Raw genomic sequence first — 288,358 nt, 5'->3', positions numbered from 1 at the left:
AATACAAAACATGTTGCATTGCAAATGCTATAGGTGTCACATTTGCGAAAGTTATAACTATTGGCATTGTAAATGACAAAGCTATTAATTTAGCTATTTTCAAAACCAACACATAAATAAAATAATTGTCATTTACAAGTCCAATAGCTCAAACTTTCCTAATGCGAGACCTATTCCATTGCAAATGCTTGTTATTTTCAAGTCCCCTTTGTGTTTTAGTGGCCACTGTTTTCTTTTTTTTTTCTCGGGAATTTGAGCATTTTTGTTTAGTATTCTGAGGTGGGGGGGTTTTATGCCTGTGGCTTTTCTCTTCATACGTTATTGCTCATTTGTAGATAGGCATTGCTGACCCTTGGATATATTGACGTTCTGTATTCCTGAGGACAAGGCTCAAGGAACTGGTAAGGAGCCATCTGTTTTGCATTATTGCTAGGGGCTTATGTATGTATGTGCACAGAGACATTTATCCTGTATTTACACACAATGCTAAGGACTCTTGTTTTTTTTCCACTTAGGTGCGGTCTGTGTCCTATGCCATTTGAATAGTACCAGAGGAAGCCAGATGGGGTGTTGTTTTCTAAACCCTTTCCTCTCTCTTTTATCCCACCCTCTCCTGTTGCTCATTGTGGCAAGTTTGCTGCTTGTGTATATCAGTGGCTGCTAAAGGAGTAGTAGGGGAGGACTGGGGCTATCGTCGTTCCTGCAGTGTTGGGCAATACTGTCTTCACGTCTTCGCAGATAAAAAGATCCTTTGCTGTCAACAGGTTATGCAGAGCGTCTCTTCTTCCTAATAAACTCTAGGCTTCAAGTTGGTCTGCCTTCCACACTCTCTTAGTGAAGTGCATAGAAGTAGGCATTAGGGTGTTAAATTGTAAATGACATTTTAAATTTGCTAGAAATTTTCATGTTATTCTTGTAATTTATATCAGGCCTTCTTGCTGTTTTTATAATCTTCTGTGTAGTTGTTTTAGATGTACTGAGAAACAGTTTGTTCCTTTAGTAAATAAATACTTTTTACTTAAGAGTGTTCATTCTTTTTAGTACAGTGTGGTGCGTGATATTGTGAATAACGGTATAGGTCTGTTACTTTTACCACGGTGTCTCTAATCCCTTCATAGGAATTGTTAGTAACCCAAAAGCAATAACTTTATTTCAATAACACATTGATTAGTGTTCTCCGGGGCTACAATAACCTGTCTTTCACATTCATCCTTGGAGCCTTGAACCAAGTACACCCATGGGTGGGAAAGCACACCTTGCAGAGCTTTGCCAAAGTCGTAGATTATGCAACAACAACCTTTCATGTTGATTGTAGTATTCCATGGTATGAAGGATTATCATTCACAAGATTATCATTCGCAACTCCTGCTTTGGACACATGCTCTGTTTTTCTTATGTTTTCTGTTTATCATCTGACCACCTTCATCCTCTATTCCCCACTGAGTCCCTGCTTGTCCTCACACTTTTATCTCAACATCACAATAAAACAACTGCTAAATATTTCCTTCCCCCTGCTTGCATCCCACCAGTGTAAATTAAGGTCACGAGTGGACACTGTACAGGTCAGAAAGGCTGTGAGGTTCTGCAAGTGCAAGACCGCGAGGCTCAGAGAGGTGAAGTGCTACACAGCACTTAGAGGTGCGTAGAGGGGCCCACAAAAGATGCTGTAGGATTGATCATGCTCTAAAAGGCTGCATCAGCGTTTCAGGGTCTACATCTCTGTTGGATCTCCAAGCGTGTATCTGCTGTAGTAATGATGATTGGGAGGAGGAGCCGGCATAATCACGTTTCATTATCACCTCTTCTCAACTCACCCCTCATCACTTAACTGCAGTCTCATAGCAAATTGGGGACTTTTGTGAGGCACTGGGATGGTTAAAGACACAAATCTATCATTTATGGGGTTGGATATAAATACTGTGAAATCACTTGGATAACCCCTTTATGTTTTTTTGGATGAATCCACATTAATGTCTAAAAGCCACCACAAAAAAGTACTTTTTGCAAATCTGTCAGTTTTCATGAATGTGAATCTCAGTATTTGAAGGCTTCCAATATTTGGAACATACATTTCATCCCAGATACGGAAATGTTTAAAAGTAAATGTGGGAGGGTAACATTAGTCACACCCAACAGCGTGTGAAAGAAGAGCCTGTTGTATTAAAGCCTATGTTGATTAATACACATTCAGTCAGAGATAATGTGCTCTGTAGGAATTTTCTTTTTGATTTACATGTATGTACTTTCATTGTATCATTTACAAAGTGCTACAAATTTTGATGGTAAGAAGTCATTGTTCTAAACAGAAGTGGATTACAGATTTTCTTCTTAACCATGGTTTGTTTTCCTCTCTCTGTGAGAATTCGGATACCAATCCCGAATTTAGAACATGTGAACAGTTAGCAGCCATGGGCGTTGGAAGTGTGGGGATGCGGGGGACATATCCCCCCCAGATTTTGGAGTGGGGGGGACAAGGGTGGGGGGGACGAGGAGACAAAAGAATTTCCCCTCTCCCTTCTGTTATTCGCAGGGCCATTAGCGCGCGAAAGCGATACCTAATGGCACTGTACTTGGCCTGTGTCCTCACCTGCCGGCAGTCAAAGAGGCCACCTGCCCTCTGCCCTTTGTTATTCAGCAGTAAGGCTTGACCAGTCTGGGAAGAGCAGCGAAGGAAAAAAAACTCGTCTCTTTTCCGTCATGCCCAGAGAAGGCAAGGACAGTGTCCACTTCTCCTGCTCTGCCTCTGGCATCTGTCCTCCCCACTCTCGCTCTCTTTATTCCTCCATCTCTTTCTATCTCTGTCTCGCTTATCCTTAAGTGCTGATTTCAAAAGACAGCTGTTACATACTCTCTCTTGCCTCTCCTTTTCTTTATTTGTTCCCCCGTGAAATGGATCCAAAAACAAGCAAAACACTTTGGCTGGAAATGTCCTCATTTTCTGACAGGATTTTTTGATTTCGTAAACGTGCCGATTCTGTGGTTCTATTCCAAAGTACAACCTCGGGACGGAGAGAAAAAAGTATCAAAATAAGAAAAATAATTAAATAACCAAATAAAGCAATACAGAGTGGTCAGCAGACGGGCCAGATTGTTTACATCCATGCACCTTAGTGCTGCTTTACAGAGTTTTCCAGTGAAGCGCTACTTTCTTTTTATCTTATTCCTTTGAACAACATTGTTTTCCCAGGGTGGGGAAGTGCACCATTCATAAAGGGACTGCATTACCCGGTTGAGGGGTAGAGTTGAAAACGTTTAATATGAGCGTTTTCAACTGTTTTAATTATTTGAACCTATAAAATGTGTACCGCAGCTCTGTGTTGAAGGATGTGGTATTTTTTTAAACCAAACTGCTTACATTTTGAAAGGATATAAGCAATGGACATTGAAACGGGTCCCTTCCTGGTCCTGTAGTCATGTCTTGAACTTTTCAGACAAAATCACTTACTGATTTCTGAATAATGAGTTTAAAACCGTTAAGGTAACCATGTTGTTCCTGCTTACATTTCACAGGCTTTGCTCATCCTTGGATTCAGTGTTTGCTTTTCACAGGGTGTTACTTTTTTTCAGACAGCATTTTACTCTTGTCCAATGCCTAATTTGAATTGAGTCCCAGCACAATTGGGTTGTAGCTGAAGGCAGTGCCAGTTTCTCCTAGTGGGGCAGTATGGTGTTCAGTGGGGGAGAGGATGTGGCACTCTGGCCAGAACTGCCAAATTTGGAACTGGAGCACCATTTTCAGCCTTCATGACCAGTCCACCAGACCACACTCCTGACAGAGCTCATTCCGATGCTACACCTTAGAAAGCCCGATAGACCTTAGAAGCCCTGGTGTCTTAGCACCAGCAGGTGGACCCTAACGGTGGCAAGTGTGAGTTAACCTTGAAGACCTGTCCACCACAATCCACGCAGTTGACCTCCAGTCTTGCGAGCAGGCATACGAAGAAGCACACACTAGAGCGACAGTGACTCTGTCACTGAGGCCAGTCCACCTCGTCCATTGGTACCTCCATTGGACTTTTTCAGCATTAGTAGTGCAACTTACCAGGGGTTTGTAATGTTGGATTTGCATGCACATTAAACTTAGGGGGTGATTATAATGGTGGTAGGACTGCCATATCACCGCGTCGTTGACAGTCCCAACACCATTGATGACTGCATTACTGCCCGCCATATTACAATGGCAGGCGGTTCCCTGGCAGTTGGAGAGACCGATCGCCATGCACACTTCTCCCTTCCATAGGGAAGGGAGATGGCTGTGATCCTTGTGTCTTGCAGAAAGGAGAGAAAAGGGTGTATCTGCTCTTCAGGAAGGATATACAATGCAGGAAGGGCCAGAATAGCCACTCTGGCATTTCCTTTGTGGGCTGCAAGCTAATGATGTTTAATTTAAGTTGGTGTCTGCAGGTGAGGCGTAACTGTATTCTTTGTTAAAGACCGGTACATTACTTAAACCATTAGACTGTAAAACCGAACAAGAGAAAGGCATTAAGAGTTGTTGGCAGAAGGAGGAAGGGAAATATGGAAAACAGAGAAAAAGGAGAAAGCAAAGATGAGAAAGAACCTGGAAGAGTGAGATAATGTGGAGGGAGAGTATGTTGGTGGATAAAGGAGGCAGGAGATGAAATCAGATAGACAGCCTTGGTATTCAACAACCAAGTTCCGCCACGGATTCCCTCACTACCACCCTATAATAGTGCTGCTCAGGTCTCCATAACCACTCTCTTAGATGCATTTAATTAGTTATATAGCGCCACTCATACCAGTGCAGGGTGTCAGCACTTTACATCATTCACACTACACAGAGGCAGTCAATCATAGGTGTGTAAATCTGTGTATAGGAAATGTTAAATAAAACTACAAGGTGTAGGAGTCACATGTCATCCATACTTGTAGACAGTATTTTTTAAGAGTGCTTGGTCTGGATGTTGGAAAGTGGGTTAATAGTAGGGGCAAATGTTTACCTGTCCCCGGCAATAAGGACACTACCTCAATATATAGCTCTGTACCGGTCTTCGAAAATTATTCTCATGCTCAAGCCTTGGTAGCTTGGATGTGAGCAAGTATGTAAAGCATTTTAAAACACCAATTCAGTAAATAATTAAGACACAACACACAATAAAAATCCAACACCAATTTATAAAAATACAAAATATTTTTCTCTTTAAAATGAAAAAAATCCAATGTAGGGAACCGGGAATATGACTTTTTAAAAATGTAGCAATATATAGAAAATAGAAACGTGTATCCCTTTTGGTACATCGGGTCACCCTGGACCTGCTTAAAGTCATAGTTTCAGGCCGACCACGATGAAGCCCTGTGGGGCTACTCCTTACGGTAGGTCTCGGTCAAAGTTTTGACCTTCTGACTTAGTAACTTTTCTGGAGTTTTTCTTCACGGGGTCCGTCAAAGCTCCCAGCCAGCCCTGATTCGGTCAGGGTTCGCCGGCTTGCCTTGCATCGAACTCCCGGTCAAACTTATGGAAGTCCATCCTCCGGAGCTTTCCAGCGGTACGAGCTAGGGATGCAAGCTGGCACACAGTTGATGGTGGGTGGCTTGGCTCTCATGGTTGGCCCCGGTCACCTTTTTTAAGTTCGGAATTAGAAATGTTTGCAGAGCTTTTTCTTGCAGGGTCCCTCAATGCTTTTCACTAGGCCAGATTCGGTGAGGGTTCGCCAGCTTAGGTTTCTGCCTACGCACAATCAAACTCTGGAAGTCGGACGCCTGGAGCTTTTCAGCGGGAGGAACCTGGATGGCAGGCCAACTCATGGTTGATGGTTGTCGGCTTGACTGGCCAGAGTGAGTCGGTCCACTTATGGAGCTTTTTACCAAAGTTGCTCCAAACTTCTCCAAACCTCTGGAACCTCTTCTTGAAGTTTTCCAAACGGTCTCAAAGTGTCCAAAACGTACTCCAAGGGTCTGAATCTCCAAGATGGTCCTTGAAATGGACTTTAGTTACCACAATCCACTTGGACAAAACCCTTTCAAATTCACTGGTAGTTCTCCAGGCTGGGGATTCTTGGTGGTCCAGGTGTGATCTGTTAACCCTCAGATTGCAGGGAGTCCACTCTTTAGTCCTTTTGAAGCAAGGTAGTCCATAGGACTGTAATTCCAGATTGTGCAACAGGCACAATCTTCAGTCCAGGTCCTGGTTGGTTCAAATCAAACTCCTCAGCAGGGACCCTTCTTCTCCCAAGTTCGAAGCAGCATCCTCTGAGAGGCTTTGTCCCTTTCAGATACTTATTCCAGGTTGTCTGGGTCAAGAAGGAGTACGCTCCTGTCCAATGAGGTGCAGGGCAATGCTCCAGGGCATGACCACACTCTCTAAAGTATGGCATTATTTTCCCAAACAGAGCACATTTTCTCCAAAATTCATCATGGCTGATTTTCCAGCAGAGGGAGCAGAACTAACTAAACCAGCCTATAGGCTGGCTTAATCTACCTAGGTCCACTCCCCATACATCTGGGAATTCCACCTTAATCCCCCCATCTGGCTGTAGGAGAGGTGTAAATGAAAGTGATTTTTCCAGCTTGTCTCCTTCTCTTGAAGAGCATTGTTTACTACCCCCCCCCCTGGCTCTGGCATTTCTCTGCCCAGAAACCTCTACTCCCAGACAGGCCTCCTAACTCTCGGGGTCATTTATCACCTCTTCAAACAGCCAGTCCAATCCACTTACCTCTGACAAATCAAGGCAGGGCACTAGAGGGCTGAATTGTGGCTTGCAGACAAGAAAGTCTTATAACTTCTTGTATGTACATTTTAGAATAAATTCAACAATACCACATTGTTGCATTTATCATTAACATTCTTCCGAGTCCTTTAATCTTAGCTGTATGCCTTTCCTTTCTCCAGTTATTAATTAATACCATCTTGCAATGTTAACCTATGGGCTGGGGATCTGCAATGGAAAAATTAACTGGCCAATTTCTCCAATACCAGGGCCTATATAAGGATCCTCCTTATACCTACAGGACCCCCCACCCCTAGAATACATAGGAAAGACTTTAGGGGTTCTGATTATATCATAATATTGCAGATCCTCACTTCACAGTGCTCCTAGCACAAAAGCCGATTTTGGGAAGCACTATACTCATTTTATAAGGGTCTTCCTTGTAGATACCTGACCTCTAACCCCTGGGACACCTAGGGGAACCCCTGGGGATACCTAATATGCCCCAACATTGTAGTTTATCAATTTTTAAGTGCCCCAAACCCAAAAGTCAAGATTGGGCACAATTTTCATTTTAAAAGCAGTCCTCCAACACAGGCCTGCTTTTAAACCGACCTCAGGCTACAGCAGTGCACACATGCAAGTGCAGGAAGGGTGGCTGGCCTCTAAACCACTATGCCCTAATATATACTAGGGACTTAAAGGTCGTTTCAATCCTCATGCCCTATTATGTACTAGGGCAGTATAGGAAAGGTCATGTCAATCATGGAGGTACCCTAACCCATAGTGCACCCTATTGTATGTAGGTGTTTTTACTGTATTTGTAAGTGTCTCTTTCAACATAGCACTGGACCTGGGCCTGGTTAGTCAGAGGGGCCAGGGTCAGTCAGAGTGAGGTACCACCAGTACAAGTCTGCAAAAAGTTGGGGAGTGCCAGGGCACAGATGGCTTTGCAACACTAGAGAAGCACAAACCTAGAATTTAAACATAACACCATGATTGGGGGTTCTCTGTAATAATCAGAATTGATTTCCATCCTAATAAACCCATTTTCCAACCTTAGGATAATGAAAGACTGGGAAAAATCATAACGTTCTAATCTATACCTTGCAGTTTTCATGCAGCTCTTTGATGACGGTTAATAGCTCACTGTTCAATGTTAGGATTTTAACTTATAAACTGCAAATAGCAAAAGAATCTCTCCGACAAAAGCAGTAACTCTCTGACCTATTTACAATATATGCATTTTGTGATCTGTGTGGTACACGTTCTTTGCAGCAGGCATATTACCCCACTGTGGCTACCTTACCAAGAGTCAAAACTTCCACTAGACAAACCTCCGATCTCTCTCAATAAAGAACATTAAACACCAGAGTTATCTTCCCATTTTTATTGTTACCTGGAAATTGCTGGAGACCAGGAACTCAGAAGCAGGTCATTTTCAAACCGTAATGCACTTGCAAACACAACGCCCCACCCTGAGTCAGCAACCTTTTTTGCTTGGTGCATGAAGATGCAAGATTCATATACCTGTTTTTTTAACATTTAGTCTGATTTCTATGTGAATGTAAATAACAATAAAGCATAATGCAAACTGTGACTACATGCCTGCATTTCTCTATGCGACTGTATTTGTTTAACGGGTGGTGGTTTCTATAGGGTGAATGGAAAGTCCACAAGTTTGTCCCTGTCCCCCCAGAATTTTAATGTCTCCTACGCCCCTGTTAGCAGCAATAAGTGTGGTTATCTTTATCATCCTGACTGACATACCAGCACCTGTCTACAGTACAATGACCCCAGCAGTGGCCAGCCACCACTGCTAATCAGTCAGCATCACTGAAGGCAGCAGAAACACTCAGCACAAGGCGCAGATTTATTGTTTGACAAAGTCCAGTTCTAGGGGTAATGCGGCAAACACGACCAAATGCATTAGACTAACATGAGATGCGTGGCACTTGGCAGGGTTGAGAAACACAAGTGAAGGTATGCATGTGTGTGTGTGTGTGTGTCTACACTCTTATACCACAAATGGGTGTCATAAAGAAGCATGCCACTTTCAGGTGGGCAAAGCTCAAAATCCTGATTTCACATGTAGCAAAATTACAAACTTACAGTGGGAAAATATGACCTAGGATATATTTCCTAGTTGAGAGGTCTGCCACATATGGCTCTGCAGTCTTGACTAGTGATTTGTTTCCATTTTGTGTAATGATGGCTTTTGTTGACAGCTGCCATTTAAAAAGCTAGACAGCAGAGCCAGAGGAGATGGCTATGAATTTTCCCTTCCACATATGCTAGGGTTGGGATAACAACTCTCCGTCACCTAAGCTAATTGCTAAAAGACATACAACTCAGGAAGTGGTGTGGGGCATTAACAATTTGTACCCCATTAAATATTTATTTGCACTGGCTACATATGGATCAGGTGCTGGCCCCTCAACTCATAATAGAACTTAATAAGTCATTAATGAAAATGGCATGCAGATGAAGCAGAGGAGCTAAGGAAATAATCTGGCCTGGAGATTAGATGTCATAGCCATGGGGTGAATTGAGCATCAAAAAATATTGTGTCGGCTGCAGCGGGTAGCTGCAGCAATTGAAGTCAGCCTCTGGCCTGCATCCATCTTAAGGTAGGCTGCATGTTTTGTAGTCACTGCCCCTCAAACATGGTCTGTAGCAGCAGTGGGTAAGAGCAGGGCATGGGGTATATGGCACCTAGCAACCGCACTACAGATCGACATATAGTTGTTACAGGTCTCCCCCACCCTGACTGCAGCTACCTAATAGGGAGATCTGCACTGTGACTTCTCCAGGATGCTATGTAATCTGTATTGGTAGAGCGCTCAATCACCCGTGGATATATTGGGGCTTATCAAGTGGAGCATGGTCAGGCCTATGGCTCAGTTGGTGGAGTATTCGAAGAACCATGTATTCAGCTTCCTGTGGAATTTAAGAATTGAAGAGGTGACTCTGATGTGCAGTGGCATGTCGTTCTAGTCTTAAGGAGTGATGTTGGAGAAGGTCCGCCCTGGTTCTGCCTATGAGTGGGGTGTGTGTGAGTAGGAAGTGTTTGGTGGGTTGCGCAAAATTATGCGGTTGTTAAGGTAGACTGTGGCCATGTTGTGTAAGGCCTTGAAGAAGTGTGTGAGTAGTTTGAAAAGAGCTTGTTTGTTTACGGACAGCCAGTGGAACTCCCTGAGTTGTGGGGCGATATGCATGTGTCATGGAAAGTTGATTATGATCGCGGCTGATGAGTTCAGGATGGTTTGAAGGAGTCTGGTCAGTTATGTGCTGATTGTGGCATAGAGGGTATTTCCATAGTCTAGTTTGTTTGTACTGAGGGGTCGGATGATGGTTCTGCTTGTGCTGGTGGAAAGCTACTTGAAGATCTTCAACCATCTTCAGGCTGTGGAAGCAGGAGATACTGAAGAGATTCACTTGGGCGGTCATGGTGAGTTGATTGTCGAGGACAATGCCAAGGTTTTTGGTGTGGGCGTGATTAGGGCCGAATTCTGCTGGCCACATAGGCAGAGTCCCACAGAGATGTTTTTCTGCCGAAGATCACAACTGCTTTCTTGTCTATGTCATGTTTAAGACAGTTGGTTTTCATCCAGGCAGCGACGAAGGTCATACAGGTGGATAACTTGGTTCTGGTGTTAGGTTTCTCAGAGAAGGAGAGAATTAGCTGTGTGTCATCAGTAAAAGATAGGATGCTGTGGTAGTTGTGACATTAGACGTCTCTTTTGTGTGTGAAACTCCCACACCAAAGGCAAGAACACCATATCTAGGCTATAGAGAAAGAGGGAGTGGGTAATAAAGCATTTTACCACTTCTTGTATTCCTTTTCCGCTCTGGTTTGTTAGAAAAGCACTTTTGCCATCCTACATGCAAGTCCAGCTGAGTGGAGAGGAGAGACAGGAGATGATGGGAAAAGAGGCAGAGAAAAAAAGAGGAAAATATGGAGGGACCATGCGATAGAGGGTTAAAAGAGACATAAAAGATGCAAAGAAGAGAAGGGAACCAATGGATTAGAGAGCTAGGTGGTCTAGGATGTGGTTTAGTTGTTGGCTTGTAGAGATGCTTTTTAGGTCTAACCTACGCAGTCGGCATGCGCTGATAGGAGGGCCTTTAGCCGCCGCTCTGCTCATTTTCAACCACACACTTGTGCTTGTGGCGGCATCCACATTGCGGGAGCGAGCAACGGCGTGCCACAAGCATGAGTACAGTGCTTGAAAATGAGCAGACTGCTCTCCCAAGCGTGGGCGCGCCACTCGTGGGTTCACCTCGTCGACTAAGTCACGCACGCTGTTTATAGTCCGTTCGCTTTCACTTTCTCCCTGCTGCTCTGACTGAGACCTCTTCTCACTGCCTGCACTGCGCTACTTTAACTCACTATGCCTTCCCGCCGGACGGCGCCCCAGAGTCCCTGGACTTTTAGCCCCCCAAGGCGCCTGCAGTCCCTACTTCTCAGGTCTTCTACAAGCATGGACTAACAGCAATGCTGTGCCATGATTAGAGCCTTGGACGGATACATAGTGCTGTCTGCCTTCAACGCGTTTGCGCCCTGGGTCCTACTGGTGCTGGCAGGTACATTTTCTGAACCCATCACCAGTACTTTCTTGAGTCGCACTCTGACCTCTGACAGAGACTTCCCTCACTGGAGGAGCACTGAGGATTATGCGGTTTGGTGCCTTCCTTCCTTAGGGCGGGACATGCTCTGACCAACACTCACGCCAACTCTTCTTTCTCTCAGTAAGACTTACCCGGTCAGAGTGCTTTTCCGTGGCGCAAACCTCCCCGTGTACTCTTATGGGCAGCCGTGTCTCCTCCTTTTATCACTCGCATGGGAAAGCCACCACACATTCTTTTATCCCTTCATCACCACATGCCTTAGGTTTCATACCCTTTCATGGGGCAGTCGCTGCTCCTTATTTTATTACTCCATCACCACTGCCTTAACTTTCATACCCACGGCTCCCTCTTTTATCACCTCCTCAGACCTGTGCTTGTTAACTTTTGTGTTCGTGCGGCTCACCGTGGCGCCTTGTTGCATGTTTTTTATTTGATTTAATTACTAAGGCGCACCTTCACGGTCGCAATTTACATAACATGAATTCCAGGGAGCCGTACACATTTAACAGCCACTTCAGTGTCCATAGGAGAGGAAGCGGAAGCCTCCCCAGCAGCAGAGGTAAGCAGCATAAAATAAGCTAGGTTTCTGAAGCACTAACAGGTGCTTTTAAAGCAGCAGTCTCTGTCTGTTCTTTTCTAGGACATTCATCAGTGAGGCACTTACAGGCACTCTTACGCTAGCTGTCTCTGTATGGTGCAAAAACACACTTGATTAACTGACCAGCACAACAGAAACAACATCTTTGGCCATATCTTCAGACCTTTATCTAATCTTCCCGCAGCTGTCGAACTTGGTGGAATGTTAACGTCTTACTACTGCATACAACCCTTCCCCCCGCCATCGAACTCCTGGACATCGTGCATTTTTAGGGCTCGGCCTACCTCCCACGAAGTGGGTGTGGCTTCTGAGTCCTCTAGAGAGCAGTTCGACAAGCTAACCTAGACATTCCAGAGAAGCGCTTGAATTCTGTTCGTTATTTATGGCAGCTGCATGTAAATTGGCCATCGCATGGCTGTCTTTTTACAAGGCAGCACGCAATCGGCCATAGTCTGTAGAGTTTCTCCACTTCCTGTATATTCTGTGCGGAGACGCGCAGCAGAAGGCTATCAATTACCAGCTGCCAGGGGGCGCCGTAATTGAATCCAGATGCTGGGCGCGCGTGCACCATTCTTTGCTGTCTGCTCTCGGAAGCCTTGGAACTGTATTTGGCATTCCTGGAGCGTGTGCATTTAGTGTCAGGACTGGATGATGCTGGGCGCGTGTGCACTCCAGCCTCTCCTCCTAGGCCTCGGCTCGGCAGAGGTGCGTGCCTCGAAGTCTGCTCTGGAGTCTGCCAGGTCAGGCACAATATGTTTTTTGTTGAAATCTGCAAGTTATGCAACAGGTTGCGGTTTGCGTGCAAGTACATTAACGGAAAGCGCCATTGGCGCGGAAGCACAAAACAATGATGTGTCCATGAACATAAGTTAAAACAGAGCAGTAAATAATGATGCAGTGACGTGGTTGCTAGAAAGCAAAATCACTTGTTAGCAGTGTTTGATTTGTGCCATAATAAGTGCCAGGGCCCAAGATATTTCTGAGGAGGCCACTGCTGCTTGCCCTACTTCAGGCCATTGCCAGTGATGCCAAATACGAGAACCAACAGCACCTACTATCCAGTGTAGGACTTAATAAACAAGTGCGTATACCGAGTCATGCATCTGCTTAGAGTGTGAGTGCAGAGTAGTGAGTGCAGAGTCGTGAGTGCAGAGTGCAGAGTAGTGAGTGCAGAGTAGTGAGTGCAGAGTAGTGAGTGCAGAGAGTAGTGAGTGCAGAGAGTAGTGAGTGCAGAGTAGTGAGTGAAGAGTAGTGAGTGCAGAGTGCAGAGTAGTGAGTGCAGAGTGCAGAGTGCAGAGTAGTGAGTGCAGAATAGTGAGTGCAGAGTTGTGAGTGCAGAGAGTAGTGAGTTCAGAGAGTAGTGAGTGCAGAAAGTAGTGAGTGCAGAGAGTAGTGAGTGCAGAGTAGTGAGTGCAGAGTAGTGAGTGCAGAATAGTGAGTGCAGAGTGGTGAGTGCCGAGTGCCTGTTCCAGAGAGAGCAGGGTATGCTTGTGCGCTTACACAGTGCACTGACACACAGGAGCTAAAACAAAGAACAGCTTAACACGTGGAAGCTTCATTGAGGCAGCCGGCCCTCTGTGAAGGGAGCAGCAAGGAGGGGATGCCTCAACCAATCAAGCACAGCTACTCACAACCTACTGTACGATTACAACACAGACCGAAGGGCAGAGCTAGGTCTTTTCGCATTACGCAGGGTGAGCAGTGTGTGAGTGTGTTGGGTGAGCAGTGTGTGAGCGTGCAGGCTGCACCTCCACAAAACTCACGCTATATACGGCTGAAAAATAGCTCTAGGCGACGCTAATGAAATTCAACAGTACTGCGAAAGCATGGCTTACATTACAAACAAAGTCTTGCAGTTGCCCATTGTAAATGACAATGCCATTTATTTAACGATTAAGCTATTGGCAATGTAAACGACAATGCCATTTATTTATGATTTAAAGAAATGTCATGAGCAATGCCAATAGCTCTACCTTTAATGATGCCGAGACCATTGCATTGTAAATTCTTGTTATTTATACCTGAAAGCACCCACCAAGTGTGTTTGAATATCTTCAGTCTTTCATCTAATTTCCACGCAGTTGCATGCAGCTGTATAACTTGGTGGAATGTTGGTGTGTTACTCCCACATACATCCCATCAAACTCCCGGACATCGTGTATTTTTATTCATTTCTGCACAGCACATGCAAAACATTCATCAACTAGGTACTAACAGGCGCTCTTAAAGCAGCAGTCTCTGTAATGTCATTTGGTCTCATGGGTGTACAAGCAAGGCAATATTACCAATTTCTTCTAAGTATATATACGCCAGAAACAGAGGTGCAATTTTAAGTGTTTCAAATCGGATGTGGTGAGTTGCTTTTGAGTTTTTTATAACTTAACACGTTTCAAACCACAAATGTCGATAAACTCCCAGACAATGGCATTATATCTTGTTTGTGACGTCTGGAGAGTGGAGGAGATGGAGTTTTCAGGTTTTCTGAGTACTGACAATAATGCAGGACGAGTTGACCTTGTCATGAGCATGGAAGGGGTTAAAGGCTAATCAATATATCGCAGACAGCATTCACCAACTGAGACTCTATGGAGAAGCACTGGAAAGACACTGAAATAAATCAAAGCTACTATGGCATTGTACCACTTGCACATCACACTTTAGGAGCTTTCCCCAGTGCTAAGAACAAATACGTCCAAGCCCGAATTACTGAGACAGATAATTCAACAAAAGAACTCTTTCAAACCTATTTGTAGATGCTATCCCATTGTCCAATGACAAGCCTCTTGACAACCTCAAATAAGCTGTGTGATAACTTGTCTTCTCCGCGACCTAAATTGCTGCTGTAAGAGAAAGTGTCTCTTCCTCCACCCATTGGCCTGATGAACCTCAATCATAGTATCTGCTTGTGCTTACACTACCCCTCTTTCTGATTTATCACCGGACACTGATGACGATGTCATAATTTCTTTTCTTGATGTATTTAAGCAAAATCCTCCCTTTCAAGGGTTGTTTAAGGCAAACGTGATTAGCCTGGACAGTGGCTTAACAAAACCTTAGGGGCCCCATGCAAGAAATAGTGGGGGGGACCCTTGCAATAGCCAAACTCTTGAATCTCCAACTGTCCTATTAAAGTATTTTATATCTGCTACTTGCATCCACATTGCATCAGCTAAAGTTTCCATTAATAAAATAGTTACCCATGTCAGGACAGCTTAGTCTGCATCATGTTGTGTTCTTACTTATATTAATGATAATAATACATTTTATTTACAAAATTTAAATTTAGGTCCTGACTGCAAATGACCCTCACTGACACTTTAAAAACAAGCATTTACAATGCAATAGGTCTCGCAGCATTAAAGTTTGAGTTATTGGCATTGTGTATGACAATGCGTTGCATCAATTTTTTTTCAAACTTTGAATTGGTGTATAAATGAACACCTGGGTTTGGTGGTGCATAGCATGGCGAGAAGGGACAATATGGGCGAGACCTAATGAGGGTCTGAAGCATTGAATAAAGGATATTAAAGCCCACCAAGCACATTTTTCATACTTAGACCATATCCTTAAGTAGGTAGGTTAGACGCCGGATTTCAGTCGAAAAACATTAATACACACCATAATGAATCTGTATTTGTAAGGGACTCCCTAAACATGCCCCTTCCAAAATCCAGTTCCTTATCGTTGGCTTAACTCATTCAACAAGTCGGATTTTTTTCCCAAAACATTGATTGGGTTTCGTACATTTCAGAAAGTGTTTTAATGAACACAAACCCTCAGTTTTACCAAATATGAAGATTTGTGAAAGTTAAAACACTTTGTATATGAGGCCATTTGGACCTTATTCAGTATTTGGCAGACGGAATACTCTGTCACATAAGTGGCAAAAGTCATGCCCGCCTTACTGCAAGTGCATTCTAAAAGGATAGACAGGATATTCATCATGTTTTGATGGCGTATCAGCCTCACCAAACTTTAAACAAGCCCCTTAGGCAATTATTACCCATTATATACAATATACAATGTTTTAAAGTAATACATCATTATTAAGATACTAATGTGCATCCAACATTAGGGTAAAATGATCGTCAATGTTGTTAAATGTGAAGCATTACATCATTTTCTATTAAGCCATATGTGAAGGAGTTTTTAGTGAAGTACACATCCTGAACTGAATGACTTCAAGGTGTACACAAATAAAACGGTTAAGGAAAATAAGATACATCGAAGTAAAGTGATTAGCCCAATATATTACAATTAGATCAAACGGGGGATGAAGGTATTTATGCCTAGGTTTCTTAGTTTTATATTGTACAATTCAGGCCCTACAGGGTTATATGCTTGTGTTTTGTGTTTAGCACTGATGAATAATGCTTTGTTCAATTCTTTCATGAGCTAGGTTAGCCAATTGCGTACAATAGATATAGTAGTGCACTTTAAATCAAATTCGAACTATAAAAGTTAAGACTAAAGAAAGGTAGAAGCTCTTATTATAATGTTAACCTGGGCTTTCCTGGTCTTACAAACAGACTGTTTTAGAAGAGGATTTCTGCCTTAGTGAGGGCAATTAAATAATGAACAAAAAACAAACGGACAGAGTTGGCTCTAGGGTTACATTTTCAATGAGATGCTTCAAAAGTGCAGTGCGATCTGTGTAAGCTTTTCACACTTACAAATGTTATAGCCGAGATCATCTGTTCTCATCTCTACAGGCTATGTATTTAACTGCAGCATTACGGAGCCCTATAGGCAGTGTCTGCGATGCATGGTCCTCTCCGTTGTCGTCTCATGTCACTCTCACACTAAGGATTTGTTTCACTCCCCACTTCCCCTCAATGGGTCTTGCATCCCTTTATTTTTTACCAATTCTGTGCTCCTCACTAATAAAGGGAAATCACAGGAGTAGCGGTGGGGGTGAGAGAGGCTTCAATGAACAAAGGCTGCTCACAGGGAGTTACAGACTCACGCTTTGGAGCATAATGGGGCACTGGAGAGATGCGGGAGCCTCGTGCTTTAATCAGAAAGGGTGAGGGGTGGCTGTACCACTACTAGACATTAGTGATTACGCCACTCGTACTGCAAACTTAGTAATCTCCTGCGATAGAAGAATTTTGAGGCATGAGGTGGCAATGATAACCTGTAAGGTAGCAGCTGTGATAGATCCTAAACAAAGGTGGATCTTGAGATGTGCCTAGCAAAACAAGCAGCATTCACATTACAAAGACCACCAAAAGCATACCCAGAGAAATATACCTTGGATCCCAATGGCAAACTCATACTATCTATTCCTGGGATAGAAGGGACACACCTTCCATAGGAAGGCGTACGTGAAACTTTTACTGAGCCTGCTCATGAGGACATTCTTCAGCTGATTTAGGACCAACTGCCACATTGACCTTTTCATAGCAGCGATAGAGGTTGTTATTAAAGACAAGTATATCAGGAAATATGTACTTCTTTGAGCCCGTTTACAAGTGGCCCATTAAACTGCCATGCCTGCACAAACACCTGTTTACCCAGGACTGCAATCATTAATGGTGGGAGCGTTCAAGGAGCAGATGCGTTGTTTGTTTGCGAAACATGCGTTTATGCAGGCCACTGATGCTGAGTTGTTAAAATTGAGACAGGGGAAACAGGATTTATTGACCTATGTGTCTACCTTTAACCGTTTGATATCTGAGACCCATTGGCCCGTGGATAAAAGAACCTCTCTGTTCTATCAAGGGTTGTCAGAAGACTTGAAGGATATTGTTTCTCAGGTGGTGAATCCCCCGGAAGACTGTGGGGAGTTTATTGATCTCGTAGTGAAATTAAACCATCGTCTATTGGAAAGGAGAGGTGAGAAGAGCCGCTTTCAATTGTCCAGAGTAGTTCCCAGTAGAACTGAAGTTAAGAGTACCGGAGACGGTCGATCGAATGCTGAACCTATGGAGATAGGGGGAGTTAGAGGTCCGCTGTCAGCCGACGAGAAGAGTAGAAGACGTTCCCAGAATCTGTGTCTGTATTGTGGGCAAGGTGGCCATTATGCCCGGGATTGTTCTGTAAAACCGTCATCAATTCCTTCTAAGAAAGTGGTAGCTTGTGTACAACCTCCAGAGGAATCTGCGACGGACAAATTAAATCCATCCTATCAGATTACAGGGATAGTAAAAAGAGTTCCTAAACATTTTATGATAACCGTCTGCTTGGTTATATCCAACAGTCACAGGGCCCCTGTTTCCGCTTTATTGGACTCGGGTGCCACAGGCAATTTCATGGATATTCGGTTGGCTGAACAATTAAAGGTGCCTTGGATCCTGAAGGACCAACCCGAACCTGTGAGGGCCATAGATGGCACTGAGCTGTCTTCGGGCACTATTACTAAACAGACTGAACCCTTGTGTATGATATGTGACAATGGCCATTCTGAATACCTTGGATTTGATTTGATTGATGCCCCTTCTTTTGGAGTTGTCCTGGGGGTGCCATGGTTGCAGTCACACAATCCTAGGATAGATTGGTTTCGAAGAACAGTGACGCTTGATTCGGTCTATTGTTTGAAAGGTTGTTACAAGGTAGCTACAGATTGGGTGACTCCTTTAACCTGTGCTGTGGGTGATGGATTGTGGTGTGATGTGCAAAAGATACCAGAGGCTTATGTAGAGTTTGCCGAGGTGTTTGACAAAGGACGGGCAAGGGATTTGCCTCCCCATCGTTCCTTTGATTGTAGAATAGATTTGGTTCCCGGGGCTACTCTGCCATGTTGTCGCATCTATGCCTTGTCCGAACCAGAAGAACGTCATTTGAAGGAGTACATTGATGAGATGCTAGCCAAGGGATTTATTCGTCCTTCTTCCTCTCCGGCCTCCTCAGCTATCTTTTTCATCCCTAAACGTGAGGGTGGCCTCCGGGCTTGTGTAGATTACAGGGCGCTCAACAAGGGGACTATTAAGAACAAGTATCCTCTTCCCTTGATCCCGGTGTTGTTAGATCAGCTGAAGCATGCGACGGTTTTTACAAAATTGGATCTCCGAGGGGCATACCATCTCATACGAGTCCGTGAAGGCGATGAATGGAAAACTGCCTTCCGGACTAAGTTCGGCCTGTATGAGTATTGTGTTATGCCCTTCGGTTTATGTAATGCTCCGGCTGCTTTTCAGTTCTTCATCAATGAAGTCCTAAGGGATTATTTGGATTTGAGCGTAATAGTCTATATCGATGATATATTGATTTTTTCCCGTTCTGAGAAAGAACATGTGATTCACGTGCGCCAGGTTTTGCAGACCTTGACAGATCACCAGTTGTATGTGAGGCCTGAGAAATGCAGTTTCCATACCGACAAAGTAGAATTTTTGGGATTTCTGGTATCTGCTGAGGGTATCAGAATGGATCCCCGCAAGATCGAGGCTATTACTTCATGGCCACCCCCTAAATGTGTAAAAGAGGTACAGGTGTTGCTTGGGTTCGCTAATTTCTATCGGCGGTTCATTTCCCATTTCTCTGAGATTGTTGCCCCCATGACGGTTTTATTGAGAAAGGGAGTTCCTTTTGTGTGGTCTTATGTGGCGCAAATGTCGTTGGATCAATTGATCGAAAGGTTTACTTCCGCCCCTGTACTAGTCCATCCTGACCCAGCCTTGCCCTTTTTTGTTGAAGCGGATGCTTCTTTGGGTGCAGTGGGGGGCGTCTTGTCACAGCGAGATGTAGAGACGGGGTTCATGCATCCTGTAGCTTTCTTTTCAAAGACCTTGTTACCCGCCGAAAGGAACTATACGGTGGCAGAACGGGAATTGTTGGCCATTAAACTCTCCTTTGAGGAGTGGAGACACCATTTGTGGGGGGCTCGCCATACAATTACCATTTACACAGACCATAAGAACCTCGAATTCTTTCGGTCTGCGCGGGCGTTGACTCCTAGGCAGATGAGGTGGGTTTCATTTTTTAATGAATACGATTTCATGATAACGTATCGGCCAGCCGCTCAACAGTTGAAATCAGATGCCTTGTCTAGAATACATGTGAAACAGAATGAGTGGGGAACTGATAAGGACCTGGGGTCTTTCATTGCTCCTGAGAAAGTTATAGGCAGTGTTACTTTGGATGACTTTTTGGATTCAGTCAAAGACAAATTGAAAGGCATGGACTTGACCCCTTGGAGTACTCTTCCTTCCTTTTCCATTCGAGAAGGATTGTTGTATCACGGCCCACAGTTGTTCATTCCTCCTGTGTTGCAGGATATCGTGTTGCAATGGTGTCATTCTTCGGCTTTAGTGGGTCATCCCGGAATTAATAAAACTAGAGAGTTCTGTCTACGTTGGTTTTGGTGGGAATCACTACCTCAGGATGTTCAACAATTTGTGGCTTCTTGTCCTGTGTGTGCTGTGAGTAAACCATCCCACTCCAGTCCTTCTGGCTTGTTACATCCTTTACCAGTTCCCCCTGCAGCGTGGCATACCATTAGTATGGATTTCGTTACAGACTTACCTGAGGTGGCAGGGTGTACAGTGATTTTTGTTGTGGTTGATTCCTTCACAAAGATGGCCCACTTTATCCCTTTACCTAAGTTGCCTACTGCGAGAGAAATGGCTCTAGTCTTTGTGTCATCAATAGTAAGACTTCACGGTTTACCGTCTACCATCGTGTCCGATAGGGGAGCGCAGTTTGTTTCCCGTTTCTGGACGGAGTTGTGTGAAGCTTTGCATATGAAGATCTGCTTATCTTCGGCTTATCATCCCCAGACTGATGGCCAGACTGAGAGGATCAACCAAACGATGGAACAGTACCTACGTTGTTTGTTGACCTCTTTGACATGTAATTGGGTGGTAGCTCTTCCTCTTGCGGAATTCGCATATAACAACAGCGTTCATTCCGCAGTGGGGATGTCCCCCTTTTACTGTTCAATGGGGTTCCATCCCAAGGCCATCCCTATCCAACCTACAGGTCTAGTGCCAGCGGTCGATTCCTTAGGAATAGCTTTGGGTAGGATTTGGGGCATAGCTCAGGAACATCTGAAGAAGGCAAAAGAAGACATGAAAAGGCATGCCGACAAACACCGGGTGCCTTCCCCCTCCTATGCAGTGGGAGACAGGGTGTGGTTGTCAACGAAGAATTTGAGGTTGGAAGGGTCCCGGAAATTGCAACCACGATATGTGGGTCCTTTTTCTATAGAAAGGGTGATTAATCCTGTGGCTATGAGGTTGGAGTTGCCTGATGAATATGGTATGCATCCGGTATTTCACACCTCGTTGTTGAAGCCTTATACGCACACAGATCAGACCTTGCCCCCACCCCCTTCAGTGCTAGTGGATGGTGAGGAGGAGTACGAGGTTAATGCCATTCTCGATGCTAGGAGAACGAAGGGGAAGTTGATGTACTTGATTGATTGGAAGGGGTATCCTCCTGAGGAAAGGTCCTGGGAACCAGCTGCAGGAGTCCATGCCCCCCGTTTGATTAGACTATTCCATCTCCGTCACCCGACTAAACCCCGTCCTGTTGGGAGGCCTTTGAGGGGAGGTACTGTTAGGAATTAGGCAGTCTTTTCTCGCTCCGTTGTGTGGTTGTCTGAATGCTCCGGTGTCCTCTTTCTGTGTTTACCCTTTGGTAGCCTCCGCCCCCTTCCTCCTCTCACTGCTCAAAACCGAGTGCCCGTGCCGGAGATCGGGGCTTGGTTTCTTTCCTTGTTGGAGTATTCTTCGGTGTTCTAAGAGCCAGCTGTGGGGATTTCGTCCCGTGGGGCGCGTTCTCACCTTCCTGGCGTGGTCGGCGGTGAGAGCTGAGCGGTGCGGAACGAGGCTTCGTTTCCGCGCTCCGGCCATCTGGAGCCCGCTTCCCCCTTTCCGCGTCAGGAGTGCAACGAGAGGAGATCGCTGCATTTCGAAGCTTTGGACTTCCTGGGACGCTTCGTTTGTCAATATTGGGCACTTTTGGAACTTTTCCGTGTTCTTCGAGAGTGCTAATACGGTGTGCATTTCCGGGTTATTTAGTACCCGTTTCACATCGGTTAGCTTCAGCTGGGATAGGTTTAAGGAGCGTTTTGCTTCGAGCGTATTGAAAACGCGCTATAGTTTTTTGTGGCCACATTTAGAGTAAGTTTTCCTGCATTATCGACTGAATTGCAGGCATTCCTTATCTAGGGGTTTTTTAAGTCAGATTTATGACTTTTTTTCCCCTCTGTTGATGAAAAAGCTCGCTTCTGGGAGTTGGTGTTTTGTTGCCTTTGGAACTGCGCTTCACTCATCTCCCTTAAGGACGTACCGTCTATGTCACACAGGTAAGGGGAAGAAGGGGATGTGTTGGGCAGTCTTGAAGGTAGTGGAGGGGTATACAGGTATGAGGACACTGGGATTGTGAGTAAACTCATGTGCTTTTGTCTGTGTCTTTTCTTGTTCCTGCTGCAGGTTAGAAGACTTGTCCTAAACTCCTGTGCTGGGAGTACCTAGCTGTGACATAGAAAGAGCTGGGATTTTTCTCTTTCTTTGTTTTGTTTTTCCTACCTTCTTCCTTTGTTCGGTCCGCTGCCACGCGGTTTATCAAGGGCGTGAGGCGGTCCGAATAGGGGTAGAGGAGTGGGGCCATCCTCGCTTCCGTGGTGTGGGTCCAGTTGGGGAGAAATCCAACATCTTTATCGCATCCGGTAACTACCAAGTGTGATACGGATTACATCCCTTCATTACATTTCGGCAGATCAGACCAGTTAGAATACAAGGTTTGTGCAGAAAATGCCCCCGGAATCCTGCCGCGGCCGCTCCGGAAGTCAGGCAATGTCGCCTGTGACGGGGGCGGGGCCGCGTTCGGACCGGAAGAGGAGGCAGGCGGAGTCAATGCATCTCGCGGCCCGGGGCTCCTGTGAGCGGTGGAGAGCCCCGGGGCCGCCAGCAGGAGGTGAGCCCGGGGAAAGGAGCTGGCAAGAGCCGCAGCGTGAACTCCGCGGAGGGGGCACGAGGCACATGCCCGGTAACTGCCCCTGCCGCGTGCTGAGAGCGGAGTCCCCCGAGATTGGCCCAGTAAGTTCAAAAGGGCTGGGGGGGGTCTTGGTGCACTTGTGTGTGTGTGTGTGTGTGCATATTAATCTACTGGGAGGGTTTGAGGTATTTCCAGAAATGGACAGGCGCGCAACCAAGTAACCGCAGAGTATTGTGGAGTTATGAGGTATCAGATTCCAGGCAAAGGGGCGGGCGGTAATCCCTCGTAACCGCTCAAAGGTGGATCAAAAAATCCACACAAATTTCACAAAAACAACAAAAAACCCTGCACTAGGAAATTAACAATAAGATCTGAGTGATTTTTAGTTGTGGTAACATCAGTAGAAGGTGCACATCGACAGTGTTACAAAGTCAATAGAATGCAAGGTGCCGAGAAAGGAATTTCAATGAAGTAGAATCCTTGGTGTAAAAAACCAGTTTATTGTTCCTCTTGTTCTGGCCAACACGTGTTTCATCGCAGGGAAACAGACTGCGAATCTTCAGGGCCTCTTGAAAGAAAAAGCCGGAAGTGGTGATGTGGCCAACGCCCGAGAGGGCGAAATATGGGTGATGAACTTTATTCACGTGGTATGATGGTTCCTTAGTTTGGTCATAAGGAGGCCATAACCGGGAGGAGAAGAGATTGACGCTGTAGCGCTCAAAAGTAAGGGTTGACAGGCGGATACACCTGACTAGATTCGTTCCCCCTCCTGTGGTTCCCGGCGCCGTTTTTCAAAGACGTTGTTTTTGTGTGTGTGTGCATGCTCATGTATGTATGTATGTGTGCGACGGTGGCGGCGGCGGAGGGGCCTCAGTGCACTCGTGTGTGTGTGCGCGCGTGTGTGTATGTGTGCGGGGGGGTGTCTCTGTATGTATGTGCGTGCGTGCATGGGCGCTCGTGTGTGTGTCTGTGTGCATGCGCATGCGTGTGTTGTGTTGCAACAAAGTCAATTGAGCGCTCGTACTAGTGCGCGTGACAGTTTCAAATCGCCTCCAAGGCGTTGCGCGCGGCCAGGATTGTCTCCTGGAAAGCAGACACGGCGACAAAAGGTTCTCGGCGAGAACGCGCTTACGCGCGCTTAGCCGAGACCTTATAGTGTTGCTATTTATGTACAATACTACCTAGCATGTATTAAACAATGCAATTTCACAGTTGACATTTCGTGTATTGACAACACCTTATACATCATGAGTTCAAAGACAAGGAGCATCCATTTGTGATCACGTATCTAAGGGTGGGGGGAGGTCTTGTGGATTGTTGGTCGGTTCCTGTTGGCACATGTAACTAAGAAAGGGTTCCCAAATGTCAAGGGCTCGAGCTCTCAGAGGCATTAAGTCCCAGTAGTTGGATAACTGTTATTGACAGTAAGCAATGTCTTTTATCCAGTCTTTCGGTTTGGGTGCCAGGGTGACACCCCAGCACATTGCGACCCTGCTTTTGGTGAGGAGTAATAGCAAAGCTGTGTTTGCGAGAGATTTTGGGTATCTCTGCCACATGCCTCAATAGTCCAATTAAAGGGGAGGGAGTCAGCTATAGTTGTGTGACTTCCCCCACCACCCGAAAGATCTCTCCCTAATACATTGTGCATTGAGAGTCTAGTGATATGCCCATTTTGTGTAATATCACTGGGGTGCGGTAGGTAGGTTGTAAAAAATTAAAATGTATGAGACGCAGCCTGTAGTTCTGGGACAGTAATTCGAGCTGGCTGCAGCAAAACGACGATTGTGCGTCTGTGATTGGAAGAGTGAGGTCTTTCCCCCAGGCCTTTTGAGCTGGTGTTTGTGTTACAGGCGAGGTACGTTTGGTACAGTGACGTGATAAGTTTCCACGATGCAGTGGATTCTAGCTAGGAGGGGGAACAGGAATCACCATTCAATGTATCAAACGATTTGGTTGCATCGCGTCAGGCTGCCAGCGCTGGTGTGTGGGGGTGCAAGTAATGCATTACCGCGAACATGGTCCGGAGGTTGTGTGCTGTAGAGCAGCCTGGTATAACCCGGATTGATCTGGCCTGATCATTACCGGCAGCAGTGGATGTAGTCTGTTCGTTAGCACCTTCGCAAATATTTTATTATCGATGTTGATAAGTGATAGGTGTCAGGGTTTAGACCCGGTGTGCGCCTACCTGAACTACAACTCCCATGTTTCTAGGGACTTTAACTACAAATCCCATGAACCCTTGCAGGACTGGCCGGATATAGCGCGGTTGGGCTGGGAGGTTGGTGCTCGTGATTTGTGGAGTCAGCGGGAGCGTCTTCTTCCTGTTTCCTTAGGATCCTGTATCGGAGCGGGTTTGTTGATTAATGAAGGACGAGCGCTCGAGGAGTGACACGGCGCCCTTGGGGAACATTTACTCACGCTCTTATGCGCGTCCTTAATTAACTATCGTCGGCTCGGTGCGAACTGTTGCACAAGCCTTTCAGGTGCCTCGCGGCTGTGAGGACATTACTGTGTGGTTTCTGCACTCGTAGAGAGTGACCTGGATTGGTTGCTCGTTTGTGGGCATTTTGGTGAACAGCAAGTGGCGGAGTGCAGGGGGAGTCCTCCGCATTGCCGTCATGAAGACATGATGTGTATTTGTTTTTGATCCCTGTGGAATACAAATGACAAAGCGGATGGCAGTAGTATAGGAACTACGCCCTACCGTGTTTGGTTTTGGCTTTTCTAACTATTGGAGTTTTTGCTCATTTGTATAACGAAGGCAGATGAAGGAATCTGTAAACGGTGACTGAAGGAACTGATTCTAGAACACCGTTTTTTGTTGCATTATCCTTTTCTTTTGACGAAAGCACTGGTTATCTAGGCCAGGTTGGATTGGCTTCGGGGGTTTTCTTTATACCTCTGGGGTATGTATTTAGTATGCACATTGATTAAGTAGAGCAGTGTCTTCCTCTTATATACCATATATGTTAATGGAGTCCTTGTGTTGTTTAGGGCAGGAGGGAGCAAAAGAATACTGCTGTATGGATGTTAAGACACAGACTTATTACAGGTGAACCCTTTCGTCTTTTTTTAGCGAGAATGCAATGAGAGTAGGCTTAAGATATGTATTAACCTGTTGTGTGTTTTGTTTTACAGCTTCCCTTTCCCTGCTGTCCCTTCCCTTTTCTTTTCCCGGGTTTTTTCCCCTTTTGGGGTTTTTCCCTCACCGTATCGGTGGAACACCCTGTTTTTACCATTCAGGGTGTTCGGGAGGTCTGGAGGTGGAGCATTACTGCTGCATACGGATCCTGAGGAGTGCAACCTTGACAATAGGGGCCTGTTGGAATCGCACTGATTAGCAGGCTTGTCGGGCTTGATTAGCGTGAAGATCCAAGCTTCCCGCATGGAAGGTGGTAGCGAGCCTACCTCTAGCGCATCACAGTATACCTCTAGCACCTGGGGAACTAAAATGTCAGAGTATTCTTTGTAGAAGAATGCAGACAGTCCATCCAGGCTAGGGGCCTTGTCCGGGGAGAGGCCGGCAATGGCCTGCTGCACCTCCTCAGCGGTGATAGGAGAGTCCAGAAAGTATCGGTGGGAGTTGGAGAGCAACACTAGTTAGATGGCGTAAAAGTATGTTTGTAAATCCGAGGTTGAAGCCTCTCGAGAGGTAGAGTATAATTGAGTGAAGAATTCCACCCCGATGCACATGAGGTCCAGGGTGTGGGAGCGGCATTGGCCTTCTGAGTCTATCAAGCCTGTAATGTAAGAAGACGCCCGGGGTTTCTGGATAAACCTGGTGAGTGTCCTTCCCGGGCGGTCGGCCTCACCATATCTGCGTACTTGTGTTTCTTTACCTAGGAATGTGACTTCCCTCTCCGCTTCCTCCTGATATGCTGTTAATTTACTACGGATGTCAGCTAATGTCTTAGGGTCGTAAGATTGATGAAATTGGGTCTCAAGTGCGGAAATTGTAGATTCAAGAGTTGAGAGCATTCGTGGGTTGCCTCTGAGCACCTCGTGTTGCTTGGCTGTACACACACAGGGATAACCACCTTAAAGGCATCCCAGAGGTGTGGCGGGGGTACTCACAAACCTAGTGTTTTGTGCGAAGTATTCTTTAATGGCAACGCATATCTCCTCTCTAAGAAATGGGTCTCTAAGCACATTTGGGGGTAATCACCAGGAGAACGCGTGTGATGGTGCGTATGAAGGGTAAAGAGTAAGTAGGACCGGTGCATGATCTGAAAGGGTGTGCGGTAGATGAAATATTTGGGGTTCCAGGGAGGCTTAGTTTTGGGCATTAGCCAAAAATCGATTCTTGACCATGCTTTGTGTGGTAGGGAAAAACAGGTACCCTTACGTATATCGGGGTGCGCTTCGCGCCATATATCCAAGAGGTGGTTGTCTGTGATAACTGTCGCTTGTGGGTGAGGCCTTCTGGAGCTCCCTTCCCGATCCATATCATCTATTAGTGGGACAATAAAATCTCTGCACCAGAGTACCGTTTGTGGGGTGGTGGGGACGATCGCCTGCCAGACATTAGTGAAAAACGTTGGATTGTCAGTGTTTGGACCATAAACAGTAGAAAGAGTGACAGGATGGTTATGGAGTTGGCCTTTTAGGATAATGTAGCACCCTTTGGTGTCACATATATATTGATCTGTGGTGCAGGCCAGGTCTTTACATATTAAAATGCACCCCCCCCCCTGCGTAGTTAGAATAAGAGGAAGCATATGTGGTCCCCCATCCACGGGTGAGTAGGGTCGGTAGTGTATTGCTTGAGAGGTGGGTTTCTTGGAGTAGGCATATGTCTAAGGCATGTATATCCAGATATTTGTGCACAAGACGTATTTTCCTGGCATTGTTGAGTCGCTTTATGTTCCAGGATATTAATTTTACTGTGGCCCTCTTATCCATTCGCAGTTGAAGGAGCTATGGTGTTGTGGTTGTATTTGTAATGTGTCAGTATGTTCTTCTCAGCCTCAGGTGAGACTATGTGAAAAGGTGTTGATGTGCCAACAATTTTAGTACACACAATAAACTTGAGGTAACAAACCCTCAACGATCCCCTCCTCCCCAGACCTCCCCCCTCCCACTCTAATCCCCAATTAGTTCCCTCCCATGAACACAACTTCTGGGAGTCATCCCAGGGGGTGGTGGAGTCACCGCAGGGTCTACTCGCCTTGAGGCTGGGTGGCTGAGTGTAAATGTGGAGTGAAAGCCTACCGATTCTGCACACTTTTATGACACAGTGTGGTCATAGTTCACTTAGCTGAGTTGACGGCTTCCTGAAGGCGCATCGGTTTTGGTTGTAGCGGTGACTTTCTGTTTCTGGTTTCCTTGCGATCGCCCCATGAATATGTGTGAGTGGCAATTAGTCGTTATCACTTAGTTGCGCTTCTGGCAGTGGAGGAGCTTGTGTGATCTTCCTGTGAACGTTCTTTTTGGGCCTGCTGCTTGGCGAACTAAAGAGCCAGTTTTGGGTCTATGAAATGAGGTGCCTTCCCATTTAGTGTGATTTTGAGCCTAGCTGGATAAAGCATGGCATATTTGATATAGATTTTTGCAGAAGCTGTTTCGCCGGTAGGAACTCATGGCGAGCGGCCTGCACTGCTAAGGTGAAACCTGGGAAGAAAGACACTGCTTCTCCCTTGTATTGAGTGTGGCCCGCTCCCTGGCTTGTTGCTGGATGGTGTAGCATTTTTTATAATTTAGTAGGCGTGCCACGATCAGCTGCGGGGGGCCCCCGGTGGAGGTCGTGACCCCAGTGATCTGTGGGCTCGTTCAACAATGATGACCGGCGACAGGTCTGAGCTGAAGAGGTGTTGCAGCATTGTCTCGACAAAGTCTACCATCTGGAGATGGCCGTGGACTCGGGAATGCCCGTTTTAAGTAGATTGTTGCATCTTGAGCGGGCTTCATTTTCTTCCTTTTTTGTTTTATGAGGTCCAATACTTTGTCCATTTGCAGCATGCATTCACTGTTTGGTTGTCTTCAGTTTCAGAGACTCTGGCTTCCACGTGGTCGAGTCGAGTATCGTGTTCATCCACCCTGTTTTTAACTCTGTCCAGGCGAGTAGAGAGCTTGTCTAATTTAGCGTCAATGTTCCTCAAACTAGATTGAACGTCCAGTAGTATGGCTCTCAGGTTTTGTCCCTGATCCTCTGATGCGTTATCCTCTTGGGGGTGTGGTGCAGCATTCCCCCCCCCCCTCGGTTTCAGTCTGCTCAGCGCTGCGTGTTTTTTCAAAGCTGAGCTTGGACTGCCTGCCTTCTGTTTTCCCTATGTTTGCGGGCGTGCAGGTCTGCCGGTCGCCGTTTTGCAGAAGCTTGAAGGGAGTGTTTCCTGCTGTTCTGTCTCACCCCCGCGTTCAGAGGTCATCAGGCACCCCAATCTACCCCCCAGCCCCTCTTTGTTACCACAAGGTGTGCAGCTAGCAGTTTTTAACACCTTGGCTGCTGTGGGTATTTTTCCCCTGTGCTGGAAAAGCACTGATGCCATATATTCATGACGAGCTCAGCTCGTCATCAGCACACGACCACCGTGGCTGATGACGAGCTGAGCTCGTCATCAGCATCGAAGGGGTTAAAACAGAGTCGGGACCACAGGTGTCACATTGGCTACAGAGCTGGTGTCCCAGGCGTTTCTGGACCCTGGGCCCGACTGCTGAACGGCCTGGGCCTGCAGTGCAGGGCGCTGGATTTAAGTCTGCAGCAGTTGTGAGCAATTGCTGCATTGCGGGTGGTTATGTGGGCCTCAAGAGATCTATGGCATGTGGTGCTGGCATCCCAAGATATGTGCAAAGGGAGTGGGCGCAGGCAGCACCCGGTCTCGACTATCAGCTGAAGTTCCTCTCCCTTTATTTCCTCTATCTTGTTTTTCCCTAGGAAAGAAACTGAGGTGTCTATCTCCCTTAAAATTGGATCTCGGCAGCTGAACCTCCCAAGGTCTTGGCGCTCTGGCATACCGCGTCCTCTCAGGCCCGAACCAGGCACGCCAAATGAGGGGCAGCCGCTGGGGCAGGGGCCCCCGTGCACCTCAATGTCACGGAGTCACCGCACCTCCTGGGCTCTGCTTCTTGCTGCATGGGAGGGGCCCGGTGGGCCCGCCAAACATCTGGGCGCTCGCTGGGCAGGGTAACCCCACAGGAGTTCAGGAGGCCCAGGGTTCCGCCTGCGGCCCAGGACAGGTCCCTGCAAGCCTCCCCTACCTCCTTCGGCAATCCTACTCCTTCTCGATCGGTGCCGTAGACCCGGTCCGCCGTGCCGCCTACAGTGATCAGGCCCGAGCAGCGCCGTGAGTCCACGTACATATGTCGGGCGGTCTGATGTAGCCACTGGAGGGCGGCAGGTAGTGTAGTGTTGGGGTCTAGTCCTTGCGGGCGCGTGATGACACAACATGCAAGGACGAGACCGCGAACAATGTGCGCATGCGCGGGAAGCGCAGTGCGCATGTGCGAGCGATCGGAGCGCGATCGTGTTAGACACCCGGCGCTCCTTTAGGCGATTTCTTAATTATAAATAAACGCCAACCTTCCTCAACTACACAAAGTGTGTGCTTCATCATTTGGGCGATTCATCAACATAACAGTGGCGACGAAGGTGGGATTTCCCACAAATAGCCCAAATCTGCTTCCTAGAGAAAAAAAGCACCCAGAGGAACTACAGACACTGGTAGAATACTGCGCAGTACCACTCAGGGGACAAAGGAAAAGAAGCGCAGTGGCAGTGAATCGCAGGAGGAGCGTGGCAGAGGCGCAAGGAGACGAGACGCTCCCACCACGTGCACCAGGGCCAGGAACTGAGGCAAACAAGGACGGGAAGCACGGTAGGAGGTTAGATACACGGCACTGAGGCCCTGGCGGAACGGGGACAAAGCAGAGAAGGCGGAGAAAGAGAACCCCGACCCACAACGGCACAAGGTGGGAACACAAGCGCGCCAGGTAGCCCTAGAAATCAAGGAGGGGAATCGGAAGAACAGGCCAGGATGAGCACACAAGCTTCTTCCCTTACGGCGCCGATTCCGTTTCTGCCCAAACCAGGTGAACCCCTGATGAAATGGGAAGACTGGAGGGAATATTTCAAGAACTATCTAGAAGTTTCAGAAGATGAAAATGGAGAACCTTTCCCCAGGGCGAGGAGAAGAAGGATATTCTTGCATAATCTAGGTCCGGAAGGGATAAGAGTGTTCACAAACTTAGTGCCCATGCCTAGACCAGCAGCTGACGATGATGTCTTCCGGCATGCCGTAAAAGATCTAGATAATCACTACCGTCCTGCGGTGTGCGTCTCCATTGATCGTTTTAACTTAATGCAGAGGAAGCAAGAAGTGGGAGAATCCATCGATGACTACGTCGCGGCGTTAAGGTTGGCGATTACATGCAAGTACAGAACACTCCAAGACGACTTCATAAAGGACCAAATCGTGATGCACACCACCAATAAGACGGTACAGGATAAGTTATGGGCGCATGGATAGGCGACGCTAAAAGAAGTAATAGCAATGGTGAAGAAAGCGGAACTGTCGAAGCGATGCGCTGCCGCAGCAAAAAGGGAGAACATCCAGAGACCCATGGTGAACAAGGTGGACGATGCAGATCATTCAGGGCGGAACAGAATGATGGCCGGGGAAAATAAAGGAATTAACAGATGGTCAGGAAAATCAGGTCAAACATGGAAACCGTCCACGGAAAGCAAAGCCACGTGTTACAGGTGCGGGAGGGCGAACCACGCGGCCCAAGATAAACGTAGCCCAGCATTCAGGGCGAAAGGTATGTTCTGTGGCCTAATAGGTCACTTTGAGAAGGTATGTCGCCGGATGGGCAAGAAGACGATTGTGAAGTATGTGGCACAAGATCGACCAGAAGGGGAAGAAGAAGAACTGGAAGAAGAAGACCTGGGGCTGTGCATTGAGGAGCAAATGCTGGGAATAGAAAACAAGCGCTCAAGTAAACCACGGGCCGACATGCTGATAGGAGGAGTGAAGATCAGGATTGCGATAGACTCAGGCTCCCCATACACCATAGTCCAAAGATCTGTATGGGAGGAAGAGTTCAGACCCAGCCTAGGCCCCAACTTGGAACCACCAGACATTCGACCGGTATCATATACTGACACCCCGATCCCCATGGTGGGCTACCAGATCCTGAAGTTTGAATTCAGGGGAAGAACGGCAGACTGCAAACTGTATGTAGCAGAGAAAGGTCCATCGGTGTTGGGATGGAGAGATCAGGGTTACCTAGGGATAAAACTGGACCCGGGAGGCAGTGAGCAAGTACTGTTGACAGACTGTGAGTGCTGGCCGAATCTGGAGAAAGTGAAGAGGGAATTCCCGAAGGTATTCGGAGAAAAAGTCGGCAGGCTTGAGAAATTCATGCACAAAATTCTGCTCAAAGAAAACTCCCGACCTGTGTCCCACAAGGTCCGGAACGTGCTCATAGCGTCAAGGGAAGCGGTGCAACAAGAATTATGCAGACTGGAAGAACAAGAGATAATTAGACAGTTCGGAATGGCTTTCACCCTTAGTCGTGGCACGAAAACCCAACGGCAAGGTGCGCTTGTGTGTGGACCTGCGAGAACTAAATAAATGCCTGATAGTGGAGAAATTCCTGTTGCCCAGGATGGAAGAAATGCTGGCCAGAACAAGGGGAGTGCAGTGGTTCTGCACCATTGACCTCTCATCCGCCTATCACCAGATAGACTTGCATCCGTCTAGCCGAAAATTCACGTCCTTCATAACACCGTTTGGATGCTATCAATTTCGCAGAATGCCCTTCGGGCTGGCATCGGCCGCAGCAGTGTTCCAAAAGCTGATGCACCGGCTGTTCAAGGATGTAGAAAGCATTCAATACTTCCAGGATGACATCTTAGTGATGGGAAAGGACCGTGAAGACCACGACAGGAAACTGAACAAAGTACTGAGCGTGCTACAAGAGAAGGGCCTAACAGCTGAATGGAACAAATGTCGACTGGGTATGAGATATGTCACCTACCTAGGTCATGAGATTGGAGGACAGGGGATCACCCCTAAGAGGGAGAACGTGAAGGCAATCTGTGATGCCAGAGCCCCTGTCAGCAAGGAGGAAGTGAGATCCTTCCTAGGGATGGCCGAATATAATAGTAAATTTGTTCAGCACTTCGCAACAAAAACGCATCAATTGAGGCAGCTCATAAGAGACAAGACGGCGTTCCACTGGGATGCACTGGGATGAAGAAGCACAGAGGAAATTCAAAGTGTTAAAGAAAGACATAAGGCAGGCGGTGCCTTTGCATGGACATGATCCTCTTTGCTAGACCATACTGACCACTGATGCCAGTGAAAAGGGGCTAGGGGCAGTCTGAGTGTTTTTTGCAATTTTCACCCCGAGTGTGCTGGGTATACTCAGAGTCCCAGGCTCTCCACACCACTGGAGTGAAGCTATCCAGGCTGATGAAGGCTGATAGCCAGAAACCAGTCCTTGGATGCTTGATTCCGGTCTGGGAAAGACATGGCTTGGTAGTTCGGACTGGACTGTTCCCATGAGGCACAGGGTCAGAGCTGATTTGTATATAGCCAGTGTCTAACCCAGGGTGGTGTGGAGTGCAAAAATACGATGGATTTAGGCCCAGATCCTTGTACTGGGGTGAATGTATGACATTGTTCTACATTCTGTCCATCAACTGTGTTTTTTGCTTCTAACCAGTGAGCCACACTTCTCCACAACTGAGTGTGCCATGTATCTTTGTGGGGCACAGGGTAGGCCTCACCCATATGCGGGCTGGCCTGCTACACTGTTGACGAGGCCAGTACCAGACCCGCACCTCTCCTGCTCACCTCTGCTACCCTGCGACACTCCCTGCTGGCCCGCAGTACTGGCTGCAGAACACGAGGTGGAAAACGCGCTCAGCACTGGTGGCAGACTTGAGCACTGCGATGTGCCCGTTGTTCATGGCCCCATCTATGCTGTGGCTGTCTGCCAGGTGGGTGTGCCCCCAGTGGCCCTCCTCTGTCTCAGAGCGCTGCCAGCCAACTATAGCAGAGCGGTATTTTTCTCTCGCCGGTGGCCTTGCATGAGGCCATCAGGCCGCGCCCTGAAGACGTGCGAGCACCAAGCTCCAGCAAGCATACGCCAGCATCGGATATACCGCACCATTGCCAGCCACATGGGGGGTCAGCAGGACACGCCTCTCAGGGCCCAGGGCAGCTTATGAAAAAAAAGAACATCAGAAGAAAAATATATAAAGGAGCTACTGTCTGGACAAATTAAAGAAAGGGAGCAGGAACAACAACAACAACAACAACAAAAAAGAAGAGACAGACAGGGAAGAGAACACAAGGCCAAGGGCAGAGAAAGGAAAAAAAAACACAAGAAAAGAACAGTGAGAAAACAAGCCAGGCAGTCGCCAGGAGCACACCACCTCATGCGGGCGCAGCTGGCTCCTTAGCAGGTGCAGCTGGACCAACCGAACATCACAGCCATGCCGTGGTGACACCGTTACAGCCATTCAGCTAGCTAGCTGACCCAGCAACCGCAACCCCTGCGGGAAACCCTGGATAGGGCGCCTCAACCACTACTTCAGGGGTACAAGGGAGACGGATTGAGCTGTCAAAAGATCACTGCTCATGCACTATGGCGGTAGAGAGCTTTATGACCTTTTTGAAACCCTCCCAGACACAGGAGATGAGGATGATTTCAACACCGCGGTGGCGGCCCTGAACCGGCATTTCGAGTTACAAATCAATTCGGACTTCAAGCGGTTCAAGCTGAGACAGGCCAAACATTCAGAAACTGAGTCATTTGATGTCTTCTACACTCGACTGAGGAGGCTTGCTAGCACATGCACATTCCAAGACTACGCAGAAGAAATCAGGGTCCAGATCATCCAAGTGTGCCGGTCGGCAAATCCTACCACAACGAGGAATGTCCCTTGACAACATCCTCATATTGGCAAGGTCCCACGAGTTGTTAAACTCCTGAGCTGATGAAATGGAGGCAGCCCTCAACGCACCCAGCTCCCCCGACACATCCAGGTAAAAGAGGAGAGCGTGTAGGACATTCAGAAATGCCCGAGCCGGGCTCGAACTCCCCGAAGACACCATTGGGCGGGTCCTTCAGAAACTGTGGGGCTGAACACCCCCCAACAGGTCTCTGCTACTCACAAGGAACGGTCTGCTCCCAGTGCAGGAAACAAAATCACTTTGCCAAAGTATGCCGGAGCGGGAGATCCAGGATGACTTTCAACAGACCACGTGGCCCCACATCCAACCTCAGGCAGCTGTCTATTGATGATCACCTCTCCCAAGAAGACACCACACCCCCAGGGCAAGGCTTTGACATGAAGGGAGAGGATGGCGACGTGTTCATAGTATATTTCACTGGCTGCGCAGACCGCCGCCACCGGCCGCCCTCCATGTGCTCTCTCCAAGTGGCAGGATCTACAGTACAAGTGCTCATTTACACCATGGCTTAGGTGAATGTCATGAACTCGGAGCTATATGAACGTCTCACACCGTGCCCTCACTCTCTCCCACCAACGCGAGGATCTACACCGACTGCGGGACTCACCGACTCCCTCTGTGAGGAGTAATGGAAGTGGAAGTGACCAACGACAAGCATGCTACATGGGCAAGGTTCCACGTGACAGAGGGGAAGAAAGGCCCTCTCCTCAGCTGCCACAGGGCGGAGGACCTGGGACTGGTCTTCTTCATCAAACGGGTCCATGACTCCCATGCCAATGCTATCCTGCATGAGTTTCCACAGCTGTTTGACTGCCTGAGAAAACGAAAAGGGAAACAATTCAAACTACACATGGATTCCTCAATCAGACCGACAACACTGAGGCACAGGAGGATGCCATTTCACTATGGCCGCTGGTGGAGGAGGAGATACTCAAGGATCTAGGCGTCATTAAAAGAGTCATAGACTGTGTGTGGACATGCACCTTCCCCACTGGGCCGTGAAGAGAGAACGACATCTGACACCCAGTATACACTCAAAATATCGAGTTTTTAATATCGATTTGCATTAATATCGAATAAAAAATATACAATGGACACAATATCGAATGGACAGAATATAGACTACAAAAATATCGAATAGAATAGCAGTAATATCGAATTCAAAATATAGAATGGACAAAATATTGAATGGACAGAATATAGACAACAAAAATATAGAATGGACAGAATATAGACAACAAAAATATCGAATTTGATGTAAGTAAGTTAATATTAATTTTTTAATAATATCCAATTTTTTAAAGTGTTTCTTATGTTAGTATATGTGTGAAAAGTGTATATTTATTTTATAATTTATTTTAATTCATTAATTTTATGGTTTTTAATTTTTGCGTAATATAATTCTGTAGCGGGTTGTGGGTTTATAGGGGAATAGGGTGGGAAGTAATTTAATTATAATTAATTAAATGTTAATTTATTTATTGGTATTTATTTTGAAATAATTGTTACTTAATTATTAATTGGTAATTAAATAAAATATAATTGGTAATTAATTTTAATTAATTGATTAATTGATAATTATGTTAATTGTATTAATTTATTTTCTGTAGCGGGTTGTGGGTTTATAGGGGAACAGGGTGGAAAGTAATTTAATTATAAATAATTAAATATGTTAATTTATTCATTGGTATTTATTTTGAATTAATTGGTAGTTAATTAATTGGTAATTAATTAAAATATAATTGGTAATAATTTTTATTAATTGATTAATTGATAATTATGTTAATGTTATTAATTTATTTTCTGTTGCGGGTTGTGGGTTTGTAGGGGAATATGGTGGGAAGTGATTTAATTGTAATAAATGAAATATTTTAATTTATTTATTGTATTTTTGTTGTAATTTTTAATTATTTTTTAATTGTTAAATAATTAATTGTTAGTTGGTAAATAATTTGTATTAATAGGTAATTATTTTTAATAATTAATTTTTATTTGTATTTTTAATTGATTAATTATTATATTATATAACGCTTTCCCTACTGTTGCACTCTCTGGAGTGGGAATAGTAAATCTTATGCCTATGCTATCCAACGCTTTCCCTACTGTTGCACTCACTGGAGTGGGAATAGTCATTTTTACCCCTACGCTATCCAACGCTTTCCCTACTGTTGCACTTACTGGAGTGGGAATAGTAATTTTTACCCCTACGCTATCCAACGCTTTCCCTACTGTTGCACTCACTGGATTGGGAATAGTAATTTTTACTCCTACGCTACCCAACACTTTCCCTACTGTTGCACTCACTGGAGTGGGAATAGTAATTTTTACCCCTACGCTATCCAACGCTTTCCCTACTGTTGCACTCACTGGATTGGGAATAGTAATTTTTACTCCTACGCTACCCAACACTTTCCCTACTGTTGCATTCTGTGGAGTGGGAATAGTAATTTTTACCCTCCCGCTATCCAACGCTTTCCCTACTGTTGCACTCATTGGAGTGGGAATAGTAATTTTTACCTCTACGCTATCCAATGCTTTCCCTACTGTTGCACTCATTGGAGTGGAAATAGTAATTTTTACCCTCCCGCTATCCAACGCTTTCCCTACTGTTGCACTCATTAGAGTGGGAATAGTAATTTTTACCTCTACGCTATCCAATGCTTTCCCTACTGTTGCACTCATTGGAGTGGAAATAGTAATTTTTACCCTCCCTCTATCCTTTTTTTATTTGTTTTTATTTTATTTGTATTAAGACCAAACATTAGACAGTTCGAATTTACAATTTAAACAACAGATTTGGTTGTACAAAATTCATACAAAATGAAACAAACAATAAATTGTCAAATTAGGCAAATGATAACACAAATACATTCTGATCAATTAAGACTGAGGAAAACACATCTGAAACAAACGAAAAAGATACTAGTGCAGAAATACAGTCCAAACAATGCTATTCTCTTACCCAATCCATTCGGCCACAGGCGCCCAGAACCGGGTCGCAAATTGCCGCAGTCTCCCCCCTTTACAAGAAAATGCAGAGAATTCTAAACGATGTATGGCTAACAATCTTGCCCGCCACTGTACAAATGTGGGGGCTTCCGGCGAGAGCCACTGAGAAGTAATACATAGGCGAACCTGTGACATAGCAATAAATATAAGAGCTGATTCATTAAAGGTGTTGCCACCAACTAATATATTACCTGCTTCAACCCCAAATATCACAAGTGCCGGTGTTATTGTACATCGAATCTTAAGTGTAACATTAATAAAGTGCTCAATATCATCTAGAAAGGCACGGAGCGATAAGCAGGAATAGAACATATGTGTTGCATCGGCTGCCAACAACCCGCATCTTGGACATGTATTTCCTTTTGTGGCCCCCCATTTTGCAATCTTAGCATGCGTATAATATAAGTCCAGCATAGACATATAACTTTGGGTTTTAAGCGAACCAGATACTATAACCTGACTAGCAAGTTCTATAACCGAAATTAAATCAATACCAGCTATACCCAATTTCACTTCCCACTTGGCATTTTGAACTATCAAGTCATCCGGAAGTGTTGACAAAATATAATGATACAGAATGCCTATTCTACTTCTCTTTTTTATCAGCTCGATGACAGGCACTTTCTCCAAAATGCAAGAATTTGTCTTCTAGTATTTTTGGATAAAACTTTGAATCTGTAAATACTTAAAGAAGTCACGTGAAGATAACTGAAATGTATCCCTTATTTCACTATATGATAGAATAGCACCGTCCACGACCATATCACCCAACCCATAGATACCTTTGTTTTGCCATCTGTACATAACGTAATCCTGAAAGATGCTGGGAAATATTCGGGTAGCTTTAAAAGGCGTATATAAGTTCATATTTGGAATAGTTAATTTCCTCCTAATCTTTCCCCAGATAGTATATGCTGCTAACAAAACCTTAAAGCGGGTTCTCTAATAGTATCTAGGTTCAAGGACTTCAAGTAGTATACCTTTTGCAGCTGACCCAAGCCCAATCTCATAAATAGTGGGAGTGTTACATAAGGGTATGCTCACTTTATCTCCACATAACAACACTCCCATTACCTGCAGCATTGCAGCCCAATAATACATAACAAGATTTGGAACCGCCCAACCCCCTCGATCTCTGGGAAGGCACATCCACTTAGCTGCTCTACGTGAGCGTCTATACCCCCACAAAAATCTGTAACAAACTCTATCTGCCTTTACCAAGCTTGTTTGAGAAAACAAAAGAGGAATGGTCCTAAACAGATATAAAAACTTAGGTAAAATTAGCATTTTAATGACACTGCATCGTCCATATAAAGATAAATGCAGATTATCTAATCTTTCAAGTTTATTATTGACTTCGTCTGTAACCGGTAGGATGTTTAAATCGGGTATACTGTCTACTACAGAAGTTATACGCACCCCTAGATACAATGCATCAGGAACCACTGGGGCATCTGAAATAGCCATACCAGGTGGCTGAACCACCTGCGTCTTTGAGACATTGAGCTTGTAGCCCGACACTGCCCCAAAATGTCCTGCCAATTGCTTAAGTTCACTAAAAGCAGATGAAACTTCCGAAGTTATAACCACTATATCATCTGCATTCGCTAGCAGACTGTAAGACATATTGCTGACTCTTATAGGTTTTATTCGCTGATTAGCCATGATCTTGGAGAGGAAAGGGTCTATATAAAGAGCAAACAACAGGGTAGAACAAGGACACCCCTGTCGCGTGCCCCTAGTGATAGGAAAAGGACGAGTCTGCTGGCCGAAGATACGAAGTTGTGCCCTTGGGGAATTATACAACACACAGATTGACTGTATAAAGTCTTTTGGAAATCTCTTCCACTTCAAGACAGCCCACATGAACCCCCAGGAGACCCTGTCGAACGCCTTCTCGGCGTCCAACAGGATCAACCCGTGAGGCGAGTTATTGACTTGAGCCCAATCTAATAATGCTATGGAGCGTCTAACATGGTCGGCAGTATCTCGGCCAGGTATAAATCCATGCTGAAACACAGATACCAGTTTTATTTTATTTATTTTAAAAATTTATAAAGCGCATCGTATACCCGTGGGTGTCTTGGCGCTAAGGAGGGGTAATCACCTGTGCAAGTCGACTGGCCATTATTTTTGAGTATATTTTAGAATCACTATTGATTAGAGAAATAGGCCGAAATGATGATGGTAATAGCTCAGGTTTGCCTTTTTTTTTAAACAAAACTATGGTCGTATTTTGCCAAGATTCTGGTACTATACCCCTCTGGGCTGCTCTTAATACCTCCAAGAAAACCTGACCAATTTCAGGTAGAAACACCTTATAAAACTCCAGTGGCACTGCATCTGGTCCACAGGCCTTGCCATTAGCCAAAGATTTTACTGCAGTCTCGACCTCCTCCCATTGAATGGGTGTGGCCAGATGTTCAGCCTGTTCAGGAGAGATAATGGCAGTCTCAATATCTGCTAGGTAAGCTTCGGCAGCTCTGTCAGTATTAAGCCGATTGGTATCTTCACTATATAAAGAAGAATAGAATCTTAAGAAGACATCATTGACCTTTTCCTGCGATTCATGTAGTACTCCAAATTCATCTTGAATTTTCACCACCTGACTCTCCCCAAGAGGCTCCAACAGCGCAGCCCTGAGAATCGCTACCTTTTGTAAGCAAGGGGCTGTATCGTTTCCACCCTTGATATTTAAAGTCAGTGCTATTTCTGCATCCCGAAGCTCTCTAACGCTATTACGCATCCGTTCTTGTTCTAATTTCCACCTGTAAGAAGAGAAACTTTTAGTCTCCCCCGTAACCCAGCTTTCATTGTGTCCCAGACCACTTGATCTGTAGCCGATCCTCTGTTAATATTCAGAAATTGGACTACCCATTTTTTAATATGTGAGCGATACCCCTCATCAAATAAGAGTTTCTTATCAAAAGTCCAATCTCTTGGTGGTTTTCTAACTCGAGGCCAAGGACATTCAGCGATCAATGGATTGTGGTCTGAAAGAAGTCGTGGTAAACAAAGAATAGTGCTAACAGCTGCCACCTGTTTAGACAAAAAAATAAAATCTAGCCTGACGTTTTTATTATGCAGATACCATAAATCTGTAAGACCATGCTCCTGAAGAAAAGCCTGAAGGGCTTTAAAAACTTTTGGTTTTCTCCCCACATAATTACTGACATTCGTAAAATCCACATCGCTTGGCATATTAATATTCATATCTCCACAAAAGAGTAATGGACTAGGCCATGCTGCCAGCTCGACATCTAGATATTCAAACACTTCAGGATCATCTACATTCGATCCGTACACATTGCAGATTGTTAACAATTTCCCACCAATGCACAATTCCACTATAGCCCACCTACCCATGTTATCGGCCAATGTCCTTTTACATTTACACAACCCGCCCCTTGCATATATAGCAACCCCTCTAATCATAAATGTCTGTTTAGAGCAGGCTAATACCTCAAAACCAGGAATCTTCAAACATTCCCGCTTCCCCCATGGAATATGTGTCTCCTGTATACAAAGTATATCTACATGCATGAAGTCAACAATTTTACGAAAAATAGCCCGCTTTTTAGCGTCATTGAGGCCACAGATATTCCAAGTACCGATAACTATTTTATCCTGCCCCATCTAAGCACTGAAAAAAGAAAAACCCAGATGAGATTCCCTCAGCCATTATATGGATAATTTGTACCACCAATTCTGCAAAATAAGTCTAATTTTTTTAACTAACCCACTCTCCCCCCGCTCTCCCCCCCACCCCACACCACCCCTTACAACTCCCACCCCCCTCCTCTGACACCCCCACTACCACCCAAAGAAAGGCTTAAGGACATTGTCCTCAGTAATGTTGAGATGCAACAGCCGTTCCCTACCCCATCAAATTACCTACCACACACATATGGTACTCTCTTGCTCCGTTTCTCAAATATAATTAGCTTCTGAATACAAATATCGGTTCTTAATCAGAAATCCCTAAAATCTATAAGAAATGATACTAATAAAGAAGTTACTCTTTCTAGGCATATAAACAGATACAATTAACATCATTGTTTCCAAGGGACCAGCACTTAACCAAGCAAATGAACTACTCCCCTTTGTTTATACATTAAATCAACCGATATTTTGTGTATGAAGAGAGATACACTCATTAGCATTCAACCAAGAAATAAAGCATTAACCCTACCCACCACCCCCAGATTCATAGAAACTCAATACCAATTACAGATTATAGGTTCACATTGTCAAAGCACCAGAGCTAAATAAATCATCTTCTCCACTTAGTGGTTTTTAACAGTAAACATCTATTTTACCCTTCTTTCTTTTTGAGATCAGACAGGTAGTCCTGTGCCAACCGGCTAGATGTAAAGTACCTTGTTTGCCCATTAAAGACAACCTTTAATTTGGAAGGATTGAGCAAAAGGACCTGGCTCCTACTGCTTGGAAGGGAGTAAAAAGTTTCTGCATTTGCCATCGTTCATTTACAGTTGTTGGGCAAAAATCCGGGCGTACGAAAAACTCGCACCCCATACCAGTGCGTTTTTTCCCAGGATGGGCTAAATCGTAGAGGGCTTCTCGCAGCAGATAATTATTCAAACAAATCAATATTGCCCTTGGATATAGGTTTTGGTCCCCCTGTCTATCTCTCGCACGCTGTCGCACTGCAAACGGAAATCTGTGAGCCCGGTTTACCTCCCTTTCCCAATTCCACGTAATCAGTTCTGGAAAAGCCTCCTTGAACAGCTGTACAATAAACTTGCAAGGGTCTGCCCCCTCTCTTGTTTCTGCTATGCCTAAAATTCGCAAGTTATTGCGGCGTGATCGATTTTCTAAATCCGTGAGCTTCCAGTCTACATCAGTTTTCTCATTCTGTAGAGACTCTACAACAGATTGTTGCTTCCCCAAAGTATCTTCTACGGAAGAAACTCTCTCCTCTACTTCCACCACACGTGATGTAACTTCAGCGCAGGTTTTTATTAGACGTCGTACATTGTTCTGTAATTTCCTTACAGCACCTTGCGTTCGCAGACCCTCCATTTTTGTCTCATTACGATGAGTCATAATAGTCTTATAGATGAGACCAAGTGTATTTGCCTCCTCCTCCAGCTCTTCATCCAAGTTAATCTGAACGAATGGCTGTACTTTATCACGCTGTAATGTCTCACTGACATCCTTCATCTTCCTCACTGTATCCTGGGACTGAAATTGTTCCGGGTCCTCTCCTTCTTCATAATCTGGAAGGTCCCCCCAGTCGCCGAGATTGCTGGCACTGTCCAATTCTTGTTCTTTGTCAGATAAAGTTGTTAAGTCTGACATAGAGTAAAATTTCCCTTCAGCCTCAGATTCAAGATCTTTATTCAAAGCTAATTTTGAGCTAGGCTGGGAAACCACATCTTCGACCCCTATTGCAGGGGTAATTACTTCTGCCTGATCCGGACTCAGGTCTATCTCAGAGGTGTTCGCTTCACTTCCATCTCCAACTGCCACTGCATCGTTTCTGACGATAGACTCATTAGTCAGCTCAGTATTCTGTTCCAAAATTTCTTTCCTGGTTCCCCGCCTTTTATCAAAAATTGCTGCAACTGCAACTGTTTTTTGTTTAGTTGGTGTCTCTTGAGACTGGTGGGCTGCTGAGTCTCTGTAATTAGTCTGTAAATCTCCTAAGGCTCCTTGCCCACTTCGTGCTTGTGACTGTAAAGAGGGCTGCGCTTTTGCAATTAAAACGTTAGTCTTTGCAACTGCGCCAGCATCTATAGCCACCCGGGTCGAGCGACTATCTACCTCAGGAACATTAGACTTAGAGGCAGCCCCTCTCGTTTTAGCTCCATTGCCATTTCCCTCAACAGGCACGCTCCTTGTGGGAGTCCCAACCGGTGTTTCAGTCACTCCTCCGCCTTTATTCTTCGTATTTCCCTTTCCCTCCGGTGCCATCACAAATGCTATAAGGCAGGATCGCAATTAAATTTAAATCTTTATATATTGCTAAAGATTTTATTTTTGAAGTAAAGCCTGCAGGAGCCTTACAAACAAATGTCCCACTCTCACCTTAATTTAGCAGTGTTTAGCAGTGTTTCAATGTATCGCCTCAGGCGTTTTCCGGCCCCCGAAATTGATTCAGTCAAACAACTGTAGCCCCGAAGTTGAAACAAGGTAGCAACAGGGTTTCTCCTTTTTCACCAAAATGAATCTTTTCGTCTAGTTCAGCAACCAAACCAAAGCTGCGTTATCCAGCTCCGAAGCCGCTTGTCAGTTTCAGCTCGGCAAGCAGAATGCACTAGCCCAACCCGGCGTCGGGGCGGGATCAGAACAGGCGTGGGCTCGGAGCATTACTTGCTCGGGCACTCGGGCAGTCACCCAGCTGAAGCCGCTGAGAGTCCGCTGGAAAGTGTCCCGGCCTCGCTCAACAAATCACCGATTATACCATGGAAGAAATCCGTCAATCCGGAGTCAGAAAGGTAGGGAAAATCACCGTAGGCAGGGAATTTGAACGGGGATACGGCACAGCACCTCACACGGCCACAGTAGCGGCCGCCATCTTGCCTCCTCATGGTATCTACCCTCCCGCTATCCAACGCTTTCTCTACTGTTGCACTCTCTGGAGTGGGAATAGTAATTTTAACCCTCCCGCTATCCAACGGTTTCCTTACTGTTGCACTTTCCGGAGTGTGAATAGTAATTTTTACCCTCCCGCTATCCAACGCTTTCTCTACTGTTGCACTCATTGGAGTGGAAATAGTAATTTTTACCTCTACGCTATCCAACGCTTTCCCTACTGTTGTACTCTCTGGAGTGGGAATAGTAATTTTTACCCTCCCGCTATCCAACGCTTTCCCTACTGTTGCACTCTTTGGAGTGAGAATAGTCATTTTAACCCCTACTCTATCCAACGCTTTCCCTACTGTTGCACTCTCTGAAGTGGGAATAGTAATTTTTACCCTCCCTCTATCCAACGCTTTCTCTACTGTTGCACTCACTGGAGTGGGAATAGTAATTTTACCCTCCCGCTATCCAACGCTTTCTCTACTGTTGCACTCACTGGAGTGGTAATAGTAAATGTTACCCTCCTGCTATCCTATGGTAAAAATATTGTATATTTTTTATTAATATTATGTTTATATATATATATATATATATATATATATATATATATATATATATATATATATATATATATATATATATATGTATATATGTGTTAAAAAAATTTAATTGTATGTTTATTTATTTTTAACTTACATTAATTATTTATTCATTTTAAGGTTATTTAAGTATTTTAAGTATGTTTAAGTTAATTATATTTATTATTTCATTACTTTTACATTACTTTTAAGATATTTAAAAAATTCGATATTTTGACTAACTATATTTTTTACATCGATATTTTTGATTCGATATTTTTGTACTCACCTGTTTGGTGATAGGAAGTCGAATTTTGGTATTCTATATTTTTTGCTCGATATTTTGCTACATCGATATTTATGTCATTGATATTATGTCAGTGATCCCTGACACCCATAATGGATGACATTGTGGCTGATCTCAACGGGGAAAAGTGGTTTTCCAAGCTCGACCTAAATGCTGGAGACCATCAGCTGGAGCTCGCGCCCAAAATTAGATGCGTCACCACGTTCTCCACCCACATGGGCTTGAGGAGGTACAACCGACTAAGCTCCGGAGTGTCGTCGGCCGCAGAGGTCTTCCAAAATACCATCCAGGAGACCCTGTCGGGCCTACAGGGAGTCATAAACCTCAGTGATGACATTCTAGTATTTTTGAACACTGTAGAGGAACACCACATGAACCTGAGGGACGCACTCCAATGGCTCACAGTCAGTGGCCTCACTCTCAACCGGGCGAAGTGCTCATTCTATCAGGAATCCATCAATTTCTTTGGATGAATCTTCTTGCGTGAGGGACTCCAGGTGGACCCAAAGAAAGCTGTCGCCATTCGGGCATCCCAATTACCTACCACTCTGACCGAGGTCTGCAGCTTCCTGGGGATGGCCACGTACTGGTGCCGATTCATACCAAACCTGGCCTCCCTGTCGGAGCCGCTGCAAGCCGTGACTTGCGGTGGGGCCCCTTGGACTGGACCCCGGAATCAAATGCAGAATTCCAGGCCATCAAGAAGGCGTTAATAAACAAAACGTCATGGCATACTTTCACCCAGGAAGACACACTGAGCCGGTAGTCAATGTGAGCCCAGTTGTCCTAGGAGCTGTTCTCATCCAGGAGAGCAAAGAGAAGGAGTGGGCACCTGTCAAGTATGCCAGCAAAGCACTCTCAGACACCGAGATGAGATATGCCCATATTGAGAGGGAGGCACTTGCCATCAAATGGGCGTGCCAACACTTCTACCTGTACCGGTTCAGGCACGACTTCTGGGTGGTGACTGACAACAAGCCTCTGATTCCCCTCTTTTTTCTGGAACGTCCAGGCTGGCCCCTCTCAGGATAGAAAGATAAGCAGTGCAGCTTCAAGCTTATCGCTTCTAGGTTGTGTTTTGCCCCAAAGCCAGAAATCCAGCTGATTATCTAAGGTGACATCCCATTGCAGCAGACACATGGCAGCCTCATGCTGATGAAGAGCACACCGAAGAATTCATAAAGATGATGTCCCGGGAGGCATGCCCTAAGGCACTGACTCTAAAGGCAGTAACAGCAGCAACAACACTAGATGAGAACCTGCTGAAAGTCAAAGAGGCACTACTGTCCATAGATTTGCAACACTTCCTAGACGGGGAACATGGAGGATCACCATGCCAGGCAGCAGCTGTGGAGAGTTCACAGCGAGGTAGGTGAAGGGGGACATGGAATCATACTGCGCGGTCATGCCATTCACATTGGACACCAAGGGATAGCCAAGACCAAAGCACGCCTCCACAGCAAAGTGTGCATTCTCGGGCATGGATGCGGAAATGTCACTAATGCATGATCACCGGGGGCGAGCCAGCTCTGGCACCCGTCATCATGGAGGACCCCTGCGCTGAACCATGGTCCAAAGTGAGCATCGACTTTGGGAGCTTCCCCGACGGGCGGAGTACTATAGTGTTGATGGACTTGCACTTCAAGCTCCCTGTAGTCAAGGTGGTTTCTTCCACAGCCTTTCCTCAAGTCCAAGCTGTCCTAGAAAAGACGTTTGTGCTACTGGGCCTTCCTGACAAGATTAAATCCGACAAAGTACCCCTGTCCCAGGCAGGGAGTTCCAAGAGTGCCTAGCTGGAAAGGCCATCTGACACCGGAAGATCACTCCGCAATGACCACAAGCAAATGGCGAGGTCGAACACTTTATGCAGACCCTCATCCAGCGCTCAGGATTGGAGTGGAAAACGGGGAAGATACTGAGAGCTCTCTTCATCAGTTCCTAAACGCATATTGACAAACCCCACACAGTACCACCCGCTGCGCTCCATCCCATCTGCGTTTCCAGAAGGAGTGGGCACCTATCACGTATGCCAGCAGAGCACTCTCAGACACCGAGATGAGGTATGCCCGTATTGAGAGGGAGGCTCTCGCCATCCAATGGACGTGCCAACACTTGCACCTGTAACTGTTCGGGATCGACTTCCGGGTGGTGACTGACCACAAGCCTCTGATTCCCCTGTTTTCCGGAACGTCCAGGCTGGCCCTTCCCAGGATAGAAAGATGGGCAGTGCAGCTTCAAGCTTATCGCTTCCAGGTTGTTTTTCGCCCCAAAGCCAGAAATCCAGCTATCTATGGTGACATCCCATCGCAGCGGACACACGGCAGCCTCATGCTGACAAAGAGCACACCGAAGAATTCATAAGGATGATATCCCGGGAGGCATTCCCCAAACACTGACGCTGAAGGAAGTCACAACAGCAACGACACTAGATGATAACCTGGTGAAAGTCAAAGAGCCACTACTGTCCAGAGGTTGGCAACACTTCCTAGACGGGGCACACTCTCTGAACATGGAGGAACACCATGCAAGGCAGCAGCTGTGGAGAGTCCGCAGCGAGGTAAGTGAAGGTTAACATTGAGGGCTAAGACGGCTCCGCTAATGAGCACACTGAATAGGCAGACAGAGATAAGTACGTATGTACACAACAACACTGGCATGCTCAACCGCGACCACAAGGTTATATGTGCACATCGGAAGACCTGAGAGGGTGGGATACACACTAGCGCCCCACGCATAACAACGGACACACTGGGTGAACGGATTTTGGCCACGTGATAAGAAGGCAACAGGCCTCATGTCAGCCCCGAGACGCAAGAACGATATTCTGGTCTTGGTATCAGAATTCGCAACTAACACTGTGCAGACACACAGGGCCAAGACATCGGGGTTGAGTCCCAAGCCGCAGGGTGGCTCCTTCCAGTGGCCACTGGATGACATCAGTCGTTGGGAGTAGAGACCATGACATTTGATAAATCACAAGACTACTGTGACCAACCACACACCAGTTCACCCCCCTTCCTCACAAGATATGTCACCGGTAACATCCTGAGTACAATAAAACAACGTGATTGATGTATAGACTTGTGGAGACAATATGCATTGTTAAGGCTAAAGTCAATAAATGATGTTATGTTCATGTTTTTGTAAAAACAATAAAACATATTAAAAAAAAAAAGTGAAGGTTAACATGGAATCATACTGTGCGTTCATGCCATCGTAATACCAAACAAGCTGAAGAATCGGGATGTAGACCTCGCACAAGTCGGACACCAAGGGATGGCCAAGACCAAAGTACGCCCCTGCAGCAAAGTGTGGTTCCCGGGAATGGATGCGGAACTGTCACTAATGCATGATCACGGGGGTGAGCCAGCTCCAGCACCAGTCATCACTGAGGAGCCCTGCGCTGAACCATGGTCCAAAGTGAGCATCGACTTTGGGAGCTTCCCCTATGGGCAAAGTACTGTAGTCTTTATGGACTTGCACTTCAAGGTCCCTGTAGTCAAGGGGATTTCTTCCACAGCCTTTCCTCAAGTCCAAGCCATCCTAGGCAAGACGTTCATGCCACTGGGCCTTCCTGACGAGATAAAATCTGACAACGAACCCCCGTTCCAGGCAGGGAGTTCCAAGAGTACCTAGCTGGAAAGGCCATCTAACACCGGAAGATCACTTCGCAATGACCATAATCAAATGGCGAGGTTGAACACTTTATTCAGACCCTCATCCGAGTGCCCAGGATTGGAGTGGGAAAGGGGGAAAGTACTGAGATCTCATTCCATCAGTTCCTGAATGCATATTGACAAACCCGACACAGTACCACCTGCTGCGCCCCATTCCATTTGCTTTTCCGGTGCACCCCGCAGGACAGCATCCTGGCCGATCCGACCTGGCAACCTGCAGAGCTAAACTGTGAAGCCACATAGGCACAGAGAGAGATCACCAACCGGAAGTCAAGACTTGTGCGAGGGGCCCAGTCACCCTCGGTGTGCGTGGGTGACTATGCTATTGTGAAGGACAGACACCCCGGGTCGAGGTTCCGGATACCTTTCGAGCCTGAAGTGTAGAAAGTCATCGCCATCAGAGGGACCTTGGTCTCTGCACAAAGGGGTACGGGAATGGTGACCCAAAACATGTTGTGGTTTAAAAAGGTAGCAGAGCCGTGCCCCAGATCAGGAGCAGGACGTCGATCTGGAGGTGGAAGATGACTCATTCATGGATCCTGCACCAGGACCGATGGGGTAGCCCCAGTTGCTGATCCAGGGCTCTAGAGCACTACGAGCACACTCATGACCTGTAGCCCAGGTGGAGCGAGGCCCAAGTCCAACCCCCAGAGCCAGACATATGGTCTCTGGCCCAACCCTGCACCGCAGCCAGAGGCTCAGAGACTTTGTGTGTGTTGTACCTCTACAGTAAGGACCATGTGACAGTTAGACACTAAAAAAAAGGAGGGATGTAGAGAGCCACCCGGTCTCTGCACAAAAATGTTACATCTGTAACACTCCTCAGGGCGGGCTCGCCCAGAGGAGATATATAAACAGGGAAATACCGCTCGAGGTCTTTACCCACACCCAGTTAACCGAGTGAGTTGTGTGTCTTTGTGGGGTACAAGGTAGGCCCCAACCATACGGGGGCTAGCCCGCTACAATGCCTAGCAGTGATCATGTGTCAGGTCGCTGAGGTCGAACAGGTTGGGGAGTGCTGTGCACGTGGCTGGGCTTGTGTACCTACCAGACTTCTCTCTCCATGCACTCATAGATTCAGAAGGAGCCGGCAAGAAGACTTCAGCCTAGGCTGGGACCGCCCCAGGACCTGCAGCAGCTGAGCTGCCCTTCTCACGCCGGGCAGTGTGCAGCTTCGAATCAGGGAGAGGCCTGTTGGTCGAGGTAACTGATGGGCGCCAAGCGGCCTGGAGAGCTCAGATTCAGGGCCAGCACCAGCAGTGAAGGGACAAACACCACCTAAGCGCCGGCCGGCATTGAAATCCTGCATTGGAAGTCCGGGCAGCCTCTAAAGAACAGGCCTTCAAGAAATAACAGAAATATCTTACACTTCCAGCGGGCCCCGTCAGCACCCACCAACTCAAATGAACTGCTCCAGTGCGTTCTGTGCTATTGGGCCCGCTCAGATAAGCTGTGCTCTGTGAAGGACGCTTTATCTGAGGGAGCCCCACCCACTCTGGAAAAGGGGCCTTGCGGACTCTGACTTAAAGAGAAACAAATATGCTATTCTGTTTCTCTTCTGTCCTTAGTGGGCGCGGTGCCAGCTCGGCTCATGCCGCACCCCTCATCTGCCTTAAAGGCGCCCAGGCATCTATAGCACAGCCAAGCCGAGGGAGCCACCTTAATGTATAGAAGATCTGCCCTCCCACGGCCCCCTCGAAGCCCCCACTCCCCGCCTCCGCTCCTCGAGATCTGCATACGTCGAAGCCAGTGGTGTAACGAAACTTGAGGCCCTCCCCCCTGTAAAGTACATGGAAAGGGCCCCCCATTCTCTGGACCCAGTCAGGAGCTCTCAGGCCAGGGCCGGACTGGGAACCCAAAGCAGCCCTGGCATATTTTGTCAGACCAGTCCCTCTATGCTCTATGGTACGTAGCGAGCCAGCTTGACTCTTGCAAATGGGCCTGGGGGACAGGGGGGGGGGGGGGGTGGTTCTCCCCTAATAATGTTTTTTTTAATGGCAAAAGCTGTGCATTATACAACATATTCTTCATTGTAAATTCAAATGTATTAACTTTTAAAACATAGTAAATGATGACTTTACAGTGCACCGGGATACCCAGTCATACCCATGTTCTTACAGGGAACATAGAAAATAGACCAGAGAAGCACCACTGAATCTGTATGTCATTCTTTTGCACGTTTTCCATCAAAGGTCACTGCTTTGTCTGTAATGTTTGTCCACTGAGCGCAGACCCTGCGTGGCAGACAGAAGCCACGTGGAAGTCTGGCTCATTTTGGTCTTGAGCATCCCACCATGAAGAGCTGCGCCAGAGCAATCATCTGCATGAGGGTCCGCTCTAGCTGCTGTGCCGGAGCTGGTCAAGGCCCATCACCCAACTGGAAGCAGGATATCAAGAGAGAGGAAACAGGCCAGGCTGAGCCTACCTCCCATCAAGCCTCATTTGGAAAGCAGCCTGTGCAACTGGAGGCTGCCATACACTGAAAACATCCCAATAGAAGCAACATTTTCCCACTACCTCTCCCTGAGAAGAGAAATACAGAACCCCCAAAGAGGAAGAATGCAAAGCGGTTGTGGGTCCACTTCCTGCTCAGGTGGAAATATGCCTCAGAGGAGCTGGTACTACCCACGAAGACTGAGGCGATGCAGCTGGAAAACTACTGGGTGGTGCCCTTCACCCACGCAAGGGAGCTGGCTGTATAAACCTTCTTGTGCCCAGACCGCTATCTACCTGCAACACTCTTTAAATCAGCAATAGTAATCCTTATCACAGCCCGGTAACAAAACACAATATAAAAACATAACAACGTAACACATAGAAGAACTTGGCACACCATACTGTTGAACAACTTAAACATATCATGCAATTTCATTATACCATGAGGCAACATACATGACAAAGCAGCTCTTATAAGGTGGTCCAATTCTTATAATGTTGCTCTCATAGGTTTTATGTTTTATATATCCTTTCATTTAAAACAGCAGGATCACAGATTTTAAAAATTTTCAAAATCATCTTTGGAGTCGCACTTTCATCTAACAATCTACCACACACTGTCTCGTGTTAAAACCCCAATGGTGCAGCCTCAAACAGGGCTGGTCTGAGGCATGCACTTAAAAATGGAGTTCTGCCCCTTATAGGGTCATCCAAGAAATCAGGCCTCTGAAAGCCCTGCCAAGCTAACTAACAAATAAGGCAGCCTCACCCATGCAACCCAGGGCATTAATGTCAGGATTTTGAAAAAAACTGCTTTTCCAGAAAAATTGTCACTTTTTTTTAATCTAATAAAATGTCAATACATTTCATCTTACTAATATGCTTCTTACTATTATGACCACATTATCAATACTTTCAGCCAGTGTAAAACTAGATCATAAATATGCCCACCCACACTTCCTGTCAATGGCATGGGCTGCACTGGCAATGTGGTGTGAAGAACACACACATGCTGGAGAAGTATCTCTTTCTAATAAATATTACAGTCAATGGTGGCTTGTGTATTTGAACTGACATATTACTAACTTGGTAGCAAACCATAACATCCTTAGTCAGTTGTTCTCAAAATATCTACATTGTGTATTTTTTAATCCTTTGTACATTAGCAATGACAAGGACCACTTCAAGACTGCGTTATGAAGGAAAGGCAGACATTGCGCTGTAGAAAATACAGGGGCATACAAAAGGTAGGTCCAGGAGAGCCAGGGCCTTGCTGAATATTTAGGATTTCGAAATAGAAGACATCCACATAAAATGATTCTAAATTGCATTTGTTTACTTAGCGCATGTATAGCTGAATATCTTGCATGGATCCGGTTCTCCTGGACCTATGTTGGACACCCCTGAGAGACAACGTTTGCATTTCTTTCCGAGGAGGCACAGAAAGAAAAAGTAGCAAGAGTAGCTTTGTGCTTCAAGTGGCTGCTGAATTTTAACAAGTGTAGATTTTAGAGCTGACAGTTCTAAAAGCAAATCGGCTACAGTGCCAAATGACCAACCATGGACAGACGCACAGTTAACCCAGGTTTAAAAGATGCTTGTCATTTGAAAAACCGGTCTGCACCAGGGGAGTGCAGCCCAAGCCAATAAAAAAGTAATTAGTGGAGGTGGCAGCCTACACAAAAGTTAGTGGGAAGTGCTAGGAGTGCTTTTCTGCCTGCAGATACACACTTTTTGTCTAAGTATATTTGTTAATTTCAGAGTCAAAGAGTGGGGCGGAGATCTATCTTGAACAATGTTCCGAATGTTTTTCGTTTTTGATTTAATCAAAACAATGTCCACAGTTTTGTTAAAAAAAAGAATTGTTCCAGTACTGATATGACAACCTTGTGTTTTCTCAAGTTGAAAGGAGATGTTCTCCTGCAATGTAAAGACTGGTTTAAATTGTTTTTGTTTGGACTTTTTATTTTAAGTGTGTGCACTACTGGGTAGTCTGACGAAGGCAGATAACAATTAGCAAAGGTGTCGAGGGTGTGTGGTGTGGACAGGCAGGAGAGCAGAGTCGGAGAGACTTGTCCTGGACAGGTAGACTGGCTCACAGGAGTTGGCTCCTTAACACTGAACCGTCAACACTGGCATGGCACTTGGTTATAGTGCGGCTGGGTCTCGGATTAAGGCTCATGGTCTCATGTACAGAAGAGCGGCAGAAGTACGGAAGCAGGGGCCTCTACCCTAAGCTAAGGTTCATCCTCAACCTTAGCTATAGAAAATACAGTTAGATGATCCAGCCAGTGCCAGATCAGTGAAAGGATGTAGCAAACAGGCTCTCTCAACTACAGGCACCCATCAATGGCTGAAATAGCAAATACATCCAAGTCATGCAGTACAGGTTGCACTCATTGAATAGCGGTGTCATCTGAATCTGTATTCAGCTTAATGTTATGGCCTATGATACAATAATGGTACTCAAAAAGTAAAACATACTAAGACAACTTTCTTCAAACTGCCGCCCTTTGCAGCATGTCTCTTTTATTATCCTGAAAGGCACTACGCTTTTCTGGAAGAAGCGCGCATGCTAACTGCTGCGACAACATATGACGCTGGACGACTTTGTGTGGCCTCCGACAAACAATGATGTACATATTAGCATGTTTAATTTATATTTCAACAAAGGAAACTGCAGGTGATGAGGCTGCATCTGAGTTCACTCCTGGCCATAAAAATTTGCTTGTAATGCTTACACGGTCTAACTCTGAGCAGATGCGCGCTAAACTCCTCCATATAAGTAACTGGGACTGCTGACCTTTTGCTGTTATGATGCCTCAGAGCCCGGCCGTCCTGGTGCTCACCCTTGCCTTGCTGTGCGTGCCCATTCACTAAGCCCAACTCAAGAACTACTACTGAGTCAGCCTACTAGACTCCTTTCATCCTGCAAATCGAACAAGCGCAATGACCTTTTTCAGGATCAGACTGGTGCTCTGCTCCGCCACAGGTTGTGCCATGTGCTATCGCGTGCGACGTTGTCTTTCTTTTATTTCCATGATGACTGACTTGGAAATAAAAGAGGGACAACAGCGTTTAGTTTAACCCCAGTGCTGCTACTTCTAAAGCTGGCATTTAGGCAGCGCCAAACACCTTTGAAGGATTGGGTGGCCTGATGTAATATAGATCCCCAATAAGAAAATCGCCCCGTAGCAAAACCGGCCCCAGGAAACACCAGGTACTGCCAGTCTGGGCCTGTCTCAAGGCAGGGGCCCACTGCATGTGAACAGTGCCAGAGGGGGCCCCCTGGAGCTTGAGGCCTCCCGCGCTGTAGGGGCAGTGGGGGCTATTGTTATGCCCCTGCCATTAAGCACGGTGACAGTTAACTTTCACACTCATTTATTCTCCAACGCTCCAAACACCAATTGGATGAGCCAAGGAACTAATACAAGGGCATAGAGTGGAAGGGGGAAACAAAAATGAACAATCAAGGTAACACAATGAAAGATGTATTGCAATGCATGAGTTAGAATCATAGTTAGACCAAACACATTCAAGAAGAGGAGGCTGCTGTAAGAGAGGAGGAGGCTGCCAGGAGAGAGTAACCATCATTGACGAGAAACAATACAGGAGGAAAGAAGCAGCAAGAAAATAAGAGCGGTCAAACAGCGAGAGACAGCAGGCCATAATGGATGTATAAGAGGAAAGAGAGACTGAAAGAGGATGAAAGGTGATACAGTCAAGTAAAGAGAAAGAAAAGGAAATCGATAAGGACAGTCTTAACAAAAAGTGGGTAGAGGGAGTCAGTGAGTAATGGAGCAGAACTCTTAAATAATGTGTTTGAGAGAGAGTAAGTGAAAGAGTTAGGGATAAAGAGAGAGAAAGACTACTTAGAAAGTCAAGACAGTTGGCAAAGACATAAAGGAATGACTGTGAGAAACAGATCAGAGAGCAAAGGGCATAAAGGAGGGACATTTATGGGAAAGAGAAAAAATAAGAAAGGAAAAAAACAGAGAAAGAAGCAAAAGAGCTAGAAAGAGAATGGGGATATGGAGGGTCAAGAGTGACCACCTCTGAGCAGATTCTGTCTAGAGAGTAAGATTACCCGAAATGAGGGTCATTCACAGTGCATGAAGGGGACTACATGGAACAATGGAACAACGGTGGAGAAGTGTGGCTCACTGGTTAGAGCAGGCAGACCCTGAAGCAGAGGTCAGACCCGGACCAGGGTTCAATTCCCGACGCGGCAGGGTCTTGAGCTCAAATGTCCACGGACTCGATAATTCTCGCTTCGGTGCCTGACCTAATCATGGATTCACACTCTGCAACTCTGGGCATTAAGCCTGCTTAATCTCCACAACGGCCCCCCGCGGCGGGATGCCTGGCTTTCACCTTGGGGATGCCCTGTAGGGGCTATCTCACAGGGAAAAGCCAGGGCGGGTTCCCAAGGCAAGCGCTTAGAGACCCCTGGGTGATAAACACTATATAAATCCAATATACAATACAATACAATACAATACGACAATGAGGCACAGAAGAACAGTACATCATAGTAGAAGCTAGAGAGAGGGGAGGAAAGAAAGCAATATGAAAACTACACCACAACCCCTCCCCCCCCCCCCCCCCAGTACCTAGCCCAAAAACGTACCCTATCTGGAGGAAACAGACACTCAAGGAGCGCAAACAATCTACTTCTGAAACCCTCTAGTTTCAAAAAGACTAAGCACGACTAAGCCCTCGAGAAAGTCTGGAGAAGGGAACCTACACCGGACAACAGGACCTCCTTCAAACTTGCCACCCGGAAGCACCACCAGCTGATCCGCGCCGCCAAGAAAACAGCATTCAAGGAACGGTTGGACAACAACGCACACAACTGCAAGGAACTCTTCAACATCGTGAAAGAGCTTTCCAACCCCAGCGCAGGAAACAACGACATCACCCCATCGCAAGACCTCTGCAACTCCCTCGCTTCATACTTCCACAAACAAGATCGTGGACATACACAACAGCTTCAACAACCAACCAACGCACACCATGACCGTACAGCCACCCCCCACCACCACCCTCCACGCCTGGACCCCGATCAGCACCGAAGACACCATCCGCACGATGAACTCCATCCACTCCGGATCACCGACCGACCCCTGCCCTCACCACGTCTTCAACAAGGCCGACGCTGTCATCGCACCCCACCTGCGAGACATCATCAACACATCATTCGACACCGCCACCTTCCCTGAGAGCTGGAAACACGCCAAACTCAGCGCCCTACTCAAGAAACCAACAGCGGACCCCACCGAACTCAAGAACTACCGCCCCATCTCGCTCCTCCCGTTTCCTGCCAAAGTCATCGAGAAGACCGTCAACAAGCAGATGGCCGCCTTCCTCGAGACGAACGGATCCCTCGACCCCTCACAGTCCGGCTTCCGAGCCAATCACAGCACCGAGACCGCCCTCATCGCCGCCACCGATGACATCCGAGCCCTGATGGACAATGGAGAAACAGCGGCCCTCATCCTCCTAGACCTCTCCGCGGCATCCGACACGGTCTGCCACCGCACCCTAGTACAGCGCCTCAGCAACATCGGAATCCAGGACAAGGCGCTGGAATGGATCATCTCCTTCCTCGACGGAAGAACACAGAGAGTCCGCCTACCACCGTACAAGTCAGAGGCCTCCGAAGTCATCTGCGGCGTCCCTCAAGGATCATCTCTGAGCCCCACCCTCTTCAACGTCTACATGAGCCCCCTCGCGGCCATCGTACGCAAACACAACCTCAGCATAATCTCCTACGCCGACGACACCCAGCTGATCCTCTCCCTGACCAACGACCCCGCCTCCGCCAGAGCCAACCTGCACGAAGGGATGAAAGAGGTAGCCGAGTGGATGACGACCAGCCGTCTGAAACTGAACTCTGACAAGACGGAGGTCCTCATCCTGGGCTCTTCCCCCTCCGCCTGGGACGACTCCTGGTGGCCTCCCGCCCTGGGCACCGCACCCAAACCGACAGACCATGCACGCAACCTGGGCTTCATCCTGGACTCCTCCCTCTCCATGACCAGGCAAGTCAACAACGTCTCCTCGGCGTGCTTCAACATCCTACGCATGCTACGGAAGATCTTCCGGTGGATCCCCACCGAGACCAGGAAGACCGTCACCCAGGCCCTCGTCACCAGCCGACTGGACTACGGCAACGCCCTCTACGCCGGTACCACCGCCAAGCTCCAGAAGAGACTCCAGCGGATCCAGAACGCCTCAGCCAGACTCATCCTCGACATCCCACGAACCAGCCACATCACCGGACATCTGAGAGACCTTCACTGGCTCCCCGTCAACAAAAGAATCACCTTCCGCCTCCTCACCCACGCACACAAAGCCCTACACGACCAAGGCCCGAGCTACCTCAACAGCCGGATCAACTTCTACGCTCCCAAACGCCACCTCCGATCAGCCAACCACGCCCTCGCCGCCGTCCCCCGCATCCGAAGAGCGACTACAGGAGGAAGGTCCTTCTCCTACCTGGCCGCCAAGACCTGGAACTCCCTCCCGACCGACCTGCGCCTGACCCAAGACCACCTCTCCTTCAGGAAGAAGCTGAAGACCTGGCTGTTCGAGCAGTAGCGCCCCCCCCCATCCCCCCCAGCGCCTTGAGACCCTACGGGTATGTAGCGCGCTCTATAAGTGTCACTGATTGATTGATTGAAAACTTCCAACAGAGCATTCTCCGGGGCAGCACCATACATCAGAAAAATCTCCTCTATGCCTCTCTTCAAAAAGGAAGCAAAATTATTCTTGATGAGCAAATTTCTATTTTAAATCCGCACAACCACGACACCTGATCTACAACCCCAAAACTACTTCTACTCTCTGGTTACCTGACTGCGAAGTTAAGACCTACACAAACTTAAACTGGCTTTTACTGCTCAGAACATTTCTTCTCAATGCTGCCACGAGAAGTGAAGACCTACACAAACGTGTATGGTCTTTAACTGCTCAGAACAAGTCTTCTCAATGCTGCGACTCCTTGTTACTTTCAGATTATGTTCTTTGTATGCAATGTTCCCCTTTTAATGTGTTCACCTTATGTAAAGACCTCTGATACCCTAGCTTGTGTCTGGCTCACGCTCTATAAAACTATAACAATAAATAAAATAAATAAATAAGGAGATAGCTGAGATCAAGCAACCCACATAATAAAAAGTGAGGCAACCAACAGGGAAAAAGAGGGATGTTGTGTTGGGCGTAGAAATTTGCAAGGTGATCGGAAGACACTAGGAATAAGTACATTGAGTGCAGTGTGACTATGGTATTTTAAATGTTTGCTTTATTCTGAGTAGAAGAGCTTTGAGAGCTTTTGCACAAGTTTTCAGAGTTTTCCTACAACTTGAAAAGCATACATTTTAAGGTAGTGCAGTGCACACATTTTAGTGCAGTTAGAAAAATAAAAAAGCTGTCCCATCTTTCTCACCCAGCTTTCAATAATTATGGAGGAAAAACATACATGTAAAAGGAGCAATGTCCACTATTCAGAGGATCGTTGGGATTGAGATGCAGGCCAGGGCTCTGAGCCATATGGCACCCTGCTCCAATACCTAGACACTGACAGTCTGAGCCGATAGCGCCACTGCCAGAGTCACAGGATCTGAACCGGACTTGGTTCTCGTCTCCATTCTCAGACCAGAGCAACATGTGCAATCCACATCTGCGATAAATGTCATTCTGCTTCAGGTTGGAAATCCTAATGCAGGTGCATTTACTTGGTCAGGTCTCACTTTGGGGGGCGGGGCAGAACCTACCTCTGTAAAGCAAGACAAAGCAATGCAAGGAGTCACTCATACCCAGATTCCACCCTCTGTCAGGCATTGTTAAAATATTTGCCTTTGTTCAGTACTTGCAGGGACCCCAGTGGGGGCTTCTGGGGTTTTGTTAAGTCTGGTGTGACCAGGTGGTGAGGCATAATGAATGCTATTGTATCGGCCCAATACCCCCAGGGCCTGCTGGTTACTCCATGCCTACCTTTATCACATTAAGGTAGAAAGAAAAGGGCTGTTGGTGGACTCACCTGTTTGGGGGATATCAGCTAGTCCAGCGCTGTCCTCACTACTTCTTGAATCCCCAGGAATCACATCCCTTCAGCAGCTGAAGGATGCCAACATGGCTGGGAGAAGGCTGATGCAGGATGCATGAGACCCTTTTGCTTTTTGTTGCTTGCCACCTCTGTAGTCTGATGTGTGGGGGTCCACAGACAATCACTGAATCCTGCTTTAGTCATCCATCCAGGCCTTCTGCAAAGGCCTTCACCCACTCCTGCAATTAACAAAAACCCTGGCCTGGCTTCCTGTAGAATCAGTGGCTTTCTAAAATGTAACAATAAAGTGTTACTTACATTTCTTCAGAGTTGCGTCAACATATTGCACTGTCTCTGCACAAATAACGTAGCAAGTTGCTGTCTGCTGAATATCAGGACAAGCAAGGTGCATGACTGAGTGGTCCAGAGGCCTCCTGCACCTGGGGGTGCGGGTGGGTTAAGTCCCTTTGTGTGCACTCACATTCACACACAGAGTTCTAACTTGCTCTCCCTCTCAGCATTGCTTCTTCCTTTGAACTTCCTTCTGATCTTTTCCTCCGCTGCTCTGACCACTGTTTCTTGCTCCACCCCAGCGCTCAGATTCACTGATAAATTCTGTGGGGGCCTCACGTTCCAGGCCTTGTACACCAGAAAGAAACAAAAGCTATAAATTGAAACTGCTTCTTTTTTGTGTGGTTATCCAACACCGCCGACACCTTAGCACCACTGAAAAAACGTCAAAGCAAACCTGGCAGCAAGAAAGCCTCATGGTTCAACGATGATCTCAAGAAGTCCAAGAAACTGTGCCGCTCCCTTGAAAAGGCCTGGAAAAAAGACCCAACCACCAACACCAAGGACGCCTTCAAAAGCGCCACCCGCACTCACCACCAACTGATCCGAAAAGCCAAGAAAACAGCATTCAAGGATCGACTTGACAACAACGCCCACAACAGCAAGGAACTTTTCAACATCGTCAAGGAATTTTCCAATCCCTCTGCCAACTCCAACGACATCACCCCCTCTCAAACCCTCTGCGACTCCCTAGCCTCTTTTTTCCACAACAAGATTGCAGACATCCACAACAGCTTCGACAACCAACCCGGAAACCAACCCACCCTACCATCTGCTGACCATCTTCCCCCCGTGAACACCCTTAACGCCTGGAATCCAATCTCCACTGAGGACACAATCCGCCTGATGAATTCCATCCACTCAGGATCCCCCACAGACCCATGCCCTCACCACATCTTCAACAAAGCAGACTCCGTCATAGCACCGCACCTCCGAGACGTCATCAACTGCTCCTTCAACTCCGCTACCTTCCCAGAAGACTGGAAACACGCTGAACTCACCGCCCTTCTGAAAAAACCAACAGCGGACCCCACCGAACTCAAAAATTACCGCCCCATCTCGCTTCTTCCATTCCCGGCCAAAGTCATCGAGAAAGCCGTCAACAACCAGCTCGCCGCCTTCCTCGAAGCCAACAAATCCCTCGACCCCTCACAATCTGGCTTCCGAGCAAAACACAGCACTGAGACCGCCCTCATCGCAGCAACAGACGACATTCGAACTCTACTGGACAATGGAGACACAGTCGCCCTCATCCTCCTCGACCTCTCTGCAGCATTCGATACAGTCTGCCACAGCACCCTTCTACAGCGCCTCAGAAACATCGGAATACAAGGAAAAGCACTTGAATGGATCACCTCCTTCCTCTCCGGAAGAACACAGAGAGTCCGCCTCCCACCATTCAAGTCCGAGGCCACCGAAGTCATCTGTGGCGTACCACAAGGATCCTCACTCAGTCCCACCCTCTTCAACGTATACATGAGCCCCCTCGTGGCCATCGCACGCCAACACAACCTCAACATCATCTCCTACGCGGATGACACCCAACTAATCCTATCACTCACCAAAGACCCCAACACCGCCAAAACTAACCTACACGAAGGAATGAAAGAAGTTGCCGAATGGATGAAACTAAGCCGCCTGAAACTGAACTCAGACAAAACAGAAGTCCTCATCTTAGGTACATCCCCCTCTGCTTGGGACGACTCCTGGTGGCCGGAAGCCCTCGGAAAAGCACCCATCCCGACAGACCACGCACGGAACCTTGGCGTCATCCTAGATTCTTCACTTTCAATGAACAGACAAGTCAGCGCCGTATCCTCTTCCTGCTTCAACATTCTTCGCATGCTCAGAAAAACATTTCGCTGGATCCCCTCCGAAACAAGGAAAACAGTCACCCACGCCCTGGTCACGAGCCGACTGGACTACGGAAACACCCTCTACGCAGGTACCACCGCTAAACTCCAGAAGAAACTCCAACGAATCCAAAACGCCTCAGCCAGGCTCATACTAGACATCCCACGCAACGAACACATCTCTGGTCACCTTAAAGACCTCCACTGGCTACCCGTCAATAAGAGGATCACTTTCCGACTGCTTACCCACGCACACAAATCACTCTACGACATCGGACCAGATTGCCTCAACTCTCGACTGTCCTTCTACACCCCCTCCCGCCAACTACGTTCTTCCAGCCTAGCCCTCGCCACTGTACCTCGCATCAACAAGACCACGATGGGAGGCAGATCCTTTTCATACCTGGCTGCTAAAACATGGAACTCACTCCCCGCTTACCTTCGCCTCACCCAGAACCACCTAGCGTTCAGAAAGCAGCTTAAAACGTGGATATTTGACAAATAATCCTCCTCCCCTTCCTAAGCGCCTTGAAACCCTCTGGGTATGTAGTGCGCTATACAAATTTTATGACTTGACTTGACTTGACCTTTCAGAACACTGCTACCTGCCGGAAGAAAGGCTGAAGCTAAACAGAACTGATGCGCATTGCTCAAGCCTGTGCTTCAGCACTCACTTCAGTGTGGGGCCGATGGGCCCCTTCAAGTGTAGGGAAGCCTGCAGCAGCACACTTTCTCCGGCCCAAGTCAGCTCTGTGCTGCCTCAGAGGAGCTGTACCCTGCGTGAATGCTTTCTCTGGGGCCCCCACCCCCATCCTTGTTCCGGACCAGGCTCTGGCTCTGACTGAAGAGAAACATTGTAAGTTGTTACTTTGTTTCTCTTCAGTCGGAGTCCTGGGGCACTGCGAGGAGCTCAGAGCAGGCTGCAGCTGCTTTCTAGAACAAGAGAAACGCAGCTTTCTAAAGAGGAGCTGAGGCGGCCCCTTTATGTACTGAAGACTGGAGTTCCCCCGCACGGCGGGGGCCTTGGGGGTGTTTGTTACGGCCCACTCCCCGCACCTCCAGAACTGCATACGTTTCCATGACTTGCCTGAGCTTGGGTCTAAATGAACTGGTACTTTTTACTACCAGGGTGGTCAATACATCAGTGTCTACGGGATCAAGACCTCACTGCTATTGTAAAGAAGTCCCTAGCAACCTATCTTAGACTTACCCAGGCTTGACATGCTCTTGAAACAGAAGTCATCGTCAACGTTCATTCAATAATTTTATATTGTGTTTCAAACCCATCAGAGGGAACAAAGCTAAATTGACAACTCTGAACCTGGGTCCATAGAATACTCTATTGTCTTTTTAAGACCTTGTTACTGTATTTCGACACCATCAACCACAAACTGCTCCTTGATTGCCTCTCATTAGGTTAGGCCAAGTGTTACAGTGCTATGTTAGTTTATCTTCTTCACCCTTTTTATGTAATGCACTAAATAAACTTGTGGTAGCCATAGTGTGCCATGAATCGGATACACAAGATTAAAAATGTATTTAGTTCTGGATAATAACTGACCATCTCTCACGGTGGTATTATGAACTGACGGAATTCATCAATCATGATAGAAAGATGGTAAAGCCTAGGGGAAGAGTCGAACTATACGCGGTACTCGGTACTTTGAAGTCGGGTGCGCGTGGAGCCAACGTCGTGGGTTTTCACACAACAGTAAGTTCTGGGGGATTATACCGTCGGGGAGAAAGTATCTGTTATATCCTGCTCTTCCTCTCTCTTTGTCCCTCCTTAGTGTTAGTGTCTGCTTGTCTATGTCATGTCTCTGTGATGTCATCCATGATTCTACCTGTTGCTATTCAAGGGATTTATCAGTTACCTGGAGGCTGAGCAGGAAGTTATCTGCTCCCGGTGGTTTTTTTTTTACCATATTACATTCCTACTTGAATGCTGTACCTGACTATCTAATTCCAAGAATAAATATACTACATGAACATTACAACAAGGACCCATCATCTTTATTTTACTGAATTTAACACTGGCGACGAGGTAAAAAAGGACCCATTTAAAAGAAAAGGAACTTCAGTGAATTTAAAGAGATCATCATTGCAACCAAAGACAAGAAGAGAAACGTTTAAAATTACTTTCCTGCGTCTGGGTGCCCCACCGGTGTCTGGTTCCAACGGACAGTCTCAACCCAGAGCATTGGAATAACCTTTGCTGAAGTAATACTACTACTAAATCATCTGGCACTAGAGCAAACTTAAAGGACTCCCTGTTTTCATCTAGTGAGTCAGCGTTTTACGTGAGTAACGTGGCTGCTGCTGTCTGTCCTAGGTGTGCCTGTGCTACTTCTGCAAACTCCTGTTTAAATGAAAGTGTGCCTGTGCTATTTCTGAAATCTGCTGTTTAAAAGATTGTCAGCTCACTTTGTGACTTCAGTTTATTGCCTGCGCAACTTGTGCCAACCTGCTGTTTAAAGGTCTCCTGTTTACAAAAGCGCTACTAACTGGGACCGGTACAACCTGCAATTAAAATTAAAGTCTGCCTGCATCAATCTGTGTGAACTCCATGTTTCGGTACCTTGGAGGTTGTGCACTAGCAGTTTGCGTGAAGAGACGGCTATTCTACTTTGTTATTTGGCTTGCCGTGTGGCCTACGCTGAGACCTGATGCCTATTTCTGCCAACCACGTCCTGAGCATACTCTGCAAACTGTGCTGGAATTCACATGCCAGCGCTTGTCTCTACACCATTTGGGAGTCTGTCTACATGCCTGACTTCGAGAATTGGAAGTTGATCTGCACACCATTAATTTCTGACATTACACTACGTTTGGATCTGTAACCCGGGTGAGAGATCGCTCACCGGTGTTTGCTGTTTCATGATTTATTTATTTATTTATTTCCCTTGAAAAAAAATTTGTGTTCTCCAACAAGGTACTGTTTGATTTTCTTTACATTTTCCCATGGACATTTCTACAGAGCTGTTTGTGTCTCCCTTCATTCAAATGACAACGGTGACTACTTTTATTATTTTGATTTGTTATGTTTAAGATGTTGTGAACAATTTTGCATATTTCCTAATTTATGCAATGTGTAGTTTGCGCTGTAATTTACCCTTGAGTGCATTTCTTCTAAGTACTGTGGTGTGCTAAATATCTATTTATATGCTCAATGCTTAGAACTCTGTTTCTAGGTTATGTATGCTGTTACATGTTCTTTTCTGTGTGGATTTGCAAGTGATACATTTTGAAATAATTTATTCTATTATTGCCTACTTTACTGGAGCCACGTTTGTGCTCAACCTTTGTTGAGGTGCTCATTTGCTTTAATTTTGGTGATGATTTGTAGGCGTTATGCTTATTGGGGTCATTTATGTGCTCAACTATGTTGAGGTGCTCCAATTTGTTTTCATTCTTAGTGATGATGAGCTAGAGTGATGCTCAATGTTGATGTTTATTTCTGTTATGAACCACTTTATAGTGCTCTATTGTTAGAGGTGTTCATGTGCTTGCTATCAGAAGCCATAGGGGCTCAATTTTATTGTCATTTCAGATGAACCACTTATAGTGCTCTATGGTTAGAGGAGTTCATCTATTTACTGTGAGGAGCCACAGGGCTCAGTTTTATTGGTGATTTTCTGTTACTTACTGTGAGGAGCTGCATGGGCTCAGTTTTATTCTATTGATAGAGAAGTTGTGCATTTTCTGTGAAGAGCCGTTTTGTCATGAACCACGTTTACTGTGCTCTATGTTTAGAGGAGTTCATGTATTTACTTTGAGAAGTTGAGCTCATTTTTATTGTTCTTTATTTTAGAGCAGTTTTATTCTATTGATAGAGAAGTTGTGCATTTTCTGTGAAGAGCCGTTTTGTCATGAACCACTTTTACTGTGCTCTATGTTTAGAGGAGTTCATGTGTTTACTTTGAGGAGTTGGGCTCATTTTTATTGTGCTTTATTTTAGAGGAATAGAAAATATTCGAATTTGAGGAGTTGATATTTCATTTTCTATCCACGGTACTGAGTCATACTGTACCTTTGCTCATTTGTATTGAGATATTCAGTTTTCATTTAATTTAAGCTTACATTCTTTTGTTAGCTTACGGTGCTTGTACAACCTTTGTACCTGCGTCCCTTTGATACTCTTATTTCCATCATGTTGAAGAGGGTGTTTATTTCTGGTGCATTTATGTTGTTTCTTTCCTCTGCCGTTCTGCTTCTGCCATCTTCTGTTTCATGGTATTCATTTTTTTCAATTAAAGGAGGGAGGTGTGTTATATCCTGCTCTTCCTCTCTCTTTGTCCCTCCTTAGTGTTAGTGTCTGCTTGTCTATGTCATGTCTCTGTGATGTCATCCATGATTCTACCTGTTGCTATTCAAGGGATTTATCAGTTACCTGGAGGCTGAGCAGGAAGTTATCTGCTCCCGGTGTTTTTTTTTTTACCATATTACATTCCTACTTGAATGCTGTACCTGACTATCTAATTCCAAGAATAAATATACTACATGAACATTACAACAAGGACCCATCATCTTTATTTTACTGAATTTAACAGTATCCTCTCTGGAAATTTTGCAGTGTTGGAACAGCAGTTTGCTCAATATTGGTTGTGTTATCTTGTATTACAGGTGATTGGTACTCTTGTTTGAGGAGCATTTTTTCTGGGAGTACTGTTTCCCTAGCGACACTATTGGGTGTTAAAGGGATTGAGGGCACAATGTCACTTGGCTACTGTTTGTGACTCAGACTCTTGTATTTTCAGATTAACTAGGATTCTGGGTGCTATTACGTGCGTACTGTAAAAGCATTTTACACGTTATCTATTGATAATGACCTCAATTGAGTATGTTTATATATATATTTTTTTATTGAGGAATTGTTTTTGACATTCTAGGTGGTGTGATATATTCAGAACACCTGTGAGTATAGTGTTTGGTCATTGTGTGATCATATGTTGTAGTAACCGTTATGAGATATGGACATTAGGATCATTAATTATTTATATATTGTTACTTGTGTTTGTTACTAGATTGTGGGTTTCTATACCCTCTTTACATTACAGAACTTCCGGCTGGAAGTCTTTGCAAATGTGAGTGCTTTTGTTAAATGAGTGTATTTGCATTATTGGTAGTCACTCTCTTTGGGAACATGATTCTATGGTGATATATGTGTTGTACACTGGTTTATGGAGTTGTTTTTTACACCGTGAGGGTGTGTTTTGTCATTTGTGTTCTTTTGGGATGAGCAGATGATACTTCATACATGAAGGGATACTATGGATATTTCCTTTTTAAAATTAGATATATATTTCTCTTTATTAGATATATGTGCAACTTTTTCGTCCTGATGATGGTCCCGAGGATCTTTTAGACCAGCGGGGGACCGAAACGTCGACGCCCAACACCGTTTTGCTCATATACTGATTTTTAAGATTTTGAATTTAATTTGCAATGTGAAAAATTATGTTCTGTATGGTATGTCACTGATCCATACCTGAAGCAAAAGGTGTTTCATGTACTACTATTAATTGTGTTCAAAACCTGCTTAGTATGACTGTTGCCATGTTGCAATTCTAAAATAAAAACAGATAAGTGTTATTAAATATATCTGTGGCATTTATGCAAAATTCCCTGCATTTGTGGATTTATGATCACTGATGTGACATTTGTGAATTGTAATCATTATCAAATAATTCCTTGGGGGGCAATTTATACTTCTGTTATCTAGGGGAATAGTCAGCAGAATGAAGAGATGGTAGCCAGCTTAGGGTATCTGACCAAAAGACCTGAGGAAAGAAGGATAGAGACAGGAAAGGGGAGAGTTAGCCAGAAGACTACATGAATTGTTATTTTTTTAGGTCTCGCCTAGCGATGCAGTGCATTGTTGTGGGTTTGGTGCGCGAAGGGAGACAAACCATGTGCACGCACAGACAGGCGATGTTCATGTGCATGGCGTCTCCTCTCTGCCGCACATGCTCCCACTGCGCGCTTGTTTTATCCTGTCCGCACTTCACCAGAGCCTGACGGCTTACTGTCTGTCTGCCGCAGTGCGTGGCTATGGACAAGTGGTCCCATGTCCTAGGTGTCTGGCTCTTGGGTCTGTTTTGTCTTTTAGTCAACTTAACTTTAGGATGTTTGAAAACAATGTCTTGCGCATTATACTGCACAAAAGGGTCATGTCTGATATTTACTGTACCTGATGGATATAGCTGCTTTGCTCTATTCGTTTATGAAGCGCCACTTAAAATCTCACAAAAATATTTAAGTATCACACATAAGCACACCGAAGCATGTAGATGTCACACTGACAACTTGACATGCAGCCGACGTGAAGAAAGGGGATTGGGGAAAGCGCAGTAGTTCACCCTACCCACTACAACACTGAATCAGGGGGAACAACAGGGCTTTAAGTGGGCCGGGTCTTGCCGGTGCTCAGCACCAGCAGTTCTAAAAATCTGGTACTGCAACTGGTCCCTATCTGGCTCTTCATTTTGCCCTCGCCCTCAGGGGAAAAAAATCTCAACTCTGCAGCAGTGCCACTGAACTTCACAGAGACTCGTTTTAGTTCTTTCACAGTCTCACCATTTCAGAACTGAACCATTTTCAATATGCTATGCTACGAAGCCATGGTTGTTGCTTATTTATGTTACACATCTAACAACCATTGACACAGCCAATAGTACTGGCTTGTTTATCAATCTTATTAATTTGAGAAGATGATGCATTCAATGCCCTCTGAACTAGAGGCACGATAGAGTTGGGGACGAGGAACCTGCTGAAGGTATGTGTGCAGCAGGCATAGTAGTTTGGGTGTGAGCTGATTTATTTTCAAATTACGAATATTCTCCCCATTATATGATGCAATTCCTTGTATACCATCAAGTGACTTGATATATTTTCAATTTACGAATATTCTCCCTATTATATGATGCAATTCCTTGCATACCATGTGAGAAACCCTGCGTTGGTCTGTGCATCAAGTGAAACCTACAGTCGCCTACAGAATGCTGCGGTCTAATGCCTCCTCATTATGTAAAGATGTTCACAACATCAGCCCACACACATCTGCAAACCTATACACACACAGCAACATTTATTTTTTATTTTATTTATTTATCAGGTTTATATAGCCCGAACATGATCCGGAAGGATATCAGAGCGCTTCACAATTGGAGGGAAAGGAAGGTAATAATTGCCCTACAGGCATCAAAAAGGAATATCAAACAAAGCATATATCAAATATGAATACCAAACAAAACAGTTAAAAACAAAAGGGGTAAACAAAAAATATCAAACAAAAGCTCAGAGAGGCAACATAAACAAAGTTTCAAATATTGGAGGCACAAATGCTAGACAGATGCACATGAGACGAGAGGATGTTTATGAATTTATTTTGCCGTGTTGTGATGCCGAATAAACAATACGGGTACACTCTAAGATGTGGAGTACAGTTTCACACCTTTAATGCCGGTTGGGCCTTACTCTAGCCAAAACAGGTTCTCCGTTTGAGAAATCTTACTTTGCTGCACCACATTATGGCTCTCCATTGGAGGAATATAACTCTCTAAAATGGTGTGCCAATATTGGACTACACTAAAGACTTTTCTTGGCACATACAGTGGGTGTCTCCCTTTGCTACCTGTGCTGAAACTGAATTTGTATCTCCAGAGAAACTTCTGTCCTTCTTGGATGCCCTGAAGAAGCCCATCACAGGTTAAACGTGTTGTCTGTATTGGCTTTTTATTTCAAACATCTGAAATAAAGGATTAAAAAATCGAAAGATTTCCTCTCGCCTCATGTGCATCTGTCTAGCATTTGTGATTTGATTTGATTTGTAGTTTTATAAAGCGCACGTATGCCCTTGGCGCTGCAGAAAAAAAGACTTGGAGTCAGTTGCAGCTAGTGAGAGCAGATTTATCGAGACTTAAACAGCTAAGTTTTCACTGATTTCCTAAAGGACAGCAAGGAAGTGCTGTTCTTGATAGCGAGGGGGAGTCGATTCCAATCCTTGGCTGCATGCAGTAGGAAGCTCCTACCCCCCATCTGGCTTGTTTGAACCTGGGAACCTGTATCAGTTTTGCTTAGCCGGACCGTAATTCTCTTATGGGAACATATGGCTTGAGATGAGTTCTCAGGAACAAGGATCCCAAGCCATGAAGTGCCTTATATGCTAGACATAATGATTTAAACCTAATTCGTTTTTCCAGGGGGAGCCAATGTGAAGTGTCCAAGTGATGCAATATGTGTTCTGATCTCGGGACATTTAATATTAGCCTTGCTGCCGAGTTCTGTAGGCGTTGTAGTTTGGTCAGGTGTTGGGCCTGCATCCCGGCATATAACGCGTTCCCGTAATCAAGTCTTGACAAAGCTAGAGTGGTCCCCACAGTTTTTCGGGAATCCATAGGGATGTATGGCAATAGTTTCCTGATCATTTTCAAAATGAACCACATTGTGGTTGCTAATTTATTGGTTTGGGCATCAAAAGTGAGTCTGTTTTCTAACATGATGCCTAAATTTTTTACTTTATCCACCGACGATGGACAGTTCCAAAGGTCAGCAGGCCACCAGTCTGGAGACCAGGGCCTAGATGTAGGTAATAGCAAATTACCAAATGGTAAATACCGAATTTTACCGATTCGGTATTTACTATTCAGTAATTGCTATATAGGTAAAAAATTCAGTAAAAATACCGAATCGGTAAGATTCGGTAATTACCAATTCGGTAATTACCGAATCGGTATTTGCCATTGATTCCTATGTCCATATATGACAGTAGTTCCCGCGCGCAGCGTTCACGCGCAGCGACCGTGCCCAATCCGCGCCGAAGGTGCGCCAAAGGTAAGCCCGTCTACGCCCGTCCGCGCCTGGACCGCGCCCAGCGCCAGACCCCCTGCCCCTCGCGCTGCCCAGCCCTCCCGCATTACCTACGATGCCTCCACCCTCCTAGCCCTCAACCCCGGCCGCGCCCCCAACTGCGTCCAAGCCGCCCCTGGACACACCCATGGACCTTTCTCCTGCTACTCCTGCAGATTCAGCGGCACCGACAACATCTCCGCTACGACCACACCACAGATTCCCGACCCCAACCACCTAGAATGCATCCTTCTCAACACCCGCTCGGTCCACAGGCACGCCATTGACCTTTGGAACCTACTAGACACCATCTCTCCTGACGTCGCCTTCCTAACGGAAACATGGATGAACGCCTCCTCCGCCCCTGACATCGCCATCGCTATCCCTGAAGACTATAAGATCACACGCAAGGACCGTACCAACCATACAGGAGGAGGAATCGCTATCGTCCATAAGAAATCCATCCGCATTTCCACCAACTCCGACGCCAACCTCGCTAACTCCGAACACCTTCACTTCCAGATCCACATCGACCCCAAGACAACTCTCAGAGGCACCCTCCTCTACAGACCACCAGGACCCCGCGCAAAATTCAGTGAAGACATCACAGACTTCATCACCCCACACGCGCTCCCCTCCAAAGACTACATCCTCCTAGGAGACCTCAACTTCCACCTCGAAAAGCTCAACGACCGCAACACCGCCACCCTCTTAGACAACCTCGCCAACCTCGGACTTAAACAACTGGTCACTTCCCCCACCCACATCGCAGGTCACACACTCGACCCAATCTTCACCTCCAGCAATCATGTCTCCTTCAGCCACACTACGGAGCTCCTCTGGACTGACCACAGCTGCGTTCACTTCGCCTACAACAAACCAAAACCCATCAACCACCACCAACCAACTCTACAAAGAAACTGGAACAAAATCACCATCGACCAGATCTCCTCATCGCTCCTTCTTAACCCCCCAGCCCTCTCTTCTAATGCCAACGAAGCCGCCTCCAACCTCACCCTTTGGCTATCCAACACCGCCGACACCTTAGCACCACTGAAAAAACGTCTTCACAAACTTGGAAACAAGAAGGCCTCATGGTTCAACGATGACCTCAAGAAATCCAAGAAACTGTGCCGCTCCCTTGAAAAGACCTGGAAGAAAGACCCATCCACCAGCAACAAGGATGCCTTCAAAAGCGCCATTCGTACTCACCACCAACTGATCCGAAAAGCCAAGAAAACATCATTCAAGGATCGACTTGACAACAACGCCCACAACAGCAAGGAACTATTCAACATCGTCAAGGAATTTTCCAACCCCTCGGCCAACTCCAACGACATCACCCCCTCTCAAACCCTCTGCGACTCCCTAGCCTCTTTCTTCCACAACAAGATTGTCGACATCCACAACAGCTTCGACAACCAACCCGGAAGCCAACCCACCCTACCATCTGCAGACCATCTTCCCCCCGCTAACACCCTTAACGCCTGGAACCCAATCTCCACCGAGGACACCATCCGCCTGATGAACTCCATCCACTCTGGATCCCCCACAGACCCATGCCCTCACCACATCTTCAACAAAGCAGACTCCGTCATAGCTCCGCACCTCCGAGACGTCATCAACTGCTCCTTCAACACCGCCACCTTCCCGGATGACTGGAAACACGCTGAACTCACCGCCCTTCTGAAAAAACCAACAGCAGACCCCACCAAACTCAAAAACTACCGCCCCATCTCGCTTCTTCCATTCCCGGCCAAAGTCATCGAGAAAGCAGTCAACAACCAGCTCGCCGCCTTCCTCGAAGCCAACAAATCCCTCGACCCCTCACAATCTGGCTTCCGAGCAAAACACAGCACTGAGACCGCCCTCATCGCAGCAACAGACGACATTCGAACTCTACTGGACAATGGAGACACAGTCGCCCTCATCCTCCTTGACCTCTCTGCAGCATTCGACACAGTCTGCCACAGCACCCTTTTACAACGCCTCAACAACATCGGAATCCAAGGAAAAGCACTTGACTGGATCACCTCGTTCCTCAATGGAAGAACCCAGAGAGTCCGCCTCCCACCATTCAAGTCCGAGGCCTCTGAAATCATCTGCGGCGTACCACAAGGATCCTCACTCAGCCCTACCCTCTTCAACGTTTACATGAGCCCCCTTGCGGCCATCGCTCGCCGACACAATCTCAACATCATCTCCTACGCGGATGACACTCAACTTATCCTCTCTCTCACCAGGGACCCCAGCACCGCCAAAACTAACCTACACGAAGGAATGAAAGAAGTCGCAGAATGGATGAAACAAAGCCGCCTGAAACTGAACTCAGACAAAACAGAAGTCCTCATCTTAGGCACATCCCCCTCGGCTTGGGATGACTCCTGGTGGCCGGAAGCCCTCGGAAAAGCACCCATCCCGACAGACCACGCACGGAACCTAGGCGTCATCCTAGATTCCTCACTTTCAATGAACAAACAAGTCAGCGCCGTATCCTCCTCCTGCTTTAACATTCTTCGCATGCTCAGAAAAACATTTCGCTGGATCCCATCCGAAACAAGGAAAACAGTCACCCATGCTCTGGTCACGAGCCGACTGGATTACGGAAACACCCTCTACGCAGGCACCACCGCTAAACTCCAGAAGAAACTCCAACAAATCCAAAACGCTTCAGCCAGGCTCATATTAGACATCCCACGCAACGAACACATCTCTGGTCACCTGAGAGACCTCCACTGGCTACCCGTCAATAAGAGGATCACTTTCCGACTGCTTACCCACGCACACAAATCACTCTACGACATCGGACCAGATTGCCTCAACTCTCGGCTGTCCTTCTACACCCCCGCCCGCCAACTTCGCTCTTCCAGCCAAGCCAAGCCACTGTACCTCGCATCAACAAGACCACCATGGGAGGCAGATCCTTTTCATACCTGGCTGCCAAAACATGGAACTCACTCCCCGCTTACCTTCGCCTCACCCAGAATCACCTAGCGTTCAGAAAGCAGCTTAAAACGTGGATATTTGACAAATAATCCTCCCCCCTTTCCTAAGCGCCTTGAAACCCTCTGGGTATGTAGTGCGCTATACAAATTTCATGACTTGACTTGACTTGACTAGGATTCAATAGCAAATACCGATTCGGTAATTACCGAATCGGTAAAATTACCGATTTTACAAGGGGGACAGGGTGTCACTTTGACACCCTGTTGCACCCCTGTTACTGGCTTGTGTGCCATGTGACACACATACATGCCCTTAGTGCATGTCTGTGTGCCACATGGCACAGGTGTACATGCACAGATGTGCATGTACACTGGAATTCGCTATTTACCATGTAATAGTATTACATGGTAAATAACGAATCGGTAAGGGCCTGTGGCCCTGTTTTCTGTGCCACCTATATATTGATTTACTGATTCGGAAATTTACAGAATCTGTATTTTACCGAATCGGTAACTTTACCGATTCTGTAAATATACTGATTCTGTACATTTTAAGGCCCCTACATCTCCATTTGTAAATACCGGTCGGTAAAGGCCGAAATCTGCTGTTACCGACTGGTATTTGCCGACCTACATCTGGCCCCACATCCCTGTATTTGTTCCCAGTACCATAACCTCACTTTTGTCCCCATTAAGTTTTAGGCAATTCTGCTCCATCCGCATGCTAACCTGCTTCTATTGTTCAAGAATGATGCCGGTAGTTTTCTTGCATCTCGGTGGATCACTGCTGTTGTTAGTCGGTCCAGGAGTATTATGGCTGAGATACCCGCCACCCCCTCTCAACACAATCCCCAAGGATGGGAAACCGGAAACAGTTCTGAAGTCTTTGGAAGACGGGGGGGAGTAACCCCCCCGGCCGTATTTATTAAAATATGAAACAAAATTAAAACATTAAATAAACAGTTTCATATTATGTACAATTTCATTACCACATTGCGATGTTTGGCTAACCTTAACAGATTCTCTAATACAAAGGTTCTCCTAGCCGAACTAACATCCTGCAAAACATTTACTTGAAATTTTGAAATTGTACATCCTAACGTTTAAGGGCCAACGGCAAGGTCGTAACTGGTGTCAAGATCCCTAACCCAGAAATATCGCCCTCACTTGTGAGGGGCGGCCCAGAGGCGTACCTCAAGTGCAATTACCAATTTCCCTTGACTTGACGGGGGCCCCAATAAAACTCGACGCCACTTAGAGGTCGTACGAGGACTCGTGTGAGGTATCTAGAAGGTCGCGTAGACCCCTCCCCAAACCCCACACAACTTACCATATCTGCCGTCGCAGACGTCCTGGCCCCGGGAAATTCCCCAGGAGGGGGCTGTAACCCCTCCTACCCAGGAAGGGGCCTTGACCGCCTTTCCTCTACTTTCGGCGACCCATCCTTAGAAGGGACCGCCTCCCCGTTGAGGGGCCAATGGCCACCTCCCCCGAGCGCTCCCATCCGTGCTGGGTGACGCCCACTCATAGGGATCTTCCAATTAGTGCTCACCGATCATGACCTTACCGCCCGACCAAAATAAATACGACAATGCTAACTAAATGACTAAACTAAAAATACAGTAGCAACTATACTTTTATTAAAAGCATGCTTACCAATGAACACTAAAGCAGAATTTCTTCATTTGCAAAACGTAACACAAATCGACATTCTTTATTACATACTCAAAATCATCACGATAATACCACAACCTGTAAACGAAAATCAGAGTTATCAATCAACTTTATTCAAAACCACTTGCTGTCATCAGGGGCTGGTGGGTGGGTCAAAATTGGCTCTTCGTTCCGTCTCGAGCTCACGTGCAGCGAGGAGGTGCAGCTTCAGAGCACAGGAACAAGAGGATGCCTTCGGATCTTGCTTCTCCTTTTATCCGTCTTCAGGGCGGGCGTAAACCCGCCCCTGCCTGCCCCTAGGGCGTGGCCAGCCGCGTCAGTGTCTAGGCCAACCCACTCTAGGGCGGGAAAAGGCGCGCCCCGGCTACGCCGCTTCGGGCATACCAGCCGAGACTCGCCTCCCGCCCAAGATGGCTTCCCGGGGGGATCGTGGTACTCTGCCATACGTTCGGGGGGACCGAGTGGTCGCCCCTTTCCATATGGCTGAGATACCCGCCACCCCCTCTCAACACAATCCCCAAGGATGGGAAACCGGAAACAGTTCTGAAGTCTTTGGAAGACGGGGGGGAGTAACCCCCCCGGCCGTATTTATTAAAATATGAAACAAAATTAAAACATTAAATAAACAGTTTCATATTATGTACAATTTCATTACCACATTGCGATGTTTGGCTAACCTTAACAGATTCTCTAATACAAAGGTTCTCCTAGCCGAACTAACATCCTGCAAAACATTTACTTGAAATTTTGAAATTGTACATCCTAACGTTTAAGGGCCAACGGCAAGGTCGTAACCGGTGTCAAGATCCCTAACCCAGAAATATCGCCCTCACTTGTGAGGGGCGGCCCAGAGGCGTACCTCAAGTGCAATTACCAATTTCCCTTGACTTGACGGGGGCCCCAATAAAACTCGACGCCACTTAGAGGTCGTACGAGGACTCGTGTGAGGTATCTAGAAGGTCGCGTAGACCCCTCCCCAAACCCCACACAACTTACCATATCTGCCGTCGCAGACGTCCTGGCCCCGGGAAATTCCCCAGGAGGGGGCTGTAACCCCTCCTACCCAGGAAGGGGCCTTGACCGCCTTTCCTCTACTTTCGGCGACCCATCCTTAGAAGGGACCGCCTCCCCGTTGAGGGGCCAATGGCCACCTCCCCCGAGCGCTCCCATCCGTGCTGGGTGACGCCCACTCATAGGGATCTTCCAATTAGTGCTCACCGATCATGACCTTACCGCCACAGGCCGGATAGTTGACCGGCTATCCGGACCCCCCACAACACTCCTACCTAAAGGTCATGGTGTAACGTTTTTAGCCATGCTAAGAAGTCTCCTATGAGTAACTCATTCCCCACCCGAGACAAATGCACTCCATCCCCCAAATACATACTGTCATCATTAATACACCCATGGGAAATAGCATGCAGTGTCTTGGAACGGAACAACCTACTCACTTTATTATTAAGCTTCCTAACAGAATGATTTAGAGCAGGAACCGAAATAGCCCCCCGCCACACTTTTCGTGGGATCATATGGGACCATGCTATTGTGCACCCTGGAACTCTCCTCGCTAACCAACTTACAGTGGAAAGCATCGCCTCAAGAAGAAGTCGTCTACCAGTGGTGACCAAATCATTACCCCCAAGATGTACTATCACTACAGACGGCGGTGACCTCGTCCGCCCTAGCAAACCCTCAAAAAATGATTGAAACTGGTCAATACAGAGCCCGCCTCTTCCGTAGAAGGACACACTGTACCCGTATTCCCCAGCTACGTGAATCATATCACCTGCCTTGAATACGTCTGCGGCACGCCTCACGTATGAGTGGCCCACAACCCACACCTCCTTTCTCACAGCCGGTGATGTCTGACCGCTGGCCCGGTGTAGGGTCGACTGCAAAGTCCGCCCCGCCTCGTAGGCTTGCGCAACTGAAAACCAAACAAAAACAAGAAGCGTGAGTACATTGCTACAGCTTCACAACATGTGCAACCGCACATACCTCTTATAACAATTGGAGGACCAACGCCCCACCCGTTTAACTTGTTCAACATCCAGACCCCTGGCTGTTGCTTCTGTAGCAGCCTCTATCCGAAAGGAATGGGTCCCAAACTCGCCCGGGTTCAAGCCCGCAGCGGCAATCGACATCGCAAGCACCCGCTGAAACTGAAACTTTGTCAGTGGGGTGGCGTCAGCGTGTCTCAACAAGGTCCCCCCCCATGATGCCACCCTTCGTGCTAAATAATCTTCTAGACACCTTACCGGGCACATGGAGGACCCGGGAATCCTGCGTATTATTACGCAGTCACCCATCCCACTTTGATCAGTCTTAGAACTGACAAACGAGACCGTCATCGTCTCCCCTCTGATCTGAACGTGCTCCTGGCACAATCCTCCTGTCACATCCTGCTTGTTCCTCGCCACTAATTTGCTTACCCGCATAGCCCCATGGAATGCCAGCGTAAAAGCGGCTCGGAATAACACCGTCTCAAACTGAGATGAACACGTAGCAGGGAGACTGGACCATAACTGGGCCAGCCTATCCAAACCTATCGGGCGCCTCTCATCTACTCTGCGACCCTCAAGGCGTTGCCACCCCCGTAGCGCTTTCTGTACAACGAAAGACGCTGTCGGATCCTGGATCCCGTGAGCCCTGGCAACAAAGGAAATGGCCGCCCGATGTCTCTGGGCCGTGGCCACCGATTTCCCGACCCTATGTAAGGACATCAGAAAATCCACCACCCACTCTTCCTGGCCCCAAAGCTCCTCCCTATCAGTACCCAAAAAGGCCAAATAGGACCGGAACGCCCCTTTATATGCCTTCCTTGTCCTGGGAGCTAAACTCTCTCCCACGAGGTTACGAAGTTCGGGGCACCGAGAGACCAGAGAGCTTCGGGAAAGGGTGCCGGCTCCGGGTCCGCTGTGGGAAGGAAACCCCAGAAAGCCTGCATACGAAAACGAGACAGTGCATCAGCCGCCTGGTTCATTACCCCTGGGACATGTCTTGCTCTAAATAACACATTCAGTTGCATACAAAGTAAAACAATTTCTTTGAGCAGTCTCAAAATCCACTTGCATCGTGCTGCCTGGCTGTTGATACACTCGACCACGGTCATATTGTCAGACCAAAATACCACCGAGTGATCTCTGAACCCTTCGGGCCAAGTTCTCAGGGCCACTAAAATGGGGAAAAGTTCCAGGAAAGCAATGTTACTTGTCAGTCCACTGTCATGCCACCATATCGGCCATTTTTGTGCAGACCATCTCGTGCCGAATATGGCACCGAAACCTATGCTCCCCGCCGAATCTGTCCACAACCCCAGCTCCTCAGAGGACACGGCTGGTTTGTTCCAGACGACTCGACCATTGAAATCCGCCAGAAATGCCAACCAAATGCGCATGTCCTGGCGGACCTCTGCCGAGAGCCTTGTGCGATGATGGCCCTCCTTCAGGCCGACCATGGCTTGAGCGATCGAACGGGAAAAGGGGCGGGCCATTGGTACAACCCTCAAGGCAAAATTCAACTGGCCCACTAACTGCTGTAATTGATGCAGCCTAACCTTAGGTCCCCTTATACACATCTGCAGGGATGTCCTGAACTTTGACACTTTGTCAGCTGGTAAACGAAAACAACCTTCTGCGGAGTCTAACTCGATCCCCAGAAACTCGAGGCACGTGGAAGGCCCCACAGTCTTACCTGGTGCCAATGGCACGCCAAACCGATTCATCAAGTCACAAAACTGTGCTAAAGCCTGCCCACATTCCGGGTCCCCGGCCGCCCCCAAGAACAAAAAATCATCCAGGTAATGCATCACATTTCGGAAACCTGTCTTCCTTGTGAAGACCCATTGTAGAAAGCTACTGAATTTTTCGAAATAGGCACAAGATATAGAGCACCCCATCGGCATACACCTATCCATGTAATAATGACCCTGAAACATGAAACCTAAGAGACGCTGATCGTCCGGATGTACCGGGAGCAACCGGAACGCTGACTCGATATCAGATTTAGCCATCAGCGCCCCGGGCCCCAGGCGATTCAAAATGGCAACGGCCTCATCGAATGATGCGTACCGCACCGAACACACTTCCGGGTCTATCGCTTCATTGACGGAGAGACCACGTGGGGCTGATAAATTATGTATCAGCCGAAACTCACCCGGGTCCTTCTTTGGGACCACACCTAACGGGGAACAAACAAAATTAGGAACCGGTGGTATACTAAACGGACCGGCGACTCGACCTCGAGCCACCTCCTTCCTGATCTTATTCTGTACCACAGTCGTATGCTGAAAGACCGATAGCTGATTTTTACATTTCGATGCACCCTGAAAGTCCCCCGCTGGGATGCGGAAACCATAAGAAAACCCGTTCCGCAACACCCCAGCAGAAGCACGATCCGGGTATTCACTGAGCCAAGGAATCATTGCCACGGTATCAATCGGGGTAGGTAAAGGCGCCCCTCGGACTATGTTAGACCTGTTTGGCGCCTCCTCTACCCCCGTTATCACCCGTTTTGGCTCTGCACGTGGACTCAGGATGGGATGATTGCTCACACCCACTACATTCATGTCTAAATTTGCATGATCCCTGGGGCCTAGTACATTTACCCCTATTGAAGTTCCAACAAACCCCCTTTTTTCCTGTGTTACCGGCAGGCTTCGAGTAATTGTCTGTACCCGCACCTGACCGAAAGGGCGTCCCCGCATACTGGCGGGAAGACTCGCCGACGACACTCCCCACTAATGGCAATTTTAACATACCAGTCTCCTTCATTTTGGACCATGACACAGAATCATAACAATCCCATGTTAAGTTTTTATCGTGTTCTTTAGCTTTTCTAAACAGGTTATCGTAGCAAAACCAATGATTACCCTCGTGTGATACCGAGTACCCCATGATTCGTGCTTGATAAATCGGCAATTCGGGTAACAGATCAGGCCTTCGCTCCCCCAAGATCGATGTAAAAATCCCCCACGCTTGGCCCCAATTGCCAATGTTTTCATTTACCTTAAAGGCGGCCATTTTTGCGCGCCAAACACTCGGATGCATGAGCTCCTTCTGGCCCTTGACATGCTCCATCTCATAGTGATCAGTAAGCAACGAGAATATGTTTACATACTCCCCTGCCCATATCTTTTCCTTAATAGCCAAAGGAACATGCTGACCCAATTTTTCCCTACGAGAGGGAGCCGACTCATCCCTCGCGATCGGCAATGGCCGCTTACCTGCACCAGACGTTGTCTCAGCTACTGAGCCCGTCCCCTGCGGCTTCTCTACTGCTGCAGCCGGCGTGGACACCTTCGCTGCTTCCCGTGACTCACGCAGTTGCTTCATTAGCTCCTGTGCGTCGACAGCCGTGGCGCCCTCTTTACCTTTTCCCAACCACGCTGCCAATTGTGCTGCCAACTCGGGCGGCATATCTTCCTCGGACACGGGGGTGACCACAACGGGAATCGGATTCCCTTCCTTCGGCACGGGAGTTGGTGCCTCGAGCGGGGCACTGGGACCCGGGATGTCTTCTCCTGCTGCTCCCCTCCTGGGCCTCTTGTTTTTCCCTCCCGGGGCTGCTCCCGCCAAAGGACGTTTTGGTCCCCCTTCCTCGTTCTTATCCACCCGCTTCTTTAGTTCGGTCATCTCCTTCATGAGAACACGCAGCATCTGTTCGGTAGTCATGCGCTTTCCCGCCTTCTTCGGCATTCTCCAACAGAGTATCTGTAAAACAAACAAGAACGATTACAACGCTCAAAATTGGCTCTTCGTTCCGTCTCGAGCTCACGTGCAGCGAGGAGGTGCAGCTTCAGAGCACAGGAACAAGAGGATGCCTTCGGATCTTGCTTCTCCTTTTATCCGTCTTCAGGGCGGGCGTAAACCCGCCCCTGCCTGCCCCTAGGGCGTGGCCAGCCGCGTCAGTGTCTAGGCCAACCCACTCTAGGGCGGGAAAAGGCGCGCCCCGGCTACGCCGCTTCGGGCATACCAGCCGAGACTCGCCTCCCGCCCAAGATGGCTTCCCGGGGGGATCGTGGTACTCTGCCATACGTTCGGGGGGACCGAGTGGTCGCCCCTTTCCAATCATGGTTTACCGTATTGAAGGCTGCCGAGAGGTCCAATAGGATCAGGGCGGCCTTCCCGCCCGGCATACAGTACACTCTTGAGTTCTTCCACCGCCATCAGCAAGGCTGTTTCGGTGCTGTGCCCCTCGCGGAAACCATACTGTGAGGGGTCCAGGGTATCCGTTTCAGCAATAAATTGGGCCAGTTGTTTATTTAGTAGTTTCTCAAGTACCTTGGCACCAAAGGGAATCCTTGCTATTGGCTTGTAATTTCCAGGTTCCGCTGGATCTAAATTGTTTTTTTTTGGAAGGGGTAAGACTGATGTAGATTTCCAGAGGACTGGATAGATGCCTGATTTCACTATGTGGCCCATGAGCCCAGCCAGTGGCTCGCTAAGAAGCTCAATCTTGCCCAGGCCAAGGCACATAAATCGGTGCTACAAATACCAAAGCGGGCAGGAAAAACTAGGCTAAGACTGGAGCTCGGCCTTGCAAGACCATACCTAATATGTCAGGGGGAGACTATAAAGCAATATTTACGAATACTAAGGGCTCCGCCCAACTCTTTAAAATATCATCTGAGATCTATCTTCGAGCGGCCAGGTTCGGAATGGCACACAAGGCTGGGAAAGGCAATACGAGTCTTGAAGATCGAGGAAGAAAGCATGCCGAGGCAGGACATCCCCCTGAGCGCATGGAAGAAAGACATTAATAGACAAGTGAGCAAAACTTCCTTCGACCTTGACCACAAATCACTTCGCCGAAGCCCTCATTTGGTCCCACTAAATGACTCATACAGGGCAGGAACAGCACAACCCTACCTAAGTAAGTCCCTCACAATTCAGACCCGAAGCAAAATCTTATACATGAGGCTGACCATGCTGGGGATAGCTGACTTCAATCCCGTTTGGGCTCGAAATGGGGAATCCATAACTTGCAGATTGTGTACCTACAAGAAGGAATCCTGGCTGCACCTTCTCTGTTGCTGCCCAAACCTCAACAACGACTGCCGGCGACTGCTGCGCCCTATCTGCCTCAGCACGAATATTAAGTCTTGTAGCGAAGCATCAGCATTATGTCTGTCTAATACCAGCACAATGATCCTGGCAAGACTGGCGAAATTCATCCACCAAATCAGGCTGGCCTTAAAAGCTGTGGGCCACAGCGGACGGGATCCATCTATGCAGCTCCATTGACAGTGTCCCATTTGCACGTCCCCTTCCAAGAAAACAATGCACCTAGTAAGAAACTCAATGCACCATCGAGAGTAGCTTATGCGCTCACCTGCAACAGACTAACTCCAAGGCACATAAATTGGGGAACGGACAATCATGCGGGTCTCAGTCACCCGAATAAAACACTTAATGCTAGTAAATTATGTAACCAATCACAGTCCTGATTTTAGCACTAGCTTTTAAATTTAGCTTTTTAAGTATCTATTTTTTCTATACACAAGAAATTGTTTCATTGTTGATTTTACTGTAACGATTTTAATTAATTATACAGTCAATAAAAAATTGTCAAATTGTCCATTTTAAGGCCCCTACATCTCCATTTGTAAATACCGGTCGGTAACGGCCGAAATCGGCCGTTACCGACTGGTATTTGCTGACCTACATCTGGCCCCAGATCCCTGTATTTGTTCCCAGTACCATAACCTCACTTTTGTCCCCATTAAGTTTTAGGCAATTCTGCTCCATCCATATGCTAACCTGCTTCTATTGTTCAAGAATGATGCCAGTAGTTTTCTTGCATCTCGGTGGATCACTGCTGTTGTTAGTCGGTCCAGGAGTGTATCATGGTTTACCGTATCGAAGGCTGCCGAAAGGTCCAATAGGATCAGGGCGGCCTTCCCCCCGGCATACAGTACACTCCTGAGTTCTTCCACCGCCATCAGCAAGGCTGTTTCGGTGCTGTGCCCCTCGCGGAAACCATACTTTGAGGGGTCCAGGGTATCCGTTTCAGCAATAAATTGGGCCAGTTGTTTATTTAGTAGTTTCTCAAGTACCTTGGCACCAAAGGGAATCCTAGCTATTGGCTTGTAATTTCCAGGTTCCGCTGGACGCTGGATCTAAATTTTTTTTTAGAAGGGGTAAGACTGATGTAGATTTCCAGAGGACTGGATAGATGCCTGATTTCACTATGTGGCCCATGAGCCCAGCCAGTTGCTCCCTAAGAAGCTCCGGAAAGAGATGAAATATTTTCGGTGGACATGGGTCTACAAATGCTCCTGATTTAGTTGTCATGACTATCCGATAGACCTGCTCCAGCTCTGGGAGGCAGAATTTGAATGAAGGTTTTGACTCTGTGTTAGGGCCTAATTCTTTAGTATGATCAATGTTTTCTAACATAGAAGTTGGTGGTTTGGCCGATTTAAAGGATTCATAGACCGAGGTCAATTTGTCAATGACAAATTGACCCAGAGTATTACAGAACTCCATATTGACTGGCATGTTACTATCAGATTTTACTTTAGATAGTTTTTTACAGTGGAAAAAAGTTCTCGACTGGAGTTTTTTGCCTCCTCTATTTTCTGAATGAAGTAGTGGCTTTTAGCTGAGAAGATCATTTTTTTTATATATATTCAAGGAGGCTTTATATTCAATTTTGCTACCCGAATCATAGCTAGTTCTCCATATCCTTTCTAATTTTCTGCATATTCGTTTCTGGGCCCTAAGATGTTCAGAAAACCAGGGTTGGGATGGCTGTTTTTTTCTAAAAGTTGCCTTTTTTTGTGGTACTGCTGTTTTTATGGCCGCTCTTATCCATTCTGAAATTTGATCAGTAGCCGTATTACTTTCCAGAATTAGTGTTGGTACATGGGATGCCAGCTGTTCTTGCAATTTATATGTGTCTATCTTAGACCAATCTAAGTATGAAGTGGGCGTATCGTGTATAGGGGGGATGGTATCCCTTCTAATTTATCCAGATTCACTGAGAACAAGATTACTTTATGGTCTGACCAAACAACGGGGAAGCAATCAATTTTTTGTTGGAGGTAAAGATTCCGTCAAGGGTGTGCCCTGTTTTGTGGGTGTCCTTGTGCACTAACTGTTCTAAGGCCAGGTTAGCAAGTGTATCGGTCAAACCTGCTGTCCCTGCATTATCGTTGTTTTCAAGATGAAGATTAAAATCACCCAAGATGGTGAATGGGTATTGTACACTAAATTCTAAAAACGAGTTTAATGATAATGTCAAATTGGTCTTGGTTTTGGGTGGTCTATAGACCAAAAGACCGTTGAAGGTGTAGTTTTGTGTTAATTTGATGTGAAAAGGCAAAGTTTCGCAGTCTGGAGTACTACCCAAATCGCAGCCCTTCATCTGTAGCTCATTTCTGGCAATATTAGCTAAGCCCCCCCGTTTATTTTTCCTATCTGCTCTAATTATTGTATATCCTTCTGGGATTGCCAATAGTAAGTCTGTATCCGAGGCTTCGTCTGCCCAAGTCTCAGTAATGAAAATTAGATCTAATCTTTTAGCATCAATGAGGTCCGCCATTTCGGAATTATGTTTAATTAAGGAGCGCGCGTTGATGAGCCCTGCTCTAAAGGATTTTATTTCCGGTATAGCAGGCAGAGGGCATATTGACATTCTGTTACCGTATGTAAATTCGAACTCGAGCTGACACTTCGCGCAATATTTAGTTTCCAATAGAAGTGGGAGCGGGCGACAACATGGTTTAGGTCTTAACAAAATTAGCTCCTCGGTGGAGTATCTTACCCTAACTATATTGTAGTCCTTTTTTCCAGGGGTTATGACCCTAGGCCCGGTCCCGGCGTGGACGGGCGCAAACGGGCTTGCCTTCGGGCATGCTGTGCCTCTAATATTTGAAAGTTTGTTTATGTTGCCTCTCAGAGCTTTTGTTTGATGTTTAAATATTTGTGGTTTATTGGTGGCAAACCATAATTTGAGGTGGGCAACTACAAACTAGTTCTTGTGCTCTTGTGAATATTTAAGACTACACAAGTATGTGCGATAGCATGTTCCCCTGGCCATCATCGTTCGTTTGAGTAAACAAAAAATAAGACAATAACTGGCACATAGTGAACTAGGAGGGGAGCAAATGACTAGTAGAAGAAGAATAGCACCCAGTGCAGGGCTTAAAGGTACAAGCCTAATGCATTAGAGCAGACAAACCAAAACACTTTTAAGTTAAGAACTTGTTCATAAGGAATCTTTTTACTTCCAATTTGAAAGCAACCTTGGGGAAAAGAGTCTACGTATTTCCGGTGGGAGAGAGTTCCAGATCTTCGGTGCAGAGCCGGAAAAAGCACTGGGAAATTGGCAGCAGACTGTCAGACTGGCCCATCTGGCACTGGCAGGCTGCCCTACTGGCCACAACAACATAATTAACACTAAGGTAAAGTAATGTCTGCTTTATTTTATGTGTTATAAGCAAGCTGTCTGCTTTTAACATTGAGTCTACAGTTAGACCTTTGGGGTGACCATTTCTGTTAGGCAATGCTCTGTAATGGTAATGTCCAGACTGCTTCTCTTCTGCCACACCAGTTACCGACCAGTCTTATCTGCTTCACATTACTCTACTAGCCCCTGGGTTGTCTATATGATTCATGCACTCTGCCCTCACATCATTCTCCCTCATTTGCTTTAGAAGTCTAGATTTGGTAGAAGTATGTAGTAGTCTGGAGTTAATGAGAATGATTGCCACTGGATGAGATGTACTCAAGCATTCCTTCCTTCACCTTGTTCGTTGGATACTTGGTGTTGCTTCCAGCTAGAGTCTGACCAAAAAGTTTACAGACTAGCCCTTAGTGCCTATCACAATAATATTTGTGTCACGTCAGAGCGATCTCATGGCTTGGACTGAGCAAAACAAGCATTCCTCTAGTGAAATTTTTAATAGTAAAATAATGTATCCATTCCACTGTCTAATCCCACGACATCCCTGCATCTCAAGCACCGTGTAGCACTCTATCCACCTTCTTCCATGATAAAATAAAAAAACTTTACAATGATTTCACTACCCACGAACCTCTTAACTTTCTCTCCCACCTCCATATGTCTCCCAATCCAATTCGCTCCCCGGCTAAGTTTTAGCAGTTTAGTATGTCAGAGTTGAAAACGGTGATGCCTGTGATGAGCTCAGGATTCCGCGATGAACCTTGTCCTCCACTTATAATTTCTTCTAATGCCAGAATGTTAAGTGCTCTTCTGACAGATCTGTTTAATTTGTCCCTCCAGATGCAGACACCCCGTCAGCATGTAAACATGCTAAGGCTCACCCCTTACTGAAAAAACCTTCTGCTGAATCGTCTATTCTTTCTAACTGCTGGCCATATCACTCCTTACCCGTCTGGTTAAAATGCCGAAAAAACTTGCAGGCACATGCATCAACCATTTTTGTGAGTGCAAACGATACGATTCGCAAAAATCGGCTGTTTGTGCCCGCAAAAAGGGCATTTGCGATGCATCAAGGTTCAAGGCACTCGCAATTTGAGAATTCGCAATTATATCAGCAATGTGTGCAAGGGAGCGAATCACCTAATGAGGATACTCAGGAATCTCAAACCTTTTCTCCCACAAGCTGGCTTCAAGCAAGTGGTCCAAGCGCTTGTTCTACCGAGGCTAGACTATGGCAGTGCTGCGCTCTGTGGCCTCCTCAAATATACCTTGGCCCCACTAAGGGCCTCACTGAATGTGGAGGCTAGATTGGCTAAGGTACCAAAAGAAACGAGCACATCTCCCCAGTCTTAAAATCCCTAAATGGCTGCCCTATTGTACAGGGCAGGATCAAAAGGTAAGGAAGGAACTGAGTCCGAAACCTGGAGTAATGATTTTAAGGAGGGTTTTATTTTTAGATATGCCTTTCTTCTCCTACTAGAGAGTCTTATTCTGGCAAACTCGTCTGGCTCCGTTCTTACACCCTTGGGGAAAGCTGGGAGTTTCAGGGTGGTTCGGCCACGCAGGGAAGGTGTTGCAGCCAGAGCGATGACTTCGGCAGGGTCCTCCATGGGTGTTGCTCGCAGTGTACGCCGGGACCGTAAAGAAAGGAAAGAGAAAAGTAATCACTGGGACGTCCGGAGCAGAACAATCTGGGCCGAGAGTGAGGGAAACCAAGTGCGCCGTGTATTTACATAAGAACTAGTACAGTGCCGATAGTGCTCGTGAGGGGGGGAAGGTACTGGGGAACTGTACAAAGATTTACACTGGCTGTTAGTCCGTAGGCTGGCCACTCCGACCCACCCAACCCGCAACTCTGCCCCGTACCTTTGTTAGCCAAGCTCCTCCCGCGGGAGCGTGGCAGGACGGTTCGTAGATACGTTGGCCTCCTGGCTTGATGTTATCAGCTGGGCTTGTCGGGGCTCCCTCTTCTTCTTCTCCGCAACTGCTCGATTCCGCTCTCCGTCTCCACTCCGCAACGCCTTCTTTCTCCCGGGAAACGGGGTCCGCCGTCTTCCGGGATCCTCCTTCTTTTGACTCCATGAGGTTCCACATGGGCGGGGCTATGTCGTCCTGAAAGGCTGAATTAAAGGCACCCTGTCCAATTTCTTCTTCGAACTGCCACGGGTGTCCAGTTTCCGATAGTAGCCACTCCTCTGGGTCAGGGGAGTTAGGCTGTTGAGAGGGAACAGAAAGGGGTGTCAAGGGTATCGCTGTCCACCAGTCTTGAGAATCACCCTGTTCTTCACATGAGCGTCCCGCCCCGTCACACCTATGAAGCAAGAATTCAGCTAAAGATTGCCTGTCTGTCTCACATAGCCTTCCATTTCAAAGCCCCCAGTAATTTAGTGCAAAAGCTGGAATTATCCAGAGGGGATAGACCTTCTCGGAGTGCTAACTCTCTCATCCTGAAACCACAGATCTTTCGCAAAAAGAGAAAGTGTCACCGAGCCTTCTCCGGCTCTGCGCCCAAGATCTGGAACTCTCTCCCACCAGAAATATGCATAATCTCCTCCAAGACTACCTTCAAATTGGAAGCAAAACAAAATCTTCATGAATAAGTTCCTACCTTAAAAGTTTTTAGATCGTCTGCTCTAATGCTTTGGACCTTCACCCTTAGGCCTACGTTTGATATTATTCTCCTCTACTATTAACTTGCTCCCCTCCCAGTTTGCTATGCTCCAATCATTATCTTACCCTTGTTGTCCCTTCGATTGTAACCTTCTTGTTTGATGTGCATATTTGATTTGTTTGGGTTGTTATACCTTTGATGATTGTACTGCAACTTTTACCTTCCTCTACCTCAAATTGTAAAGCGCTCTGATATCCTTTGGGATCATGTTCGCGCTATATAAAACGTTATAAATAAATAAATTGTGATTTCTAAAGTTGCGATTGCATTTAAGGAATCGCAAATTGCGATTCCTTAAATGCAATGCAAGAACCACTTTAAAAATATTGATTTCGCTACTAGGGGGCACAAATTACCATCAAGTTGAACTTGATGGTAATTTGCAAAAACACACATGCCCTTGGGGCATGTGTGTGCGTAACATGTGGGCACAGAGCAATTTTAGGGGTGCAACAGGGTGTCCTTTTGACACCACTGCAACCTTGAAATTGCATGCACAATTTGTGAGTACCTATTGGTACTCTCAACTTGCGCATGCAATCTCCCATTTATCCAAGACTGATTTGCATATGGTAGGGCTCAATCTGGAGTGGCATACTGATGCAAAAATGACAGTCTGGATTGCGGCCCGAAGCAATTGCCAGTGGCTGACATTAATTCAAGCATTCATTCTTTCACCTTATCTGTTTGCTAATGAAAGACCCACCATATTGACAAGTAGCCAGAGGCCACCATCTGCATTAAACGGCCAGAAGGCTATTTTGGTCATGCCGCAGACTTGAGATTTCATTTATAAGTTGACTTTAAGAAGGAATCCCAGATTTTAGCACTCAGGATAGATGGCAGCACCGCAGGTTTTGGCATATTAAAATCAACACCACTCAAACCTGTAAATTCATAAACACATTTAGGGTCATCTGAGGTGAAGGTTTGTTCATGGTCATGGAAGTAAACACTTGCTCTAAACACAGCGGATATCTAACTTAAAATAAGCCTCAGTGCAAAGATGCATTACTCTAATGCATCTTCGATGCTGGCCTCAATTTTATGGCACATGCGAATAAAACTGCGGCTTCAGCTCATATGAAATTGAGAATGATTAGGAAAATACTACCTTTCTTACCGAACACGGCCGGGAAAACACTGGTCAGCTCACTAGTCCTGTCCTCCTTGGACTATTGTAACGCTCTATTCTTAAATGCCCAAGTCCGAGTGACAAATAAGATGCAGTCAATCCAAAATGCAGCCGCACGAATGCTGGCTGGGATCCCCAAGTTCGCACCAGTTACAAACATCATTAGGGATCTCCATTGGCTCCCGATACGCAGCCGTATCAAATTCAAATCGCTGTGTATTGTTTACAAGTCACTCAATAATCAAGGTCCCCACTTTCTCAAACAGAATCTTCTCCATCATGTCCCAACCCGATCTCTTCGTTCCTCTATTCAGAACTTTTTGGCTGTGCCTTGCACTAGAACAGTCACCTGGGGCGACAGGCGTTTCCTGGTTGCCGCCCCTAGACTCTGGAACACCCTTCCTGCACATATCCGAGCAAGTCCCTCCCTGTTCACATTCCGCAAACAGCTACAGACGTGGTTATTTGACCAATAGCCTTGTATATCTTCTTTACCCCAGTTGCTGATCCATCCCTTAACTAGCGCCGAGACGCCCACGGGTATTCGCCGCGCTCTACAAATGTCAATAAATAAATAAATAAATAAATAATGGTCACTTCAATCATAATGTGCAAACTAAACCCGACATAGATTGAGCAACAGCTTCTCAGAAATATAACATTAAACTCCACATGCTGCTGGAACAAATGGTTCTCATATTACTGTATCTATGTGTGGTGTGCCAAGCAATAGCTGACCAGCAAAGAAGCTCACGGAGAAGAGCTGTATGAGAAGTGAGAACAGAGCAAAAGAAAAGGTACAAGAGGGATCCACACACCAGTCAGGTCTGGAGACGCAAGGGATAGAACAACAGAGGGAAACAGGGACAGCTTCGATAACTGGATGCCTCACATCTTATTTATTTATGTGAGAGAATTGTAGTAAAATAACAGCAAGTAAAATATATAACGTATCAAAAAAGCGTGTAAGGAAGTGGGAATAAATTCAGAAGAAAAAAATATAATTCTTCATCTTAATAGAAAAGGAGCAAAAAGTGTCGAATGGAGGGCATGGTCTTCCACATGAGGTGTGAGACTCATCTATTGTGTACAAGTCTCACTTCTTAGAGCACAGACTCATTCATGTTGCCTGAGTTCTATACCTTGGTTTCCAGTCTCATGCTTTTGGAATTAGTTTCATTTGTTGGAGGACGAGGCCACTCACGGAGTATGAGTTTTTTGTGTTAGGGAATAGTCTTACTCTTAGGGTGTGAGTCTTACGTCTTGGATTACAGTCTTACACATTGTTGCAAGTCTTCATTCTTGGAGCACATCCTCATTCAGTGGTGTGAGTCCCACACCTTGGTGCAGAATCTTAATAATTTCTTGTTAATTCCACACCTTTAACCAGAGTCTTATTCACTGTGTCTGAGTCACACACCTTGGTGCACAGCCTCATTCACTGGTGTGAGTCCTACACCTTGGTGCACTATCTTTAACAAGAGTCTGATTCACTGTGTCTGAGTCCCACAGCTTGGTGCACATCCTCATTCACTGTTGTAAGTCCCACACCTTGGTGCACTATCTTTAACCAGAGTCTTATTCACTGTGTCTGAGTCACACACCTTGGTGCACAGCCTCATTCACTGGTGTGAGTCCCACACCTTGGTGCACTATCTTTAACCATAGTCGTATTCACTGTGTCTAAGTCACACACCTTGGTGCACAGCCTCATTCACTAGTGTGAGTCCCACACCTTGGTGCACTATCTTTAACCAGAGTCTTATTCACTGTGTCTGAGTCCCACACCTTGGTGCACTATCTTTAACCAGAGTCTTATTCACTGTGTCTGAGTCACACACCTTGGTGCACAGCCTCATTCACTGGTGTGAGTCCCACACCTTGGTGCACTATCTTTAACCATAGTCTTATTCACTGTGTCTAAGTCACACACCTTGGTGCACAGCCTCATTCACTGGTGTGAGTCCCACACCTTGGTGCACTATCTTTAACAAGAGTCTGATTCACTGTGTCTGAGTCCCACAGCTTGGTGCACATCCTCATTCACTGTTGTAAGTCCCACACCTTGGTGCACTATCTTTAACCAGAGTCTTATTCACTGTGTCTGAGTCACACACCTTGGTGCACAGCCTCATTCACTGGTGTGAGTCCCACACCTTGGTGCACTATCTTTAACCATAGTCTTATTCACTGTGTCTAAGTCACACACCTTGGTGCACAGCCTCATTCACTCGTGTGAGTCCCACACCTTGGTGCACTATCTTTAACCAGAGTCTTATTCACTGTGTCTGAGTCACACACCTTGGCGCAGAGCCTCATTCACTGGTGTGTGTCCCAAACCGTGGTGCACTATCTTTAACCAGAGTCTTATTCACTGTGTCTGAGTCACACACCTTAGTGCACTATCTTTAACCAGAGTCGTATTCACTGTGTCTGAGTCACACACCTTGGTGCACAGCCTCATTCAATCGTGTGAGTCCCACACCTTGGTGCATTATCTTTAACCAGAGTCTTATTCACTGTGTCTGAGTCATACACCTTGGTGCACAGCCTCATTCACTGGTGTGAGTCCCACACCTTGGTGCACAGCCTCATTCACTGATGTGAGTCCCTCACCTTGGTGCACTATTTTTAACCAGAGTCTTATTCACTGAGTCTGAGTCACACACCTTGGCGCAGAGCCTCATTCACTGGTGTGTGTCCCACACCTTGGTGCACTATCTTTAACCAGAGTCTTATTCACTGTGTCTGAGTCACACACCTTGGTGCACTATCTTTAACCAGAGTCTTATTCACTGTGTCTGAGTCATACACCTTGGTGCACAGCCTCATTCACTGGTGTGAGTCCCACACCTTGGTGCACAGCCTCATTCACTGATGTGAGTCCCACACCTTGGTGCACTATCTTTAACCAGAGTCTTATTCACTGAGTCTGAGTCACACACCTTGGCGCAGAGCCTCATTCACTGGTGTGTGTCCCACACATTGGTGCACTATCTTTAACCAGAGTCTTATTCACTGTGTCTGAGTCACACACCTTGGTGCACTATCTTTAACCAGAGTCTTATTCACTGTGTCTGAGTCATACACCTTGGTGCAGAGCCTCATTCACTGGTGTGTGTCCCACACCTTGGTGCACTATCTTTAACCAGAGTCTTATTCACTGTGTCTGAGTCACACACCTTGGTGCACTATCTTTAACCAGAGTCTTATTCACTGAGTCTGAGTCACACACCTTGGCACAGAGCCTCATTCACTGGTGTGTGTCCCACACCTTGGTGCACTATCTTTAACCAGAGTCTTATTCACTGTGTCTGAGTCACACACCTTGGTGCACAGCCTCATTCACTCGTGTGAGTCCCACACATTGGTGCACTATCTTTAACCAGAGTCTTATTCACTGAGTCTGAGTCACACACCTTGGTGCACAGCCTCGCTCATAGGCTTCAGCCTATATCTTGGAGCACGTCTAAGCCAATATATTCATGTTTGACGTTTTGGAGCACGATGTCAATCACAGAGAATACGTCTTAAGTCTTAGTGCACAATCACATTCATTGGGCGTGAGTACAACTTGGTGCACTTGTTCACCACATCCTGTGGTGGCAATCCTTATTGTGTGCAGTAAATATCTCACCCTTTACCTGTCCACTTGAAATCAGGACCTTAGACTGTAAGATCACTACACTACAATGCTACAAGTCTCGGTTTCCAAATAAACAATACCATTTTTCAATGGCCTAACTCTGCTGACTCCGCATCAGAATGGCATAGCATTGGTAGATGCTGCACTTTAAATATACCACACATTTTTTCTTTAAAGCCCTAGGGGGACTGATGTGCTGGTAAGGAGAGGTCCTATTGTCTGTATTGCTTCCAATGCATTTCTATCTCTCTCTTGCTATTTTCACACACCCACTACACTGTATTTCTGCACCCACTTAACAAAGAAACGTGACAGTGTAGAATTTATCGAGTACATCCAGTGCCCTGAAGCACAACAGGCAGAATCCTGGATTTTTTATGTCTTTAGTTCATGCATCAGATCCTACGGTGCAGGACAGTATGGATTGACATGATTTCACTGACACTGCTGTTCCATTGGAAATAATGTAGCCCCTCCAAACCATCCAAAGTTGCAAGTGTCTCCCTGCCTTAAGTGTCAGCAAACCAGTCACAGTTCCAAGTCAACAAAAGTTTAATTGTTTGGAAAGGTAGGCCCAAACGTATGATGGAAAGGTGCTTCACCCCTACTGGGAAGTTGTGTCATAGCTCAGTTAATTTAGGGCATCTCCGTGTCGAGATGATGGTACTATCCTTGAGAGATATGGAAAAAGAGTTGAGAAGTCTTGATACTGTATGTCAAACCTGCTGAGAAGTGCTTGTGGTATCAAGTTGTTATGTGTGATGTCCAGTAAAAGTACAGAATCTCCACTATTACACATATACCATGTTATGTTATGTTATATTGGTCTTTTATAGCGCTCGGCTACTCCTAGGAGTGTCCCGGCGCTTTATTGAACAACCAGTAGCAGAAAACATAACAAGAAAATGAAAGAACCAGAAAACTAAGAGAGGAATGTATCTACAGAGCAAAAAGCCAAGTTTTGAGGCCCTTCCTGAAAGCCAACAGATTGGAGGTACTGCGCAGTGCCACGGGCAGACTGTTCCAAAGCTGTGGCACCAACAACCTGAAAGACCGTCCCTCAATGCGTGCCCTTTTTACTCGAGGGACTACGGCAAGGAACAGAGACTCGGATCTCAGGGAGCGAGCAGGGCGGTAAAAGGCTAGCCTCTTTTGGAGATATTTCGCTCCTGAAGCGTGAAGAGCCTTATGGGCCAGGTTCAAGCCCTTAAAAACTATCCGCTTCCGGATAGGCAGCCAATGAAGTGACTGCAGGAGGCCTGAAGTTCTGGCTCGCCCATAGAGGCCAAAAATGGCCCGTGCTGCCGAATTCTGGACCACCTGCAGCCGCTGCTATGTGCTGGAAATGTCTCATTAAAAGTAGACAAGCCTTGCTTATCAGTGTTGGGACTTTACTGTGAATGCAAAGCGCCCCTTGCTATAAGTGAGTAGCAGTCTAATTAAAATATGCAGCTCTGCTAAGGTGTGTTGGCATAGCATAGCAGTGCTGCCCACTAAATGTTTAGCAGTTCTGCAGAACAAAAATGGTACTGTCCAATAGCGTAAGGCAGTCCTGGCGAGAAATGTTTGTGCAAAGTATAACAGCCCCATAGAGAAGTATTTGGCCAGCCTCATATGTCTGGCAGCTCTCCCAAGAGGCATTGGTAACAAGGTGATGACATGATGCGCTGTTGAGGCAACTTTTACCTAGGAAACCAAATAGCTGTCCAATGCCATGAAGTATTATCCCAACCTCCTCCTCAGTCATGGTGATTTTCGATAGTACAAGTATATATTTTCTAAATCCAGCACTGGAGAAAGGTTTTGTGCTTTATAAATTTATTGATCAGGAATGGGGGCTTCATTTTGAGAGACAGAGATAGGGCGATAAAGGAGGCATGAGAGGGAGAGTGAGTGTGTGTGTCTATTTCTCAGCAATGTTGGGCAGCTGCACTCTGGTGTACTGCCACAAAATGTGACATATGCGAGGTCCACAGCTTGCAGAGTAGAAGGGGTTGTCTTCCCATAGGTAGTTGGACATAATTCACTATTCGCATGTCACTGTGCGCTTGTCTAGCTAAAGAGGAAGTGCCACACTGGAATCTACACAAAAAAGCCAACACAAGAGGAGTCTGGATCCAGCATGTGGCACCATCACTTCCAGGCATTGAGGGTTAGGGCTTTGGAACAAAGGTCGAATAGCTGATAGCTAGACATAGGTATTCCCTCCCCTTGCCCAGAACACTGTGCTTGCTCCCCAAACAGGTTACGCCTACTATCTCTTACTGTGTTGTTAGATATCTGTAGTAAATAGGGTCCAGTCAGAAGTAGAAGTAATAACTTTATTACTATTCAAGAATAAACTAACAGTGCCCCCGGCTTGCTAGAGCTCTGACAGGAGGTCAATATCTCAACGTTCTAACTGTGCCTTCACAGTGGGTAAAGGGGTAAACCATGTGGGTGGTGAGGGTAGGGGTGACGGGAGATAACACATCATCCTCCCTAAGGAGACAAGAAACAAAAGAGAGCTTGGGCAACTTGGGGAGAGGGAGAGAGAGAATAGAGGAAGGAAAGGAATGTGAGGGAGGTGAAGAGAAACGAAGGGGTGAGGATAAGAGAAGAAGGAATGGTGAAACACTGCATGACCAGGTCTTACGCAGAAGACCTCAAAAATGTTAAGCAATTGTAACAGAATAGTGGAGAAGTCTCAATTCATATTGTATTTTCTGTGCCAGTGCGGAGAGGATCTTTGCCTATAACTTTTCCTACACTGCCCTTCGTTCTCCCTGCTGTTGCCCTCCGCTGTCCTGCCTTCCTCTACTGCGTAATCCCTTCCTCTGACAGGAACTACCTGGTCCTGACTCCACATCTTCCCATCTTCCATGACAACCACATTTCTTTTGACTTCTCTGATCTTTCCCATGGGATAGAATTTGTCACCCTTCGTGGCAAGTTTTATGGGCTTCTTGATGTACACACTCTGTCCTTTCCCAAAGTTCTCCTCCTTGGCTCCCCACTTCTTGTCATACCATTCTTTGTATTTATTTTGTTTGTGTTCAATCTTCTTACTTGTCTCCTCCTGATCAATCTCCTCCTCTATTTTCTTCCCCATCCAGCTGGGAGCTAATTTCGAACCTGCTTTTCTTCTTCTCTACAGCTCGAAAGGTGAATGCCCTGTAGTTACATTAGGCGTGGTGTGGTACACCCATAACATGTCTCTGATTGCTTCATCCACGTTTACCCCTGACTTGCTGGCCAGTTGTATGCATTCTTTCAGCATGCGGTTTGCTCTTTCCACTTTTCCGTTAGCTTTTGGGCAATATAATGGGGTACGGACATGGGTGATGGAGTAGTCCTTTAGAAACTCTTTCATCTCCTCCGAGACCAGTTGGACTCCGTTGTCCGTTACCATCTTGGATGGAATACCCTCTCTTGTAAACACCTCTTTTAAGAAATTGATGAGCAACTTAGTGTTAATGTTATGTACCACCTTGTAGGTAATCCAGTTGGAGTAGTAGTCAATTAACACTAACAAATACCAATCCTGAGGTCCCTTTCCTTGAATGGGACCTGCAATATCGAATCCAAGTTTGTCCCATGGTACCTTCGGAACCTCCACTGGGTTAAGGGGTGCATGTTTCATCACTCTTGACTTGTCACTTAAGCTGCATGCCATACAGTCTCTTACTTTGTCCTCCATGTCCCGATCCATGGCTGGAAACCAATACTCCGAGCGTAGTCTTGCCTTGCTAAGACTGCGGCCCAAAAGGCCCTCGTGGGCTAAATCAATCACCTGGCTTCTCATCCCTTCCGGTGGTACCAATCTTCCGGACTTTAGAATGAACTTCTCTTCCACTGAAAGATTGTCCCTTACATTCCAATAGGGTTGGATTTGCGTATCAAGATCTTTGCATCTGTCTGGCCAACCTGACACGATGTACCTCTTCACTCTCTTTAATACATTATCTTGCTCCATGTGAGCCTCCCATTCGTCCTTGGTCACTGCTGCAAGGTTCACTTGCAAGATAGAATCTTGTACCTTTTCCTCCTCAGCTTCACCAGCAATGGGCGCCCTCGATAGGAAATCCGCCACTTTATTTTGTTGACCTGGAATATACGCCATTTTGAAACTGTAGCCTTGCAGACCTAACACCCACTTGGCAATGCGGGGGGTCATGTTCTCCATGTCTTTGTTAGTGAACATTGAAATCAACGGCTTGTGGTCTGTATGCACTTCAAATGGAACACCCCACACGTAAAATTTGAAATGCCTGATAGCCCAGTAAACAGCAAGAGCTTCTTTCTCTACTGTTGAATAGTTGATTTCCAGACTTGTGAGGGTCCTGGATGCAAATGAGATCACTCTAACTTTGTTATCAACCATCTGTGCCATTGTCACTCCAATCCCTTTGTTGCTGGCATCTGTAGAAATTATGGTATCCTTCCTTTTCTGGATTGAATTTGCCAATGTGGGGTGCCTGTATGATAGGTTCTTTTATGTAGGTAAAAGCTGTATCTTGATCCATTCCCCAATTAAATTTGCTATCCTTCTTGATAAGTTCTCTTAGAGGATGCGACCTCGTGGCATAGTCTTTGATGAATTTAGCCATGTATTCTGCCAATCCTAAAAATGACATAAAGTCCTCTCTGTTTTTTGGAATGGGAGCTTCTCTCACTGCGTTGACCAGCTCACACTTTGGCTTGATGCCCTCTTCAGAGATTGTGTGACCAAGATAGTCCACAGAGCTCACACCTAGCTTGCACTTGCTCGCCTTCGTGGTGAACCCAACTTCTTTTAATGTCTCCAATACTCCTTTCGTGTTGTCAATGTGCTCTTTTTCATTTGTTCCATAGATTAGGATATCGTCTGGGAAGCACATTGTTTTCATGCAGTCTTTTAGAATATGTTGCATCACCCTTTGGAAGGCTGCAGCTGCGGACGCCAAGCCAAAAGGCATCCTCTGAAATTTATAATTTCCAAATGGGGTCGTGAAAGCTGTCAGGGACTGAGACTCGGGATGTAGTTTGATCTGGTAATATGCCGAAGACAAATCCAGGACACTAAAAAACTTCGCCCCCAGGATGGTGCTTAACATTTCGTTTATCCTAGGCAGGGGTATCTATCCACCTGGATGTTGGCATTCAAGTCTCTCAAATCGACACAGAGTCTTATGTTACTTCCCCCATCCTTGGTCGTGATCACGATTGGGGCCAACCATGCCGAGCTTTCAAATTCCGTGATGACACCTTGGCTGACCAGCTTCTCCAATTCTTTTTTTAAAGGCTCCCTCATGCGCAAAGGAATAGATCGGGTCTTGTGTACAACAGGTACCGCCCACTCTTGAAGGACAATTTTGTGCATATAGTTTTTTAGCACGCCCAGCTGTTCACTAAACACATCCTTGAATTCTGAGATTAGATTTTCTGCAATTTTGGGAGATTCCACCAGGAATACCTGCTCTTTATTGTTGGGATCTAATTTAATCCCTAACTCCTTTTGATGCTTCCACCCCAGGAGACTGGAACCCCTTGTAGTTACATAAACCTTGCCTACTGTATCCCTGTCCTTAAAAGAGATCCTCATTCTTGCCATGCCTTCTAAGGGGATCCGTCCCTTATTGTAACCCGCTGGGCAAATGTCAACTTTTTCTAGTTTTACCTGGTGCCTAGCAAATTTCTCAACAAAAATACATTTGTCAATAAGAGTAAAAGGAGAGCATGAGTCAGCATAAACTTTGAACTTTTCTCCATACAGGGTAATATCACACGTAGGGTAAATGTTAACATCATTGACATTTTCATCATTTACCAGAAAAATGTATGTTTTTTCACACTCATCCTCTCTTTCAACATTTTCAATAACATTTACTTTTTGACCCATGGTTTTACATACTTTTGAAAAGTGCCCCCTCCGATTACATTTCCTACACACAACATTTCTAGCTGGGCACTTCCAATTGTTTGCCAAATCATTAGGGCTTCCGCATTTGAAACAATGAAATCCTTCATTTTTTCCCAGTTGGTTACCTTTGTATTTTTCACCCACCTTACAAACTGTTTCCCCTACTTCAGAAACCTTTCATTCTTTCATTTCACCGTTTGTTCTATCCCTTATTTTCATCTCTTTCATGCATGACGCAGTGTGTTCCAAACACTTTGCTATACTAAGACCCTCCTTGAGGTCAGGATTTCTAGTGAGCAGTTCTTCTTGAATTTTAGGATCATTGGTACACCTCACTATTTGGTCTCTAATCATAGAATCAGTAAGTGCCCCAAACTAACATGTGGCTGACAATCCCCTTAAAACTGCCACATACGATGTTACTTTTTCTTCTTTCTTTTGTACCCTCTTGTAAAATTTGTGTCTCTCCAACACTACATTCAACTTAACTTTAAAATGCTCTTCTAATTTCCTTAGGGTATATTCATATACGTTAGTACCTTCCACCTCTTCCTGTTCATCATCCACCATTCTGCCTGTTATGTCCTCAAAAACTTTCCTTCCTTGAATGCCTAAATTGTGTAGCAATATGTGCTGTTTCCTTATGTTATTATAATTGCTCCCCCCAATAGCGATGAGGTAAGACTTAAAAATACCTTCCCATCTCTTCCATGGGATATCAGGCTCACCTAGCTCATTTAGAAATGGTGGCTGTTGAATCATACCTGCTCCCGCTATGGCCATACGGAGAAGGGCACCCTGAACCAGGAAATACTTCCCCGCTAAATACCAAAAATTATGAAGAGTGAAAAATTACCTCTAATAGACTCTACAAACAGTTGCATGGGAAAAAAAAATTACCTTACAGTGATGACCTCTCACACATAAAAAATGGCTTAACCAGTACCCTCCTAGCTTTTCTTGAGCCTAGCTAACTTTTAAATGTAATGTTTTACTCTCGACAAATTGCTACTCAAAAAGCTACATATAATATTATTTTTCCAAACCTCCGTCTCAAACTTTACATTGAAGAAATAATAAAAAAATTAAGCGGTCCACCTTCAACCACGAACTACATTCAGTTCAACAAAGGATATATATAGTCCTCTTTCCGTCTGCATGGAATGTATAGTCCTCTTTTTATTGCTGGTTTTATTGTTTACACAAACAGATCAGTTCAGTCTTTCGCCTGAGACGGCAACTTCCTGTGTAAAAAAAAAAATTTCAGTCATTGCCGTGAGAACAGCGCTCACAAAACAGCGTAAGCGTTTTTTTCCTTTGCTTCTAACCTTGCCCTGAACTGGTGCGCAAGAACTGACTACCACCCTACTCAATACTCTTCCTCACACAGTGACTCCGAATTTGCTGCCTCAGACCTTTGCTTTCCTCACCGCGACCCACACTGACTGGAGGTACCCCTCCTAATCGGCTTGAACGGCGCTGCTGAGGGTAAATCCACATCCAAGAATGATCAACCACAAGCGTCTGAACCTCTCCAACATGGATTACGGTCTCATTTCATTCAGGTAGAGCGTCGCTGCCGAGATGGAATCACGCCGCACTGCTTCAGACCAGCGCTTCTTAAAACAAAAACGTACACCTTAAGCGATAGTTCCGTTACGCTCCTTATGAATGTGGTAATCGGTGCGCTGATGAGTGAATTACTTCGCTTCAGAGCAAAAGCCCCCTTTATTCCACTTTTTTTTAGTGCAGCCAGGGCCCTCAGCACAATACTCTCCGCTAATTTTATAGGGAGTCGCTGTCAGACAGAAGGTTTTGCTCTCAGCTGTAAGTTATCTTTATTTTATTTACTTCCTTTTCAAATGCTTCCCGCACTAGTCTGTTCTTTTAATTCGCTTCTGTGACACCAGCTGCGCTCCTGCACTCACCGTGCAATCCAGATTCTATTCACTCTCACATAAACAGTAAGTTTATGGCTTTTCCGTCATCCTCCGGTCAAGCATCACTTATCTTCAGGGAAGGGCACTCTTCAAGTTGACTGTCCCTGACACTGCCTCTGGACCTCCTCGCCACCAAAATGTAGTAAATAGGGTCCAGTCAGAAGTAGAAGTAATAACTTTATTACTATTCAAGAATAAACGAACGGTGCCCCCGGCTTGCTAGAGCTCTGACAGGAGGTCAATATCTCAAAGTTCTAACTGTGCCTTCACAGTGGGTAAAGGGGTAAACCATGTGGGTGGTGAGGGTAGGGGTGACGGGAGATACCACAAATTGCAGTAAATTACAACAATATCCCACATGGACCTTGCCTACAGGAAGGGGAGAGGGCAGGTGGACAGCATTGAGCAGTGTGTTCTACTGGAGAGTTCTGTTCGGTTAGTGGACTACACCATTCCGATCTGCATGGACTTGACGAATGGGAATAATAATATCGCTGCTGCGATCCAATGCTTCTTGCTTTATTCTGCCCACTAAGGACTCAGGAGCCCCATAGCAGTCGTCTTCATGTCTACCTCCTTAGTAAAGGGCTACAGGCTTACAGCTATTACTCAATTTAATTCTTCCATTGTAGTGAATGAATGTAGGGATTCAATTATACCACACTAGAAACTTTTATTAGACAGATGGCAGTGCGATTTGGAATTAAAATAGGAATTTTACAATAGAGTCTGCCTAATAACACATATCATAATACCTTTTGTATTACTTTAAATGTATTTACTTTGGATTTAATTTTTTTTGCTGACAAATAATACTGCGGCCTCTTGGAAAAGCCAATGTGGCAATATAAATGCATCTTAGATGCTTTTACAAATACATTAAACATATTTAGAATTGAAGATCTTTTTTAGTACAAGCATTAGTATACATGTATTTTGACAATCAGTAATGGATATTAAAGACATAATTTAAAATGTCTGTGAAAAATGAAACTGGTAGTTGGGGTACAAATGTAAGCAACACTAGAAAAAAATATATACTAGGTTAAATGAGTTAATGTAATGAAGCTAACAAAAACAACTTAACAGATAAATAAGTACACATGAGGACTTAAGTGATGAGGATATAAAGGTTAGATCTCAGGTGGCAAAGGATACGGAAAAATAGATGAACAGTGAATGGTTCAAAAGTTATCTGTTGAAATGAGTTTTGAGCGGTAATAAAGCATAAATGGGATGCAAAATGTACAATTCAGACTGAGCATAACATTGGAAAATAAAGTGGATGGATAACTGAAAAAAACAACAGTCAACCTCGATTTAACTGTACATACAGTATTTTTAAAAAGAGAATTCATAACAAACAGGTTTTAACTTGTGTGGTGGGACTATAACAATTAAATGACTGGAAATAGGATGCATTGCAAAAGGTGAAAATATTCTGGTAAAACAGAAAACACAACTAATGTAGTTCACACATTTCAAAGTAGGTTCGGTATCGGCAAGTTTGCAAATGCAAGCAGAAAATAGAGGAAAAAGCACTGCAATGTTTTCATTGAGATAAATCTGGAACCAGGATGACACATTGTAGAATCCAAATCCAGGTACTAAGAGTCTCATTTTGAGTCTGGATGGAGTTGAAAAGTCTCCAGTTTCTGTAGACACACTAACTATAGAGTAGAGTCCACAGGCTGATTTTCTTCCATAATACTTCTGTGCACAGTACTATGTACTGAGAGTTCCTCATGAAGTTCTCTACAAGACCCTAAATACCTCATGCTTAGGTGGTGGGGGGTTTCAGGTGGTAAAAATATCATAACACCACACACTGACAGCAGTGCCCTGGCTGATTTTACTACCCTACTTCCAGTTTCCAAGCTTGGAATGGAGTCTAACAGATGATTTCAGGGTTACCAGTTTGTAAAATGACACATGCTCCTCCTTCAAGAACTGTTACCCCAATGAAATATCCTGCAGTCCGTACCTTAAGCGTTCTGTGTCAGGGAAAACCCCAGTCCATGCCAGTCTTCACTCAACCCATAATGCGAAATCAGCCACAAGCAGCATTTGAGACTGATTTCAGAACTCAGAATGAGTCTCTAAATCTAAACCTATTTTTAAATTTCAGATTTGGCAATTTAATACCTATAAAATTATATTATTCAATATGAATAATTGGCTAAATAAAAAAGCTAATACTATTGGACTGGCTATCACACAATTCGACCAGCATTTCCTTGAACTTTTGTTCATGCTTCCATCAGTGCAGACAATAATCATTTGGCAAGATTCCTCATCATGACAGTTTAGCTATCAATTTGACATAGAAGTTTGTCTTAGAAGCAAATCTGCTTTTAAAATAGATGGTATTGCTTTAGCAAAGCATCATTTGACTTGAAAAATACTACGTATGAAGGAACAATCAATTGATTATGCAATGCTCAGGAAAAGTATCCTGTTTTACGCCGATTTTGATTTAGGATTTCTTCAGTATGAACATTAGACTATACCAATAAGAACAAGGATGCAATAGTCAACCAACAGCTGAGTGCCAATTTATTCCTTTACACCTTGCAGAGTGAGTGCATTTTTGAAGCAAATCTACAGTATCTGCATATAGTATGTGTTCTCCTAAGTCTTTAATTCCTGCTGCTTATCTCTAAGGAAGAACTTCTCTGGGGATGCCATTTTACACTATAATCCAGGAAGACAACTTCATGGTCTAATATGCACCACAATGCTCGTCAATTGTTAAATAGCTTTTTTGCAATATCCATGCATAATTGTCGTCATTCCAAGGAAAACCGGCTCAACAGTTCATTCTCCAAAGTTTATATTATATAAACAATAAGGGAAAACTAAATGTGTTTTATGTGATGTACAAAGAAAATGTTACCCTGTAAGTACCTGTTCACAATGTGAGGTCCTGCAGTTTCACATGCTCTGCATACTTCTACAATCTAGTGTTGGGCTTGGACGTTTGCAGGCTGTCTTTCTTCTGAAAAGTTTTTCGAGTCACTGCATGTGGACTACGCTCATGGGCACCAACTCCATGTTAGAATGTTTTTCACACTGTAGGTGCAAGTATGTATGGTGTGGCAAGAGAAGGTAGCATGGTGCGCCATGGTAATGCCAAACGATACCTGTTATAAACAGGCTTCCAGGGAGGAGTTGGGCATGTGTTAATCTCAGCACTACATGCTACGAACTGATGTTTATTGGTAACAGTTCCCATTTGTAGCAAGTGTGGTTGTGAACATACATGCTCTGTATAGACTCCAGAAGCAATGGCTACTGTGTGGACGATACAGATGTCTGAGACTTTCTGGCCAACCAAAATCATGGTTGCCCATTTCTTACATGTAGAGAGCTCCCTGGGAGGAACACGTAGGGCTCTTTTATCTGTGTGATAGCAGGTGTGGGTGCACTAGGCTATCCATCTAGCTATACCAGGCTTAGAGATGGGACGACCTTTGTGTGGTCTTACATAGTCTATTGAAGTGCTTGGTCAGACCTGCGGAAGAGCTTGGTCCTGTCATTGCAATACACAAGAGCCCATTTAACATCTAAAGCATGGGGATTTGCATACATTTTCTCAGGAGCCAAAAATGTTGGTCTTTTATGTGACTGAACGCAGCACCAATATCAGCAGGACTGTAATAGGTGAGGGTAGGTAGGGGAGGGGTAAAGTGGCTGTAGGGGAAGCAAACACTTACATTTAGTGGCAGAACTGAATGGGGTGAATCCCAGCTTCCCCACATTGTGTCATCCAGGGCAATTGTTTTTTCCCAATTAGTCTCCATTTTCTTCCTTATCACATTTAAGAGAACCTCGAAATGCATGACGTCAGGATGTGTGCTATAAAAAAACTCCTGTGTTTTGAATGTAATAAATAATGGCAATGTTGCCAGGGCGGAGCATGAAAACTTCTAAATTCATGTTTGAAAACTATTACTTTTAAAAACAATACTTCTGAATGCAATGCTATAATCTGATTTACTAAGGTGAAATGGTTTTGCAGGTAAATGAAATACACTTTTTGAATTTTGAAGAGACTATCATATTTTTTACCCGTTTGCTGTCTTTAAAAGTAATGATTTTCCTAAAGTTAAGTAAGGTGTGCTGTCTAAAGTTAAGTAAGGGGTGCAGGTACATCCTAGTGACTTTATTTTTGTAACTGCAATTAATCCTCAAATAAACACTTGTTTATTTACCATTTTGCTTATATTAGTGCTGGCGCAAGTAAACAGCAGTCCAGTTTTGCTGTTGCCCAGGAGGCCGCATGTAAAGGTCAGGAGGACCACAGGCAGCCCCCAGGTCTTACTTTGTGTATCACTGGTCTAAAGTGTGAAGGGCACTTTGTGCTTTAGAGTCTAGCAGTGGAGAGAAGACTGTCATCTGTATGATCTGATTGAGTTGGAAAGGTGATGCTACATTGGTGAGAAACTTGGGGTTAGTTCTAAAAAGAACCCTGTCCTTGAGAATCTGAATGAAAGTCTTTTGCAGGGTAAACACTTACATGTAGCAAGTTATGGCTACTAAGAAAGTCACTTTCCAATAAATTAACTGTGCAAGGCAAGAGTGTAAGGGTTCAAAGGGCAGACCAATGAGTGTGGTGGGGAGTGCACCGAGGCACCACAAAGGGGCAGTAGATATTCTTTGAGATATGACACTCTTGAAACCCTCAATAAAAGCTTTGAACTCTGGGATCATAAACATGTTGTGCTTGAAGGCCATAATAGCGTACATGTAACAATATGGAAGTCTAGGTGAAGCCTGATTTCTGCAGAATGTCCTGAACATCCAGTTTTGGAGGCTCAAGGTTCTTAGAAATGAAATTGTGGACAAACCTTTTCCAGTTTGAGACATAGCAGGCCCATGCAGAAGGATTGCATGCTTTATGCAGGATAGTCATGAATTTCAGTGGGAGATCAATCTTACCAAACGCTATAACTAGACTCAGGTCAGGACATCAGGTGCCAGATCACTAGGTTAAGCTGCCTGGGATATGTGTGATAAGGCCATAGGTTTATGTTAGAAGGTCTGGCCTATCAGGGGCTAATGGACCTTTCAATGAGCATCGAATGGAAAGGTTGTCCGGCCCAAGAATGGGCCACCAGGAAGAGTGTGGGGCATGTTCCCTTCAGCTTCCTTGCCATGTACAGAAGGTGTGGAAGAGGAGGAAAAGAATATGCAAAGATCCCTGAGCAGTGCCTCCACAGTGCATTGCTCATGGACAGTAAGTACCCCCAGGCGATGTATGTATCATTTTGTGTTTTTCGGCGAAGCGAACAGTCTATCGGTGTGGAGCATCAGCAAAAGAAGTATCTTTGTAGGACATGCAGCGGAGTTCCCACTTACGGACTTTTGACTCATTCTGCTGAACTGGTATCAAATGTTGCTGTCAGCTTCGGAAAGTTGTTCTGTCAAAAGAAGTATGTTGTAGTGGATGGCCCGGTGCCAGAGCTCCGGTGCCAATGCAGAGAGCGGGGAAGAGCGAGTGTCCTCTGTTTCTGCAGGTAGTACGTGGTAGTGATGTCTGTTTTGATGAGAAATACCTTGCCACATATTACCTAAAATAAGGATTTCAGAGCTAAGCATATTGAAAGCAGCTCGCAGTAGTTTTTGTGGTGCTGTTGGTGTGTGTGGACAGACATACTGTTGAGAAGTGCCCCCTGTAGGAAGGTGGATATCCAACTATGGTTGCCCCCAACCTTTTGCCTAGTGTTTTTGCTGGTTTTCGACATAGTTGGCCTGGGATCCTGCTATCCAGGACCCCAGGCTTCCTGCTCTCTCTGTTAAAATGGACTCCATGTACCTTAGGTACATATTTAATTGGTATTGGGTCACTCTTGTAAGTCCTTGTACAGTGTAGAAATTAGATGTTATTTTTAATGTTGCCTGCATCTCGGAATTTTTTAGCAATGTTTTAGATTACGTAAATCAATTTGTACTTAAATTTAATTATGTTTTACCTGAATTCTTCTTTTGTTTGTACTATGTATTGATTCTGATAATGTATTATTATGAACTGTTTTTCATGTACTTTTATGGTTATTATTCTTTTAACCGAATAAAGTCAAATTGATGATGGTACCATAGGTACCCAGGGCATAAGTGCACCCAAGGCCTACCAGGGGCTGCAGCATGTATTATGCCACCCCTGGCTGGCCATCCAAAACTGACACAACTGGCTGCTAACACAGCTGGGGCGAGGTGGTGTAATTACCCTTTGCTTTAGATATAGTATACCTATATCTAACCCTAAAATGGACACATATCCTCCTATAAGTCACTCCTATGGCAGGCCTTAACAATCCTGGAGGCAGAGTGCTTGGAATTATGTGAAATGGTGCTCTAGCATGAGCTGAGCCTGTCTGCAGCTTTAGGAACCAAATCCTTTAGCTGTTTCCATGATAGCGCTATACCATATACTCTTAAGTGCATTATAATCCTCGCGGTTATTGCTAACTTTGGCATAGCATTATCAAAACATGTCGAGTAAGGTGTCATACGAATTGGAATACTACCCCCTCGCCAGTTTTGGCGACGGGGGTAGCATTCCACCCTTTTTAGAGGGACACGACATGTATGTAACTGTGAACCCCGGTTAAAGTTAAACAGAGCCTCAGCATCACAAAATGGATGCTGCCACCACAGACACAAGTCTGACCTCCTGCTGCTGGGAGTCCTAACAGGGAGGGAGGCTTGGACAAAGAGTTTCCTGCCTTGGGAGGTGCTAGCACCACCCCAGACAGGATTTTGTGTATTAGGTAGGACAGGCCTGAAAGGAATGAGACATGCCTGTGGCACACAAGGTAAGGTGTCCCTGTGCATACCCCGGTTCAAACCAGTTGCTGGGGCACTCCAGCCCCAGCTCTGGCGCGAAACCGGACAAAGGATAGGGAGTGTAACCACGCCCCTTCCTGGTCCCACCCATAGGAGGGACCTAGTCATAGTACAGCCCCCTTTAAGAGAATAAAGGTAGGAGCTGGTCCCATTCCAAATTAGATTAATCCTGATTTGAAACTCTACAAGAAAAACTCTGGACTTCGACGTTCTGCTCCACAGAAGACTGAAGAAATCTCCCTTGTGGCCAAGGAGTGACCACCCTGCACAAGCAGGCACCATCAAGCGTTCCAGCGGTTCACTTTGTCGTCTTCCCTGGTGGATCCAGACTTCAGAGCCCGACGAGACCCGGACTTCCAGACCTCTCGACCTCTACCTACATCTGCAGCACAGCTGAGATCCGTGGGTACGACAAGACACGTGGGACCGGCCATCTTGGAGAAACTGCACTTCGCTTCCAGCACGACTTCAGAGGCATCCTCGAAGAAGTGCTTTGGGGATTGAGAAGCCCCAGCCCCGAGCAGCTCCTGCACAGAAGATGAGCCCTCCAGCATCCACGAGATCTGCGTGGGGCCCTTTTGCTTGATTGCTGCTCGACGTGTTGTCTGGTCACTTGCCGGCTGGCTAGTGGCCTCCTAGACGCTTATACCATTTACTTAGTATATCGTTTTTCGTGCCCCTAGGGCACCATTGTAATTCGTGCAACTTAAACGTATTTTTCTTAAGAGTCTTGTCATGTGCTTAGCCCTCTGATCTCATAAAGAGTTCAGAGGTGTTTTGTTAGTAATAAATATCTTGTTTATTTTGTATAACAACCTGTGTGGTGTCCTTTCACTTGGTCTTCAAGGGGTTATATGTGGTAAAACAGCTGGCTTCACCTGCCAAAAGAGTCTAGCCTAAGACTGCTTTGTCCATGCTACCATCAGGATAGCTGGTCTATAAGGTTGACTTACAACCAATCACCATAAGGGTTGTTTGGACTGATACAAGGTGATCACTAGAACTAGTGAGCATCATATATCAGGCCAACTTCTCACACCCCCCAACCTGTGAGAGAGGTGCCCCTGGTTATGGTCACCTTTAGGACAGGGTCTGAGAAACACCTGCTCTGCAAAAAAATGCAACTGCTCTACCACTATAGAGAGCGATGAGCACCTGCTTTTACCACTCCCAGACCTTCCCAGTGACCCTCTGCTGTGAATACTGCAGCAAAAGGTATTTTTGTAACAGGTGCATGTGGAGCCTGGTGCGGGGTACAATGGTAATGTAGGAGGCTATTATTCCTAGGAGATGTATCATGATCCAGACCGTAAGTTAACAATTGGGCTGAAAAAGAGGCAACAGCTGCTGAAATGTCAAGACTCTGTTGGTAGGGGCACGCTTTCCCTGTGCCTGCATTTAGGTTAGACCCTAGGGCTGGACCTGTCAGGGTTGAAGGTAGGGTTTGGGGGAATTTATAGTGAGTCCCTGGTTGTGTAGCAAGAAGATGCAGCTTAAGTGTAGGTTAGGCACTGCAGCCTGCCAGCACACTTAATCAGCCAATTGTTGATGTAGGAGAAGTGCCAACGCTTTATAAATGAGCAGTCATCAGAGCTAGACACTTTGTGAACTCCCTTGGAGCTGTGCTGACCCCAAAAGAAAGTACTTTGAATTGGTACTGATGTCTACTTAGCACAAAGCGAAGGCACCGTTAGTGGGCAGGGAAGATGGGTATTTGAAATTAGGCAGCCTTGAGGTCTAACAATGTCATGTAGTCATGTTGTTGTTGAAGCAGAGTAATGACATCCTGCAGGTTTGCTGTCATGTTAAAATGATCTGACCGATTGTATGTGTTCAGAGGTCTGATGTCCAGGAGAAGCATGAGGGAGTAGTCTTTTTTGGGGAATTAAGTAAATGGAGTAGGCAATGGTGTTATGGAGGCACTCTATTTGAAATTTCATAAATAGCACTTGCACCTCTTTCGGCAGAAAAGATGTGTCAAGAACCCTTGGTTGACTCTGGTGGCGGCAGAGAGACAGTTCAGTGTGGCAGTGAAGGAGGTGCTAGAGGTGATGGTGCTAGTGATGAAGGAGATGGACTATAGGGGATAGGCTAGTGCCCCAGGCTATATGTCTCTTGGATGCCATTGATGGGGCTGGGAGGTGAGGGGCTTAGAAGATGGGGGCCGGTTGGTTAGGGGAGTTTGGTAATGGATGGTTGCTTGAAGGCAAGCCTCCTTTTGCAAGGCAGAAACTCTGTTGGCTTTGCTGAGATTTTTCTGATGATGGGGTGGATGAAGATGCACTTCTGCCTGGTGTTTTGCTGCTTTCGGAGACTTTGCAGCATGGGCAACTTCAATTGTGCTTTCGGAGTCAACTGGATCTTAAGTGTTGATGGAGGCTTTGGTGTCAGCTTTCTGGGATGCATTCAGTGCCGGCTAGGCTGTTCAACACACTTGGGCTATGCAGGGATTGACAGCTGTTGAGGGTTGGCGCCAAAGGGCAGACGTTTCTATGCCTTTTCTCTGTGCCGGCCATTGCCCGAAGGTCGTGGTTGCCATGGAGGCTGTAGTATCTTGTGCAAAGACACCAGACTCCTGCAAGAGTGGTGCTCTTGCTTGACATGAGATCTCCTAAGGTCTTGAGTGAGTGTTGGAGCAAAGTGGCATACTTAAAACCTTGGCGTGGTCATCGGTCAAGAGCCATTGGTCTTTGGTGCCAGCTTGATGTTCTCTTCCTCTTGTGTTTGGCGGCACTCAAGGAGACTGACTGTGGACTTCGGTGTGATGTGGCCTGTGGGGATTCTGGAGAGGCTTGCCTCTTCTCCTTCATCAGAAGGCGAGAGTGGACTTATTGGTCTGGAGAAAGGCACGAGTTTCAGATGTCATGTGGTCTGACCACAGATATTTAGTCAGTTTTATAAGCATGTCCATTCTCCAGTGTTGAAGCTCAAAGGGGCACATGCTGTCCTCGAATGGCCCAGGCCCCCAGTGTACAGGGACTGCAACGCTGATCGTCGGTCCTTGGAGGGTGTCCACCAAAGAATGCAGTGGAAATTGTCAAATGCAGACTGGCTCTGTGTATCATTTGTGTTGAATTGTAACCGTGTGGGCCAATAGATATATGCCGAAACTCAGAGCCCTTGGTGCATGTCTGAACCCAATGGTGGAAAAAAACCAATCTAACATGGAGTCTGTGTCCATGCACATTGTCCACTAAAAGACTAGTCGCAGCACATCTCATCACCTGACAATCTTATTCAAAGAAGAAAAACAACCTGTAAACATCTGAGCCACTAAATTAGATAGCAGGAGTATGCAGAACATGTGCTACAGCCACACATGCTACAAACATACTCAACATGATATACATAAGTATACTTGATTTAAATGTTCTGATGGAAATTAGGAGCTTGATGCATTTTCTTTTACATCTTGGGATCACTGCCATTAATGAGTAGTACAATATAAATCAAAATTGTATTCCATGCAAGGAAAATATAAAAATTATTTTTCTCAACGTGCCCTATAAACTCAGCTATCTTCAATGTCTGACATTCGGAAGGACACATTTTGATCTTTTTGGCCACTATCTACAACCTTTGCCATTTTGATGGACTCATTTGGATCTTTCCAGACATGACATGCCTTGTGGTGCACATCAGGTTGAACCACAAACATTTCTAAAAATACAAGAAGCTTACAGTAGCAGTTCTGCTACATAAACAAATGAAGGTAATGGCATGTACTACAAAAGTCATAAAGCAGTGTATATTACCAGATTTTCAGGAGCATTATAATATGGTTAGTGTTCTTCAATATTGCAAGTTTGCCTTGGCAAGTATGAACTTTACTCTAGAGCTAGCACTTACTTTCCATTGTCCAGAGCACAGTGCTAGCCCCTGAGCTTATAGTGACTTTTGCCTATGGTTGCTGTTGAAGGACCATCAAGAGAGCTTAGTATGGGCTAACACAACACCAGTAATGTTACCAACTTTCAAAGATATCACACTATTGCCACCTCCCACTGCCACCTCCCACTACCTACCACAGGACCAAACTTGGTAGTGAGCACCTTTTTATAATGGTGAAGGTACTCCAATGTATTTTCCTTGCTGAGATTTGCTATGTTTCACAATGTATCCAACTGCATAAATGTGTTCAACTCAGTATTGACAGGGGAGATATTACTTATCTCTTCCTCCTCCTTTATCGTAGGATTATCATTCAAATGTGTCCTCTGGTGTCTAATAAGACCTTCTCTGCGACTAAACCTTTTGTTACACGTAGCACACTGAAAAGGCCTTTCTCCTGTATGTGTTTTATAATGTCTATGAAGACTTTCCTTCCAGCTGAATATTTTCTTGCATTTGGCACACTGAAAAGGCCTCTCTCCTAAATGTGTTCTCTGATGTCCTAAAAGGCGATGCTTTTGACTAAAACTTTTGTCACATTCAGTACAATGATAAGGTCTCTTTTTGGAATGTATTCTCTTGTGATAAACGAGTTGCCCTTTCTGGCTGAAGCTTTTGTCACATTCTTTGCATTGATAGGTACTGCTTTCAAGGGATAACGTTGTGTGAAGGTTGTGGTGTTCAGTAAAACCTTTCTCAGATTCAGGCATGGTATACAATTTCCATTTTTTTGGTTCCTCTGCATGACCTTTAAAGACCTGTGCATGACACAAATTACTCTCATATGTATTACATTTCTTATTTTCCTCCATATTCAGGTTTTCATGAAATGAGTTGGAATCACTTTTGTTACCATAAATACTTTCATAGGAGTTGCCTTTCAGTCTTCTTAGGCTTCTATTACATTTTGAAAACAGCTGAAATCTAGAGTCGGTCTCTATATTAAATATTTCTTTGACTTCCACTTTGACCTTTTCTGATGAAGCTTTGTATGGAATGTTATTTTCATCGTATCTGACAGACTTTCCATCATCACATGTTCTTTTCGGAACCCAACCACCTGCTGAATTAAAATGAATCATGATGTTAGATTTCTACATGCAAAAATGAAATGCTACATTGTATACCCATTCAGAGACAATTTGAAATTAGCCCAAGATTAATATGTGTTTATCAGTGTATTACAAACAAACCTTCAGAAAGAGTGAAAGTTCGAAAGGTAGGTAGGACATGCTAACATTTTTCTAAAACGCATATTTGGATCCTAATCATTCACATTCTCTTTGTTACATTTTTACAAACTTAAAGGGATATTTTGGAATTATTTCTCATGACCCATAGGAATATACATGTATTAACTAAAAAGCAATTATTTGAGTATACTTCAATGTCAATACCAAGTCTAAGATTGTTATGTGTTAAAAATAATATCCTTCCAAAGTTCCCAAAAACATCTTCAGTTGAAAGATTTACAGGTTATATTGCAAAAGTTCAAAAGTCCATACATTCTAGTGAGGCCTGCTATGCAATGTCATGCTCCCCAAAGCACTGCTCATTACCATCACAGATGACAGATGTGAAGGTAAATAAGGGTGAGAGCACGTAATTGTGACACCACTAGAGAGCACATTGTAAGTTGGTTTGCACATATTTATATGTCACATAGTTTGAGTTGCATCAAAAATTTGAAAAGCCATAGTGACATGCGCAAGTGATCAGGTAAATACAGATTCTGAGATAGATTTTCTATGCTGGGATGTGAGTGTTAGGACACAAACCGGATCGTCCACACTGCGCGTTTAGGAACCTGTGCGAGCGTCCCGTTCATTAGAACTACAACCCCCAAGAAAGCTTCGCCAAGAACTACAATACCCAGAGGGCAACGCACGGAGCATGCGCAGTTCGCGGCGACATAAAACGGACCATGGACGCCGAGGACGGCGTCGAATATTCCGTGTTCGTGGGTTCGGAACACAGCGCCAGAACCTCGGACAAGGTCAGACCTTGATATCTGGATTTTCTTTGTTGTTACCCGGAGTAGCTAAATAGGAGAAGCGGCCGCTACCTACAGGCTACGGGTCCGGTTATCCATTGTTTGGACCCAGCGCTTGGAGCTGCAGTCCCCGCTCGAGGGTAATCGAGCGAGCACCACGCTCTTTGCCTCCAAGCCACCCCAGTCCCCACGCGAGGGTTATTGAGCGTGCAGGACACAGAACCGTGCTGCATAAGGGGCACCAGTCCCCGCTCGAGGTTTATCGAGTGTGCGGGTCACAGAACTGTACTGCCTAGTTTGCACCTGTCCCCGCTCCAAGGTTATTCGAGCGTGCTGGACACCTTAATTGTTTTGCGTTGGTTACTACAGTCCCCGCTCGAGGGTAAACGAGCAGGAACAGTGCAAGCCCTTTGTTTACATATCTTGCCCTCAGTTGGAGAGTGTCGGGACCGACACTAATGCGGAGGACGATACAAGGAGTAGAAAGCTACGTTAAGTTAACGCCATACACGATTATTCGAGTGGCATTGTCGGCCACTGCTTAGCACGGTGCCCTCTGTTGGTGAATGCCGGGACAGGCATTCGTGCAGAGGACGGTTTGACGGATAATGACTCGGGGTGAAGTCAACCCAGTAACGGACCGTTGCGGTGCTGTTACACTCTGGCAGTACTTTGAGTTATTAAACCTGGTTTAAGCAACCCAACAGGTCTGTACTGTTTCATTGCACTAACGAGGTTGTTAGGGTGGTGTTCGTTAAGTACCCGATCCTGAGGAACCAGGAGATTACAGTGAGGCAGTGTGCACCCACCCTCCTACTATTTCTATATGGATTGAATGAAGAATCTGACCAGATAACTACGGCTAAAAAGCAATAAAAAAACGGAAAAGCAGGATCTCATCATGAGGCATAGCCATAGTGGGCTATGAACCAGGGCCTCGGCCTTTCAAGGTTTCCCTGGTAAGGGAGGCAAGAGCATTGTAGTGTCCTGTATGTATTCTGAATGAAGCTTTATGCTCTGCCTTTTCTACAACAGTATTTGGAATGTGGAGTGTGTTACCCCAATTTACATACAATGCGTTGTCTACTACTACAAAATGTCTATTTTTAACAGTGTACTTCTAATAAAAATTCAGAATTTAAGACACTCTTTATACTGAAAGTTATGAATGCTAGATGAAGGTGCCACTTGTGAATGCTTTCCTATCATGGAGTACATTCAATTGTTTTTCTTTTGTGACGTTGAATTCTAATCAGTCCCACTGTGACATACTTTGTGTTTCTTTTAGGTTTGCAATTTCTTTATTGCTTTATGGAGGTACAGAAACAAAAGAAAAACACAGAAAGAGAAAACCATATGCGAATTAGCATCCTACTGTCATAGGAGAGGCATATAATATCATCAATACAAAAATCCCCCAACTCCCACCTCCGCCCCGTCCCCCCTCGGTAATCATCTGATTGTTCCAAGTATTTGGGTCCTGTGAGTTCTCTAAATTCAGAGAAAAGCATAGTTAGGAACAGTTTCAAAGGTCAGGGAACGAGGCACTCAGGTTGGTAAGAGAAAGAGAAATTTGTTCCATACTCAGAATTTTCCATATGTGGTGTAGCCACCCTGAATAGGTGGGGAACCCGGCTGACCCCCACTGTGCCAAGATGTTTTAAATGGCCATCCCTACTGCCAGGCCTATTTGGCGGCCTCTGCGCAACTTGAGAAGGAATTCGAGGGTGTTGGGTAGACCTAAAAGAATGTATACCGGGAAGCAGGGGAGCTATGTACCAAGATAGGTGTCTATGTCTTTAAGAACCTACGTCCAGTAGGTGGCTAATAGGGTACACTCCCACAATATATGTGTACGGGTGAGAGGGAGACCCACAGCCATGCCAGCATTAGAGATCTCTAGTGGGGTTCCCCTCATGGAGTCTAGTGGGTGTAAGATACAAGTAGGTAGCTATTTTAGTGGCCGTATCTATACTTGCAGTACTATGCGCTGTGTGCCTGGCTCTATAGTATATATCTTCCCATTGTCGCTGTATGAATGTGCAGCCCAATTATAGTTTCCACCTTCTTTGACTCGGAGACTTATCAGGCCCTGGGGGAGGCCTTAGTAAGCAACATAACTGAGATGGGAGGAGAGTATCTGAGGTTTTAGATAGCAACCACATCTCAAATGCTGTTAGATGGCATTGTGCTTGGGGACAAACTCCTGGGTGCATCACCCAATGTCAAATTTGCTGGTATCGGTATAGTTCGGTTTCCGGGAACCCCTGCTGTGAACGAAAACCCTCAAAGGTCAGGGGGCCAGCCTCATCAAAGAAGTGCCTGATAAACCTACAACACACCCAGGTCCACTGGGTAAAGATCTCTGCATTCATTCCAGGGGTGAGTTCTGGATTATCTACTATGGGAGTTAGCGGAGATGGGAATATTGTTAGAGCTGTTTTCTCCGCTGCTTTGTCTCACGCTACCAGAGGAGCACATGTGACGGGCGAGAGGTAGTGCTTTTCTGATTCAGGGCATGGCCACTCCACAAATGCCTTGATCTGAACCAGTAATACTCGCTGTAAATTTGTGACTCCAAGACCTCCCTCTTTGGGGGGTCTACAACCCAGCTCTGATTGTAGTCCAGGTCTCTTGTCTGCCTAAATGAAACATTCCAGCTCTCGCTGTGAAGTGCGTAGTGTGCCAGGAGGAGGTTCTAGTGGAAAGGTCTGAAAAAGGAATAGTATTTGTGGTAGAATGGTCATTTTTACTGCTGCTATCCGGCCTAGCCAGTAGGGTGTACGTGGTCTCCAACGGCATAGATCTGCACGTATTTGGTGGAGTAATGCGGTATAATTCAAAGCTGTAGTGTGCTGTATAGATGCGGTAAGTTGTATCCTAAGATTTGGTATTGCAACAGGTGCCCATTGGATAGGGACGGTGCTTTGCAATTCCGCTAGTGGGGAAGGAGTAAGGGGGGGGTTAGGGCTTAAGAGAGAGACTAAGGTGTGAGGAAGAATTGCTCAAGTTTGTTAGAAACGGCTGGGATGGAGATTCGGAGATCCTCCAGTGATACTATCACGTGGTCCGTGTATAAGCAAAGTGTATGTTTGTCTCCTCCAAAGCGACTCCAGCAATTAGCGGGTTATCGCGAGTGGTTTGGGCCATTGGGTCCATGTATAGGGCAAAAAGTAAAGGGGAACGGAGACAGCCCTGTTGTGTGCCTCTCTGAATGGGGTGAATGTGTATCCGTTCACTCGGACTGTTGCCACGGGTCTGGTACAGCCAATGAAGACCCAATCTATTAATCTAGCGGGGAACCTAAAATGCTGCAGGGTCGCCTCTAGGTAAGTCCAGTGTACTCTGTCAAACACTTTTTCTGTATCGATAGAGGGGAGCATGCGTTCTGTGTTGAATCATTGTGCTTTATCTGTTATATGATGCAATCGCTTTGTGTTATCTGCACATAGTCAATTGGGGGCAAATCCATCAGGCCGGGGAGAAGGGGGGACAGCCACAATGCAAGGATCCTGCTGAACAGTTTTAAATCAACATTAAGAAGGGAAATGGACCTATAAGAGGCACATTGGCGCTTATCCTTTCCGGGCTTGGGTATTATGACTTACAAGGCTTCTAACATGGTTGGGGGGAATGATGCAGAGATACCAATGGCGTTGTATACTCTAGTAAGGTCCGGAGCTAGAATGGGGCAGAAGGTTTTATAAAATAGAGCCGTGAACCTGTCTGGGCCTGGGGATTTGAGTGGTTTCTGCTTAGAGATAGCAGATATTACTTCCTCTATTTTAATAGGGGACGCACTAGTCTCTGCCTGACTTTGCGTTATTATGGAAGTGGCCGCGCCCTGGAGAAACTGGGCAGGGGCTTCTGGTGGAAGGTCTTGTGCTTCATAAAGCCCCGCATAGTATTGGCAGAATGTTTCGGCAATCTGATGGTCGGTAACCCTCTCCTCTCCTGTCGGGGCAAGCACTGATGCGATCCTGGATACCTGTCTTTGTATACTCAGTCTGTTGGCCAACAACCACCCAGACCTGTCTCCCCCAGTGTAGAAGGTGTGGCGGATTCTAAACGCTGCATACTCTGCCCTGTCCAAGTCTAGTGTGGATAGTTGGGTTTGTGCAGCTTCCAGCTGCCTCCAGACCCTAGGGGCGCCGGTGCTCTGGTGTATGCGCTCTAGTTCCTGCATTTTTTTTTGTCAAGAGCTCTCTTTTTTCTCTGCATATTTTGTTATCTGAAGCTACAATCGCTATGAATTATCCTCTGACCAAAGGCTAGCTATGGGAGTTTCGGGGCTGTCGTTTATCACCAGATAGTCTTGCAAGGCGCCAGGTTTGTTGCGGGGGCGGGTGTATGGCAGGGAGAGAGCCAGCGTTACTGCTGAGTGATCTGACAGCGTACGTGATTCGCTGGGTGTGAGATCGTAACCTTTGCGTGCCCAAGAAGTAGTCAATCATTGCGTAGGTCTTGTGAGAGTGAGTAAAATGTGTAGTCTCGGGCCTTGGGGTGCATGTCCCTCCACATATCAGTTAGGCCTGCCCTTTTTAGTGTCTGGAATACCTCATCCGAAAATGCCCCGGATTGTCCCTGCCTCTTGGCCGATCTATCTAAAGCATTGTCAAAAGTCAGGTTCAAGTCTCTTCCCAGTAATAGCTTCCTATCGGGGGATGTACTAACTTCTTGCACTACCTTTTGTAGGTATCTGCTGTATATGAAAGCATGTCCAATTCCAGGTTGATTAGTTAAGTAGGTTTATTGAGTAAGATGTTAAGAAGAGCCCCACCAGGAGCAGCCTCCCTGCTGCTCAGCCCATCTTCCAACTGCCTCTCACACTCACCAACATTCCACAGCCGCCTCACTCACTAACATTCCACCTCAACAGTCACACTGGCTGAGCAGCAGGTATAACACATCTCCTTTCTTTTTACAAATGACAATGGAACTCTAGAAAGAATGTCATACAAACTATTGAGGCAAAAGAAAAAAAATAGAACCAATGAATCCAAAAGAATAGCATTAGAACAATTGCAAGCACATAATCAATGTAGCGAAGGACTAATGAAAATGCATGAAACTAAAGATGGAAACATTTCACACACAAGAAATATAAAATGATACAAGCAAAGAAAATCTAGCATAAGGTAAAGAGTATACACTCACATCATCTCCCTTACTAACCAAACGGAGGACACACACACACTACCACACCACTAAACGACAAACCGAAACCCAAATACTACTAACATGCCAGCTGGCCAGGCTAACACACAAGTGGTAGAAAGGAAACCAATCACTGGGTGCGGTAGGGAACTATCCAACACAAGTATGTGTGGAACGCCACCCCACATGAACCATGTGACATCAACACTGCCCTTAACCAAACCCGTAGCAAGGGTGGAAAGTGTGGAACATCACTCCACACCAACTACATGGCATTACACTGCCCTTCACCTGAACCCGTAGTAAGGGTGGAAAGTGTAAAAGAAGTACACAGCTCTACAACCAATCAGGTATTCAATTTTAACAGCAATCACCAAAGTAAAACACTCATACTTAAAAAAAAACTGGCTTACTAACTGCCCTTCACCCTAACCCGTAGTAAGGGTGGTAAGTGTGGAAAAACATCAATCAACCACAACACAACTCGACACCCAATCACATAGTAAATACTAACCCCGGTAGCTTGTTTCCTTCCCAGTGAAAGAATTGGCTTGGTAGTTTGGTTTGCCCTGTTCCCATGATACACTGGGCCAGGGACAGACTAATTTGCATATAGCCAGGTTCTGAGCTGGGATGGTGCAGTGAGCTAAAAAACGGTGTTGGATTAAGCCCTGATCTCTTGACTGGGTGAGAGTATTCTGCTTAATTCAGAAACTCTGTCCATCACCACCCCCTGTTGTTTAATTATTTTGTCCACCATAAGCGTGGAAGGGTATACTCAGACGTGAGTCCCTAGCTCATTGCACCATCAGGATTCAAGCAAGCCGGGCCGAAGACGGCTGAAATGCCAGAAACCGGTCCCCGGTAGCTTGTTTCCTTCCCAGTGAAAGAATTGGCTTGGAAGTTTGGTTTGCCCTGTTCCCATGATACACTGGGCCAGGGACAGACTAATTTGCATATAGCCAGGTTCTGAGCTGGGATGGTGCAGTGAGCTAAAAAACTGTGTTGGATTAAGCCCTGATCTCTTGACTGGGTGAGAGTATTCTGCTTAATTCAGAAACTCTGTCCATCACCACCCCCTGTTGTTTAATTATTTTGTCCACCATAAGCGTGAAAGGGTATACTCAGACGTGAGTCCCTAGCTCATTGCACCATCAGGATTCAAGCAAGCCCGGCCGAAGATGGCTGTTATGCCAGAAACCGGTCCCCTGTAGCTTGTTTCCTTCCCAGTGAAAGAATTGGCTTGGTAGTTTGGTTTGCCCTGTTCCCATGATACACTGGGCCAGGGACAGACTAATTTGCATATAGCCAGGTTCTGAGCTGGGATGGTGCAGGGAGCTAAAAAACGGTGTTGGATTAAGCCCTGATCTCTTGACTGGGTGAGAGTATTCTGCTTAATTCAGAAACTCTGTCCATCACCACCCCTTGTTGTTTAATTATTTTGTCCACCATAAGCGTGGAAGGGTATACTTAGACGTGAGTTCCTAGCTCATTGCACCATCAGGATTCAAGCAAGCCGGGCCGAAGATGGCTGAAATGCCAGAAACCGGTCCCCGGTAGCTTGTTTCCTTCCCAGTGAAAGAATTTGCTTGGTAGTTTGGTTTGCCCTGTTCCCATGATACACTGGGCCAGGGACAGACTAATTTGCATATAGCCAGGTTCTGAGCTGGGATGGGGCAGTGAGCTAAAAAACGGTGTTGGATTAAGCCCTGATCTCTTGACTGGGTGAGAGTATTCTGCTTAATTCAGAAACTCTGTCCATCACCACCCCCTGTTGTTTAATTATTTTGTCCACCATAAGCGTGGAAGGGTATACTCAGACGTGAGTCCCTAGCTCATTGCACCATCAGGATTCAAGCAAGTCAGGCCGAAGACGGCTGATATGCCAGAAACCGGTCCCCGGTAGCTTGTTTCCTTCCCAGTGAAAGAATTGGCTTGTTAGTTTTGTTTGCCCTGTTCCCATGATACACTGGGCCAGGGACAGATTAATTTGCATATAGCCAGGTTCTGAGCTGGGATGGTGCAGTGAGCTAAAAAACGGTGTTGGATTAAGCCCTGGTCTCTTGACTGGGTGAGAGTATTCTGCTTAATTCAGAAACTCTGTCCATCACCACCCCCTGTTGTTTAATTATTATTATTTTTTTCTCTGAAAAATATAACATGGCACTCTCCCAACGCAAACACGGACGTGCCAGTGAAGAAAGTGTTTGGTGAACAAAATAATAAGTACCCCACCATGGGTATCAATCCGAACACACAGTCCATAATCACAAAGTCTGCTGAAAAGGAAAGTCTTAAATGAACATTTACTCGTCATACCAATAAGGAGTCCAGGAGAATAAACAGGTTAAAATACAGGTCTTGATGGAGAAGGAAAATAAATGACTCTCATTAATGCCACACCTTAAAGGAAGGAGGGAAAGCCTGGCATGTATAGCAAACACACCAGAATAAGTGCCCCTTAAAATTTGTTAAAGAAAGACTAATAGATATCACCAAAGCAAGGGAAAACAAGACATAGGAAAAATCAGCAAATAAGGCAACACTGGGAAAGAACATGTGAAACGCTCCAGTGAGCGACTTCCCATCCGAGACTCTTCTTGAGTATCAGAACATTTGCTGCTCTTTTAAATCCAAATCATTCTTTGACAACACATATACATCATGGTTTAGGGCAGTAGTCCTTGGACAGTGGAATACTCCCCATCTTATTGGGCACAATAACGTTAAGTCATTTCACCAGCTCCCTCCACCCCCCCCCCCCCCCCCAAAAAATCGGACAATGCTGCTTCAATTTACACCCAACAGCATGACGCGCTGAAGGCCAAACCAAAGTGTTTACATAAGAAGAATTCCTTCATTCCTCAACTTCTCAAAAGTCAGAGTATTTGCCTACTGGGTCCACATAGTGCAGGGGTCGTGCAGTGGACACCGCCACGCTGTGGAGGTCCTCAGCATCCATCACAATGCGGGCTAGAGAAACGGGCCTGCCAGTAAGTACAGGGAAACAGAAAACTTCCTTGGCATAGAAAATGGCGGCATGCATTCTCTGGCTCATTCACAGCTACGGCGGCGTCATCATGCCAACGTGGAAATCGCCAGGTGACTCCAGGCGCGCCGATGCAGCTCTGTACCATCTCCAGGAGTATTGTGAGGAACTTTGGAAGCAGCACCTTCACGCGACCAAAAAAAGAAGAAAATGGGCGCTCAAGCCGTCGGAATCTGCTGAGGTAAGGGTACATGCCGGAAACGCCACGCTGCATATTTAAATGCCGCATGCCAGAAACGGACAATACTACTTGGCCCACTACATGCCGTATAGTGATGCCGGCAAGCCCCTAACCTCGCAAACTGAGACGCAGTCAGAAAATGCAACTCACTAACCGTGCACATTCCAAGTGAAACGATGTAACGGAGCACGTTTACCAGCAGTGCAGATCCTCTATGTGGCAATGTAACACGGCAAGGCACACACAACACAAAGTTCACTAGCGGTGCCAAGATTCATTACTTTTCACAATGCAACCAGAGTCCCTTAGAGTTACAAGCAGTATATAGATCTGCCTCCTGTATGCCACAGACACTTCCAGCATGTGCCACAGACACTTCCAGTGTTACAGGGATTCTGCTCAGACACAGAACTGTGCACAGAGACACAGGACCTCAGTGAATTAGGGTGTGCCAATAACTCAGCTCAGTACACACAATCCCCAACGAGACTAGCAATCAGTGTCACATTAGCTCCTCGTCCAATAGCAAAGAAACCAATCATTAGACAACCTAGAACATGCGACTTTGGACCATCTCAGGAATGGTGGGAAATGAGAACACTCTTTTGAAATACTCTCATCTCAGTCCACAACAGAAGTAAATAAGAGACACGGTAAGGTTTAAATATTTATTTTAACGACGGGATCTCAACCGCAGTATTTTAATCAACATAAGCATACATATGATTACAAATAATTTGGTCAGCATGGTTACAACTCCATAAAATACATAAGGAAGAATCATACTACAATGATAGTGCAAACAGGTGATAAAAAGCGACTAGTTTAAACACCCTCCCTATATGGGAACTATGTATTATAAAACTATAGAAGGTCTCTTGAGCTTTGTTAGGGGGACCCCATTTACCTGTCCGCTCAATGAGTGTAAATTACATCAGGACCGGTTAGTCTCTCTGCATGCCTGGAATCTTCCAAGTGTGCCCAATTCTGGCAAATGTGCTATGATAAAGGCGCCAGAATCCTACTCGACTTGCAGCTGCCAAAATGTTGTGTCAGAATGTGTTACACGGACACGCCAATAAACAGGCTCGCACGTTATGATAACCTTGGCGGCTCAGCACTCACTGTACAGACTGGGGGCACGATGTATGTCTAGAGATGTCGAAAAACAAACCTTTTCCCATGTACAGACCTCTGCGAAAGCTAACGCTGCAAAAACAGCTAAGCAAAAGCTAAAATGGCGCTTAAACTCTTAATAAGCCATGCTAACTTAACATGCACGCAAAAGAGGCCCATAAACCACACTACACCAGCATGTGCCACAGACACATCTAGCACGTGGGAAACAGGACAGCGTAGCACCTCCTCACAGACTGCTGGAAGGAACACAAATGCAGGGAAAGTCCAAGCACCAAAGTGGCTGCTATCTTCAGTCAACAGGTCATGTAGTGACCTAGACTAGATATAAGAGAGTTCAATTTAAGTATGCCCTGGCTATTAGGTTGTCCAGTTGGTTAGGACACTGGTGGAGCTGGGGCATACTGTCCTTCACTGAACATAGGTTTCCAAGTAAGATTTCTTTAAAGTACATCTGTAGTTTTTTCAGGTTGTAGTTACTTGTAGTTTGTAGTTCTGGCCCTCTGCTCTGTGTGGAATACCTCAAATGCATGTATTGTTACGACTTGAGAGATTCTCCAAGTACTTGGCATGTGCTTGAAGGTCTAAATGCTGATCCTTGAGGCGGATTACTTTTTGCTGGAGTTGTTCGATCTCCTCGTCTCTACTTGTGCTTTATTTTATTTGTGTATTTTATAGAGCGCACAGCTACCCCGACGGGGCGTCCCGGCGCTGAGAACTTTGAGGGTGGAGGGCACAGGGGGATGTTATAGGGAAAACAGGTGGGTCTTCAGTGACTTACGGAATAAGATTTCTGATTGGGAAGAGCGTAGAGCCAGAGGGAGCTTGTTCCAATGCTGGGAGGCACAAACCTCAAAGGTTTTTCCGCCTGCCCGTGAGCGTTTGAAGCGTGGAGTTTCCAAGAGAAGGAGAGAGTTGGACCGTAAAGTCCTGTAGTTGGTATACGGTCGCAAGGTGTTTTTCAAGTGGGCAGATCCCATACCCCTCGAAGCTCGGTGGGCCAGCGTCATAGCTTTGAAAATACACCTTTTGGCCATTGGCAACCAATGCAATTTGCGGAGGTGGGGAGAGATATGGTGTCTGAAAGGTATTCTTTCCACTAACCGGGCGGCGGCATTTTGGACCGTCTGGAGTTTTTGACATTGGCCTGCTGTGATGCCTAGGTAGAGGGCATTGGCATAATCAAGATGGGAAATGATCAGTGCCTGGATCACAGTCTTACGGCAGTCCGCTGGTAGGTAGTTGATGAGACGCTTGATGGTTCTGATCTTGCCAAAACAGGAGGCAGTCACTGTTTGAACCTGGGTATTGAAGCTGAGATGATTATCCCAGCGGACTCCAAGATTTTTTACTGAGTCTTTAGGTATGGGGGCTTGGCTCAGATCTTCTGGCCACCATAGACTGGAGTCCAGAGGGGATGGTGAATTAAAAAACAGAACCTCCGTTTTTCCAGCATTGAGTCGAAGGGAGTTGGCATCCATCCACTTAGAGATGTCTCTGAGGCAGGTTTTTAACGGATCAAAAGCTGAGGGAGAAGGGGAGTCGAAAGTGAAAAGAAGCTGAATGTCGTCAGCGTAGGAGGTGGACTTGATCCCAGTCTGAGCGATCAGTTTTGCCAGGGGGGTGAAATAAACATTAAATAGAAGCGGGCTGAGCGAGGAGCCCTGCGGGACTCCCCATTTGAGTGGTCTGGCTGTGGAAGTGTAGGGGGGAGTGAAAACCTGCTGAGTGCGATCAGAGAGATACGACGTGATCCAATTAAGCGCAGTGCCACCTACGCCTAGGTCCGCTAGCCTCCTCAGCAGGATCCTGTGGGAGACGGTGTCAAATGCTGCTGAAAGATCCAGCAGCACCAACACCGCCCTTGACCCTTGGTCGAGCGTCCACCTCACTGAGTCAGCCATTTCAATGAGGGCTGACTCTGTGCTGTGGCCCGACCTAAAGCCATGTTGGGAATCATGAAGTAACCCATTGGTTTCAATGAAGTTCGCCAGCTGGGAGTGGACCAGTTTTTCCAGAATTTTTGCGGGGGCGGACAGAAGGGAAATGGGCCTGTAGTTGCAGGGGAGGTCCGGGTCAAGATTAGGTTTCTTAAGAATGGGAACCAGGGAGGCATGTTTCCACTTGGCGGGGAAACTACCCAGTCTGAGGGAGTCATTCCAGATGTGGTTCAGGTGGGGGTTCAGAAGAGGTGCCAGTTTTTTATATTGCTTAGCTGGCCATGGGTCGTTAGGGGAACCTGATTTACACTTTAGTAATTCAGTCAAGGTGTCTGCTTCGGAGAGGACTGAAAATTCGGAAAAGGTAGCCTGGGGTGTCGAGGAAGTAGAGGGTACCTCTTCCCAGTCTTCTTTGTTAGGGGTGGGGAAGGAGGAATAGATGATCTCAGTTTGTCCTCAAAAAATTGTGACAGTTTGTCACATAATGACTGAGATGCAGGCTGGGTTCGAGTCAAAGCATTGGGGTTAGTAAAAGAACGAACTATATTAAAAATCTCTCTGGAACCGTTACTGGCTTGTTTGATTCTGGAGGCTAGAAAGGCCTGTTTATGTTCTTTGATTGTGAGTCCAACGTGTCAACCATGTCCCTCAAGGCATCTACATCTTTTCTCACCTCCCTGATCTCATGTGCAAGCTCAGTCTTCATTGTTTTCAAATCTTCTCGCAGGGAGGCGAAGAGGGTTTCAATGAAAGAGCGAGTAAGCGATTTTAACCAAATAGTCCTTTTTCCCTTTATTAGCTGTCATATTGAGAGAGCAAAGGAGATGATCACTGGTGGGGCCTCTGCGTCCAACCTCTCAGATATCTTCCCTTGCAGTGAAATGGAGGTGTGTTTGTCCCCGGGGGTCCAGTCAATATTGGAGTTGCTAACCTGGCGTAGTTCTATCTCCCCTCAAAAGCGATCCTTGAGTAGTCAGGGGGACGGGAGCCCTCCAAAGTCTTGATGGGGGTGGAATGTTCTGGCTGGGCAGGGGATTACAAGGGGGCGGTGGGAGGCCCGCGAGTCTGCCTGATGTGATCCCAGAGATGCAAGCATGCCTCAGGCCCTATGGGGTGGGTGAAATGCACACGGCAGGCGCTCCCGACGTACAGAAGGGCCCCCCAGAGTAGGACCCGCAGGGGCAAAGGGGCACATAGGAGGCCCTCTCCCGCATGTACCAGAGTCATAGCAATCAATCAATCAATCAGTGACACTTATAAAGCGCGCTACATACCCGTGGGGTCTCAAGGCGCTGGGGGGGGGGAGCCGCTACTGCTCGAACAGCCAGGTCTTCAGCTTCTTCCTGAAGGAGAGGTGGTCTTGGGTCAGGCGCAGGTCGGTCGGGAGGGAGTTCCAGGTCTTGGCGGCCAGGTGGGAGAAGGACCTTCCTCCTGTAGTCGCTCTTCGGATGCGGGGGACGGCGGCGAGGGCGTGGTTGGCTGATCGGAGGTGGCGTTTGGGAGCGTAGAAGTTGACTCGGCTGTTGAGGTAGCTCGGGCCTTGGTCGTGTAGGGCTTTGTGTGCGTGGGTGAGGAGGCGGAAGGTGATTCTTTTGTTGACGGGGAGCCAGTGAAGGTCTCGCAGATGTCCGGAGATGTGGCTGGTTCGTGGGATGTCGAGGATGAGTCTGGCTGAGGCGTTCTGGATCCGCTGGAGTCTCTTCTGGAGCTTGGCGGTGGTCCCGGCGTAGAGGGCGTTGCCGTAGTCCAGTCGGCTGGTGACGAGGGCCTGGGTGACGGTCTTCCTGGTCTCGGTGGGGATCCACCAGAAGATCTTCCGTAGCATGCGTAGGATGTTGAAGCATGCCGAGGAGACGTTGTTGACTTGCCTGGTCATGGAGAGGGAGGAGTCCAGGATGAAGCCCAGGTTGCGTGCATGGTCTGTCGGTTTGGGTGCGGTGCCCAGGGCGGGAGGCCACCAGGAGTCGTCCCAGGCGGAGGGAGAGGGGCCCAGGATGAGGACCTCCGTCTTGTCCGAGTTCAGTTTCAGGCGGCTGGTCGTCATCCACTCGGCTACCTCTTTCATCCCTTCGTGCAGGTTGGCTCTGGCGGCGGCGGGGTCGTTGGTCAGGGAGAGGATCAGCTGGGTGTCGTCGGCGTAGGAGATTATGCTGAGGTTGTGTTTGCGTACGATGGCCGCGAGGGGGCTCATGTAGACGTTGAAGAGGGTGGGGCTCAGAGATGATCCTTGGGGGACGCCGCAGATGACTTCGGTGGCCTCTGACTTGTACGGTGGTAGGCGGACTCTCTGTGTTCTCCCGTCGAGGAAGGAGGTGATCCACTCCAGCGCCTTGTCCTGGATTCCGACGTTGCTGAGGCGCTGCACTAGGGTGCGGTGGCAGACCGTGTCGAATGCCGCGGAGAGGTCTAGGAGGATGAGGGCCGCTGTTTCTCCATTGTCCATCAGGGCTCGGATGTCGTCGGTGGCGGCGATGAGGGCGGTCTCGGTGCTGTGGTTGGCTCGGAAGCCGGACTGTGAGGGGTCGAGGGATCCGTTCGTCTCGAGGAAAGCGGCCATCTGCTTGTTGACGGTCTTCTCGATGACTTTGGCTGGAAACGGGAGGAGCGAGATGGGGCGGTAGTTCTTGAGGTCGGTGGGGTCCGCTGTTGGTTTCTTGAGTAGGGCGCTGAGTTCGGCGTGTTTCCAGCTCTCGGGGAAGATGGTGGTGTCGAGGGATGTGTTGATGATGTCTCGCAGGTGGGGTGCGATGACAGCGTCGGCTTTGTTGAAGACGTGGTGAGGGCAGGGGTCGGTCGGTGATCCGGAGTGGATGGAGTTCATCGTGCGGATGGTGTCTTCGGTGCTGATCGGGGTCCAGGCGTGGAGGGTGGTGGTGGGGGGTGGTTGTTCGGTCATGGTGTGCGTTGGTTGGTTGTTGAAGCTGTTGTGTATGTCCGCGATCTTGTTGTGGAAGTATGAAGCCAGGGAGTTGCAGAGGTCTTGCGATGGGGTGATGTCGTTGTTTCCTGCGCTGGGGTTGGAAAGCTCTTTGACGATGTAGCATGCCGTGCAGGATACTTAGGACCTAGCCAATAGTCTCGAGCCCCCAAAGAAGGTCGTAGCGAGATCGCGGGGAGAAAGGGGGTCAGCAGCTGACCCGCTCTCCCTGGCCGATGGCCGCTCCGGGCCTGGCGTTGAGCGTCTGCGGGGCCTCGGATGGGCCCAGGCTGTCTCCCTCACAATCTCCAGCGGCCTTCTTCAGGACAGGCCTGCGCCCGATTCTCGGATGTCAGGGGTTGTCGATTGTCGCTCCAAGGCCAGCGGAGTTGACTTCCTTATCTTCCGCCAGCACCCTCGTACTCAGGAATGGCTCTCACGGATCAGCTTCCCAATGCTTGGGCAGAAGGCCTTGTCAGTAGGATGGAGCGATGAGCAGGCACTATCCTGCTAGATTGCCATCTTGGCCATGCCCCCCTGTGGTTTTTTAAAAAGCATTGTTATTGCTTTTTAATAAGACACGGAGGTATAGAGCAGAAACAGAACATATTCAACTGAGTAGTCGTACACAACAACAATTATGAGATACTATAATGAACAGTCCTGTAATTTGTGAAAGGGTTAAGAGGTCTGCCTTTGGGTATGTGCCAAGAGTGTGTGTGTGTGGGGAGGTGTAAATTGAGAGGTGGCTGATGTATGTCTTTCCAGGGGATAATGGTCATTTAGAAGGTGTGCGAAGGGAAATCAAAAGGCGGAAAGTGAGGTCGGGGGGTGGAAGGCAAGCAGGGGAAAGTGGAGGCCCCGGGGATTAGTCATGGCTAAAGTGTCTACTAGAACCAGTCGAGTCAGTACCCAGTAGTATGGTTTGTGTATTCAAGCGGAGCGTGCACACAGAGGGTATTTCCCTCACAGGGTTAGTGCATCATCTCTAGGAGTCGCAGACACCGGCTGCCTGAAGTCGTCCCACCACCTTGCTAGTTGATATTTCCTTATGTCTCTGCTCTCCTCCTTATGTAGCGAAAGGCACACAATTGATAGACTGAATGCGAAACAAATGAAAACATTCACCCCCAGTCAAGAGATCTGGGTAAAATCAATAGTTCTTTTGCTCACCATGCCACCCCAATTTAGACCTGGCCATATGCAAAGTCCTGTGCCTCATAGGAAGAGTCCAGCCTGAACTGCCAAGCCAGGTCCTCCCTGGACCGGAAACAGGCACCCGAGGACCGGTTTCGGGGTTTCACTCCTCATCAGCCAGGATACCTTGAATCCAGTGGCACAGTGAGCCCCGGGACCCACGTCTGGGCATACCCCGGGGCACTTAGGGTGAGAAAGCAAAAGATACACAAGTGATGGACGGAATGAGGAACAAAACAAAACATTCACCCCGAGTCAAGAGATCTAGGTTAAATCCATCATTCTTTTGCTTACCATGCCACCTCAGTTTAGACCTGGCCATATGCAAATCAGTCCTGATCCTGTACTTCATGGGAACAGTCCAGCCCGAACTGCCATGCCAGGTCCTCCTTATGTAGGCCTGTGACCATTTCAGAAATTCTGTGCACCAGGTTGATACAGTGGGGGCCACCGCAGACTTCCAGCGGGTAATGATAGTCTTTTTCCCAGTATTGTGAGAGAGTGCTTTAGGTTTAGGAGAATGTCGCAAGATTCCCAGTGCACAGTGCTCCCAGGAGGGTGGAATGAGTGTGCCAATGCAGCGTGTAGAGTTTGGAAGACTTAGGGCTATAACGCTGTCAAATTTGGACAGTCCCACAGCATGTGGTAAAAGTCCGTGGGAATGGAGGATGCCCCGGGAAAGATGCTATTGAGCCAGGCAAGGGAGAGATATGCTTGATGGAGCACAAACAATGGAAATCATTTTAATTGTGCCTTGTATGAGACGGTGAGTGGGTATTCAAGGGCTGCTGTCCATCCCTTGCCATTCAACGAGTGCTGGAATTCAGTCTCCCAAGTCTCCCAGAGATACTGCAGAGGGGGTAGAGGCCAGGAGATTTGTGTTCTATACAATCATGTCAAACATGGTTTGTGTTCTATACAGTCATGTCAAACAATATCTAGTAATGCCCATGTACAGGGTATGGATTGACTGGTGTGTGGTTGGCTCTTAGGTATTGATTGTGCATATGTTCTAGAGCGTATGTCAGAGGTGGGCATACATTAAGAATTGGACTTCATGAAGTAAATGATTTTGGGTGAGATCTTACAAGGATTAAAATTGTCTGCTTTCAAATTGGTCTCCAACAGGGTTTATCCCTAAGTCTGTCCAGGCGTCAGGAGTCGAGAATCTAAGAGTGTGGGAGGCCCAGAAGCAGGATGTTAGGAGCAAATGGAGCTTTAGATTTTGTAATGTTATGGAGCCACATCAGGGATTGAAAAGCCACTTCAACTAGGCGAGGGAGACCGCTGGGGATCAGTATTCCCAAGGAGGGGTCAGTTTGTGTATCGCAGCCTGGTTAGTGGTGGTAGATGGGTTCCAGTCTACTCCAATCCCTTTCCCGTAAGCCACCTGGAAAGACACTGCAGCTGGACTGCCACATAGGAGCATTCAAAGTGAAGGGCCCCCAGGCCACCCTGTGTGAAGTGATGGGGCCTTGCAACGGTGGTCCGTCGCCCATATGAGTTCTATCAGCAATGACTCTTGTTCTCAAAAGAACTGAAGTATAGGGAGTAGGGGAAGATTAATGAAGTAATGCTGTAGTTGCAGGAACACCGCCATTGTAGAAATGGCAATCCAGCCTTTAACCAACAGTGGAAGCATTATCCATAAGGTCACCTTGGAACGTAGTGAGGTCACCGCCCTGGTAAGGCTGCTGTACCAAACATGGTTTATGTCCCGAAACACATTAATACAAAGGCAACGGAAGGTACAACCCTCCCATCTGACCTGATCCTTTCCCAGGGAAAGAGCAAGCGGGGGGGGGCCGGGTGGGTGTTCCAAAACAGGGGGAAGAGGTAAGATTTGATCTTATTGACGAGGAAACCTGAGGACCAACCAAATGTCTCTGCTTGGGCAACTGTGTCTAGGCCATCCCTAAAGCAACGAACATATAGGAGGAAATTTTCGGTATATAGGGATCTGGCCTCCAGGCCATCTGAGAGGGAGATTCCCCATGTTTGACCCTCTCTACGCATATGAGCTGCTAAGGGTTCGATCACCAGGGCAAATAATAGAGGAGAGAGGGGGCAGCCCTAACGGGTACCCCTGCTAACCTCCACTGGTGCTGTGACTTGAGTTCTGAGATTGATTTGTGCTTGTGGAACCTGATAAAATAGGCGGGACAATTGTATAAACTTGGGTCTGAATCCAAATCTTTGAAGGGCCATAAACAAATATGTCCAATTAAGAGCATAAACAAACAGCTTGTTCTAGATTGAGAATTAAGGCAGTGGAAAAGGGCCATGGGAAGCGTCCATGCGTCTGTACAGCTTTCAGATGTTAAGGAAAGTTGACCTAGCTGGTTTAAAACCATTCCGGTCTGACAGTTTATGCTACAAAAAATATAAACAGTGTTTAGTTCACAATACAAACAACACTACGTGTACAAAAATACTGTTCTAAGCAGCCTCAATTTTCATGATTTTAGAACACATTTTTTTATTAAACAGAATAATCTCAAACAATGGCTGACAGTGGGCATGCATTAGCTTGAACCATGTTTAAAACATTTACAATCCAGAAAGTTGTCCCACAATATAGTTTTGAGATAGTCGGCTACAACAGAGGAGGATACACACCGACCTCCAGATGAGGGAGGGTTAGGGATTCCCAATATCCTGAGCTATTGTAGAGCAGCCCAACTTCGCTATCTCGTGGAATGGAGCAGACCGGAGTCAGAAAAACTGTGGATATTCCAATAAATCTCCAATTACCCGTTCAGTTATGCGGGTATTGGACTCGGTTGCGATTAAGCAGAATCCCACTTCCTTTCCCTCACCCCTCACGCCCCTATTTGATACCCCTGCATTCCCTCCAGGGCTGGAGGGCTGGAGTCACGGGCTTTCCCACAATGGCGGGCCTCGACCTGCAAATTTGCAGGACACCTCTTTGATCTTCACGGGTTCATCCCATACTCTGATTTGCCAAATGGGTACGACATCAAAGACCCCAAAAGGTTTCAGTACTTCCAACTCCGCCACTGGTTGCTACAACCTGACATACATCCCTAGTTAGCCGACGCCTCATGGCCTACGAGAAGTGGCTTCTATCTAAGCACTCAGACCGCAAGCTGATCTCTGAACTTTATCTCCTGCTGGCCCCCCGGAACCTCAAAAGCGTTCAGCTGGACAGCGACGTTGGGAGGCAGAATTAGGCCGGGGTCTCTCCCTGAAAGAATGGCAACAAATCTATTATAGGGCAAACCATACTGCCAGAAATATAGCAAGTAAGGAAGCAGCGGTTAAAGTTTGCATTTACTAGTACCTGACCCCGGCTCGACTGCACTAAATCAATCCGGATCGTCGCTCCACTTGCTGGAGAGGCTGTGGCCAGGAAGGCTCGCTGACACACATACTCTGGGACTGTAAGGAGGTAACTGGGTTCTGGACGGAGGTATTTAATGACATAGACACCCACTTTGAAACTGAAATACCCTGCTTTCCTGCATATGCTCTCTTAGGGCTTCCAAACGCACTTACCTTTCCGCTCAAATCAATACAAGAGAAACAAATTGGAATAGTCCTGGGCGCAGCAGTACATCACATTCTATCTTTATGGCGTTCACAGACTCGTCCAATGCACACAGGGTGGTTACACAAATTGTGGTACATCATTGGCATGGAACGAATACAAGCTAACCTTACACACTACGCTGCCTCTTTCCACACCACGTGGCGTCCTATCCTCTCGTTGCTGGCACACGAATTCAATGAATTTACTTCCTCCAAATACCTTCGCTCCGCAGTCTGCAGATACATCTTAGATGATAATTCAACTCCACTTCTACACAGCGCAATGGCACACCAGTTCCGGGTTGGGTGGGAGGGGGAGTTGGGGTAGGGGGAAGGAAGGGGGAGGTTTGCGGGCAGGTATCGCTATGGAATAGATTTACATACTGCTCATCCGGTTAGTCTCTCTGCATGCCTGGAATCTTCCAAGTGTGCCCAATTCTGGCAAATGTGCTATGATAAAGGCGCCAGAATCCTACTCGACTTGCAGCTGCCAAAATGTTGTGTCAGAATGTGTTACACGGACACGCCAATAAACAGGCTCGCACGTTATGATAACCTTGGCGGCTCAGCACTCACTGTACAGACTGGGGGCACGATGTATGTCTAGAGATGTCGAAAAACAAACCTTTTCCCATGTAGAGACCTCTGCGAAAGCTAACGCTGCAAAAACAGCTAAGCAAAAGCTAAAATGGCGCTTAAACTCTTAATAAGCCATGCTAACTTAACATGCACGCAAAAGAGGCCCATAAACCACACTACACCAGCATGTGCCACAGACACATCTAGCACGTGGGAAACAGGACAGCGTAGCACCTCCTCGCAGACTGCTGGAAGGAACACAAATGCAGGGAAAGTCCAAGCACCAAAGTGGCTGCTATCTTCAGTCAACAGGTCATGTAGTGACCTAGACTAGATATAAGAGAGTTCAATTTAAGTATGCCCTGGCTATTAGGTTGTCCAGTTGGTTAGGACACTGGTGGAGCTGGGGCATACTGTCCTTCACTGAACATAGGTTTCCAAGTAAGATTTCTTTAAAGTACATCTGTAGTTTTTTCAGGTTGTAGTTACTTGTAGTTTGTAGTTCTGGCCCTCTGCTCTGTGTGGAATACCTCAAATGCATGTATTGTTACGACTTGAGAGATTCTCCAAGTACTTGGCATGTGCTTGAAGGTCTAAATGCTGATCCTTGAGGCGGATTACTTTTTGCTGGAGTTGTTCGATCTCCTCGTCTCTACTTGTGCTTTGTGAGTCCAACGTGTCAACCATGTCCCTCAAGGCATCTACATCTTTTCTCACCTCCCTGATCTCATGTGCAAGCTCAGTCTTCATTGTTTTCAAATCTTCTCGCAGGGAGGCGAAGAGGGTTTCAATGAAAGAGCGAGTAAGCGATTTTAACCAAATAGTCCTTTTTCCCTTTATTAGCTGTCATATTGAGAGAGCAAAGGAGATGATCACTGGTGGGGCCTCTGCGTCCAACCTCTCAGATATCTTCCCTTGCAGTGAAATGGAGGTGTGTTTGTCCCCGGGGGTCCAGTCAATATTGGGGTTGCTAACCTGGCGTAGTTTTATCTCCCCTCAAAAGCGATCCTTGAGTAGTCAGGGGGACGGGAGCCCTCCAAAGTCTTGATGGGGGTGGAATGTTCTGGCTGGGCAGGGGATTACAAGGGGGCGGTGGGAGGCCCGCGAGTCTGCCTGATGTGATCCCAGAGATGCAAGCATGCCTCAGGCCCTATGGGGTGGGTGAAATGCACACGGCAGGCGCTCCCGACGTACAGAAGGGCCCCCCAGAGTAGGACCCGCAGGGGCAAAGGGGCACATAGGAGGCCCTCTCCCGCATGTACCAGAGTCATAGCATGCCGTGCAGGATACTTAGGACCTAGCCAATAGTCTCGAGCCCCCAAAGAAGGTCGTAGCGAGATCGCGGGGAGAAAGGGGGTCAGCAGCTGACCCGCTCTCCCTGGCCGATGGCCGCTCCGGGCCTGGCGTTGAGCGTCTGCGGGGCCTCGGATGGGCCCAGGCTGTCTCCCTCACAATCTCCAGCGGCCTTCTTCAGGACAGGCCTGCGCCCGATTCTCGGATGTCAGGGGTTGTCGATTGTCGCTCCAAGGCCAGCGGAGTTGACTTCCTTATCTTCCGCCAGCACCCTCGTACTCAGGAATGGCTCTCACGGATCAGCTTCCCAATGCTTGGGCAGAAGGCCTTGTCAGTAGGATGGAGCGATGAGCAGGCACTATCCTGCTAGATTGCCATCTTGGCCATGCCCCCCTGTGGTTTTTTAAAAAGCATTGTTATTGCTTTTTAATAAGACACGGAGGTATAGAGCAGAAACAGAACATATTCAACTGAGTAGTCGTACACAACAACAATTATGAGATACTATAATGAACAGTCCTGTAATTTGTGAAAGGGTTAAGAGGTCTGCCTTTGGGTATGTGCCAAGAGTGTGTGTGTGTGGGGAGGTGTAAATTGAGAGGTGGCTGATGTATGTCTTTCCAGGGGATAATGGTCATTTAGAAGGTGTGCGAAGGGAAATCAAAAGGCGGAAAGTGAGGTCGGGGGGTGGAAGGCAAGCAGGGGAAAGTGGAGGCCCCGGGGATTAGTCATGGCTAAAGTGTCTACTAGAACCAGTCGAGTCAGTACCCAGTAGTATGGTTTGTGTATTCAAGCGGAGCGTGCACACAGAGGGTATTTCCCTCACAGGGTTAGTGCATCATCTCTAGGAGTCGCAGACACCGGCTGCCTGAAGTCGTCCCACCACCTTGCTAGTTGATATTTCCTTATGTCTCTGCTCTCCTCCTTATGTAGCGAAAGGCACACAATTGATAGACTGAATGCGAAACAAATGAAAACATTCACCCCCAGTCAAGAGATCTGGGTAAAATCAATAGTTCTTTTGCTCACCATGCCACCCCAATTTAGACCTGGCCATATGCAAAGTCCTGTGCCTCATAGGAAGAGTCCAGCCTGAACTGCCAAGCCAGGTCCTCCCTGGACCGGAAACAGGCACCCGAGGACCGGTTTCGGGGTTTCACTCCTCATCAGCCAGGATACCTTGAATCCAGTGGCACAGTGAGCCCCGGGACCCACGTCTGGGCATACCCCGGGGCACTTAGGGTGAGAAAGCAAAAGATACACAAGTGATGGACGGAATGAGGAACAAATCAAAACATTCACCCCGAGTCAAGAGATCTAGGTTAAATCCATCATTCTTTTGCTTACCATGCCACCTCAGTTTAGACCTGGCCATATGCAAATCAGTCCTGATCCTGTACTTCATGGGAACAGTCCAGCCCGAACTGCCATGCCAGGTCCTCCTTATGTAGGCCTGTGACCATTTCAGAAATTCTGTGCACCAGGTTGATACAGTGGGGGCCACCGCAGACTTCCAGCGGGTAATGATAGTCTTTTTCCCAGTATTGTGAGAGAGTGCTTTAGGTTTAGGAGAATGTCGCAAGATTCCCAGTGCACAGTGCTCCCAGGAGGGTGGAATGAGTGTGCCAATGCAGCGTGTAGAGTTTGGAAGACTTAGGGCTATAACGCTGTCAAATTTGGACAGTCCCACAGCATGTGGTAAAAGTCCGTGGGAATGGAGGATGCCCCGGGAAAGATGCTATTGAGCCAGGCAAGGGAGAGATATGCTTGATGGAGCACAAACAATGGAAATCATTTTAATTGTGCCTTGTATGAGACGGTGAGTGGGTATTCAAGGGCTGCTGTCCATCCCTTGCCATTCAACGAGTGCTGGAATTCAGTCTCCCAAGTCTCCCAGAGATACTGCAGAGGGGGTAGAGGCCAGGAGATTTGTGTTCTATACAATCATGTCAAACATGGTTTGTGTTCTATACAGTCATGTCAAACAATATCTAGTAATGCCCATGTACAGGGTATGGATTGACTGGTGTGTGGTTGGCTCTTAGGTATTGATTGTGCATATGTTCTAGAGCGTATGTCAGAGGTGGGCATACATTAAGAATTGGACTTCATGAAGTAAATGATTTTGGGTGAGATCTTACAAGGATTAAAATTGTCTGCTTTCAAATTGGTCTCCAACAGGGTTTATCCCTAAGTCTGTCCAGGCGTCAGGAGTCGAGAATCTAAGAGTGTGGGAGGCCCAGAAGCAGGATGTTAGGAGCAAATGGAGCTTTAGATTTTGTAATGTTATGGAGCCACACCAGGGATTGAAAAGCCACTTCAACTAGGCGAGGGAGACCGCTGGGGATCAGTATTCCCAAGGAGGGGTCAGTTTGTGTATCGCAGCCTGGTTAGTGGTGGTAGATGGGTTCCAGTCTACTCCAATCCCTTTCCCGTAAGCCACCTGGAAAGACACTGCAGCTGGACTGCCACATAGGAGCATTCAAAGTGAAGGGCCCCCAGGCCACCCTGTGTGAAGTGATGGGGCCTTGCAACGGTGGTCCGTCGCCCATATGAGTTCTATCAGCAATGACTCTTGTTCTCAAAAGAACTGAAGTATAGGGAGTAGGGGAAGATTAATGAAGTAATGCTGTAGTTGCAGGAACACCGCCATTGTAGAAATGGCAATCCAGCCTTTAACCAACAGTGGAAGCATTATCCATAAGGTCACCTTGGAACGTAGTGAGGTCACCGCCCTGGTAAGGCTGCTGTACCAAACATGGTTTATGTCCCGAAACACATTAATACAAAGGCAACGGAAGGTACAACCCTCCCATCTGACCTGATCCTTTCCCAGGGAAAGAGCAAGCGGGGGGGGCCGGGTGGGTGTTCCAAAACAGGGGGAAGAGGTAAGATTTGATCTTATTGACGAGGAAACCTGAGGACCAACCAAATGTCTCTGCTTGGGCAACTGTGTCTAGGCCATCCCTAAAGCAACGAACATATAGGAGGAAATTTTCGGTATATAGGGATCTGGCCTCCAGGCCATCTGAGAGGGAGATTCCCCATGTTTGACCCTCTCTACGCATATGAGCTGCTAAGGGTTCGATCACCAGGGCAAATAATAGAGGAGAGAGGGGGCAGCCCTAACGGGTACCCCTGCTAACCTCCACTGGTGCTGTGACTTGAGTTCTGAGATTGATTTGTGCTTGTGGAACCTGATAAAATAGGCGGGACAATTGTATAAACTTGGGTCTGAATCCAAATCTTTGAAGGGCCATAAACAAATATGTCCAATTAAGAGCATAAACAAACAGCTTGTTCTAGATTGAGAATTAAGGCAGTGGAAAAGGGCCATGGGAAGCGTCCATGCGTCTGTACAGCTTTCAGATGTTAAGGAAAGTTGACCTAGCTGGTTTAAAACCATTCCGGTCTGACAGTTTATGCTACAAAAAATATAAACAGTGTTTAGTTCACAATACAAACAACACTACGTGTACAAAAATACTGTTCTAAGCAGCCTCAATTTTCATGATTTTAGAACACATTTTTTTATTAAACAGAATAATCTCAAACAATGGCTGACAGTGGGCATGCATTAGCTTGAACCATGTTTAAAACATTTACAATCCAGAAAGTTGTCCCACAATATAGTTTTGAGATAGTCGGCTACAACAGAGGAGGATACACACCGACCTCCAGATGAGGGAGGGTTAGGGATTCCCAATCTCCTGAGCTATTGTAGAGCAGCCCAACTTCGCTATCTCGTGGAATGGAGCAGACCGGAGTCAGAAAAACTGTGGATATTCCAATAAATCTCCAATTACCCGTTCAGTTATGCAGGTATTGGACTCGGTTGCGATTAAGCAGAATCCCACTTCCTTTCCCTCACCCCTCACGCCCCTATTTGATACCCCTGCATTCCCTCCAGGGCTGGAGGGCTGGAGTCACGGGCTTTCCCACAATGGCGGGCCTCGACCTGCAAATTTGCAGGACACCTCTTTGATCTTCACGGGTTCATCCCATACTCTGATTTGCCAAATGGGTACGACATCAAAGACCCCAAAAGGTTTCAGTACTTCCAACTTCGCCACTGGTTGCTACAACCTGACATACATCCCTAGTTAGCCGACGCCTCATGGCCTACGAGAAGTGGCTTCTATCTAAGCACTCAGACCGCAAGCTGATCTCTGAACTTTATCTCCTGCTGGCCCCCCGGAACCTCAAAAGCGTTCAGCTGGACAGCGACGTTGGGAGGCAGAATTAGGCCGGGGTCTCTCCCTGAAAGAATGGCAACAAATCTATTATAGGGCAAACCATACTGCCAGAAATATAGCAAGTAAGGAAGCAGCGGTTAAAGTTTGCATTTACTAGTACCTGACCCCGGCTCGACTGCACTAAATCAATCCGGATCGTCGCTCCACTTGCTGGAGAGGCTGTGGCCAGGAAGGCTCGCTGACACACATACTCTGGGACTGTAAGGAGGTAACTGGGTTCTGGACGGAGGTATTTAATGACATAGACACCCACTTTGAAACTGAAATACCCTGCTTTCCTGCATATGCTCTCTTAGGGCTTCCAAACGCACTTACCTTTCCGCTCAAATCAATACAAGAGAAACAAATTGGAATAGTCCTGGGCGCAGCAGTACATCACATTCTATCTTTATGGCGTTCACAGACTCGTCCAATGCACACAGGGTGGTTACACAAATTGTGGTACATCATTGGCATGGAACGAATACAAGCTAACCTTACACACTACGCTGCCTCTTTCCACACCACGTGGCGTCCTATCCTCTCGTTGCTGGCACACGAATTCAATGAATTTACTTCCTCCAAATACCTTCGCTCCGCAGTCTGCAGATACATCTTAGATGATAATTCAACTCCACTTCTACACAGCGCAATGGCACACCAGTTCCGGGTTGGGTGGGAGGGGGAGTTGGGGTAGGGGGAAGGAAGGGGGAGGTTTGCGGGCAGGTATCGCTATGGAATAGATTTACATACTGCTCATCAACGTACGCTTTAAACTCATGGCCCACAGATGGACATTTTTCCTCCACATGTACATTAATAGTGGGAAATGACCACAGAAACCTGTGATTAGATGCTTAAGGCAACGCATGGGCTGGTTGTGATATGACTGGGCTATTGTGGATTTTCTTCGTTGTATCCTTGCCTGCTTGAAAACTAATAAAATAAAGTTATAAAAAAAAGGAGGATACACTGTTTCCCAGATTAGTAACATGAAGCCAGTGGCAGTTCCTGTCCAAGGACGGAGGAGCATCGCCTGTCTGCTGCGAGCACAGCAGGTACGTGAAAGGTTCATTACCAGTAATTACAGCCAGCACTGTTCTAGCGTGATTGTCGGAGAGCGGGGGCGGCAGGGCTGATGGTAACAGCAGGACGGTGAAGCTAACAGCTTCCGGTGCGGAGTGCGCATGTCAGATTGGCCAGCCTTCTTGCAACCGCCAGCATGACATGAGCACTTCAGCCTGAATCCCATCAGTGTTAAACTGCGGGAGGATTGCAGGCACCTAGCCTCCAAAGAAACGCTGGGTTAGCCTGCTCAAACAAATCCTAGGGCTTCTCTCTTATGCTGAAAATAGCATGAGAACAGCTCCAGGATTGGTTAGGTTCAAGTTGGCTGTAGTACAGCCTTCCGTTCCTTCACTTCACTGTGGCCCATGATTTTTTTGGCGCAGCCTAAGGCCTAAAGATGTGACCTCGAGAAGCGTGATGGCGTGGAGGCCTGCAGCATCGCTGTTTACTTCATGACCTCACGTACATTTAAGTGTGCTTGAGTTATCAGGAAACAGGAAGTAAAGCAGACAGCTCATACAATGAGGCTGTTGATAAACAGGTAGGTATACATACTAGTGTTCTCATTATAGCTGAGCTAGATAGTTAAGCTTGTTCCATCCATGCGAGAAGTATTGTAATTGCCTTGTAAATGAACACGTCTCATGTCTCTACCACGCCCCATGTTCAATGCGCCTTTCACTTATACACAGCACAGTGCTGTGGGACGGTGAAACAGGACTTAGTGAAAAACTGATATTGACACTGGCCCAGCTCACCAGTTCTTCAGCCGTTCGTCTGCTCCACTTCACTTTACTCCGGTGCTAATCGCTCCACCTTGATTCTCACACTTAACCCCTGTTTCAGGCCACAGCAACCTCCCCCCGGCAGCAAAGCTCAATCAGCCCTGAGCATGTGCAGCACACCCCCGCCTTTGCCGGCACTGCCAGAGGTAATTGCAAACAATGAAACATTGTGAGTGTTTTTATGAAGCTGCCTGCTGTTTGTTTATGAATTTATTTGTGAATGTGAGGCAGATGTATCACAAGGTGTTCACGAGCTGCTTTAACTTATCTGAGGAAGAGTGGTTGCAGGGAGTTTGTTGGGGTCTTCTGCACAATTTGGCCCCACATGCTTATTGATACTTTAAGTACATTAACAGTCACTGTAGGTCTTTCTTTAAGTTTCTTAAGCCTACTTAAAACTCATCGCTAACTTTTAGGCACAACCACTTTCAAATATCTCCAGCCACCACTGAATAAAGCATAGCTATGCTACCACAAACCTAAACACAGTAGATGTGTACAATGTGAGGCTTTGCTTTACATCACAATACTTGTGCCAAAAAGATCTTTGTAAATCAAGGATAGTTATAAAGTCACATGTTTAATTCTCTGAAACTTGTATAGTTGCTGAAATAGGCCTGCGTCTGAGAGGCCAGTGTATCTTTGATGGACATCTACTGGCATATACCTGAGCCTGCGAGAGCTGCGTAACCAGAAGGGAGTATGGTTGTCAGATGCCCAAGACTGTAAAATCAGTATAACTTAAGCTACAGATTTGCTATTTTTGCAGTTATGGGTAACTTTCAGAAGCATATGCATTTGACATTTTGCTCAGCTGCATGTATACTAAGCCTGTAATAGCTCTACAGCCACATGCAAAAGTCTGCTGCTGGAGGCCTAAGCCTGTAAAATCTGTGTAGCATATGGAATACCTTTGCTGGAAGATGCCTGAACCAGTAATATCTCTTTGACCCTGGGGAAAGCCCTGTTGGTATAGACGAGAACCTGCAAACTCATGTAAGCTACAGGACAGCTTTGGGGTCAGACATAGATGAACCGGGAATGGGCAAAATGAGATTTCTCTCAAGGCTGCCACTGCAATATTTATGCGTTTTGGTGCGGCACAGGAATCATGTTCCAGGGTTCCGCACGTGGCATGAGTAAAAATGCAGTGCAAGCTACCCCATTTCATAATATGCTTGTGGGAGGACCATCGCTTCATACTAGTGGCAACTGGTTAACTTTGAAAGCGGTAAAGCAAAAACACCCTCCATGAGTTGGACTAAGCAATTGAGTAGGGATTCTAACACTTTCTCCCTGAACATCTATTTTTAGAACAATAGCAGCATATGGTGCAATTTCAAACAAATTGGTGAAACATCCAGAGAATTGAAATGTGGACTAATGAAATATGTGAATAATTTATGGCAGGTAAGCATTATGGTCTCCATGGGTTTTGGGGTTCACCATTCCCTAGAACGGTTTGGAAAAAATGGTCTACAAATCACTGCGACCAGGGCCTCAATTATGCCAGGGCCCTGAAAAACAAGCAAATACACATGTTATTAACCGCCCCATCTAATATAATTGGCAATGCATGAGGTCCTCTGCCTCCAACTTAGGTCCTGGACAAAAATAGAATCAATGGAGTAACAGGGACAGGCAGAAGCTTGGATTATTGAAACACCTATGTCCCCGTCTCCTCTATGCATGGCTGAGAACGACAGGTGCTCTCAACCAAGCAGCAGAAGAGGGAGGGCTCTATGAAAGGTCTTTGGCAATGTGAAGGGTACTACATATTCAGCCCTTTTTGCTGGTGAAACTGTAGGATTACTTACTTTTTTTTTACTAGGCACTGCACGAGGAAGGAAGCCTACGTCACAACCACCCTCCGCCATATACATTGCACATTTCAGAGGCAGCTATTACCTAAGAATCATGGACACAGATCACACCATCAGCTTAGCTAATGACAGCTGAATATTGACAACTAGAAAGTGGTTTGGACAGGCAATCTTAGACCGTAACATCTGTATAATTAGGCACACAACGTTGCTATCTGATACTAAAGTTTCAAAGAAATCTGTAGCCTGAAGGACATCATGTTGGCTGCAGCCGAACCCTGAGTAATGTGTAAACTGATGGATAGTTTTACTGAGCACTAGCATGTAAGAGTTTAGTTACTTGGTGTACAGATCTGCTGTACAAAGCTAGAATGATGTGGGTGATGTATAGACCAGCTATGCTGTCTAAAATCTGTGCTTGTTCTATTACTATAACCTGAAAACATCTCTGAAGTCTTTGTCTATGAGAGCTAAGCAATCGAGTGGATTGATATTAGAGCTTATAAGATATGTGTAACCTTCGGGACAGCTTTCCTAAATGAAACATGAGTCTCCATTAAGATATTTTTACCTGAATCATTGCTTTGTCATCTAATGATTACATTTTTACCATTTGACAACATGTACAATGGCTCTTTACTCAAAATTTGGAGCCTACATAATCAGTGAAGAAAGAACCTGCCATAACACTAAAACCCTTTGGCAGAGGTGGGAGCTGGGCACTGGATACACAGAGGACACGTCTGTCATTTTCTGCTGTGAATGACGTCTCTATGCCAATACGGCTTTTCGAAAATTCCTCCGTAAAACGCACAACAGAGGTTGTTTTATATGCATTAACAAATTCTGTGTCTGTGCCCAGGGCTCAAAAACCCCTGTAATGTCCATTTAGAATGTTTATTTGACATGCGCCTTATATTAGTGTGCACGGTGTGCTGTATTTTATGGTACCAAAATATCTCATTACTCTGCACTCTAAAATCCCTGTAGATGAGCAATCTGCATACTAACAAGGGCGCATTAAAAAAAAGACCTTGTGTTTATAAATAAATACCAGGCAGAACTCTTACGCACAATGTTTTGAGTTCTGGACTTTTAGGCCGTTTTGACATGCTGGTACCTGCTTTTTTATTATAATCTTGAAGTTTGCAGTAAGTTAAAATGTGCTTAGTTTCCCTTCTGGAATGTTAGCGATAGAAAGGGTAGGCATACTATTTTGATTAAGTTGAAAAAACTGCTGGTGCTTTTGTACAACAAATTGATAAAGGTTGAAAAGTGTTGATAGTCAAATCAAAATATTTTCTCCTGAATACAGGGATATAATCTTCCTCTCTTCCAATGAAAACTGTTTGTTTTGCAGCATTATGTCTAATGTTTCATTAGCAGGATTAAATAACGACACCCTGCACTCCATGTAACACATTAGGATAAAATAAACAAGCATCAGTAAAGTCAATTGGTCTTGCTGTACAAGATGAGCACTGACCTATTGGCTTTGACAATAATTGTTTGTATTGGTGCTCCTATCCTTGGCCTGCATTTGCCGTAATGCATATGCACACAGTGGCTATTTTCTAAACCATTCCATGATGGTCCCCATATGCGCATAGGTGATGACTTTACCATTCCAAAATAGCTAAAATCCATGTTGGAATGGTAAAGTAAAAATAAAAATAGAAGCATGCCGGAGCTTACACAAAAAGCAAGTGCCCAGGTACCACTTTGCAGGGAAAGAGCTCTCTAAGCAGTATGGTACCAGAATATCTTGGTCAGAATGTTGCTTGCCATAATTAATGTGTCCTAAATATCATTTATACAAATATGGACTTGGTAGGAAGAATAATTGAAAATCTACACCCAATGGAATGAAAGTCTACTATTCAATATTTAGGACACAGTATTTTTTCTGACAATATTTCTGCATTTGATATTCTCACATGCAAAAAAAAGTAAAACATGAATGCAGGATTACAACCAGAGGGAATCGCTGGAGTGAAATGGCATGGATGAGTGAGTTTTAGGTGAGCTATAAAAAAGTGAAGCCAGTGCATTTCTGAACTACTTTTGAAAAGTGTTCAAATCTTCTATATACAATGGGCTGATACTAACACTGATGGACACCCCTGTAAGCCAATGCTACAGGCTCACTGGACAACAGTAGTCGATGTTGAAAATGGCAGTCCAAAAGCCCCCTTCTCGATGTGTATAATGCTAAATGTTGTTTGACGAGATCTTACCGGATAGCAACAGTTCTCTGTAGACAAGACCAAAGACAAGGAAGGCAGTAAATGTTCCAGAGAAAAATAGAGGTCACATTAGGGGAACACTGGTTAGGTTAAGATTCCACCAAATAGCGGCAGTGCTGCCCTCTGCTGCAGTGGAACATCCGCATTGGTGTCTCTTCTCTCATGACCAGCATTGAAGATCTGAACAAATGGTACCATACCCACTTTGGGGATCATTACCCCAGAGGGGGTGACCCAGTCATTCTCCAGTCTTTGATCAATAACCAAAGAGGTAAAAATAACCGATAGAAACCAAGAAAATAAAAATCTGATGTACCTTCTATTTAAGAGATAATTACGTTTAAAATTCCTGTATAATACCCACTGTATTTTCACCTCTTTAGTGGATCAATTATTTCTCAGTACAAAAGATAAGGGTTACAGGTGGCAGGTGCCAGCAACAGATGCTCTTCTGCTTTGAAATTACTATGAGTATTTAATGCGATACATGTAAAATTGTACGTGTTACTCTGGATGGCAGTGTTACAATCACGGACTAAACAATAGCCATTACTCATAGTATGGGCAGGTGTTTTCCTGAGTGATTATTTTTGTATATGAATGTGCAAACAAAGAATACATGTTTTCTTTTGTAGGCAGGCATTATATTTCCTTCGCACTGTTAAATGTTACCCATATCTATAAAGAAACTAAACTGTTAATTGATAACAATACATTTTACAGTTTTATCACTATTGAATCTAGACTAGCCCAATAATCTCTATGGATCTATTATTTTCACAGTGTAATTACCAATGCTTTGCTAAAGTACATTAGGCGATAAATACGGGAAAGACATAATTGTGAAATGGTTCGTTGTACGGATAATGGAGTTTCAAAAAAAATTACGTTTGTCTATCAATAGCAAAACGTGTTGTTAAAAAGTAAACAAAGCACAGATTATTTCATCATGAAATGTTGGGTTGCTTTTTATCGCACAATGTCATAGAACATATGAAACATTTGTCTATAGTAAATTGATGCGCCATGATGCGTTTCTGAAAGAGGTTCTAAATGTACCATAATGTGGTTTATGCTAACAAAGATTAGAATTTTCGAAACAGAAACAAATGTGCTTCAACTGCACCAAAGTAAAAGGACTGTCTTTCATTTTAAATAGGATACTTACAGACAGGAATGAATTGCAAATATGAACAATTCTCAAGATACATTTTGTTGTTAAACATGCACAACATTTATACTAATACGTTCCTATTCACCCTTCAATTTCATTTATTAATGTAATTTGATCACTAAGATCAGCACAGTCCCTATTTATTATTTTGTTATTCACAGACTTACAACATATTGCCTCATTGTTATTGCGTAGTGGCTCTCGGCAGCCTTAAGGAACTGAATATCAAGAGCTTTAGCTAAAGATCTACATGCAGAACAGAAATAAGAAAGAAATCTTATATGCATATATTATTCTCAGCAGAGTGCCCAAGTTCACTCACCTGTAGGCTTGCAAATACTCCCCATTTTCTTAAAGCCCTGGAAGCCTAGAGGATAGTTATCTCCCTCCTCCTTAATGCCAATGGACGCAGCTGAAGGTGTAACACCAGGACCTGTAATGTAAACACATTTACAAATTTGTAACGTTTGCAAGGTGAAGAACCCCTTTCACAGTAATGACAATAAAATATGCCCTTGTCTCATTTTTTTGTGTGTTATCTGAGTGTATTCCAAAGCAAAACAAGATTGTGCTCAGCAGGGTGTACAATCATTACTTTATCTGGCCATTACTGCTTTCCCATCAAACTACACCACTACTTGAACTGATGCTTACTATAATTTCGATAAAAGCATCAGGAATTCAACTCTTACAGTATGTATAGCTTAGCCTTAGGGTTAGAATAAGGTTGCTTATTTTCTTTAAATATATTTATTTATTAAATAATTTACATCAACTCATTTTTAATTTAGGTTATGTTTTTTTTTTGGGGGGGGGGCAGATTTTTTCATAGCTCAAACTCGACCCAGGGGTATCATAGAGGTTTATATGAGCACCAGTTACGTTACAGACAGACACATTCATTGTGTTAGGCATGGAGAGATTAAGTGAATTTCCCAGAATCACAGGATGTTGGGAGTTCCTGCAGAGACTCCAACCTGGTTCCCCAGACTTGAAGTCAACTGCTCCAGCCGTTAAGCCACATTTTCTTAGTATTCATTTACTTTAATTTAATTAGAGTTGAAGTTTAGTATGAAAAAAGGTACCCATTTATTTTATTTCATTTTCTTTCATTTAAATTAGGATTAAGGTTAGTATCAATTTAATATATTTTAGGGATAGTCTTAGGTTACATCTTTTTTTAAATGTAATACAATTTAGTTTAGTGTTGCCATTATGGTTAGTATTAATCTGAATAAACAGAATGTAATTCAGTTTAATTTAGTTCAGGGCTTGTGCTAGCATTATGATGAAAATAAGGTTTTTCATTTGGTTTAATACTGGGTTAGTGGTAGTATTAACTCAATTTAATTAAATTAGGCAAAGGGTATAGAACTAGGTTTAAGATTAAGGTTATGTGTATGGAGTCAAAGTGATGGTATGTTTAAGTGATGAGTTGGAATAATTGTCATTAGAAGGTTCAAAACAAAGCATTGATAGGTCAAAGCAATGGTGATAAAGTACTTGAATGAGGAAGCAATGATGAAACAAATTATGATATCCAATCACTAATCAGTCATCAGAGAGCTCCTTAGACTGTAATGGTGGGTATAAATTAACGTAGATTGCTTTTGTTTATGATATTCTTGTGCAATGGATGGCACAAGAGCATGGTAGATGCGTAAAGGTAAGAAATAGGGTGAACTACTCCATTCAATTGATTACTTACAGCAGCCCTCCTTCTAGAATACGAGTTAGACTTTACAAACAGGCTGTTAGCCAATACAATTAGCCATTTTAAGTTCAAATCAGGCCAAAGGCATCCTATGAGATTGTGACTGGTACTATGTTTCACCCCACTTTCCATTACTAGCATAAATAATGTAGGATCTAGTGCCTGAAAGAGGGAGACGCTAGACTGTTACAGAATGAATAGAGCCATAGTCTGCAGCAAAACTGTGAGTTTCCACATTTCCATGTGTGAAAGGGCAAAAGGGATAAGAGTAGTGACAGCAGAAGGATGATTGTTCAATGAAAACTAATAGTTTATCAATTGATATGGCAAATAGCACCAAGTGGTGAGTGAGAGTTCTTTAGGTGATGAAAACCACACATGGGAAGATGGTCTTTGGGAAAGCTATTGAGTAGGTGACCTGGAGCCGACCACCTCCATCAACCTGGGTCATACACAATAAGTATAAGTATATATACAAATATATCCTGCAAGGTGGTATGTCTGCACCACTATGAGGCAAAATGAATGCTGGAGATTTATGGTGAGAGCACAAGAACCATACATTCTGTGCAACGTGGAGTCTGGTCTGTGGTAGCCACTGCTCTTTAGGGTGTAGGCAAGGGGCAGAACTTTCCCACGCCATTCCGAACCAGGTAATGAATAATGAATGTACCATATAGACTTTCTTCTGAATTTAGTAATGAGGATTGCTGCAACATTTTTATCAAATGCCGTGTTATGTATTAGGTTGGCGAGTGTTTACCTAACCTAACATAACATGTAGTCGGTATGGTGTAACATGATTTGCATGCATAACCTGTAATAATACTTCATAGCATTAAATGTACTACAGAAGTAGGTACACATAGGTATCTTTTCTGGGTTTGCAATTAATTATATCACAACTACAGCCTGGTGATGTGCACAAGAATTTTATCAATGGAGTTGTCAAAGTCAAATAGTAAATATGGGTACTGGGATACCCTTAAATGTCACTGCTTGACGGTCACTCGTAAAGGAGTGTCAACAAGCACTGCAGCTGCTTTTTGAAGCGTAGCAAGTATTTGCCACCTCTTGAAAGTTAAAGTGTCTCTACAAAGCTGTTAAAACACATTCCTTTACAGTACAACTTAAAATGTGTTTCTACTGGTTTATGTGCACAGACTTCATGCTGTGTAAAAATCTCCATGCTATATTCCTAAAACCCTGCATGAAAAAATTACCTTGACCTAAACTTTACATTTGTTCTCCCATATTTATTTTGAATGCCCCTCTCCTGCCCTTCTAGGTTCTGCATGCCTCCTGTAGATATAGACTACTCTAAACTGGATGCTTAACTTTACTTCTTTTTCTTTGAAACCATATGAAATGAAATAAATGAAATGAAAAATATATTTGTAGAGCGCGATTGTTGCCCTGAGGCGTCCAAGCGCTAATAATTTGCTTAACAGAGGGAAATCGCTGGAGGGATTAGTGGGGAGCATTAAAAAGGAAAGTCTTCAAATGCTTCCGAAAGGAGGACAGATTCTGGTTTGACCTGAGTTGAAGGGGGAGTGAATTCCATAGCTTGGAGGCATTGTATGTAAACATCCTGCCGCCAGCTCTTGCCTTTTTTATTCTAGGGACTGTGGCCATAAACGCCTGGCTAGAGCGAAGATTTCTACTGGGATGGTATTGTGTTATTGATCACGGACGATAGCCGGTCCTGTGTCCCAGAAGGCTTGATGGGATATACACATAGCCTTAAAGGCAATTCTTTGTCGTACCGGTAGCCAATGCAGACTGCTCAGTCCAGGTTTGGCTGACAGTCTGCGCGGCAGCTGGAGCAATGTGCGGGCTGCGCAGTTTTGAACTATCTGCAACTTACGCAGTGTATATTCAGGGACACTGAGATAAAGGACATTGCTAAAGTCCAGTCGGGACTGAATCAGGCCCTGAATGGCCACTTGTTTTGCCTCCATAGGTAGAAGTGGAAGAACTTTCTTCAACATCCGAAGGAGACCAAAGCAGGTAGCTGAGAGTTTTGTGGCCTGAGTATTGAAGGATAGAGCCTTGTCCAGCCAGATCCCCAGGCTCTTTATGTTGTCCTTGGGGGTTGGAGGGGTGCCTAGGCATGGGGGCCAGAGGGAGTTGAAAAATATGGGGTTCGTAGGACCCAGGAGCATCAGCTCCGTTTTGTCCCCATTCAGTTTGAGGGAGGACAAAGTCATCCACCCCTTTACCTCCTCCAGACACTTCGTCAGCCCCGCTGATACTGATAGGCCATCCTCCTGCGCCAGGGAGACCACTAGCTGAGTGTCATCCGCGTAAGAAATGATTTTAATACCAAACGGACTGACAACTTCAGCTAGCGGTCTCATATAGATGTTAAAGAGCGCAGGGCTTAGGGAGGAGCCCTGCGGGACTCCACATCTCAGCGGTCTGCTCGTACATACCATGTCTCCATCAAAAATTTGGAAGGACCTGTTGCTCAAAAATGATTTGAGCCACAGCCATGCCCCGCCTGATATTCCGACATTCGAGAGACGGCTCAGCAAGGTGTCATGGCTGACCGTGTCGAATGCCGCGCTTAGGTCAAGGAGGATCACTGCCACTGATCCCCCTGGTCCAAGATCCTTCTGGTTTCCTCGGTGACTGCCAGCAGAGCGGTCTCCGTCCCATGCCTTGGTCGAAAACCCGTCTGGGTGGCATCTAACAGCTGATTATTCTCGAGAAAGTCCACCAGATGGATGTTGATGTGCCTCTCGAGAATTTTGCTCACCCAGGGGAGCAAGGAGATCGGACGGTAACCACTGAAGTCCCCTGGATCCAGATTCGTTTTTTTCAGCAGAGCACGGACCATGGCCCGCTTCCAGGCAGGAGGGACGGTACCGGAGGTGATGGAGGCATTCTGGAGGTTCATGATGGTGGGTAGAACGACCTGCGGTGCCAGCATCATAACTTCTGGGGGTGCTGGGTCACATGGTGACCCAGATTTTACTTGGCGTGCTCTCTAGCAAGGGGAAGTGGAGTCTAGCAATGGGAAGTGTTCCAAAATTATCGGGGGTTGTGATGGAGCATCCCTCAGGTTTGCCTGTCCCTGAGCTCTGGAATCTGGTGCTATGGAATGAAAAGAGGAATAGATTTGATTGACTTTGTGATGGAAAAATTCTGCCAAGTCATTGCAGTGGGCTGTGGTTTTACCCGTGTGCAAGCCAAGGGAGGGAAGTTTGGTGAGGCTTTTAACTATTTGGAAGATTTCCTTCGGTTTAGACTTGGCTCGCAAGATTTTGTCGAGAAGTAGGTAGACTGGGCCGATTTAACCTCGACCTTGTAGGATTTGATTGCCTCTCTATATTGGATTTTCTCATCCAGTGAGTAATCCAGGCGCCACCGTCTTTCTAGTTTCCTGCAGTGACGTTTCTTTTCCCTAAGGGCCTCCGAGTACCAAGGGGCGGTTTTTTGTGAGCGTTTCGATATGATTTTACGAAGGGGAAGGGTGGCCTCAAGGGATTGTGCAATCCATTCTTCATATTCTTGATTGGCCACATATGGGTCCCTGTTGTAAGAGGGCTGAGCGATCGCGAGTCTATTGGACCAGGAGTCAACTGGTAGTCGGGCCCAAATTCTAGCGTTCCTTACAATGGGGCTAGGGAGGGGTGACTTATGTGTAGTCCAGGTAAGGGGCACAAGTAGGTGGTCAGTCCAGGGGAGTGAAATTGGTAGCCCAACCACAAGCTCTGTACAGTTACTAAACACTGGGTCCAAAAGATGACCCTTAATATGGGTGGGTGCCTCAACCCGTTGTACTAGCTGTAGGGCCCCTAAATCATCTGCCAACGTCATGGCGGTATGATCCAGGGTGGCATCAAAGTGAAAATTGATGTCGCCTAACGATGTGTAATTCGAGGCAGTTGTGACCCGTTCGGCAACAACAGATGGAAGGTGCTTATGAAACTGTTTAGAGGGCCCCGGGGGGCGGTATACAACAGTGCCTGAGAAACAGTTGTTGGGGGAGAATTCCAAGCTAAATGCTAGGCTCTCACATTCTGGAATAGATTCAGGGATTACTCGGCAGTGATACTGCTATTTATGTATGATGGCTAGACCTCCTTCTCTCCCTTCAGGGCGGTCTTGCCGGATGATTTGGAAGCCTAAAGGAAGGGCAGCCACAATGTTTGGGTCCCATATCCCTGCAACCTAAAAAATCTATTCATTCCATTAGCAATTTGCTTCTCACACAACCCCCTCTAATGATCACCCCTAAGTCATTAATGTACAACAAGTAAACAAGTAAAAATCCATGGAATAGTTTCTTTGAGAACAAGACTAATTCCATTAACCAATGATTGACCACTAACTTTGGGCTTCCGAGTAGTGTAAACCACTTTAACTCCTCGTCATGGGTGGTAAGTGTTATATAAATGCAATTTTAAATTCATGGGATTAGTGGGAAAGGCAGTGGAGAGGAGCCTGTGTATATTCCAATTTGAAATGGTATCACTCATTTGTGTCATTATGACATACGAGATGTAGATTGAAAATCAAGTATATACGGGAGGTATACATGTGTTTTTTTTGTGTTTTAGCGAACAGAGTTGTGTGTGGCGGGGGAGTACAACTGATTCCTGGGAGGCAGTGGAAAAGAGAGCGGGTTGAAATATATTTTAGTTAGGAGCTGACTCGCAATATTGAGGCCATTCCCCAAGTAGGAATGCACAACAGCTTTATTTGTAAAGATAATAGTAGTGTTGAAACACAGGACTAATTAGACTTATGTTGTCCGACAGGTTTCCAGAAATTATTAAATCCTTTGATAAGTGTTTTTAGATGGAAAGCATCATAACAGATGCAGTAAAGTGTGAACGAAATATAAGTGGCTTCTGAATGACCGTTTACAGTAATTAGGACGGATTGTGTGATCAAACCTTGAGGCTCCAGTGACAAGGGGAGCATCAGCAGCACACATGTTGCTTTGTAGTGTGAGTAGTGAAGACTTGGAGAGTAGTGCATTAGGAATAATACACATGATCCATCCTGTAGCCTTACCCATATCGTGAAATATCCTAATGACTTTTATATGTAAAAGTATCCCTGTAAAATATTGACAGGGTTGCTCATATTTAGCAATTTAGCCACCGTGCAATCTCAGCACAGCATGTTATTATGTACACTTGTGGTGGTGCTCCCTGAAGTAGAGAAATGTTTATTTCTAGTGCAAAATATGGATTGGGCAAAATGACCACAGGTGTGTGTACAGAAAGGCACAAAAAGCAATAAAATGCAGAGTTGGACATAAAGAAAAGTTAAAGCCTCCTCCAATGTAACCAGCAGATAAAAGGACCTCAACTTGGGAAACAGTGCTTTATCTTCCTGCTCTTAGAGGCACATGTCTTGGCCAATGGCCAAGAAGGACAAACACACTCCTTCTCCCTCGTAGCACACTGACACCCAGGATCATGGTGGAGGCCTTCCAATAAGAGGAACCTAAAGGCCTCCCTTGATGAAGTTGAAGGATTGCAAATGTCTGACACTGCACAGTACAGTGGCAATGAGGGCCAGAAAACACACCAAGGTGAAGCTGTGGAGAAAGAATTGGAAAGAAACTATTCCTGGCACTTCCAAACCGAGAAATAATAACAATTAACAGAAAAAAAATCGAACAGAAGAGGCATTGAGCTAAAAAGATCAATTGACTAAGCACACCGAGAGTGGCTGGCAACAATAAGAGGCATAGGGCAACAGGGGCTTGTACCAACAAGGAACACAGATAAGAGAAATAGCTGTTCTAGAAGGCCCATTAAACAAGACACCAACCCATCCCACACTAGGCGACCACAGAAAGCAAAACGACATTGCTTTGCACACACCATCATTCTGAAGAAAAGGCAGTATTTCACACAGATCAACACCTGCTTGTACAGCCTACTCCCCACCACATTACTGGGAATGAGCCAAGTGGTCTTCATACTGACAAGAAGCAATTCTGAAAAACAGCACATGATTTCCCATACTATCAATCAATCAATCAATCAAATAATTTGTAAAGCGCGCTACTCACCCGTTAGGGTCTCAAGGCGCTGGGAGGGAGGGAAGTCACTACTGCTTGAACAGCCAGGTCTTGAGTTGTTTCCTGAAGGAGAGATGGTCCTGGGTCAGCCGTAGGGGGGTGGGGAGGGAGTTCCATGTCTTGGCCGCCAGGTAGGAGAAGGATCTTCCTCCGGTGGTGGCATTGCGAATTCGCGGGACAGGCGGCGAGAGCGAGGCTGGCGGATCAGAGTTGGCGGGTGGGTGTGTAAAATGTGAGGCGGCTGTTGAGGTATTTAGGGCCCATATCGTGGAGAACCTTGTGTGAGTGGGTGAGGAGTCTGAACGTGATTCTCTTGCTGACGGGGGAGCCAGTGAAGGTCTCTCAGATGGGCAGAGATGTGGCTGTGATGGGGGATGTCCAGGATGAGTCGTACAGAGGCGTTCTGTATGCGCTGGAGTCTTTTCTGGAGTTTGGCTGTGGTCGCAGCGTAGAGGGTGTTCCGGTAGTCCAGTCGGCTGGTGACGAGGGCTTGGGTGACAGTCTTCCTGGTGTCGGTGGGGATCCACCGGAAGATCTTTAGGAGCATGCGCAGGGTGTTGAAACAGGATGACAAGATGGCGTTGACTTGCTTGGTCATCGTGAGGGATGAGTCCAGGATGAAGCCCAGGTTGCGTGCATGGTCCGTGGACTTGGTGGCGGTGCCCAGTGCGGAGGGTCACCAGGAGTCGTCCCAGGCAGAGGGAGATGGTCCTAGGATGAGGACTGCCGTCTTGTCTGAGTTCAGTTTCAGACGGCTGAGCTTCATCCATTCTGCAACGTCTTTCATTCCTTCCTGGAGGTTGGCTCTGGCGGTGGCGGGGTCGCTGGTGAGGGAGAGGATCAGCTGGGTGTCGTCAGCGTAGGAGATGATGTTAAGGTTGTACTGGTGCGCGATGGCTGCGAGAGGGCTCATGTAGACGTTGAAGAGGGTGGGGCTGAGCGATGATCCTTGAGGAACGCCGCAGCTGACTTCGGTGGCCGTGGATCGGAAGGGGGGTGTCAGGAGGTGATCCCGGCGCCTACCTAGTAGTGGACTACATCTCCCAGCATGCTCAACATCGTGGGAGGAGCTTAACTTATATAGGTCATCCTGGGCGCATCTCTTGTGCGCGTAATCCTGTCTTGTTCGGAAGTCTTGCTGGTTTGTTTCACCTACCTTCCACGTCGCCTTGGATTTGTTCCTGATTTCGTTTTTGGATTCTGTTTGGTTCTGTCCCTGTGTGCAGCCTTGCTGAGAGATGGTGTTGTGTGTTGCTGGAAGCGGCGTCTCGCTCAAGCAGGCTGAATGGTAAACAGCGCTAGGACTCTCGTTCCAGAGCTGCGCTGTTTAAATCTTCCTAGGACCCCTCCTGGTGCCTCTCACACTGAAGGAAGCGTTTTGAGAGCGGAACCGACTCCCTGGGGTACTTGTTCTGGAAAGGAAACAAACTTTGGTTTCCTGATCTTCTTTCCTGCATTCTTATGCGTGGAGCCGAGAACAACTGAGCAGTTAAAGCGCAGGTAGGCGCTTTCTTCTTTTTCTACTGACTTTGACTATCGGATATGAGATAAGGGCTGTTTCATATCTTGGATTTATTTTGAGGGATTAATACTTGGATAACTCGCGCTATTGTCGGGCGCTGGGAGTTTTGCTCGTCTGAATTCTTATGGACATTGAGTTTATTATTTTGTGAACTACGCTGGGTGAATCCTGGAATTCTGCTATCCTATTTCTGCTGGGGTTCGTTCATACACATTCATGAAGATTCCTTAGTTTGCTTGGATTGATATTTTAGGTAGCAGTGAATGGTTGTTTATGGTATGTATGATATACACTGAGGGTTGGTTGGTTGACCGGTATGCTCATGCGAGTAATGTGGTTTGTTCTCTTGTGTTATAGATTATCGTTTATTGATCTTGGAGAGAAGTATCTCTGGGAAGAATAGTCTTGGTTCTAGTCGGTTGCAGTACAGCCCCAGGTATTAGTATAGTACTAGCGAGACAATTTGAGTGTAGACTGTTTTACCTGTGTATTTACCCTGTGTTCTTCTTTTTAGGTATCCCTCCTCCCAGCGGTTCCGGCTCCTTCTTTTCTCTTTTTTCCCTCACCTGATTGCTTCCTTACTCTGTATTTTCCAGAGTGGGGGACGTTGGGAGGTGGACCCCTTTGTGCATCGCATCAAACCCAGGAAGCAAACGAGGATGTGACAGGGGGTAGGCAGACTCTCTGGGTTCTTCCGGCAAGGAACGAGATGATCCAATCCAAGGCCATTCCTTGGATTCTGGAGTTGCTGAGGCGCCGTATCAGTGTGCAGTGGAATACAGTGTCGAAGGCTGCTGAGAGGTCCAGGAGGATGAGGGCAGCTGTATTCCCGTTGTCGAGTAGGGACCTGATGTCGTTGGTAGCTGCTCGGAAGCCAGAATGCGAGGGGTCGAGGGATCTGTTAGTCTCGAGGAAGGCGGAGAGTTGTTTCTTGACGGTCTTCTCGATGAATTTGGCCGGGAAAGGGAGGAGCGAGATGGGGCGGAAGTTTTTGAGGTCCGTGGGGTCCGCGGTGGGTTTCTTCAGGAGGGCGCGGAGCTCGGCGTGTTTCCAGCTCTCCGGGAAGGTGGCGGAAGCGAAGGAGCTGTTGATGATGTCCCAGAGTTGGGGTGCAATGATGGAGTCGGCTTTTTGAAGATGTGGTGTGGACAGGGGTCGGTTGGGAACCCGGAGTGGATGGTGTTTATCATGCGGGTGGTGTCTTCGGTGCTGACCGGGGTCCAGTCGCAGAGGGTGGTGGTGGGGAGCGCTGGTTCGGTGGTAGGGTGCGTGGTCTGTTCGCCGAAGCTGTTGTATATGTCGGCGATCTTGCGGTGGAAGAACGAGGCGAGTGAGTTACAGAGGTCTTGCGAGGGTGTGATGTCGTTATTGCAGGCGCTGGGGTTGGAGAGCTCTTTAACGATGTTGAAGAGTTACTTGCTGTTGTGGGTGTTATTGTCCAGTGGTTCTTTGAATGTTGTCCTTTTGGTGGTGCAGATCAGCTGGTGATGTTTGCGGGTGGCGTCCTTGAGGACTGTCATGTTTTCTGCAGTCTGGTCGCGGCGCCAGGCTTTCTCAAGGGTGCGGCAGGTTTTCTTGGAGTGTTTGAGGTCTTTGGTGAACCACGAGGTTTTCTTGCTGCCGGGTCTGCTGGGAGGGTTCTTCAGTGGTGCCAGGTCATTGGCGCAGTTGGTGAGCCACTGTGTGAGGTTGTGGGCTGCTTCGTTGGGGTCCGTTGTGTTGGTGGGAGGGTTCGGCTGGGGGAGGTGGTGAGCTGGTCGCGGTGATCTTGCTCCAGCTTCTGTGGGGGACCTGTTGCGGGTGGTGGAGGGACGTGGTTCTCCTGAAGTTGAAGTGGACGCAGCTGTGGTCTGTCCAGTGTAGTCCGGTGGAGTGGCTGAAGGAGATGTGCTTGCTGGAGGAGAAGATGGGGTCAAGCGTGTGGCCGGTGTAGTGGGTGGGGGTGTTCACCAGTTGCTTGAGTCCGAGGTTGGCGAGGTTGTCCAGCAGGGCGGCGGTGTTGCTGTCATTGTTGTTCTCCAGGTGGAAGTTGAGGTCCCCTAGGAGGATGTAGTCAGATGAGGTGAGGGCGTGCGGGCTGACGAAGTCTGCGATGGCTTAGATGAATTGTGTGCGTGGTCCCGGGGGTCTGTAGATGAGAATGCCTCTAAGGGTGGTCTTAGGGTCGGTGTGTACCTGGAAGTGAAGGTGCTTGGCGGCAGTGAGGGTGTCGTCGGAGTTGGTTGTTATGCGTATGGTGTTTCTGTGGACGATGACAATGCCTCCTCCGGTTTTGGTTGACGCGGTCCCTTCGGGTGATCTTGTAGCTATCTGGGATGGCTATGGCGATTTCAGGGGCTGAGGAGGCGTTCATCCAGGTTTCTGTGAGGAAGGCGACGTCTGGTGATGTTGTGTCGAGGAGGTTCCAGAGTTCGACGGCGTGCCTGTGGACGGAGCGGGTGTTGAGCAGGATGCACTTGAGGTGATCGTTGCTGGTGCTTGGCTTGGCGGGTGCGGTGCAGGTTCTGAGGCATGTAAATTTGCAGGCTTGGCAGGTGAAGGGTCCGTGGGTGCGTTTCGGGGTGGCTCGGTGGCAGGCAGGGTTCTGGCCGGCGTTGAGTGCGTGAGGGTGGGCTGGCCTCGTAGAGGGGCAGGGGTCCTGGCGCTGGGCGCGGTCCAGGCGTGGACGGGCGTAGACGGGCTTTCCTTTGGCTAAGTGGGAGGGAGGAGCAGCTGGGAGGCGGGAGCGGGGCGGGCAATGGGCGAGGGAAGAGATTACAGAAGGAAAAACGGGCGGGGGAGCAGCGGCGGGAAGCGTGGGGCGGGTGCTGGGTCAAGGGAAAGCCAGAAACCCACTAAATACAAAATAAAAATACGGCGACAGAAACACAAATACAGCAACACAATTACATCAGCACAATTACGATCACAATACCTGTCCCAGGGGCAGGGGAACACCAGCGGCGGGCTCCAGGCAGCAGGAGGGGGTCACGGAGGCACAGCGGGAGCTGTGCGGCGTGTGGGGTGACCAGAGGTCAGGTCACAGCCACTGCTGCACGGCTTCCTCCATAGGAGGACAAGTGGGAGGGAGGAGCAGCTGAGAGGCGGGAGCGGGGCGGGCAATGGGCACTCAGATAAATAACCTATATGATTGATGCTCAGGATGTACTTCAGTATCTTAACTGCAAAACAAAAAACCAAACTCCTCCATAAGATAGAACACTGATCGGGGGCGGAGCTTGCCGGCATCGATGGCGGACGCGTGATCCCCGAGCTACGCGTGGCTGCTTAAAATATCCTTCAATATCCTACATCAGCTGCAATCCAAACAGCATAGGAAGCACCAGCAGGCTCCTACCGAACTCCGGTGTGCAGCGGGAGCCGGTTAGTAGACCCCAAGACCGGCTGTGCTTGACGGCGGCAAAGACGATCCTGACCGCGAGCGCGGACGCGAGACCACGACCTTGCGTGAGGCTGGCCCCGGGAGACGTGCTGCGATGTGCGGGCTGAAGAGCCAGCTGAGCCCGGTAGGCGTCGCGTCCCCGGTCCACGGAGGGGTGAGAGACACAACCTGCGGGGGTTGAAGCACACGACATCTGAAACACCCCGCTTCCCCCTTGTGAGAAGGTGGCCCGATATGCAGCGTTTGCTATTCTAGCGACCACTATGTATCGTTCCAACGACCCGTATGGTGATTGGTTGTAAGTCAACCTTAGACCAGCTATCCTAGTAGCGTGGATACGAGCAGTCTTCGGGCTAAACTCTAGAGGGTGTGTTAAGCCAGCTGTAATACCATCACATACCCCTTGAACACCAAGTGAAAGGACACCACACAAGTGTTATGAAAATAAACAGTATATTTATTAGAATCACAACAGCCCTGTACTCTTTATGAGGACAGGGTACTAAGCACAGAACAAAAGCTCTTAGAAAATACTTCAAGTGCACAAATAAAACAAGTGCCCGAGGGCACGGAAAGTTTAGTGGTCTCGGGCGGACCCGATAAGGCAAGTCGGAAGCGAGGGACTTGGGACCCTAGAGTAAGGAGGCTATGCAGGCACCGAAATGCCGAAGTTACCTAGCCACGAGGGCTGCGGCTGCACAAGTCTTACAGGCGTCGGGGGTCTTCGCTGACGAGCCAGGAGCCGGAAGAAAAGGAGTTGCTGGCCGGCGACCAGTGATGAATAGTTCGTAGTGATCCAAGCCTGGATCAGTGATCGTTGATACCTGAAAGCAGAGGGGACCAAGTTCGTACTACTAGCCAGTAGTCAGAGGGTACCAGGAAGGCACCGGATGGCCGTCACCTCGACTAGGTGAGTGGGCGACGCTAGGCTCTGCAGTCTCACGGACCAGGAGGCGTTGTCGGCGACCAGGATGGAGGTGCGAGCTGTCCCACGAAGGTTGATGCTGTCGGTGTCGCTGGGCCCAGGATTGGGGCAACAAGCCTTGGCAGATTTCAGGGCCACGTGGTGGGCCTAAAATGGCGTCTTGAGTGGACCCGGAGGGTCCGGGGTGCTCCTCTCGGAAAAGGGAGCAAGGGCCGGTCTGGAGCAACCAGACCAGCAGCGTTGGTTGTCGGATGTCGTCAAAGAAGGGCACAAGCCAGCGGCTAGTGACCAGACAACGTGCTGAGCAGCGAGCAGAAGGGCCCCACGCAGATCGTGGAGATGCTGGGAGACTGCACTTCGGTGCTGGAGCTGCTCAGGGTCGGGGCTTCTCGGACCCCAGAGCACTCACCAGAGAATTGCTTCGATGGTCGTGCTGATTAAGAAAGCGTGCAGGTTTTGATGATGGCCGGTCCCTCGAGGTCTCGTCGCACCCACAGATCTCAGCTGAGCTGACGAGGTGGGTAGAGGTCAGAGGTGCCAGGGAAGCCGGTTCTCGTCGAGCTGGGCCGTCGGATCCTTGAGGAAGGACTTGCAGCAAACCGTAGAGTTCTTAGATGGTGCCCGCTGGTGCAGGGTGACTACTCCTTAGCCACAAGGGAGAAATCTTGAGAAGAGTCTCGAAGTCCTTTCGTAGAAAGTATTCTTGATTCAAAGATGATCTAATTTGGAAGGGTCCCCGCTCCGGCCTTTATCCTAAAGAAAGGGGCGGTTACATGACTAGGTCCTGCCCTAAGGGTGGGACCAGGAAGGGGGGTAGTTACACCCCTCTCCCTCTGCTGGACTTTCCCCAGGTCAGGGGCTGCGCGCCCCTGGAACTGGTTCTAGCCGGCAGATGCGTAGTGAGCACCGGGGTGCCACTCCGCAGTCACCTTCTTGCAAAGCCCTACCTACCCAGAATACACAAACCCTGTCTGGGACGGTGCGAACACCGCCCTTGACAGGAAACCCTTTGTCCAAGCTCTCCTCGCTGGAAGGACTCCCAGCAGCAGGAGGTCAGACTTGTGTCTGTGGTGGCAGCGTCCATTTTGTGGAGCTGAGGCTTCAGTTAACTTTAACCGGGGTTCACAGTTACGTACATGTCGTGTCCCTCTAGAAGGGCGGAATGCTAACCTCGTCGCCAGGGTTGGTGAGAGGGCAGCACCCCGATTCGTATGACACCTTACTCGACATGTCTTGATAACGCGATACCGAAGTTACCGATATGATACGCGTTATCATGGAACAGCCATTGGGTCTTGGTTCCGCAAGCTGCAACCGGGCTCGGCTCGTGCCAGAGCCCAATTCACACGGTTCCATGCACTCTGCCTTCAGGATTGTCAAGGCCTGCCATAGGAGTGACTGAGAGGAACTCGGGTGTCCATTTTAAGGTTAGGTATAGGGATACTACACCTACAGCAACGGGCGAGTACGCCACGTGGCCCCAGCTGTCGTGCAGCCAGTTGTGTCAGATTTAGATGGCCATCCAGGGGTGGCATAATACATGCTTCAGCCCCTGGTAGGCCCTGGGTACACCGATGCCCTGAGTTACAGAGTCTGACAGGGTGGCCCAGTTCCAATTGGGCAATGCACCTAAGGTACACATATCAATTTAGCGAGAGAACAGCTAGGCTGTGGGTCTGATTGGCAGGCCCACAGCCCGAGAAAGTCGTAAACCAGTGAAACAAAAGCAAAAAGTCCGGGTGATCATAGGATTGCAGACCCTACTCTCCTACACCCCTCTGTTAAACAGCGCACCTGGGGAGCTGCAGGCCCTCGGAGACCTCTGCAGCAGGGGGGAGGCCACATCGGCAATCGAACTCTGACTATACTCAGCGCTGCTCAACCAGAATGACCCAGTAAAGAGGGGCAAGCAGCAGCATGAAACGGACACTTGCGCCGAAATAGAGACTTGCACACCTCAGCTCTGTTCCTGGGCAGTGGGCCACTACTATCACTACACACAGCGAGTTGCGGAGACTCGAAGCCCTCAATTGGCGCACTTGGCGACCCGCAGCAAACTTAGGTTTAGAATAGCCACACCACGCTCAATTGCGCAGTGCATCGTGCCTTATCTGCTCGCAGGAGATCTTTAGTAACCGATCCCGTTGTGTGGACCCTGGGGACGCCCTGGTGGGGAAGTGTGCCTCCGGAGCACTGAGACCACAGAGACGCCATCTTGGCCCTGGCTCCCGGGGAGGTCCTTGCTACCAACCATAGCACGAGGAAACTCCATCTGCCTGTCGGGCGTAGGGTTCTGGCGACAAGAGCTCACAACGAGCTACCTGGTGTAGTCCCCCACTACAAGCCAACACAAGCAGACTCCAAATTTTGCGGCGACTGCCCCGGGAGCACCACGTGACTCGACACTGCCATGGGGAAAGGGGACAAGACACAGAGCAAACTCCCCTTCGAGAACCGTCGGAACAAACCGCCTGAAACTCAAGAGGCGGACCATGTTCACTCGGCGAGTGGCGGGGAGAGCTCGGTCTACTCTGACATCAAAACCTTGCTCTTGTCTATGGAGAAGGGCCTAAAGGACAGCATGGCCTCGATCGGCACTAAAATAGATGCCCTCACTTACCGAATGGACCACATGGCGGAGCGCGTATACAAGCATGCAAAGCGCTTAGACATGTCTGAACGGCGCTTAACAGAGGTGGAGGAGGCTCAAACGGAACTGGACGTCGACCACAAGAAAATAGGCAAACTTTTGCAGGCTATCCAGGTGAAGACGGAAGATTTGGAGGCCCGCTCGAGACGCTCCAAAATACGCATTACGGGGGTTTCGGAGACAACACCAACTGGCAACATGGAAAAGTTCGTCGAGAAACTCCTGGTCACGTTGTTGGGAGACAACGTCTTTTCCCCAATGTTCATTGTGGAGCGGGCACACCACTCGCTAGGCCCTCGCCCCACCTGGGAGCCCCGCCACGGCCCATTATCGCCAAGCTCCTAAATTATAGGGACAGAGATACGGCTCTCCGACTGGCTCTTGACAAGAAGACACTGCAATACGAGGGCTCTGCAATTTCCCTGGATCCAGATTTTACGGCGAAAGTTCAGGAGGCGCGCAGGCATTTCGCCCCATTCAAGGGACAGCTCCGGGAACTTGGGCTAGATTATGCCATGTTGTACCCTGCAAAATTGAGAGTCAATCGCCAGGGGCATTCTCATATCTTTATGGACACTAAAGCACTACAGCAGGCTCTGAAGGGTTGGTCCAGGGAACGTAGTGGAGGCACCAACGGCCAAGCGGACGGCGAAGAAAACCGGAGCCAGCTCGAGTAACAAGATTGAAATGGCCTTACAGTCGACAAGTTGTGTTCCAACACGTGCAGATCCACTCGTGTCACCCAGACTGTGCCACACCCGGGACTGCACTTGAAGTTGGCACTCACTCTGCTCCTGTGTTGGGGGCGGACAGAGCTAATCTGATGAAGGATTGATGACCAGATGGAACCGTCTGTGGGTGAGATCATTCTGATGCATGTGTAAAGCGCGATGCGAGCCTAGTGGGACTATCAACAGTACGTTGGGACTGTGATCAGAATTGAAGGATAGGCGGGAGCAGCTGCTTAGAATATACACTCCTGGCCTGTACAGGCCACCTGTTAATCAATGCTGGAATGTTCCTATTAGCCGAAGTAATGATGCTAGGCAGCGGAGTTTAGGGCGGGGTATAAGGCTAGCAATGTAATCAGTTTACTTGCTGACTGCCGGGCAACTTTGGCTCCCGCTCTGTTTGCACCCTGAACCCCCGATGAGGGATTCCACATTTTGGAATAGAGTTGGGAGGGGGGAGGATGGGGTTCGACCATGCAAGGCCGTGTTGGGGTTGGTCTGCTGTGGGTGAGGGGTTGAGAGGTTTTTGGGGAAGGAATGTTCAGTTAATGATGGGGGGGTGTTCTATCTGACCTTTGACACTATGCAATCATCGGGCACGTGGTATTCACTCTTAGGGCTTGCGCGACCACTCGGAATGGCTAACACGACTACTGAGACAGACACTGCGCATGCTCCCAGACTCAGGGCCCTCACTTGGAACGTCCGTGGCCTGAATGACCACCGGAAAGTCGGGAAGGCCATCAGTTACTTCCATCGTGCGATGGACCAGGTTTGGAGTTTGTTATTAACACATATGGCCCCAACTATGACTCTCCAGAATTTTATCAGACCCTGGCAGCCAAGGTCAAACAGTATGACTCGGACCGCCTCCTATGGGGAGGAGACCTCAATCTCATTTTGGACCCCGCGCTGGACAGATCGGCTGGCCCTCATCGCAGACCTCTGGCAGCTGCCTTGGAGCTGAAGAGTGTGATAATGAGTCTGGGCATGGAAGATGTATGGCGACTCCGCAATCCGGAGCAGGGGGGATACACACACTACTCCGCTTATCACAACATCCACACCAGGATAGATTACTGGCTGGCGCCTGCCTCCAGGCTAGGACAGATTAGGGACTGCAAGGTGTTACCTAGAGCCTTGTCCGACCACTCGCCAGTGCTCTTGGAGATGCGCATCAAAGGAAAGACCATTCTGCCCTTCACGTGGAGATTCCCGCCTTATTCCCTACTGGACCCGGTGTTCAGAGGAAAACCTGCAGAAGCAATTTACGTATTCTTTGAGGCCAATGTGGGCTTCGTAGACAGTTTTCAAGAGGTCTGGGAAGCTTTTAAAGTATATATAAGGGGCGTAGCAATGTCCAAATATTCTGGAGTACTCAAGTCCATCAGACAGAGACTAGCTGACCTTGAGCAACAGTTGGCCGCCCTAGAGGGGAGACAGAGTAGGCAAGCGGACAGCACGATTCGCTAAAGTGTTGGCTACCCGTCTGGCGCTCCTTGTGCCAAAGCTAGTTGCGCCCGAATAGGCCGGCTTTATCCCCGGCAGGGACTTGGTATACAACATCCGGACGGTACTGGGCACGATGAAATGAAAATGAAAATTAAATGAAAAAAAGATTTATAAAGCGCATGGCTGCCCGGGAGCGTCCCAGCGCTGAGGGTGCAGTGGAAATCTGAGGCGAAGCGCAGGGGGATGAAGAATGAACTTATAGCTTTTGTGGGAAAAGATATGTCTTCAGAAGTTTAGGAAACTTCATGTAGTTCGGTTCAATTCGCAGCCAAGTTGTCAGGGAGTTCCACAGGGTTGCTGCGGTGACTGAAAAACGTCGCCCTCCAGTGCGGGCCTTCCTGACTCTATGAACAGTGGCCAGGTTGCCTTGGGATGAACGCAGGGACCTGGTAGTTTTGTAGGGATAGAGTATTGTCCCAAGCATAGAGGGCCCTTTGCCCTGAAGGGATCTGTGGGTGATACACAGAGGCTTAAATTTGATCCTTTCCCGGATAGGCAACCAGTGGAGAGCTCTAAGTGCTGGTTTTGCCGATGTTCTCCGGGCGGTGCCTGTCAACAGCCTGGCTGCTGCGTTTTGGGTGCGCTGAAGGCTATTAATGGTGGATTCTGGCGCAGCCATAAAAAGAGCGTTGCTGTAGTCTAATCTAGATAAGATGAGACCTTGAATGAGCAACTTTTGGGATTGTGTCGGAAGTAGAGGGAGAATCTTCCGGGCTGAGCGAAGTAGGCCCACATAGGTACCAGCCGTCTTTTTGGCCTGTGTTTTCTGGGAGAGGTCTTCCTCCAGCCAGAACCCTAGGCTTTTGAGTTCTTTCTTTGGTTGCGGGAGATCCCCTAGACACAGTGGCCAAATGGAGGTGGGAAGGGATGTTATTCACTGACCCAGAAGCATAAGCTCTGTTTTTGTGCCATTTAATTTAAGTCGCGAGTCACACATCCAATTATAGATTCCTGCAAGGCAATTGTGCAGCTTTTTGAGTTTGGCCTTTTCCAGGGAGAGTGAGACCACCATTTGGGTGTCGTCAGCGTATGTGACGGCTTTGATCCCAAAGGGAGTGACAACATCCTCCAGGGGGGCCATATAAATGTTAAATAAGGTAGGGCTCAATGAAGAGCCCCGAGGAACCCCACACTGGAGGGGGAAAGGCTTGGAGCGCGCGTTCCCTTCACATACCTGGAAGGTTCTGTCCTTCAAGAAGGATGTGAGCCATCGCAGTGCGGTGCCTCTCACCCCTAGGTTAAGGAGGCGCTGGATCAGGATCCCATGGTCTACAGTGTCGAATGCAGCGCTTAGATCCAGGAGGATCAGTAAAGCCGATCCTCCTGAATCCAAGATGCACCTTGCTTCCTCGACCACAGTCAGAAGGGCGGTCTCAGTCCCCTGACCCGGGCGAAACCCTGTTTGCGAGGGGCGAAGCAGATTGTTAGTTTCTAAGAAGGCCGAAAGTTGTTGGTTTACGGCCTTCTCTGCGATCTTACTCAGTCCTGGTAAGAGAGAGATTGGTCGGAGGTTTGCAAAGTCTTGGGGATCAAGTCCTGGTTTCTTCTGCAGTGCTTTAACTACTGCATGTTTCCAACTAGGGGGAACCACTCCTTGGTCAAATGAGGCATTAATAAGGTCTGTGGCCAAAGGCGAGATGGTAGGTCCCACCTGTTGAAGGATGTGAATGGGGGCTGGGTCATTCGGGGATCCACTTTTCATGCCTGTTAGAGCCTTTAAAAAGCCTTCTTTGGATATCTGGTTAAAGGAGTCCAGAGTGGGGCCTATGTTTGCGGCAGTAGGATCCGCGGGGGCATAACTGTCAGTTATTGGCGGGAGGGATTGTAGGATGTTTTTTATTTTGCTCTCGAAGAAAGCTGCTACTTAGTTGCATCTGGTGTCCGTGGATTCCTGCACCAAGGGGGGGTTGGGAATTTTGAGTAACTCTTTTACTATTTTGTATGTCTCCCGAGACGAGTTGGAGGCAGTTCTAATACAACATGTGCGACAGGACAGGAAGGCGCTATCAGTGTTTCTTGACATGGAAAAGGCCTTCGATTCGGTAGAATGGCCTTTTATGCAATTGGTGATGCAACAAATGGGTCTGGAACAGCCATTACTACAGATGGTGGGAGCACTATATAACCAGCCGCGGGCCAGGCTCCGGATGGGCGACCTGGTTCCTGACTCCTTTCCCATCAGTAGGGCCACCAGACAGGGGTGCCCGCTCTCGCCCCTTCTATATGCCCTGGTGGCAGAACCACTAGTCGCGTGGTTATCCATACTAGAAATGTAAACAAAGTCAGACGGGTGGGAGGGGGGGGGTTTGATAACTGTATTGTTTTGGAAACTGTTAACCCGATAAAGAAATGTAACAAAAAAAAAAAAAGATAGAACACTGATGGCGAAAAACACACACACAACCATGCGAGGCTCCCTTATCAACTACGCAAAAGTGAGAACATATAGGTGGCTCTACAAACACACCACTAACCGAGAAAACCAACATATACATTTGCATTGCATATATGTTTTCATTAAAAAGAACACACAAGATAAGTGAGCACAGAGTCACATGCACTTCGACAAACAAACTGTATTAAATTACTACCATACTTGCATGCAAGGACAGAGAATCAAGGTAAGGATAAGACAAATATACACCACACGACCTATACCATGATCACAGAAAAGGAGCAGCTTCATCCGCACCACCCCACCTCCTAACATCCCTCCTTCTAGCACATCATAAGTTAGACTAATTTGTCTTCAATGCACAGAATGACAAAGCAGATCACAGTTCTGATCTAGCAACGTTCTGTCACCACTCTGGAGTCCTTGAGCAGGAAACATCATGCTGTCAACAGCCCTGAGTTGGCTAAGAATAAAGGTAAGCAATAAACAGACCATTACCTAAAGGAGTGGCCATGCCTTCGGTGAGCAGGGTCACTTGAGGCAGGAAATCCACAGCTTTCTCAGCCAGAGTGACGACAGCCACAGGGAGAAGTACCATCATGCAGGAGGATAGTATTCTCTCTACATTTTGTAGATTCAACATTAACATTGACCCCTTGAAAGATGATAGCCAGCATCCTCTTCCCAAGGTTTAGACCTCATCAAAAAACTGTAAGTAATTAAATACACAATCTGGCAGATGCATCAACGTAGCCTTTTGCTATCCCTAAATAGCGATTTTTAAGGAATCGCTATTTAGGAATAGCAAAAGCCTATGCATGTAGGAATCGCTATTAAAATAGCGATTCCTAAACATTCCTTAATTGCTACTCGCAAATTGCTACTCGCAATTAAGGAATGCTGTCCCATTCATTCCTATGGGCCTAATGAATTGGAGATTGCATGAGCAATTTGCAAGTACCAGTAGGTACTCGCAAATTGCTCATGCAATTTCAAGGGTGCAAGGGTGTCAAAATGACACCCTGTTGCACCCCTGAAATTGATCTCTGCACATATGTTGCACACACACATGCCCTACGGGCATGTGTGTGCGCAACATGAAACTTTGAAAAATGCACAAAAGTGCTTTTTTCAAAGTTTTAGCAAATTAGCATGAAGTTCAACTTCGTGGTAATTTGCTACTCCTATTAGCGAATACGCTATTTTTTTTTACTTTCATGCATTACATTTAAGGAATCTAAATTTTGGATTCCTTAAAAGCAATTGCAATTTAAGGAATCTCAATTTAGAGATTCCTTAAATTGCGATTTTTGCATTTGGGATGATGCATCCCAAGTGCAAAAATACTGGGAGCAAAGGGTCAGATTCTGAGAATCTGCCCATTTGCGACCGGTATTTACTTTGATGCATAAGCCTGAATATGGCTAATCATCGGGTCAAGCCAGTGTTAGGACAGAGTAGTTCAAGATGGTGTGTCTGGAAGACTCCGAGGGTTTAGTTGTGAACGCCATCCTGTAAAAATAGTGATTTCCCCAACGTTAGGACATCAAAGAAGGTACATTTGCATACATTTGCACTTTAAAATGTTGATATTGTGTGCGCATTGATTATTTTGTCTTACCAGTGAAATGGGCACGAGAAAGGAAGAAAAGTATGCTCTGACCTCTATCAAAGTTGTGGGGTAATTTGGGAGAAATAACAGACTTCGGGCTTTATTTAAAGTTTGATGGACAGGATACTCTGTCAAATAATGGAAGCTTTCCCGTCCACAGTATTAAAAATGCCATTGGCAAACATGGGTTTGTAATACCTAGAATTAATATCTGAAATGATTATGACTATCATGTCCACCAAACTCTAAATAAAACCTTTTGTTTTTGTCTGCTCTGTGAGTGGTAGCTCAAACGTTTCGAGTTGTGGGAGTGTGCCAGGTAACTAATGTGATGTGACAATTATTATTTGAACTGTCCTGTTCTATTTTGTCTTCACAATGAATCTAAAGATTAGCTGCAACATATGCCATGGGTACTCTCAATTGCAGCTGCACTTCCTTGATTTCTTGATTGGTGTTTTAACTCACCTGTTCTGTTATCACAAGAGTTCGACATGCTTCATCCCAAAACTTCTATGTGTAAATTCTCAATTAATTTACAATGAAAAGGGTCTCTAATGGCAAAGGTAAACAAGCACAAGCACAAGCATGCGTGCCTTGCGCTGGCAGCAGGGGGAGGGGAGAGAGGAGGGGGCCGGCGCCTGTTTCCCCTGCGGGACCGAGCCACGGGCACCATATGCTTGTAAGTTAATTACAAACATATGGCGTCAGCTGCTCGCTCCCGCAAGGGAATCTCCAAACGTGCACGCATTGCCATTGAAGGCAATGGAACACGTGCACGTTTTCAGGGCCAAAAGGGAATCGATGGCTAAAGGTCTCTTTCCTATGCAACGCATGTGCGCTGCGTATGCGAGACCTAAACACTGCAGAACGTGGAAAGAAATCTGAAAAGGGATAATGTATTGAAATATGATGCACAAGAACACAAAATACCATAAAAACTGGAGACGCACATTACTGGATGGATTATGGAATGATATGAAATGATTCAATCATAGGCAAATATGGAGCAAAAACATGAAACAGTTTTTTCTCGACAGTATTTCACAGGGAATCCCAGATTCTGTTCTGAGTAAGAGGGAAGATAGAAGAGGAAGAGAGAGGCTGTGGTGAGAAGGAGAAGATGTCGCCAGGTAGCCCCCCCATTCCTCAGTTGAAGGTCAGGTAGGGGTCAGGAGACAGGTGCTGGATGTAATGCCACCCTCTTTTAATGAGATATTACTGGCAAAAATGTCCAGTCAGTAAAATTGAGTCCAGTGTTCCTTGTATTCAGGGCCATAAAAACTCTGTAGGGGTTACCAGCTATCTAATAACAACGATTCTACAATGGAGGAAAACCTATAAAGAAATAAACCTTTTCTGAGAAGTAGTACCTCTCTGTGTGTTCTTTCAATGGACCACTTTGTAATACTTTCATTGTACCTTGGTTTAGATAGATGCTTCCATCCTCATTTTCCACATCATGAATGTTCCTCAAATGTGGCTCTTCCTCAGTGTTCTGAATTAGATTTTCTGGTTTAAAAGATGAAAAAAACATTTTTTACTGTAAATTGTATTTTGTGTGTGACAAACAAGACACTGAAGTACACCTAAAATGAAGTTCCAAATGTATTCAACTGTGAGAGAGACATTCTTAAGTATTAGACAGAATCAATCTGAACCCTGATTTGTAACAGATTTTTCAATATGAATTACTTAACATCACTTTCTACAGCTTAGAGATCTTTGACAGAGGAAAAACAGAACAACAAACACAGAAAAATAGATAGATGGATAGCCCTAGCACAAAAAGATAATCATATGATATTTCAGGTATCGGGTGACCTCTCCACAGCAAAGTTACCACGAGTGAGCTCCCATGCTAGGAATCGATCACTGTGAAATTCCTGCAGAAACCTATGTGACAAAGGGAATACAAAGAGATACAGAGAGAGAAAGTGGGCAAATTACAGTTGCAGCAATGCCTCTTGCCATTCTGGTAAATTAGAGCTCTGTCAGGGGAGCTATCAGCAAGATAGTGGACAGTCAATAAGGAGTGTGTTCCACTGTTGATTTCCATTCTCCCATCTACCATTTCTGGGCAACGAGGCAGGGGGAGAGAAAGGATAGATATAAGGGATTACAAAAGGGTTTCTATCCCGCAAACAAGTGTTTTATCATGTTACCATACTTTGACGGCCAACTGAGCATTAAGCGCTTTGAATTTACCACAGAAAATAACCCAGAAATCAGAGGCTTTTCTGATGTATTAGCTTACATGTGAAAAAAAGGTTAGGGTAAACTACTGCAACTTCTACTGCTTCACTTTCTCCGTTTATGAATATTATTTTCCTTAATGTTCCACAAAAGAGTTTAATTTTAAATCTTTGTTTTTTAAAACTTTTTTTATTGATTTGAATGACATTTTTACAAGCAAAACATTAAGCAGTAATCATCCTGCTAACCATCTCATTACAATTCTCTCAAGGACAATTATCAGATATACATCAATCAATTCTTTCTCGATCTGCATTTCTGCCCATCCACCATGGGGGACACACATAGATCACCTCGATAGGCATTCCATTTGGACCACTTCATATCCCATTTTTTTACGGCACCTCCGGTCTACAAAGACCTCCGTCTCCGCCAGCATGCATCTGTCAAGTTCTTTCGCCCACACTGATGCAGAGGTTGGACTAGCCTCCCCAACCCTTCGCCAATTCCCGCTTAACCAGTGTGTAGCCTAGTGTTACCATCTGTTGTTCCGTATCGGTAAGGACAGTTGCGGCCCAAATATTCAATAACCCCAGCTGTGGTGTCAGGGTCATTTCCTTCCCTAATGCTGTCTGCATGTGATTTGTGGCTTCTTCTCAAAGGTGGCGAATGGCAGGACAGCTCCATATCGTATGGTGGAAGGTGGCTTGTTGTTGACAACCCCTCAGGCAAGGATAGTCAGGTCTGGTTCCTAGTTTTGCCAGTAGTTTTCCTGTCATATATGATGGAGAATCCTAAGCTGTATCAGCCTATAGCGTTGTGTTATGACTGCTTCCCTTGGGGACATGAGAGCCAGTTGCCAGTCCTCGTCATCAATCTTTCCCAGGTCTCCTTCCCACTGCTCCCTGAGTTTACCAAACGCATCTGGGAGTTTATTACATAGTTTCATATATGTTAAAGATATGGCTTTGGAAGGTAGTTACCCATCCAGCAGGCGGTCTTCCAGAGGTGACGAGTCCGGTATGTCTTCTAAGTTTGAAAGGGCTGATTGCAGTGATTGTCTTTGCAGGTACCTTAAGACCTCTCCCTGAGTCAATTGATATTGTTTCTGGAGTTCCCCGAACTTGAGAATTGAACCCTTTTTGACCAGAACCCCTACCACTGAAATGCCAATCATGTCCCACTTATCGAACCCAGGTTGGAAGCACATCTTGCCAAATTTCTGGGCATACCACAAAAGCGTTAACCTTGGTGATAGTAGCTGCCCAGCCTAGACAAGAGTTTGCTCTGTGCCAGATATCTAGCGTGTGAGAGGTGGGCCCAATATATTTCTTTTGTCTGTCCCTTGTGTATAAGGCCCCCAAATACCCGGAGCGGTCCATTTGGTATCTGTCTAGAGCGTATGCTGGTTCAGTAGGGGGGCGATACACGCAGTGATTTACGGCCACCAGATGTGCTGCCCAATAGTAGAGCTGTAGGTCTGGCAGCGTTATACCTCCATCATACCAGCCTTTCGTTAGTTTCCTCAGTGCCACCCTCAGGGCTTTACCATCCCACAGCAATGTTTTTACCACACTTTCCACTTCTTTAAAGTAAGAGTCTGGGACCTTCTGCTGACTATTCTGGAGAACATATTGAAACCTTGGGAGGGCCAACATTTTGAAAAGTGCTGCACGTCCTACTAGGGATAGCGGCAAGGACCTCCAATGTTTCACATCCCTTCGCAGCCTGATAAGCGGGGGAGCCAGGTTAGAAGTATGAAAGAGAACCTGGTCCGAAGTGACAAAGACCCCCAAGTACTGGAAACCGTCCTCCGCTACTGATAGCTTACAATTTGCTGGGAGTCGCTGTACCTGTCCCCGGAGCACAAATAGTACTGACTTATTCCAGTTTATCGCATACCCAGAGTATTTCCCGAAATTTGTGAATATGTTGAGCACTGTGTGTATTGACTTGTATGGAGAGGCAAGGTATAATAGTATGTTGTCAGCATACAAGGATATGCGATCCTCCAAGTCCACCGCCCATCGCAGCCCCCTCACCATCACCTCCAGACGCACCCATGCCGCCAGAGGCTCCAGTATGAGGGAAAATATATGTGGAGACAGGGGACATCCCTGTCTGGTACCCCTTCTCAGTCTGAATGCCCGGGACACGTAGTTATTCACTCTCACCTCTCCCTGTATGTCGGTGTATAGTAGTTTAACCTATCCTATAAATTTGGTCCCCAATCCCACCTTTTCAAGAACTGCGAATAGGTATGGCCATTCTATTGAGTCAAATACCATAGAGGCATCCAAGGACAGTACCACTTTGTCCTCCTCTAGAAATTCTCTACGCGCCATCACATTGTGCAGACGGCGAATGTTAAGAGCCGTATTTCTCCCTGGCATAAAGCCAGACTGATCAGGGTGGAGTAGTGAAAAAATGACTGTAACCAATCGGTAGGCAAGGACTTTTGCTAGGACGTTAGAGTCCGCATTGATCAGCGAAATAGGCCTATAAGAGCTACAGCAATCTGCTAGTTTCCCCGACTTATGGATCACTACTACTGTGGCCAGGCGTTGATCCATAACCTTTAGAAATTTAATAGGGGTTCCATTTGACCCCATCGTTTTCCCAGAGTTTATCTGACCTATGGCCTTACCAATCTCCTCGTCAGAAAGGTCTGTCTCTAGGGTGTCTCTGAGTCGGAGAGGGTTGGCATATCACTATCAATTATAAGCTGGCGCGAATTCTCCGCCGTGTAATTGGTAGGAGTGTAGATCTTTTCAAAGTTATGTTATGTTATGTTATCCGTTTTGTAAAGCGCACAGCTGCCCCAGCAAAGGGGCGTCCCAGCGCTGCCACATGAGGAAACGATAACAATGTGGGCCAGCCTAGAAGGAATTGAAAGTAAAGACTAAGGTGAAGGGAACAAGAAGGTCTTGATGGCTTTCCTGAAGGATGACAGACAGTCGATAGCGCGGATATGTACCGAGAGGGAATTCCATAGCTCAGGCGCAAGGTATCGGAATGCCCGACCACCTGTTCTGGAAAGCCTGATTCTAGAGGCACCGTTGCTAAGTATAGCTCTGCTGAGCAAAGAGGGCGCAAAGGAACATAGTGTGAGATCAGGTTACTCAGCAGGGCCGGACTGGCGCATTTCAGAATTTTAAAAGAAATACAAAGTGTCTTATAATGAATGCGTCTGTCAATGGGGAGCCAATTTACGGATAGTACTGGAAGCTGAGCAAAAACGTGGCAGACCCACCAAAGGTCTAGCCGCAGCATTTTGAATGCGTTGGTATTGAGACTCGGAATGATCTGTTAGCCAGGAATGAGCGAAGACAGTCTAAGGCTATGCTGTTTTTCCCAGCTTCCTCGAGTCTCTGGAGTAGAATCTTGTGGGACACCGTGTCAAAGGCGGCGCTGAGATCTAATAGAATCAGCGCCGCACTTTGATCTCCGTCCACGAGAGATCGTAGTTGCTCAGTGGTGGCCAGAAGGGCCGTTTCTGTACTGTGACCCGTTCGGAACCCATTCCGAACGGGTCTAGGATACAGTTATTATTCACAAACTGGGTCAGTACATTGTTAACGTGAGCTTCCGTAATTTTTGCCACCCAAGGTAGAAGGGATATTGGCCGGATATTTTCCGGTTTATTGGGGTCTGCATTGGGTTTTCTTAGAATTGGGGACACCCAGGCATGCTTCCAGGGGGTCGGTAAGAGGGAACTGTTAATTATATTACAGAGAGGCTCCCTGAAGACTGAGAGGGAATCCTTAAATTGAGATGGTTGCAAGGGATCTAAAGGAGAGCTCGACTTGATTTTACCACTGAGCTGGGTAAATTCAGCCTCCGAAAGGGGCAGAATGGACGTCGGGGAGATCCTAGGCTCCACTCTAGGCCTAGCATAGGTTAGGGGTGTGCCGGGATCAGGAAAGGATAGGTAGATAGTATGCACCTTATTGACAAAAGAAACTGCTAATTCGTCACATAAGAATGTGGAGGTATCACTGGGGTACTTGCTTTCCTGGTCCTAAGGTCTTTAACAATTTTAAAAATGCATTTAGTGGTGTTAAGACTGGAGCTAATCTCCATAGCATAAAAGGATGCACGTGTTTTACAGACCGCTTTGTGATAGAGTTTTATCTTTGCCAAATAGAGCCTTTTTATCTCTGGTATGTAGTCTTTCCTCCAATCACGTTTTTACATTCTTTTCGCAAAATGGGTAAAGAGTTGTTATACCAAGGATTGGAGGTAGAGATACGACCTTTCACCCATTTTGCTGGAATTAGGGCGTCGAGATCTCGCAGGATCCATTCACAGAAGTGGTCATAGTCTCGATAGTTGTCGAGAGGATTAGCGTTAAGAAAACGGTGAAAGTCATCCAGCTTCAACTTGTGCCACGGCCGTTTAAAAACCGATCTCGGGGTTCCGTTATTAGAGGGCTCAATGAGAGGAACGAACCATCTGACCAAGTAGTGGTCCGTCCAGCCCATGGGGGTGGGTTGATCCACAGTAATTGAGTGGAGATTGGTGAATAATGGATCAAGCAGATGTCCTGCTGAGTGAGTAGATCCAGGGACTAATTGGTCCAGCTGGAGAGCAGCAAGGTCTGCTATAAAAGTGGCATTGTCTTGGATCTGGTCCAGGTCGCTGCAGATGCTAAAATTAGCAGAACCTGCTGCAAGCTCACTAACAACCTTGGGGAGCACTTTCTTGAACGTGGTTGCAGTACCCGGAGGACGATATATCAGGAGGCCTGATAGTGAGTACTGTGAGCTCACGGCTACTTGAAAATGCGCCGTTTCACAGTCTGCCACCAGTACTTTGTTAAATAGGCAAGAATAGTGTGATTTGAACACAATCTCTATCCCACCTGCCCTAGAGACCCTGTATAGTGTACATATGGAATAACCAAGAGGTAGAGCTAGGTTGGTGACCGTTACCAAGTTGTCATTTAACCAGGTTTCACACATAAACAGTATGTCAGGACGTTCTTCAGAAATAAGATCAAGAACTTCGGCATGGTGTTTTGCCAAAGATCTGACCTTAAGCTGTAATACTTTGAGCTGAATCTGGGTTTTGGTCTGATGAACACATGTCGGGAGGGCGGAATCAGGGTAGTCCCAAGAAGAATCACCTAGAGTGAGAGGATTGGTTGTGCAGAGGACAGGGCCAGTATTGTATGCCATGAGTTCCTCCCTACCGTAGCGGATGATACAGTGACGACAACGGCCAGGGGTCCTGGCGAGAGGTGATGTACAGGCGATGACGGGCGCAGACGGGCTTGCCTTTGGTGCGCCACCGGCGCGCCGGCTGCGCGCGTCCGCTGCACTTCGCCCAGCACATCGGTAAATAAGGGGATGGAGCGTGATGAAAACTAGACCGCTCCCCTCTTCCGCCAGAAGTGAGAATAATGGCCGGGCAAGAGATAGGAAAAAACTCCCTCCACAAAAACGAGCAAAGGTCGGGGTGGAACGGGGAGCGTGAAAGAGGCGAAGCAGTTAAACGTAAGTGCAATTATTTAAAATTAAACAACACAGTGCAGGCACCCAAAATCGTACCCCGTGTGAATTCCTATCCCATCAATTCAATAGTTGTAGCAGCCCGGTACATAAATCGTACCTCTAGCGTGCGGACCGCTGCTCGAATGAAGCCCTGCGTTAAGAAGGGGAAGGAGCGTGATGAAAACTAGACCGCTCCCCTCTTCCGCCGGAAGTGAGAATAATGGCCGGGCAAGAGATAGGAAGAAACTCCCTCCACACAAACGAGCAAAGGTCAGGGTGGAACGGGGAGCGTGAAAGAGGCGAAGCAGTTAAAAGTAAGTGCAATTATTTAAAATTAAACAACACAGTGCAGGCACCCAAAATCGTACCCCCTGTGAATTCCTATCCCATCAATTCAATAGTTGTAGCAGCCCGGTACATAAATCGTACCTCTAGCGTGTGGACCGCTGCTCGAATGAAGCCCTGCGTTAAGAAGGGGAAGGAGCGTGATGAAAACTAGACCGCTTCCCTCTTCCGCCGGAAGTGAGAATAATGGCCGGGCAAGAGATAGGAAGAAACTCCCTCACCACAAACAAGCAAAGCTCGGGGTGGAACGGGGAGCGTGAAAGAGGCGAGGCAGTTAAAAGTAAGTGCAATTATTTAAAATTAAACAACACAGTGCAGGCACCCAAAATCGTACCCCCTGTGAATTCCTATCCCATCAATTCAATAGTTGTAGCAGCGCGGTACATAAATCGTACCTCTAGCGTGTGGACCGCTGCTCGAATGAAGCCCTGCATTAAGAATGGGAAGGAGCGGGATGCAAACTAGACCGCTCCCCCCTTCCGCCGGAAGTGAGAATAATGGCCGGGCAAGAGATAGGAAGAAACTCCCTCCACACAAACGAGCAAAGCTCGGGGTGGAACGGGGAGCGTGAAAGAGGCGAGGCAGTTAAAAGTAAGTGCAATTATTTAAAATTAAACAACACAGTGCAGGCACCCAAAATCGTACCCCCTGTGAATTCCTATCCCATCAATTCAATAGTTGTAGCAGCGCGGTACATAAATCGTACCTCTAGCGTGTGGACCGCTGCTCGAATGAAGCCCTGCGTTAAGAAGGGGAAGGAGCGTGATGAAAACTAGACCGCTCCCCTCTTCCGCCGGAAGTGAGAATAATGGCCGGGCAAGAGATAGGAAGAAACTCCCTCCACACAAACGAGCAAAGGTCGGGGTGGAACGGGGAGCGTGAAAGAGGCGAAGCAGTTAAAAGTAAGTGCAATTATTTAAAATTAAACAACACATTGCAGGCACCCAAAATCGTACCCCCTGTGAATTCCTATCCCATCAATTCAATAGTTGTAGCAGCCCGGTACATAAATCGTACCTCTAGCGTGTGGACCGCTGCTCGAATGAAGCCCTGCGTTAAGAAGGGGAAGGAGCGTGATGAAAACTAGACCGCTACCCTCTTCCGCCGGAAGTGAGAATAATGGCCGGGCAAGAGATAGGAAGAAACTCCCTCCACACAAACGAGCAAAGCTCGGGGTGGAACGGGGAGCGTGAAAGAGGCGAGGCAGTTAAAAGTAAGTGCAATTATTTAAAATTAAACAACACAGTGCAGGCACCCAAAATCGTACCCCCTGTGAATTCCTATCCCATCAATTCAATAGTTGTAGCAGCCCGGTACATAAATCGTACCTCTAGCGTGTGGACCGCTGCTCGAATGAAGCCCTGCATTAAGAAGGGGAAGGAGCGGGATGCAAACTAGACCGCTCCCCCCTTCCGCCGGAAGTGAGAATAATGGCCGGGCAAGAGATAGGAAGAAACTCCCTCCACACAAACGAGCAAAGCTCGGGGTGGAACGGGGAGCGTGAAAGAGGCGAGGCAGTTAAAAGTAAGTGCAATTATTTAAAATTAAACAACACAGTGCAGGCACCCAAAATCGTATCCCCTGTGAATTCCTATCCCATCAATTCAATAGTTGTAGCAGCGCGGTACATAAATCGTACCTCTAGCGTGTGGACCGCTGCTCGAATGAAGCCCTGCGTTAAGAAGGGGAAGGATCGTGATGAAAACTAGACCGCTCCCCCCTTCCGCCGGAAGTGAGAATAATGGCCGGGCAAGAGATAGGAAGAAACTCCCTCCACACAAACGAGCAAAGCTCGGGGTGGAACAGGGAGAGTGAAAGAGGCGAGGCAGTTAAAAGTAAGTGCAATTATTTAAAATTAAACAACAAAGTGCAGGCACCCAAAATCGTACCCCCTGTGAATTCCTATCCCATCAATTCAATAGTTGTAGCAGCGCGGTACATAAATTGTACCTCTAGCGTGTGGACCGCTGCTCGAATGAAGCCCTGCGTTAAGAAGGGGAAGGAGCGGGATGAAAACTAGACCGCTCCCCCCTTCCGCCGGAAGTGAGAATAATGGCTGGGCAAGAGATAGGAAGAAACTCCCTCCACACAAACAAGCAAAGCTCGCGGTGGTACGGGGAGCGTGAAAGAGGCGAGGCAGGTAAAAGTAAGTGCAATTATTTAAAATTAAACAAAACAGTGCAGGCACCCAAAATCGTACCCCCTGTGAATTTCTATCCCATCAATTCAATAGTTGTAGCAGCTCGGTACATAAATCGTACCTCTAGCGTGTGGACCGCTGCTCGAATGAAGCCCTGCGTTAAGAAGGGGAAGGAGCGTGATGAAAACTAGACCGCTCCCCCCTTCCGTCGGAAGTGAGAATAATGGCCGGGCAGGAGATAGGAAGAAACTCCCTCCACACAAATGAGCAAAGCTCGGAGTGGAACGGGGAGCGTGAAAGAAGCGAGGCAGTTAAAAGTAAGTGCAATTATTTAAAATTAAACAACACATTGCAGGCACCCAAAATCGTACCCCCTGTGAATTCCTATCCCATCAATTCAATAGTTGTAGCAGCCCGGTACATAAATCGTACCTCTAGCGTGTGGACCGCTGCTCGAATGAAGCCCTGCGTTAAGAAGGGGAAGGAGCTTGATGAAAACTAGACCGCTACCCTCTTCCGCCGGAAGTGAGAATAATGGCCGGGCAAGAGATACGAAGAAACTCCCTCCACACAAACGAGCAAAGCTCGGGGTGGAACGGGGAGCGTGAAAGAGGCGAGGCAGTTAAAAGTAAGTGCAATTATTTAAAATTAAACAACACAGTGCAGGCACCCAAAATCGTACCCCCTGTGAATTCCTATCCCATCAATTCAATAGTTGTAGCAGCCCGGTACATAAATCGTACCTCTAGCGTGTGGACCGCTGCTCGAATGAAGCCCTGCATTAAGAAGGGGAAGGAGCGGGATGCAAACTAGACCGCTCCCCCCTTCCGCCGGAAGTGAGAATAATGGCCGGGCAAGAGATAGGAAGAAACTCCCTCCACACAAACGAGCAAAGCTCGGGGTGGAACGGGGAGCGTGAAAGAGGCGAGGCAGTTAAAAGTAAGTGCAATTATTTAAAATTAAACAACACAGTGCAGGCACCCAAAATCGTATCCCCTGTGAATTCCTATCCCATCAATTCAATAGTTGTAGCAGCGCGGTACATAAATCGTACCTCTAGAGTGTGGACCGCTGCTCGAATGAAGCCCTGCGTTAAGAAGGGGAAGGATCGTGATGAAAACTAGACCGCTCCCCCCTTCCGCCGGAAGTGAGAATAATGGCCGGGCAAGAGATAGGAAGAAAGTCCCTCCACACAAACGAGCAAAGCTCGGGGTGGAACAGGGAGAGTGAAAGAGGCGAGGCAGTTAAAAGTAAGTGCAATTATTTAAAATTAAACAACAAAGTGCAGGCACCCAAAATCGTACCCCCTGTGAATTCCTATCCCATCAATTCAATAGTTGTAGCAGCGCGGTACATAAATTGTACCTCTAGCGTGTGGACCGCTGCTCGAATGAAGCCCTGCGTTAAGAAGGGGAAGGAGCGGGATGAAAACTAGACCGCTCCCCCCTTCCGCCGGAAGTGAGAATAATGGCTGGGCAAGAGATAGGAAGAAACTCCCTCCACACAAACGAGCAAAGCTCGCGGTGGAACGGGGAGCGTGAAAGAGGCGAGGCAGGTAAAAGTAAGTGCAATTATTTAAAATTAAACAAAACAGTGCAGGCACCCAAAATCGTACCCCCTGTGAATTTCTATCCCATCAATTCAATAGTTGTAGCAGCTCGGTACATAAATCGTACCTCTAGCGTGTGGACCGCTGCTCGAATGAAGCCCTGCGTTAAGAAGGGGAAGGAGCGTGATGAAAACTAGACCGCTCCCCCCTTCCGTCGGAAGTGAGAATAATGGCCGGGCAAGAGATAGGAAGAAACTCCCTCCACACAAATGAGCAAAGCTCGGAGTGGAACGGGGAGCGTGAAAGAAGCGAGGCAGTTAAAAGTAAGTGCAATTATTTAAAATTAAACAACACAGTGCAGGCACCCAAAATCGTACCCTGCACTGTACCCCAAAAGTGATCCGCAAAGGCCTCTGCTATGTCCCTAGGGTGAGTAAGTATCTCCCCTCCATGTAATGTCAGACTGGGTACCCATCTTGACCCCTGCTCTTGTCTTTCCAGCCATGCCAGAGTTCTACCCGCCCTGTCTCCCAGTTCATACAGTCTATGTTAAGTACTTCGATATTTGGCCAGCATATGTTCCCTAGTCTTAATTCGATATTCGTCCTGCTTTAATGTCTATGGTGGGTGTCCTCTGAGGGATCATCTGCGTATTCCTGTTCCAACCCATGAAGTTCCTCTTCTACCTCGACCAGGATCCTCCGCCTATTTTGAATGTGTCCGGTTTTGAGGGACAAAGCTTGCCCCTTCAAAACCACTTTGTATGCCTCCCAGATGGTTTGTGCGGAGTCTATTCTAGATAGCCCAGTTTTTCTTTAAAGTAATTCTCAGTTTGCGTGCAAAGTTCTTCCTTTATGTCAGATATAGTTAGGAGCCACGGGTTGAGGACTATGGTGGTGCGTGGCTGTCTCTCCCAATGTGTGAATTCTATCCAAACAGGGGAATGGTCAGATATGCCCCTGGGGATGTCTAAAGTTCCCTATTGAGGCTGTGTGTGTTAAAAAAATAATCTATAAGAGATAGACTTTTGTGCACATTGGAAAAATACGTATATAATATATCCGTTGGTTAAAGTGCTCGATCCCCATCAGTCAGTCCCATTGCCGTCGTAAATTCGGACATAAGCCCATTTGGCTTTGCATCTGGCCGCACCGGGTGTCGATCAGTTAAATCGTTCATTGTCATGTCATAATCTCCCCCCATGAATAAAGAACCTACCGGTAGTCCTGTTAATATGTTACCTAGGTCTGGCAGCGATATCTTGCCCAGTGCTGGTGGCAGGTAGACTGAAACAACGTTAAGGGCTCTCCCCTCCAACTGGGTCTCCACTACTGCAAATCACCCCCCTGGGTCCGCCCACGTCCTATGCATTACAAGGGGAGTACTCTTTCTAACCCGGATACCAGTCCCCCTCGAGCCCATAGTGTAGTCCGTGTGTACTAGGAGTGTTTACTTTCCTGACCGACCAAGTGCGTTTCTTGTAAAAGGACAAGGTCTGGGGTATGTCTCTTCAGATACTGTTGCACTATCCCCCTCTTGATTTTGTCGCCCATCCCGTTAACATTCCAGGTCATGACAGAAAGTGTTCGATCTCTTTCACCCCCCCATCACATTCCCTATTAAAAGTTGTAACACTGCAGATCATTGGGAACGGATAAGTGTAATAGAATATCTGACTCATCTGAGTTATTATTCTCATGAAGTGGACCCTAGTACATGTCAATCTCAAACTGCCGCATTTCACATCAACAAATCTGTTGTAAATTGAACACCCCTGATCCCACCGCCCTCCCCCCCCCCTCCATGTCCGTGGGTGAAAAACTACCCACTGTCCAACTAGGCAGAGTACCTCTCTCCCCCTCAAAATGGTAAATAAGCCTGGATGTATGCATTCCCTACCCCGCTATTATCATGTTACATTTTGCCTATTGCTGTCCATCCTGAGTTCGTATCAGCTACAATCCCGCACAAAGACTAATTTAGTAAGCAGGCCTCCTCCTCTCCACCACCCTGCCCCATGCAAGTTTTAGTCTAAGGAGCCTTATCTCATCCCCCCTAACTTGCCCTCCAGTAGACTACTAGCTATCGCAATGTTCATCAGGGTCTATTCCGGCCCACCGTCCTGTCTCCTCGATCTGCCGATCCACCACCTGATACTTCTGTCAAAGTACCCCTCTGCTGTCAGGGCTTGCCTCCTCGATCTCTTCTTTGGCTCCCCACTCTACGCCACCCCTCCATCCAGTCCCATGCTTCCTCCAGTGACGCAGAAAACCATACTTTGCCATCTGATTCCACTCTTAGCTTCGCCGGGAATAACATTGCATATTTTATTTCACGATCTCGAAGCTCACTGCTTGAAAATTGTGACGCTGTGCCTGGACTTTGGCCGTGAAGTCCGGGAAGAATGTAATCACGCTGTTGTCAATCTTTAACGGGGGCTTAGACCTTGCCGCCTGGAGTATGATGTCTCTGTTGCGATAATTAAAGACCCCGGCTATAAGGGGTCTCGGGGGTGATCCGGGTTTCTGCCTACCTCCTGGTACTCTATGGGCTCTATCGATAGAGAAGTATCTGGATTAAGTTATGGGCTGCAGGTGTGTAGTTATTAATTCCTCCACATACAGATCGGCTGCTGGCCCCTCTGATCGTTCCGGAACCCCCAAAATGTGTATGTTGTTGCGACGTGCACGTCGATCATAATCATCCAGCTGTTGTGCCATTCGCTCCTGATGTTTCTACAAACCCTCCACCTGTGCATGGAGTTGGGAGGTATCAGTCTGTTGTGCCATGGTGACAATTTTGAGTTCCTTCACCCTTTCGTCTATTTTGCGAAAGTCTGCCCTGAAGAGGCACACTTCCACCGTCACCGAGTCCAGCGAGGTATGCACCCCATTGATAGCCGCCATTACGTCATGCAGCGTCGGCTCCGTTCCCTGCTTGGGGGCAGTCTGTGTCTCGTCCTTCTCCATTTGGCATGCCGCACTGTCTTCTCCTGCTTTATTCCAGGTAAATTTGGCCAGTTTGTCTGGGCGTTAGCCTTAGGCCCTCTGCCTGTTGCCATGTGCACAGTTTTCCTTTTCAAGGATCCTTGAAAAAGTCTGGGAGTGTCCTGGATATTTCCCGCCGCCTGCCCAGCGAGTGTATTTATCTCACCGCCGGCCTGTCGAGGTTCCCCCGGGACTGCCTCTCCAGTGCTTCCTGTATTGAGCCACGTAGTGTCAGGGGGCTTTCGGTGGACGTAGCCCCAACTCACCAAGCGAAGACCCAGAGGCTTCTCTGCTGCTGCCTGTTCCTATTGCTACTCTGGCGAGCCAAGCTGTGTGTTTCCGTCACTGCTCCCAGCACTTTACTTGCGCCTTCCACCGACAAGGATGGGTCACCCTTTCCCTTGAGGAGTGATGTCACCTCCGATGAGGGCAGGGGGCGGGGTGAAAACCCCATCAAGAGTCAAGACAGGCGTTGCTACCTGCGATGGACTAGTTGCCACACCACTGCTCCCCCGGGAGCCCCTTAGTTTTTCAGCGCCTTGTGCCTGTGGCAGGAGTCCTTGCAGCCACCATTCGCCTTTATGAGCCACAATGCACCGCTTTCTTTACTATGTTGTCCACTCAAAGGCGAGTACACACCAGTGCAATCACTACCGACTCCCTCTCAGTGCAGTGTGGCCCCTCCTCCCTGCCAGGTGTCTATGCAAATAAGCCTCTGGTAGTCTATATGTCCTTTCCACCGTTTTTCCAATTAGGGACGGGCTATGTGCCTTCCGTGGAGCCCGCTGTGTACGCACTGTCCTCTCCCTGTGGCACCCAGTCTCTCCTCACCCTTCTTTCAGTACGCGTTCAGGCAATTACTATTTGGGCCTAGTAGGCTCTCCAGACCAGAAGCTTGATTCTCTGGTGCCTCTGCTGCACGCCCCCAGCCTCTTCTCAGAGTAGCGTCCTCCTAGCGCCAGGTTGCATGCACCCGCACATGGGTCAACCCCCTCAGTTCATTCCGCACCCGCACAGTCCAGGTGGACTCCTATGCCTCCGGGCCTGTCTATTCACCCCCTCCGGAAGCTCTGTACGCCGCACTGCCTCGGATTAAATCGAGCCTCGCCCGGGCCCAGCTAGGCCACCAATTCTGGGCCTCAATTTGGAGACCTGGCTGCGGGACCCTCACCACGCCGGCGCGCGACCACCTCTGTCTCGCTGCCCACCTTCCGCACAGTGTTGCATCTGCCCGGTATCCAGTCCCTTCGTCCCGGCAGGCTCGCTCACTGCGTCTCATCTGGCTGCTGCAGAGTATCTGGACTGCCTCTCTCACTGGGCTCCAGTCTCCGGCTACGGACTGCAGGACGCCGCCAAGTCAGATCCGCCCTCACTGTCGTCGGGTTAAAGGATTACTCGCCTGGACTCCGTTGTCCCTCGGAGCTGCAGCGCAGGTAGGCGACGTGTTCCAACACAGTTGTAGCCGGTTTGTTGCATTTGATGGCACCGGATGACTCAGGATTTTAAACGGGGATGGAGTAGCACACTTAGGCTGTGGCCATACTGTTTGGCTGCTAGCTACGCCCCTTAATTTTCAAATCTTGTATTACAAAACACTCCAGGACATAGATGCTCTAGCTGAAATCTGTCCTTTTCTTTCCCCTTGAACATTTTCCCCCCATCATCATTTTCCCTTCCATAACAGTAGTCACATTATTCCACGCTAGATACATGTATTGTGGAGTTAACTGTGGCCCTACTCTCATCTTGATATCAGGTTTGTTAGACCCATATATTTGTTACTTTATTTTTAATGTAATAATTTCATGTATTGTAAACTTTGTGAAAAAGTTCTCATTCTGGGCCCCCAAATAACCCATCATCCATTCACATGCTGTGGTAAGTAAGTGAGAACAGTCATTCGGTGTGTCGTTCCATGGATCTTCGTCAGTGCCCACACACCCAATATGATCAGTTTAGCTTTGGTCAGTGTGTGACTTGATCATGTATGTATGTAAGTATATAGTGCAAACCTAGCCAAAAAGCAGAGGTGTGCTGTACATGGTCAAAGCAAGCTTAAAGTCGGTGAGAATAGGACACTTAGCTGAATTATTGACATTCAAAGCATTGTGATATAACGTTCTTTTAAGAGGTGAGTCTTTGATTCTTTCCTAAATTGAAATAGCGGTGGGGCGGGGCTGGTGGATACATGGACGTTGTTCCAGATTCTCGGTGTATAGGTGGAACAGTGTTTAAAAAACACAAAACATCTGAAGTTGTTTCAAAAGATAGGTAAAATATCACTGGAAAGAAGTCATGTACACTCATCGGTAATGTGAAGTATGATAATCCCTGCGTAGTGAGTAAAAGAGAATAGGCGGCAACACAAAAAGATGCAAGTACAAGTAAAAAAAAGTAAAATAACGTACTTGTATCCAGATGCTCATTACGGCGGCCCTTTTGCTTATTTACTGATATATTTACGCTTGCAGTCTGCTTTGTATCAAACTTGGGCATACTACTTTTGAAGTAGTCGCAGTGATATTTTAACCATTTTTTTGTAACAACTACAGAAATTTTGTTTTAAAATTAAGTTTCTGGTTGCATGCGATGATTGACACAGAGGCTTAAAAAAGTCGCTGTGTGACGAAACAAGTTCACAATAAAGCTATATTTGAAATACTGTAAGCTTTGGCACTAAACGGCTTATGGAATTTTACAAATGGGTCTTTTGTGTTTGTGTGCTTTGGTATCATTGTTTTCTAATTTCGGGATTACAAACCTTTTGGTTCTTGATCTTTATATACCCTAATGTAGCAGGCTGTAGATACCTTGATAGCACCATCTTCTACTACAGGTCATAATAGATACTCAACCCCTAAAATGTATGTTCAGAAAGTGCAATTGGTCGACCACAGTTACCAAAATATAGGTGGAAGCAGTGGCGGCCGGCATGGTTCGTGGGTGGCGAGATCGGTGCGGATGCAAAAGGGTGTTTGCGAGGGGGCGGTTAAAAAAAGAAAGAAAAGAAACACTCACATTGGTCCTGCTCTCCGAGGCACAGGAAGTACAGAAAAGGCTCCCCTGACCAATTACAATGTTGCAATGCAGCGTTGCGATTAGTTAGCACCCAGCCTCCCATGACCAATCACAACGCTGCAATGTTTTGAGCGCCCTGGCTCGACACTCAACCAGGGAATGGGGCCTGGGCTTGTTCTCCAAGCAGACTGTAAGGCAGCCTGCATGGAGAATAGGGAAAGTGCGCATTACTGGTTTGGGCGGCCCGAGAGGACCGACTAAACAGTCATTGCGCAGTAAGGAGTGGGCTAACCACTCCTTCTCCTAGAGTAGAGGAGCCCCGCCCACCCGCAAAGCATGAGGAAACATAAAATGATAATAACTCAAAGTTATTATCATTTTATGTCTCCTTTGCAGTACAATGCTTAAAAGCAGTGGGGCTATGCTCCTCCGCCATAGTGGAGGATCCGCCCCTGGGTGGAAGAGGCCTGCAGTCCTCTTTTTTATTTACCCTTCTTAGTCTGCAGTCTGATGGTGTCATGGCTGGGGGGGTGTTGAGAGCTACCATGAATGGTGATCTTCTCAGCAAAGTAAGCAGGGGTGCTTTGTAAATAATGCCGATGATTATAAAGATGGTGCGGACTGGCAAGCGAAGTTCCATCAGGGAGGGGCAGATGTGACCAGTACTGAATGTGACCATATTTTTTCAGGCTTTCGATGAAACGTGCGGTGGCGTGTAGGAATCCCCTAAGAGGGGTTAATCTGAAGTCTGGGATGCCAAGGAGTAGGGTATTACAACCATCTAGTTTAAATAGTACAAGGGCTTGAACACCAGTACTGAAGTTGTTTTCTGAAAGAAACTGTTCGACTTTCTATAGATGAATGAGTTATGGTACCAGGACATCTTTGTATTTGTGGCAGTGTGTTCCTTGAGGGAGAGGCTGGTGTCCAGGGTGAATCCAAATGGTTTGGCATTCGGGGAGTTGGGATTGGAAGTCATCAATGTTCATGGCACTGGGCCGGATTTGTACTGCATCTTGGGCCATATGTAGGTAATCTACATTTACCGATACTAAAATACTGAATTTTACCGATTCGGTATTTCAGAATCGGTAAATGGTATGTCGGAAACAATTCGGTAAATATTACCGAATCGGTACGATTCGGTAATTAAGAACGGTATTTACCGATTCGGTAATTGCCATTCATTCCTAAATAAGAAGCCATTCACTATTACCTATTCGGTAAATACCGAATCGGTAATAGGGGCCACATATTCAAGGGTCGCAGGGTGTCATATTGACACCCTGTTGCACCCCTGAATCGTGCATGTGCAGATTTGGCACACATACATTCCCTAAGGGCATGTATGTCTGCCACATGGCACTTTTAAAAAAGCACAAAATTGCTTTTTTAAAGGTTTTCGATATTTACCACCAACTTGTAGTTGGTGGTAAATAACTAATCCTGAATGCAAGAAGGCACTCTCTTGAGTGCCTCCTACATAGCTTTTTGTATTCGGTAATTATCGATTCCTTAAATTAAGGAATCAGTATTTTACCGATTCCTTAAGGAATCGCTAATTAACGAATCCTTAAACCTGCCTCCTACATCTCAAACCCTAAATACCGGTCGGTAACGGCCGTAATTCGGTAATTTCGGCCGTTACCGACCGGTATTGGGCTACCTACATATGGCCCCTTGTTTCTTGTTCTTGGCAGATAATAGGAATTCTGTGATCGCTGGGTTGAGCGTCAGGTAGGCGGTGAACATTCAGGTCTGGATGATGTGCAAGCAATGTTTGAGGCATTGCATGTTTGAAACAGAGGAGACTTTCAGGTAGAGTTGTGTATCATCTGACTATTGGTGAATCTTGATGCTGTCATCTGTGAGTAGAGCACCAAGCAGTTCCATTTGAATGTTGAAGATATGAGCCAGTATGGAGTCCTGGGGGACTCCACATGTTATAGAGATCTTTTGTGACCTGGAGAGGCCCAAGTGAACAAACTGGTGTTGGCTGGACAAGCAGGAGGAGAACCAGTGAAAGATATTGCCGGTGAATCCCAATCACGACTCCAGGGTGCATATGAGGATAGGATGGTCGACTATGTGGAAGGCAGCTAAGAGGCCAAGCAATATCAGGGGTCAAGCGTCCTCTTCATCTGTGGTGTCAAGAGGGCATCATTTACGATGTGTAGGGTGAAGCCAGACGAGTAGTCATGCAGGAGGTGGTTAACGTTACTGGGATCTTGAAGTTGAACATAGACTGCTTTTTCAATGACCTTCCCAACAAATGGTAGGTGAGTGATGCGCCGGTCATCAGGGTTAGTGTAGGTTTCTTTAGGATTGGGAGAATCTAGCCTGTGAGTGCTTCTGGGAAGATACCTTGAGTGAGGGAGGCACTGACAATGGTAAAAAGGGGTAAGGAAACATCCCCAGCGAGAGCTCTCATCAAGGCATCATCTCCGGAAGAAGTGGTTTTGAGGGACTGGGGTATGCCAGCCAGATCTGGGAGAGAGAAGTCTCCCACATTCCTTCCAGCAGTGGTCAGATAATGTTGGGCAATTCCTGTGTAATATGGCAGATGTTTTTTATGAATGCATCACAATTTTATAGGCCTCCATATTTTGAATGAAAGTGGTACTTTTAAGTATGTTTACCCACTTCCTACTTTCTCACCAGGATCATCAAGCTATTTTCTGTTCAAATAATTATTCAATTTAATCAGAGGACCACTGAAGAATAGATGAAGTATTTCACTGTCTTGGACTGACTCCCCGCTCTACCTCTCGCAAGTTTGCATCTCCAGTTTTGTCTTGTATTTACTGAGATGTCCTAATGCATAACTCTTATCAACTCACCCTCACTTCAGTTATAGCCCCTTTTGCAGAGTTGTAGTCATACAGCGTTTTGAGTTCATTTTGAAGTACAAACAAAAGGGAAAAAAGTATGTCAGCTCTATTGTGACGGCATGCATAGCCTTTCTTCCCTGTAATGTGTCCTGGGAAAGATCCCAATGAACGTGTGTGAGAAAGTGCCTCGTTTTACATGGTTAGCCCACACTTTATGCCTGGTTTTGTGCTTTATGGCTTTCGATTGCAGTGCACAGGGTGCCTGCCAACCAGGTCCCCTGTGCCAGTGTTTTTTCCCTAAAACATATCCCCAATTGGTGCTTCTGCCCTCGTGTAAGTCCCTAGTAAGTAGTACCCCGGGTACATAAGGTCTGGGAGCTGAAGAGGGTCCCCTGGGACCGACCCCACTAGGACTGTACCCAGAGCCGGACTGGGAAACAAAACCGGCCCTGGCAAAGTGCTCGGCCGTCCCCAGCCACCCCTCTGGGGGTTAGGGGTGCCGCTGAGCTCTTTGCCAGGGCCGGTTTTCGGCCGATTTTGTTACAGGGCCGATTTTGCCGCTATGCTGCAAAAATGGCCCTCTAACAAAATCGGGCCCCAGGGGCCCAAAACCAGCCTCCACCCGTGCGGCGCACCGGGGGATTGCCCGGTGCCCGCTACGGCTAGTCTGGGCCTGACTGTGCCACTCCCCTTGTGGGAGGAGAAACAACACAGTCAGCATAGCATCATCCCAGATTGTCTGCCAAATAGGCATGTTCTCTCCCACTGAGATCTTTCTATTTTGCTGGTGACAAGTTGCTTTCATTCAGACCAGCTGAGTCTACATTGGTTCAGATAGGTGACTATTGTAGGTGATGGTCAGGGTATATTTCTTAAAGGTTGACAGGCCCAGACAGAGCATAGTAGACTCAAGTTTATATCCTCAGCTGCATGCGGAACTTGACGCCTTCCTACATTGAAACTGGAAATGAACGGAGACTTGACTTTCAGGCCAGAGGCCTTTAACACCCTATAATATAGGACACTGGATGGAAATTGTTCTTATCAAACAGCTGCACAAATGGGACAGCTGTGGAAGGTCACAATGAAATGTTTAATTTTGAGATTTCAGTCCAAATGTAAGGTTATGTTAGGAAAGGCAACATTTCTTTTTTGGTAATCTGCCCTCAGAGAACTAGTCTGATTATAAACGGCCTGGAGCAAGGACTACCTTTGTATAAAGTCATACCTACGAACTCACGAACCCTCCTACTTACGGTACAGTTGCCTTTTTCATAGTCTCCTCTTACCCCATGGCTTCAGCGCATAATGTTTGTTGCTCATGATTGCTGTTAAATATGCCTTTCAGTTCTATGCAGTTATTGACATTTGCCATGTCATATAATATGTTTACTAATCTTGTCATTGGCTTTAGTGCTCAAACTCCTCCGGCATATGTCACATCTGTTGTGTGCAACACTTTTGAGTCTCCTTTTTTTTCTTCTTTTGAAAATAATAAAAATAAATAAAAAAATATAATAAAGCAGAGAGGAGCCTACCTGTCGACCAAGATGGCCGTGTAGGAGCTCGGCTCTGCCGGCCTCTCTTCCCAGCCACAACATCCTGCGGACTCTCTCGGGTCTGAGCCCTGCGCCCGTGTTTGGGAGCCGAAGCGACGCCCCTCGCTGCTGGAGCTGGCCATCCACGTCGCCCGGCGGCCGAGATACGGCGCCCGGCTGGGTGCGGCCTACCCGATTGCTGGAGCCAGGGTCTTGCCTGGAGGTGGCGGCCGCCGCTGAGTTAAACAACATCGGAGGCCGGTGGACAGTGACTGCCGGTCCGGTTCGGGGGTCGGCCCTGGCGCCCCAGCGGCTCTTGATGGTCCCCTTGTGAGTGAGGGAGGGGCAAGGCCGAGCCTGGGGGGCCCGGACGCTGGTTGCTCTGCCTGCCTGGCCCCGTGAATCAAGGAGCGGTGCTGACTGCTGGGTGCCAGGCCGCACCGAGGCGGCGGTAAAGGTTGATGTATTAACTCTGGCTGTGGTGGTCGGTGGACTGGTTGGTTCGGTCGTAGAGGGACTCCTTTGCCCGCCTGACACTGCTGAATATTAGGGTCTGACACTGGGTGCAGGCAGCGTGGAGGGGAGTGCCCATCATCCGAATTGAGTGGAGGTTGGCGCTGGAGAAATATTGGCTCTGCGCACCTTGCCTAGCCGTGGTGCCCTTCGTAGGCGCTTGAGGGGACACAGTGGAGACTACCTATATTTGGAGCCACAACACGGATACAGCTTTTGAAGGACGCACTCATTCTCCGTGTTGAGTCTGGGGCCTGGGCAACTTGTCCGGTGGCGGCAGAGGCGGACCTGTGTTGTGGAGTGGATTGCCCGTGCTTGGTCTGGTTGGGTCCTGCGGCTGAAGGACTGACTTGGGCCACCAGCCTCGCGGTCAGTGGTGTTGATACTGGCGATTGGCGATCTGCACCCTGAGTGCGGGAGCAAGTGGTGGGGGAGACGATCGTCCCGCCTGCCTGTTGACCGGGCGACCAGATATGAACTAGCAGAGGCTCCTGGGGAAGCGAGATCGAGGTGCCCGAAGCTGGTGAGTGCCAGGGGCGTGCGGTCACCCTGTGAATCTGATCCTAATTGAAGTCCCAAGTTTAAATCTCTGACACAGGCAAGTAGGGAAGCAGGATGGTGACTAAAACGGACGCTGATAGGTTCCAGCACAGATCCTCCAGGGGGTCCAGAAATATCCAATCCAACAAGCAGGATCAATACACCTTGCCCAAAGGGTCCCCAGTGGAATCGAAGAAGACTCAGCCAGGGGGGGAGGATGCAATATGAAGTCCCACTGAACCAACATTAGCGGACCTCATAGCGGCTATAAACGGAGTCCGAGAGAGCCTGGGCCAAAAGATGGAGGCCCTGGATAACAAACTCGACAAGGTCACGATTGAGGTGGGGCTGGTACGGCGGATCTCACGAAGGCGAGCGAGAAAGTAAAAACGCTGGAAATCAAGACGGCCAGCCTGATTGACGATGTGGCACTGCTGCAACAAGAGGTGCAGGACCTTAAGGCCTCCAGAGCTTTGACAGATCCCAAACTGGATGATTATGAGGGGAGGGCCAGGCGGAACAACATCCGCATTCTTGGTGTGCCAGAGAAATCAGAGGACCAAACACCGGATCTTTTCGTCGAAGACATCGTCCTTAAACACCTCAAGCCCAAAGGACTGAGTAACTCCTTCACGATTGAATGTGCGCACAGGGTGCCGGGGCGGGGGGGGGGGGCGTCCACGGCCCGGGCCCTGCCCGCCCTATGATAGCGGGGGTCCTAAACTTCCGTGACAGAGACGCGATCCTACAGGGGGCTCGAGCGGGGTCCCAATTGAGATACGAAAATGCAACCCTCTCCTTTTTTCCGGATTTCATTCAAATGGTGAAGAAACAGCGGCAGAGTTTTTTGTAAGTGAAAAGGAAACGGAGAGACAAGGGACTAAAATATGCCATGATGTTTCCGGCCCGCCTCCGAGTGGAACTCAATGGTAAGGCCTGGTTCTTTGATAATGCTGAGGTAGCGTCGGACTGGTTGGAAGGTTTACACTTGAACGAGGCGGAGAGTCGGGATTGAGGTTAAGCGGATGAACAATAAGAATACGCACAATGAGGACAGCAGGACTTAAGTTGATGTATGGTTTGGCCGGGAGGCGGGGCGGGTCTGCAGTTGTTCTCCTGACCTGTTTTGCTAGCTTAGAGATTATTGTGGGCCGGGCCGTTTTGAAGTAGTGGCAATGAGGCTGGGAGGGGCTTTTTTGGCTCTCCTTCCGTTTTCTACCTTTAGTTAGTTTTAGATTAGTGTTGGGGCTACAGGCACACTGCTAGTTGAGGATGAGCATAAGCTATATGCAGGGGAGCAGGGTGGGGCGGTGGGGGACCGAGAGTTGTTTTTTTTCTCCGAAATTGTGATTGTATCATGTGCAGCTATATTTGCACTTTGTTTTCTTTTTTTCATTGCATCAGGTGACTTAGCTATGATTTACTACTACAATGTCTTCTGGTAGACAGGAATTGGGGATAACCGCGCGCAGTTGGAATGTGAATGGACTCGGGGATAAAATTAAGAGGGGGATGGTTAACCAGTTGGTCAGGAGGCATTCCCTGGATGTGGTGTTGTTGCAAGAGACAAATCTGGTTGGCAATCGCTGCATGGCCTTACATAAGGGGGGTATAAGCTGCTGGCCCATGCCAGATTCACTACGGGATCCAGGAGGACGGGCATCCTGGTTAGGAACTCTTTCCCACTAACGATCCAATCCACTTGGACTGACAATCGGGGCAGATAGATTGGCTTTTCGGGGTTGTGGGAGGGTAGGACTGTCACCTTTGTGTCTGTGTATGTCCCACCGGGCCTACAGACAGATACCTTCCGAGACTTGTGTGCGATTTTCCAGACTTTGCCTGTGGGGTTATTGGTTATAGGGGGGACTACAACGCGGTGATAGATAGTGAGGTAGATAGGCACCCTGCCCGACTCCAGACGCCATCCCAGAGGTTGGCTGCCCGACTTTTTGGAAACAATGGGGCTTATGGATGGGTGGAGATTGAGGAACCCAAGCGGGGTACATTACACGCACACATCTGCTGCACATCACACCCTCTCCAGAATAGACAATGTGCTAATACCAGCGGCACAAGCGGCATCGGTCCGAGAGGTGCGACATTTGGGTAGGGGTGTTTTTGATCATTCTCCGATCTGGCTCAGGGTGGAGGTGGGATAGTGTGATGCGGGCAGAATTGCCCCCATAAATGCATGGCATTTGAGATTCCCCGACACCAAGAAGGAGATTATACAGAGCACAGAAAGATATTTTCATGAAAATGTGGGAACGGTCGACTCTGCGCAGTCTCTGTGGGAGGCGTACAAAACTGTCATTAGAGGAGAAGTTTTATCATTAATCTCAGGGAAAAAGAGGAAAGGCCGGGCCGAGGTAGACAGGATAGAGGCGGAGTTGACTAAGATGGAGATGGCGGTATCCTGAGTGGTGACCCTTGAGGGAACACACTGACTGAAACTCCTCCAGGACGAATATAAGTCCCTGGCTAGGGACAGGGCCAGGGCACAGAGTAGGATATATGAACACTGTGACAGAGCCGGGAAATTGATTACCTGGCTGGAAGAAGGGGAGTGGGTGTCTAGGTTGGTGCCAGAATTGCAGAAGGGTGACTCGGGTAAGATGACAGACCCGCAAATGATCGCAGATGAGTTCTCTGACTATTACAGCTCGGTGTATACGTTCGCGGGAATCTATACGGAGGCAGATAGCGCGGCTATGATACAGGACATTCGTATGCCTTCCTTATCGGATGAAGATAGGAAATACCTGGTCTCCCCTCTCACGAACGATGAGGTAGCACAGGCTATCAGAGGTGTCCACTCCGGGAAGGCCTCGGGCCCAAACGGAATCCCCGTAGAGCTATATAAACTAAATGCAAACGTCCTGGCTCATTTCTCTGAGCTATGTTTGTTGAAAGTAAAGAGAGGGGTCACCTCCCATACGACCAGAGAGTAGCGAATATTGTCGTCATTCACAAAGACGGAAAGCCTAAGCCGCTGTGCTCCTCCTATCCGCCTATTTCACTGCTTAACGCTGAACCTAAGGTGCTTGCGAAACTATTGGCTACTAGGTTAGCCAAGGTCATTACCACCCTAGTTCATCCGGATCAATCGGGCTTCATGCCGCGTCGAAATACGGCCCTTAATTTACGAAGGCTACACGGGATACTAGGCGGTGCCTCGAAAATACACGAGCCGGCGGTACTGGTGTCATTGGATGCAACTATGGCCATTGACAGGGTCGAGTGGCCCTATTTATTCGCAGTCCTGCGGAAGATGGGTATTGGCCGTGAGTTTATAAACTGGGTCCGTCTCTTGTATGAGGGTCCCCTTGCCAGAGTTGCGGTGAATAATCGCAGGTTCGCGGACTTCTCTCAGGGTAGGGGCACGTGCCAGGGGTGTCCTCTGTCCCTGCTTCTTTTCGCCCTGGCTCTTGAGCCGTTGGCGGCGTGGGTCCGTTGGGACCGATCGATTAGGGGGCTGCGTTGGACATCCAAATGAGAGGATAAGATTTCGCTCTATGCGGATGATATTTTGCTGTACCTCGCCACTCCAAGGGATTCTCTGATTTCTTTCCTTGATGTACTGGCGATATTTGGGAGGTACTCTGGCTTTGCCATTAATTGGTCAAAATCAGTGCTTTTTGTTCTCAGCGGAGATCCCTGATAATTCAGAGTTCTTGCCCGTTGCAGATTGAGCCAGTGGGATTCCGCTATCTTGGCATCTATGTGACATTGGATCCGAAGCTGAGATTCAACAATAATCTGAGTCCCCCGCTGGCCAGACTCAGGAAAGATCCCTTCTCGGTCGGGCAGTGCTATTTAAGATGATGGCCCTCCACCGATTTTTATACATGCTGCAAAACACAATGGACCCGGTGCCATCCTACTATTTCAAAGAAATTGAGTCCCTCCAACGGCAGCTCCTTTGGGAGGGCAAACCTCGCATTGCATTCTCTAAACATACTCTCCCCTGGTACGATGGAGGGATTGGATTAATGGACCTGTGGAAGTACTACTGGGCCTCCCAGCGAGCGGCGGTAAACCGCGCTATTTACAGGACTTCCGCGGACCCCGGATATGCGATGGAACGTGGTCAGGTGCCGGGGTGGACTTTAGGAGGGCTCTCTATGCTAGGGCCGGTCGGTTTCCCTTTGCCGGTCCGTCGGCTCTCGCAGAACAGGTGTGGCATGCGGCTACTCGGCATCTTAAGTGGGATGGAAAGCTCACCCTTGCAACCCCGCTGTGGAACTCGGAGAGGTTGGGCAGCCTGTGGAAAACTAAAGGCTTTGATAAATGGGATCTTATTAGGATCTCGCAGATCAAGGACATTTTGGTAAGGACGCAGTCCTTGCGTTTGACGCTCTCCAAAAAAAGTATAATCTACAGCAAAGTGAGCATTATCGATACCTCCAGGTTAGGCACCCCCTTCTTGCACACATCCCCAGAGGTACTACACTCCCGGATGCCTCCCATCTGCAGGACCGAATCTTGGATGGTCATCTTCTCGAAAAGACCATTTCCTTAATATATATAAAAATGTATCAATCATATGGGAGATCAACTGGTTACCATTAGGGAACAGTGGGGCACTGATGGCCTGGAATTAGACAATGATGACTGGAGGGAGGCAGTCTCCTCCCCGAAAGTGGTGGCCATCCAAATGAGACTCAGGCTGGTGCAATTGAAAATTCTACACCGGTCATGTGTTACGGACCTCGGCTGGTGCACATGGGCCTGGCGGAGAACGGGGATTGTCGGAGGGGGTGTGGAGAGACTGGAACTTTTATGCATATTCTGTGGCATTGTGCATAAATACAGGCTTCCTGGGCTAGAATCCACGAAATAATGCGAGAAGTGTTGGGGGTAGATATGGCACTGGAGGCCAGATGATGTGTCCTGAATGTTTGGGAGCCCACGGACCTAAGTGCGTGTGGGAAGCAGTGGGTCACCCTGGCGTGTATGATTGCTAAGCGTAGCCGCTCAGTTGTGGGGCGCTAGTCAAACTCCCCGGATCGAGAAGTGGATGGAGGACCTGGATTGGTGCATGCACAGAGAGAGGTCGGTCTATGTTGCTAGGGGCTGCCCTGCGAAGTGGGGGAAGATTTGGGGAGCTTGGAATAGTTACCAGGGGGATATTTGTGTTCCTCCTGTTGTTCGAGATGTAACAGTAGCTTTGGAGGCCCTGTGATCCCTAAATGTTATTCTGTATGTATTATTCTGTAATACGGAAATGTATATTTGACAAATGTGGAAGCACTATATGTCACCTGATGCTTTTTCTTTTGATTTTGTTAATAAAATATATATATATAATAAAAAATCTGTCTTCATGGTACCATGCCAAGCTTAGGGGAAATTCAGTCAACTCCCTATTTGCCTCAAATGCTGATGAGGTCTCTTACTGTAATTAAGATTCAAATCTTTAAAGGGCACATGGCTGTCATTTTATTTTACCAAATTTATAATTCTCGGAAATAGCTTAGCTTCTAGTTTTTGTTTTATACAACTACACACTTGTGCCTTTCTGTGAATATTCTCTATAACACCAAGCAACAGGAAGAACTCCACTGTTCATAATTCATGTATCTGATTGTAGACATGTCTAAGCAATGTCCTTGCCACCTTTGTGGATAAATATTTATTGATACATGGTGCTCTTTGTGTGGTGATGTTATCATCAACCCAGAATTTCTTTCCTTTTTTTGAGATACCCATGACCCTTGCTCATCACGCTTGTTGCCGTGCCCCTGTTCAGCATTAATATTTGCAGTGAGCTCTTTTTTCACAATACATAAGTATAGCAGAACTTATTTTTAAGGCAAAGAACATAGAGCATTAATGTTTCTGCAACACCTGTGTCTTTGAGAATTGGAAATAACAAAAGGTTTGTGCAATAAGACTTCTGTGGGAATACAATCCATGTGATGCAATCCAGATCAGCTGATGTTCTGAGTCTTAAACTTGAAGTTGTCCAAAAACACTAACAAGGACAACATTTCCCAATACAGAACACATCCTGATTGTGTCGATTTACAAACTGCTCAAAGCAGAATGTAAGCTATGAAAACTCAGTAGTGGCAAAAACCATTACAACACATTTAAAAAACGTATTCCCCCTAAAGCAGATGCCCTACGTCAAATAGTATAATGTAGGGCCCTAAGGTAGGGCCACATTCCTAAGACCGACACGTCACTATGACGAGGGTTGACCTTGCCACTTGCTAAGCCATGGGTAAATCTGCACCTATTTGTTTGAGGACAGTTACTTATGGATTTACAAAAGAGAGGCAGGGTAATGTGAACAATTAACAATAAGAACACATCAACTGCGCTGTTAGTGGATTTACTTAGGTACAAATATTAAAGAAAACACTGTTCAATAGTGTTGCAGCCACATTCAAATAAAGGTGGCCAATAGTAGGTGAAAGGGAAGTGAAGAAAGTTACACTGCCATCTCTGTTCCTTTTCTGAATGTAAAAGCTGTTCAGAAAATGTATTCCTGTAACTGTGATCAGTCATGTACTCTGTACTTACTTGTTGCATTATCTTGGCTTTCTCTTTTCTTAGAGTGGAGATGGTCAGAGGAATACATCTCTCCTTCTTCTTTAATCCTGAATGGAATTGGCAATATATCAGCATGCCCTGCTACAAAAGCAATCCATTAAATATCAAAAGGCAGAATACTGTAATTGCATGCAAAAAATCTGAGTTACTCATCCATATTAAAAGGTCAGACAGTCTAATGGTGGGGAAGACTAGACAGTGAGTTTAAGGAGTTGACCACTTTGTTCAAGCCACAACTCATTGTGCCTCCTGTTCTCTGCGTAATTTTATTCTACTTGAAAAGTAACTTCAAACAAGTCTTGGAGCTATGAACACTTCTACAAAAGCATCTCAAAGCTACATGGGACAGTAGGACCCATTCTCTTCTTATGGTCCCGGCAGTGCCACAGAGCACTGAAACTCTGTTTTTTCTGTTTATAAATTACCAGATCCCTCAATCTCATCCTGCAGCTCTCACATTCTACTGCAATACAATGTGTGAGGAGTTTGTGATAAAGGGTTCATGGGGGTATTAGGAAGAGAAAATAATCAACTCAAGACAATTCTCTGAGGATGAGGGTGTTTATCATTGTACAGTGATATAGAAATTGCACTTACACCGAACATGTACTGCTTGTCATTTACCAGATTTATGTAATTGACCTGGTAAGATAATGTAATAAGCATATTTTATATTGCACATTCACCACAAGGGGTCTCTTGGCACTACATATAAGATGCTTATGTTGTCAGTATATTTGTACTCAATTTATCAACTCTTGAGGGTGAAACACTGAGTAAACCTGCAGAAAATCAAAACTGTGATCATGAGGTCAAACGTGGATGCTTGCAGAGGACGCTGTGCCATCAGACCGGGCAGTGTGAAACCTGCGATCTGAATCTCAGATGCTGACCCCCATTGATGGCTATTCGTAGTGCTACAAGACTAGAGATATGTGTTACTCAATATTCAATAAAAACACTAATTAACATTATTATTTGTATCTGTGTTATTGAGGGAGTCTCAACTCCGAGACAAATAAGGATCACTCAAAACTGTAAGGGGATGGAAACTTAAGCAATTAAGTCCGAAAGAACTCTTAAAAAAAGGACTGCACTTACCGGAAACTCACTACCCAATATTCTGGGAAAGAACAAGGAAATGAGATTTTGCTGCAGACATTTAGTTGTCTACTGTGTTTAAGATTTGATAGGGAACAGGCCAGTACCAGGAAATAAAGCAATGGTACAATCATGGTCAGACATTGTTTCAGTAACCTGGCAAACTGCATATGGTTCAGTGGCTTCTGAAGAGAATAATGTTCTACTGCCCATTTGTTCTTACTTCTAACTAAGTAATGCTCAACTTTTGCAACTATTATTTTACTCTAGCTTTCACTCTGAGGCTATCCTCAAATCAGATGCTCAGGTGTTCAGAGACAGAAATTAAGCATAATATTTCAACAGGTAGTAGGGTACCAGAAGTCATCATTGCCCACAACATGATGCAGCAATGTGTTCTACTGATGAAGGTGTCCAGATTGGTGGGCAAGAGGGGGGAATTCACATGACACTGAAGGAGATAAAACACGTACAATGGGGCTGTGGTACGCAGAAGAACACATACACATCTACCATCTCACCCAGTTTTGATTGCTGCTTCCCTTCAAGCATATGGATGTGATTTGCTTTGCCTCATACATACAGCTTCACCCTCACAGGAATAATCTGAATCATTAGAGAATTCACTGCAGCAAAGGGGACACTCATTATGCGTTCTAGATAGCCACCAAACTAGCATCATTAGCATGTTACCTAAACTCAGGTGACTGCTGGTTTCTTGTTCGTCTGTACCATACGGGTCCATTAGACACAAATCCAGCTCATGTTCCATCTTCAAAACATCCTCAGAAGTGCGAAGAGTAGAACCTATGAGACAAGCAGACGATTACTGGGGTACAGGTTGCAGGGAACAAAATGGGTGAATAAATGGACTTTAATATGACTTAACGATTCAAAAATGTGAAAGGTCTTTTGAGTTAGGTTAAAAATGTGAATGATTCAATGCGGACAGACAGCACAGCTTGTTTCCCAATAAACAGCACGTGGTGGACGGTGTGGAGGGAGCATGGCCTGTTGCTGACAGAATGAGCAGTATCTCTCGGAGGTCTCGGCCACGCACCACCATCTAGCCCCATCCTGACGATCCCTCTGCTTCTACTGCCCCCCATTTGATGCTGCCATATTAGTGCTGGGTTTCCGTAAGCCATGGAAGTGGGCCTGGCGCCTGGATTGAACGACAGCCAGGCTCTTTAATGCCGCAAGCCGCGGGGAAATTCAAGATGATAGCCAGTGCTTAGGAAGGGCCATGAGAAATAGCCCAGCGAGCGCTGTCCTTCGTCCCGGCCTTTCGCTCTGCTTGGACATCAGCGGGCCACAGGTGGGACCACAAATGTGTGGTGATCTGCACCGAGCCGCAGGCCACTATAGGATAGAATTTACCTTGAACCTACCTATAAAAAATAAAAGACCTTTAGTTCAGTCAACTAACTCTACAAAATGCTGGAGAAAGTTTTCTGTGGAAAAATTTAAGGAAGAGTTTTTTCATAATTCCAACTCTGGAACCGCATGTGAGGAAGAAATGTGTCAATTGCTTGGCAACATAGAGAAAGCGCCTGATCATTGTTCACGGACCCGCGCAATAGATCGACCTAGACGGAAAATCTCAGAGAAATGGTATGGTTTAGACCTAAAAATTGAAAAAAGAAAATGTACTACACTGGAACACAAATGGAGATTAAGTAAAACACCCGAAGACAGAGCCACCTATAAACATCAACTGAAAATATACAATACAGCCATACGTAAAGCAAAGAAAGACTACTTTCCCAAAAAATACTAGAGAATAAAAACTCGTCCAAGGAGCTTTTCAAAATAGTAAAAGAACTCTGCAATCCCCCTAGTCTCACCACTAACTTGACTCCTTCACACAAAAACTGCTCTAAAATTAGTGATTTGTTTAGTGAAAAAAATCGATAAAATATATGCTTCCTTTACAAACAACAGCCAGGTCCATGTACAGTATCGTGTTGATTCTACTCTGCAGGCCAGCTGCTCTACTTTCGGCCCTTTTTCTGAAGATGAGGTTAGCAAGGCCATGTTAGAAATTAAATCAGGTTCGCCATGGGATGTTTGTCCACACTATATCTTTTCCCAATTAACACCCATAATTTGTCCAGCAGTTACAAAAGTTCTTAATCTTTCCCTGAATCAAGCCGTATTCCAAGAAATCTGGAAAAATTCAGCTGTAATCCCATTACTGAAAAAAGCTGGCGCGGATATAAACGATCCAGCCAATTACGTCCCATTTCACAGCTTCCATACCTATCTAAGGTTTTAGAAAGATTGGTAACTAAACAGTTGTCAAGGTTTCTGGAAATCAATAACCTGCTGGACGTCTCTCAGACTGGTTTTAGATCAAATAACAGTACTGAGACAACGCTCTTGGCTGTGATGGACGATATCCGAATGCAGGTTGATAAAGGCAAAACGGTCGCCCTGATACTACTTGATTTATCAGCGGCGTTTGATACCGTTTCTCACAAACTGCTAATACATATGCTAGCTGCTAAAGGAATACAAGGTAAAGCCCTGAACTGGCTGGAGTCTTTTCTATCGAATAGATCCCAGTCCATCTGTTTAGGAAACTTTACCTCCACTCCTCGGAAGATCAAATATGGGGTGCCTCAAGGAGCAACATTGAGCCCAACATTGTTCAATGTTTATGTTTCTTCATTGGCGTCTATAGGCAAAAAATGGGGTATCAATATCTGCTCTTACGCTGACGATACTCAGCTGATGGTAACCCTAAATGGTGAAGAAGACGCCAAAAATAGACTGCATAACTGCTTGTCAGAGCTATCCAACTGGATGCACGGTCACTACTTGAAACTAAATGCTGACAAGTCAGAAATCCTCCTTTTCGGCGGAGCTAAACAGCTTTGGGACAATTCTTGGTGGCCAAATACCTTAGGCCCTCCACCAAACCCAACCTTGTCCGCCAGAAACTTGGGAATCCAGATGGACACTACTTTATCTATGAAACATCATGTTACCACAATATGTGGCAAAGGATTTGCCATACTAAAAATGCTGAAACGTGTCTTTCCCTGGATTCCATTGGAATGCAGACAGATCCTAGTTCAGTCTCTACTAGTTAGTAGGCTGGACTATGGTAATTCGCTATTTGTTGGTATGGCGGATTACTTATTCTCAAAACTACAATTGGTCCAGAATGCGGCAGCTAAAGCTGTCTGCAACAAGAGAAAGTATGATTCGGCCACCAACTGCTTGAGAGCGTTACACTGGCTGCCTACGAGGCAAAGAGCATCTTTCAAAATGTTATGCATTGCTCATAAAACTTTACATAATACTGGTCCTTACATTCTGCGGAATAGAATTAAGCTCTATGCACCAGCTCGGAACTTACGTTCACAAGCCACAGCCAAAGCAGTCACCACAGTGTAACGGGGTCGGGAAGGGAGGCCGGGAGGACTGGTGGACCCCTGATTATACTTCCCCTTCTACCCTGCAGACTGGACCAGCGAGGGAGGAATGGGAGCTTCAGCAGGACTCGAACGAAGAATCGTCCACAGGTTCCTTTAAGTGGGCGTGTGGAGACGGAGAGGAGGTCCCGCCTCATGATGACGTGTACACTCCCGGATGGTTGAATACGGGGGAAGTCCTCTACACGGCGTGTGACGACACCGGAGGAGCGAGGACCGGAGAGCGCGAGGAGAGCAGAACGGAGACGCGAGACGAAGACGGAGGAACAGAGTGTGGAGGAAAGCCAGGAGGCCAACGATCCTACGTTCCGCCGTGCCATACTCCTGAGGGAGGAGTATGGCTTAGTCAGGTACGGCGGCGTTTGGCGGGCTGGTTGGGGAGAAAGAGTGTGCCTGTAGATACTGTATAGCTACCCCTGTGTGTGCCTGTCCTCCGTATTACCCGACCCCCTCCTTCCGATTCCCGTTTCCCTTACCTTTTCCTTTCCCGTGTCCCGCACATCTCTCCTCCCTCCTCTGAGCACAATACACCAGAGCGGCTGTTATAACACGGGTGCCCCTTCACGAACACCGGGTCCCCCTTGGGTGAAAAACTGTTAAAAGACAGGCGGATAACGGCCTCCCTCTGTCCTTCTTCTTTCCCCACACTTGGGTTCCTGAGACGTTACCCCAGGGAGAGACGACCCCGGAGGAAGGCCAGCGCCCAGGGACAACCAAGCAAAGAAGACCACCACCACGGATAACTTAGACTTTGCCAGGGAGAGACTCACCTATAGAACCCGTCGAACTTTGAAAATAAAGCCCAGTTTAAAAAAGTATTCTAGTCAGCCTCTTACTGCTGCGGCACCAGTCCCTAACCTAGAGAGAGTCCTTAGCCCCCCTCCCACGCCCACACACACACAAATCAAGCTATCCAGGATGGGTGGACGTGCCTTTTCGCACCTTGCTGCCAAGTGTTGGAATAATCTGCCTATCGACCTCCGACGTACGGATTGTTACCTCACCTTTAAGAAAAAATTAAAAACTGCATTATTTCCTATAATAGAATAAACAGTAGTCTCTGGTAATTGCCCATGGTTTACTGCTCAATTTCAGCGCCGTGATATCCTTGTTGGATGAGTGTTGCGCTTTAGAAGTACATATAACAACAACAACAAGAGGACTCTAGCCGGGACCAGCACTAGGAGCGCAGGTCGGACATCGGTGGCGGCTCTGTGCTGAAGGTGGGCCCACAATAGGAGGCACACAGAGGTATCGTGCATCTGGACTGCGGGGGAAAGGGGCCCTTCTGGCACTGGGCTGCCAGGGTCGGATTGGTAATGCGGGCACTCTGGAAATGGCTAAAGGGCCGGTAGCCGAGTTCTAGCTCTGGGCTGCTTTTTTGGGCAGCCTAAGTGCTGACTGTGCTGTTAGGATGCTGCCAGCGGCCCAGTGGGTGCCTGAGTGGCCTTTCTAGAGGCAGATAGGTGGAGGTATCACTCTCTTTCTCTCGCTGGGCCAGCCCATTATTGTATGCTGTTTGAGCGATGGAAGAGGGCCTGAGTAGAAGTCGTCTCACTTGCATTGATGTGTGGCTCAGCATTGTGAACTAATCTGTGCATTTTTTTTCATCTAAGTGAAGTTAATAAAACATGCCCCTCACCCCCTGTCTTTTCATAAACCTTTGCTGAAGCAATATTTTGTGGAAAAGCAATACGCAAATGTGGGCCACTTTTTAGGTCGAGCCTAGCGCAGCGCGCATGGGCTGCTCTATGGGAGGCTTATTGTGAGCGTTCAAAACTTCTCCATGTGGGTCTCACTCTTCCCACACATTCCATTAGCCTTTGTGTGTGTCTTTTAAGAATGAAAGAAAGCAAATGGCCAAAGGCAGGTGCATGTCCTACCTCTTCTTGAAATGTTCCCTCCCATGGCATTTTGCTCTCGGGAGCGAGCAGCAGCGCGCAGAGTGGCAGATGCATTCCTACTAGGTCAGGTTACCCTGCTTTCTCTTTTGCTTTTTTTTCACCCGGTGACATTGATGCCTTTAGCCCTTTCCTCCCCTCCTCAAGCCGTTCAAGTTGTAAATTCCATGCTCCCCTCTCGCTGTCCATGTTGTCCACCTTCTGACTCCTGGGCAGCGTGATAAGGAGGCAACATGATGGCGCACACTCCCTGCTGCTTTACCGTGAAGCGTGTCCATGTATGCGAGTATGCTTCACAGCGTTTTAACTTAGCCTGTTAAATCTATTACCCACACGCCATACATTCCATTCCTGCTATCTTTGTTTACCACACTCCTTCTGCACACACTTCCTGCTGCTATACCATGAAGCACGTCAGGGTATGTGAGTATGCTTCATAGCACTTTAACTTAGCCATATTAAATCTATTACCCGTACTCCATACGTTCCGTTCCGCTGCCGATTTTGTAGTTGTTTCTATCCCCTGGGGTAAATAGCTAGCTCACAGGGTTTAAGAGCGCATCAAACAGCTTGCCATTTTAAAACACGCTTCTTTCCTACGTATGCAAGCTATATCTAAGGACTCTGACTTACATATAAACCGGACGAGGCAGTGCGTGTGCAAGCGTTTACAACCACTTCAAAGACTGATTATAATAATGAATGGGCCATCATAGCAAGTTAAGTCTCAAATATACTTATTTATAAACTAGGGGTGATGCTTTGGACAGGTAATGTAATAGGCAGCTGGCTGGAGCATATCTCTAGCGCCTCCTGACAAAGTACTGTTAAACTAACAAAAGACCCCTTGGCAAGTTTCAATATTAATCACTGGTCATAGAGTCTGCGAAGTCGCCCACTGTGTGAAAGCTGCAGAGACCGCAATTATCTATCAAAATATTCAATTAAATATCCACTTTTTGCAAATGGTCGTGGCAGTAAAGCAAAGTAATTCAATTATGGACATCTTCGCTCACATAACCCGCAAAATACATGTTTTCTTTTCCTCTGTCTTATAGCTCAGGTCTGTGAAATCCTATTGCAACGACAGAAATTGTGAGCCTTTCAACAAACACTGAGGCGTTGCTTCATGCGGCCGGTTATAATTTATTTTTTGGTGTTCCCGGTTACTGAAGGAAGCCTGTTACATATTAACCCTTTGGAAACAAACGTGTTTTATTTCATACTGGGATAGCGCTCCTGCTCACGGTTTATATCCCTCTGAGGATGCATCACACTTCAAACCCAATAACCTGCACTATGGCTGGTGTCATAAATTTAAAAGCCAGGAGTTTTTTAGCTTCAATTTTCATGACTATAAGTGGTTTCTAAAGGATAGTAGCAATCACTTATTATGTGGTAAAGAAATTAATGCAGTTTGTTTTATATTTAGGCTGTCCTGTTTTCAGTTTCTATTTTTGGTAAATTCTGGTGTTTTTTTTTCAGTGTTTTCAATATCTTAAAAAACAGTTGTTATCAGTTGTTACACATTTTCACGCCACTAAAAAGAAAAGAAAAAGTGTTTTTCCGGTGTTTATGGAACGTTTTGCTTTTATCATTGCTTGTTTTCTGCACTGAAAGAACATGGTAAATAGACAGTGTACGTATAATGTAGATGAGGTCCAAAGAGATTTTTGCAAATTAATCTTATTGTAGTACACCATTCAATACTTCTTCAGTGAGTCTTTGGTCATGTGCGCTTGTGCTTTCCTTCCCATGTGAACCTCTGTGAAAAGGCCCTCTCAGCATTCATAGCCCCTTGGGCTGAGAACCGTCAGCTAAGGGACACAGTTGGGATGACTCTTTCTTTGATGCCACATAAAGCACAAAATGATAAATATTTGCATTTTAGTTCCTGGGCATAAGAAAACAGTGCACCAGAATGGACTAAAAAGTCAATAGCATCCCTCATTAACTCAGATGATTGTAAAGATGCTTTCAGCATACCATCTAACAAGTGGCAAGGATCTCCTACAGGGAATCACTTCAGCTTGGGTATCAATTTTGACAGGTCATCACACACATTTTTTATATACGTAGCTGAATCACTACAAATACAAACAATACCACTCCAATCTATGTTGAACTTGGAAATAACCTTTTTTGCAGAGCATAACAAGTGACACTGAATTCCATGTTTTCCAAAAGTCTGGTGTCACGTTTTCACCACTATCCCAGAAGCTTGGTGATATATATATATTTGTCACTATACCTTGCATTTAACTTTTAAAGCCTGAGGTGTTGGCAATTCACCGACTATCAATACTGACCCACTAGAAACTATGGTCTGATGTATTAAGGGTTTTTACCCATTCTCTGTGGGTAAATGTGATGACACATATTAGGAAAGATTTTTATGAAACTAGCCATTTTACCAAGCAGTGAAAGAATCAAATGCAGCCAAAATACCAAATGTGAGTTTGGTATGTCCTGATTCTCTACAGTTTATAAAATAATTAAACTAAACCTAAAACGTGAAACTAAACCATGCATCTTTAGACCAAAGGCCATAAAACTGAAAAAAGTAAAAGGTAGAAGAAACAATATTCTAGTGGCATCCTTAAAGAACAAAACTCAAGCAGAATAATGTTAGCCAGTCTTTCTTACTGCTAGCTTGTATGACAAAGTTACACTTTATTGACCCTTTCAGTAAGAACAAAATGACTCTTTCACTTTATTTTTCCTTTCTTTGAATGGCATTTAGTTTGTGGTTGTGCAGGTGTTTTTTCAGTGTTTATATGTTTTCACCGGTGAGGGCTATTTTTCTTTCAGTGGGGTTTTATCAGTTATTATAGGTTTAAACCTAAAACCCCACAGCCTATTTATATTCTATATAATAATTATTATTAGTGTACATCGCATCTACAGGTCTACATAACAGATTTCGTCTCAGAGCCTGAGAAGCCTCTAGCAAGGTTACACTGTAGTCATTTTATTCTGTACATGAAGCTCGGTGTTGAGGCCAAGGTAGATGTCCCAGCTGTGCTGCATTTGCCCTCCTAATGTTTCCTGCTTTACAATCACTTCCCCAAAAGGAATGAATTCATCCTTGAAGTGAGGCATATTAGTGGTATAAGTATCAAAGCTTCCACGTCAAAGAACAGTCAATGTTGGCAGCACCCAGGAAAATGTGTTGCATGGCTAAATACTTATAAGGTCTTAAAGGCGAGACCTATTGGCTAAGCCAATGCTTGTTTTTTGTGTGCCTGGGCAGATTTTTTACCCGAATCCAACCCTGGGTACGGGGTTTCCCCTTTCCCGTTTCCTCCTCCCGCTAGTTGCCCAGTGCAGTGTGCTCCTGTAGGGAGGTTGGAGGACTGGAGCTGCAAATGCCTACCTGGAATGGGCTTGTGGCCTTGTCTCTCCTCTGGTAGTGCTGAACTGACATTGATGTGGTTAGAGATCGGAGAGGGCCTGTGGGTGTGAGGAGACCGCTCGCAGCTGCACCAAGACGCTGGCTCCGTGGGGCCTTGGACTGTGATGCTACCCTGATTTGGCAGTTCCGTCTGGACTGTTCCCATGAGCAGGGCCAAGACTGATTTGAATTTGGGTGGGTCCAAACTAGGTGGCGTGGTGAGCACAAGAACGATGGATTAAACCCAGATCTTTGTGACTGGGGGGTGAATGTTTGAATTCTTCAGCATTCCGTTCATCATTTGTTCCTTTTGCTTTTGTCACCCTGAGTGGGAAGAGTATGCCCAGACTTCGGTCTCGTGTTCACTGCACCACTGGATTCAAGCTAGCTTGGCTGATGAAGGGTGATGAACCGAAACAGGTCCCAGGATGCTTATTTTCTGTCCACGGAGGAACTGGCTTGGCAGTTCAGTCTGGACTGTTCCCATGAGATACGGGGTCAAGACTGATTTGCATATGGCTAGGTTCACACTGGGGTGGCGTAGTGAGCAAAAGAACGATGGATTAAACACAGATCTTTGTGACTGGGGGTGAATGCTTGCATTGTTCAGCATTGCATCCATCATTTGTTCTTTTTGCTACATAGTGTGGGGTGACATTGCAGATGACTGCATCTTCCCTGGTTGGTGCCCCTGTTCCGTGAGTTACTGAAGCTTTGAAAAGAGAAAGGCGTGCATTTCGGTGGGGGGGTCATCCTTTGCTCCCCTATCTGTTGGGGGTGCGGATCTGTGATCCTCCCTGGGACCTGAGCTGGAACTACATTATGCCTGTTTCTGGGTCTGGCCCTCATTGGGGAGTCTGACCCCTATGTTGTGATTCCCAGGTCGCCAAGGGCAGGCATACTAAAGGGAGGGTCCTCTCTGGTGATTCGAGGACTACTACTACTACTACAACAATGGAACCCGTGGAAGATGATAACTAAAGACCCCATGGATGCTTCTGTGGCCACATTAGTCTATCCGTTGGGCTGTTAAAGACATTGGCATTCTATGAGATGATCAACCAATCACTGGAATTTCTATAGTGCTCGACTGCTTCAGAACAAGAGTCCCGGTGTTCAAAGCAGGGACTGACAACAGGTAGTCAAGTTTAGATTTGGTCAAAAAGCCAGGTTTTGAATTCTTCTCCTGAAGTGGTGCTCGGACTGGGCCATGCGAAGGTTGATTGAAAGGGAATTCCAAAGGTTTGGAGTCAATACTGCAAAGGATCTACCACCCTGCCAAATTTTGGAAAACCTGGAAATACAAGTAAGTCAGAGTCTCAGCAATCCCTCCTGTTGGTACTGGCAGAGTCTATTTCTCAGCTATTGATGATCTTTGTCAGCTAGGGCTCTGAATACTAGGGTCGGGGCTTTAAACTTGACCTTCTTTGCTACAGGAAGCCAATTAAGCTGCCTCATATGTGGCAAGATATGATTATTGAAAGGGACTCAACGAATCAGCCTGGCAGCCGTATATTGTTTAATCTGAAGCCTGTGGATCAGATAAGCCGAGACAAATGTAAGGTGAGCACCGATTTACCTGGGTGCTGTTACTTACCGGTCTTGGATAGATCGTATACATGCACTTTATGATATTCAAGATATTTCCTACTTTAGTTTGTTGAATCATTTAGTTTGGGAAGATGAGGATATATCTTCTGGCAAGACTTCTCACTCCTTCTTATGTTTTGGTGTGGCTTACCAACTTCTCCAGGATCCTTCCGGGAACAGGCATAAGTGAGATGGGCCTAAAGTTGCTGAATAAGCTTGGGTCCGCATTGGCTCTTTTTAAGAGGAGGGCAATTTAGATAAGAAGAGGAAACTTAGCTTAGAGAACAGTGGTTCATTTGTAAACTAGTCACTGATCACTGATCAGAATGGCATGAACTCCATAGAGGACTGAATGTCCATTATCTCCTGAGAATCGCCTCTCTTATACGATTTGAACAAGTATCTCTGTTAAAAATCAGTTCTCTCAATCTGGAGTAAAAAGGGTTGTATATAGGCAAAAACGAGCAAGTTCTCACATAAATATTTTTCTCTTTTGTTATTGACAGTTATTATTATTAAAGGATGGTGATATACTTCTGAATATACGTGAGAGAAAGGTATACAATTTCTTGTTTTTCCCCCTTCCCCTATTTTAAATGAAAGCTTGGTTATAGCCCACTGCGTTGTTTGGGTCCCTCACTAGATAGGATCATGTTGGTTATCAAATGGCTTATTTTGCTGTTTGCAGCACTTAATATTAGAACGGATAGTGAAGGAAATATGGAGTGCTCATAGTTAAACTTTTAATAAAGTTTTTTGTTTTTGGATACAGCTGCAACAGTCATCATTATATGTTCACTTTGGGCAGAGGTCACTTGACTCGGCCAGGCCTGACGTTCACGCAAGAGACGTGAGAGAAAGGAGGAGGCTTTTTAAGGCGCCGACTTTACTGGAACGGTGTTGGACGAGACAACCCACGGAGATGAAATTATTGAAGCACCGCCGGCTTCCTGCACGAGGTGAGTACCGTGGCAGGCGCATGTACCCGGATATTATTGAGAAGGGGAAACCGGGCATCAGCTAGGAAGGGGATAGTGACCCGTTAGGGGTCGTATTGAGTTGTAGACACGCATATAAGACAGTCTGCAGGTTAGCTATCAGTCAGTAGCCATCAGCTTTTTTGGTTGTAATTAGTATACATTGAAAGCGGCGGGGTAACAATACAAAAACATTGTTTGATATAGTACAACTGGTCTCTTGAAGTATTTATAACACATTAGGCCTTGGACATAGAGCCTTTTCAACCTACAGTTAGGACAATGTAGTGAGGTATTATTTATGTCACAAATTGAAAAGGTAACATTTACATGCGTTTTTATTGGTTTTTATGTTTGTACCATTGAAAAGAGCCATATCATAGTGTAATAAGGACCCAAAAGACATGGGGTAAATTTCAAAGTGAGTTACCAACTATCTCTATAACAATCAGATGAGTGCACTGAGAATAGTGATTTGTTAGTTTACATCTTTTTGTTTTCATTTTAACTATTTAGATTTTAATGATGCCATCTTGCTCCTTTGAAAGAAGGGAAACCGGTAGTAAGGCAAATCAAATCAGTTGACCTAAGGTGGGTGAGAATGCACATGTAATTTTAGTTATAACAACTCTAATTGAGCCTAAAATTGGTTAAACAAAGGTGAGCCCTGATCGGGTTCACTACTTAATAAGTGCAATATGTGATTCAAATAGGTGGCGACCAGTCCAGAATACCCTGCAACTGGTCTATGAACCCACACAGCCAATTTGATAGCAGACGCTCCATCATAGAGAAGTACATATAAGCAAGTTGGTCAATGTTATTAACATCATTTTAGTTGGTCCTTTGCTAGATGTATGAATAGAACACTGTTTTTGTCGACCACTGAATTAAAAGATATACTCTTTTGTTCTTGTGTGTGGTCCCACATTAGGTGCAAATTAGCTCTTGCTTCCTTCAATCAGAAATTTGGACCATCGTATCAGTGGCCAAATAGCTTTTGTACTCCTAAACGTAGCGCATTATAGGTAAGCACTTACTTATGTACTGGTATCAAAAGTATGTGTGTAAAGGGTGGGATGAATGTATGTATGAATCTGTGAGCAGTATCATGAAAATTGGTTTGAGAAGTGTTACATATGTATGTGGGGCACTGTTGGGATCAAATGGATTATTGTGTTGGTATCAAAATCTGCAGATGTTTTTCCTGCTGTTTCTCTTTCTTATCCAGAAATGACTAGTTACAGTAATAATAGTATTGTTTACGTTTTTATAAAACATAATTCTTTTAACTATTCATTGGTCTAATATATGTGTGTGTGTTATAGATGTTTTAAACCAACGATAGTATAGTTCACTTTAGTCTTGAAAAAGAAGGTTCAACCAGATGATAACTTCGAAAAGCATCGATGCCTGTTTGCCATAAACCCATCGTTCTTAAATTACCCCAAATGTTGATGAATTATAATACATTAGGGTTATTTTGTAGAGCCTACGGTGTTGGTTATGGGGCCTTATGACAAAGTCTAATGTCTTTTTTAACTCTCGTGCTGTGTTTTTAAAACTTGTTGTATTGTAACCGATATTGTTGTTTTCCTGAGGGAAAAGAAACATTATTTTCCTTTTTGTATGAAATTTTTAATAAATTGATAATATCAATGTATAATTTGTAGGTTTCTATGCCAGTACATTTACAATTGGTTTGAACAGTGATCACTCTGGTTGGATGATGAATGTTAGATGTTTGAGATATGACTTTATGTATAGAAAAGTGCTGTTAAGTTAGGTCTAATATCACTCCCAGAGGACATTCTTCTTTTAGTTTCTTTTTAAGAGTGGTAGCAGGAACGTGTGTTTCCAAAGGGTAGGAAGCTGCCAGATTTCAATGAACCATTCCAGATCATTTTAGGATAAGGATTGATTGAGTGTGCGGCCAAGCTAAGAATTTGAGGAAGGCAAGGGTCCTCTGGGGAACCAGATTAATACTTTAATAGTTCCACCAGTGAGTAGTCTTCAGGTATAGTGCAAAATTCAGAGAGAAAGGTAGGTAGGTTGCAGTCGGTGCCCCTGTGTCAGTGGTGCCGGCAGTTCTCGGGAAGGTGGAGTAGAGATTTTGGATCTTTTCACAAAAGAAGTTTAATAGCCAAATACAAAGATCAATTAAAGGAAGTATGGTGCTTTTGGTCGTTTTAGGGGAGCTGAGGACTTTACTATATTAAATACTTCTCTATGGGAATTGTCAGCAGCCGCAATCTGCGCTGTAACGTGCTCCTTCATGGAATTTCGCAGAATTTTGCGCGCTGCCTTGTTTAGCCTCCGGGTCATAATACTTTCTACAGGTGAGCACAAGCTTTTTGCAGTGACTTTTTCTGCTCTTATAACAGGAGAGAACCAAGGTGCTGATACAACCAAAGTGATAGACACAAAATGGTTGAGAAAATCTCCACCAATGAAAAGGCTATTGGAGAACGGGGACCTCCTACTGAGGCAGTGAAATGCCAAAAGCTGGAGATAGAGGAAAGCCTCCAGATGCTGGAATATAGGGCCAAGGATGCTGAGGGGAGGGCCAATCGGAGTAACATATACCTTGAGGGTCAGCAGGAACAAATTGAGGGTACGGACTTGGTCGCTTTTCAGGAAAGCTGGATACGGGACAAGGTTGCCCCAGTAGAGCTGTCCCCCCTTCTTTTCCAAAGAGCGGGCACATAGGATCCCAGGCCGACTGCCACCACAGGGGGTGCCCACAGGCCGGGGTGGTCAAACTGTTGCATTATTGTCAACAACATCACATACTACAGCAGGCACAGACGAAAGGGCATCTCCACATTTTCAAACAACAGACTGATGCTGTTTCCGGACTTCACAATGGTTGTGCAGAAGTAGTGGGCGTCACTTTTAGAGGTTAAGAAGTACCTTCAGCAGATGAATGTCTAAGATGCCATGCTGTTCCCGGCAATGCTCCGGTTCATCAAAGGTACGGTTGCACAGTTTTTTTACAGAACCAAAAGATGTATGGGACAGGATTGATTTGCAGTTGCAGTGGGCATGGCGGCTGAGCATGCAGCAGTCGGCTAAGAGACGTATTCCTACCAAGGCCCAACAACGACATGACCGGCAGTGAGCGGGGGCTGCGGCCGGCTCTGGGAACGGGGCACATCACCCAGTGGGTCATGGCCTGGAGCTTGAATCGTTTATGAGCCCGGAGACAGACTCTGCGACGGATTTGGGCCTGATCAGGAACTTCCCCATATTACCCCAAGGTCAGCTGATGATATTATATGACTCATATACAGTGGCTGCTCTGGGTGACCCTGCTTTGCATCCTAGGGTGGTTCCTGTTTTGTGCACCATAAGGGGGACCCCCTTTTCCGGCGAGGGGGGCAGCATGGAGTGCACCTATGTTTGTCGACATGGATTGCTTTCGCTGGTTGGGGAGTAGTGGGGCCAGGAGGGCTGGTGGCTAGGATACACATCACCCCCACTGCTGTTTTCCATGAGCAACGCTATCACAGCTGTTTGATGATGATTTTAGTACTTGGTTTGGATGGGGGATGTTGCCTTACTCTCCTGGTCAACGGGGTATTGGGTTTCAATTTTATTGACAGCTCAGTATGGAGTGCAGTGGCTATATCGGTCTGGGAATGGGTGGGGTGGAGTGTATTCCGCTGTGTTTACTGCCCCTGTTGTAAGTAAAGTGACTGATGCACATCATCATGTCAAGGGACCGCATGCTCTCTGACTTTGTATCTGGAATGGTCGGGTTCTCAACAATATGACTAAACGGTATGGAGTGTAGGCTTATTGTAGGGGGTTCAAATAGCACTATTGCAGGAGACCCACCTGGTTGTAGCTGAGGGATAGGCCCTCCACAAGACGTGGCAGGGTCAATCATATTATAAGAAGGACTCGCAGGGAGTTGCTAGTGGAGAAGGTGGAGTGCATCTGGTGCTTTAATTATAAGGTGAAAACGCACGCTGGGAGGGACAAATCGGAGGACATTGAGGGCTTGTATCGAGTCTAGAGATTCATCAGTCCTACAAGTACCGACTTGCACCCACCTGGGTGATCCACTAAAGAACTACAAGTACCAGAGTCCCGAGGGGCGATCCGGAGGAGGGGCTAGCGGTGTGCGCTCCATTGATGACTAAACACAATATGGCTCCCTTGAGCTTTGGGCCGACGGGCTCTTGGACGACGCACCTGCGTGCCGGTTCTGGCATCGAGGCCTTTGACTGTTGTGAGGCGGCCTTCTCTTCTTCCACCCCTAATGATCTTTCTCTACTGATGAGGGAAGTTATCCCGAAACCCGAGACATGTCTCGGGCGATATCCTAAAACCCGGGACATGTATCGGGTCTAGAGATTCATCAGTCCAACAAGTACCGACTTGCACCCACCTGGGTGATCCACTAAAGAACTACAAGTACCAGAGTCCCGAGGGGCGATCCGGAGGAGGGGCTAGCGGTGTGCACTCCATTGATGACTAAACACAATATGGCTCCCTTGAGCTTTGGGCCGACGGGCTCTTGGACGACGCACCTGCGTGCCGGTTCTGGCATCGAGGCCTTTGACTGTTGTGTGGCGGCCTTCTCTTCCACCCCTAACGATCTTTCTCTACTGATGTGGGAAGTTATCCCGAAACCCGAGACATGTCTCGGGCGATATCCTAAAACCCGGGACATGTATCGGGTCTAGAGATTCATCAGTCCTACAAGTACCGACTTGCACCCACCTGGGTGATCCACTAAAGAACTACAAGTACCAGAGTCCCGAGGGGCGATCCGGAGGAGGGGCTAGCGGTGTGCACTCCATTGATGACTAAACACAATATGGCTCCCTTGAGCTTTGGGCCGACGGGCTCTTGGACGACGCACCTGCGTGCCGGTTCTGGCATCGAGGCCTTTGACTGTTGTGTGGCGGCCTTCTCTTCCACCCCTAACGATCTTTCTCTACTGATGAGGGAAGTTATCCCGAAACCCGAGACATGTCTCGGGCGATATCCTAAAACCCGGGACATGTATCGGGTCTAGAGATTCGTCAGTCCTACAAGTACCGACTTGCACCCACCTGGGTGATCCACTAAAGAACTACAAGTACCAGAGTCCCGAGGGGCGATCCGGAGGAGGGACTAGCAGTGTGCGCTCCATTGATGAGTAAGCATAGTGGCCTTCCTCTCCACATTTGAAGCACTTGTCAGCAGGATCGAAAGGGCGTCTCGATGAAGGGAGGTCATATCGGGACCATCGAGGCACGCCTGTTGACAATTTCACCTGTAGCCTTGAACCACATTCCCACCCAATCCGCGAACAGCATATTCTGCATCTCTTGGATCCTCAAACTTTACAAAAGCAAATCCTGAGGGTTTCCTGCTATCCACACAGTTTGCAAAGGGCCATAATAACTAAATGCACGCTGTAACTCTCCTTTTCCAGCTCCTGTTTCAAGGTTACCCACAAACACCTTGGTTTCCCCGTGGTAACGTCCGCCGTACCGCAACATGATTCCAGACCGCTATCCGCCTCCTGGACTAGCCTCCAGTAATGTAATGGCGCTTCCCATGTATGAACACTTAGCACACTAAAATCCTGCAGACATTAAAATAAGCCTGTAGCTTTGTCAGTTAACTACATATGGAAATCTAGAAGCTAAAACGCCATCCCCTTCTCCACTACAAAATAAATATTGATAAATACCAATAAGAGGACAAAGAAAAATAATTAAACATGAAAGACTATAGACAGAAATAGCCATGGAAAAAGTATCAATGTGATACATCACTGTAGGTCAATACAAATGGAGAAAAGGGGACGTTCACAGATGCAGTGATGGGTCTGCCCATGTTTCTCTGCTTACAGACAAACAATCTAACAGAAATGGCATTCATCTCTGCCAGTCACGTTCTGCCACAGCTAAGAAATGAGATGGTGAGACAATCAGAGGAGGCCCTTGCATACATCTATTATCTACATAGACTCTGACAAGAATGATCCAACAAGAGGGGGTGTCTAAACCCATTTCTTATACTCATCGTGCCAGAAGCTAACAAGATAAACTGTGTAGTCAGACTAACAGTCTACACAGCTGTTTCTCTCAATTTAAAAAGTCTCTAGAAGTCCTAGCAAGGAAGAATGTATCACAAAGTACAGCACACAGTTTGAATGGTTGTGATTGTTGTTCTCTATGACTCAGTTAACACCAACAGCTTTATTTTTCTGTGTATAAATGGTGATTTACATTTTTTTAAAACAACAACAGTTAATGCTGGAGTCCAAACGATTGAGGAGCCTTAGACTTTTCGTCCTGGGGTAATAAAGCCTAAAAGGTGTTTTTTGTTATTATATGATGTTAATATCATGGCGGTCCAGTAGTCAGAGGTTCCACCTGCCAAATTACGATCTGACCGTCTGCAACATGCCATTTTCTATTGCGGTTCGTGCAGCAGCCCGGAAAAGAGCTGCAGCACAAGCCACAAAAGAAATAGGCATGTTTTAAACATCCATGCACTGTGTGCCAGGCACCATGAGGTGCCTTACAAAGGGTCCATGAATGTTTGGGGGGGCACCACATGTGCCCCTAAGCCTCATAGCGGAGGCCAATGGGGGCTGCTAGGGACCTCCAAAGTCCCTTTCTGTGTGCCTGTACATGGCGGTCGGGCCGTCATGTAAAGGCAGAGGGAAACCGACATCATAATCCCGACAGCAGTGCCTGAGCGGGCAGTTCCTCTATTGTAGGTATTACGTTCCGACTGCTCCATGAGCCTGTCAGAAAAGCAGCAATCTGTCCGTACGGCCGATGTCTTCGATCGGTGGATCCTAAACCGGAGGTTGTACCACTTCTATGGATGGCAGTGGGACCACCACAGAAGGGCTGTCGGTGGTGGTCTCACCACCATCTTAATGAGGCACTAATTGTGTAAACAGTTACATAAACATGACTTAGGCAGTTCAGATAAATTAGTTTCTTGTACTCCACTGATGTAAATGTTTTTCTATAGTGCGTGCAACTGTGGGTTGGTGAGATAAAATTATTTTCTCTCAGTCTTTGCTCAAGTGGAGAATCTGGGGCAGAAGATGTCTCCATAACAATCTACTTAACCTCCGGAACACACCATCTCTCTACAGGGTTGGTTTAGCACAATACTGTAGGTGCACATACACATCGCAGCTTAGAGACAAGTCTTTCCCTTTATTATAGTGAATGGCAGCGAGGAGATTACTTCGCAATCATTATAAAGTTGATTAGGTTCAGTTTCCTTTTTCTTTATTTACAGATTGCCTTGGAGTTTGATGCATCGTGTGACTGGCATTTCTTTCTCCAAATCAGCCACTTTAAAGAGACGTAAATTGAGTTAAATTTGAAGTGACATCACAAGTATCTATGTGGTGACAAACTGGTCTTCTGTTGACAGATCAAGAAATATCACACGAAGCCGGAGGGAGGACAAGGGAATTTTTTCTTCTCAGTGAGCTGGTTGGTTTTAAAACCCAGAGATAAAAGATGGATGACGAAGAACGACATGTGCTTCGATATCTATACAGTGTGCAATGCAAAGGAATATGCAATTCTTGTATAAAAGCCCTTCTCTAATATACTTATTACAGTTGGGTTTTTAATCTCTCTAGTCACCTGTACTAACGAAATGTCATTGCTGCTGAATTGTAATAAGTTATTACAGTTGAGTTGTGAACTCCTAATGCCTGCTTACAGCAGTCAAGATAAAAAACGGGACACAAAGCATTATTGCTGCACTTAAACCAGCGACAATGTGAGCTGGCATTTCATGATTCTGTTAACAAAAAGGAGGTAGTAGTGTTCCCTTTTACAGAGATGGAATCGCACATCTAGTGATCACTTACAATCAACAAATTGCAGTGTGAAAACAAATACAATTTTGGAATGGGAATTCCTACTGTTGTCAGGGTGCTATTTTAATCTTTCTCACACTCACTACCAAAACAGTGCCATTGATACAACAAAATGGTTGTGTACACAGATTTATAACAATTGGAATGTGATATTCAGCACACCCTTATATTTACAAAAACAGCCAATGTAGTGGCCTTAGGTTTATGAAATCAATATTTCATGTGTTCATTTATTTGACACAAATAGTTGAAGAGGTAAGTTCAACTCAAAAAGCAGAGTCCACATCAATAAGTATCTTCAAATGATGTAATTCTTTTATTTTTCTTTTCTCTTTTGATATTAGATCCAGACAAAACTGCCAACACGTGTTTCGTCTTCCCATAGACTTTGTCAAGGCATGCGGCGAAATGATAATAGACCAAATCGAGCACCAAATTGCGAAAAGAACCAGATTCCTGATAGTGTTGTCTTTAACACGACCGTGACTATGTAGAAATTCGATCATCAAATGTACTGTTTGGCTTTAGAGAGAACCAAAATACTTCATGCCGGGCTCCCTTTAAAATTATTTATCTTTTGCCTCACCACCTTGCTATCACATAGGTGGGAGAGGTCTGTTCATTCGCAGACGCTATAGTCCAATTAGGTTTACCTTAAAACCTGTATATGATAGACTCCATTTAGTATTGGAACAAACGATACGTGAAACCTTGATAAGCTCCGACCAGAAAAACAAAAGGAGAGCCGTGTTCTCCCGTCTCACAACGCGTCCTATCCTTCCTTAACACAAAAAAAAGAAAAATGAAGAATAGGATGCGTTGTGAGACGGGAGAACACGGCTCTCCTTTTGTTTTTCTGGTCGGAACTTATCAAGGTTTTTCGTATCGTTTGTTCCAATACTAAATGGAGTCTATCATATACAGGTTTTGTTTTTCTATAACTAACAGTGATCAATAGAAAGAAGATATTTATGGCAACGTTTATTTTTTCAACGCTATCAGTTATTACAAGAAAGACAGAATTTCTCTGCATGTTTCTACACAATCTGAGTAAAACATATTTCAATCTAAATTACATTAAACTGACACTCACATATCCTTTCAACAAATTACCAACTGCTTTTGAGAATTTAATATTGTACTACCGATTCCACTTTTTTTCATATCTGCAGATCAGTTTTTTTCACATATACGACACCACAGTTTAAGTCAGAGGTCTTCAATCTGTGGGACGCGACCCACAGGGGGGTCGTGGAGTCCTTGAAAGGGGGTCACAGATTCTGCAGAGTGCACTTCAGGCGTTGGGCTGATCGAGGGTGCTCACGGCGGAGGCCTAATTCACACCGAGGTGTGAAAAACATCCAAGCCTCATTAACAAGTAAAAGGTCTTTTAAAGACCTGTCAAGTACTCGGGTGTGGCTGTGTGTGTGTCCCTGAAGCTGTTTCAGCCGGGCTCACATACACGAGCTGGGCAGGAGGGGGTGGGGGGGGCTGGGGGCTTGGGGAGCAGGCTGTAGTGTGCATCATGCAAAGCATTATCCTGATATTAAAGGTAAGCTTTAACAGTTTGGGATAATCTTTATTCTTCTGTGCTGAATTACTGAATTGTTCAATTAGTCAATCTTCCTCCACATAACCAGGGCTGGTGCCTGAATATAGCGGGGTAAGGCAGCAGACTACAGGCGCTATCTAGTGGTGGTGCCAAATAACAGCAAAAGTCCCCAAAAAAATACGAACACATTTTCCTTGTATTAAAAGGTTTTCAGTGGCAAAACAGAATTTTTCCTCGATTGCTGAAAATTCTTGTATTGTAGCATATTTAAAGTTGTAGTAATGTCAAAGGGTAACTAAAAAAAATCAATGAATGTTGGATCTGAAAAGGAACACGGATATTCTAAGTAAGTCTATTTTGCTGCACGTCTGGTAGATAATAGCAATAGTACGTAATTTCATAGAAAAAATGAATGGACTACAAATTGAGAGGGGGGGGCTCGGGGAGCAGGCTGTTGTGTAGCCCTTTGAGTTCAATGGATGTTGCGCGCCTGGAGCTGCGGGTCCCGTGACACGGGACACGCGCCCAGCAGGGAGGCACAGAGATGCCCTCCCATGAGCGGGAAAGAAGAAGGAAGAAGACGCAGAGAGATACTGACCCCCCCCCCCCCTCCCATGAGAGAGGCACAGAAAAGGTAGGTGGATGAATGATGGGTGGATGGATGGGTGTAAGGATGAAGGATGGATGGATGTGTGAAAAGGTGGGTGGGTGGGTGGATGGATGAAAGGGTGGATGGGTGGATGAAAGGGTGGATGGGTTGATGGATGAAAGGATGGATGGATGGGTGGATGGATGGAAGGATGAAAGGGTGGATGGATGAAGGGTGTATGGATGGATAAAAGGTTGCATGGATGAATAATGGATGGATGTGTGAAAAGATGGGTGGATGAATGATGGGTGGATGGATGAAAGGGTGGATGGATGAAGGATTGATGTATGGATGGAAGGATGAAAGGGTGGATAGGAGATGGATGAAGGATAGATGTAAGGATTAAAGGGTGGACGGATGAAGGATGGATGAAAGGGTGGATGGATGGAAGGGTGGATGGATGAAAGGGTGGATGGATGGAAGGATGAAAGGGTAGATGGCTGAAGGATGTATGGATGGATAAAAGGTTGCATGGATGAATGATGGCTGGATGGATGTGTAAAAAGATGGGTGGATGAATGATGGATGAATGGATGGATGGATGAAAGGGTGGATGGATGAATGATGGATGTATGGATGGAAGGATGAAAAGGTGGATGGGTGAAGGATAGATGTATGAAGGATAGATGTATGGATGGAAGGATGAAAGGGTGGACGGATGAAGGATGGATGAAAGGGTGGATGGATGTATGGATGGATAAAAGGTTGCATGGATGAATGATGCATGGATGGATGTGTGAAAAGGTGGGGGGATGAATGATGGTTGGATGGATGAAAGGGTGGATGGATGGATGAAAGGGTGGATGGATGGATGAAAGGGTAGATGGCTGAAGGATGTATGGATGGATAAAAGGTTGCATGGATGAATGATGGCTGGATGGATGTGTTAAAAGATGGGTGGATGAATGATGGATGAATGGATGGATGAAAGGGTGGATGGATGAATGATGGATGTATGGATGGAAGGATGAAAAGGTGGATGGATGAAGGATAGATGGATGAAGGATAGATGTATGGATGGAAGGATGAAAGGGTGGACGGATGAAAGGGTGGACGGATGAAAGGGTGGACGGATGAAAGGGTGGATGGATGGATGTATGGATGGATAAAAGGTTGCATGGATAAATGATGGATGGATGTGTGAAAAGGTGGGGGGATGAATGATGGGTGGATGGATGGATGAAAGGGTGGATGGATGTATGGATGAAAGGGTGGATGGATGAAGGATGGATGTATGGATGGGAGTTTGAAAGGGTGGATGGATGTATGGATGGACAAAAGGTTGCATGGATGAATGATGGATGGATGTGTGAAAAGGTGGCTGGATGAAAGATGGGTGGATGGATGGATGGATGGAAGGGTGGATGGGTAAAGGATGGATGTATAGATGGAAGGATGAAAGGGTGGATGGATGAAGGATGGATGTATGGATGGAAGGATGAAAGGGTGGATGGATGGATGTGTGAAAGTGTGGGTGGATGAATGATGGACGGATGTGATGATGTCTAACAGGCGCATTTATGGTTGTCAAAAGTTGATGATGAGGAGTACCAGTTTCTAGAAACTTTTGTTGGAAGGGGGTCCTTACGCCTAAAAAGGTTTTACAAGGGGGTCTCGGCATCACAAAGTTTGAAGACCTCTGGTTTAAGTGGTTTGTGAGAAGGATGATGGTGTGCCCATCTATTATAAGGAATAAAACACCCGCTGTCATACGTTACTAGGATATTGCAGACCACCTCACAATTCCATGACCTTATAAAGGAACTCATTGGTGTCTTGCAATACCCTCATAATGTACGAAGGGAGGTACTTTATCCCATATATATTGAATTTGAGGTGCAGCCGCTGTGACAAATGACCGTGGATCTGAAACATTTACCCAGACTTGGTTTACATGGGTAAAGATTAAAACACAGGACAATGGAAGAAAACGTATAGAGCTCATGCTTTCATAAATATTTTGAAATTGTGTATCAATAAATTATGTGGCGGAGTTGCCTGAATCGTGTAGCAAAGAAAGGAAATTTAAGTGGCATTTTATGAGAATAAATGCTTTGAATTGCACAATAACCCACTTCCAGGCAGAAAAAAGATAGGATTTACACATTTACTTTTCTCCCAAAAATCTTCTTAGTCACACCACGCCAGATTTAGGGAATAATTGCAATGAAAAATTAGATAATTCCTGTTGTATGCAATAAATAAGCCATTGTAAGTAATAGCGAATAACAGCTAATGATAATACTGTTACCAAATTACATCACAGGCTCCAATTACTAGTCGAGCGGAGTAGGAACACTAAACACGATTTTACAGTCCAGAAATACAATGTGATCAAATCTCTTTGGGATTAGGTTGCAATGCCAGTTCCTGCCAGCCCCCTTCCAAGGCACAAGAGAGCATTACATCCTCCCCTTCCCTTTCCTACCCTCCTCACAAAAATGTGCCTAGGCCAGGTTCCTCGAGTCCAGAATTCCACCTGGTATATCTGAGTTTGCACAGTAATTCTCCAATCTGTGGGGTTTAACTCGTAATTGCATGGTACTTTTGTGGTGTTACCGCATGGTACTGGTGTTTATGGGTGCATGGTACCATGCAACTCATTGGTGGGCCATTGTGTCTGTATGTAATTCCGCCATTCACTGACATAATACATCTATCAGGAATCTACGGATCTTACTAAACACACTACCTCTTGTCTGAGCATGGTGATAATGGCATCCACTTACATAAAGCACATTTGAACTAAGAACCTGTAGCTCGGTTTACCGCATTGATACCGGCTTTGACCCTGCTCAATGCTAGGAACATTTTCAAAAAATGCCAAGCCGGAGAATGTATTGACTGAAAGAACTAAACTTCTTTGCAAGGATGTTAGTCTGTGTGTCAAAGACTTGAATCACTTAAGCCACAAAGCAGGCATAAATGTCTAAATAAAATGGCGATTGTAGTAAGTCGTACCACAGGCATAACTGGTGATGAAAAACGTCTCTGAAGTATTGGTGTGGTTGCTAAAAAGGAGAACATTGTATCCACATTTGTCTGGCTCATACTCTCTGGCTGTCCCCCACATACCCTCAGAGATTGTAAACCTCAGCCAGCCTTCAGGCATCCCTTCTTAGTAATTAGCTACCTCAACCAGTCCTCAGCCCACCTTCAAACATCCAGAATTGATCAGATTGTTAAATCCCATCAGATATCCTTCAGAGGCTGGAGCCTGCTTCAAGGCATCCCCAGCATATCTGCTCTTGGAAACACATGATGGGCACTCAGAAACAATCAGCATGCCCTCAGAATTCATGTGCCTACTTCCAGAGACACTAAACATCTTACCTCCCCATGCCCCCCCAACTGGTCCTTATCCACTCCTGATTAGCCTTCACAGACCCTAATCTTGCTCACAGGTACGTCCAACATTATGGCCATCCTGTCTTCAGTCACCACAGCTGTTATTTACACTTCCAATCAGCCCTCAGAAATGCTGTGCCAGCTTTCAGATATTTTATTTCCAGCTGCCCGTCAAAATTATCTTGCTGCAGCCTGAGAACCCCTCAGATCTCACCTCCAGACACAACTAACGAACTTGAGAAAGTGTCATCTAGTCTCCAGACACCCCCACTTGAGCCCTACATCTGGCTGCGATGCACCCTCAGAGAACCTAACCTCAACTTGACAAAAATGTCCTGAACTTGGCTGACTGGGGATACAGTCCCTATCCCCTAGCTATTCCACTGCTTCTGAGCACAGGTGGATAGCCTTCAGTATTTTCAGCAAGGCCGCCTCACAGGCAGTGGAACAATGCTACACTGTCATCATGAATGCTGAACTTTACTGTACTTCAGAGGACAAGCTGAAAGTGACAGAGTATCCACAGTAAGACCATTTCCATTACACTTGGTTTTGTGGGAAACTGACAGTCAACCCCAACCATGCAGGAAACCTGTACCCAACCCCGCCTGCCAAACATTCCTTGCATGTGAAGCAGTTCAGTGTATCTTCAGATATTAATGAACCACCTTAGCATAGAGCAAACAGAAGTTCAGTATACCTGTGCATTGACCACGTTGCTGCCCCTGCCTATTAACATGCTCTCATGTGAAGTTTCCCTTTATTACTGTAGATGCACCACATGATACCTATTGCCAGACACCTTACTCTAATACCAACTTGTGCAGTTCAAGCCAAGACTTCTTAAAATCATATGGATCTGAGCTAAACTTTGATACACAGCAGGGAAGTGCAATGAAGGATCAAAAAACTCTAGCACCAAGACGGCACCAAAACAGCGGCTGAAACACGGAAAAGAGTCCCATCTTTCCCTATCTGGAGCCATAGATATATACCATAGTGACATGTTTATCTTGAGCGATAAAGGAGGTTTTGACATCAAATGCGATTATGGCCCTCATTACTAGACCTGGAATGTGGAATAACCACAGAAATCCGTTAATACTAATCAATGCCTACATTTTACCCTCATTCCATGGAATCTTCCTTTGATATAGTCTGCTTTTTTTCAGAGTCCAAATGTGTATAGGAAAAACCTAAGGGTAAATCAATAGAAGGATACTGAGAGTTCAACTCTCCTGCAACAAGATCTCACAAAGGGCCACCAAGGGTGTTCTCTCAATCTTTCTCTCGACACTTTGGGAATTTAAAGCCAGGGAGTATGTCACCTGCCATAAAAATTTACAATGTGTGCAAATTCAAAACTGCCTATATCAGTATACAATTTGTAACTTATCCCCAATAAATGTCTATAAACATCAATCGGCAGGAGAGAAACAGCTGTGCGTGAAGAAGTTAGATCAACTGATCATGGACATTAAACTCAATCACAAGAATGCCCACTTTTTACTAACCGGAGACTTTAACTTAAATTTGCTACATAATCCCCATTAAAGCATTGCAGAAAATACAGCGGACAATTTTTGGGTGATTCCCTCTCAAGACACTTGACCGCAAAGGGCCGACTCTTTGGGGCACACCCTGCTCGCAGCTCTAGATGCCCTGTCACTGCGAGCATTGAATGGACGTTTTTTTGAAGATCAACCCACCCTCCCCACTCACTACTGCCTGAAAAGGTCAGCAGTGTTAGATTGCACCTTTAGTTCAGTCTCCCTTTTCAGCACCATTTAAACCTACTCTATCCAGTTGCACTGCAAAAGTGACCACACGAACAGGTCTGGTCATTAAGAAACTCGATTAACTCCAACAAAACTTTAACAGCAATAGGTTCAAAAGAACTTCAACACAACTGGAGACGGATTAAATGGAGCTTGGAAGCCACAACAAAGTATGACATTTGGAAAACACTACTTTGTGATCATGGGAGCCACTTAACCAATATTATCAGTGATTGGGAAATGTTAATACAAAAGCTAGTCACTGCTTTGGCAAGTAGCAAATGAGGCACAGATCCCACAAATCTCTCGAACACTAAACCGTGGTACACATAATATCTGAGAATGCTAAAAAGAAAACTGAACAAAAAGTTACGATTGGTCAAAACACAATCAAATCCCACTTTACACCTCGAGGTCGAATTCATGCACAATCAGTACAAAAAACAAATTTGGCATGTCAAAACGAGACTATTCATGGCACGTCGGAACAAAAATGCAAGACTTTTCTGGTAAATCATAAATAAACTGAATCGCGGCTCAACTTTAACTATGTAAAATGGCAATAAAATTGGAAAAAGCACGTCACCACATTATATAAAGCTACATCTACAACGCTCAGTCACCTCTCTGCCTCAAATAAACAACATTTTGTACAGCATACACCAAGGATGGCCAAATATCATCAATAAGCGACAATTTTGGATGCGGTTAGGATAGCAACATTGTAGGAAGGTGGATATCTGACTATGGTTACCCCCAAACTTTTTGTCTGGTGTTTAGCTGGTTTTTGACTTAGTTGGCCTGGGATCCTGCTATTCAGGGCCCCAGGCTGATTGCTCTCTCCTTAAAATGGACTCCATGTACCTTAGGTGCATAACACAATTGGAATTGGTTCACCTTATAGGCCCCTGTAACAGTGTACCATAGGTACCCAGGGCATAGGTGTAGCCAAGGCCTACCAGGGGCTGCAGCGTGTATTGTGCCACCCCTGGCCTGGCCTCCATATTTGACACAACTGGCTGATCACTCAGCTGGGGTAAGTTGGTGTAATCACCTCTTACTTAGGTACAGTATGTCTGTGCCTAACCCTAAACTGGACACATATGTTCCTATCAGCCACTCCTATGGAAGGCCTCATCAATCCTGGAGGCAGAGTGCTTGGAAATATGTGAGATGGTGCTCTAGCATGAGCTGAGCCTGTCTGCAGCTGTCGGGAACCACTCCCTAAGCTGTTCCGGGATATTGCCATACCATATACTCTTAAGTGCATTATAATCCTCGCGGTTAAATGCTATCTTTGGTTTGGCTTTATCAAAACATGTCGAGTAAGGTGTCATACGAATTGGAATACTATCCCCTCGCCAGTTCTGGCGACGGGGATAGCATTCCACCCTTCTAGAGGGACACGACATGTGTGTAGCCTTAACCCCGGTTAAAGTTAAACAGAGCCTCAGCTCCACAAAATGGACGCTGCCACCACAGACACAAGTCTGGCCTCCTGCTGCTGACCGAAACTCGGCAGATGGCGGCCTGGACAAAGGGTTTCCTGCCTTGGGAGGTGCGAGCACCACCCCAGACAGGATTTTGTGTATTAGGTAGGACAGGGCTGAAAAGAATCAGACATGCCCGGGGCACACAAGGTGTCCCCGTGCATAGGCCAGCCCAAACCGGTTCTGGGGCCTTCCAGCCCCAGTCCTGGCGCGGAGCTGGACAAAGGAAAGGGGGTGTAACCGCCCCCCTTCCTGGTTCCTCCCAGAGGAGGGACCTAGTAGGTGATCCACCCCCTAGATTGGAATAAGAGGGGGAGCAGTGCCATTGCACAGCAGATCATCCCGAAATCAACTTAAACTAAGAAGAAGACTGGACTTCGACATTCTGCTGCACAGAAGACTGAAGAAGAATCTCCCTTGTGGCCAAGGAGTGACCACCCTGTGAACACAGGTACCAACCAGCAACTCGACGTCTGCTTTGCCGCCGCCTCCCGCCGGAGCCCGAGCCCAGAGCCCGACAAGAACCAGATTCCCAGACCTCTCAGAGCCCGATCCACAGTCCCTGCAAAGAAGGGACCCGTGGAGGCACCGAGTGACGTGGGACCGGACCTCTTGAAAGACACCCGAAAAGCTGACTGCGCAGCTTCTGAGGCATCCTCGACGTTGTGCTTTGGGGATTGAGAACCCCCACCACCGAGCAGCCCTTGCACCGAAGATCAGCCCTCCAGCATCTCCACGATCTGCGTGGGGCCCTTTTGCATTGTGCCACTCGACGCGCCATCCCGGCCACTAGCCACGCGGCCAGCGGCCATCTTGGCGACGAACCCGAAGATTTAAACAGCAGGTCTGGTTGCTCCAGACCTACCCAAGCTCCTGTGACAAGGCGCACCCGCTCTGACCTTGCTGGTCCGAGTGAACAGCATCTTTCAACTTCTGCGTGGCTTGCATTTGCCAAGGCCTGTTTGCTCCGATCAGGTCGCCGACACCGCCAACAGCGAGAAGCCTACGTGGGACAGCTCGTGACCGACTCCTGGACGTCCTCGACCCCGGGTATCCACGTGGCTGCAGAAAGAAGCTACCCGACAACGCCTGTTTGCACCCGACATCACCTGGTTCCACTCTGGTTCCACGGCAGTCACTGGCTAGTGACTTTGAACACTGTCCCCTCTGCTTTCAGGTCTTCACATCTACAGATCCACCCTTGGATCCACCGGAACTCTTCTCATCGAGCCGCCTGCAGCATCTCCTGCTCCAAGCACCATCGACCAGCGTGACGAAACCCGACACATCTTCGACCCTGTGCACCCGCTTCCTGTGGGTGAGGTAACTCAGCTCCGCCGGTGCTCCTGCACTGGTACACATCCCAAGGGCCTGTGTTTTAAGTTTCAGCTCCGTAGGTCACTCGGAAGGTTCCTAACTTTCTAACTTTGTGCTTTTTACGCACCATAGACTTTGTATTGAGAAGTGCGTGCACTTTGAACACTGCACCCGAGTCCCGTGGGCCTTTCCCGACTTAGTTATTTCCAGTCTCGAATAGCTCCAGCGATTCCCAAGGCCCTAGGCCTCTTCACTTTCCTCCTGGTATCTCTTATACCACTTATTTAGTATATGGTTTAGGTGGCCCCTAGGGCTCATCCATATTGTGCAACTTTTGTGTATTTTAAACTGTCTTGTGATTTTACGCTTGTGCTTCTGTGCTCATAAAGAGTCCAGGGGATTTTATAGTTAATAAATCAATATATATTTTCAATATATATCTGTGTGGTGTCCCTTTCATTTGGTATTCAAGGGGGTTGTGTATGGTATAACAGCTGGCTTCACATGCCTTTCAGAGTTTAGCCTAAGACTGCTTTGTCCACGTTACCACTAGGATAACTGGTCTACAAGGTTGAATTACAACCATCATCATAAGGGTTGCTTGGCATGGTACAAAGTGATCACTAGAATTAGTGAGCATTATATACCAGGCCAACTTCTCACATTGGTGAGCAGCGGATTGGGATCTGAGCTTGCTGTTGTTTTACCATTACAATCTTTGAGATTATCATTTGAAAGATCATACAGGTACCTGCTAGGTACATATAAAACAAGACTAGTATACTTAAGTTCTACTGAACTTAGTTGTTGTAGAGCAAAGGGAGTAGCACACCCTAGCTACAACTACTAGATAGGTTTAGTAGGTAAACACCAGTGTAGGTAGATTGCAACACATCCACCCACACTAGAGCAATGTCTGGAACAGAGGGGTCCAGTGGACTTACTCCTGTTGAGAGTGACCCTCCAAGGGCACCATCCCAGTTTGCTATTTTTCCCTTTAAGGAATTAAGACAGCTTTGTGTCTTAAGGGGTCTGAAGACAGGGCCTTCCCCTACTACAGACCACCTAAGAGAGCTCTTGGATCAGTCTGAGGCTCTAAAGACCTCTAAAGCAAACCCCACAGGGGATGCTGAAGGAGGCCATCCTTCAGAGGATGACACTGTAGACACCCCTGCCCCTATCATCCTGGTAGATGAGGAAGCCTCCACCACTGGAGCTCCTCAGGTAGATGTAGAGGAAGGAGAAGAGGAGGAGGAGGTGGAAAGCAGTGAGTCAGATGATGACAGAGATAGTCAGGTGCTGGTCAGTAGACTGAACCAGGCTAACTTAAGTCAACTTGGGAATGAATCAGGTAACAACCCATTCAGACCCCCAGGTGGACTTAACCAGGGCCATAGGAGGAGGAGGCATCACTCAGGTGAATCCAATACCTCCCATGTCTCTAGAGGCTCTCATGGTCACTCCAGGAAGGAGATGACTAGCCCTCAGAGAAGGGAACATGAGGCCAAGATGAGAGAGGCTGAGCTTAGGATCCAGAGGCAAGAACTAGAGGTTGCCCTGGCCAAGGAGAAACTTGCTAGAGCAAGACAGCCTAGAGAGAGTGGATTAGGATCCACTGGTGGCAGCACTATCCAGAAGGATAAAGACAGGTCTTTTGATACAAGAAACCTGAGTAAGATTGTGCCCCCCTACAAAGCTGGGGATGATATCCACAAATGGATGACTGCACTTGAGAGAGCCTGCATGGTACAGCAGATTCCTCAGGAGCAGTGGGCAGCAATCTTGTGGCTCTCCTTTGAAGGTAGAGGCAGAGACAGACTCCTCACAGTTAGTGATGAGGATTCTAGAAACTACATGGTCCTGAAGAGTGCTCTGATTGATGGGTTAGGCTTAACCACTGAACAGTACAGGTTAATGTTCAGAGATACCCAGAAGACACAGACTCAGGACTGGTCTGAATTTGTTGAGTGTGCCACTAAGGCTCTGGAGGGCTGGTTGCTGGGAAGTAAGGTTACTGACTATACAGGATTGTATAATTTAATTATGAGAGAGCAAATCTTAAGTAATTGTCAAAATCAGCTTCTACATCAGCACCTGGTTGACTCTGATCTGACCTCCCCACAAGAATTGGGTAGGAGGGCAGACAAATGGGTCAGAACCAGGATCAGGCCTAAGAACCAGGGTGGTGACCAAAAGAAAGAGACTACCAAGCCTCAAGAGAAGGGTGGGGATAAAAGTAAGGAAAAGACTTCCCCAGGGCCCCAAAACTCCAAGAATGGGGGTGGGTCCCAAGACACTTCTGCATCCCAGAAAAAGCCTTATTGTCATACCTGTAAACAGGTGGGGCATTACAAAACAGATAGCTGTTGTCCCAAGAATGGCAATAAGGAGAATATACCTCCAGGTAAGGCTCCAACACCTCCTGTCACTGTTAGCAGTGGTCCCCCAGGTGGTGGGAGCACCCCCAAGAATTTGGGTGGGTTTACTTTTGGAGGACAGGTGGACTCTGGCCTATCCAGGTCCCCTAACTCAGATACTCTTGTCTATGAGACTGGCATGGGGTTTGCCAATTTCACAGCTTGCCCAAACACTTTGAGCAAGTATAGACAGGAGCCCCTCATCAATGGTTTGAAAGTTGAGGCCTTCAGAGACACAGGGGCTAGCATCACCATGGTGGCTGAATGTCTAGTCCCCTCAAGGCAACTTTTACCTGATGCCAGATATCAGGTGACAAACATTGATGGCATAGAAACCAATCATCCCATGGCAGTAGTCAATCTTAGCTGGGGAGGTGTCACTGGCCCAAAGAGAGTGGCAGTGTCAGCAAACTTGCCTGTAGATTGCCTACTGGGTAATGATTTGGAAATCTCAGCCTGGGCTGAGGTTGAACAGCAAACCCATTCTAGAATGGTACATCTCCATGGAAAGGTTAGTGGGGCTGTAATGGCTACAGCCCCAATTCAAGATGTCCTTCCTGAAAAGGTTGGGAGGGCTGAGCAAACCTCAGCCCCATCTTTAGATAACTTCCCTCCTGGAAAGAGTAGCGGGGCTGTACTAGTAACAGCCCATACCCAAACTGAGTCTCCTCCTGAAAAGGTTGGTGGGTCTGTGATGGCCACAGCCCAAACTCAAACCGATACCTGGGTAGTGAAGCCTGAAATGATGGATCACTCCACCCAAACAGAGAGCATTGAGGAGGAAGAGAAATCTCCCTCCCACCAGACTTTAGGAAAGGATCAGCCTCCTCAGGGAACTGATCTTACCCCTGATGAAGGAACTGTCCCAGAGGTTGTTAGGCCTGGCCTGACAGAGCCTCTGATGGCAGTGGACCCTTCTCAGGAGGGACCCAGTCTGGAGCAGGTAACCTGCCCCTCTCTACCTTGCCTTACTCAGCTCAGGGCTGCAGAGGACAAGAAGGACAGTGAGGCCCAAAGGGTCCCCTGTCAAATAAAGCACCCCCATCAACAGATTAGGGGCACCGAAACTAGTAGCCCTAGTGAGGTGAAAACTTTAAAAACTCCTGAGGGATCCCCCTTAAAAGTAGTTAGGGACCTCCCCCAGATGGATATTGTTGGGCACAGCCAAACCTGGGACCAAAAGGCCCCAAACCTGACCTGTCCCTCCAGTAAGCCAAACAGAGGGACCCAGCCTCCAGCTTTAGGTAGCCAGAGGTTGACCCTGAGAGCACAGTGCAACTCAGTCAGAGAAAGAAAGGCACACATGGTGGAGAGTGATTGGAGGAAGCTGAGCCCTACAGAGGAAACTCACTTCAGTACTCCATCTCAACACCAGCCTTTGACTTTGCAAAGACACACCACAGGTAGAGATTCACTATGGTGGAGACCCTCAGATACCCTTAGGGTGAGGGATTGCTTAGTGGACCATGAGACAGGGGGTTACCAAGCCAGAGTTGGTACTTCCTTATATGGCCACTTAGGCAATATAGGCTTACCTGGTCAAGGATAGCCTTATCTCCTTTCGTTTGGGGGGGGGTTATGTAGGAAGGTGGATATCTGACTATGGTTACCCCCAAACTTTTTGTCTGGTGTTTAGCTGGTTTTTGACTTAGTTGGCCTGGGATCCTGCTATTCAGGGCCCCAGGCTGATTGCTCTCTCCTTAAAATGGACTCCATGTACCTTAGGTGCATAACACAATTGGAATTGGTTCACCTTATAGGCCCCTGTAACAGTGTACCATAGGTACCCAGGGCATAGGTGTAGCCAAGGCCTACCAGGGGCTGCAGCGTGTATTGTGCCACCCCTGGCCTGGCCTCCATATTTGACACAACTGGCTGATCACTCAGCTGGGGTAAGTTGGTGTAATCACCTCTTACTTAGGTACAGTATGTCTGTGCCTAACCCTAAACTGGACACATATGTTCCTATCAGCCACTCCTATGGAAGGCCTCATCAATCCTGGAGGCAGAGTGCTTGGAAATATGTGAGATGGTGCTCTAGCATGAGCTGAGCCTGTCTGCAGCTGTCGGGAACCACTCCCTAAGCTGTTCCGGGATATTGCCATACCATATACTCTTAAGTGCATTATAATCCTCGCGGTTAAATGCTATCTTTGGTTTGGCTTTATCAAAACATGTCGAGTAAGGTGTCATACGAATTGGAATACTATCCCCTCGCCAGTTCTGGCGACGGGGATAGCATTCCACCCTTCTAGAGGGACACGACATGTGTGTAGCCTTAACCCCGGTTAAAGTTAAACAGAGCCTCAGCTCCACAAAATGGACGCTGCCACCACAGACACAAGTCTGGCCTCCTGCTGCTGACCGAAACTCGGCAGATGGCGGCCTGGACAAAGGGTTTCCTGCCTTGGGAGGTGCGAGCACCACCCCAGACAGGATTTTGTGTATTAGGTAGGACAGGGCTGAAAAGAATCAGACATGCCCGGGGCACACAAGGTGTCCCCGTGCATAGGCCAGCCCAAACCGGTTCTGGGGCCTTCCAGCCCCAGTCCTGGCGCGGAGCTGGACAAAGGAAAGGGGGTGTAACCGCCCCCCTTCCTGGTTCCTCCCAGAGGAGGGACCTAGTAGGTGATCCACCCCCTAGATTGGAATAAGAGGGGGAGCAGTGCCATTGCACAGCAGATCATCCCGAAATCAACTTAAACTAAGAAGAAGACTGGACTTCGACATTCTGCTGCACAGAAGACTGAAGAAGAATCTCCCTTGTGGCCAAGGAGTGACCACCCTGTGAACACAGGTACCAACCAGCAACTCGACGTCTGCTTTGCCGCCGCCTCCCGCCGGAGCCCGAGCCCAGAGCCCGACAAGAACCAGATTCCCAGACCTCTCAGAGCCCGATCCACAGTCCCTGCAAAGAAGGGACCCGTGGAGGCACCGAGTGACGTGGGACCGGACCTCTTGAAAGACACCCGAAAAGCTGACTGCGCAGCTTCTGAGGCATCCTCGACGTTGTGCTTTGGGGATTGAGAACCCCCACCACCGAGCAGCCCTTGCACCGAAGATCAGCCCTCCAGCATCTCCACGATCTGCGTGGGGCCCTTTTGCATTGTGCCACTCGACGCGCCATCCCGGCCACTAGCCACGCGGCCAGCGGCCATCTTGGCGACGAACCCGAAGATTTAAACAGCAGGTCTGGTTGCTCCAGACCTACCCAAGCTCCTGTGACAAGGCGCACCCGCTCTGACCTTGCTGGTCCGAGTGAACAGCATCTTTCAACTTCTGCGTGGCTTGCATTTGCCAAGGCCTGTTTGCTCCGATCAGGTCGCCGACACCGCCAACAGCGAGAAGCCTACGTGGGACAGCTCGTGACCGACTCCTGGACGTCCTCGACCCCGGGTATCCACGTGGCTGCAGAAAGAAGCTACCCGACAACGCCTGTTTGCACCCGACATCACCTGGTTCCACTCTGGTTCCACGGCAGTCACTGGCTAGTGACTTTGAACACTGTCCCCTCTGCTTTCAGGTCTTCACATCTACAGATCCACCCTTGGATCCACCGGAACTCTTCTCATCGAGCCGCCTGCAGCATCTCCTGCTCCAAGCACCATCGACCAGCGTGACGAAACCCGACACATCTTCGACCCTGTGCACCCGCTTCCTGTGGGTGAGGTAACTCAGCTCCGCCGGTGCTCCTGCACTGGTACACATCCCAAGGGCCTGTGTTTTAAGTTTCAGCTCCGTAGGTCACTCGGAAGGTTCCTAACTTTCTAACTTTGTGCTTTTTACGCACCATAGACTTTGTATTGAGAAGTGCGTGCACTTTGAACACTGCACCCGAGTCCCGTGGGCCTTTCCCGACTTAGTTATTTCCAGTCTCGAATAGCTCCAGCGATTCCCAAGGCCCTAGGCCTCTTCACTTTCCTCCTGGTATCTCTTATACCACTTATTTAGTATATGGTTTAGGTGGCCCCTAGGGCTCATCCATATTGTGCAACTTTTGTGTATTTTAAACTGTCTTGTGATTTTACGCTTGTGCTTCTGTGCTCATAAAGAGTCCAGGGGATTTTATAGTTAATAAATCAATATATATTTTCAATATATATCTGTGTGGTGTCCCTTTCATTTGGTATTCAAGGGGGTTGTGTATGGTATAACAGCTGGCTTCACATGCCTTTCAGAGTTTAGCCTAAGACTGCTTTGTCCACGTTACCACTAGGATAACTGGTCTACAAGGTTGAATTACAACCATCATCATAAGGGTTGCTTGGCATGGTACAAAGTGATCACTAGAATTAGTGAGCATTATATACCAGGCCAACTTCTCACAAACATTAATGCGAAAAAACAGGCCCAACAGTGCCCCAGGTCCCAACGGCATCCCAGCTTCAGTTTACAAACATGACAACTACTGGTTGAGTGCCTTGGAAAATCTATTTAAGAGTTGGATAAACAGTAACACCACTTCATCATCTTGGCAAGGGCCAGTTCTTCGTCCTAAATAAAAAAAAGGCCCACTCTTTTACCCAGATAGTTATCGACTTATCGCACTGCTGGTTATTGAAGCAAAATACTTTGCCTCGCTACTACTGGAGGATTTACAAGATTGGGTATCGACAAACAACCTGCTTCCATTTAGCCAAACCAACTTCAGAACACGGTCTGGCACCATTGACAATTTGGTAGCCATGAATGAATGAATGATGATCTATAGAGCACGAACTTTGCCCAAAGTCGTCAAGGCGCTAGGGATAGAACGAACAGTCATGAATAATAGGGATGATAAGGATGCTCACAGCAAAACAAACACAGTAAAAGGAAGAGCTGCATTTTGGTTTCATATACTATAGCAAAGCTTTTGATCAGGTTAATCTTCAGCTTCAGTGTGCTAAACTCACAGCCTGGAAAATCCCTGCACCATTACTGCAGGTCATTCTGCTGTTATATTCTAACACCCGGGCTAGAGTAAAACTAGGATCACATACTGTGGTGTCAGAAAATATATGCATCGAACAAGGCGTCAAACAGGAGTGCGTGTTAGCACTGACCCTTTTTAATTTGTACATGATCGACTTGGTGCCCGCATTAAATCAAGTAACCAGCCATGCCCCAAATCTAGCAAACCAACATATTACTTCTCCTTTATACGTGGACGATGTAGTCTTGTTAAGCCAAAACGTAGATAGGGCTCCAAAGATTGCTTGATGCCCCAGACACTCATTGCCGGGCATTCAAGATGAAAATTAATTCCGATAAATCCAACATCGTTACTTTTGGCCGGAAGAAGAAAAAACAACACTGTTGGCATCCCAACAATCACCGCCTGACCATGCAAATAAATATAAATATTTGGGATGCTGGCTAGATCACAAAGAAGGTCACTTACTACACTTAAACTCATTAAAACTAAAATTAGCCTTAGTACAATGCACCTTTTGAACAACTGCCAAGAGCACTAAAAACAATTCCTTAGAATCGCTGTTAAAAATAGTCTCAGCCAAACTAATTCCAACATTGTCATATGGGTCCAAGGCCTTCCCGGAGAAACTGGGGCCTTTTTGAACAACTGTCAGAGTGTAGTTTTCAGAGCCCTATTCAAATTACCGTGTACCACCTCGCCAGCTCAGATCAGAATGAAATTTGCATTAAGATCTGATCACACAGAAGGCTTGCATAATAAAATACCTGTACTCCACAAGAATAGCCGAGCAAGGATCACTGAAAAATCTCATCTGGATGGAAGTATTGTGCTCCAAAAACGCACCGCATTCAAATGCCTGGTCATATGCCCTCTCTGAAGCACTAGAGCAAACAGGCTCGGAGGTGCTGTTACTCAAAACTACTGTAACAGTTTAAAGCAGTCATGAACAGAAAAGCAAAAATCTAATCCGATGAATCTGATCACAAAGCATTGCCAATAGAGAACATGCCCCCCTTGTCCTCATTAGCTACGATGGAAAAGGTCCATAAAAATATATTATGGAACCATTCTCACCTTACTATAAATCGAAATACCTGCAGTTCTGGATGGGTACCTTCTTGTCACTAGACTTACTACCGCCATGGACAGCCAAAAACGAGTCTAAAACATACTTGCCCATGAGGCCCATTTGAGGAATCGATAAACCATCTGCTCTGCTTATGCCCGATCCTCCTTGAAGACCATAGAAGTCTCCTTCGGCAGCTGTGGATTAATAAGAAGTCACGGACACTATCATCTGCTGTCAGCCACTTAATTAACAGTGAAAGCCGCAGGATATTACCAAACTCATCAAAGTTTTGGATATACAGACAAGCTGCCTCTGTTCTTGGGGGTAGGAAGTTTTTGTGGGTGGGGTGGGATTGTTGGGGGATGGGATTGTTTTGCTTGGGAGATGTTGCTTGCCAGTGCGGCTAATTGAGAATGTAACACCCTTACGTATGAGGCATCTGTTTTGTGGGCCCGCTCCTTGGCAACCAGGGGGGGAGGGCCAGATTGTGTGTTCTTTGCTTTACGGTTATGGGTTTGTTACCTGATGTGAAATGTATGACCTGGAATGTACGGGGATTGCATTCTATGCAGCGTAGATATAAAGTTCACTCCTATTTGGAGCTTAGGGGCGTGCAGATAGCCTCCCTGCAGGAGACTCCTTTGACTAGGACAGAGGGACTGGCTCTGCAGTGCAGATGGCGAGGTCAGCTTTATTACACCACCTACTCAGCATTTGCGCGAGGGGCGTTGATTTGGATTAGGGCGGGGGTCCCCTTTTGGGTAATTGATCAATTGGTTGACTCTGAGGGCCGCTATGTAGTAGTCAGGGGACGCCTATATGGGCGGGTGGTGACCCTCTGTAGCGTGTATTCCCCATATGTGGACAGGCGCCCTTCCTAGAGATTCTGTCTGTCGCCCTCGCGGATTATTTTACGAACCCAGCATTGATGGGGGGAGACTTTAACTCAGTTGCAGATGTGACCATGGATAGATCCCACCCTCTACTTCCCACAGCCCCGGTACATAAACTGGCGAAGGCTAGGGCCCAGTGGCAAGATAACTAGGGATTTATTGATGTTTAGCAGGCACAGCACCCGGATGACAGGGATTATTCGTATTTTTCGGCTTTGCATGAGTTGCACGTGCGACTGGACGCGATCTTGTGTAGTCCTGGCCTGGTGTCCTTGGCGGTTGGCAGCGAATACTTGTCGCACACCATAACCCGTTGTTGGTGAGTTTCTGCTGGGTATCGGAGCGCCCTATCATACCGACCTGGAAATTGGGCCCGGAGATACTGGAGGATCAGGCCTTTCGCTCGGAGTTGGGAGATGGGGTGTAGCAGTATTTCGCGGAGAATGAAGGTACGGCCACGACTACGGCCCTGGAGTGGGACGCTTTTAAAGTGGTCTTTGCCGGGATATGTATTGCTAAGTGGGTGGGGGTCAGGAAGCTACTATTGCGAGAGATTGAGGATGGCGAACGTGCCCTACGGGAGGCGGAAAGAGCCCACTCTGATAACTCTGAATTGAGTGACACGGTCCAGTCCCGGAAGGAGGCAGTAGCGGTGGTTGTGGAGCGCTTACGGTGCTTCAATCACAGAGCTTATCTGGCCCGTGCGCATGCGGAAAGAGATAAGGTGGGCACGCTGCTGGCTTGGCTGGCTGACCCCGTTCCTAGGTGCGTGCCTATCATGGCGTTGACCTCATCCTCGGGACAATTGGAATATACACCACTTCATATAAATGAGCAGTCCTGGACCTTATATGCATGCCTGTACACGAGCCGACTGGGGAGGCAGATGGCCAGGCGTTTTTGGAGGGTCTGGAATTGCCTACTGTTGAGGAGGAGGAGGCGGAATCCCTTGGTCAGGACATTACGTTGGCCGAGATTTGCTGCGCCATTAAGCAGTTGGCGCCCAACAAAACTCTGGGTAACGATGGCCTGCCTATCGAATTCTATTTAGCGTATATTGACGTCCTGGCTCCCAGATTACTAGCCATGTACAAAGAGGCTAGACAGCAGGGGGTACTACCGTCCTCCTCTAGGGAGGTTGTCATTGTTCCCCTCCTCAAACCAGGGAAACCTCCGACTGATCCAACTGTGTATAGGCCACTATCTATGCTCACCGCTGATTACAAGATATTGAGTCGAGTGCTGGCCACTAGGCTCCTCCCCTTCATGATACGGTTAGTCCACTCCGATCAGGCCGGTTTTATCCCGACTCGCAATACTGCTAGCAGCATACGTAGGCTGATAAGAATATTGGATGGTGATTATGGGGCGGTGAGACAGGCGATGGTCCTTTCGGTTGATATTGCTAAGGCGTTCGACAGCCTGGAATGGCCCTATCTGTTCTCAGTTCTGAAAGCGTTCGGGCTTGGAGATGGATATGTCCGCTGGACTGAAATTTTGTACTCATCGGCGACCGCTAGGGTTCGAGTTGGTAGAGTTGTTTCCTCCTCATACCCTGTGGGGCGGGGTACAAGACAGGGCTGCCCGCTCTCCCCACTGCTGTTCGCCCTTGCGATTGAGCCTTTAGCGGCACGCGCTAGGACGGGGGGGGGGCGTTCCAGGGTTTGCAACTTCATGGTCAGCCGCACTATATCTCGCTATATGCAGACGACCTCCTTTTGTTTTTGAGAGATGCGGGGGAGGCCCTGGAGGGGGGGCGCTCCCTCCTCGGCTCGTTCGGTGACATTTTGGGGTTGCGGGTTAACTGGGCGAAGACTTCCATATTCCCGGTGTCCAAAACATGCGACCCGCCCATACTACCACCAGATTTGGAGTGGGAGCCTAGGTGTCTCCCCTATCAGGGGACGCATGTGTACCATGCTCAGGAGGATCTCCTGGAGGGCAACATTGGCAGGGCGTTGAGGAGCCTGAAGGGTAGCATGCGGTTCTGGGAGACTCTACCCTTGTCGGTGGCGGGTCGAGTAGCACTGTTGAAGATGGTGGCGCTTCCCCGGCTCTTGTATTTTTTCTGGGCCTTGTCGATACGGATCCCCGTTGCCTTTTTTCGGCAACTCGGTTCTGCGGTTGGGGGCTTCAACTGGAACGCGGGGCGGCGCAGAGTAGCATTGGATACTCTGATGCGGCTGAGAGCTGAAGGGGGCCTTGCGGTTCCAGATTTTGAATTATAATTTCTAGCTGCACAATTCCAACACCTCACTCAGGCAGTGGCATTGGAGTTTCGAGGACCGGAGAGGGCATCTGCACCAGATGTGCAGCGGCATGTCCTCTCCTTCGTGGTATTACAGCAGAGACTGCGGCCTACTGGATTGTCGATAGTGGGAGGCGCCCTGAGACATTGCTGGCAGCGGTTCCACAAGAGAATTGGGGTGGAGCGACCATACGCTCCCGAGATACCACTGGGCATGTGCACGGCATTGCCGCATGGTGGGGATTGGAATGGGAAGAGATGGGCCTACAGAGGGTAGGCGATCTGTATGCAGATGGCGCGCTGTTGCCTTATGGTACATTGCAGGAGACTTTTGGTCTCCCGCGCGGCCATTTCCTATTGCACGCGGCGCTGGTTGCTGCTATCCAGAAGCATTGGGGCACGGGCCTCTCAGAGCCGCCAACTAGTGGAGCGTGCCAGTATGTGGTGATGGCAGCGGGGACGTATAAAGCGGTCACGTGCTTATATAAACGCTTGTTAGAAGAGGGGCTGAGCCCATTGCAGAAGCTACGTGAGCGATGGGAGGCGGACTTAGATAAAGAAATACCCGACACGGCCTGGGCACAAACACTTCGAAGAGCGTGGAAGGGCACCAGGAATGCTACGTTCCAATTGATCCAATTTTTTATACTTCACAGGGCGTACCTTACGCCGGCTAAAATTAACCAGTATTTCCAGGTAGACACTGCATTATGCCCCGTTGCAGATTACAGGATTTGCGGCACATGCTGTGGGATTGCCCACAGTTGGGCACATTCTGGGAAGAGGTAACTGGTTTGCTCTGTAGAGTAACCGAACGACAGATTGCTCCGGACAAAGGGACTTGCCTCTTACACTGGTTTCCACATACTAGCAAAACTAAGTTGTCTCGCAAATTTATAGACCTAGGATTCTTACTGGCCAAGAGGGATATTACATCCCACTGGAAGGCAGCGACAGGCCCCAGCTACGCTAGATGGAGGGCGGCTTTGCTTATGTGGGCAGGTAGCAAGAGTTCAGTTAGACTGCAGCAGGCTTATAGATCCCGTAATGACAAGGCGCTGGAGGCGGCGCAAACTTGGGAGGCCCTGGTGACGGAGCTCAGGACATCGGATTTAGACACTGACTCAGAGTCCAGAGCGCTGACTGAGGACGAAAACTGATAGAGTATTCTCTAGGCGTTGGGGGATAGTAAGTGAGGCGATTCCCGACTTCCATGGTCTTTCAAATGATTATTGGTATTGCTGATATGATGACATATGTGCACTCTATATGTTAGGGTAATCTTATTTGAATTTTTCCCTTTTCCTTTTCTTTTGGTCGCAGCGCTGGCAGCAGGGGGGGGTGGTTAGACGGAGAGGATGGACCTACCTATGGAACTGAATGATAACTTAATGCCCAATATTTCCATCGTAGTGGTATGATGTAGGGGGGGGCTTGACACCACAGCGATGGGTCTGGTACAGGGACCCTGCACCACTGGTCTATTCCGCATACTTGATTTGCTTGATCGTTGGAATAATGTCAAAGCTCCCCTTTCTTAATGAATGCCGGGCTCTACGTACTTGTGATGATCCATCCTTACGTCTGTTTGTGTTTATAACAATAAAAAGATTTAAAAAAATAAATAAAATCACAGACAAGCTGCTAAGAAAAAAGTCAGATCCTTAACTCCTTGGACGCTCATGACAAGCTCAGCTCGTCATGATGTACACCTCCATACACTCATGTCGAGCTGAGCTCGTCATGAACAATGGGAATCAAGAAAAGTCAGCATCCTGGAGGATTACCTTTAGCATTCATGTGGTTAAAAGAGCAGTAGTCTAATCATGAACCACCCTAGTCCCAAAGATAATCTCCCACGCAGTTGAGAATCACTTGAGATATATTGCATTTTACTGAAAGCACAGATTTTTTAAGGCTGCATGGATAGAATTATGCAATACTCCTTTATGGCAGTAAAGAGGCGTCTTCGGAAACACAGCCTGAAATATTCACTGCTCCTCCCGTTGCGATTGCGGGTAGTGGCGAGTGACAAAACGCATTTCTTCGCTACACCGGAGTATTGGCTGGACACCTTCACCGCTGCGGGACCTCGAGACGTCTCTGTGTCAGTCACCTTGCCAAAATTGAGGGGCCCCTTTCGCCGCCGTCGGAGAGAGAGAAGGTCGACGGGAGCCCAGACGCCGCCCTCGCCGCTGGTGGGACCTCACACGGACTTGATTCTTAGTTATGTTATGTTATGTTATGTTATAACAATTTATTATGCGCACAGCGACTCCAGCGAAGGAGCATCCCGGCGCAGAGACACTAAGCAGTCATAACACAGCATGGAGACAATGCTACAGAAAAGTACAAAAACAGGGAAGCTAAAATAGGAAGGTTTTTATGGCTCTACGAAACGACAGCAAGTCCTCTATCAGCCGAATTTCAACTGGGAGGGTGTTCCAGATTGACGCGGCTCTCACCCTGAAGGAACGGCCCCCCATCCTGCTGAGCCTAAATCTGGGGACAACAGCACGGGCCTGCCCTTGAGATCGAAGATTGCGGGTAGGGACATAGAAGGAAATGGAGTTGGCCAGGATCTCGGGACCAATGCCTCTAAGGATTTTGAAGGTCAGACACAGGACCTTGAAAAGAATACGCTTTCTAACCGGGAGCCAGTGCAGGGAGCGGATGACATGAGACACCGGGCAGAACTTAGGAAGTCCAACAATGGCTCTCGCCGCGGCGTTCTGCACCCGCTGCAGACGGGTTAACTCAGCCTGGTTGGCCCCCGCCAGCAAAGAGCTGGCGTAGTCCAGACGGGAGATGATGGTTGCCTGGACCACAAGCTGTCTGGTAGGGGCGTCAAAGAACTTAAGCACCGGCCTTAACCCTCTTAGGAGACCGAAGCAACAGGCTGCGATTTTTTTAGTGTGCCCTGTGAATGTAAGACCAGCGTCTAACCAGACCCCGAGGTTCTTCACCTCCGACACTGGGGTCGGAGTGGGGCCCAACTCCGAAGGCCACCACTGGTCGCCCCAGAGCTCCACTCCCTTCCCGACAACCATAACCTCTGTTTTTGTGGCATTAAGCTGGAGACAGTTACCTGTCAACCAGCTGGCCACCGCCTTCAGTCCGGACTGAAACCTGGGGGCATCCTGTTCCGCGTCCCCGCTGAGAGTAACCGCCAGCTGTGTGTCGTCGGCATATGAGACCATGGTTAGGCCCCACTGCCTTGCGACATCAGCCAGCGGTCTCACGTAGAGATTGAACAACGTGGGGCTCAGCGAGGATCCCTGCGGAACCCCCATGGCCAGAGGCTGGAACCTGGACTTGAAGGGAGGGATGGCAACACAGAAGGAGCGGTTGTCTAGGAAGGAGCGGAACCATGGCCAACGAGATGCCCTGCAGGCAGTAGAGGAGATCAGAGGTTCCTTGGGAGCTGAGGACGCATCAAACTCGAGCCAACGTGACCTTTCCAGTGATGATGAGCAAGTGTATGGCCTGCAAAACTCGGAGGACTCGACTGAGCAGCCAGACGTCACTCCGCAGACATGTATATGTAGAAGTATCCAGTCGTTCAAGATGTGTACATGTGCGGAGGTCGCAGTTCGGCCACCGCGTCGCGTATGGTGCGGTGAGTGCCATCAGCTTATGGGGGTGGAGGGAGGGGTTTGATCTCATGCTCTGTCACAACTGCGCAGACACCGGTGTGCACTGTTAGCCTAGCGGGGATCCCCGAGATGGGACGCATAGCTCGCTCACATTGCACTATGCCTGTAGATGGGGAGCCTCTGGAACATGGGACACATATATTGTTAATCACATGTACGTAATACGCAGCGCACCCCTGCAGGTCGTTTGACTGTTGCCTCTGTTGAGGGTTTGGACGATTGCATGTTGCACCATCGCCCTTGTAGAATTTTTTTATGTTTATGTCATTGTATTGGTTTGTTATGAGATATTCTTTATTGTACACCTTTCTCAACCGACAAAAAAAAGCCACGAGTTATCATGTGGGGGAAGTTGTGCACTGCAGGGTCATATATATACTGTATGAGTCTGATGGGTTGCTAGGGACACATGGTAGGTTTGTGTACTATAGAAAGTATGTCTGCAGTTAAAATTGGTACATGGAATGTGTGAGGCATGCACATACCGTCACGCAGGTATCAGATATATTCATACCTCAAGAGACATCGCATACAAATAGCTCTCTTGCAAGAGACGCACTTGACCAAACCAGAAATCCAACGCTTACACCGCCGCTGGTGAGGCCAATTATACGCCACGGGTATTCCGCATATGCACTAGGCGTGCTAATCTGGGTGCAACCAGGGGTCCCACTTAAAATTACACAATCATTGATGGACGCAGAAGGCAGATACGTGGTGGTGAGGGTCACGCTGGATGGCAGACAGGTTGTGATTGCATCACTGTATGCTCCCAATACTGACCTGGTAACCTTGTTTGATGATATGTCACACATCCTATCGCCGTGGCATAATATACCAATGATTTTGGGGGAGCGTACTTGACGCCACACTAGACCGCTTCTTTCCACCCTTTCAGGGCACAACCACACAAAATGCTATGAAGGTGCTGATTAACTGGGCAGGGCAGTGGCAACTCAGGGACATCTGAAGACACCGTAACCCCCATGACAGGCTGTATTCTTACTACTCCGGTACACACGGTTTACATGTACGATTAGACCGGTTCATGCTTTCGGAAGAACTACTTCCACACGTGTCCGCGGTCTATTATTTAGCAGGACACATTCAGAACACAATCCGCACATATTTGAAATACTGTGGTAAAGCCCCCAGACACCGATCCCAACCTGGACGAACCAAAAGGGATGATGGACCAAGTGTTGAGCAATGCCAGCACTCACCCCCAGTCAACTGATCTGGATTTAATCCATCATCAATCTTTAGCTCACTCCGCCACCCCAGTTCAGACATGGCGATATGCAAATCAGTCTGACCCTGTGCCTCATGGGAACAGTCCAGCCCGAACTGCCAAGCCATGTCTTCCCTGGACTGGAAACAAGCATACTGGGACAGGTGTCTGGCTAATCAGCAGTCATCAGCCAGGCTAGCTTGAATCCAGTGGCAAAGGGAGCAAGGGACCCACGTCTGGGCATACCCTGCTAACTTAGGGCGAACAAAGACAAACCAAAGGGGATGATGGACAGAGTGTTGTTCAATGCAAGCACTCACCCCCATTCAACTGATCTGGGATTAATCCATCATCATTCCTTAGCTCACTCTGATCCGAACCTGGCGGATGCAGCCAGACATGTTACTAGATGCGCCCTTCCGGAACCTGCTGACCACACATATAACACATTACTTTGAAGCGAAAACCGGCACTGCCACGACGCCCCAAGTAGAATGGGATGCGTTTTAAGTAGTGGTTAGAGGTGACTGTCTTGGCATGCAGGCGGGTATACACAGAAAACTAGAGACTGAACTCACACATCTTGAGAATGACCTGCTCCAAAGGGAGGAAGAGGCTGTAGAGAGTGACGATGGGTCATTGGCGCGAAATAGGGGGGAACATTCCAGAGTACTTGACCGACTCCGCAATTTGAACTACGCAGCACATTCTGCGCGCACCCACCATATGGGAGACAAACCTGGCAAGTTGTTGTAGTGGCTAATATGACAAGACACAGTTACCACACCCGTGATATCTATACAAAACACAAATGGCGACACAGTTCATACCCAGAGAGACATACACAATGCCTTTGAAGAGCACTACACCATGATGTACCGATCCTTCTTGCGAGCCACAGATAAGGTCATACAAGAGTTTCTCTCTGCTCTGATACTGCTGCGACTGGCAGAGCATCAGCAGGACAAACTGGGTGCTCCTCTGCTGTCAGACGAACTACCGGATAGTATTTTCTCCCTATCGAACGGCAAATCCCCGGGTCCGGATGGCCGAATTTTTCAAAGCCTACTCCGATATAATAATACCGGGGTGTATGCAGCAACCCTCGACGACTCGCCCCTTACACTTATGCAGAATGAGGCAACGTTAATCTCCCTCCTGAAACCAGGCAGGTACCCTGAAAATCTTGGTTCCTACCATCCACTGGCTTTGCTGAACACAGACTATAAAATCCTTGCCTCCGCCCTCGCAAGGCGAATATCCACGTTTGTACCAGCCCTGGTCCATAGCGATCAAAATGGATTTGTCCCAACTAGGAGCACCTCAACATCCGTAGGTTTTTAAGAATTCAGAAATATGCAACAAAGAATTGGCCGCGATCTGGATGCTTAGTACTAGACCCGGAGAAGGCCTTTGATACGGTGGAGTGGCCCTATCTTGCAGTGGTGCTGCGTAAATACGAGTTAGGAGACGGGTACATACAAATGGTGCAGCTATTGTACCAGCGACGCATAGTACGGGCCCGCACAGGCAAATTCATATTTGAGGTAATCAGGGTCAGACGTGGAACTAGACAGGGGTGCCCCTTGTCTTCATTGCTTTTTTCCCTTGCCATGGAGGCTCTGGCGGCTCTGCTGCGATAAAGTGGAGCAGACTGGGGCATACCACTGGAAGATGGTGTCCACACGGTGTCCCTACATGCTGATGACCTGTTACTGTACATGAGAGACTTGCATGAAATCTTGCCAGCTATATCCAACATATTCCTTAGGTTTGAGGAAGTCTCGGGCCGAATTGGGCCAAATTGGGCGCTTATTCCTTTCGCGAGAATGTGGGCACCACTGATATAACAATAAATGGTACGGCGCTTGCCTGGTACCCGACAAAGTTCAGATATTGGGGTATATACATCTAGAGATCCCCTGTGGGCATAATGACGGGCAACCTGGTGCGCACCATCTCCTCCATACGGGCGCAGGTACAATTTTGGAAGACTCTGTCGCTTAATGTGATGAGTCGCGTCACCCTAACTAAGATGGTATTACTACCCAGGCTATTGCATTATTTTGCAAATCTTCCAGTATATGTTCCGCGCAATTGTTTCGGGAGCTGGAAGGGGTAATCAGAGGTCTAATATGGAATACAGGGCGGCCCAGGATATCACTGCAGAAATTATATGCTCCACCGGAATGTGGGGGCTTGGCAGTTCCGCATTTAGAATTGTATTATTTGGCTGCGCAGCTACAGTGGGCCGCAAAGTGGCTAAGTGGCAAGAGCCTGGAAGATACCGCCACTGAGTCGTATTTGTGGATACAGACACAAATCTATAGCTTATTTCACCCGCTGGCGAAATTCCCCCGCCCGACACAGATAAATATTGAGTTAGCCCATAGATGCTACCGAAGGAACCTCCATCTTACAAAAGACACAATTCCCTAAGCCCTAATTCTGCCACTGGTTGGTACGATCCAAGGTAGAGACTTTGTAACGGATGTAGCGCTGATGCCCTGGACTGAGGCAGGAGTAGACACTGGGAGATCTGTACACGGATGGTGCCTTGGTGTCTTTCGCAGCCCTGACAGCGGATGCTGGCTTGCCGGTGGGTCAATTCCTCCTACATGCAGCCATCATGCGGACATTGACACAAACATGGGGAGATTTGTCAAATGAGCCGCAAACACATCAGTTGCTGCAATATCTGCTTGTGATGGGGGAGGGGACACATGTGATTCATTGGCTAGTGCAGGCCCTACTTATACACGTGTTAAAGCCACCACAGAGACTCCGGGCGAGATGGGCTGAGGACAGGGGTCAACCATGGATAGATAAGGACTGGGAGCGTGTCTTGGCTAGTGCCACACACATATCGCGAAATTCAGGTTTCAAACTCATACAAACGTATATATTACACAGAGTGTAACTCTCGCCGCACAAGATTAATAAATATTTTAACATCACCACCTCCGCTTGCCCAAGATGCCAACTACTAGACGCTGATCTACTGCACATGCTATGGTCCTGCCCCCTACTTCACTCCTATTGGCTCACAATAACAGCAACTCTCAACAGCAGCATAAACACCAAAGTACCACACACATGGGAGGTTTGCATCCTGGGGTTTTACAAACGTACAAAAGCTAACAAAGTAAGCTCTAGATTCTGTGACTCAGGCTTAATCACTGTGAAACGATTGATAACCAAGAGATAGAAACACAAAGTCCCCCCCGGAGACACCCCACTGGCTAAAATCCCTAGAAAATTGGGAACAGGCGGAGAGCACCATTCTTCACAGGGAAGAAACAGCTGGGCTGCGTAGGTTTCCCATCGCACAGGCCTGGGATGACTTTCTAAAAGCTCTTATATGAACTAGTGCGACATTGTGTGCCCCGTACAGCGAGTGAGAGATGATGCCTGAAGCGCTGCCTGGGCGGAGCGTATAGGCCGTATACACAAGGCATCCTTGAACATGACTGCTAGGTTGGGCAATGACCCCACATTCCTTCATGACACTACATGGACACCACCTTAGATGAACGATATCTTGATATTCACGCAATCACATACTGACCAGTAACAGCCACCCAAGTCTGTTTACATGCGCACAACCCTCGACGTGACATCACTCGGAGGCACATAACACACTAGATATATGTTCCTTTGTGTACTTGATACCTCCTTTTCTTTTGCATTTGCTTTCAGTTTATTAGTTACGATTTAAATGTTTAAAAAATGAAGATGTCTTACAATCAGTGATATTGTTCATTTCCCGAAACCCATGCTTTATTGTCTATTGTTATTCAACAATTGTATTGCACACAAGTTAAACGTAATTGTGCTAATAGACGTGTTTTCACCTGACCAATTACTGTAAGAAGAAGATTCATATGATAGACATGTCCTGTCCCTCGATTAGAGGCGACGGTACACGTGGATATCATATACCCATAACAGACTGCCAATACACGTCACCTTTTGCGAAACAAGAGGTAAATTGCACTGTACTTACCATTTGGTGATATCAGGAACTATGTACGTAATGACACAGCGATACAGATCTTGTATGTAAGTGCAATATATAGCTATGCTTTATTAGTTTGTATCAGGAAAATGATAAAAATGCAATAAAGATATTCACACAAAAAATTGATAGAATTATGCAACTTTTTATAGGGCCCAACGTTTGAATATTTTGTACCACTTGTATCTTAAACCATATTTCAGCAATTTTACTGGCGAATAGTGAGTGACAATCAGCGTACTGAAATGTATTTTTAAATTACTAATGCACCTCTGCTACTGGAATCTGTATGAATACTGTTTGTGGGTGTTCATTTGTGACCAATCATCAACATTTCTGTAATAAATTATGTATAGATTAGTATTTGAACTTTCTCAGCACTTTTGCACCTTCATAGACTTGATTGTCTAAATAAAGTATTTTAAAGTTTAAGTTGTAGATTTACTGAATAACTTCTAATACAGATTCAACAGGAAACTCCTGTTTCCACTTGAATGAGAATTACAATGAAACTAGAGCATGTATAGCCCTGTTCATGTTCTATTTTATAATCAGATGTATTATACCAGAGGGAATAAAGACTAAGAAAGATTGAACCTGGAGGGCAAAAGGAATACGTTCAGAAGTGTGTTACTGACAACAAACAGAGATCTTTGAAAGAGTTAGTCTTACAGAAGGTGAAGCATGAATATCCTGAAAGAGTGGGTCAGTGGAGAATAATGCCCGAAGAGCAAAGAGGGGGTTCCTGTATCGCATTTTCCAAGACTTTCAAATCCAATTTTTATGAAAAATTGCTTTCCTTTTGTAGCAGAACAGGTGAACCTCTCGGATTTATGCTAACTATTCCTTTTCTGTGCAATATGAAGGTTCTTAAAAACAGTTTTTACCATTGTAATCTAGTTAAGTACAATATATGAATCCTCGTGTACATCATCATTTTGGGTTAAGTTCCCCATGTCTTTTTCCTCACCTGCAATGGTACCATCACAGCTTTCACTCTGACCTGTGTCTTCATGGTCCATCTGGGCTTGTTTTGTTTGTCCTGTTTTTCTGAGCAACACATCGGAATGAGCAGTGGTACCTATTAATAAATAAACACATAATTCGGATTTTTATTACTTATTTTTTGTGAATTTCTGAAGTCATTTCTCCGTGTTTTTCTGACTTCTGTAAATCAGTGTTTCTGACATCCCAAAGATTTGCCATAAATAGTGTATTTCCAATGTCTACAAAATTCTACACAGAAAACGCCTACAATAGCATTTTTATTGTAGCAGGACAATCTGAAATATTAAGAAATGTATTTGCATTTAATTTTATCAGGCACGCAGATATCCTAGGGTGTCCCAGAGCTATAAACTATTAGGCAGCACGTGTAGCAGAAATGTAGTGACTAGAATTGTTGTTTAAAAAGGAGTTTTTAAAAGTTTACAGGATTACGAAACAAAACGTAAGATGTAGGACTCAGTGTGATTGGCAAAGAACAATCAGTTCCAAGCAAGAGCAGACAGCATTGGAAAAGAACGGTCTTCGAAGCATGTTATATGGACCCTGGCGACTGTGACCAAGACGGCAGATGAAGAACAAAGCTTTCTGGATGGTTTGTAACTTATAAACAACTTGGTCATTTAGTTAGAATAAGAGGGTTTTCAAGGGCCCTGTCGCACAAGCATGGCGCAGTAAAAAGGAATCATATTTAAATTTAAAGCCAGCGAAAGTAATTGAAATATGCAGAAGCCTGTTTAGGAATGTCCATTACGAGCCTAGCTGACACATTTGTTATAAGATGAAGTTTGTGTAACAAATTAGACAGGAGCCCAACAAATAGCACATTACAATAATCAAACCTCCTTATGGTCGGGGTCTGGATAAAAAGTTGGATAGAGAGATGAGGAATAAGCTATAAGACTTTCCCTTCGGACCCTCATGAGAAAAAAACACAGACTGAGGCAAGTTATGTTATATTATGTTTATTTGATAGCGAACTAATCATCCTTGAGGCTATCCCAGTGCTTGTGCCGGTATTTAGGCAAGTAGTCCCCATGGTGTTATTTCAAGAGCCAGGCTTTCAGCCTCTTGAGGACCTCAAGAGATGAGCAGGAGGCTCTGATGTGTTGAGGGAGGCTGTTCCAGGTTTTGGGTGCTATTTATGAGAAGGAGAACCTTCCTGTCCTGTTTTTGCAGGTGCAGGGTGTGTGAGTTAATGAGAGTGAGGCAGTGCGTACGTGCCTGATCGGCCGGTGAAAGTGTATACGACTGTTGAGGTATGCAGGTCCACTGTTGAGTAGGGCTTTGTATGATTGTGTGTGAAAAGTTTGAATTGGCTGCGTTTGTGAATGGGGAGCCAGCGAAGCTTTCTTGTGGCGGGATTCTGGATGGTCTGGAGTCTGTGTAGGAGTTGTATGGAGATTCCTGCATACAGTGTGTTGCCATAGTCCAGCCTGTTGGTGATGAGTGCCTGCTTGACTGCATGTCTGGTGCTCTGTGGCAGCCACTTGCAGTTCAACTGTAACACGGTTATGATGTGGAAGCAGGAGGAACGCACTGCTTTGACTTGTGCTGTCATGTTGAGCTTGACATCTAGAATGATCCCCAAGTTGTTTGCATGGTTAGTCAGTGTTGGTCCTAGTTCCAATGGCCACCAGGTGGAGCCCCATGGGGTGGATCTGCTACTGAAGACCAGCACTTCAGTTTTGTCGGAGTTGAGATTTAGGCAGTTGGTTCGCATCTAGTCAGCTACCATGGTCATTCAGTTGGTGAAGTTGGCTCTGGTGGTGGCTGTCTTGTCTTTCAGGAAGAGAAGGAGTTAGGTGTCATCGGCGTGGGAGATGATGGTGATGTCTTGAGATCGGATGATGTTGGGGAGTGGTGTCATGTAGACATTGTACAGCGTGAGGCTTAACGACGATCTCTGGGGGACTCCGCAGGTCATGCTCTTGCTTTCCGAAGTGAAGGGTGGCATTCTCACTCTTTGGGGTCTTCCCGTGAGGAAAAAGCAGATCCAGTAGAGTGCGGCTCTTTGGATGCCACTGTCGTGGAGTCTTCCGATGGGAATGTTGTGGGAGACCATGTCAAACGCTGCGAAGAGATTATGTTAAGTGGCTCTTTGGATGCCACTGTCGTGGAGTCTTCTCATGGGAATGTTGTGGGAGACCATGTCAAACGCTGCGAAGAGATTATGTTAAGTGATGTAGCCCTCGAAAAAAAGCTTATTGTCAAATATGACACCCAGATTACGGGCATTAGTAACTGGAGAGAACCCTAGTCTAGAGATTCAAGCCACAAAGATGGAGACCAAACTAAACGGTCACCAAACAGAAGTGCTATGGTTTTATCTTAGTTCACTCTTAGGGAGTTTATGTTCATTCAATTGCCAGCTGCAACTAGGCAGCTTTTAAACTGCTCCTGGATGAATTAAGGTCTCCATTTAACCTCAAAATAAACTGCGTGAGCATAAAAATGGAAGTAAAAGGAGGAATTGGGTCAGTAAGGGATGCCACATATAGGTATATGTAGTACTCTGCAAGAGAAACCTTTAAAGACAGACCGAAAAAGATGATAACTTTACTACCTGTGATCGTGATCTGGAAGTAAGAGAGGCAGTAAACCAGGCCACAACGTTGCCATCAAGGCCAGCAGATGAAAGTCTGTCCAGTAACATTTCATTGTAGACCATGTCAAAACCCGCCAATAGGTCATGGAGTGTCAAGGCTTATGAGCCTTTAGCATACATATCATTCAAATGTCATTAGCTGCAGTGATTAACACCGTCCCTGAGCTCTGGGCAGGGCGAAAACCGGATCAAAGTGTGTAAAGTAAAAAATTATTTTCAATGTAATCTAATATGATGAAAGGGAGAAGAAAAATGGGATGATAATTTTACAGGATCCCCAGATCTAGAGATGGTTTCTTCAAAAGTAGGATCACTAAAGTGGTCTTACAAAAACTTGATACCAGGAACCTTGCTAATGAGTGATTGCATAGGAGTGATATTACCATTATTACAGCGGAGACAATGGTCTTGAAAATCTTGGCTGGGAAGTGATCTAATGGAGAGCCTGGAATAATAGATAGTAACTTTGCTAAGGTGGAGTTGTGTGAAACAAATCCAAAATCTTACTAGGGGCATGACAGAGTTTTACTGATCTGTGAAGAAAAACCTGACAGAGGTCAGAGCAAAAATCACCAACAGGCGATCAATTTTGTTGTGGAAATCTCTGTCAAACCAGAGTAGACTTTTTCAGTTTGGGGCGGTGTACTTACCTACACAATGTAGCCAGAGAGTTGTATCCTGCAAAGTTCTTTTGTATAATGTTTTAACAGAACAGAATGCAAATTTGGTAATAGATAGAATGTGCATTATGAACAAGATCTTTATAGCTCTTAAGTTCTCTTTTGTAGGGAGACATGGCCACAAGATCATATGACAATCTCCACTTTCTTTCCAGCTACTTGCACCTACTTTTACCTAAAAAGAGGACCGCCTAATATCTGGGAAAAGGCTGGTACAATGGGAATAGACATTTTTTAAAGGACAGTGGCATGATATGCATCTGGTTAGCCAATTATTAAAATGCTCTGTAGAAACCTTGATGTCTTTATGCATCACTCGTTAGGTACATTTTAAAAGAGTGTTGCATGTAGGTATATTTTGTTTGGACAAGTCTCTGTAAGAAAAAAAATGGCCCTTGTTTTGATATTTGTTGTTTGGGGTTTCTCAACACTGGTAGAATGTGATGAGAAAACTGGACTGGAACCCAACAGATATTAGCTATTACCAAGGGGGAGGAAGCACCCAAAGCCACTGTCTTCTTATTAAAATAAGGTACACTGAATATTGTAAAGAAGTCAGCATCTGTTCTATGTATTCATAGCGTTGCCATAAGGTATTCACTCCCCTTGACTACTGTGATCACTGACGCGAGAATAATGACTAGGAAGGATTTCCCAGCACTCACTCTCCTATTCATAAATATTGATTACCATATATAACCTGGGAGGGAACCTGTACTGTGCATGTGCCTTGTTAAGTTCAATTGTAGTGTCTTAGAGAATTTGAAAATATGTGACTTTGGGAGTGCATAGTGTTTGGAGGAAAAACTCTGTTTCCTATTATGCAAGATTCATTTGTGTATTAATGCACATATCGGTGCACCTGTTGCAGGATCATGGCTTTATTTTCTGCTGGAGACTGTGAGCATGTCTGTAACTTGGTAGAAAATAAATAAAATGTTTCTTTTGGATCTAAACAAATCACGTCTGTTTTTCACGCTCACCTTCAGAAACGTTCATACTGCAGCCTACAAGGACATCCCCATGGTCGATCAGATGGTGATCTTCTGTTCCTTTAGGTCTCAGTGAGAAGACAGATGTGGCAATTACAGGACCTGTTATTAAATGAAGAAGCCATTACTAAAAAATACAAAAGCAAGAATATTATGGAAAACTCGAAAGACAGAAAGTGAACTTGTCAATAGTTCATTGAATACTGGGCAGCAATACATGGGGGTGGTCACTTGGACATGAGCGTAAAATGGTAAAACGGCTGCAAGATAGCAATTGGGCCTACTTAAGCACTTGCTACAATGAGGTGGAGCGTTCAAATGGCACTTGCTCCCTGTTCTGAAAAGACTGATATCACCAGTGTGCAAAAAGTGCTAATTTCACTATGCAAAATATGGTGCAAGTAGTTAATACAGGGGCTCAACCACCACCACTCACAGAGTAGCCAAGAACTGCATCTGTTGCAAATGTGTTATTCAATTCAATGAGACATGCAGTAACTGAGAGAAGAGTGTTGTAAATTTGTCTCTTAAGAAGGTTAGGACATCTTGTCCCATGTCATCTATCAAAGAATCAAATCATATTAAGCAAGGACTGGGATCCTTAGCTCTTTTAAGTGACATCTTGTAGGAATAGGGCTACTCGATCAAAATAGGCAATGAATGAGAGCCTGCTGTTCGCGGTACTGTACTATTTAAGCACAGCAATACCTATGCCACTTTTTAATGCTTTTTAAATGATACATCCTGTTTTCAGTGACATTCTGAACCAATAGGTAGCTGACTAATTTGATGTTGTATAGGATGTCTACCTAAGTAATACTGAAAATGAGATATGTGTAAATGAAGTTATTTATCTATCGTGAGCTGACAAACTAGAGGAAAAACAAGAAGTGAGCTTTTGATCAAGAAGCATTATTACCTGAGCTAAAAATATAATGGAATTTGTTTGTTATTATGAACCTCATAAGGTGCCCCAAGACTACTGATTTAGGAATTAGATTATCAGAATTTACCACATCACCCAGCCACTTCAATAATAATAATAATAATAATAATAATAATAATAATACGGAATTTTGTATAGCGCGAACAGCTACCTCACGAGGAGGTGTCCCGGCGCTGAGAGAACAGGTGTTAAGACCGCGGAAGCTGGAGAGGGTGGCATTTAGCGTGGCTGGGTAAACAGCCAGGTTTTCAGCAAATGTTTGAAGCAGGCTTCAGATGGGGCCTGTTGAAGAGTGACGGGTAGTGAGTTCCATAGTTTTACCACATTGGCCGAGAAGGTTCGTCCGCCCAGCCGGGCTCTTTTTGCTCTAGGGGCTGTCAGTCGCACATGGTTATTGGATCTGAGAGAGCGGGATTGGGAGTACCTTGGTAGTCGAACTTTCAGGTAATTTGGGCAGTTTCCGTATATAGATCTGAAGGCCAGAGTAAGTGCTTTGAATTTTATTCTACTAACAACTGGTAACCAATGAAGGGAAAGGAGGTACGGAGAGACTGAGTGCTTGAACGGAATCCTCATTAAAAGTCTCGCAGCCGCATTTTGGACCAGTTGTAGTTGCTGTATAAGGTACTTTGGTAGGCCCAAATACAGACCGTTAGCGTAATCCAGCCTGGATGTAACTGTGGCGTGGATTACAGTTTTTCGGCAGCTAACTGGTAGAAGTCGAAGGGTCTTACGTAGATTCCTCAGCTTCCTCATACAGCAGCCAGCAACTTGCTGTATGTGTGATGCAAAGGACAACTTATCATCCCATCGCACCCCTAGATTTCTTGCTGAATGGCTAGGCGAGGGAGCTTGACCCATCTCTGCCGGCCACCACAAATCAGATGGTGGGGGGGGGGGGTCTTTTCCAAAGAAGATCACCTCAGTTTTACTAGTGTTGAGTTTTAGTTTATTAGTGTTCATCCAGCAGGCTACGTCTTGTAGGCACCCCTTGAAATTTAAGAAGGATGCCTCTGACAGTTCTGAGTATGGGAACACGAATTTGGTATCATCGGCGTATGAGATTGCCTTGATCCCCCAATTGGCGATCAGCGTGAAGAGTGGAGCCAGGTAAACATTAAATAAGAGTGGGCTCAAAGCCGAGCCCCGTGGGACGCCACAGCTCAGAGCTTTAGGTGTAGAAGAGACATCCCTTAATGCCACCTTCTGAGTTCTTTGAGTCAGATAGGACTGTAACCACTCCAGTGCCTGATCCTGGATACCTATCTCCGCCAGTCGAGACAGTAGTATAGCGTGGTCGACAGTATCAAAGGCGGCCGACAGATCCAGGAGCACCAGCATCGCTGAGTATCACCTCACTGACTCTGCCACCTCAATTAAAGCTGTTTCGGTGCTAAATCCAGGTCGAAAGCCTGATTGCGTCTCGTGTAGGGTTTTATTGTATTCAATGAATTGATTTAATTGCCGCTGGATAACTTTTTCAAGCATTTTGCCTGGTGCTGCAAGGAGGGAGATCGGGCGGAGATTATTGAGATCCTTAGGGTCCCCATTAGGTTTTTTCTTTAGGGGGAGGAGAGTGGCATGTTTCCAAATATTCGGGAACACCCCCGATGAGATGGACAGATTCCATATACGCTGGATAGCGGGGGCCACAAAGTCAGCTATGCGGCTCCAGAGTTTAGGAGGGCAAGGGTCGTCTGGCGAGCCCGATTTGCAGCGACTTAGTTCTCGCATGACCATATTTAGGTCTATTAAATCAAATTGTTTCAGGGTAGCACGGTTCGGTATTAAACCCGCTAAATCGGATTTAACCGTGGTCTTCACTGGCCCAAAAGACTCATATACTTTCTTGATTTTAGAGTCAAAAAAGTCAGAGATGCTGTTGCAAAACGAGATTGATGGGGGAACTTCCCTCTCAATGCATATGGGTTTGAAAAATGACTGAACTATTTTAAAGGTTTCTTTACTTGAATGTTCAGCTTGCTGAATCGAGTTCGCATAGTACTGTTTTTTTGCTTTTCTGATTGCTTTATGCAGTTTTGTCGATGCTTCCTTATAGCAGGCCTTCTCTGCAGGATCATAATTTAGCCTCCAAAGTCGCTCCAACTTTTTACAGTGCGATTTTTGCACTCTGAGCTCCTGAGAAAACCAGGGGGCAGATGGGGAGTCTCGTTTGGATATTGTGGCTGTTGCCGGAGCTATAGATGTTAGCATATTCCTGATCCAGTCATCAAGAAGCTGAGCATCAGTGTCAGCATTGGAGGAGAAGGTCGGCAGGGTCTCAGCTAGATGTGGACCCATAGTAGCTGGGACCAGCTTACTCCATTGTCTCTTCATGAACGAGCACTTGCTGGTCACAGGTTTGTCAGCCGTTACTATAAGTTGAAATGGTATCAGGGAATGGTCTGACCATATCAAAGGTAGTGGGGTGTTAGCCATCATATTAGTGATGTTAGAGAATATTAGATCAAGCGTGTGGCCCGCTCTGTGTGTAGGGCCCTCATTAATAAGTTTAAGGTTGGCTGAGTTCAGTGTGGACCTCAGTAAATCCGCTGAGGAACAATCTGTCCTGTCCATGTGAATATTAAAGTCACCGACAACCAGAAACTGAGGGTGAGAGAGGGAGCTCTGGATGATGATATCCATCAGAGTGGTCAGGATGGGCTCTTCCCCCCCCCCCGGGGGACGGTAGATGACTAACCCCGCTAGAGATAGCTGAGCTCCTATCTGAAAGCAAAAGTGTAATCCCTCCAGACCCTGGATGGCCGTGGGGGCAGAGGAGGAGAGTGTGAGCTGTTCCTTAAATATGACAGCCACCCCCCCTCCTCTTTTTCCACCTAGCCTGTTAGAGAAACACATTTTGTACCCAGGGGGGATAGCCAGTGCAATGGCGGTCATGTTATCATCGTTGAGCAAAATGTCTGTTAGAAACAACACATCCCACTGGTGCTCTTCCAAAAGCAGCCAGATGTCAACTGCATGTTTTGCAAGGGATCTGCAATTCAGTAGTCCCGCTCTAATGTCTTTACAGATCGGTGGTTTAGTGAAACGAGCAGCCCTCCTGCCGACTGGAGTGCCCAGTAGTAACCCACAGGTCTTACAGACATAGAGGGGATTGGAGGACCCAAGGTCAATGTTGTGAGTGCAGGTGTCGGCCAGAGTGTTTAGGGACCATAAGTTTTCACGCGTCCAAACAATCCTATCTATGTGTTCAGTCTTACCGGCAGCAGGCTTGGCCCCGGTAGCGGTCTGGTCGCGGACGGGCGCAGACGGGCTTGCCTTAGGCGCGCCTTTGGCGCGCAATCGGCGCGCCCGCTGCGCTCGTCCGCTGCGCTTCCGGAAATTGCACATATTAAGTAGGGGGTAAGTAATAGGGAGGGGGCGTGGCCTGGTGTTGGTGGGCGTGGCCTCAGTGTCCCGAGAATGGCGGCAACACAACAAATCCCGCAGCTGCCTCTAACTGCAGCGCGGTAAATGCCCAGGGAAAGGTGTAAGTTTTGTTTTAAAATCACAAAATCACAAAGTACACAGCTCAAATTTTAAAAAACACAGCGCAGTAACCCTCCCGGCTTCCGCCTCAAGAGGTCTGATGTCAGGGATCGCGCTAGCGAATCAGCGCGCTTTATATGCTGGTGTGGAGGGGGCGTGGCCTGGTGTTGGTGGGCGTGGCCTCAGTGTCCCGAGAATGGCGGCAACACAACAAATCCCGCAGCTGCCTCTAACTGCAGCGCGGTAAATGCCCAGGGAAAGGTGTAAGTTTTGTTTTAAAATCACAAAGTACACAGCTCAAGTTTTACACAACACAGCGCAGTAACCCTCCCGGCTTCCGCCTCAAGAGGTCTGATGTCAGGGCATCCGATTTTTAAAAAGGTTGAACAGTTAGTTTTGGTCTCTGTAGTAGTGTACTGATGTAAGCTTTCAGGTTAATGTCTGTAAGGTGCTTGTAAGTGCTGCTCTTATGTCTACTTTTAATTTAATAAAAACCCTCGAACCCAGTTAAGCTCTGCTGGGTGCACCCTAAAAGTACTGAGCTGTATTACACTCACTATTAGTGTCTGCTGTACATCAGAATGCCACAAGCAAAAATATCACCCGACAGAAATATTGTTTCCTAAACTCTCTTTACAAAAATGTCAGCCCATTGGGTGCAGATTTAAAAAATATATATTTTATTACTTATGTAAACGATATTTGGACGACATGTCATCCAGACTATTATATTATAACATAAGACCCTTAGAGTTGGATACTCTCAGCAGGAGAATACCAAGCAGGCCAAAGAGTATTAGAGATAACCTGCAGGAGGAACAGGAGGGCTTCGCAGCCTCATCAGTGGTATAAAACCTATACAAATTGTGCAGAACAATACAACAAAGCAAAAACTAGTAGCATAGTTTCTGTTTAAATGGCAGCTGGTAGTCAGCCCTGGACAGAGAATTCATGGGCTAAGGTTTTAACATAAAATGCATGCATTCAATAAAGTTCAGATTGAACTGTCAAGGCTTATTGCTGTGACAGATTCACATTTTTTATCCACACTACTGCTCGGTGAGTGGATTTGTTTTAACACTTTTGTAATGCTTCATGAACAGAAACCAGATTTAAATTTACTGAGGCTGTAAGAAGGTGCTTCCTATCCATGCACTGGCTGTAAAATCCATTCCAAAACAGCCCTTTCATACATCTGAGAACGGACTTTACCTACAGTGTGACAGTAGATGAGACAATGGTAGCTACCACTGAAGTATAGGAAAGATTAATTAACCAATAAGTAAGTTATTGGTCTTAGCAAATTAATTTCTACAAATGACGCAGAGAAAACATGCATTTAATGCATAGTGCATTACTGATTTGGAAGTTGGTCATGGGGGGACTGGGAAAAGATCATCAGGTAAAAGAACAGTCTTCCTAAGCAGGTCCTTGATGCAACATCGTTGAGTCCTTAAGGGGATAGAAGAACAGCTATTACATTCTATTGGTACTAGACCTAGGTACAGTCAAATCATGAAGACTAGCAGTGGTGATGGGTAGTACCAGCAAGGAGGTATTTATAATAAGACACAAGAAGATCTAAGTGATGGATAAAATGGCCTTCCATAAAAAAAGCAAAAACAACTTTTACACCTAGCTGTGGAGTTTTATGACATTTTCACAAATGTATTGTTATAGACCATTAGCAAAATAAACAGTAGTACAACTTCACCCAGAGAAAGCAAGGCTTGCTGAATTTCATTCATCACATTCTTATAAAGTTCTTTCTGCCAGTCGTGTAAAAGTTTCCACTCTTCTTCGGAGAAACAAGCAGCAACGTCACAAAATGTAACTGGTGTCTGGAACAGCAATATTGATAGCACGGATTAATAAACATGGAAAAGGGAAACATAAAACACGATGATAAATCTATGTGCAACAAGAGGTTTTTTACATGCGTTCAAATACAAGTAACTTCCTCTTAAATTACATTTCTACATTAACCATCTGTTGCTGTAAGCAAGCTAGAAATATAAATGTGCCAATGTAAGTCAAGAGTGAATGAATGCCTTTAAACTGTTTTAAAAAAAAAAACATACATTTCCATATGATTATATTGCACATTTATATAGTTTTGGGGAGCCTCGGCTGCATTCACAGTTTTTTTCAAATTAGTTCATATCATGAAAAATAAATGAAAAGAAACTACTGGGTTTCTTGCAAGGGTTGCAACCCTGTTAAGAGACACAGTACTTTCTTTTCCCCAAGCTGAAAACGCACTGCAGAACGCGGGAGAAATGTATAGAGGACTTTGAGGTAGTGGGTTGTGTATCCAAACTCAGAAACCTCCAAGGGAGCCAGATACATATCATATAAATGAAGGTACACAATTTTCCGTTTACATAAAAAAAAGCTTTTCAGCTAATCTCTCAGGTGCTGATGTACTGGAAAATGTAATTAGTTTTACTTCAGAACTGCCTGTCAGACTTATGACTTTTTATCCAATATATTTGATAATTGTGTAGTAAAAGCAATCATTTCACCCATTACTAAAAAATAAATTCTGAGGAATACTGAAATTCTCTATCAATTCCTGGACAACGATAGACATGTTCACTATTCAATTCAATTCAAGATTCCTTTATTCGACTGTATACAGTACAGTCATAAAAGTACAATAAAAAACATATACATTCAAAACAGTGTTAAAAAGACAGTTTATCAAGAGCAAGAAGTCACTAGAAAAGATACAGATTCTAAAGAATATAAATATGCTGTTTATCTAAAAAACATATTACTGGGGGAGGCATAATTCGTTGAACAATTAACCTTCCATGCTTTTTCTGAATTTCAAGGCAGTTTTTAGAAAATTACATAAAAACAAGGTACTTTCACAGTGTAGCATTTGAAGATAAAGTAATGCAGGCCTTATTTGTACAAAGTTCAATTGTTTAAAAAGGGGTTTAAGAACAGTTTTCGTGGTATCGTGTAGTAGGAGCATATGAATAAAAAGTGAGCCAGGTCTTGCGGAGACTTACTGTCGCAGCCGCAAGCTGGCAACACTTGTCCCCTGTGAGCCCCACTAGGCACAGCTAGCAACAAATGATACAAATCAAAGCGAAATCTAAGGAAAGAAAAAGTGTTATGGGCCCCAGCGCATCCTGCATCATGATGCCATGCGCTGTTGCTCTTTTTGTTGGGAGAAAGTTGGGTGAGAGAGAAGCGGAGGCCATGGCTACAAAATGGACTCTCAACTGGTTAAAATAATAACTATGACATTGGCCGAATATTAGGACGGTGTCATGGCTCAGGTAGGTTGGTATGTTTTTTAATGGATATGTGAATTTTACCTTCAATTTGTTATTTGAGATGAGAAATATTTTATTTTTAAAACAAACGCAATAAATAAATATCATCAAACTAGTGCAATAACAATAAATTAATCAACATTTTTAAAAATAATTATTCAAGTTGTGAATCTAAAGCAAAAGTGCTACACTTTATTTTCTATAAGATTACTGTGAGAAAAACTATTACTATTAGGGATCTATTTACGAAAGACATATTTTTAACTATTCCATTAAATTTAAAAAGACGTTAGAAGCTTATAAGTCATGAGTTAGCGAAAGTAAAAGGATCTATAACACAACATTAGAAGTAAAAGGGAAAGAAGAGAACATTTTTAAAAATGAACATACAAATGGAAATAAGGCATTGTTTTGTTACGCATAGAGTAGCTGACGGCCAACATTCCAGTGGAGCGCAACATGATGGATAGGTAGTATCCTGCGGGACACATTCTAGTGTTCTGCAGAAAGCTGTACTCCCAGCCACTCCCTTGAGGGCTGGACACACTGCACCCCTACACCCATCCATCACGGGTGTCAGGAGTGACATTGCCCCGCGAATAGAAGGGCCCGGGTGCACGTGCTCGTGGCCAGTTTACTATACCACATAGCCGGTGTCTGTGTCACATAGCTGGTGTCTGTGTCAATCATTTGCGCACCATGAGGGCCTGAGGCCCAACACCACACATATCAGCAGTTTTATCTACCACGAGGAAATTATGGAATTGGTAGGCTAAAAAATAAAAAAAAACACAGAGGTCTACAGCGCCTAGAGCTCCTCACAGGTAATCATCCACGCTATACAAATCAAAGTATTATTATTATTATTTTAGGAGACTCTGAAGGAAGTCATTCATGCAAAATAGGATGACCGGGGTCTGGTAAAGGATATTTTGGATCTAAGGGTAGGTAGCAAGTGTTAGCTGAAAAAATGTGTCATTCATTTAATGGGTTTAGGTTTTTGAGGGAACAGTTTACTGTTAAACTTTGACCTACCACGTTGAAGCAGCCTTTCGCAGACATCAACAAACGGTGCGTGTGTGGTTTAGTGGTGCTGTGAACATCAATCAGGTGTCGTTAGAGATGACAGTCTGAACACCTGGCACTGTCCTTGCAATTCTTGGCATCTGGGCCATGAAGGAAGCAGCAGGCATGGGCGTAGGAACTGTGGGGGCCGCGGGGGACATATCCCCCCCCCCAGATTTTGGAGTGGGGGGGACACAGGGGACAAGGGCGGAAGGGCCGAGGGGTCAAACAAATTTCCCCTCTACCTCCTGAGAGGGAGATTGGCAGGCCATCAGCGCTTAGCCACACAAAGAGTTCAAAAGGGCAGTGGCAGGGGGGCGAGTGGCCTCTGACGTCACCTTATGCTGTGACTATCAGATCAATGGCCCTGCACTTGACCTGGCGCCTCTCCAGTTACCTGTCTGTGAGCCGCCAATGATCCGACAGTCACAGCATAAGGTGATGTCAGAGGCCACTCGCCCCCCTGCCTCTGCCCTTTTGATGTCTATGTGTGGCGCAGCACCCCTGAGGCTCCAGGAAGGATTTAATTCTCACCTCAGCTGCCTGTAGCCAGTGCTCTGGTTGATTCGCCCGTGTCTGTTGCCCGCTTGAACGAAGGGTTGCAGGCAGCAGCACGCTCTGACGCTCTGTAACTTGTAAGTAGGGGCAAGGGCTGTTACACTGCATTGCCAGGGGCGCCTGGTGACATTTGAAAGGGGTGGGGGTGTGGGCTTTACAAGTTGTGACTGAGTGGAGTCTGGAGTGCAGCCTGAGCCTCTGCTCAGCAGCCTCGCCCTCACCTCTGCTGCCAGTGCTACTTTTTAATTTTTTTTATTTATAGTGCGTGAAAGCCCTCTCCTCGTCGCTTTTTTGTTTAAATTGTGCCCAGTATGTTCTGTCTTAATTCCGCACTTTGAATAACTCCCGATAACAAAGGGCCCTTTCACGCCGTGTTTCTGTAATTATTAGATTGGAATTGTGTAAATGTCACCGTGGACTAGTGTTTGCAGGCCGGTCTCTAAATTCGGCTATTCACGGGCATTGTGGCTCAATATTCTTGCTTAAATGTGATACTTTTCTAATTATCTGAATGAGGCTTACAAAGTAGATTTAGTTTTATGAGCGGAGACATGAGAAATCTAACCTCATAAGGACTGGGAATTAATCAGAGGGCCGCTTACAAGGCTTTCAAGGGGTGAATGAAATATCTGCGAGGTAGGAAGATGGGAAAAGATTTTGGAGATTGTTATGCGAAAATGGACATTCGTGTGTTTTTAACGCATAGGCTGGGGTTGCTAGCGCTACCTTCTGTTCTGTTATTCTTGGCACTGTCCATTTGTTAGCAGCCTCCCGCACCGTTGTTCTTGGCATGCAGTCAGTGCAGTGAGTGTATACATCACGGCCCCAGGTCACCTCACACAGCTGCAGCTCCGCACACATCTTTGGTTCTCTGGGCACACCAGGTGCAGGTCTCTTCTCGGGCCCGGCGCGGCGCAGCCCATCCGCAGATTGGACACTTATATAATGCTCTGTGTTGACGTGCTGTAGTGTTCTTTAAGAACTCTGAGGAAGCCTTTTGGGAATTTTCAAGACTTTCTTCCTTAAACTACTGTGATAGTTAAGACTGTCAATGTTTTCAGTATAACTAGATTCGTACTGACACATCTGACATTAGGTCAAAAGGTTTTTTTCTTATATTCATTTAGGGGATGGTGCTAGACATTGCTGTATTACATTGTGTATTCAGATTTGTCAGTGTGTGAAATGATATGTGATCACCTTATGCCTATACTGTAATTTTCATAGTGTATTTTCATTTAAAAGGCAGGGGCGGCTGGTAACATTTGAAAGTGGTGAGGCGTAAATACTGCACTGTGACAATCGCGCGCAGCGAGCAAGGGCCAACCACCTATGGGGGATTCGGGGGTTCTCCCACAAGAACATTTTGAAAAAAGAGTGGGCAAATGGTGCATTCTTATGCACATTTGAGAAAGAGGTATCTTGGCCAATACATCTCTGGGAGTGCACAGATGCATCTCTCTCCCTGCATTCGCATAGGCACAGTCACCCTGCACTCATAGACCCATTACTCACCCTTCCCTGACACATCACTAAGCCAGCATTCACCCATCCACATCACTCACTCTGGACTCACACAGGCACACTGCTCAACCTGCACTCACACAGACATCACCAACCCTGCACTGTCACAGACATCACTCACACAGGCACACTGCTCACCCTGCACTCACACAGACATCACCCACCCAGGAATCACACAGGCACAATGCTCATCCTATACTCGCACAGACATCACTCACCCTGGACTCCCAGAGGCACACTGCTCACCCTGCGCTCACACAGACATCACCGACCCTGCACTGTCACAGACATCACTCACACAGGCACACTGCTGACCCTGCGCTCACACAGACATCACCGACCCTGCACTGTCACAGACATCACTCACACAGGCACACTGCTGACCCTGCGCTCACATAGACATCACCCACCCAGGAATCACACAGGCACAATGCTCACCCTATACTCACACAGACATCACTCACCCTGGACTCCCACAGGCACACTGCTCACCCTGCGCTTACACAGACATCACCGACCCTGCACTGTCACAGACATCACTCACACAGGCACACTGCTCACCCTGCACTCACACAGACATCACCCACCCAGGAATCACACAGGCACAATGCTCATCCTATACTCGCACAGACATCACTCACCCTGGACTCCCAGAGGCACACTGCTCACCCTGCGCTCACACAGACATCACCGACCCTGCACTGTCACAGACATCACTCACACAGGCACACTGCTGACCCTGCGCTCACACAGACATCACCGACCCTGCACTGTCACAGACATCACTCACACAGGCACACTGCTGACCCTGCGCTCACATAGACATCACCCACCCAGGAATCACACAGGCACAATGCTCACCCTATACTCACACAGACATCACTCACCCTGGACTCCCACAGGCACACTGCTCACCCTGCGCTTACACAGACATCACCGACCCTGCACTGTCACAGACATCACTCACACAGGCACACTGCTGACCCTGCGCTCACACAGACATCACTCACCCAGGAATCACACAGGCACACTGCTCACCCTATACTCACACAGATATCACTCACGCTGGACTCACACAGGCACACTGCTCACCCTTCGCTCACACAGACATCACCGACCCTGCACTGTCACAGACATCACTCACACAGGCACACTGCTGACCCTGCGCTCACACAGACATCACTCACCCAGGACTCACACAGGCACACTGCTCACCCTATACTCACACAGACATCAGTCACCCTGGACTCACACAGGACACTGCTCACCCTGCACTCACACAGACATCACTCACCCTTCAATGCACTGCACTCAATAGGTTTCATGTCTTTCAGCCTGGCTAGGCCCGACATTGCCTGGTTACAGACTCCAGTACATAACACCACGTCTGCTGGGGCCTCTGAGCAACTTGGGGGGGCTCAGCACAGACCCAAGAATGCAAGCAGCCCCCCACAGACACTGGTGTTATTGTAGGCTGTTCGTCACTGCAACACCCTACACTGCAAAGGAAAGTGGGACTGTGCTGGTATTCAGCCACTTTTTCCTGTTCCTTGGTATCTGGCTTTTTTCTTGAGCTCATCACTTTAGTCCATTTGCCCACCCTTGCGTTGTATCCAAAAGCCTCAAAGGTGAAGCCCAGCCATGTGGGTTGGTGCTGCTGTGAACTAAATGTATTGGCACGCAACTTAGACAACAGTGAAATTTGCCATTCTTTATTGTGAATGTAAATAAAAATAAAGCATACTTGCAGACTGTGACTACTTGCCTGCCTTTCTCTTCATAACGATGCGATTGTATACGTTTAACGCGCGTACGGTCTCGCACAATGGGCGATTTGTATAGGGTCGCTGGAAAGTCCCCAAGGTTGACCCTGTCCCCCCCAGAAATTTAGTGTCTCCTACGCCCATGGCAGCAGGGAGAAATGTTTTACAACTTCTAAGAGCACTGTTGAGCAATTACCTCTCTTTCTCCTCCAACAGCTCGTTATCAGTATACAGGAGACCACTGAGGGTTGAATGGATCAAGACAGCCATGTTTTTGGGGGGTCGAAGGTTAGATCGAGTTCCCTACCCTCGTTTAAGTGAATCGACGTCGATGTCTAAACGATAACTTCAGGGGACTTACTTTTAGGGATCTTTAGTGCGTAGTGGAGTAGGGGGGTCAAGGAGGGGCAAGCATGTTCGTAGGTAGATCAATGAGACGTATAAGATAAACAGGATACAGGAAGTCGGTTATGAATAAATCAACCAGCAAAAACTCCCCGCCTCATATTACACCGGATATGTCATGACATGGCTTACCTGCTCTGACGCATTCCTGGATAAATCTTTTCTGTTTTTCATGGTTATTCCACAGATGGATATTTGGTACCAGAGATGTAATCGGATCAAGTGGAGGGCTACCAGATGCACACAGCTTCTCTGAGAGGACAGACAGACAGGGAGCACCCGCTAAAACAATACTAAATATGATACAGCTCAGGCAACAGTAGTTGTGATGTCCCTTTATTGAAGCTTCCCTTCCATTCCAGCAACTACTTCTGTACTACTGATCGTTCTTCTGCAACATCTATCTCGGATTCGGCTGAAAATATTCCGCGCATGCGCAGAAAAGAGACACTTTCCCCTAAAACATGCTCCAGGTGACACTGCTGCCACATGCTTCAGCGCGAGCGTTCCGAGACAGGACAGGCGAATGCTCAGACCACAGGCATTTTGGAAGGGCTCACCTTAATGCGCATGCTCACTGTGAGAACGTCAACGTCAGGATTGTGAAAATGAAACTTTGCTCTCACCTGCACGTATTGATCAGTGGTGTGAATGCCAGTGTTTTTTTGGGACAGAGCGTTACTCACATTATTTTTTTAAAACACGCTTTAATTAAAGTAAAATATTGAAACAACTGCATATACCGTGTACTATGGACTTTAAGAATAGAGTGTTTAAATAATGGACTACTTGCATCAAGGAAAAATATGTATGTTTGAATAACATGTAACCGACAATTCGGGCATGCAACCTATTTAGACTGCTAAACAGTGTATTTTTAGGACTGTGTTTTTCAGATCCCTAAAGAACAAATGTTTTTACATAGACCCAATTAAGCTTAATTTTTAAAGTACTTCAAGTGAGCTTTATTCCAACCAATGATTTACTACATAGGTAAGAATTGATGTTGTAGTTGTAGTTGTAGTGTCTTGTGAGTTTTTATGATGGGATCCTTTTGGCTCCTACCGGACTCCGTAGAGCTGTGACCTCGGTGCTAGAGCGGATTGCAATGGGCTTGGTTTAGAATGTTGAGTTTGCAGTTACACGCAGAAGAATAAAGATGTGTATTATAAGCTCTGTGTGTGGCGTATTTTATTTTATTGTAATTGCATTTATATAGCGCTTACTACCCCTGACGAGGCGGTAAAGCGCTTTTTTGGCGAGTAGCACGTTACTCCGGGACCCATAGAGGATTAGTGTTGAATTAGTATAGTGAGAATAATGCAAGTACATTTTAAGTGGTGCGTAGCCATCGGCGTGCCTCTAGGCTGGGGTAGAAGCTACAACTGGTGACAAGGACGGAATAAGTAGCCTAAGAAAGTACTCTGTTCTCCAAGAGAGTTTGCTGTGGCCCAGGAAGACTGCTAGTGCCTCAAGGTCGCGTCCACATCCTGTTATTTTGGGCAAATCACTTAATCTCCCCGTGCCTGAATGTGTAATGTAAATACAGTGCTCATGTAAAGCGCTCCAATACCTTCGAGTTAAACTGTACGATGCAGAAATTTTATTGATTTCACTGTAATGTTAAAATTTCTTCCATGTTCATTTTTGTTATGGTTTTAATTAACTAAACAATAAAGTTTTACCTACTACCTACCTACCTTCGGGTTGAGTTCGCGCTATATAAATATAAAAAATAAAAAAAAGTACAGAATCAACTCTTCATGCAGGTGGAGTCAAACAGTGGTGGCTGGTGACATTTGAAAGTGGTGAGGCGTAAAAGTTCTGGTGAGTGACCTGTGGTGAGAGAGTGTAGCGAGCAAGTCCGACATCCAGATGGGAGAACCCCAGGGAACATTTAGGAAATAGAGTGAGCAAATGGTGCATTTTCAAGCACATTTGAGAAAGTAAGAAGGTTAATTAAGCAGTTGTAAAAGTGTAGTTAAATAAAATAGTTGCATGAGGTTAGGCTAATACATTTCGGGCTACTCTGATAAGAGGGATTCTATCTGGCTGAGTAATGAAGGAGCAGAAAAGGGCCAGTAAGTAGGCAAATAAGTACCAAGTAATGCTATTTACTTTGCCGCCGAAGTAAGCATGGGCGAATTTTGCGAATCTCGCGTTCGCGAATTTTGCGGATTTGCGAACTGGCAATCCGCAAAATCCGCGAATTCTCGCGAATTTGCGGATTTTTTTTTGGTGTGTTTGCGCGGGTTTCTGCCAGTTCGCGAGGGTTTTGTACAATTTCGCAAACGCGAACTTACCTATCGGGTCGCAAGTTTTGCGAACTTGTTGTTTCTACGTGTCCAGCCTGTTTGGGACACTCTTCTTCATCACTGCCACTCTCTGCCACCACTGCCACTCTCTGACTACTCATGCCACCCTCTGGCCCACCCATGCCACCCTCTGTTTCATCACAGCACCCTCTGGTTGTCCAGTCAGTGTACATTATTGTGGCAAAGCAAAGCACACCTTCCCTGCCTCAAGTGACCTGAATTAATTTGGGGCTGATCAATGTGTCACAGAATATTTTTTTAGCTGGCACCTGCTTCCTTAGTGCTTCCTGATTAGTGATCTTTTGCACTTGCTAAGTGCTTTCATTGTTGCAAAATTAGTTACAACACCTGCCCTGCCCCAACTGACAATAATGAATTAGGGGCTGATTAATGGATTTGAACTTCCAGCCTGGCTCCTGCTTGTCTCCCTTAGCTGTAATTCAGGACCTTTGTGGCATATGTGTAACTATTCTGAGGTTCAGAGCAGGGTCACATAATAGTTGCAACTGGCAACTGAACTCTGGAGGGGCCCCTCAGGAAGCACTACAGGAAATGGCTACTAATGATGAGCCTGAACTTTTGAACCTGGTAAGTAGTTTCAGTTTTGCTAAGATCGTATTTCTGCAATTTAGCGCTTATTCGCGGGGCGCGAAGTTGTACTGGGAAGCCGCGAACTCACGCGAACAGTGCGAGCAAACCATAAAATCCGCTGCTCGCGGATTTGCGGATTTTGCGGGAGATTCGCGAATCTCGCGGATTGCGAATTTACCGAAAATCCGCAAAATCCGCGAGCGAAACGGATTTTCCGCCCATGCTTACGCCGAAGTTACTATCCCAAAACATTAAAATACCCACGCATAAGGTACAACATTTACCAGTTTGCCCCCTATTTTCATTTTAAGCACCTCGGAATGATCACGGGAGGGGAGGGTGGGGGGGGGGGGTTGCTGCCTGCCATATCACATACGAAGATGCACAAACAAGGAAAAAGTGACGTTTGATGTACAATTTGGTGAGTTTAGAGCTCGTGTTTACTGATGTAGGATAAAAGGCCGAGCTAGCCCCGTGCATTTAAACCAGAGACATCAATGTCCCACCAGCACCTGCAGCAGGGATGCTAGCCAACTGAGCTACCTCGTAGTCTTCCGCCATGTCACCCCTCTGCTCCCATTCATCACACCCTGGAAAAGACCAGTCCTTCAAACTGAAATGTAGAAATGAGAGTACACTCCGCCCACAGCACCAGCCTGGTACTGCGAAGTGCCTGTACTCTCCCTTTAAAATTATTGCGACCCTGCTGAGAAGTGCTGGTACTCCATTCCGAATTAAAGAAGTGCAGTACTTTGTATACCCACTTGACCACCATGTGTGATTCTGTGCACAACACTTTATCTCACCGCACGCCTCTTTCATCTGTGAGCTAACAATGCCAACAGTAGGCGAGGCGCTACAAAAACACACCAGACCGGTACAGGTGTTGGGCTCCGGTAAAAATCACTGCGACAGACACAGAGTAAAAGTTGGATGAAAAGTGTCCTTACCTGCCAGAAGGGAGAGCGGCAGCAGCAGCCAATACAGCACCCCACACAAAACCCGCAGCTCCATGGCTGGGTTCCCTGTGCGGGGTCACCCCTGAGGAAGGCGATCAGGCTCTCTTGGCATCACCGCCCAATCTTTGCCAGCGGGGTGAGCAGGTGACAACGAGGTCGGTCCTTCAGAGCTCCCAAATAAATCCACTCGGTCCAGTGTCCGACTGAAAGCGCCCCGTAGAACAGTTGCGGCTCATGGAGGGGGGAGGGGGTCGCGCGTAGGTGGGTGGCACGTGGCAGGGAATTAAATATAATATAAACATAAATGTTTTTTTCTTACACTCGTTTTCCTGCTGCCAGCCTGCCTTCAAAGTTATTTATTAGTCAGGATTTCTTTCCACCCCCTTGCTTGCCGCCTTCTCTTTTGGAAGTTCAAACTTGCTACTTGAAGTGACCTGGCGCCACCCTGGCTCTCTTAAGTCCTCAGTTAATAAGTAAGAGAAGTCACATTTCATTTTAAATGAAAACCTGTGAGAGGACTCGGGTGCACTGCAGTTACTTATTTTCAATGCAAAGCCTTGGTCAAGCAGAGGGTAACCGAGCCTGCTCATCGACAATTGCCAAGGATCAGCAGTAATCGCCAGGAAAACTTACCTCAGCCGGTCCGCGCCACCTCTGCTGCTCCCCTTGGCGCCTACCCGAACGGCCCTGGGGTAGAGACTGGCAGCCCCTCTCAGCCGATCCTGGCGCTGCCAGCAGTGCCAGGATGGGCTTAGGGCATTGCTAATCCTCGCCCGCAGCACGCCCATTAGGAGCCCGAGGGGCTCCTAATGGGCATGCGCAAACAAGGGAAAAAACAAATGCGCATGAGTGGGCACGGTGCGAAAATTCGCCCTCCGTCCCCACTCATGTGTTGCTGCCTGCTGCCCCTGGTGACAATCATATCAGTCAACATGACGGCAGACCGCCCATCCCCTTCAGTCTCTGAAGGAAGTGGGCGGTCCGACGTCATGCTGACTGACATGATTGTCAGTGCTCCTTCGGCGTCTTTGAACTTAAGTAAACTGATTCAGTTTACTAAAGTTCAAAGACGCCGAGGGAGCTGCGGGTGGGGGGGCTATGCCCCCACGCCCCAATGGACGCACCGCGCCTGGAGTCAAAGCGCAGTTCCAGCCACTGTGAAACAATTGAAGATTACAAAAACAGTGTGAAGAATTTACACACCATCAGCATGGAGCCTGTTGGTCAGGCCTTACACAGAGGTACAGCGTTGATAAGCAAGATAAAATTGTACATTATACGGAGTGATACTGCTAAAGGCGGTTATATACAGACACAGGAAACAGCACTATAGACTGCTGTAGTTAAATACTAACAAAACACATAAAAGCGCTGGCTGACAAAATAAGAAAAAGGCATATGGCCATTGCACTTACCAGAGCCTCGATAGGTGAAACTATATGACCTCAGCACAGGGCGAGGAAACCCAAGAAAAAGCATGAGGATTGTGCTTATTGAGCTGTCTGATACCTGAAGTGGCCACCCACCAAAGCTGCCTGGTGATGGCTCAGAACAACTCTAGAGGTCTCCAGAAAGTGAAGGGCTCTGATTGAGACCGAGGAGGAGGTCAGTGTACACAGGATTTTCAGCAACGATGTTGAAGCTGGTCCATCACAAGGCTTCAGAAATAGAGCAAATGACTCTGGCTCTAATGGACAGCAAAATGTAACAGAAAGATCTCCTCCATCAACGTCATCCACTCCCATTACTAGTTGCCATGCTGCTGCCTTCTTCACACCACCACCACTTTTTGATAAAGATAAATCGCAGAACATTTTTGATAGGTGAGCTGCTTCATTAGACATTTGATAATTTCATTGAGGCACTTCAAGAGACTGATTACGAAAAGATTATCAAGTATCTCAAAAATCTTGACGGCGATGGTGTGAAAGAAGTTATAAATAAAAATCTGCGAACTGATGAAGATATCACATACCTTCAGGTTAAAGGAACGTTGAATCTCAAATGTAATCTAGTACAAAATGTTGATTACAAAAGATATATTTTCAATCATTGATGACCTTGTGGAGAGACTCAAGATGCTCCTCAAACACTGTATGTTGAATAAATTCAATGATGAAGAGGCTATGTGTCTTAGAATTATAGGTGAATGCTTGTCAGATTAATTCAGACGATAAATGCTGAGAGAAACTCTTTGTCTGGAGCGAGTGTTGATGGCTGACATGGAGGTCACAGGAGCCCTGAGCGAATAAGTCATGAGCGCAGAACGCAAGCTCAAGGAAAAGACAGAAGGACACAGAGTGTCTACACATAAAAATAAGTTGTGTTTTAGATGTGGATTTTTGTTTCCACACAAAGGTAAATGTCCTGCCATTGGACAGATATGTAAAGACTGTGGGAAAGAGAACCATTTTGTGACAGTTTGTAAAGCGGAGGAAAAAGTAAGTGCGTCTCGGCCCAAAAACAAAATGGCTGCCGGAACCTTCCAGAAGCAACGTTCGACGCATGCCCACAAGGGCAAGTGGCAACATCAGTTGAGTCAAATTGACACCAAACAAAGTCATTTGTTATCTAAATAATTGTCAAACTGTTCATCTGCCTCAACATCGATTGAAAGTGAAGAAGATGATTGTGTCACTTCCATGTCTACCTCAGAGAAATGGGTTGGACTGGCTGCACGCAAGAAAAATGTCAGTAGTATACAAGTCAACCTGCTAAAGCAACAAAGTTATATAAACATTGTCCAAAGATTACATTGAAATTAAATGGATGTTCGATACCTTTTATCATCGACAGTGGTGACTCAATAAACCTAATGTCTGAGGAGAAATATAATGAAATGTCTCCATTACCATGACTCACACTTTTGAAAAAGTCAAGGTTCACTTGTCGCGAAGATAAAACACAAGAAACCCAAGGTGCAAGCACCCATCCATGTCCTTCATGGTACAGAGTAAAGTGCCTATCTACTACTCCTCAGCACAGCTTCTGATATGGGACTAATTTCCATGAATTACAATATGAATGCTCATCACAAACTAGTAAGTTGATTCCCTTCATTGTTTTATGGGTTAGGAAAGCTTAAGACTATGAAAGTGAAATTGTGTATTAATAATGATGTTTGGCCGGTTGCTCAGAGCTGTAAAGTAATTGCTTTCCAATTACAAGAAACTGTTTAAAAAGAACTTGAATCGTTACTAAAGCATGACTTTATTGATTGTTCTACTGGTCCGACGCCATGGGTTTCTCTCATAGTGACAGTGCAAACAAGGCAACAGAAAGAGAACTACATCCAGGTCTACATTTTGCTGACATGATAACACAGCGGTGTTAAATCAGCGGTGGCTCCTTCATTAGGGCAGAGGGCCACTGCCCCACTGTCTGAGAGCCAGCAAATCGAAGCATGAAAAATAAAATGATAATAGAACAATTTTATCACCATTTTATTTTTCCAGCTGAGCAAAATGAGCATCTAAGTCATTCTTAAAGCAGGATGGAGCCATGCAGCAGGGAGGAGGAGTGAAGGGCACTGTAAGTGCGCATGCTGGTTTGGATAACTGTCTTAGGACGGCCAAACCAACATGCACACTTAGATCCTACTTTCTGCCCCTCTGTAAACACAGCTTAATCCTCACCCTGCTCCACAGACTAGGGAATCACCAGTACCTCAAGCAATGCCCCCTGGGTACTTCTGTCAAGGTGCTCTGTTGTTCTCTTAATACCACAGATGCTGGCTTTGGCTAAGAGGGATGTTATTTCTTTATGGCACATGCTGACTTTTAATGTGCCATCAAACAACTTCTAGTCCATATATTCGTACGGTCAAGTTAATTTTGTTTTTTGGTTGAAGCTGTGTTTTGGAGAACTTCCCAGTGTTTGCATTAACCCTGTGTACTCATGTCTTAAAGTGACTGTTTGTGACTAAGTAAAGTAACCTTGTACAAACTGTGCTGGGCCCTGGTGTAAAGCCTGCCTGGCTCAGGCCACAAAACCTTTCCTTTGCCCTCCACCTTCACAAAGTGTCATGCGCTCAGGAGACACCTGGTGGTGTGGGGGCAGCTAGGACTCAAAAAATAGCCTGCCCCGGAGCGAGTAGACCAGGGACAGAAGAGGCCCCTCTGGCCTCCAAGCACCCACCTTCTAGCCACAGCCCTTGGCAACTAGCCATGCCCTGTTAAGGAGGGGAAGAGTCTATGGTGTATATATGGTATATATAATAAACATTGGCCTTTGACCTCTTCCCAACGTTGGCATCTGATTCTTTCGCTTCCGATTCATGATTTGATTGTTTTGATGATCACCATATGAGCCACAAGCAGAATTAAGGAAATGTTTATAATTTAGATTAAGTACTCATATTCCACCTTAAACTGAATGACGTAATTAAGAGCGCCGCTCACTGACTTCTTGGCACAGCTCGGAAATTTGACAAAAGATCATCCCTACTAAAATTGTGGCAACGGATGCTAAGAGGTTGAGCTTTAAAATTTTGTTCTTTTGTCATCAGTTTAACCTCTTACAATCAGGCCTTCTCTGGGGCTGCACCAAGAATATAGAACTCTCTCCCGCCCGCCATCAGAAGAATCCCCTCACTGGCATGCTTCAAAAAGGACGCCAAAACCTTCCTTATGGGCAAATTCCTCGCTTAATTTTTGCCTCAAACCTCCAGAGACATATGAGACGATCGCTACGAGTAAATGCAAAATGCAAAATGTACATACATATCCTCTATCCCTTATGTACCCTGTACCTAGCCACCTCCTACCCTATTGTACACTTTTGAGACTATCGCCACAAGTAATATGTATATTGTAAAATGTACATACATACCCTCTATCCTTTATGTACCCAGCACCCCGCCCCTTCCTATACTATTGTGTACTTTTGTGACTTCAAACCTATTGTATACTGTTTTGTTCCTGTAAAGCGCTCTGATACCCTAACAGGTCAAGTTCGCGCTCTATATAAGAATAAAATAAATAAATAACTGTACATTTTTTTTGCATGGCCAGTTACTGTTCACGATACATGAGAGACTTTGCTACTATAAGTGCCCCAGTTCAAGAGTTGAAGAAGAAAACTGTTTCATTTGGTTGTAAGGCGGAATAAAGCAGGGAAATACTCTGCATGCCTTTACCACACATTTTTCACCCTGCATTTTTTTAAACGCATGTGCTTTTACAATGTATGCCTTTAATCACCCCCCCCCCCCACACCTGAACTTACCTTGCGTGGTTAAGGTATACCTTGAAAAATCAAATGCATTCTAATACCTCGTTGTAGAGGCTGTTTACCTTTCATTTGAGTGGTCGCAGGGATGTACGAAAAGTTTTCAGAAAATTAAACAAGCCATTGAAAGAGCTATTGAAGGCCTATTTCTAGCCAAAGCTTCAGACAGAGGTTGTTGTATTTTGAATTTGAATTTAAAAACATTTATATAGCGCACTTATACCATGCGGTTTCATGGCGCTTAATGCTAGGCCTATTGGGTTAGGCGCTATCCTTGCCCAGCACGGAGGACATACAAATTTACAAAGGCATATTGTGGAATATGCCTGTAGAAATTTGTCCCAGACAGAAGGTGCTTACTCAAAACCTGAGAAAGAGAGTTTGGCTGTGGTATGGGCTTCTGAATGCCTCCATGTTCTCCTGCATGGAAAATCTTTTAGATTGGTAACTGATCATCAAGCTTTACTGACTATGAGTGGGCGTGACCTGCAGGGGCAACATGGCCGACATGTTGCGATCTTGCTCTGCCACATATCCCAATAATCCGAGACAGTTATCTGCCTAATTGCGACATCTATGGAGGTACGCAATGGCGGATCACTTGGCAAACCCCCAGGACCCTGAGAATGCGACGGGCTACATTGAGCTCTGTTGTCTGAGCGGCTGAGCCTGGAGTCAGGCCCCGGCAGGACCCGCGAGGTGCTCGCTGCACAACAGGCGAGCGGTGGAGGCCGCCACTCGGGACGGGGATGGCAACGGCCAGCAGCGCACGCTGCAACATTAGGTTGAATCAAGAGGTGTGAAGTAAGCGGAAAGCAGCTTCAGCCGGTAAGACAAGGGACGGATGACGCTGCGAATAAGGATACTGAGTGAGACCCTGGGTGTGGCCGGGCCTGGGCCTTCTTGAGTCAGCAGCGGAGGTGACGTACGCAGGAGCAGGCGATCGCTGGCAGGACGGGAATGGCAATGGCCGCGACTGGCAGCACAACGGCGCAGTGAAGCATCAGTGCTGGAACCTGGTCCGGAGAAGTGACGGTCAGCTATACCTCAGTGCGAGGAGGCACTGAAGGTGGGCTCGGGTGACACCGAGGCCCAATACTATTACAGCGAGTAGAGAGAAGGCCAGAGGAGACATTTGGCAGGCACAGAGGGGCCACAACAGGGTGTGAGTAAGCAGGGAGACAGCCTGGAACGCACAGCTGCAACAAGTAAAATTCTGTGTTTGGCAAGATGCCAATACAAGTCAATAGCTGAAGAGACATGCACAGGTACAGACGATCCCTGGGGGCACGAAACGACAACGGCCTCCGCCTGTGGGCCTCCCTGCACAGAGACATACTGGAATGTGAGCCTAGTCTGGTAGGGGGATTGACAGCCGGACAGCCATGCGAGGTGGTGCCGGAGAGGGATATCGGGTGCGGTGAAAACCCAACACTGCTGTGGCGACTTGAAGGCAGGACAGAGGAGAAACCCGGTCGATACAGAGGAAAGATGACATGGTGTGCATGAGCGGGGAGACGGCCTGTGATTTACCACTACAGAGGGGAGCCCTCGGTCCACGTAATCGGGCGCTAGACCTGCTCGGAAAGGAGGTCGTGCAATAGGCCCAGAACACAGCAACTGGTCATCCTTGTTGGGGAATGTAGAGGCCCCATCCTGCAGAGGCGGACAGTCACACTGCCCACATCGCTGGCTCTACCCTGTTGTAGAGTGGAGATTGGTGAACCTGACGGGTACCCTATTGAAACTGCCTAGCTGCCCATGGCTCTGGGCCCCGAAGACTGGTGTATCAGCGGAGACGGACCGCATCAAGCCATCACCACTGGGAATACGGTGTGGTATGCTGTGACGTGCTGGACCTGCCCACAGGGTTGCTTCTAACTGTTTTCCCACCTTAAGACATGGTACAGTGCTCTGTGCGGCCCTTCCATATTATATTGCTGTATTGCTATACCGTGCCATGTGCACCGTGATAACCAAAAGAACTGGAGTGCCTAGCCAAACAGATGGGCCACAATTAGGGGATACTGAGTCGTGGGCCTCCTCGCAGGTTGCAGGCCCGGTAGACACGGATCAAACAGCCGACGGTGCAGCGGGTCCCCTGGTAGATTGATTAGATGCCATCCTGAATGCCATAGAGCGATCCAGAGAGGAGTCGATGGAATCCACAATTGACAAAGTTGCGCTTGATCTTACGCTGCTGCATGCAGATCACCAGAAGCTGAGGGACCGAGTTATTGCTGTGGAACAAGACATCTCAGAACTAAAGCCGGCCATTGACTTTTTAGAGAAACAACAAAATGCACATGAGGCCAGAATACGATATCTCGAAGAGTGGAGGACCCGGAGGGTCGCTCTAGGAGGAACAATGATTGGCTTGCCGGAAGGAGGAGAGGGTCAGGATGCAGCAGCTTTTATGGGAGAATAGCTTAAAAATATTTTACTCTCATCCTCTTTTTCCCCATTTTTCACTATAGAGCGAGCAGACCACATCCTAGGCAGGAGTCCAGTGCCCGGCATGGGGGTGCGTCCACTTATATTTAAACTGCTACACTTCAGGGATAGAGATACGACCCTGCGTGAAACCAGGAAATTATCGGAGGTCAAGTTCGAAAACACGAAGGTCCTGTTCTTTTCGGACTATACAATAAAGGTACAGCATCAACGGGGATCTTTCCTGCAGGTCAAGCAAACACTTCGACAACTAGACATTTCATATCCACTGCTATACCCAGCAAGACTCCGAGTGATCTCTGATGGAAAAAACAAGATTTTTTGACACACCACAAGACAACTGGGACTGGCTAGAAAATATGGGTCAGTTCTCGGCCAACAGACATACCAGGAACTTGGAATGGTGAGGCAAACGAAACAAGGAATCATTGTTGGCGGCTCAAGAAATGGAACCCTGGTCTATCAGCGGTACCAGGCCCATAACAAATCAGACAGGAGTGAAAGGCTGTGGTTCGAGTAATGGAGCAGATAGCTGAAACCTCAGAGACGATCAGCAAGGAAGGAACATCAATTAATTTCTCTGAAGATGAGGGCTCCTCAGTGGCTGGACTATCGGATGCTGTGTCACTGCGAATGCCGGATGTCATACCACAGACTTTTGATGGTATTGTATAAATGCTGTGAAAACAGAGCCCGCACCATGAACTCTCTAAAATACTGCTTCTCAATGACAGTTGGTATTGTAACCTTTGCATTGTTTATTCTGCTGGAGGGTTGCATAATTAGCACTGCACTTAGGTCCACACACGGTACTCGAGGGCTACTCTAGCTTTACACTTGAATACACGCAAAGACATGAGAAACGTGGGGATTTCACAGTGGCATGCCCCGCACGCCGTATACACCTCTTTATATTCTCCCTTAGAAAGGGAATCAGTTTGCTACTGTAGTGAAAGAGCCACTTTTTTAGTCTGACATCCTCTGATGACCTCCAACTACCACCATTTTAATTGATTTTAGTGTGTTATTTTATGTAGGATGGTCCTGTATTTGCCTGCTTCTCTTCTGTTCTGTAATCTTGCTGTCTTTCAGTGGGAGCTGTTACTGAGTGGAACAGTCTTGCCATGGCTTTGACCATTCTGTTTTCCGACTTTACACTATTGCCTTTGACATGCTCTCATGTCATCTTGCTTTTCAATTCCATCTTGCTTTGGGCCTTTCTGTCCTGCATGAAGCTGCCCAGCTGAAGAGGACATGTTTTGCTTTTTCTGCACTCAGTGTGCTACTAGAAACCGGTTCATATCGGAGGAATGTACAGGCTCCTTCTCGAAGTCATAGCAAAGGCCTGATCAACCGATGTTGTGTCCTTGGCACGGAGCGGTATGGAATCTGATGGGAAAAGGAGGCGAGGTTTGCTAGAAGCTTCGACCAACATTTTCACTTGTATTAAAAAAGGGGGAGCCTCCACTGGTCTGGTGGAAGTGGAAGTTTGGGCAGTTGGATTCCGAGTGAGGGCAGACATGTCTATCTCCAATGCACTGCTCATGACCTCACATATTACATCACTCATGACATGGTCAGTAACATCACTGATGATATCACTGATGACATCAGTCATTACATCATCCAGTGAGTGTTTATTAAAAGTTTATGAGTGTTCAATATATATACCAAGCAGTATTGGTGAATCAGTGGGTTTATGAGTGACTGTATAGATGACTCAGTGGGTGCGTGACTGACTGTATAAGTGAGTGATTAGGTGTCTCAGTGAATGTATGGATGAGTGAGTGGTTGTGTGACTGTGTGTATCTGTATGTCAGTTAATGTCTAAGTGGGTGTATGAGTGTGTTAGTGACACAAGGGGACCTCATCCCCCCACCAGCAGTGTGCCAAGAGGCGCGTTTGCTGAGTGTTGTAAAAAGGGGCGTGGCCCGGACCACCTCTCAGCAATCCCACTTAGGGGGGCTTACTGGAGGTACCTGACGGGCTAGTTGGCCCATAAGGACCCTCAGTAGCGATGGGGACTTCATCCCCCAACCAAGAGCGCGCCAGGAGGCACATTTGCAGAGTAGTGGTGAAAGGGGCGGGGTGTCACAGGAGTTCCCAGTTAGTCTATTTTTTTTTTATAATAAGAAAGGGGGCTGTGTGGCCTCCCTAGCCTTGGTGCTTTTGGGCCCCAGGGACGCCATCCCCCAGGGTCCGACCTATTTTAAAAAAAAACGTTATTTATTCAGTTTTAAACAAGAACTGCATAGTTTTACACAGATTCAACGTATCTCCATCCAAACATTTTTCAACTCTTGGCTCGATCCCTCGAGGCCCAGCCATTTTTGTTGACTTTTATTTGTTAAGGGAGGGGGCCAAGAGTTCCCCTTCCCAGGCCAAATTCGGCCCAGGGACCCCATCCCCAGGGTTCCGATAATTTAAAAAAACAAAAATTATAAAAGGGAGGGGCTGAGTGACCCCCCTCCAGGACCACTTTTGGCCCCAGGAATCCCATCCCTCGGGGCATGGCCACATCGTTGGGGACCGCGGGGGGAGCCCCTCCCCTGAGGCCCGGCCATATTTGTTGACATTTTTATTTTAAGGGTGGGGGGGGGGGCACACGTCCCTCCCCACCTCACTGGGCCAATTTCGGCCCGGGTACCACTTCTACGGGAGGCCCGGCGAGAAGAGGTTAGAAATAAATATCAGCAAGATCAAACTGAAGACTCTCAACCCACACAAATCTTTTAGAGGCTGCAAAACTCTTAATAACAATAGATTGGAGCGGGTATGTAGCTTTGAATATTTGGGTGTAAAGCTGGCTGAGAGAATGTCCTGGAATCCTCACATGACTAAGACCAACCGAAAGTTTAGACAGATAGTTGGAGTCCTGAGAAAGGAACTTTCAGGATCCCATACTAAACCGGTTGCTCCAGCATATTTATAAAACTAAGTTGGCAAGCAGCGCTCTCTATGGTGCGGAGCTGTGGGGAGTTTAATAAAATGGATGAACTCATCACAGCTGAGAATAGGTACTTGAGGAATTTCGTTTCAAAGCACACCACTACTAAAAGAAGATAGGCTGGATAAAAAACTTAAACATTCTACTAAAAAACATTAGGAGAACAGGAGGTTGTAATCATCTTCAAGACTTCCCCACAAAAAAAACAAGCATTTACAATGCAACGGTTTCGCCTTTGGAAAAGTTTGAGCTATTGGCATTGTAAATGACAAAATTTATATTTATGTGTTGGTATAGTTGTGAATTTACCATAATCTACTGTATAATCTGCATCTTTGATAAAATGATAAAATAACAAGCGTATACCGTCACATGATATGCTGTAGCATTCTGCTAATTGATTGAGTTAGCCTTACCTTAAGGCTTATTTGGGTCCTCCTTTGCCGCATAATTCCAGAGGCAGAGGCCCTTGTGACAGATCGTACACTCAGCACCTAACTGTCCAAAAGAGCTGGCTTCAAAGCTGATATTGAGTATATTATAGCCACTGGGAAGGACGCAGCTGCTGAGAAAATGAGTCTGCCTCTACATTTAACACTTTATAAATGAAACACTGCAGAAATAAACAAGCGTCTGCATACATTGCTGTAGCGCCTACGTATAAAACGCCGACAGGCACTGAAGTCTGACACCTGATTGTGAACACACTGGGCTTTCAATAATTTCTACGCTTAAAACCCTCTAACACAGGAGAGACCAGATCACTTCTGTGCACAAGGAAATGACACGAGGTTGTAGGAGTTCGCGAGGCAAGAGTTGGGTAGAAGGGTGAAGGAGAGAGAGAAAGAATGAATGAAAAGAGAGGGGACAGAAGAAGTTCTGCAAGATGGAAGGATAGAAGATAGGATAACACCTACAGGAAAGAAAGGAGATTGGGAGTTAGGTTCAGGGAAGTGTGGATGGGAAGAAGAGAAAAATTTGAAAGGAAACAACGCGAAATGAGGAGCGACTAGAGAAAAAGTAATGGAAATAAAACAGAGAGGCAAGGGGAGGGAAAGGAGACGAGGGAAATAAAATTAAACGGGGAATACAGGAAAGATAAAGGAATTTAAGAGAAGAGGTAATACATGAAAGAAAGAGACTAAGGAAGAAAGAGTGATGAGGTGAGGTAAGAAGAGAAAATGGAAGAGAGAGCAAAAGAGAACTGAAGTACGGGTGGGGGTGAGATGCGAGGTGAGAGGAATGCGAAGAAGGGAAAGAAATAAATACTTTATGTAATAACATTAAAGCTCAAGCAGTCGCAGAGAAGAGAGGAATCAATGCAAGCGAATATACAAAAAAAGTACGTTTTAGTTAAGATGAATAACGAAACCTCTCCAAAACACAGTCCAGGTACATTTTGTCAATGTCCGGGCGTGGGCTGGGCAAGGCAAAACCTAATTCGTTTGTAAAGGCTCTTCGTGTATACGACCAAACATCAAGGACAGGTGAAATGAGGGCGGGAGCACCGCAGACAACGTGTACTCAGCAACAGTAAGAAGAGGCGCTCTGAGATCTAAATGGGCATCTTTACTTTTGACCCAGCCAACATCGAGCATTGAAGAGACAGTCAAACAGTAAATGGTGGCAGAAGAAACTCTAAACTTGAGAGCACAGCAGATGGAGAAGAAACAACAGATCGAATATGATCCATTCCCTTTGCTCGCAAACATTTGAACGTCTCACCGCACACACGTAAAATCTACAGACTGCACATCACAAACTCTGACTGGGAGTGACATAAGATCGCACAGGAGAGAACTAAATACAGTTAAAATGGAAAACGTGTGAGGATATGCAAGGCTTCCATAAGCCACAATGCAGTAGGTTCTCCTTATCCTGAAGTCCCAGGCCCGCCCCTAACTCACCTGAGAGTCCCTGAATTCCACCACCACATTCTCACTGCTCCAGCGTGCCGCCATCTTCATCCGGCAACACGTGATGTCACAGAATAACAAGCCCGCAGCGCACGACGGGAAGAGTAGTTCATTTGGAGTAGAAGGAGGCGGAAACGTGAGGTGACAGTAGAAATGCTAGAGGGGGGGGTGCTGAGATTACAGGATGTAGGGAACTATTGAGGGTGTGGGTCAAAAGACAAGTAGGTGATATATGCTGAGTGAGGGAAGGATGTAGCTTGCAAGCTTCATACGTCGCCTGTAGGGTTGCCACGTGGCCGGTTTTTTAATTCCCCTTTTGGTACAAAAATAAGCAAAATCACCCAAAGCCGGTATTTTTACCCTTAATCCGTGCGTAATTCAAACAGCAAATGTAATTAGAACAACATTTTAGATGTGCACCAAAGCTGCGTTCACGGTCCCTGTTAATTAAAGTAACAAAGGCAGCAACGTCAAGTTACAATTTTGTTTAGTGTACAATTTAGTATCATGTTCGGGCTATTGCAGGGTCTTAAAACACAACAGATGGTCGGTATTTTTCTCATGGAATGTGGCAACCATAGTTATGTTTCACACCACCAGTATTTAAAAAAAAAAAACAAGTCAGGTCCCGGGCCGGCAGCCAATCACAGCGCGGCCCGGGGAATGACGTCACATTTATGGAGCTAGCCAATTGGAAACAGAGGCGGTCCAAACATCCCTACTGAAGACAAAAGTTTTCGATCTGGGAGGGGCACTGCGTGCCCCTCGCCAGGTCGAAACCTAAACAAGCGGGGAGAGGATGTGGCCAGAGCTGCCAACCTCGGAGCTGGGGAACCAGGTTCGAGTCTCGGCATCAACAAAATCCTGTGATCTTTGGTGAATTTCTTAATCTATCTGTGCCTACTAAAAATGAGTGTCCTTAACTGGTGCTCAAACGCGGTTGTTGATGAGTAAGTGCTGGTACTGAGCACAGGAAATCACCGGCTAACATTAAGCACTGTGCATAACCATTCAGAGACCTGCCATAGGGTTTCTGAGTTTGAGAGACTATCATAAAGCTTTGGTGCAAATTTGCATGCTAAACATACGATACGATAATGTCTTTGAAGGCCAGGAAAGCTATTCTAGACAACATAAACTCCTCCAGATACAAAAAAAGAAACAACTCTATATAGTTTACAATTTATCAAGTACCCAAAAAAAAAAACACACACTCCCACCCATCCTATCCTCTCCCCTCCTCCTGGCAATCCCTCAAAGACATAACATAACGTCTAGGTCCAGCACATAATATTGTCCTTTCTGCACTAGACAGGAACATTGTAAATTTCAAATAGTCTTTCAGGTACTGGAATAGAAACCTGTAGATGCGGTATGTATAGCTCTCTTTCGGTAGCAAGAGGTGAGGAATAAGCTGTATCTGTATGGGCAACATTTCAGACATTCATGGATTAACATAGAAACCCCAATGATGAAATATGCCACTAACTAGGCTGGTGTGTGAGGGGCCTTTTTAGAAAAATCTAAAGGTGTTTTTTCACACCCATTGGAAGGGGCATCTCAAAAGAATTAATAAGGAACTTGGTAGCATGTTCGTTTCTCTTTGTTGGAAATACATGAGTTGCTAGAAATGAAAGGTGATGGGAAAAGGACATACTAGTGGGATAGAGATAGAGAATGGGAGAGGGGCAAAACTATGCCATTCACAATTTAGGAGAGACAATTCAGTTTTGAGGTATTCACATCAGTTGTACATTTCCTCTTTGGTACCATTAAAATATATTTTGCTCAAGCCACTCACAACCAGATATTGGTTGAGAAACTAACCACCAACTGAGAAGACCAGTCATCGACCTTAGAAGCAGTGGTGACTGCCACTACTGTGAGTAGGGGGAGAGTGGGGGAATTACATTAAATAAATAAATAAAGTACAAAGTTACTTACCATGCAGCAGCCATCCTCCTCGCTCTGGTCCTCTTCTTCTCTGTGATATCAAGCCCCCAGCCAACTTCCTTAACCAACCATATCTTATCTCTAATGCTGTTAACCAGCATAAGAGACGCACCGGGATTGGAGGGAGTGGCCTCTGTCAGCGTTTCCGAGGACACTGGAGGCCTGCTGTTGCTCCCAACCTAGCAGTCTTTAGACAACTGGATAGAGAGGTTTAAAGTGCGCATGTCTGGCTGGCCGTCGCAAGATGTCCGGCCAAAGAGCCATGCACACTTTAAAAAGTTCACAGGCAGCCCTCTGCTCACCACTTCTCCCTGCCTGCCACTCAGCAGGCCCCGCCCTGTCCTGACACTCGGTGTAGATCGGGGTGATGAAAAATAAAATAGTAATAAATGAACTTAATTACCATTTTATTTTTCATTTCTGGGGGCATTTTAGTGGGTCGACACTCCTCCGCTATAATGGAAGAGCCGCCACTGCTTTGAAGCTGTACTCAGTAAGCATGAAGAAGAAGAAACAGGCCCACATATGATTGTTCATCGGGTCTGGTCAGGTTTCCAACTTTGTTTGCATGTCCAATTGTTATCACAGTTATTTGCAGTAAATGTTCTGAAGTAGGCACTATCCACAACTTTAAAACGTTACTATCTCTTTAAAATACATATGGACCCCAGGTCATTGTAGCTCTGTCGCTGTTCAAAATGTTGAGAGCTGCCAGTGAAGAACAGGTACAGGGGAACAGGAGTAAAGGGTATGAACACATACACACACACACACAAACTCACTCACTCACTCACTCACTCTCCCTTTTCCTCTCCCACGCGTTCACTCAAGAAAAACCACTTGTACGGCAGCAGCTCAATTCCATTACATACACAAAACCGTTACTCCATAATGCCTCAGAAGTGAAAGTGAGGCTGACAGAAGGGTGTGATGTGGAGAGTCATGGGTGAGGTGAAGTGAGAGGTGGGAGTAGTGGAGAGAGGGGAGGGAGAAGCAGAGAGAGTGGAAGGTGATAGGTATGAGAGATAGCATGAAAGGTGTGTGGTAGAAAATAGAAGATAGTGAGACAGAGAGGGAGGACGAGGCGGAGAATGAGAGGAGAGAAATTCAGAGAGAGAGAGGAGTGATGTTGAGAGGGAAAGGTGAGGTGGAGACAGAATGGTGAGGATAGGAGAGACAGGGTGCACTGTGAGCGGATGGTGAGGATTGAGAGAGAGATGAGAGGAAGGCAGAAAGAGAGGCAGGTGAGAGGAAAGAGGATGAGGTGGGACAGAGAGAGGGAGAAAGCTACACAAGGGAGAGGGCAGGATGAAGTGGAGAGAGCAGAGGGTGAAGCAGAGAGAGTGAGGACTGTGAGGTGGATAGAGAGAAGGGTTAGGTGGAGAGAGAATAGGGTGAAGCAGAGATTTAGGTGGACAGAAGAGCAGGGGGATGCAGAGCGAAGGCACAACAGAAGAGATAAAGCAAGTAGGTACAAATCCCCAGTAATACAGAGTAAAACGAATAGGCATAATCCTGGCAATAGGTAGAATATGCTACTCGTACCACTACAAGGCCATTAAGCATGCCCAAAGGCAGCCCTAAGACTCTGGGAAGAAGCTAGACAACCCCATGTTTCTTCGTTGCCCTCCCAGATCCGGGATCATGGAGCTGGGCCTGCTGACCTCTTCTAATACTCCTCTTAAGGGTGTCAATGCTAAGCACTAGCTGCTCTACCACTTAGGATTATAGCGCGGTAGAAATATAGAGTGGGAGGTCCGAGCTTCAGAGCCCAAACCAGAAGGGGGAAGCGCGGCTCTCAATCAAGACACATGTGGGTTGATCACGGACATGTCAGAGGAGGCCGGCCGGAAGGGTGCTGGAGCCAAAGGGACATAAGAACAGTGGTGGCCGGTGGACGTGGTGACGTGAGGCCCAATAGCACGATCCAGCACTCTGCCTCGGTAGTTTCAACCCTATTCCAGCTTCCGATTGGGTGGAACCTCGTGGGTCTGTCCCTGGCTGCTGTAGATAGGTGAGAGTGTTGAAAATCGTGGGCCTGCCTCCCTCAGGTTAGTATTTCTGAATTTAAGTCTGTGTGTTTGTCTCTGTGCTGGGAATGGCATGTGGTTGTATGTATGTATTTGTTTTCATTCCTGGAATTGTGTTTCTGTGTGCCTGCTTATCTGCCCTGGAGTTTGGCAAAGCCTGCGTGCTGGATCATGCTGTTGAGCCCCCCTCTACCATAGCGCACCAACCTCCCCTGTATTCCATATTCTGATTAGGCAAGAGGGCGTGTGGTTCCATTATTTGACATGGGGTAGTGCGCGTCGCTAGTGCAGCATGTCAGATGTTTTGTGTGTATGTTTGGCTGGGTTGTAACAGCTCCCGTCTGATAAATGCGCAAAACGGTTAGAGGAGCCCACTTCTGCGACAAACCTGACATTGCAGCTTTTACATGCAAACAAACATTTGTGAGCTCGTTTGTTTTCATATAAAAGCTGTGATATGCTAGCAGTAGTGGCAGAGGGCTGACGCCCTGGCGCCCACAAGGGGCCCCCCGCTTCACGCCTTAGTAACGCGCTCTGGAAATATAATTCACGGAGAAATCACAGCCCCATCCCTGGGCCTCCACCAGATCCGAGCTGAGGCAGGAGCACGAGGCGCGAATCACGTAGATAAGACATGTAACTGAAACGGAAGAGATTAGCGAAATGGACACATATCTGTCAATGAGGGAAATGAAAAGCGCCCAGCCGAGCATACATTACCTAATGTTTAAATAATGCATGCCCCCTCCAGTAATTGTGAACACGGCCCTCACCCAAGGCTCTGTGCATTGTGGTGAAATGCACCTATCACGAGCTTCCTGGTGTACATTACCCGGACTCAGCCTGAGTTCTCCG

At 46.5% G+C, this 288,358-nt stretch overlaps 1 protein-coding gene across 2 annotated transcripts; it reads right to left on the bottom strand.

Annotated features, from left to right (window-relative positions):
* Positions 1-109,769: 109,769 nt before the first annotated feature.
* Positions 109,770-267,537, bottom strand: LOC147729882 (uncharacterized). 2 transcript variants are annotated; one of them, XM_086954795.1, is made up of 9 exons: positions 267,242-267,537; positions 260,219-260,345; positions 254,061-254,171; positions 249,755-249,865; positions 199,725-199,838; positions 197,901-198,011; positions 169,637-169,726; positions 146,045-146,155; positions 109,770-112,459 (listed from the first exon to the last, which is right to left on the bottom strand). In XM_086954795.1, exons 1-9 carry the CDS (start codon positions 267,281-267,283, stop codon positions 111,615-111,617), a joined length of 1,662 nt encoding a protein of 553 aa, XP_086810921.1. In that variant the 5' UTR covers positions 267,284-267,537; the 3' UTR covers positions 109,770-111,614. The 2 variants fall into 2 exon arrangements, with proteins under 2 accessions (XP_086810921.1, XP_086810922.1); XM_086954796.1 differs by having other exon boundaries at positions 111,240-112,456; positions 197,901-198,008; positions 267,242-267,420.
* Positions 267,538-288,358: the final 20,821 nt, after the last annotated feature.

This window comes from Lissotriton vulgaris, chromosome 2_1 (genome assembly GCF_964263255.1).
Source record: "Lissotriton vulgaris chromosome 2_1, aLisVul1.2, whole genome shotgun sequence".
Classification (NCBI taxonomy): Eukaryota; Metazoa; Chordata; class Amphibia; order Caudata; family Salamandridae; genus Lissotriton; species Lissotriton vulgaris.
Note: the sequence above shows the minus strand (reverse complement) of the source record. Positions and strands in the feature narration are given on the sequence as shown.

What these genes read in the sequence shown, in the direction of transcription:
- LOC147729882 (XM_086954795.1), bottom strand. Translation starts at nt 267,283, where the DNA reads ATGAAAAACAGAAAAGATTTATCCAGGAATGCGTCAGAGCAG. An exon ending in GCAAGCCTTGCTTTCTCTGG is followed by an intron (nt 254,172 to 260,218) that starts GTGAAGTTGTAC and finishes ATTTAATAACAG; the next exon opens with GTCCTGTAATTGCCACATCT. An exon ending in CAGCAGTCACCTGAGTTTAG is followed by an intron (nt 198,012 to 199,724) that starts GTAACATGCTAA and finishes TTGCTTTTGTAG; the next exon opens with CAGGGCATGCTGATATATTG.